General features: G+C 37.9%; 2 protein-coding genes across 9 annotated transcripts; one reads left to right on the forward strand and one right to left on the reverse strand.

Moving 5' to 3' along the window:
• The first annotated feature begins 81,222 nt into the window (after positions 1-81,222).
• Positions 81,223-96,990, forward strand: MOCS2 (molybdenum cofactor synthesis 2). Of its 8 annotated transcripts, none has more exons than XM_043993342.1 (6): positions 81,228-81,462; positions 84,294-84,415; positions 90,274-90,401; positions 91,183-91,333; positions 92,167-92,290; positions 96,247-96,990. In XM_043993342.1, exons 1-6 carry the CDS (start codon positions 81,445-81,447, stop codon positions 96,322-96,324), a joined length of 621 nt encoding a protein of 206 aa, XP_043849277.1. In that variant the 5' UTR covers positions 81,228-81,444; the 3' UTR covers positions 96,325-96,990. The 8 variants fall into 8 exon arrangements, 7 of the variants coding, with proteins under 7 accessions (XP_043849467.1, XP_043849277.1, XP_043849312.1 ...); XM_043993377.1 differs by lacking the exon at positions 84,294-84,415 and adding an exon at positions 87,987-88,131 and having other exon boundaries at positions 81,229-81,462; XM_043993396.1 differs by lacking the exon at positions 81,228-81,462 and adding an exon at positions 87,987-88,131.
• Positions 96,991-106,590: 9,600 nt separating this feature from the next.
• Positions 106,591-242,839, reverse strand: ITGA2 (integrin subunit alpha 2). The gene is given in 33 exon segments (XM_043979895.1): positions 106,591-107,688; positions 109,897-110,013; positions 117,015-117,104; positions 123,137-123,250; positions 124,995-125,099; positions 128,698-128,808; positions 130,305-130,407; positions 133,844-133,927; positions 134,028-134,104; positions 134,785-134,877; positions 142,479-142,620; positions 142,989-143,071; positions 143,239-143,349; positions 147,026-147,108; positions 147,111-147,179; positions 153,912-154,051; positions 157,581-157,717; positions 159,174-159,377; positions 165,421-165,564; positions 166,712-166,857; positions 170,210-170,267; positions 170,269-170,349; positions 172,281-172,357; positions 174,757-174,922; positions 176,105-176,252; positions 182,063-182,212; positions 186,686-186,815; positions 186,998-187,112; positions 192,666-192,757; positions 196,462-196,571; positions 217,799-217,839; positions 217,841-217,920; positions 242,699-242,839. Coding segments are annotated over 33 exon segments (3,528 nt in total). The 5' UTR covers positions 242,745-242,839; the 3' UTR covers positions 106,591-107,607.
• Positions 242,840-267,953: the final 25,114 nt, after the last annotated feature.

Genomic DNA, 267,953 nt, shown 5'->3' on the forward strand with positions numbered 1-267,953 from the left:
GACTGGAAACCATGGTTACTGCATCAGATAGTAGGCCAATATAAATGCTTAATTTTTCCTTGTCTTGTCATTTCTGTTATTGACTCTTCTGTTGTGGTCTTTTGACTGTTCCCTCGGACCTTTGAGTTCATCCTTCCTTGCCCATATCACCAGATTCCTCATACATATATTAATGTGGCTTTAATTAAAGGATTTAGATTTACCTATGTAGATATAAGTAAGATAATATTTGTAAAGTACTTTGCAAACCTTAAAATACTATATAAATGCTAGCTATTTTTACCTACTATCAGTTTATGAATCTATGTATTAATTATCTACCATCTATCTACTATTTATCTACCATTACTATTATCTATTTTATCTACCATCTATCAGCTATCTTGTATCTATTCATATATACTCTACCTATCACATCTATATTATCCTTTAATCTTTCTAACCATCTATCTATTATCTATCTATATTTTCTTTCCATCTATCATCATCCATCTATTAGTCTATGTATCCACTATCTGTTCTCTAACATCTATCTATCTAATCTCATCTATTCTCTATCCATCATCATCAACTACTATCTATCCATTATCTTTCAATCTAATATCTACTATCTACCAGTTAACTATTGTATGTATCATCTATCTCATCTACTCTCTATACACCTATTATCATCAATCTACTATTTCTTCATTATCTATCAAACATCTACTATCTACCAGTTATCTATCTCTGTATATCTATCTATCTATCTATCTATCTATCTATCTATCTATCTATCTATCTATCTATCTATCTATCTATCTATCTATCTATCTATCTACCTATCTACCTACCTATCATTTATCTATCTATCTATCTACCTATCATCTATTGAAGGTAGGTAGCCTGGTGATAGAGGAAGCCTTGGGTTCCAGCCTGCCTCTGATATGTACTAACTATATAACTGTCCCCAGGTAAGTCACTTAGCTGCTCAGAACCCCCAGGCAACTCTCTAAGGATACAATTTGCAGAACAGTCTCCATAGGTTATTGATGAAATCACAGATTGAGAGCCACACCTTCTCCTCATAAAAGAAAAGGAACCTATAGGTATATCCTCACAGGACCACCAGTTCTACCTAGCAGACAAGTTTTCTCTCTAATTAGCTTAAAGATTCATAAGTCGATAAAGCTAGAAGTCACCTTAGATTCTACCTAATATCACCATAGAGGTCCCTTACATCTCTGAAACTATTATTCCTTGATCCTAAGAATGATTTCTCAGATTATAGATGAAAAAAGAGGCTCTCAGAGGTGGAATGACTCGTCTAATACCACATCTAATTATTAATAGACCTTAGAGCAGAACCCATAATCTCAGAGCCTCATGTCCAATGCTCTTTCACTCTACTGCCCTGACTGACATCTGTTGTGCTTACTACAGAATTTTATCTTAAAATGAACATAAAATCAAACAGAGTTTTTTTTTAAAAAACACCAAAACTGGTAAAAAATCAATTTATCCAGGTATTGGACAACAACAAAACATTTAACTTGCTTTTTCCAGTGCCTTCAATTTACTTTTAACTAAGCATTCACACAGGAAAAAAATATACTGGTAATGTGGGATATTTATACATTTTTTCATCTAGGTTTTTCCCCTTAGATAACAATAAATAATTTCTAATGTATTAAAAGACCTTTAAACATATGGGGCAACATGTAAACCAAACTTCGGTGGCTATTAATTTAAATATACGTGCTCTGAATGCTTTCCTTTAAAATATCATATTCTTCTTCACCATCTATCCTGCAGTTCAGATTTATAAGTTTTCTTTGAAGACCCATTTTGGGGTTCTTTCCCCCTATTTTTCATTCGTAACAATGATCTGTCTTCCTCCTCCTCTTCTCCTTCTCTCCTCCTTCTTCATACAAATATTCCAGTTTCTTCAATACAGATGGTATTATCTATAGCCAAAAATACTTTCCAAAATGCACCATAGTGCAATAAACTCATTTTAAAAGCATCTTTAATGAAAATAAACAGTCAAAACAGAGATTAACAAGGATCAAAACCCCTCAGTGCAGCATCACTGGGTGTTTTCACTACTCTGGATCTTCGTTTAACAATCTAGTCTAGGACACAAATGTACCAAAAAATAGAAAATTGATTGCATGACTATATCCATGATTAAATGGCCTTCTGTAACCTGAACTGCTACCACCTGTGCTGCATTAAAAAACAGGATATTGTGGGTCCCTCTAAACTCTACCAGATAGAAATGATCATTTGTGTTGAGTACCATTCAGTTTTCCAAGTACTGAGTGAGTAAGCAGCTAAGTCTGTAACCCTGGACAACAGAGGTGATTGGGTTGAGTAGCCTGTATAATGCATTTTCCTGAATCCAGAATTTGTCCTTGGTTTAGACAGCAGTGCGAAATTAGCTCAGGGGAGAAGTTACATTTTCCCTAAACATTCACAAAGCATGTGTCTGATGGAAATAAGTTCTCATTAGCATAGAAAAAATGCTACAAATTGGATTAAATAAAAATTACAGCACTGACAAGCACTCTGACTTTAAAGACTCATAATATGGTTACTCACCTTTTTTAAAAAGACAACTAACAGTCATTTTAAAATAAAAGCACATTTTAAAGATAATTTAGCTTCTACTCCTTTCCCACCAAAACATACTGCAATTATAACTTTATAAAATTATTCTCTGGGTTCAAATAGAGAGGATAACAATTTAATTTCAGAGGGTTGAACTAGATGATTCCCCAAGGTTCCTTTTAGCTCTAGCATTCTATGATCTTGCTTTTAGAAGAAAAGAAAAAAAAAATGGAAGATGTAGATTGTTGTTGCTTACATGCACTGCCACCCAATGGAAATTTGTTGTAATAGCAGCAATTTCACCAATGGAGGGAAAGCTAGTCTGTGTACACAATAGAAAATCAACACATAGGGAAGAAATTTATGGCAGAAAGAGAGGAACACATGAGTTCCTCCAAGGTCAGACTGGATCTCTCTAGATTCAATTCAATTCAATTCAACAAACATTCTTCAAATTGCTCCTAGCACAAAACACTGTGCTGTGGGCGAGCCTATGGTGAATGAGAAGATACAGTACCTGACCCCTGTGAACTATATATATCTATTATGAGTAGAGAGACAAGGCTGGCACCCCAATAAGCACAATACACATTAGAATATCCTAAACATTCTGAGGCTCTGGGGCATTGGCAGGTTCACCAGAAAATTCAGAGCCAGAATCTCTTTTGGACTCTGATTTCTCATCTGCCAAATGAAGAAAGATCACATTGGCAACAGTATATATAGGTGCAAAGTGCTATAATAGATCATAGAAAGGAACGATCACTTCCTACCTGTGTCCACACTATGCTGCCTCTATTCTGACCATCATTTTATCTCCTCAGTGCATAAACCTTAGATTCATACCTGCAACTACCGTGGACTCTGATAAGTGAGCTTCTGCCTTATCTTCCATACTACTCCCCCATCTTTACAACCATCTTTACAACTTTCCAACTCCCTTTATGTGTTGTCTTCCCTCATTAAAATTAAGCTCTTTAATGTCAGAAATTGCTTTGCTTACTTGCATGTATATTCCCCAAATTTAACAAAGTACCTGGAACATAGTAAATGCTTAATAAATGCTTGTTCCCTTCCCCTAATAAATTACCTATCATCTATCTATCTATCTATCTATCTATCTATCTATCTATCTATCTATCTATCTATCTATCTATCTATCCATTCTATCTATCTACTTATTTATCTATCTTCTATCTGTTTATCAACTTCCAGATGAGGTGATAAGAATAGGTGTTACAGAGATGGTCTCATCTGAGCAGAGATGGGGAGAGGAGTACATGTAAGAGATGTTTTGAACAAACACACAGAGAAACGGGTGGAATGAGTTTGTGAAATGATAAGGAATTCAATTTAACTAGAGGATAGAATATGTGAAGCAGTGTAGAATGAAATAAGCCTAAAATGGTAAAATAGAACCAGATTATGGAGGTCTTCAAACACTCATTAAATTTTCTTCAAAAAGCAATACTGTGCCATCACAGATATTTGACTAGAAAATTACTACAATCAGTTCTGATAGACAAAGTATCAGGGGGCTCTGAGGCATTGGCAGGGTCACCAGCTAATTTAGAGCCAGAATCCATCTCTTCTGGACTCCAATTTCTCACCTGTCAAATGAGGAAAGATCACACTGGCAACAGTATGTAGGATAGATTAAAATGAGGAGATATTGGAGGCAGGGAGAGTAATTAGGAGGATATTTCAATTACTCAAAAAGTAGTAATGAGGGCTAAAATGTCTATTCCAACTGAGTACATTCTGCCACATTAAGGGCAGGTCCTTACTAAATATGTTTGTCTACCCTACTCCCAGCAGCAAAGCCTGGTTCAGGACTGGTTCAAGTTATATGATGAAATAGTATTTAAATGGCTCAATTCATATCAAACACAATCAATAATTCCATTAAATAATCTTGAAGTACTTAAAATGAGCCAGCTTTATGAAGGAGCATGTAAAGGCAATAATGTAGAGATAATGTAAATAGCTGTGCTAGAGGCAATTGAGCAAATTTCAAAATCTTAAGTATTTAAATCTCTTTTTAAAAAACCATTATACACAATTCTATCCTGAATTCAGTAACATGATTTGGGAGAAATAGTGGAGAAAAATATCTAGATAAAACTATTAATTTTTATTTATTAAAATCACAAAGTTACAGAATTGAACATGAGTTACAGCCTGCTCTGTTTGTTTTGCTGATACTTTGACTTAAAAGGGAAGATGCTGCTTCTATAATATATATGTAACCAGTAGGTGGTGCTATCAGGTAAGGATGGCTGTATAGGTGAAGGACTACTCTCTCCACATAATGGCCCCCACCTTTGGAATGTAGATATGTTCACTCTCCCGACTTCTCCCTTAGCTTCCTGGGCATGACTTGCCTTGGTCAATGCCTTCTCTATGCCCCTCACCAGGACAAAACAGTTTCAAAAGATTAAAAAAATACCCCCAAAAACATTGAGAAGAGTGAACCAACTTGAGAGTCCATGTCTCTTAGAAAAGCTCTTGCTTTTACCAAGCTTCCTTATACCATCAAAGTCTGTTTATTCATAAGTCCTATATAGCCTTGGGTAAATGGTTGGTCCTAAGTTACTGTTTTAATCTCTTCAGCTATTAAGTAGTTTAAAAAAATTATTTTTTAATCAACGCCCAGAAGAATCTCTTTCATATAGTTTAAGCCCCCAATTAGATGTAGAAAGGATCCTTTCCCTGTCTTCCTCCCCCCAACAATTGAGACAGTTTGTTCTCTGCCTCTCTCTTTCTGTGTGTGTGTGTGTGTGTGTGTATCTCTTTCTATCTAAAAACAAGTTTTGTATAGGCTCTTTCCCTTGCAGCATCCGTGCCTTTCAAGTCAAATAACCAAGCATTTATTAAGAGCATTGCAGATAATTAAAAATACTAAAGAACATAGGAATAAATGGAGTTTTACTTAAAAGGATAAATAGAATCTATCTAAAACTATCAGCAAGCATTATATGTAATGGGGATAAGCTAGAAGCTTTCTCAGTAAGATCAGGTGTGAAACAAGGATGCATATTTTCACCACTATTATTCAATATTGTACTAGAAATATTAGCTTTAGTAACAAGAGACGAAAAAGAAATTGAAGGAATTAGAATAGACAATGAGGAGAAAACTATTGCTCTTTACAGATGATATGATGGCATGCTTAGAAAATAAACTAAAAATCTGAAATAGAGTTGTAAGATATAAAACAAACCTAAATAAATCATCAGTATTTCTACATATTGCCAATAAAGCCCAGCAGCAAGAGATAGAAAGAGAAATTCCATTTAAAACAAATGTAGACAATATAAAATATTTGGGAGCCTACCTGCCAAGACAAACTCAGGAAGTATATGAACACAATTACAAAATAATTTTCACACAAATAAAGTTAGATCTAAACAATTGGAAAAATATCAATTTCTCATAGATAGGATTAGTAATATAATAAAAGTGACAGTTCAACCTAAAGTAATTTACTTATTCAGTGCTATACTAATCAAACTATCAAAAAGTATTTTTGGAGCTAGAAAAATTATAACAAAATTCATCTGAAAGAACAAAAGGTCAAAAATATCAAGGTAATTTATGGAAAAAAATGGGCAAAGGAAGGTAGCTTAGCCGCACCAGATCTAAAACTATATTATAAAGTGACTATCATTAAAACTATTTGGTATTGGCTAAGAAATAAAGTGGTAGATAAGTAGAATATGTTAGGCACACAAGACACAATAGTAAATGATTACAGTAATCTGCTGTTTGCTAAGCCCAAAGACTCAAGCTTCTGGGATAAGAACTCACTATTTGACAAAAACTTCTGGGAAAACTGGAAAATAGTATGGTAGAAACTAGGCATAGAACAACATCTTACACTGTATACCAAAATAAGGTCAAAATGGGTACATAATTTAGACATAAAAGGTGATACCATAAGCAAATTAGAAGAACAAAGAATAGTTTACCTGTCAGATCTATGGAAAATTTATGACCAAATAAGAACTAGAGAACATTATGAAATGCAAAATGGATCATTTTTGTTACATTAAATTAAAAAGGGTTTGCACAAATAAAACCAATTAAAACCAAGATTAGAAGGAAAGCAGAAAGCTGGGAAATAATTTTTACAGCCAGTGTTTCTGATAGATACCTCATTTCTTGAATATATAGAGAACCAAGTCAAATTTATAAGAATACAAGTCATTCCCCAGTTGAAAAATGGTCAAAGCATATGAACAGGAAGTTTTCAGATAAAGAAATTAAAGCTATTTATAGTCATATGAAAAAAAGCTCTAAATCACTATTGATTAGAGAATTGCAAATTAAAAGAACTCTTAGGTACCACCTCACATTTATCAGATTGGTCAATACGACAGAAAAGGAAAATGATAAATGTTGGAGAAGATATGGAAAAATTGGGACATTAATGCATTGTTGATGAAATTGTGAACTGATCCAACCATTCTGGAGAACAGTTTGGAGTTATGCCCAAAGGGCTATCAAACTGTGCATATTCTTTGACCCAGCAATACCACTATTAGGTATGTATCTCAAAGACATCATAAAAAAGGGAAGAAGACCCACATATACAAAAATAGTTATAACAGCCCTTTTTTGTGATGGCAAAGAATTGGATAATGAGGGGATGCCCATCAATTGGGGATTGGCTAAACAAATTGTGGTATATGAATGTAATGGAATACTATTGTGCTATAAGAAATCAAGAACATGTGGATTTCAGAAAAAAAAAAAAAAGTCCAGATACTTACATGAACTGATCCTGAGGGAAATGAGCATAATCAAGATAACACTGTACACAGTAACAGCAACATTGTATGATTATCAACTATGATAGATTTAGTTCTTCTCAGCCATGCAATGATCCAAGACAATTCCAAAAGACTCATGGTGGAAAATGCTATCCACATCCAGAGAAAGAACTATGGAGTCTGAATGCAGATCAAAGAATACTATTTTCACTTTTTGTTTGTTCTTTCTTGTGTTTTTCCCTTTTGTTCTGATTCTTCTTTCACAAAATGACTAATACGGAAATATTTTTATTGTGATATAAGATATGCATGGAGGTGGAAGTACTATGCCAAGGGTGCATGGGCTGGTGTTTTATCCATGTGCCACCTAGCTGCCCCCACTTATTTCTTTAAATATGGAATCCAAAAATTTTACAGCTAAAAGACATGTTAGAAATTATGTAGCCCAAATCAGTCATTTTATCATTCTAATATCTGTGATTCTTGTGCCTGGATTGTCCTTTCTGCCACATCTTTAATGAATGAACTCTCCACCATCCTTTGGGGTCCTGACTAAATAGCTCTTTTTCTTCTCCAGTTCCCTCTATCTGAAATGACTCCTTTCTCCACTGAACTCACATAGTATCTCATTTTAATTTTCATGAATATCCACTATTGGTTTTGAATTATGGTGATTTATGTATAGGGGCTATTTCTCTATAGTAGAATATAAGCAGCTGAAGGCAGGGACCACCCACCCACCCCCAAGTAGACACTAATCTTATCCACAAAATACGGAGTATTTTGTTTGGGGGGGGGGCTTTGTGAGGCAATTGGGGTTAAATGACTTGCCCAGGGTCACACAGCTAGTAAGTGTCAAGCCTCTGAGACCAGATTTGAACTCAGGTACTCCTGACTCCAGGGCCAGTGCTCTATCCACTGTAAACCAGGAGGTTTTAATCTCAGTTCCAAGGACCAGCCCAAGGGTCTATGGATACATTTCAGGGGAAAATAAACTTGGAAGAGGAAAAATACATCTTTGTTTTCATTCATCTATCTATCTATCTATCTATCTATCTATCTATCTATCTATCTATCTATCTATCCATCTATCATCTATATGTCTTAGCATTAGTTTCACCAACCCCCTAAAATCTATTCAAAGATTCATGGGGAGTGCTGACTTACTGCTATATAGAGTCACGTCAGCTGAATGGGGGTTTAAGGAAGAGATCCAAGATGCCTAAGCAACATGAAGACTTTTCTGCACCCTTCCTACTCAGTAAGATTGAGACAGTATACCAAGAGAATGCAAAGAGTCAAGTCAGTCAAATCAATAAGCATTTATTAAATGTCTGTGTTAAACACAGAATAAAAAGTAAGGCAAAACAAAACAATCCCTGCTTTCTAGGAGCTCATAGTCTAATGGAGGAGACAATATATCAACAATTATGTACAAACAAGATATAGAAAGTATAAAATAGAGATGATCTATGAGGGAAGGAATTAGCATTAAAGAGGACTGGGATAGATCAAGAAGCATGAGGTCTACAGGTCCAGACCTGCTTAAGTCATCCATAGGGACCCAAAGGGAGATAAGCATGGAGGTAGAAGTACTATGCCAAGAGTGCATGGACTGAACCAGTGGGAGTGCCTGAGTGAAGTGAAGCCCAGTGAAGCCCCGGTAAAACTCCAAACTGCCTGAAATTAAGAACATAAAGATGAGTTATGACTGGTCCTAAGTTTACATCGAGGTCAAAGTAGCTTTTAAGTTACTGTGAAAGTCAAAGATTATGAACAAGTTAAACACAGAAAATGCTTAGAGTATATACCTCCCATTTGAAGTGGGGAAGAGGGAGGATTAAACACCTAACTATCCTCTTATACATTTCCATGCCTGGTCCATTGCAGCCATACCATATCTCAGTGGGATTGATTAGGGGTAGACAGAAAATTAGGAGATCGCCAAACTCTTCATCTTTTTGCTTCTTTGAAATCTTCCCTTGTATTGCTTCCATTGTACTTATTCTCTTCCTAGCAAAAATTGAAAACAAATTCCCTGGACTGAACCTGTCCTCCATTAGTTCTTTCCCTTAAAGCAAGAGAAACTTACTCTGTCCCTGGAACTAAAGCTCCCAGAAGTGAATACACTGAGCCTCTGGAAACTGCCCCTTTGGCTGCAGGGCCTTAGTTTCCTGAAAACCTAATTACATAGAGAATACTCAGATTTTTACTTCAATATTTGGGTCATTGTTAGGTTCCACAGCTTAATGGATGTGGCAAACTCAGAGAGAGTTAAGAAGAGAGCCAAAGGAATGATTCAAACATGGAAAAATACACGGCCTGAAAAAGAGAAGCATGACAGAAAATTCAATAAAGGTCTTTATGTTCATGATGTGTTATTAGAAGCATGTTGATGATCAACTATTCTCCATTTTGCCTGAAATTAAAACATGAGTAAACTTGAACTAACATAAGGAATAAGGGAGTTGATATAAGAATTGTAAATGGGTTGATACTAAGGAAGGTCAGGCCTGGCCATCTCCTTGTCTGGAGGTCTTTAAAAAGAGTTGTGGGGGGCAGCTAGGCGGTGCAGTGGATAGAGCACTGGCCCTGGATTCAGGAGGACCTGAGTTCAAATCTGGCCTCAGACACTTAACACTTACTAGCTGTGTGACCCTGGGCAAGTCACTTAACCCCAATTGCCTCACCAAAAAGAAACAAAAGAAACAAAACAACAACAACAACAAAAAACAACAAAAAAGAGTTGCGAATCTCATTGGTCAAGGATGGCTGAGGTGGGGCCCTAACTGAAGAAGGATGGTGAAACAATAATATTCTTTGTGTCTTTGTTTAGAGACATGAAGTAAAATAGGGCTTTTTTGTTACTGTAGTAAATGTATTTAGCATTTTGAATTTTTCATTTTTTCTCATTTACTTTTCCATGTATTTGGATGATTTTTACATTTAGGGAGTATATACTTAGCAGACTACAAGATATATAATAATATCCTGACTGTAGCTTCCTTCATGGTACCCAGGGACCAGAGTCTCTGGTCACCAGAGGACATCTGAGCTGCTGCCAGAACCATGGGATTGCCCCATGACAGTATATTCAAAAGGAAGCCTGCCAGTGGGTTTCACTATTCAGGAAATTCCCTGGTCAGGAAAAGATGATGTGATTGCCTGTCCAAGCAGGAGGTGGCCAAGGGACTGAGTGAGATTGCCTGACACACATGCTGGGGCTGACTTCCACATAGGTAAAAGGAACACTAGTTTGTGGAATGTTGTCAGGGTCCCCAGAAACTAGCAACAATTCAACCTGTCTCGGACTTGGTTTCCTTATCTATTTTATGAGGGTAGTGGCTCCCTGACGACCCTTTTAATTCTGTGAGCTGACTCAGTAGCATCTAATTCAGGGATTCTTAACCCTTTTTTTGGACCCATTTCAGACTCCAAAAGAAAATCTGTTTCTTACTTTAAATTTTTTTTTAAAGAAAAATGTGCCAAACATAGTGATTTCTAATCAGAGTAAGTCACATAAGATCAAACCAGATTATTTGAAACATGCAAATGCTTTCCACTAAAAAAAGATATACAACACAAATATGTTAATTCTCAGAAATTACATAAAGTACAGTTGACCATAAAGGGATACAATCACTGTCCCTTGGTCCCCCCAAAACCAACCTATTCAGAGCCCTGATTCTGAAACATTTTGTGTGTGTCATGGACCCTGCTGGCAGTCTTGTGAAGCCTATGGACCCCTTCTCAGAATAATAATTTGAATGCATAAAATAAAATGCATAGGATTACAAAGGAATCCAGTGATGTTGAAATAAAGATTGTGTATCTATCTATCTATCTATCTTACCATTAGTTTCATTAAATAAAATGCATAAGATTACAAAGGAATCCAATGATATTGAAACAAAGATTATCTATATCTATCCATCTATCATCTATATATCTTAGCAGTAGTTTCACTAACCCCCTGAAATCTACCCAAAGATTCATGGGGAGTAGTGACTTACTGCTATATAGAGTCAGATCAGCTGAATGGGGGTTTAAGGAAGAGATTCAGGATGGCTAAGCAACATGAAGACTTTTCTGCACCCTTCGTACTCAGTAAGATTGAGACAGTATACCAAGGGAATGCAAAGGAAGCCTTGGCCATGCTCTTACGTATATACCCCAACACTTCCAGTCAGAGAAGTATAGTAGAAAAAGTTGGGTTCAGTCAGAAAAATAGAGTTAAAGAGTCCACTCTACCATTGACTAACTTTTTGACCATAAAAAGGTTAAAGTCCCTGTCTGAGCCCTCAAAGGGTGCTCAGCACACCATTTAAGATGATAGAATCATAGATAATAGAGTAATAAAATGTGAAAGGTTGACCCAGATGATCTCTGAAGTATTTCTTAGCTTCAAAACGTCAGGATTCCATTTTTAAAAAAAAAACTTTTTTGTGTTAGAGATCTAATGTATAATGTAAAAAGTATAAAATAAATAATTGTGTCAGTCTGTGGAGGGTTTATGAAAAGACAATGAGTAAGAACCACACAAGAGGCATGGAGAAGGTGTCCATGCTAGTGAAATAACAGATCCATAAAGCAAATTATCCTGAAAAGATTCTAATTGATTAAAACAGGTACATAATTGTATGACCCCTTAGGGCACTAATCAGGCCCAATACTAAACAGAATATGAAATACTTATTGGTCAAAATCTCTCTGCTACCCAAGGTTTAATATTGTATTTATTTGTTCCAAATAAAAACTTAAAGAGAATTTGGGGTTACTAACATGTCCTTTAAAAATGAAACAAAAGTTCAAGTATGTCTGGATAATCTTTGTATATATCACTTCGTATTATTTCTTCTTTTTTCCCAAATAAAATGCCCATATGAAAAAACTGTTTTTGTGAATAATAATAATGAATATCTTTTATAAAGTTTAAGAAATCCTTAGTTTATGCTATCTTATTTGAGGCTCACAACCGCCTTGCAAGGTAGGTTCATCATCATCATCACTGTTTTACACATTAGGAATTGAGGCTAAGGGGAGTTAAGTGACTTTCCCATGGCAACCAACTGGTATTCAAGGTGAGTCCATATGTAAAGCATTTTGCAAATCTTTAAGCTCTGTATAAATGCTAGCAATTATTATTTTTCAGGGCAATTGGGATTAAGTGACCTGCCCAGGGTCACACAGCTAGTAAGTGTCAAGTGTCTGAGGCCAGATTTGAACTCAGGTCCTCCTGAATCCAGGGCTGGCACTTTATCCATGCTCCACCTAGCTGCCCCCACTTATTTCTTTAAATAAGGAATTCAAACATTTTACAGCTAAAAGACATGTCAGAAATAATGTAGCCCAAATCAGTCATTTTATCATTCTAATATCTGTGATTCTTGTGCCTGGATTGTCCTTTCTGCCACATCTCTAATGAATGAACTCTCCACCATCCTTCGGGGTCCTGACTAAATAGCTCTTTTTCTTCTCCAGTTCCCTCTATCTGAAATGACTCCTTTCTCCACTGAACTCACACAGTATCTCGTTTTCATTTTCATGAATATTCACTATTGGTTTTGAATTGTGGTGATTTATGTATAGGGGCTATTTCTCTATAGTAGAATATAAGCAGCTGAAGGCAGGGACCACCCACCCACCCCCTAGTAGACTCTAATCTTATCCACTAAACCAGGAGTTTTTAACCTCAGATCCAAGGACCACCCGCAAGGGTGTATGGATACATTTCAGGGGAAAATAAACTTGGAAGGGGAAAAATACATCTTTATTTTCATTAATCTTTAATGTGGGGCTGCTAGGTGGCACAGTGGATATAGCACCAGCCCTGGAGTCAGGAGGACCTGAGTTTACATCCGGCCTCAGACACTTAACACTTACTAGCTGTGTGACCTTGAGCAAGTCACTTAACCCCAATTGCCTCACTAAAAACAAACAAAAAATGACAATCTTTAACTGCAATTTGGCATTTCCTTTCATTATTAATTTTTTTACAAAAATATTATTCTGAGAAAGAGTGTATAGATTTCACAAGACTGTTGAAGGAATCCATGACACCATGCGGTTAATAACACCTGCATGAGACCATAAGCTCCATGACCCAGCCAAACTTTTTATCTTCCCAGTGCTTAGCACATCACTTGGCATATTGTAACAATTTTACAAATGTTTATTTAATTAAATATTTGCATCCTCAAAACACTTAGTGTTTCAATAAATATCTATTGAATTGAATTATTGAACTACGAATTTAATTAAATCACCTTTTTAATGCAATAAGCATTTATTAAGTGTCTACTATGGACTAGTCATTGAGCTAGGCTTTCCAGAAATTTGAAAAAAGAAAAAGATAAAAATGAAAGCCATCCCTGCTCCCAAGGAGTTTTATAATCTAACAGGCTTTTCAGGCTTATCTTTCAATTCCCCTCCTCCCCAAAAAGAATTCTTTTGAATCCATTCATCTTTCCTCTTGCTTTTGATGATTTTTCTATATCTGGTACCTTCAAAGTCATGGCCATGTTTTTTCTTGCTGTGTAGCTTCATACGTCATTGTCTATTCATGACAGACTCAGCCAACTTTTATCCTTGAAATCCTTGGCTTTGCCTATAGCTATGACTACCACATGGCCCTGATTTCCCATCCCTGGTTTTGTTCTCTATGTCCTTAGCTGAAGCATGTCCCTGGAACTATCCCCAGTTTTAGGGACTCATCAAATGAAGCTCATCCTGTGAGGAAATAGCAACATAGCATAGCTTTCCTCTTCTCAACCCTACTCTGGGGTTATGAACCTCTCAACAACATAATATGAATTTCTGACATAACACTATGGTTGAAAAAGCAGTTGTGTACTTGAGATAGATGTGATCCTGATTATTGAATTTAACTAATTCTGAATTAACTAATCAGATTTATTTTACTTAACACATTTCAAGAATCAAGTCATCCTGAATTCAACATCCAAATTCTGGGGAAGCAAACTGAAAATCATGAGCAATGTGAAAAATGTGCCTATGCAAAAATAGGCACATTTGGTAGCTTAGGCTTAAAGACAGTCTGATCAATTCAGTTACTCTTCTGACTATTATCTCTTTACATCTTCATGAACCGAAGATACAGTTCAGAATCTTTTTTTTGTTTTTGTTTTGTTTTGTTTTTTGTTTTTTGGGTTTTTTTGGCGGGGCAATGGGGGTTGTGACTTGCCCGGGGTCACACAGCTAGTAAGTGTCAAGTGTCTGAGGCCAGATTTGAACTCAGGTACTCCGGAATCCAGGGCCAGTGCTTTATCCACTGCGCCACCTAGCCACCCCCTAGAGTTCAGAATCTTAATCCATTTTCCGAATTCAATTCAGCTTGAAAGCCAGAGAGAGTGAAACAATGTTCCTCCTTTCGACTCCTCTCTCCTCCCTGATTCATGACATTCACAACTAGCTTCAGACTTCACTTGAGCCTAGGGAATGGTCAATAGAGGACAAGCACCCTCCCTACCACTTACTCATCTTCCTTACTCACAACCTGCCTCAATGACTCTTGGGCAGATTTTTCTTTTAACCAAAAAATGTTTATTTGGGCCAAATCCTGACCAGAGACCACAAGTAATAAGTTGGCTCCATGGTACATTAACCTATTTGAGGGATGGAATTCTTTACCCTAGAGCATATCTGAGCAGATGGAACAATTCAAGTCCTACTCTAATGCTTCCTATTGAGTCTAGAATGCTATGACTGTCACATGTACACAAGTTGCTGCAGGCAATCTACTAAATACCCATGTCATTCCCTTCTCCTCGAGTCTACAAACCTTTTTATTCTATCCACCCATCCTCAGGCTGTAGTGAACAGTGAATTTACCTTACTGGTAAATTCCAGTCCTACAACTATTTTTAGGAAGGTAACTGGTTATTTCATATAATATATAAAATGAAATTATCTCACTTCTGCCATTCATACATAGGTACACTCTTCTTTTGTCTTGTTCCTTTCTCTTCTGCATGTACAGAAGACAGAAAGTTAGCCACAGAATATATAGTGATATGTCTACCTGGGACACAAGCTTGCTGTGAACCATGAGCAAACCACTTATTCTTTCAATGCTCTAAGTCTGGACAATTATAGAGGGAATTCATTTACTTGGGAGTTCTCCATACCAGTGAAATCTTAAGTCCAATCTCTTTCTCTGTTACTGTCTTATTTCTCAGCTGTGTACATATCTTGGGATAAGATGTGATGTAATAATTAACCTTTATAAGTTGGAAGAACTGGTATCAACTATGTAGGCTGCAAGAACACTATGATTTTTGTTACTTGCTTTTTTCCCCCTTCTCCTCCCTTCAGGCCAGACTTTGGCTCAATTTCTGAATCTAAGATGATCCAAGTTGAATCTCATTTTATTATTTCTTGCCATATTTTGATCCTATCATTTCTGTGATGCATTATTTCCTCTCTCCTTAATAGGTTTCATAACAACTTCCAGCCTGATACATTTATCATACTAATGAAGGATACTATATAACCTTCTCCCACCCTCTACTAGAAAATGAATAAAAATATTAAGTAATCCTAGTTCCATTATAATATTATAGAAATCCTACTGGATACCTTTCCCCAGCTTCATGGATAGCCAATTATTACTGCTGGGCTTTTTAATTGATTAGTTTTCTGTTTTTGCAATGGCTTATACACAAATAAATTTTTTCAAGTGAGATTCTTGGGTTGTAATATATTGGCTATAGTATTAAACATTGGTTATATTAGGTCTACCAAATTCCATCTCACTCCCTAATTTTGGTAATTCATTCAAAAAAGGGATTAAGTGTGCCTGGCATGATGTGCAATGTATTTTGTTTATAGTTCCATTGTACCAGATGTTCAGAATAAGCAGCTGTGGGCACATGAGGACTAAAAAACCCTTACACTCCATTATGGAAATAAATGAGCAAATATTGACACTGCCCATAAATGTATTTTATGTGTTATACCCCCCTTTTAAAATATAGCTTCCTTGAGGGCAGGAACTGTCTAGCTTTTCCATTTGCATCACATGATTATTGCTTAATAAATGCTTATTGATTGATTGGTTGGTTAACATATTAATAAACAAGAGACTTTGTGGTGTTCTGGAAAGGACCCTGACCTAGAAGGAAGAAAATCTGGTTTCTAGTTCCAGCTTTTCCAGTGTATACCCTGACCATAAGCAAGTTGCCTAACCTTTTTTTTTTTAATCTCAGTTTCCTTATCTGTAAAATGAAAAGATTGGGCAGACTGAATTCTTTTTTTGTTTTTTGTTTGTTTGTTTTTTGGGAGTGGGGCAATAGGGGTTAAGTGACTTGCCCAGGGTCACACAGCTAATATGTGTCAAGACTTGCCCAGGGTCACACAGCTAACATGTGTCAAGTGTCTGGGGCCAGATTTGAACTCAGGTCTTCCTGACTCCAGGTCCAGTGCTCTATCCACTCCACCACCTAGCTGCCCCTAGGCAGACTGAATTCTAAAGTCCCCTTTAGCGTTAAAATTCCATGATTCTCCATACAACTTTCAAATCTTCAAAATCACATAACAAAATGAATAATAGCAAGTTGGCCCATGTGAATCATGTCAGAGGCTGGCTAGATATAGGGAGTTCTGTGACTTTGTGCTCACTCTATCAATCAAAGCTCTTCAGCCACAGGGTAGGAATTTCACAACTGACTGAATTAACTCCCAAAGGGACTAGGGACATCTTGTCTGGGTGTCCAGTTCTGGTGAAGAAAAACAGGCCAACAGCAGGTCACATAGTAAGATGGTTTAAGTGGATGGCTGTATGGGGTGTTTGTGTTCTCCACAGGGGTGTGTCATTGATGAGGGGAAAATCTAGCAGAGAGTTCAAGTTGAAAAGGATAAGTAAAGTGATCCAGATGTTCCTGTCTGTAGATAACATTGTGTTGGCTGCATCAAGGCCCGTACTATTTCAGAGCATCCTTCACCTCAGTTCTTTACCTCTCCTCTTCTAAACAGCTCCCTTGTGCTCCATCTTCTCTGACTGAGTCTAGGGAATGGCTTAGACTCCTCTGCTGTCAGTAATTATCTATCCTTGGAGAGGCATTTTATTAGCTGCAGAGGGTTCCACTCAAAGTGCAGCTGGCACCAAGTGGGAAATCCAGCAACTCCTGAATTCCTGGAGTAATCACTCCTGAAAAGTACTCCTCTCATAATCATTGTTTGTTCACCCATGCACCAGGAGGAAAATCAGGCAGAAAAGAAAGCCAGTGGCCTGAGGTCCAGCCTCAGGCTTGCATAGGCAGCACAAGTACAGAGCATATGAAAAAAAGGATTTTATTCCTGAGAATACAACACATCATGAGCAAAATTGCAAAGTAAAACTTGGAGAGATTTCAGTTTCTTTGTTTTCAGGGTTGAAGATAAGCATCATAATCCCTGGAACTGTACAATTAATTACTAATATTGCTCCCAAAGATTTCTTAAGACACTTTAGAACATTATGGAAACTTTCTGACTTGCAGGAGGCCCTATAAGATGCTTCACAGGGGCCCCGTAAGAATTCTCAGAGTTTCACAGAATCAAAGAATATTAGAGCTCTCAAGATCTAAGAATTCTAAGGACCTAAGAGTGGTCATGTTGTTCCCCTACTCAAGAAACCTTCCATGGCTCCCTTTTGCCTCCACAATAATTTGCATAACTCTTCACAAGCTGATTACAGTCTATCCCATCCACCAGGATGATTACATATCATACCTTCTCATATATTTTTCATCCTAGCCAAACTGGGCAACTTATAGTACCTATAGTATCTTATAGTGCCTCCCACCTCTTTGCCTTTGGATAGGCTTTTCCCCAAGTCCATAATGCTATCCCTCTTCACCTCCACCTTTTAGAATCTTTTAGTTACTTTTACAGCCTCAACTCAAGTACCATCTCCTCAAAAAAAAAAAAAAGCCTTCCTGATCTCATCTATTTCTTAGTGTTCTTCCCAAATTAGCTTGTATTTATTTTTCAGTGTACCTCTTGTGTTTCCTCATATTAAATGTAAGTTCCTGGGGCAGCTAGCTAGGTGGCACAGTGGATAGAGCACTGGCCCTGGAGTCAGGAGGACCTGAGTTCAATTCCAACCTCAGACACTTAACACTTACTAGTTGTGTGACTCTGGGTGAGTCACTTAACCCCAATTGCCTCACCAAATAAAATAAATAAATGAATGAATGAATGAATGAATAAATAAATGTAAGTTCCTTGAGAGTAAACCCTCTTAATTCTTCTGGTATATAGCAGGTATTTAACAAATGCATAGTAAATGAAATAGAATCCAAGAGTTCAAATAATTCAGTCTTTCCCATTATACAGTAAGGAAATGGAGACACAAAGGAGATTAAATTAATTGCATAAAATTGCATCGTTAACTAATAATAATGGCAAGGGTAAAAGCAGAATGAAAATCTCCTGACTTCCATTCCAGTGTTATATCCACTACATCACGTAGTTACTTTATAGAGTTGGATTTAGTCTTTCAAAGCAGCAATGAAATCCCACCCTTCCTTCAAATTTTTCATTAACAATCACAGTCTTAGAGTTGGAAGGTATCTCAGTGGACATCTAGTGCAACTAATACTAGACAATGAATCCCTTTCATAATATTTCTGGAAAAAATAGCAAACTAGTTTTTTTCCTTAAAGACTTCCAAGGGGGGCAGTTAGGGGGCACAGTGGATAAAGCACCGGCCCTTGATTCAGGAGGACCTGAGTTCAAATCCAGCCTCAGACACTTGACGCTTACTAACTGTGTGACCTTGTGCAAGTCACTTAACCCTCATTGCCCCACAAAAATCAACAACAACAACAAAAAGACTTCCAAGGATGGGAAACTGACCAAATCCAAAGTCTTCACATTCCTAATTGTTAGGAGGGCAGCTAGGTTGCACAGTGGATTGAGTACCCCCAGGAGTCAGTTCCTTTGCCAAGAAAATCCCAAATGGAGTCATGAAGAATAAGGACTGAAAAGACTGAGCAACAGTGACAATTTTTAGGCAGCTTTTCCTTACATCAATTACTTCTTAGCAATTTCTATTCATTCTACTCTATGGGGATCAAATAGAACCTGTCTGATCTCTGTTCTCAATGACAGTCTTTAAAATACCATGACCTACTCACATTATCTCTTCTCTAGGCGAGACATCCATATGTCTCCAACCAAATCTCTTATGGCACAATATCAAGGTCCTCCACCAACCCGGCTGCCTTTTTCTGGATGCTCTCTAGCTTGTCGATACCCTCCCTATACTGTATTGCTCAGAACTAAGTTCGCTACACCAAATGTGGTCACTTAGTACCCCAGGTATGGAATGAATAGGACAGAGTACAGTGGCACTATCGACTCCTTGTTACTACAAGTTGTAACTCTCAGTGCAGCTCGTTAGCATATTAAGTTTTTGGCTGTCGTAACTTGCTATCTGATAACTAAGACATATGGAGAATTAACCCAAATACATAAGCTCAAGTGCCACTCCCCAATAAGAATAATGATTATTAAGAGCTAGCATCAATATAGTGTATCAATGTCTACAAAGCTCTTTACAAATATTATTTAATTTTATCCTCATAACAACCCAGGGAGGTAGATACTATTATTATCCTCCTTTTACAGATGAGGAAACTGAGGCAGATAGAGATTAAAGTGACTTGCCCAAAGTCACATAGTGAGTACCTGAGTTCAGATTTGAATTCAGGTCTTGCTGGCTCCGGGTTCAATTCTCTGTCCACGAATCCAAAATGTTTGAACAGATAGTTTTCAGAAAAGAAATGCAAATTAAAAGAACTCTGAAATTTTATTTCACACATAGCAAATTGGCAAAAATGACAAAAGACCAAAATAGTCAATGTTAAAGGGCCACTGTGGGATGCTAGGAATATCAATACATTATTAATTGGTAGAGATGTGCTTTTTTTCCAACCAATTTGGAAATGAATTTGGAGTAATGCAAATAAATTCCCATATATACCAAAATATTCATAGCAGCACTATTTAGAGTAGCAAGAAAACTGAAAACATAGTGATGCTCATTGATTGGGGAAATATCCAAACTGTCAAATATGAATGTAATAGACTGTTTTCATACTGTTGCAAATGGAATGATGCAGAAGTTAAATAACCAGAATCAGGACAATGACCACAATAACATAAATGAAAAGAAGGCTAAAGTGAAGGTGAATACAGTATAACTATAATGACCAACAGAGAAAATGGGCAAACCCTTCCCTCCTTTTGGTAGAGAAATAAGAGACTACAGGTATAAAATACTGCATATACTTTCAGACATAATCAATGTGTATGTTAGTTTTGCTTAACTATTTTTCTTTATTGGAAAGGAGGGCTAAGGGAAAGAGGGTTACATCCAGAAATCATATAAAGCCAAGCAGCATTAATGAAACATCTTTTAAAATATAAAATAAATGCAAAATAAAAAGAGGCCTATGTTAATCTTTTTTCCCCTTATTTTATGGCACAGAAACTTGAAACTGGTATTGATTCCTAGCCTTTAATTATTATGGTTCCCAATGTGTCTTTTACAGGTATGTCTACCCCATTAAAGTTTGTTGAATAACAAGCATGTGAGAGTTGTAATAGAGATGGGTATCTATGAAGCAAAGGTGAATGCTTGAAAATATTTACAGTATTTTTTTAAATGGCTAGGCAAGGAATCTAGGTCTCTAGAACAGGTCAAGCACATTAGTGGAGTGAAGGAGAAGAAATTATCTTTATATTAAAAAAAAACTTCCCAATAATTAGGGTAATCCAAAGGTAAAATGTACTTCAAGCAAAAGTTAAATAAGCTACTATCTGGTATGTTGTAGAGATGATGCTTATTCAGGTTTCCCCATGCCCTGCCTCTTATACTAGGTCCTGATGACTGTATTACTAAGCTTTATTCAGCTATTGGATGATCATTTGTGTTAAGACCAGTGTGGCCATGTCATCAAGTCACATCATTTTTCTGGAAGCTTTTACTCTTAATAGACAATGTAGTTCTGGACACTATTGAGGAAGCATTCTCTACTCTGATCCCTACTCCCAAATGCAAGGAATTTGGAGAAGTAGTTTATAAACAACATACACATGTGCATGCACACACACACACACGCGCACACACACACAAAGTATGTGCATCATTAAACCATATATGTGTGATTCTAGAATCAAGTTTCCTAGAAAACTCTGTTCATTTCTATTACCACCTCATTCATTCTATATTTCCATTAAGCCAACAATAAAGCATGGAGACAATCCAATGTGAGTTTAAGGAGTCACAAAAGATTCTTTTCGATCACTGATGTCCTTTAAAAACATTTGATTAAATACTATATTTACACATCAATAAATAAAGGAAATTTTCAGTTAGTTATGGAACTCTTAGAACTTAATGATCTCCTTCTATATATTCTTTCTTGAACTCCCCACGACTCCAATAAAACTGCTCTTCTGAGGATCATCAATGGTGGACTACTCATCAAGTTAGACTATTTTCTTTGTTTTTATAGTCTTTTCCCCTTTTGTTGTGGCATGTGACACTGTTGATCACACATTCCTTTCAAACCCATTCTGTGGTTCACAAACACATTTTTTCTCATCTCTTAGATTTTTCATAACTCTCACAGAATCTTTGAATTGGAAGGGACTCCCAAAAGGCAGCTAGTAACTCACCCAGCTTTTTCTTGAAAACTTCTGGTGAGAGTGAACCAACTACCACCTCAGGCAATATTACAGTACTGTAATTTTAATAGTTCCAATTGTTGGAAAAATTTTTTTCCTATTATCAAGCCTGAATCTACCTCTCTGAAGCTCCTAGCCTTTCCTAGTTATGCCCTCTGGGTCCAAGCAGAATCCTTCTTTCACAATCCTTGAAGATGCATGCCCTCCCTCTCTTGTCTGTTCCAGGCTGAACATTCCTCATTATTTCAACTGATCCTAATATGCTGTATTCAGTGTTCTCACCATCTTCTCTGAGCATGTACCAACTTGTGATTATCTTTTCCAAAATGTGGTGCCCAGAACTGAGCACCATATTACAGATTTGGTCTGACAAAAATGGGCAAGACTATCACCTCCCTCATCTTGATCGCTTGTAAGCCTGAAATCATACTAATTGTTTGCCTGCACAAGGCATGGGAGATTAATTTTTCTCTTTCTCTATTGGTTCCGTTTTGTTCTCCTATTTCCTGTGTATTTGTCTCAAGTCTGTATCAGTCACCTTTTGGTTTTATCTCTTTGAATGAATTCCTTCTGGTGTCTAGTTACTTTCCTGATTTTTACATTCCTATTTCTATCATTCTCCCAATTACCTAGATTTGAAAGTCTAGTCAGTTTTGACTTAACACTTTCTATACTCAGTTATTCACCAAATGAACTAGATAGCCTCTAAGGACCCCTTCCAATTCCAAATATATGTTCCTTTGATATTGTGAATGCTTTCTTCAAAATGTTACTTGATGTCTTTATTTTCCATTTTCAACATCTCTACCCCTAATTAAACCTTCACAGCCTTTTTATATGGTTGGATGCACACTGTGGATTTGCCACATACCCACTTTTTTTGCACCAATAAGCCCTAACATTTAACATATTGATGTCATCTTTTGGTTTCTAGCTGACACCATCTTCTGAATTAGTTTATCTCAAAAACCTAACTTGGACCAAAGGAAAGGATATAGGATTTATAGGATCACAGAATCTCCTGCTGGAAAGAACCTTAAAGATAATCTAAGCCAGTAGTATCAAACTCATATAGAAATGGATCCCTGAAGACTATATGTTGATGTAGAAAACCACAAATTAACATTACCTATATTTTGTTGTAGTTTTGTATGTATTGTATTTTGTTAAACATTTCCCAATTATATTTTAATCTGGTATTAGCTTAATTTGGGAGTTGTGTGTTTGACACATCAGATCTAGGTTAACCCCTACCAAAGGTCCAAAGAATTTTAATGATTTGCTCAGGGTTGTATAAGTACTAAGTCTGAGTTTCCAAATTTGAACCCAGGTTTGGTTTTTTCTCTAAAACCATTGTTCTTTCTACCCTATAGTGCCCATCTCTTTCCATTGCCCTGTTCCATGAAAACACCATACAACCCCTTCTCTATATGTTTTAAATTATTTTGTTACTAAGCATGAAAAAGAAGCATATAACAGGAGTAACAATTCTTTAAATGGGAAATTTGCCAAATTTGTGGAAGCCTTATCAATTAATCTTGATGGCTCTAGTGGGAACTAAATCTGTTTTTCCCTCTTCTCATGGAACTCAGTCTCTTCTTTAGATTCTTGTCTAATTGCATATATCCTACATATCCTATTATCTCTGTAATGGGTCTCCCTGTCTCTGTGTCTTTCACTATCAATCTGTCTCTATCTCTATCTCTGTCTCTGTCTCTGTCTCTGTCTCTGTCTCTCTCACTCACTCATGCTTCCTTAGGGGATGGGCATCTGCCCTATCTCCCAGCCAACTGCTATATATCCATGGTTACAGGTTACCTCTTTTTTATTTGCTCTTCACTGGTTTCAGGTAACTGAGAACTCAGTGATAGAATTGACAAACTTATGACCTTGTAAACTTCAAAAGGCCAGAAGACCCACCAGCAGGAGAAGTCAGTATCAAAGGCCACCAGAGATGGCATCAGTGGCCAATGACAAAAGAAGTGCCTCCAAACAAGTCACCCAAGGATGGCAGTGACTTCAAGGATAATGACTCCTCTAGTGACAGATAAAAACACTGACTAAAGACTCTAGAATTGGACATAACCTCAGAACTCAGCAACACTTTAGAGAAACCTCATTAGGTCTCCACAAAAGGGGGAAAAAAATCAGGCTCAAGAGTTAGAATGCACCCTTCTGCCCCGTGTGTTATCTGTATCATGACCAGTATATTTTAAATCTAAGCCTACCCTCTCCAGAGTCCTTGTTTGCTCAAGGGGCATCTGTGCCCCCAGTTTGGGGAAAATATTTTTGTAACTTCTGTTTTCATTATGCCTTCTCAGTAAATCCCTTTTTGCCCGGGGCAATGAGTTAAGTGAATTGCCCAGGGTCACACAACTAGTAAGCATCAAGTGTCTGAAGCCAAATTTGAACTCAGGTCCTCCTGAATCAAGGGCTGGTACTTTATCTACTGGACCACCTAGCTGCCCCAGTAAATCCCTTTTCTAAGGCTAATAGAGATGACTTCAGTTCATACCTTAGAGATACTGTTAACCCTGGGGCCCCTTCCTCTGATTGGATGACTCCTCCCAAAACCTCCATTTAAGGAGGGGGTACCCAGAAATCCTCCAGATTTCTCCACCATGCCCCAGTAACCTCTTCCTTCTAGAAGATCATCTTAGCTCTGGAATTCACATTTGGAGAGTATTCTTCCCCACCGGGGTCCCTCCCTCTGATTGGATGGCTCCTTCTAGAACCCCCATTTAAATAGGGAACCCAGGACAGTCATCACTTCATTTTCTATCAGGCTACACTTCTCCATCATACCCTGCTTCAGGTACCTCCCCCTTCTTTCCCGCCTCCCACTCCCTTTCAGCTTCTATTTATGTGTTGTCTTCTCCATTAGGATGTAAACTCCTTTAAGGCAAGGAATGTTTCTTTTTATTTGTATTTGTATCACTGCAGAGCCTGGCACATATTAAATGATTAAGAAATGCTTGTTGACTGTTTCAACTGATTCTGATTGGAATTGGGGTCTATAGTAGAGGGGTCTCAGGACAAAAATGTTAAAAACTCAGCCCTTCAGGGTTATCCCTAAAAGCCTTGAGTGGAGTAGTAGTCACCTGTCCTCTGGCTAGGGGGGGGAAGGTGGAACCCAACTAGCCTGAATGACTTGGAGTTGGGAAGAGTAAGCCCAAAGACAGTACTATACTTATTGAGATACTGATAAAAAAAATGTTGTATAAGAGGGGAGAATTTGACAGTTTTCTTACAATTTTAATTGGTTTTAATAAATCATTTGTCCACTGAAAAGTCAAGGTATCTTATTAATGAGGTTGGCTAATAAAGAGACAATTTCTTATATGTCAGTGATGCAGGACTCTGGAACTATGTATTTTCTGATTAAAAATATTTGGAGCTATATTCATTTCCATATCCCTAAGTTCACTATTACATCTGGGACCTGTGCTGACCATGCCTCTTTATGTTATCCTTTTACCATTGCCTCTTGCCTGCCACCTCCAATACCAGATTGGTCTGCTCATTGGATCCTCCCCATCAAACCCTAAAGCTCCATGGTCATTCTTGTCTGTCTCTGCTCATTTCATTCCCCCAGCCTAAAACATCCACTTCAATTCTCCAACACATAGATCTCTTACCTATCTCTTCCTTATGAAATATGTTGTGACCCACCCCCGCCCCACCCCAAACACCCATTGGTCTTCCTTTTCTTAGATAGCAGGCAACATTTATTACTTACACCACTCATCTAGATGTGTAATCAGATACTGTGGTCTATCCATGTCGCTCCTGACTCAATAAACCCCAGTGGCTCCCTCTCACCTCTAGAATCAAATAGAAAATTCTTTATTTGACATTTGAAGCCTTTCATAACTCGCCTCTTCCTCCACCCTTTCCAGTCTTTTTACATCTTACACTATCCCTTCTACTCTTCTATTCCCTTACACTGACTTGAACAAGATACTCCATCTCACAACTCCAGCCATTTTTACTGCCCCCCCCCCATACCTGGAATGGTCTTCTTCCTCATTTCTGCCTCCAGACTTCCCTGGCCTCCTTCAAATCCCAGCTAAAATCCCACCTTCTACAGGAGACTATTCCCAGCCCCTCAATTCCAGTGCCCTCCTTCTGTGGATTATTTCCACATTTACCTATATATAGTAGTCTGTTAGTAGTTGTTTGCATGCTGTTTTCTCCATTAGATTGTAAGTTCCTCGAGAACAAGGCTTGTCTTTTGCTCTTTGTTGTACTCCCAGCACTTAGCATGGCACCTGGCGCTTTGTAGGAGCTTCACAAATGTTGACTGACTGACCTACTCAACACAGCCCCCAATGAGTGTCCTTGGTTCCTGGCTTTTTCCTCCCCATCAATCCTCCACACAACTTCCATAATCCTCTTCCTCAAGCACAGGTCTGAGCATGTGGCTCCTCTGATCAAGGCTCCCTGTTGCCTCTAGGAAAACGCTTCAGCTTGGCACCTAAAACTTCACAATTTGGCTCCAGACTCATTTTACATCATATCCCTTCATGCGCCCTGACTTCCAACCAAACAAGTTCATCTGCTGGAACTCTCTGTGTATGTACCCTTCCCCCTGCCTCTACACCTTCCCAAAGATTGTCCCTGCTACTGGAAGACACCCCCTCCTCACCTCCATCTCTCAGACCTCTTAGCTTCCCTTAAGGCACAATGCAGATGCCACCCCCTAGGGGAAGCCTTTCCTGATCCCCCCCAGTCTTTAGTGGAGTTTCATTCCTCAAATTATCTTACCCTGATCTGTGTATATGTTGATTCCCCTTCCTTCTCCTCCCAATTCATATAAATTCCTTGAGAGCAGGGACTGTCTTTCATGTGTTTGTATTCCAAAGCACCTAGTACAATATATAATTTAATTATTTAGTAAATGTTTATTTGAACTACCTAATAAACTTCTTGAGGTCAGAGATCTGTCTTATACTTCTCTGAAACTCCCATGGCAGGTAGTACAATACTACTATATAGCAAGTGCTCGATATCTTCCCACACCCTATCCAGAGCAGCTAGCTGGCACAGTAGATAGATCACAGTGCTGGGGATCAGGAAAACCTAAATTTAAATCTGCCTTGGATGATTCCTATCTCTGTGACTTGGGCAAGTCACTTAACCTCTGCCTCAGTTTCCTCATCTATAAAATGGGGATAAGAACAACACCTACCTCCTAGGGCTGTTATAAGGATCAAATGAGATAAAACATGTAAAGCACTTAACACAGTGCTTGGCAAATAGTAGGTGCTTAATAAATTCTTGTTTCCTCCCGCCTTCCCACTTTGAGTGGAAAGCTATGTGGATGGTTCTCCATGGAAGATCATGTGTAGCCACTGCTTATGTCTTCTAATAGTTACCCTTTCTAAACATGTGGCTTGTACACTGGATATATGCTGCACTGAATATGATTTTATTGCTGATGGATGGGACTGGTGCTCTTGTATTGAAAATTGTATCTCCTAGATGAAACTAATAAAACTGCTAGATGGGGAGTTAATGACCTCTGTGGCAGATCCAGGTCCTGTCTTAGAGAGCATGCGATACTTTGATCTTGTTCAACTAGGTGGAACAGTAGATAGAGCTTTGAACTTGCAATCAAGATCTCCTGAATTCAAATCTACTAGCTGTGTGACCGTAGGCAAATCACAAACTCTGTTTGCCTCAGTTTCCTAATTTTAAAACAAGGATAATCATAGTACCTCCCTCCCAGGATTGTTGTGTTAACAAATAAGATAATACTTGTAAACCCCTTTGGAAAAACTTAAAGTGCTAGCTATATAAGCTATTCGCACCTTCAAAGAAAGAACTGACAGAGTCTGAAAGCAGATGAAAGCATTCTATTTTTCATTTTCTTTTTTTTCATGTTTTTCTTTTGGTCTGTGTTTTCTTTCACAACATGACTAATATGGAAATATGTTTTGCATGATTGCACATGTATACCCTATATCAAATTGCTTACCGTCTCAGGGAGAGGGGAAGGGATAGAGTGAAGGAGAAAATTTGGAACTCAAACTTTATAAAAATGAATGTTAAAAATTGTCTTTGCATGTAATGGGGAAAAGAATATATATACATATATATATTTTTTAAATGCTAGCTAATATTATTGTTATTCTGTGTGAAGATGTGACCCTAGTGGAAAGAAATTAAAGTCTACAACTTTTCTTGACTCTTTTCCTCCTGTGTTCCATAACCTTTATCTGCCTCTGATCCATCATCCTTTTCCAAGCTTTAGAGCTGGTGAAGCACATTTACTTGTCAGCACCATTACCATGCTTGGTCACTAGAAGAACATTCCTCCCTTTACCTATCCTAATTCAGGTGCAAAAAATCTTTTCCCCTTAGTTTAGCCAAGACAAAGTTTAGAATTTTTAGAAGGAATTTCTGCTAGGAAACTCAGGGAAAACAAAACAGATCCAAAACTTTAAAAGCAGACGAGTTTCCAGAGAATAGATTTCTTATCCAAATTTAACTAAAGTCTAGACACTGGTTGACTTGACTGGTGAAACTGAAAGGCACCATTCCTTGGTCCCATTTTCTATCCTTAACCCTGTCTGGGTTAGATGCTGGAGAAAGATTGTTAAACAAAGATACTCAGACTTCTAGGCTGAGGTCATTTGGGGTTGGTACTACTACCAGGTCTTAAGATTCTTACAGAATCTTAAATTCCTCTCATAATCTGTTTCCTAGGCTTCTCTCTGTATATAGACTACATAGGGAACTATTGCCATGGGACTAATATATCAATTCCACTCTACAGGCGTGCTGCCTCTCTTGGGTCTTTCTCTGACCCTTGGCACTGCAAACATTCTTCCCCTGAGCTTCAAGTCATCCTAAGGTGACCTTGAGAATGCCACCTTTGGCCCTCTCTTGGAGCTTTCCAAGGCTTTGGGACCTTGGACATTGTCTGACCCTATCTCTCTCTGAGTGAGTAAGTTTGCATGAAGTTACATTTACTGGAGAGTTGTTCAAGTGGTTCAAGTTATTCAAATTTAAGTGACTTTTAAACCTATCATGTCTCCTTAACTTTCCCACCTAGTACCTATCATAGGCTAGCATCTGAGTCTAGTTTCCCTCAGAGTCTTTCAGTCTAAGTGGTGGGTGCCTTTTTTCAGAGATGTTTTCTTTTTCTTTTCCTTTTAAAATTATTGCTTCAGGTGTCATAAATGGTCAGAATAAGACTTTTTGTTTCTGTTTTGAAGCCTGGACCATATCTTTGAGATATCCACTCTGTTTTCTTCCTTGTTAGAGGCCTTGGTTTCTCAACTCTTTGCAGAGCAGAGATGCTTGAAATACCCTGAATCCAGTGACTGATCCAGCCTTTCTTCACTTAATTTACTAGGGCTATCCTGGAGGCTAATCCCTCGGGTTCCTCCCTGGTCCAAGTAAGAGATCTTCTAAGATATTATCATTATAATTTCATAACACCAAAATACTGGAATATACAAAAACAATAACAAATGTAACTTTCACCAAATAAAGCAGAAGAATGTTCCTTCATGTCCTTTTCTTTGAATTCCTTTTAGCTATCAGTATCCACTGACAAAAATCCATTGTGAAGGAACAGAATTAATGACTTCTGTATGAGTCAAATATTGGGAGGAAGCATGAAGGATAAATGCTCAAAAGACACACATTACTAAAAGAACAATGCTTTCTTTGGAAGAGGTCTCCTCCCTTATTATCACTTCAGACACTCAGTGCCTGGCTATATTTACTGTCCAAAATTGTCTTCAGTAAGACTGACAGGAATAGGAAAAAGACCTGAGTTGTTGACATGATTTACCACTAACTAGTTGTGTGTAACTTTCAGAAGGGCAACTAGGTGGCATAGTAGATAGAGCGCTGACCCTGGAGTCAGGAGGACATAAGTTCAAACCTCACCTCAGACACTTACTAGCTATGTGGCTCTGGGCAAGTCACTTGACCTCAATTGCCTTAAAAACATCTGGAGCCATTTACAGATGTCCTGATATATACATATATATATATATATATATATATATATATATATACATATATATATATACATATATATACATATATATATACACATACATACATATATACACACACATAATATATATACACATAGAGACATAGACATATACATATAGACATATATATACACACATATGTATATGTGTGTATGTATGCATAAAAAATCTTGCCACTATTCCTGATGGCCCTGAAGGAGGGAGTGAGGTTACTGACCTTGCAAAAACCTTCCTCATTTAAATACAAGTGAGTGCAAGTCATTACATTGGGGATGTCATGGTCCTCTTCAAGAAGAAAGGACAGCGGCAGCTAGGTGGTGCAGTGCATAGAGCACCGGCCCTGGATTCAGAAGGACCTGAGCTCAAATCCAGCCTCAGACACTTAACAATTATTAGCTGTGCGACCCTAGGCGAGTCACTTAACCCCAATTACCTCACCAAAAAAAATAAAATAAAATGATTTGTTTAAAAAATGAAGAAGAAAGGACAAATAACAACTTTGGGAAATGAATAAGATATACTTACTACACATTAAGCACTAAGCTAAGTCCTGGAAATATACATAGAAAGAGGAAGGCAATCATTGTTCTCAAGCAATTCCCACATCAGTGTAGGGAAGATGAAAAGGTCTGGAATTCTTCAAGGTTCAGCAGCAGTAGAGCTGGCAAGGTACAGGGGGGCTGAGCCCATATACATGAGTGGGTAGGATAGCAATGCCTGAGTCTGTAAGATGCACAAATAGTGCAGATGGCCCAGAGGACTCTCCAATACGGTGACAGGTCAAATGCTACAGCCTGGCTGTCCTCTATCTTACCACAAGTGCTACTGTAGTCAGTGATTCTGGTTCATCCAAGTGAAATAAGTAACCTTTGCACAAAAAGTCACTGAATTCTAAGACTAATTTTCCTCATCATTAAAAAGGGGGTGACTATATCTGCTTTTTCTATTTCCCAGGTTGCTGTGAAAAATCAAACGAGCTAACACTTATGAAAGTATTTTACAAACTAGAAAGGAGTATACAAATACCTCATAGGATTTAGAGCTGAAAAGCATCTTAGAGATAAATTGATAAAATTCCCTCCTTTGATACATGAGGAAACTGAAGATCAAAAAGGTTAAGTGAATTCATTGCTCGAGGTCTCATAGGTAGTGACAAAGCTTCAAACATAAGTCTTCTGACTCCACATCCAAGGCTCTTTCTACTACCTCTGCCCTGACTCCCCTATGCATGTGTTATGTAAGGCAATCATGTCAACAGGACCTTACTTGTCTTCCAGAAAAAATGTGCTTTCTACTTCTATAGAGCTCTGATTTGTGTACTGCCCTGAATTCTCACTTGCTATTCTCTCCTCCAATTATGTCCATACTGGATTAGAGCTGAAGAAGGAGGGGAGAATGCTGAACTTCCATAGTACTCTATTTGTTGCTACAATGGGGAAAATATACACTTTGAAGTAAGCACAGCTAATTCCCTGCAGTGAGACAAACAGGGACATTTGATGAATGGTCACAGTCAGCTCTTGCCAATTCTGAGCTCTGCACTTAGAAGAAGTTCACTTTTTAAACCTGCTGGAGTTGAAAAGCCATTGCATAGCAGCATTACTTGCCCTATGTAATATGGTTCATGGGGAAGATGGATTTGTCCCCTTCTGTGTGGTATGGCTTGGAAAGACATTCTTAGGTTTGTCCATCTTTCTCATATACCTGGATGAATAATTGAGCAAACTCTGCAAGTAAACCTATCAGCTGAGTGCACGTTAGTGTTCCTTTTTTGTACTCAACAAATCCTTCAGAAACCTATCGGCAATGCTTTTATTAGCTTACAGAGATGGATGCTACTTGGCAAATTATGAAACAGTTGGTTATACTTTTTAATGGCCAATAAACCAACATCTGATTCTTTTTAAATGGAAAGTTTCTCCTCTTGAATACTTTCATTATTTTAGGATGTGAATTACAACCATTTGTTATTTCCATTAAATAACCCAACTTTTCTAGTTTCTTAGTTGAACAGCCCAGCAGACTTAATTACATTTAAAGCTGACTTTCGGTTGGGAAGCTGCACCCTGCCTGTGATGGAAGCTGAGAGTTTAGCTGGGTCTTGATATGCATTAGCTTGCTAATCAATCACTAGGCTGTCCTCATGTTGTAACTCAGGGTGGTTGGTTTTGTAACTCACGTGAAAAAGAACCGAGCTGGATCCATGCAACACCCAGTGGATTCTCAAATTGTTAATTTTTGGATTTGGTTCTTACTTTGGCAATGAGTGAACAAATAAACAAGCATGACTGAAATTAATTTATTGCATTCAAGAGACATCTGTAATTCTGTACTTACTTGCTGAGGAAAGAATTAAACGACTTCAGCTTCAACTATTTTGCTTTTTATTCCAGCTCAACAAACCTTGCCTTCCCAAATTACTCAGATCCTCTCTTCCAGCTGATAGGAAAACAAAGACATGCATAATTGAGCCTTTGTATTTATAAATTTTAATTCACATAAAAGACACAAGGATGACATTAAAGTGTCATGGAAGGACAAATTTAAAGACAAATTCAGGGCTAAGTCTTCCTGCTTCAGCTAGAACTAAGGAGTCTTTGCCAAAGTATTGCAGCACACACTGTCAGCTCACGAATTGTGCTCCGACCCCTGTAGTTCCAAAACACAATGGTTGGAGTGCCAATCAGCTCCGAACATCCTGACTCCTGGGAGTCCCAATACAACTCAGCATCATTTAACTTCATGTTGGTTTATCTTTCCTAGTTTAGTTTCCTTTAGTTTTCACAATAGGAAAGCATATTTGTGACGAGAGAAGGGCAAAAGATCTTGTCACCAAAATGGCTATTGTGCCTTCCAACTCATTGGCAAGGTCCTAATTTAGTGCTCTAGATCTGAGAGATGATTCAGATTCTCCTGGCTCAAGCAGACTAATCGAGGTCAAAAGTAACCCAAAAAGTCAATAAGGGTAGATGGCAGTCTTGGATCAATACTAAGATTGCCTGATTCTCCTGGTATACTGGAAAAACACTGGCCTGGAAAAAGAACTGAGCATCAAGAGACCTTAGGTCCCAGCCCTGGCACTTATCATACATGTAACCTTAGACAAGTCATTCAATCGAGTCTCTGTTTCCTAACCTGTAAATTAGAATAATGGAAGCTCTTTTACTTCTATTACAGAACTGTGGAAATCAAATAAGTGTTAAAGTGCTGCTGAGTATTATATGAATGCAAACTATAAAGAGCTAGGCAATTAAGTTATTTATATATATTTTATCAATTATATAAGTTACTATAATAATACTTAGAACTTCTTACTCTGTCTCAGAAGTGCTTAATGGCTGATTCAAGTCAGGCTCAGAAACCTCTTTGATCCTAAGAACCACCAGCTGCCCAGTGGTTTCATTGGGTAACATTGGCTGACCTGATACCTATTCCTTCAACATTTTCACTAGCTGGTCACCATGTCTAGAAGTTTGTACCTCCTTATCTTTGTCTCCTGAATTTCTTCAGGTTCCAGCTAAAACCCCACATTCTACAAGAATCTTTTTCCCAATTGGCCTTAATGTTAGCCTCCACTCTGTCAATTATCTCCAATGAATCCTGTACATCTCTTGTATGTACATGCATGTGTCTCCCCAACTAGACTATGAACTCCTTGAAGGCAGGGACTATCTCCACCCTCCACCCCCCCCACCCCCACCCCGCCTTTTTTGTAGCACTAGCACTTAGCACAGTGCATATCTTAATAAATACTTTAGATTAGAAATGGGGAGGGAAGGGAAAGGGAGAGGATGAAGAAAGGTACTGGAGTATAAAGGAGGAAAAGAAAGAAACATGATTAATGAAAGACTAATAAAAGAAAAAAAATACTAAACAAATGACTAAATGAACAATTACTTAAATAAAGAAACAAAGGATGAGAGGGTTGACAACCTTTTATAAAGCATAACACCACTTTGTTTGTTTATTTATTTATTTTGGGTGGCTTAATGAGGGTTAAGTGACTTGCCCAGGGTCACACAGCTAGTAAGTGTCAAGTGTCTGAGGCCAGATTTGAACTCAGGTCCTCCTGAATCCAGGGCCAGTGCTTTACCCACTGTGCCACCTAGCTGCCCCCATCACTTAATTTATTAGGCAAGGACTGTGTAAGGCAGTGGGATTTTTTTTTTTAGTTGGAACTCGTGATCTCATTGTTATATGTAACTCCCTGTACAGAACCTCCCTCTAATGAATCAAAAAGATAACCTGTCTGTAACTTCTAGCCTTAGGGATTTTCCTAGGGCATGTAGAAATTAAGGGACTTTGTTCACTTGCCCATGGTCATCCAACTAATATGTGTCAGAGGGAAAACCAATTTCCTGATTCTACGACCAGTTTTCTAGCCACTGTGATCTGTTGCATCTTTTCACTAGGGATACACAGACAAAAGTAAAACTTTTACAGACTTCAGGAAACTTACATTTTAATGGAATGTGAGCTAATTACTGCTCATTGGTACTGGTGTCATACAGGTTGTGTATTCCAAATGTAATGTTTCCATGGTGAAAGTTAGCAAACAAATATGAGTATACTTCTGATTCCTTCTCTATGCAGATAGCCAGAAACTCGTGTGAAAAAAAAATACTGACAAGTTGGGAATTCTGTCTATTTTTTTCTTTCCACCTCAAATTCCTCTGCTACATCATGTTGTTGTGAGAGTTTAGGAGGTTGCATTAAAGGTTAGGCTTTTTGTTTGGTTTTGGTTTTGGTGAGGCAATTGGGTTAAGTGACTTGCCCAGGGTCACACAGCTAGTAAGTGTCAAGTGTCTGAGACCAGATTTGAACTCAGGTCCTCCTGAATCCAAGGCCAGTGCTCTATCCACTGTACCACCTAGCTGCCCCAAACGTTAGGCTCTTTGGCACTTGTTTCATCCTTTTGCACATTGTACAGGTGACATCTTCCTGGTGGGCAGGAGCAATTTGTGATTTAGCAATAAGTGATTTTGTTATGTAATTCTCTTACTATTAGTGACTTGTAACAATTTTTATATGGTTCTTAATAGCTTTCAATTCTTCTGAGAATTGTTTGTTTATATACATTGACCATTTATCTATTGAGGAGTAGCTCTCTTGGTCATATTTATTTATGTTAATTTCCTACATAGTTTGGATATCAGACTCTAAGCAGAGATATTTCAGACAAAGATTTTATTTCCCCCAATTAACAGTTTCCTCTCTTACCTTAACTCCATTGATTTTGTTCATACAAAAATGTTTTGATTACAAAATTATCTACTTTATATTTTGTGATCTCCTTTATTCTTTAGCTATTAAATCTTCCCTTGGCCATAGCTATAGCCATCTATTTTCCTCATACTGAAAAAAAAAAAACACCCACCAACCTGATATGATATTTTGTATTTAAGTCAAATGCCCATTTGGAACTTGTGGTGTATGATCCAATCCCATTTTTTTTGCAAAACTTCTTTCCAGTGTTCCTATCAATTGTTGTCAGATAGAGAATTCTTCCCCAAGTAGTTTATGGTTTGGGGTATATTAAACACCTTCTTCTTATTGGTTTCTATTATTTCTGATTATTCCTGCCATCTAGATTGTTCCACTGAACTAGATTCTTTTCTTTTTCCCAGTATCAAATATTTTTGATGATTACTGCTTCATCTTATAATTTGTCTATTGGTGTAATTGTGAACTGATTCAACCATTACGGAGAGCAATTTGGAATTATGCCCAAAGAGTTATTAAACTACCTGTACCCTTTGACCCAGCAATATCACAATTAGTTCTATTTCCAAAGATGATTAGGGTAAAAGGAAAAGAAACTATATGTTCTAAAATATTTATAGCAGCTCTCTTTGTGGTGGCAAAGAACTTGAAATTATGGGAATGCCTGTCAATTGGGAAATGGCTTTGAGATTTTAGACCATTTATTCATCTACATAAATTTAATTATTTTGTTTAGCTCTATAAAGTACACTGTGCCTGTTGGGTATAGCACTACTTCAGTAAGTGAATTTAGGTAGTACCATAACTTTTATTATTTTGTAGCAGCCTAAGTATAAGCAATGAATATCCCTCCAATTAAATTATTTACTTTATTACCTTCATTACATAACATTCTTTATTTTTAAAAGCGTGCTTCATAATTTGTACTTATAAATTTTGAGTGTTTCTTAGAAGATTGACTTCCAAATGTTTTATGCTATGATCATGGTGGTTTTTAAAATAATCTCATTTGATGTTGCAGTTAGGCCAGGGCAGGTAGGTGGCATAGTGGATAAAGTACCAGCCCTGGATTCAGGAGGACCTGAGTTCAAATTTGGCCTCAGACACTTGACACATACTAGCTGTGTGACCCTGGGCAAATCACTTAACCCTCATTGGCCCAGCAATAAATAAATAGATAGATAGATAAATGAATGAATGAAATAAAAAATAAAGTGATAGGACTCCAATATGGAGTCACTTAGGCTAAGTGGTCCTAATGACTATAAACATATAAACAATGACATATAGCCTGTACTTTTCCACTATTCTGACTCATTTTGATCCTATGTCAAACATGTAAATGAGCAGAGTTCCTGACTAAATGAGGCTCCTGGCTGACTACAGCAGCTATACACCAATTCCTATTTCTAGGATCCCCAATTATAGATTCAGACTCTTACCTAATTTCTGGTTCCAATTAGAAACTCCTCTACCCAAATCTGTTATCGATAAGAGACACAGAAAATTTCCCTACTACCTCTGGATCTGATTATGAATGCCCCCCTCCCATATCTGGCATAGGTTACCTATCCTCAACCAATCCTATCTTTAAGGTCTAAAACTTCCCTGGTCTGACTCTACTTTGTATGAACTCCCACTGAGATTTTGCCATTGTACATGTCTCCCTTACATGAATGACTCTGGCCCCATGTGGCCAAATGTCTATGTTTATATACATGTATGTGTGTGAAATATGTGTATGTGTATATATGTGGGTGTGTTGCTATATGTGTGTATGTATAGACATGTATGTGCACATGTATACATGTATGTTATATATCTATATATACAAGTATATATGTGAGTATATGATTTTGTCTTTGCTTGTTTGCTATGCTAAAAAGTAATAAAGTTCATACTTGTATTAGACTCCTGTGATGAAATAATAAGATTTAGCAGATACTCAAACACCCACCTGGAGATTAATCTAGACTGATTGAATCAAGTGAGAGTGATTAACTGCTGATTAGCCTACTTCAAGTTAACTGGATTGTAATCACACCTTGAGAATACCTTCAGAACCAATGGATTTGTATGACACCAACCAATCAGATTGAAGCAGTGTGTAAGGACCACCGACTCTGTTCTAGACCTATAAAAAGCTTCCACAATCAGTTTGCTGGAGAGAGTTCGTGATTGAAGCAGGCTTGTGGAAGAGGACTTGAGGAAGAACCAGACCAGGCTGGAACTCTAGGCTAAATAGGCTTTTTTCTTAACTTTCTGAACTCCAAGGGAATATCTGTATGCTTTAATAAATGTTTAATGCCCAAGGACTGGTGCTAAAGCTTCTAATTTAAGGTGACCACAATTTAGATTTTAAACATCACACTCCTGAGTACCAACTTTCTGTAAATTCTTGAACCAGTCTTTGCTCTATCCTGAACTGTGAGGCCAAATGGAGAACATGCATTTTCTCCTTAATTTAAATGAAATTTCCCTTTCCATTACTTCCTCCTGCATTTTGTTATTGCTATTTGGAAATGGTGATAATTTTTTAAAAAAAATTTATTGTGTATTTTGCTATTTTATTGATGCTATTATCTCAAGTTTCTTTAAATGATTTTCTAAGGAAACCACATATTGTCATCAAACAAGGACAATTTTGATCTCCCTCTTTACTAATATTTTTGGGTTTGGTTGGGGGCGGGGAGTTCTTTTTATCCCCAGCATTTAGCAAAGTGGCTGGCACATAATAAGAATTTAATAAATTGTTGTTGACTTTAATTTCTTTCTCTGTTGCAATTGCAAACATATTTAGACCTATGTCAAATAATAATGAGAGACAGCATCTTTGCATTGTCCCAGTATTCATCAGGAAAACTTCTAGTGTTTCCTCCTAGGTTTTAAATATTTTTTTAAAAACCTTCCTGAAACATCAATAACAATGACTGTATCTTGATATTTAGTATTAATGTTAGTGCCAATTTGTCATTGACCACAAGAAGCATGTAAATTTAAAGTAATGCCAGTTGGTGTAGTTGGTGTCTAATGCCTGGAATCCCAGCTACCAACGAGGTTGGGCTGAAGGATCTCTTGAGCTTAGGAGTCCAGAGCTGGGGGTTGGGGAAAGGGTAAGCCAATCAAATGTTGGCCCTGAGTTTGGCATTAATATGGTAAAGATAGGGGAGTGGGGGGAAGGATGGAGGAGAACCAGATTGCCTAAGGAAGGGTAAACCAGCCTACATCAGAATTGTAATGGATAAAAACTCCTATACCAACTAGAGTAGGATTGTGAGGAAATGGGTGATTGTCTCCTCTCAATGAGGATATAACAGTCAATTATACTCCTCCTGACCAGTTTTGGGCAAGGGTCTCAGATCCCCTCCTCCCCCACTGGCAAAAAAATCACATGGTTGGAGGAGCCCTGAGCTATGTCCATATAAGGGAGGATTGAAGAAATGCCCCTGTATCACCTCCCCCATTGGCTAAGAACCCAAAGAATAATTATGGAAATTAGGGTTAGGAATACTGCATTCTGGTTAGCTAGTTTTTGCAAGTAGGTTGTAACCCTTGAGTAATCAGACCAGTGATGAAAAAGGGGAGGGTCCATTCACATTAGGGACTAGGGTTTAAAACAAGGGCTGTGAGCTCCCATTCTTTGCACCCACCAGCTACACACTGGGTTGCCCATTCTCTCGAGAATGACAATAAATGAGCCTTTGACACATAACCCCACTGAGATCCAGAGAATTATTGAGCAGGAGTTGTTTTCCTCACAGGATTCATCCTCAACTAACACTAATCCTTCCAGCTTGAGCTAGAGAGGGAGATTCAATCTTTAAAAAAAAAAAAAAAAAGGCCCCAGGGGCAGCAGTCAGAAGATGTGGCTTATTTCCATTTCCAATGATACCTTGGTGAGTGCTGTCAGTCGCTTTTAGTTTCTGTTCTTTGTTTTTAAAGTAGAAAGCTATTTGCAAGCAATTGATGTGACCAAATAAAAGGCACAATGGTATTTTAAAATAATCACTTTTGTAATGTTAATGAATTTTGTACATGTATACTCATATTGTTTAGTAGTTAGGGAGCTTGCCTGCAAGCCAAGGAGGTCCTGGGCTCAAGACCTGCCTCTTACATACTGTCTATGTGGCCCTGGAAGAGTCATTTAACCTCTCATTGCTCTAGACAACTCTCTAAGACTATAGGTTGCAGAGGTGTCAGCCTGCATTGGTAGAGGGGCTTTCTTCACACAGGAACTCCCCAAGTCCAGTCCCTAATGTTATCTATGTATAAATGTATTTATAGTATCTGTTAAATGGTTAGTGTGGGAAATGTGGGCCCCCCCTCAAAAGTTGAAAACGCTAATATCCACAAATGGGGGCGGGCTCCTCCCAGTCTAAAAAGGGGCTGCCTCCCCCAACCTTCCCCAGAGAACTGAATCACATGATGAGGAAGATCCAAGGCTGGTCACATGGGGGAGGAGTTTAGAGAGCTGTCTCTGTGTCACCTCCCGCCATTGGCTATACTACGTTCTTATTGGTTAGTTTGGGGTGCCAATGTCTTGGCAGGCAAATTGTAACTGGGGAAGAAGGGAGGGGGGGCTGTGTTAAAGGAAAAAGGGGCTCAGGGGCCCCCATTTCACCGCCATTCCATTAGGGAATGGGCCCATTCTCTCAAGAATGTAAATAAAGAACTTTCTTTGATACTTCTATACTGAGTCCCAGAAATTTTTAAATGGGGTTCCTCACAGTTAGGTACACAGTAGTGGATCATAGACTTATTGCTGGAAAAGAGCTTAGAGGCCATCCTTTCTAAAACCCTTCTTTTACAGAGGAAACCAAGGAACACAGAGACTTAGTGGTACCCAAGGTCACACAGGTAGCCTGTGGGAGAGTGAATGGCAGATTCAGGGAGTCCAATTCAAAGTCCAGTATTCTTTCTGATGGAGGAGGCTAAAAGGGTTAACAGATAACCTATCAATAGTACCTGCTAACCTGAAAATTAATGCAACAATCAATATAGGAGAAAATAAGGTCTTTAATTGGGGCAGAGGAACTATAGCTCCAGGTATCACAAAGCAAGATGCTATGAATACCCAAAGATGGGGACCAGGAAAGGGTTTTTATGGTATAACAGAACAAAAGGGAACGAAAAGACTACTCAGGAGTCACATACAGAAACTACTTAACTACTTAATGAAAATGAACCTTTAACAAAAGAAACTATAGGACAGCTCCTGAGTTAAGTATAGACACTACTTAATTCCAAATAGAAACCACTTAATGTAGGTGGACCCTTTTACATAATAACAAAAAGTCCAGGGAGTAATGTGAGGAATTGTTGAGAGGGGATAGTTTGATTAGGGGGCATGGGGGAGGTCCATAAATCCATCAAGGATCTGGAATTGACAAAGATCTATCAGCCCCAGGCAATTCACCTGCTTGGGTAGGGGGACTGGATGGGGATCAGTCAGTTCTCAGTAAAGTTGTAGTTATCATACCTAAAAGGGTTTACAGAGAAACTTGGGTTTTTGTTCTAATAGTACTATAACCAAGAGGGTTCAAGTCCCTATCAACTAGCACCATCAACAGAGACAGTAACTAGGGACTATTAACCATTAATAGCCATTACTATTCCTAGATGACAGGACACCTAGAAACCAGATCTTAAGTAAAGAGATACCAAAAACACAGAGACCCTCTGGGTCTGACATGTTTAAACATGTCTTAAGGAACATTTTCAGAAAAGACCAAATATGTCCTTAGGTTCACGTTATGACTTGCAAACTCCAAAAACACACCTCCAAGGAAAATGTTACCCTCCTGGCAGGTTGTCTTAGGACCCCAGGAAGTCCAAATTAGGATAAGACCTCTCATGAACCTCCCACATGGAAGAGATTAAGATAATGGGGAGATAATTTAATTTTCTCACTATAAATAAAACCATTTTCATCTCCCTGTTTGAGACACCTCCATGGTAGTCTCCCTGTGGTGACAATATTTCAATAGGGGCAGCTAGGTGGCACAGTGGCTAAAGCACCGGCTCTGGATTCAGGAGGACCTGAGTTCAAATCCAGCATCAGACACTTGACACTTATTAGCTATGTGACCCTGGGCAAGTCACTTAACCCTCATTGCTTGGCAAAAAAAAAAAAAAAAAAAAGGACCGTATTTCAATGAAACTTGGGAAACTATGTCACTGAGTCTTGTAATTCTTTGGGATGCCTCATGATCAATCTGATCAATTAAAACTACCTCCCACATCACTTTCCACCAGAGGAGACTGATTCAAAGAAGCCATAAATATTGATTGTTAACCATAGTACTTACTTCACAAAATTGTTGTAAGGCTTAGAAAAAGGTAACCTATTTAAAGTTCTTTGCAGACATCAAAGTACTATATGCATGTTGCAAAAAAAAGGCATCTAGACTAAGAACCAACTTTAGAGTCAGGAAGACAGACATGGCCCACCTTGGGCCAGTCATTTAAACTCTTTGTGTCCCAGACAACTCTCTAGTGTTATAGGTTACAACTGAAATTGGTGGAAGTGTTGGAAGGACTTGTGACCCGGATCAGGGGGCAAGCTCACCCAAAGAATTGGAAACTGATTATGAATTTTGAAAAATAAAAAGAGATTTATTAAGAGAGGGGAATATATGGCCAGGGGACAGAATCACTATGGAGACTGTCCCAATTGAGTAAGAAAAGACCTGGTCTTCTGTATGTTTACAAAACAAAGAAAGGGGAGGGAATTAGGAGGGGATTGAGGGGATTTTTTAATAATGGGGCATCAGTAAGATATGCAGCACCCATCCATATCTTGCATATCATCTTGCAGACCTTGGTATTGCTTATCAGTATAGCCAGATCAAGTTCAGCAACATCCATGCCTGAGGTGGGAGGCACAGCTGCTTTTCCCTTGGGAAAGTTTAAGGAATCCTTGGGGGTTGGGGTCCCTCATCCTACAATAGAAGGAGTTTCCATAGCAGTAGTGTCTATATTCCTCTTAAAATTGCTCTTGTTATCTCATTTTTATTTGTTTCCATAGAATTCAGATAGAAAAGGAAAGTTGTTATCCCGTCGTCCTATAGACTGCTGAATAGGTGGATAAAAATCAATCTGCTAGCATTCATTATGTATCTACTATGTGCTAGGCAATGGGGATAACAAGACAAAAATGGAAAGTCCCTACCTTCAAAGAGCTTACATTCCATCAGCAGAAAAAATAGGCCAATGTATTTGAATACGCAAAACAGATGTAAAATAGATAATTTTATAGGGGAGGGTATATAACAGCTGTAGGACCAGGGAAGTCTTTCTCTAGAAGATGACACCTGAGATGAGTCTTGAAGGAATCCAGGGATTCAGAGAGGCAGGGGTGTGTGTACATGCATTTCAGGAATGGGAAACAGACTGTGCAAAGTTATGGAGATCAGAAATGGAGTACCTTCTATGAACCATATTGTTTGTTTTTACCAGCTCTGTGATTTCATTTGTATGAGAAACGCCAGCTGAGGAACTCCTTCTACCAGTGCAGATCAATACCTTCTCTTCAGCTCATAGCCTTACAGTATTGCCTAGGGGTACAAAGAGGCTAAATCATTTATTTGCCCAAGGTCACACTTGACAGTATGTGTAGGAGGAAGGGCTTGAACCCAGGTCTTCCAACTTTCAGGCCAGTTCTCTCCACCAAGGGGGAAATGACTAATTTTGTAATTGAATAAAAACACTGGGGGTGTAAATTCACATGGTTAATACTATTATTTAGCTCATTCTCATCTTTTTCAATGGAATTCACACAGAAATGGTCCTGGAACAAGTCATTTCCCTGATATTATTCTCTTTAATGTTCTGTGGACTATTATGAAGATAAATTAACTGCTTTTTGTCATTGGATTAAAGCTTTGGTATTTCAGTTTATCTTCAGTAGGCTCACTAAAAGCATCATCAGAATAATTCCAGCAGGTAAGATGATGGGGTTTATATTTCATTCCAGTCCCTTCTCACATGATTCTGCTGGACCTCTACATTTTGAGGGTTTTTTTTCTTTTTATAAAGGTAGGAGATTATGAGCATAATATCTGTGAAAAATATCCTTAAAAGTTTATGGATTTGGGGCAGCTAGGTGGCGCACTGGATAGAGCACTGGCCCTGGATTCAGGAGGACCCGAGTTCAAAGCTGGCCTCAGACACTTGACACTTACTAGCTGTGTGACCCTGGGAAAGTCACTTAACCCCCATTGCCTCTCAAAAAAAAAAAAAAGTTTATGGATTGAAGTGAGCAAAGTGGGACTTCCAGGGCAGAGCAAAGATGGCAGAAGAAAGGCAGTGAGCTCCCAAACTCATGACACAATTGCTCCAAAAACATCCAAAAAAGGCCATAGGACAATGCCTGGAGCAGTAAAACCCACAAAAGAATGTGCTGAAATCATCTTCCAACCAAGGACAGCTTGGAAGGTTGAAAGGAGGGAGTTGCTGTGCTGATACAGGAGTGGAGTCCAACCCCACAGTCACACTGACACAGATCCAGTCCCAGGAAGGACTCACCAGAAAAGGAGACCTCCAGAGCCTCTGAATCAGCTGCAGTGCCAGTTTCATTTGGAACTAAGCTCACAGTCTGGTAAGAAGGCTGAGCCCTTGGCAGTGGGGAGACTACAGGGGTCTATGCTGGTGCTGAGACAGAACTTGGGTTTTTCACCCCTGCTATGAATCAGGAGGTAGGCTTGAGTAGCAGTGGCCCAGGTGGGGGAGGGGCACAGGCTCATCAGAGCTGAAAACCACAACACACAAAGATGGTTGATTAGCAAGTTGGTCTGGGGTCATCTACAGACCAGGGAACAGGCCAGGTGAGTGAAGAACCTGATCCTCCTCAAATCATACCACCTGGGACCTTCTGAAGCTTGGGATACTGCAGCCTGGAAACAGTGCCCCACTTTAAGGAGCTAAAAGTCAAGTAAAAGAAAGGCAAGATGAGAAGACAGAGAAAAGTGAGGACCATAGAAAGTTTCTTCAGTAACAAGGAAGACCGAGGGGCACCCTCAGAGGAAGATGTCAACATCAGGGCCTCTATATCTAAAGCTTCCAAGAAAAATATGAATTGGTCTAAGGCCATAGAGGAATTCAAAAATGACTTTGAAGATAAACTTAGAGAGGTATAGGAAAAAAATGGAAAGAGAAATGAGGTTGATGCAGGAAAGACATGAGAAAAAAGTCAATAGCTTGAAAAGCCAAATTGGCTCTGATGAAGATAATTGCCTAAGAATTAGGATTGAACAAATGGAAGCTAGTGACTTTATGAGAAACCAAGACACAATAAAGCAAATCCAAATGAATTTTTTAAATAGAGGGCAATGTGAAATATCTTCTGGAAAAAACTGCTGACCTGGAAAATAGGTCCAGGAGAGATCATTTGAAAATTATTGGTCTACCTGAAAACCATGACCAAGGAAAGAGCTTAGACATTATCTTCCAAGAAATTGTCAGGGTAAATTGCTCTGATATTCTAGATGCAGAAGGTAAAATAGAAATTGAAAGAATCCACCAATCACTTCCTGAAAGAGATCCCAAAAGGAAAACTCCAGGAATAATATAGCCAAATTCTAGAGCTCTCAGGTCAAGGAGAAAATATTGCAAGTTTTCAAAAAGAAAGAATTCAAGTACTGTGGAGCCCCAGTCAGGACAGAACAAGATCTAGAAACTTCTACATTAAAGGACTGGAGGGCATGGATTATGATATTCCAGAGGGCAAAGGAATTGGGATTACAACCAAGAATCACGTATCCAGGAAAACTGATCATAATCTTTCAGAGGAAAAAAAGGGACTTCAATGAAAAAGAGGACCTTCAGGTATTCATGATGAAAAGACCTGAACTGAATGGAAAATTTGACTTTCAAATAAAAGACCCTAGAGAACCATAAAAAATTGGAGCTTGGGGACATGCCTGGGGTCACGCAGTGGGTGTCTTCTGTCTGAGGCCAGATTTTGGCTGGGATCCCCCTGGGTCCAGGGTGGATGCTTTGTCCACTGTGCCACCTACCTGGCCCATGATGATATCTTTAGGGTTAAATTGAGGGGTGAGGGGAATGCATTGGGGGAGGGGGAAGGGCAGAGGTAGCATGGGGTAAAATCCCACATGAAAGAAACAGGAAAGGAAAGGGCTTATAGAGTAGGGGAAGAGATGAGGGAAGAGCAGGCTAGTAAATGAATTTTACACTCATCAGAAAAGGTTCAAAGACCTTAAACTCATCAGAGTAGCCTCAAGGAGGGATTAACACCCACACCCAATTGGGTGGAATAATCTATTTAATCTGGGCAGCAAATGAGCCTAACACTCATCAGAATTGGCTCAAAGACCTTCAAACTCATCAGAATTGGCTCAAGGAGGAAATAACATACACACTCAATTGGGTAGACTAATCTATCTAACCCTGCAGGAAAATAGGAAGGGAAAGGGATAAAGAGAGAGGGGCAAAAGAAAGGAGGGCAGATTGGGGGAGAGGACAGATAGAAACAAATCCCTTTTGAAGAGGGATAGGGTGAAAGAAGATAGATAATAGAGTAAATATCATGGGGAAGGGCATAGGATGGAGGGAAACAGTTAATAATAGTAATGGTGAAAAAGAGAAAAGGAGGGAAAATTGTACAAAAAATATTTATAGCAACCCTTTTGTAACGATTGGAATAATGCCACCTGCTGGATACTTACTGTAGAAGAGTTCTGCCCATGAAAGGAAGGTCTTTGAGGGCAAGACCAGGAGTCAGGAAGTGACACGGGCTAGTGGGAGGAGGAAGGAAGAGACTGGCGCTCAGTCTCGGGCTCTTTCCTTTGGACTCTGGTGGAGAGCGGAGCTAGAAATGTGCTCTCCCTTTAATAGATAGGAATCTAGGCCTTTCTCTCTCTTTACCAAATTCTTATTCTCCTTAATAAATGCTTAAAAGTCTAACTCTTGCTAAAGCTTATAATTTATTGGCGACCACTCATTAGATATTTTAGACAGTTTAGCTAGAATTTTAGCCTTAACAGATGGCTGACCACGAAGAGGAAAGCTAAACCTCAGTCTTCTTCTGATCTTCTGGTTGGGTAAGAAATTTCCCCTCCCTCTCCCTTTAACTGCTAAGTACTGGTGTACTGGCTGTGTTTTCCTTTGAATTTTTTCGAATGGACCTTTTAAACTCCCTAATTATCCTATTTTTGATTTTAGTCTGTTTAACCAGACAAATGGGAGATAAGGTCATATTAATGCTTTGTTTTTGTGGATTTTCTATTTTTCTTTTTATTTTTGTTAAAAGAGCCAGCAACTTACTCACACAAGGAAATATCTCTCCCTCTCCCAACCATGCTTTTTCAGAGAAACCTGAAGAGATTCCTGCAGCTTTTCCCAGTTCTAACACTAATTGTTGCTTTAATTTTGCATGCCTGGAGGCAATGACCCACCCTCTAGAAGCTTTTAATCCCCTAGCACCTGGAGGCAAAGTGGGGGAAGAGGAATCCAGGCCTGAGTTCAAAATCAAGTCTGATTCAAATTGTGCTGGTCCCTCCCCTCCTCTCCAGACCCCACCCTCTACTCCTCCCATGGCCAAGCCCATTGCTTCCCCTGCCTGGGAAGTCCAGAGAACTGATGCGCATGCTCAACTTTCTCTAACTACATTTGCAGCTTCAGGCTCAGCCCTTCCCCAGCCTGGCTGTGCTTCTGAGACAACCTTAAAAAGCCCTTTAAATTCCAGATATGCTCGTTTTGTTCATAATTTTGCTAACCTGCTTTTGTCTTTAATTAGTAATCTTATAAAGCATTTGTATGGTGAAAAGACTGACAGACAATATAGAGGGGTTAAAGAAGAAAAACTTAAGCCGAATAAGAATGACAATCATCAACATAGTTCAAGACTCTGATTCTTTTGCCATGGAAGGGTATATATTTTACAGAAATGTAGAAGTAAGCAGCAAGGTATTGATATGAGTATTGGGGATTTTAGATACCGGAATCAAAAGTGTTCTGAATTCACTCAGAGTAATAGTATCAGTTCAGAGGTTACATAGGATTTCTATGCTATTACATATACATTTTGAAATTAATGGTATGGGTTTATTTTCATAGAGATTTTCATGCTTTTGAGATTGTGTCATACTTAGTTTTTAAAACAAGGAGAATATTTGTAAAAGCTTTTTATAGTCATGTGATCAAGTTTATATTTTATAGTACTCTTATTAATATTAAGTTCATGCTCATTTAGATTTCCTTAGTTTGAATTTCACTGTCTTTTATTGTTCCACGTGTATTTTCTTCTATTCATTCATCTATCTAATTTTGAAACATGGTTTTGATTTCATAATACAATGTTAATTCTAGGAGTATTGTGCTCCCATATTCTGAGTTGTTTGTTTTTGTTATTTTTTCTCAACTGATTATTTGATCAAACTCTTTAAAGCATTTCCCTGGCAAATTGTTTGCCATGGCAAGTGTAAATTGATTCTAGAAGTATTATTTTTGATAAGCATATTCCAAAAAAAAAAAAAAGAGGGGAACATTTGTAAAAGTTTTCTTTGAGATTGTGTTGTGCTTTAACTTTTATTTAAATATGTTCAGATTTTTAAAAAAAGTAATTGTATACTAAGTTAAAAAAAAGGGGGTATTATTTGAAATTGTTGCATAATTATATATTGTGTTCTGAGTCAAGATGTATTCACATTTTTTGCAATCATTTATTATCCTCAATTTTTAAATCCATATGAGACTTGGATTATGGGAACTTATCATTTAAGACATTAATTGCCTTTATTCTGAGTTATCAGATGCCAGTTGGCCAAGATGCCATCCAATCACAAGAGGAATACATGCAAGAGCAGACACTAAACTGTCACATGAGGGGAGACATGCATGAAGTCAAGGTATGGCCGAGGGAACGGCTTTTGACAAATGTTGAGGTTGGATTCTCTTGGTTTAATATTTTATTTTATTTTTCCCCACAATATTGTACAGATGGCTGGAAGTATTCATCCCACCCATCTCACTTCTACACCTGGCTTCCATGCTCCCTCCTATATGCCTGATGCCATGGACATCTCAGTCCCATGCATCTGATTAAGTCTGACTCAGTTTCTTCCAATATGTTCGGTGGCATGGACATATATTCCATCCACCTATTTTAAGCCTGGCATACTGTATGGGCAGTACATATTGCTCAAGTGTGGGAATGCTCATATCCCATCATTTCTCTGTTCTTTTATGGTAACCCCCATAATTATCTCAGGTGTCATGATAAATACAGTGTTGAATTTGGCCTTGACACCTGTTACCAATTATATTAGATTTTTTAATTTCTCATAATGGCATGAGGATAATTAGGCAGATGATGCAAAAAGTGATGAAACAAAGATAAAAATTATTTTTTAAAAATTAATATCGCAGCAACTGTCTTCTCAATTACTCTCCATAAGGGGGACTATAATAATAATATAATTTTAAAGAATGGTTCAATTTTTGTTTTATTATATGTTTCATGTGTAACAACTAAGATTCTGAATTCCCTTAGACATGTTTTTGAGAACTTTCATTGTTTGATTTGATTATTGACAAAGCTATTTTAAAGTTGTGTTAAGCTCAATTTTGTAGGAAATTTTCCTGGCTGATTACCAGCATCCACACATCAACCCCTGAAAAGACTTCCATTCCATGACCACCTAGAGGACATCTGAGAAAAGACTTTCAGAGACTTTAAATGAACAGTTTTGATTTGTTGTTTTTGTTGTTTTTTTTCTCTTTCTGTTATAATATACACCATCTGTAACATGTATTCTCTGCAGAGGCCCTCCCTTTGCAAGACCAATGTCAAAGCGTCGGTTCATGAGGACAAAAAAAAAAAATCGCCCCTCTGGACAAAACTTTCCTCTCTTCCTTTCTATATTGTTGTTCACATATTATTAGTTAGCAATAGTTATTATATTGTTTTTACTGTTCCGTCAAGGAAACATTTTGTTTCTTGAGGAACAACAGGGGGGACTGTAACGATTGGAATAACGCCACCTGCTGGATACTTACTGTAGAAGAGTTCTGCCCATGAAAGGAAGGTCTTTGAGGGCAAGACCAGGAGTCAAGAAGTGACGCGGGCTAGTGGGAGGAGGAAGGAAGAGACTGGCACTCAGTCTCGGGCTCTTTCCTTTGGACTCTGGTGGAGAGCGGAGCTAGAAATGTGCTCTCCCTTTAATAGATAGGAATCTAGGCCTTTCTCTCTCTTTACCAAATTCTTATTCTCCTTAATAAATGCTTAAAAGTCTAACTCTTGCTAAAGCTTATAATTTATTGGCGACCACTCATTAGATATTTTAGACAGTTTAGCTAGAATTTTAGCCTTAACACTTTGTAGTGGCTAAGAATTGGGAATCAAGGGAACATCCATAAATTGAGGAATGACTGAAGAAACTCTGGTATATGAGTGTAGTGGAATGGCATTGTGGTATAGGAAATGACAAACAGAATGATACCAGAAAAACCTGGAAAGACTCATATGAACTGATGTACAGTGAGCAGAACTGGGAGGACATTGTGCATAGTGACAGCAGTATTGTTCAATGAGCAATTATGAATGACTTGACTACTCTCAGCCATGCAATGATCCAAGACAATCCCAGGGGACTAATGATGAAGCTTACTATTCACCCCCATAGAAAGAACTGATAAAAAGAGCACTTGTGTATTGTACATTGGTTGATGTCTTGTGGAGGGGGGAGGAAAGGGTGGGAGGAAGAAAATTTGAAACTCTAAATCTTATGAAAATGAATGTTGAAAACTACCCTTACATGCAACTGGAAAAAATAAAATAAGTGTTTGTTACAAAGTGAAGTGACCAGAACCAGGAGATCATTGTACACAGTAACAGCAATACTGTGTAATGCTCAGTTGTGAACAACAGCAATACAATAATCCAAGACAATTCCAAAGGACCCATGATGAAAAATGCTCTCTACTTCCAGAGAGAGAACTGACAAGCTCTGAATGTAGATTAAAGCAGACTTTTAAAAACTTTAAAAAAAAAAAAGTTTATGGATTTATGGTATATCCAGATGATTGGGAGCAGCAGTTCTGTTTGTAATAATGACCTGGTTCTACTCCAGCACATTTATTGATTAATCAATTAATCAACAAGTATTCATTAAACCCTTACTACACAGGCTTACTGTGAGAAACACTAAGGATATATAGAGGAACTGAGAGGTCAGACTTACTCATGTTCATAGAAGCTGGAGTTAACCTTTGTGGAAATTTATTTTTATTTGGGGACCCTGCCTTTGGGCTGAGATTAAAAAGCCTTAGGCTCTCAGGGGTTTTTTTCTGTGTAAGATGGGCTGGTGCCCCGCCCCCTCCACTTCAGCTGAGCCAAAAAGCTGGCTTTATGAGATGCCATGTCAGATGACTTGGGGAAAAAGCCCCAGCTCCCTACACCCTGAGGGGAGCTGCCCCGGATATCCCAGGCTTGTCCTGCCAGGCCCTAGCACAGCCTGTGTGGAGGTCCCAGGCATGCAGCAGGGGGCACAGGCCCCTCGAGCCCCTCTAGGTGCAGCCCTAGTGTGGCCAGCGGATTAGCTTGGCATGTACGGGGGCGCAGGGAACCCGAGGTTTGAGGGGAGAAAAGGAACATATAGACAGGGGTGAAGACAGTGAAAGGGGAGACCAGAAGATTGAGAGAACAGGAGGGATGCCAGAGGATAGAGAAATGGAGAGAAGGCAAGAGACACTGAGAGGTCCATGAGAGAGAAAGTTAAGGATAGAGAAGATGCAGGGGGGTGGACAGACAGGAAGGAGCCATACAGAGTAAGGGGCTTTTCAAGGTTCAGTGGCAGTGCAGAAAGGGAAGTTAGATGGAAAGGGGGAATGCTAGAAGAAGGTCCATTGGTACACAGGAAGAGGCTAAAAAGTTCCAGGCACGGCGGGTGGAGAGAGATGCCCTGGAAAGCATTCAGGTTGTACATTTTATTTTCCTGTATTCTTAATTTTAAATTGTATCTCATAAATAAACTCCTTGCTGTTAAATTGGAAGAGGCTGTTTGCTTATCAATTTGGGAGGAGCAAGTGTGAGGAAAATTTTAAATGGCTCTAACAGATTGGCTTAGGAAATTAATAGCAGTCAGATAGCCAGCCAGTCAAAAGTCCCCAGATTAGTCATCCACAGATTAGTCCCCCAAAATTAGGCAAGTGAATAAAATATTCTTACATTTGAATGGTGACCGCGGCAGGACATATGGCCCAATTATAATTTTTCTAAAGTTATAATTTTTCATATACTTATCATTTTTATAAGTACAGTTATGTTTTTTCAAATTAGATATCATTAATATTTTTTTTTACATCTTCTAATAGGATAGTCAGAATGTGTACAAGTAGGAACATTTAAGATACATACAGAGTAGATGGAAGGTATCTGGAGGGACAGGTAAAGGGCCTCCTGTAAAAGACAGCATTTGAATTGAGTTTTGAAGCTGAAACAAAGGGATAGAGACAGGCCATGAGTGAGGTACAGCAAGTTGGTCAGTATTGATGTAGGAGGCAAAAAAGGGGTAAACAGAAAAACCTACGACGCAAGCTCTAATTTAGATCTGAGCTCCAAGAGGGGCTATAACTTACAGGCCCCAGTTCTGAAAGGGATTCAGACCCCAGTTAATGGATAACTTAAGACTTGAGTCTTCATTAATACAAGTCAGGGCCTGGGTTCTCATTACCCACATTAATCAGCACTCATAACAAGAACATAGAGAGGCAGATCATAGAGACCTTAACTATAACAATGATACACAGACAGGGCATAGAAATTCAAACTGATAAATGAAAATATTTTGAAACTAAGCATGGGAATCAAAAGGTGACATGCGCAGAAAAGGCCAAATTTGTCCCCAGATTCACCTTATGACATGTAAACCCCCAAAACACACCTCCACTAAAAAAGGTACCCACTTTGGGGGTTGGCTTAGGACCCCAGGAACTCCAAATTAGGATAAGCCCTCCCATGTACCTCCCTAAGGTGGAGATTATTATGATGATACTGATAATCAATTTATCCATACTATAAATATAACTGTCCTTTCCTTTCTACTTTTCTGGTTCTCTCCTGGTGGTCACTCACAGTATTGTAACAAAACTTGGGAAACTGAGTCACTGAGTCTTGTAATTCTTTTGGGACAACTCATGATGTTTGACCCTAAATTCATCCCACATCATTATGACTGTAGTATAAAGTCTGTAGAGGGGAGTAATGTGTAAGCAGACGGGAAATATAGTACAGGGACAGATTATGAAGAATTATAAATGCTGTAATGATTGGAATGACACCACCTGCTGAAGACTTACTGTAGAAGAGTTCTGTCCATGAAGCGAAGGTCTTTGAGGGCAAGACCAGGAGTCTTTTCTTTGGCGTCAGGACGTGACGCTGGCTAGTGGGAGGAAGAAGGAAGAGACTGGTGCTCAGTCTCGCACTCTTTCCTGAGGACTCTGGCGGAGAAGGGAGCTAGAAATGCACTCTCCCTTTAATAGATAGGAATCTAGGCCTTTCCTTCTCTCTTTACCAAATTCTTATTCTCCTTAATAAACGCTTAAAAGTCTAACTCTTGCTAAAGCTTATAATTTATTGGCGACTACTCATTGGATATTTTAGACAGACTAGCTAGAATTTTAGCCCTTAACAATGCCAAATGGAGGAGTTTATATTTGATCCAAGAAATAATAAAGAGCTATTAGAGTTGATTGCATAGGAAAGGCTGACATGATCAGACCTTTAGGAGAATCACTTTGCATGGAGCTGTGAAGAGGATGAAAGGAAGGAAGGAAGGAATTAAACACTTATTAAGTGACTATTATGTGCTGTTCACTGGTACTAAGCATTTTACAAATTTTATCTCATTTGACCCTCACAACAACACTATAAGATAGGTGATATTATGATCCCCATTTCACAGTTGAGGAAAATAAGATGGATAGAGGTCAAGTGACTTTCCCAGCATCACAATAAGTGTCTGAGGCTAAATTTGAACTCAGGTCTTCCCATCTTAGGCCTAGAACATTATTCATTGTGCCACCTAGCTACTTGATGTATTGTAATAAGGTGAAATCTAAGGCAGGGACAACAATTAGAAGGCTATTTAATGTAATGATGAGAAGTTAATAGCGGGGGAGGCAATGTGGACTGGAACTAAGATGGTGGTATGTGATCAGAAAGAGGGGGAATGGAGATGAGAGATTTTGTGGAGGAAGAAATAGCAAGATTTGGCAACTTATCGGATATATGGGGTAAGTGAGGATAAGGATTCAAGATGATATTGAGGTTGTAGACCTGGTGACTGGAAAAATGGTGCCGACCTCAACAGTGACCTGAGAACATCTAGCAGTATTCTTCCTCCTCTTTTTTGACTATGAAGTACAAATAGAGCCACAGCAGTTTAAGAGTGATAGGCCTAGTATTTCCTTAAAATGATATGGGTTGGGGACAGCTAGGTGGCACAGTGGATAAAGCACCAGCCCTGGATTCAGGAGGACCTGAGTTCAAATTCGGCCTCAGACACTTGACACATACTAGCTGTGTGACCCTGGGCAAGTCACTTAACCCCCATTGTCCTGCAAAAAAAAGAAGAAGAAGAAGAAACTACAAGGACCCTTCTACCTCTAAATCTATGGTCCTAGGATTAGGTAAAGTAGGTTTAAGGGTAAAAAAAAAAAATAGAATAAAAAAAGAAGGTCAAAGGGGGCCTGGGCCTCCCAGCCCATCAGCTACCAGCATAAAAACAAAACCAAAAACTCCATAAATTATCTCCAGGCTCCTAAAGCTTGCCTCAAAAGAAGAGAGACCCAGGAGTCTTTCCACTACAGCTGTTCTAAGCGTATCGCCAGCCAAATACAAGGAAACTTGGAAGAAGTTCAGGGTCTTCATAGTAAACTCCAATAGAGCTGGTCATGTCTGTCTGTGAACTATCCCTTCATTTTTCATGGGGAACAGGAGTCGCATGGGGAGGCCTTGCAACTGAGAACTGTGCTTTAATGGTTTGTAGGTCTGTAAATTATTTCTAAAGGATTATCGATAATACAGTTTTGGTATACATAACATTTCCAAAAAGTGAATTACCAGGATGAGCATCTGGCATAAAATAATTTAAGGTACAAAAAAATGAAAAGAAAATGTAGAGTAAGCACCAGCAAAATATGTCTCTCCCTTCCCACTCCTTTCTCAGATGAATGATTTAAATGTACTTTTCTTTAATTTCCTTGGGAATTTATTTTTATAATTTGTCCAAGTTCTACAGAGCCAAAACCACAGTATAGACTCACGGACACCATGGAATCATAGACTACTCTGGATTGAATTTTAGAGACAATTGAATCTAACTTCTTCATTGAATGGATAAGAAAACTGAAGAGGAAAGAAGAACTTGACCATAATGAGAAGCAAACCTAGAACCAAAACCCTAATCTTGTATTTCCCAAGCCTGCCCACTGTATCATAGCATTCTAGGATTTAGGGACCATAAAGATCTAGTTCACTCTCATTTCTGCATATAAGAACATGAGATGCAAAGAGGTTAAAACAAGGTAACACTGACAGTAAGTGGAACGACTCAGATCTGAATGGAGGTCTCCTGGCTCCAAATCCAGTATATTTTTTGCTTCATCCCCTTGCCTATCTCTAGACAATGTGTTCCAAAGACAAAAATGAAAGCAAAAATGTCTCTTAATAGTTCAGGATACCCATGATATGCACACACATCTTTTTGTAACCCTTGGTGCCAGGTAGAGGGAGAGGAAGAGGGCCAAGAGATGACAAATGACCTTTTGGAGGGGTCATTCTTCTAGGAAAATTTCTCCTTGGGAAGGGGAAAAAAGAGATACAGGTTCTCTACTTCTAAGAACACTGATCTCACAATATTGGGATTGGATTTTATGAAAAGAAAAGAAAGTCAATCGACATTGTATGGAGAGACCTCCAGGTCACACTGCAGTAGCTCTGCCCACCCTGATTTCATGGTGAGACCATCCCAAGAAGTCAGCCACCAAGTTAGCTCCTTCAACAAGGTAGTATATGCTAACTCTACTTGGCTCTCCCCTAACAAGGCTGCTATGCTGTCCTTTGCTGTCCTCTGCTGGTGTCTTCTCCAAGCTAGTCCGGTCAGTAGTAGCAGCTCTTCCCTCTACAGCTCAAAGTTCAGGGAGAATTGTGCCAAAAAAGAGACATTTTCAATTTAGAGCTTTGCTGCTTCTCTATGTACACACATACACACATATACCACCCCCCAAGATCATGTGATTGATTATGCCAAATTAATCTTCATCCAGGTGGAGTTGAAATTTTGCTATAGCTTCTGTCATGAGTTATCTAACCAACATGAATCACTCAGAGACTGATGTTTTGGAGGGAGTTATAATATAAAACATACATACTTACTTCTACCCAACCTTCTTAGTTGTTTCCCTTAGAGTGGGATTAAAATAAGGGACAGCTAGGTGGTGCCCAGCCTAAAGATTGAATATCCAGCCTGAAATCAGAAAGACCTGAGTCAAAATCTAGTTTCAGACACTTTGTACCTGCATGATCCTGGGCAAGTCATTTAACCCTATTTTCCTCAGTTTCCCCATTTGTAAAATGAGTATTTCTGCTAAAAAAACAAAACAAAAAAAACCCCACAAAAATAAATGGGGTCATGAAAAGTTCAACATGACTGAAGAACAACAAAGTGGGTGAGTGAGTTAGGCCAGTGGAATTTTTTACAACTGTCCAAAGATTTTACAGGGAATCACAAATAATTTTTGCTGAGGGCAGTCCTCCTCCTATTTCAAAAGACTCATTTCATTTGGAGTTAGGAGACCTGGAATCAAGTCCCAGCTCTGCTTACTTACTATTTCCATGACCTTTGTTAATTACTTTATAGATTTTGAAGGGACTGTATCCATTTTTCAGATTGGTAAACGGAGGTCCAGAGAAGGTAAGTGACTTTCCCAGTGTCATACAAGTGAGTGCCAGAGCCAGCTTGAAAAACCAGGTTCTTTGACTTACAATCTGGTGGTCTTTTCCAACTTCAACATCTCTCATATATAAAATGCATGTGTTAGAATAGATAATATCTATGGTCTCTATCAGCTATAGAGCTATGATCCTATATGAAATGATCCCATGTCTGTGCTCACATGTAAGTTTAAATATGTATCAGCAAAGAAAAATCTATAGGAAAGGTTACCAAAGAGAATTATTTCAAAGTCTGAAGTTATTTCGAAACCTACTCCCTGCACTGTGTACTCCTATAGGAACAGAGTGCAAACACTGAGAGACGTCATTACTTTCCCTGGTGTGTCCAACTTCTGGGAATTTTTATTCGTAATGGATACAGTTCTGGCAGCATATCTCATAACAAGGTTAAAGCCTTTGCAGTCTCTCAAAAACAAACAAAACAAAGACTACTTTCATAAACCACGCTGACTGAGAGACATGCAACCATTTTGGTATCAAGGTCAATTTGGATTGATCTAGCCACTGATTAGTATTCCCTGTGCACATGGTCAGCTCTACCTCTTTCACTAGGAAAAGAAAAGTGATGCTCTAGGTGTGTTCAAACCAACAGCATGTGTCAATACAAAAAATGTATTTCTCACTTTTAATTACATGTATATATAATTACAGAGCAGAGGTTGTTTTGTTTTGTTCTTTAATCTGGTGAGCCTCTAAAGCATATTAATAATAATAGCTGACTATAATATTTACAAAACATTGTAATTTCATTATCTCATTTGAGCCTCACAATAACCCTGTGAATTAAGTATCGCAGATGTTATTATTGCTTTTTTTATAGATAAAGGAGGCTTAGAGAAGTCAATTGACCTATTCATGGTCAAATGATTAGTAAGAGATCCAAGGTGGAAATCAAACACAGATCTCTCCCTATTCTAGGTTCAGTACATTTTCTATTATACCAAGAGTTTCCAGCCACATTTCAGTCTCTGTTTATAAGTATAAATGGTATATTTCTGGGTCACTTGTAGGTCTCCATTTGTTGTACCTGTTAGATGTTTACCACATGCTTGAATGGATTTGCCATTTTTTTTCAATTAGGGATTCTGCTTTGATATTTATAATTTTATCTCTGTAAAAACAATTTATAAAACACCTGAATTCAAACTTATACCAATAAATTAGTTTTTTGCCTTAAATGCTAGCTTTGCTCTTTGACTTACTGTTTTGTTTCTGTTTATATGTAGTCATAGGCTATAGTACAATTAAAATTAAAGTTTATTTCATAGATCTGCTGCATATACTTATATCTCAGGACTTCTAGGGTCTATGGTTTCAGTGGTATAGTTGTAACCCATCTATGACTTACTAGATAATTGTCATGATAGGCTTAAAAATACATCATCCTCGGGGCAGTTAGGTGGCACAGTGGATAAAGCCCTGGCCCTGAAGTCAGGAGGACCTGAGTCCAAATCTGGCCTCAGACACTTAACACTTACTAGCTGTGTGACCCTGGGCAAGTTACTTAACCCCAATTGCCTCAGCAGAAAAACAAAAAAAACCTAAAAAAACCCCATCATCCTGTGATGGTTAGACTATCTTTACCTAGCTAGGCTGGACCTTGAAATACTTTTAGGTCTGAAGCTCACAAACTCAGACATCAAAAAGACCCTCTACCCTTGGGGCTCTTTACTTTGATTGGAGGTAGAGAGCTTCTCCCAGAACCTCCATTTAAGGAGGGTATCCAGGCTGTACCAGTTTTCCATATGTAAAATGGGAATAAAAATAGCACCTGCTTCCCAGTGTTGTGAGGATAAAATTTATTTATAAAGTACTTTGCAAATTTAAAGTACCATGTAAATGGTGGTAGTAGTAGCAGTAGCAGCAGCAGCAACAGCAGTAGTAGTAGTAATAGTAGTAGTAGTAGTACCACCACCCAGCACAGTGCCTGGCAAAAGTAGTTGTTTAATAAATACTTGTTAATTGATTGGTTGATAATTATGTTTTCTAAACTCATTTATTTCTTATTTTTGTCCAAGTGGTCCATAGTAAGGTGTGGTGATAATATTGCTTTTTTATTGCCTTAATTTGACTTCCAAAAAATGCACTCCACAGTGCTTCCTTTCTTACATTACTAGATTTCCTCTCATGAATATATCTTCTTCAAATATACTACTACTGTATGTCCCTTTATCTGCCCCCCCCCCACACACACATATACCTTTCCTATCCTACTTCTTTTGAATATAACACATCCTTGCAGAACCCCATCATAGTCATGGATCCTATCCCTCCTTATGCTAATGATACTAATGTGGTCAAATTTTCCTTCTTATGTACGTTAAGAAGTTTATTTCATCTCATTTTTTAGTCATGCTTTGTATATTTGTACTAACATCTGAAGCCATAGGTTTTTGTATTTTCCCTTCAGTGGAATTCTAGAGGTCCCTACTATTATTCTTTTTTTCTACATAAAAGCTAACCTCTGGGGCAGATGTTCTTAAACTTTTTTGTGTGTGTCATGGATCCTTTCAGCAGACTAGTAAAAAGCATATGTACTGTTTCTCAGGAAGCATATGTTGTTAAAGAATTCATAATTGGGGCATCTAGATGGCACAGTGGATAGAGCACCGGCCCTGGAGTCAGGAGTACCTGAGTTCAAATCCGGCCTCAGACACTTAACACTTACTAGCTGTGTGACCCTGGGCAAGTCACTTAACCCCAATTGCCTCACTAAAAAAAAAAAGGAAAAAAAAAAGAATTCATAATTGAAAGAAGTGCTACACTTCAGTTGGAGGTTAGTGAAAATAAAGCTGTAATTTTTCTCCAAATTCATAAACCCCCTGAAATCTACACACTTCTGTGGGGGGGTCCATGGACCCCAATTTAAGAAACTCTACACTAAAGCATAGAGTTTATAAGATATATAGAGGCAGCTTTCTCCTTCCACATTCCTTTTCAATGTAAAGAATGTTTTTATTAGATGTGCAAGACTCCAGGCAAATGCTAGGTATACTCCATCCTTGGTCAGGAGCCTGTCATTCCTATATTTTAAATGGTGGTCCAGAAATGCAAATCCTATTCTTGACCAAGTGTTAACTTCCCAAACATGCTTTTATTTTTTTTTAATTCCTTGTCTTTAGTGGGCAGTAGTGATAACAAAAAACAAAAGACAAAAAATTAACAAAAGAAAAATCAAACATACCACCCCTAGGCTTTTAGTTCCTTGCCCATTAGTTCATAATATTTAGTAGTGCTTCCTGTCTCATTCCACCAGTATCATTTGTACCCACACAAATCACCAAAAGAAGGTAGTAGTTATTGCTGCTGGCAAACCTTGAGATAGAGATGTTCTGCATTGTCTTAGATACCTCCCTAAGGAAGACAGCAGACCTCCAATTTGCCACCTCTGTGCTTCATTCATTTTATACTCTTTCTGCCTGGAACATCATCTTTGAACTTTTCAACTCCTTCAACTTTTTAAACTTAATTCAAATACCACTTCCTGCATGTGGTCTCCCCTTTATATCGTATCAGTAATAACCTTTAGCCAAGCACCTTACATAGTATTTCTAATGTATTATTGTATTTATTATAGTTATTTGTATATATGTCTTACCTCTCCACTAGACTTTAACTCTAATGAGGACATGGAGCTTATTGAAACATTTTATTTCTCCCAGCACCTACTCTATTGACCTCGTAGGTACTTAAGAAATGTTTGTTGAATTTAACTGAATTTCTGGTTTCAAGTCACAGTTTGGCTATTTTACATAGTGAGCTTTGTGCATCATTTTCATTACAGTTAATGGGAATTGGGCACATAATTCTATATACTCCACAATGAAAACTGGGCCCATAAAAATATCCTAATTAAAAAATTGTATCTTTTGTGGTTTTGCACACATGTTTTCTTTGTACCATAAACTAATATGCTTACTTAGAAAAACACATTTCATTGTTTTTGAGTCATTTTCCCATCTTGATTTTATTAAACTTGAATTAAAATAAATAATTCTAAAAACAAGGCTCTGTTTTATTCACTGGAAGTCAAACAAAACCCTTGAAACTAAATAAAGTTATAGCTCAAAATCTTAAATAAACTGGAAACTTTAAAATGTTAGGGGTTTCTCTATCTCAAATATATATGGGTCATTACAGCAGTACAAAGTCATCCTTATCCCCAGGTTTATTGCTTTTGAGGTTGTCTGATCAATCTGATGTTAAACAGCAAAGCATTACGTAATGAATGTGGCTGCTTACCCTGTGACTGGCCCCTTCCCGCCCACTTCTCACAGCCAATGGGTTACTGAGAATAAACAATTTTCCAAGGGGGAACAATCCTTTTGGAGAAAATATTTCAAAGTTTAACTCCCACCTACTCCCCTACTGTCTGTCCCAACAGATAGATTGAACAATGGATTTCAGAATAACAACAAAAAAAAAGAAAACCGCACTACTATCACTAATGATCATTGTCACCATCAGCTTTTGTTGACATCTCTCTTCTGAAGAAATGTATCAGAATGGTGCAAGAATTTAAAACAAAGAATATTTTGCTAGCAAATCCATTAGTTCTTCTCCAAATTCTGACACAGTTTCAATAAATAATGTTTGGGATGTGACTCTCACCTCCAGGAACAAATATAAAATCCTTTGTTTGGTGTTCAAAGCCCTTAAAAAACCTGGTGCCATCCTACCTTTTGAGTCTTTTTATACCTTACTCCCCTTCCTCCATCCCAAATACTCTGAAATTAAATGACACTGGCCTCCTTGCTGTTCCTCACACAAGACACTCCAAGACATCTCCAAACTCTGGCCATTTTCAGTGGCTACTTCCTATGCCTAGAATGCATAGGAAACAGCTATCATCTATGCCCTCAGATTCCCCTGAGTTCCTTCAAGTCCAAGTAAAATCCCATCTTCTACAGTAAGCCTTTCCCAATCTCCCTTAGTTCTAGTGCCTTCTCTTTGTTGACTGTCTCCAAGTTAAGTATTATCTTGTTTGTTCATGGTTCTTTGCATGATACCTGTTTCCCCCTCCCCCACCAATTAGTGTGTGGACTACCTGAGGTCAAGGACTATCTTTTTCTTTTCTTTAGGTGTTTTGTCTATCCCGACTACTTAGCACAATGCCTGCCACATAATACAATCTTAATAATTGCTTGTTTACTGACATATCAGTAAAAGGAAACTAAGTCATGGTAACAGGGTAACTTGAAAACAATGAGAATAGATAATGAGTCAAACCCCTTCCTCCTTTCAGCAGAAATGGAATATAGTGGATGTTGTCAGAGATAATATAGTATTGGCTGTTCGGGGTTCATTAAGTTTGTTATAAGGAGGGCTTGAACTCTGTCATATTACAACAATATTATTAAAACCGAAAAAATTTTTTTCAATCTTTTAACAAAAATGTAAAACATTTTGGCCATTATTTTCATCCATAAATACAATTAGTCTAAATGATGACGCACTAATGATATTCATTAATATCACATAGCACTGATCCCTAAAGATTTTTTTCCTTCCCCATTTATTTCTAGATATATTCTTCTAAAGGCAATGTGGTAAAGGATGGAGAAGAGAGAACATACTAGAAGCATTAAAGATAGTGATGCTATTGGTAGCTACCAATGGATGTTGATGTCCACACTTCTATGGCCACTTGTTTATAATTAATAATATAATTGATGAATAACAACAGTGCCTACTGAAGCAACATACGTCAATTAGTCAAATCTAGAGAGTGGCAATCTGAGGACCCAAAGAGGAAAGAGCAATGGTTAGCTAATATGGTCTAGCAGAAAGAATACTAGATTTAGATCTGAGGACTGGGTTCAGTTCTTCATTCTGCTGCTTGTGTAACTTTAAACAAGCAATTTCACCCCTTTGGGCCTTACTTTCCTCGTCTAGAAGGAGTTTGGAGGAGGTGATCCCTAAGATGTTTTCTGCCTCTAACTCCTATGATCCCCTTTGGACTCATTATGGGACAGATTCTTATTCTGCCCTGGCAGAACACATCTGGAATATTGTGTGTAGTTCTGGGAATCACCATTTAAGAAAGTCATTGAGAGCAACCATGATGGTGAATAGCCTTTAAAAAACTGTGGATGTTTAGACAGGAGTCCAGAAGACTCAAGGAGGAACATGATAGATCTTGATAGGGGCATCTGAGAGGCTGCTATGTGACAGAGGGATTTTACTTGTATTGTTCAGCCTCAGAGAACAGAACATTAGAGCAAGGGGTACTTTGCAAAGAGACAGATTTAGGCTTGATGTCAATAAAACCTTCCTAACACTCAGAACTATGGAATTCCAAAAGTGGAATGAGCTGCCTTGGGAAGTGGTGGGTTTCCACTCTTTGGAGCATTAGTCATGTACAGATTAGTAGGGGTTCCTTTTAGATATGGATTGGACTAGATGGCTGCTAAGGTCCCTTCCAGCTCTGAAAGTGATTCTGTAAGATGCTTAACAACATAAAGGACAGTAATTTGGACAAACAGGGAATTTACTTTCTGTATCTTCTCATAACTCTAATTATGCATATGCATAAATGTATCTCATATCATCTTGTGGGATAAAAGAAGCTTATTTTAATTTAGTCCTGCATCGTGGGTCTAAATCTCCTGGGCTAAGGAGGACTGTAGGTTTTCCTGTGCCGAAACAAGTAAAAACCTATCTCATTAAGGAGAGCTATAAGTAGAATAGGGTGATCAGGGCTTTGTCCTACAGGACACTGGATGTAAAAGGATGCTAGGATAAGAAGGATCTGAATTTAGAAGGTGCTAATAGCACATGAAATAGCCCTTGAAATCTTTCAGTAGTTTAGAAACAACAGAGCTAAGTACCTAGTGAGTAAAAACTGTTAAAAATAGGAAATTAGCAAATGGAATGCTCAGATGAGCTCTTTCCCCACCCCCCTCCGCACTTCTTCCCACACTACTATGGTGGTAGCCTTCCAACAGTTTCCTGGGGTCTCTGCCTTACTTCCATTGAAAGTTGACCCATAATTTCCTCAAATGAGGTCACATCATGCTACTTGCTCAATCAATCAACAAACACTTATAAAGTGCCTACTGTGTGCTATTTGTTGGTGGTACAAATACAAAAGCGAGACAGGCCTTGCCCTAAAGGAGCTTGTATTCTAATAGGGAGATACAACATGTTCACTGACCAATTAACATGAGATACATGAAATACACAGTGAATGGGAAAGGGTACCAGTAATGGAGAGAACTGGAGAAGAACCCTTTTAGGAAGAGGTAAACTATTCCAGGTGATTTGCAGTACCTGCCATAAATGCAAAAATGCCCAATTATGGCTCAGTAGTGACAGCCCTAAAGCCAGTTGAGGTTCTGAGACTTTGCAATAATGATTGCTTGTTCTTGGTTATAAAGTGATATCAGCTCCTTACCATAAAATGTTCCTATAACACTGGCCTAAGAGATATCATTTTGACCCTGATTTGGCAGGGCATATTTCCTTTAGTCATTCACCCTTTATTCTGCATACCCTCTGAATAGAGAATGCTGAGTAATGAAGGGTGTTAAAAATTCTGAAGTTTATTGGCTATTTTTGACAATGAGAATTACCAGAATAGCTCAGCACCTGGGGTACCACGTGGGAGACTAATCTAGGTCTATACCTAGAACCTAACTGCAAAAGTTACTAAAATGAATGAGTATTTATTTAGAAATTTTTGTGATTAGATTCCAAAGTGTAGCATAGGACTGGAACTGACCAAAGGCTCTGGTGGATCTGCCAAGTTTGAGTCACTTCTTAATTAACTCCAGCAGAAACTGCTAAGAAGCTCTCACAAAACTCAGATCTCTTCTACCCCTACAGCAAACCTGACTTGTAAATGAATCCTCCCCTCTTTCTGCCCAATTCTACAAAGTGAAAATAGTAGGTAGCATTTTCCTTTATGTTTTTTTAAAAGTAAAACACCTTTTACAGATTTCATATTCAAAAGTGGGCTGCAAAAACCATGAATAGTATACAGATGACAGATTCTTTTCTTTTGAAAGATTGCTTTATCAAAGTGGGAAATAACTATTTGGGGACGTAGCTCAAGAGGAAGTTTTTCTTAGTTTGTTTTTTAAGGTTTTTTACATTAGACCTGCACCAGTGTGTAGCCTAAAATGTTAATCTTCCGGGGACCAGTAACAATAAAGGTAATCTTCTTAAGCATAGCATATTGTTTGAATTATGTAGAAACCTTTGGTGTAGCCATATAAATGCAAAACTGCCGACAGCTTAACTCACTTTAAAACTAGACACTTGCTTAGACTGAGAATAAGATGTCAATTGGTGCCCCCATGTGGTTGTGATTATGCTAGACATTGAAAAGGAAAATCCCTCTGCAGAACACAAACCCATACAAAGTTTTTCTAGGCACTTGACATTGTGCAGCCTTCAAATTCACCCTATAAGTTATTTATAAGGAAAAAATCCTTGACTAAGTCCAAGGGCAAATGACAGCAAGCAGTGTGCTAATACACATCACAAATTCAAACTCTTTTTCAATCTCATTACAAACTTTGATTTGGTTCACCGAGTATCTTCATCTGACTCCTTTTCTGTATATTATACAAAAAATACAATTCACTTTAAAAAGGCAAACCAAATGAGTTTATATTAAAATAAAATTATTTTAAATTATTAATTCTATCAAATTTTATTAAACACCTGCTACGTAAGATCCTAAGCTTGGAGTGCAAAAGTTTATTTTTTCCTTTTATTATTTTTTTGGAGGTTTATTTTTTCCCTTTTATTTTTTCCTATATTAATACATATTTGTGGAATAAAGGAAGCATTTCCATAATATAGTATAAAGAAAAGATGATTGTACATAAAACTGCAAATCTACTATGCACAACTTGTTATTACTTTCAAATATACAACAAAATTATCATGTACATTTCTTTTTCTTCTCCTTTTTTTAATCCTCCCCCCACCCCACCCTAGAGAGGAAATGTAACATGTACAGAGAAAAAATGTTATTCAGAGTAAAATTATTTATAAAATGTTATATCTGATGTGGCTTGTATGAGTATACCAAAGGAATAAAATATAAAGATTAAATCTTTTACAAGAAAGGATTGAGATAAATCTAGAAATCAACACAAAAGTAAAAGCAGTCCCTGATTTTAGAATATTCAATAGAGGTATAACTTGTTCATACAAATGGGTATTTGGGGAGGCCAGAGACCTAGCCTCTGTTCCCTACTGGGGCAATTGTGTTTTGTTGCTCAGTCCAGAACACATGGGAAATAGATGACTTCAAAAAGGCAAGTTTTGCTTCTGAAGCTGCAGAGAGGTCATTTCTGTCGCTCAGATGTAAAGGATTAACAAGCTGCTGATGACCAGGCATTTATCCCAATTCCACACAGCTACCAAAGAAAGGTGTGCTCAAGAAGGTCCTAGCTTCTCTGGCCGAAACTGAGAATGCCTTTTCCCAAAGAAATAATAATAAGTGGTGGAGAGGAGGAGTTGAAATAGCACTATTAGTATTGGACTCTAGGTACATTATGATCAAGTAGACTTCTGGAGGCTGACCTAGAAATCTGACTACTGCTTATTGCATTTTTTCCTATGGGAAAATATATTCTGAGTTTCAAACTATTGACTTACAAACTTTTGAAACACATCCCATTTTAAAGTTGGAGAACTGCCTGTACTTCCATTTCACTTGGTCCTAATAAGGGGCTAAGTACAATTTCAAGCTTAATTCTGACTTTGTGTTTACATCCTTTTTTATCTCATGAACACAAGCCACATCAGTAACCATTCTTCACTTTCAGGTTAATGATTTTCATGCACAATATTCAGATATAGTCAGCATTTTCTCTAATGTAGTAGTACTAGTCCCAATATTCATGATTGGGATGATTCATGTAAGGATGGTCTGAAAGTGCACTCTTGTAGCAACTCATACTGTATGAATTTTCTAAGATGAAGAAACTCAATTGGGGAAAACAAAATTTTGTATCAGTTATTTCCGTTGATATAAATAGTTTCAGAGAGAATTGCAAACTATTAACAACCATGAAAAAACTGCTCTAATAAATAATAGTAAGAGAAATATAAATTAAAAATTGGCAGGGATGTGTGGCATTTAAAGTAATATGTGGTTACCTTATTTCTGTCCCAAGTTTGGGGAAAATTAGCTGGAGTTTCTAATATATTACTACTTATAAATTAGAAGCTTTAGCACCAGTTTGGGGGCATTAAGTATATTAGATATTAGTAAAGAGAGATAGCACATGGCTCAGAAAGTTAGGAAATCCTAGCTAGGATAGAGGAGAGAGAAAAAAATGTGCCACCACCTACAAGTCTCAGGCCAAAAAGAAAGTCCCTATCCCTCTGTGAGAGGAAGCTTCCTTCAGGTTGGATGAGAGAAGGGCCCTACACACTGCTGGTAAAATAATTATTTTTGAATGAATCAAAAAAACATTTATTAAGCACCTACTATGTAAGAGACACTATGCTAGGTCGGCATTGAGGATTTTTTAAAAATACAGTAATACTAATTGATTTTTCAGCTTGTTTCCAATGGATATAAAAAATAAAGGGAAAACATTCTCAAAGTTCAAGATTTGTAAAGTTAGAGTTAAAAATGCACTTTTTTTATACTTGTGCTTTTTTACAAGGTAATTTCCATTCCTGGGATATCCTGGCTTTAGGAGATTTTCTAGAGCTCTAGTCTGAATGGTGTTTTTTTTGATCACTCACACCTTTTAGCATATACCCCCAAGATTTGTATCTTTGCTTCTCTATAAGCTAAATGTGTATGTATGTATGTATGTATGTTAGCACTAATATGTACATTGTAAAACTAGAGTATTTTTTTTTCAAAATAGAAATTTACAAAGGGATGAGGTACAGATGAAATAATATATAACACTTGCTATCCTCCCCCTCCCCCAATTGCCTGAAGGCCAGTTATGTTACATTTCACTACTCCCTTGGGGGTTGGCAGAAAGGGCTCCAGCCCTCACCAATGATGTTCATTCAGTGATAAAGGTGGTCACCTGGACCTCAATTCTATTTAACCATTAAGTCAGATTAGCTTTTACAAACAAATATTTACTTTAAAGGTATAACGACAAATATACAAATGTGCTTCCCAAACATGTGAGAGGCATAATTCCTCCTCCCCTCTTGTACCACCAGTCTCCTGGGAAGGAAAAGTGATTAGGTTCATAGCTTAGCCCAGTTCCTATAGAGCTCAGTCCCAGTTCCAAGAGCAAACCCTGATATGGCTCAAAGTCCCAGGGACATCTTAGTACTTCCTAAGGACTTGCTGACCAATAGCAACATCCCATCCCAACTGCAATTCTGGCTCCAAGGTCACCATGACTTCAACTCCCTAGTCAGGTAGAAATCACCACCAGTGCCTTAAACTGAGAAAAATGACACACAATGGAAATGCCTCCAGGCCCATTCCTTGGAGTCATTTAAAAGAAGGGAAGAAGAAGTATACCTTCCCCCTGGTTCAATGCATAGGAATGAAGAGAGAGTGAGCCACTCTCAGTCTTGCCAGTTTTAAAGATATAGCCTTTCTGGCTATTTAGTCAATCAAAGGAGGTACTCCCACCCATGTGGTAGGGAACTAAAGAGTGCTTCCATTTGGGCAATCTGGGCATACTCCAAAGGCTACCAGGCACCTCCATGGTAGGTGACTGGGGAAATGCTCCAAAGGCTCCATTACAAGTATTTAATCCTAGAATCAATTAGAGAACCAATGGAGTCTTTTTGAGTGGGAGAGTAACATGATCACATCTATGTTTTAGAAATTTACTGTGTGGAGAATGAATAGGACAGGGAGAGACTTGGGAAGTGAGACCAATTGGGAAATATTTGCAATAGTATAGAAAAGAGGCAATGAGGGCCTGAGGTAGAGTAATGGCGATGTGAGTAGAGTGAAAGGGGTCACTTGGTATCCCTTGGTATAAAACCATGGCTGTGGGGTGGGGTGTGGGTGACAGAGGTGCAGGGGAGTTATGCCATGAATCTCCGGGAGATGACAGCTTCCACTTTGGAAGTCATTGGCTATAGAAATTAAAAGACTTTTCATGATTCCATGCCTAACAAATGCCTGGCATTAAATGTCTTGAATCTGAGCCAATCTACCTTACTAGAATTATGTCTAATACAACTCCTCTTTATGGAGTCTATCATCAGGTTCATCAATAAAGTCCTTTAGAATTGGGTGGACTATGGCAGAATTTAGGCTTCCATTTTAGAAACCAGAGTAATCTCCATAATACAGTGAGATTCTACTTGGAATAAACCCAAGGATGTTATGATAAAAAGAGCCATATAGACCAAAATATTTCTAGCAGCATTGTGTGTGTGTGAACTATGAACTAGAAGCAAAATAGTAGATGCTCATAAATTTAAGGAATAACTTAAAAACCTGTTACAAAAATGTAATGGATATTACTATGTTGTAAGATTGATGAATACAAAAAAGCATAGAGAGGTTTATATGAACTGATGGAGAGTGAAGTCAGTAGAGACAAGAAAGCCATATATATTTGATTAAAAGAATGTGTATGGGGCAGCTAAGTGGCACAGTGGATAAAGCACCGGCCAGGATTCAGGAGTACCTGAGTTCAAATCCGATCTCAGACACTTGACACAATAGCTATGTGGCCCTGGGCAAGTCACTTAACCCCCATTGCTCTGCAAAAACAAAACAAAACAAAACAACAACAACAACAACAACAACAACAACAACAACAACAAAACCCAATGTATATGGAAAGAGAAATAACAACAATATAATCCAAAGTCAATGTTGCAAAATTGCAAAGAACAAGCATGGCCCCTACAAAAAATTATGAGAGGACACCTGCCCCTACTTACTTGCACAGATGGGGCATGTATTCAGATTTTTTTTCAAATTACTGATTGATTTTGCTGATTTTTTTTGCTTCTTTACCTGTTTCTTTTGTACTTTTCAAAATATTTTTTGTTATGTGGGTTGACTCTCTGAGAATGGAGGCGGAGAAGGATCAAGTAGGAAATTTAGGTGATATAGAAAGATGTCAATAATTTTTTTTAAACTACAGTGATATTAGCTTTAAAAATGAAGGCAATGGGGGCAGCTAGGTGGCACAGTGGATAGAGCACCAGCCCTGGAGTCAGGAGTACCTGAGTTCAAACCGGCCTCAGACACTTAAACACACACTTACTAGCTGTGTGACCCTGGGCAAGTCACATAACCCCAACTGCCTCCTAAAAAAAAACAAACAAACAAACAAAAAAAAAAAAACAAAAAAAATGAGGGCAAATTATAAGATTATTACTATATTCAGAGTCAAGTGACTCATTTTACCATAGTTATATCAGATAATAATAAAAATGCCCAGTATAATTCAGAAGAAATGATGGATTTGAAGTCTTCTGACTCCTGGGTTTCATTCCAGCCTGGCTTGTTGATATGTTAGACTCAGATAAGTCACATAACCTCTCTTATGCCTCAATTTCCTCATCTCTAATATGAGGGGGATGGACTTGACCTTCAAGGTCCTTTCCAGCCCTAAATCTTTGATTACTTAGTTCTACTTTTTGTTCAAGTAACCTAGAATACTTTCTGTTATGAGTTTCTTTTTAAGCTCGTTCCTTGATCATGGTTCTCAGGTAGACCAATAATTTTCTAGATATCTCTCCTGGACCTATTTTCCAGGTCAGCAGTTTTTCCCCAGAAGTTATTTTATATTGCCCTCTATTTTTTTATTCATTTGGATTTTGCTTTATTGTGTCTTGGTTCTCATAAAGTCACGGCTTCCATTTGTTCAATCCTAATTCTTGGGCAATTATTTCATTAGAGAGCTTTTCCATTTGGCTTTTCAAGCTGTTGACTTTTTTCTCATGTCTTTCCTGCATCACCCTCATTTCTCTTTCCATTTTTTCCTCTACCTCTCTAACTTTTCTTCAAAGTCCTTTTTGAGCACCTCTATGGCCTGAGACCAATTCATATTTTTCTTGGAAGCTTTAGATATAGGGGCCCTGATGTTGACATCTTCCTCTAGGGTGCACCTCAATCGTCCTTGTCACTAAAAAACCTTTTAATTTAATTTAATTTAAAGAGTTGAAGACATAACAAAGGGCTGAAAGGATATTATTCTGGAACTGTGGCAGTTAGAATGCGGTCAGCTAAGAGAAGACTTCAGCTTGAGCAATTCCTGTTTCCCTAGAGAGAGAATAGCTTCATTGGGCTGAGTTTTATTTCCAGTTTGTTGCCCTTCAGCACCACCTAGTGCTGGTAAAAGGTGAAACTTTTCCTATGGACTGATTCTCTGCTGCTACCACTGCTTGAGAAGAAAAGCAGAAGTGCTTGGCAACTGCTTTGCAATTCCCCTCAGGTGAAGCTGTATTGACAGATACTCCATTCTGATTGGTTAGCACAGCATTTAGGAATTGGAATAACTGAGCTGGTCTGGTCGTGTGGTTCAGAGATAGCCAGTTATTGAGCTTTGCAGTCTTATGGCTTAAAGAACTTTCACATCAAGAACTCACACCTCTATGGCCCTTTGAAAGGTGATAGTTAACTGAGTTTGTAAAGGTTATGTTCCCGAACAGAAGAAGATAGACAGGCTAGTAATGAGATGAGAAGTAGTTTTGTGTGCATAGATGTCAGGAGTGGACCAATAAAATGAAGCTTGCAGTCCAGAGTTATAAGGAACTTTAAAGTAAGTGAGGTTTTTCAAAAACATTTCTCATGTGTCAGGTTCCTACAAGTGTGTGTCTACTATTCACTATACCTATTAAGTACATTAGTAGGAAAAGGGCAATCGGTATATTGTGATATATTTGTCATTTAATGTTTAATATATATGGTTTGCCATATTATTAAGGAAATTATATTTATATCCAAAAATGTCATGTAGAGTGGTGGCTTATGAATAATTTACACATTACCTAGTGAGTGTCAGGCTATATACATTTTTTTAAAACACCCCATTTAATTGACATTTAAATACATATTAACTTAATTTTACATTTTAATTTCAAACCATATTAATTTAATAGACATTAATAAAAACTTCCCTCATGAGCACGTAAGATCCTTGAATTAGGAACTGTCTTTTGCTTGTGTTTGCATGGAGTGCATAGCACAATGCCTGGCACAAAATAATGCTTAATAAATGGACTTGTGGGGGGCAGCTAGGTGAAGCTAGGTGGGTAGAGCACTGCCCCTGGATTCAGGAGGACCTGAGTTCAAATTCTGACCTCAGACACTTGACACTTAGTAGCGTGTGACCTTGGGCAAGTCACTTAACCCTCATTGCCCCACACCAAAAAATTAAATAAATAAACAAACAAACAAACAAATAAATAAATGGACTTGTGTCCATTGCTGCCTAGCTGCCTACCCCACCTTTCCAGTCTTCTTATGCCTAACACCTCCCCTTCCCACTCTGTAATCCAGTGCCACTGGCCTTGCTGTTTCTCTCCAGAATGCCCTATCTAATAACACTAGTCTTTTTCTTTGGCTGGCCCCCACACCTGGAATTTTTTTCCTCTTCATCTCTACTTTTTGTCTTCCCCGGCTCCCTTCTAGTTCCAGCTAAAATCTCACTTTCTACAGGAAGCCATTATTATTCCTCCTTAATTCTATTGCCTTCTCTCTGTTGATTATTTCTAATTTATCCTGCTCATAGCTTGTTTGTACAGAGGTGTTTGTGTGTTGTCTCCCCCATTAGACTGTAAGATCCTGGAGAACAGTGATATCTTTTGCCTTGATTTGTATCAAAAATGCTCAGAATTGCATAGTTCCTTAACATTTCTCAACTTATTCTTACAGATAACAGAAAGGTCAGTCCTCCAAAAACAGTCCATTTTCCTGGATCTCAGGCAACCAATTATGAGGAGACAGCCCTGGTCACTGGGGACCAATGTGAGGAGTTTGTGCCCTTTTTTTTTTTTTTTTTTTTAAGCAGTGGCCCTGGAGGGACACAGATATGCCCCTTTCCTGTTCTCACCTTGGAATCTCATCAAATTTGATGTGGGTGGGGTGGGAGACAATCACCAAGTGATGAAGTTTCTCTTAATGACCTTTGATTGATCTGCAACAGTTTAAAGTAGAGATTGAGGAGGGAAGATAAGGTGTCATATTTTCAAAATATTTATAGGAATCCTTTTTATGGCAGGAAAGAAAAAACTGGAAGCAAACAGTGTCTGTCAAGAGAGAGAACAGCTGAATAAATTGGAATATAGTTTCCTAGTTAGAAATGAGAAAATAAAGAATTAAGAGAAATTTGGGAAGGCTTGTCATACGAATATAGAGTGAAAGAAGAATAAAAGAACGGTTTATCCAATTACCACAATATTCAAATACTAAAGTAGATCTGTGGCTAATAGACTTAGATATTCCTTTTAATGATACAGCTCTTAACCCATCATCCATGTCTGCCCATCCTATGCAACTTGTGTCCTCTACTTTCCCTGACGTCATGAGAGGATCACTAGAGCTATCACTGCAAGCCTAACCTTCACCACATGACCAACTTATCTTTTCTTCCTATCATACATTTCTCTGATAACTTTGGTTTTTGGTGGGGCTGTGGGGGGTTAAGTGACTTTCCCAGGGTCACACAGCTAGTAAGTGTCAGTGTCTGAGGTTTGGATTTGAACTCAGGTACTCCTGAATCCAGGGCTGGTGCTTTATTCACTGTGCCACCTAGCTGCCCCCACTGATAACATCTTTTACCCCTCTTCTTCTAAGTTCCTCATTGCTTATATGTTGCAGCCTGCTCACACAAACCACATGCCTCTCCATTGCTATCTGTGTGATACTTATTTCCAATTATTTAGAGGCTGTTGTTTCCATCTATTGCTGCCATATAGCAACAACTGTGGTATTGGTATTAAAAAAGATAGATCTTTGTTGCTGGTTGAAGCTTGGAGTCATTAAAGAAGCTTCGCATTTCATGAAGACAATCTAGCCAGATCTCCTCCTGTTAAGCAGCTAGGTGGTGCAGTGGATGGAGTGCAGTACCTGGCACCAGGACTTTAAACCCAGCTTCAAAATGTCCTAGTGTGTGACCCTGAGCAAATCATTTAACTTTATGTCTCAGTTTCTTCATCTGGAAAGTAAGGGTAATAATAGCACCTACCTCTAAGAGTTGTCATGAGGGTGAAGTGAATTAATACTGACAAGCACTTTGAAAATGTTAAAGTGCTATATAAATGCCAGCTATTATTATTAATTATTATTATAATCATTGTTTGTCAGTAAATTACTTATTAAGCTCCTACTATGTGCTAAGAACAGGAGATACAAAGAAAGGTAAAGTCTCAAGGAGTTCTTAGTCTAATGGGGGAGACAACTCATGAAAAATGCCTACATACAAGCTATAAAGAGGATAAATTGGAAATAATAAACAGAGGGAAGGCATCAGACTTAAGGGAGATTGGAAAAGGTTTCCTGTAGAAGATGGTATTTTAAGTGGGACTTCAAGGAAGCTAAGTGGGACAAAGGAAGCTAAGAGGCAGGAGAGCATCTGAGGCTTGGGGAGCAGCCAGTGAAAATGCCCATTTAGGAGATAACATTTCCTGTAGGAAGAATAGAGAGGAGGCCAGTGTTACTGGCACTACATGGATATAAGTTATAAAAAGACTGGAAAGGTTGGGGAGGGAGGAAGGGGGCATATTATGAAGGGATTCAAATGCAGAAGATTTTACTTTGGATCTTAGAGACTATAGGGAACGGTGGAGTTAATTAAGGAGGAAGGAGAAGGAAGTTAAAGGAGGAGGAAGTGGCGTGGTCAGACTTGCACTTTACAAGGTCACTTGGACAGCTGAATGGAGAATGGACTAGAATAAGGAGAGCCTTGTGGCAGAGAGATCAGACAGCAGGTTACTGTAAAAGTCCAAAGGTGAGGTGATGAGGGGCCCGTACCAGGGTGAAGGCAGTGCTAGAAGAGTAACCCATTCTTCCAAGTCCTTTCTTTGTCTCTCCAAAGAGAATTTGTTACCATTCCTTTTATTTAGCCACAACATCCTCTTCTTCACATCTTGTTTATAGGAGAATGTAAAGATTGATGTTTCAGCTCTTCTTGCAGTGTTCTTTGGTCATTGGATCTCATTTTTAGAGTATAGACAGTCAAGCTAAAGGTTATGGACAGTCCGTCTAACTACTGTGATTCTTAGTACCTCTGCCAACTTTTCCATCACTTTGTCATTCTAATTGTGGGGAGGAAGGACTCCCACCGGACTGATTTTTTGGGGGTATTTTTTCTTTTTTTTCATGAGTTGCCATAGGCAAAGAATCCATCATCAAGTAGCTATCCTATTAATCAAAACTCTTGGTGCAATTAGCTAGATTGGTCCATAGAAATCAGATTTAGTCTGTCAATGGGGACTTGAAGCTTTTCTAGCATGATAGAACCTGAGAAGGGTATACACTCCACTGACATATCCTTCAAGAACTCAGGGTCATGGTCACAATATAACAAAAGAATAGGACCATAGGAATACAAAGACATCCAAAGAAATCAGAACTTAGGTTAATGCAATGGACTCTAGAAGACTGATGGTCTGTATCTCCTCAGAGGGATGGGCTAGAGGCATAGGAGAGGACATATACCATAGATATGGACAATATTTAGATTGTTTTTGCCTAACTCTTACTGTTTTTTGTAAATAGGGGAAGTTTCGTTGAAGAGGGAGGATTTTGAAAAGTGAAAGTGAAGTTTAAAAAAACTTTTATTTTGGGGCAGCTAGGTAGCACAATTAGGATAGGGCCAGCTAGGTGGCACAATGGATAAAAGCATTGGGCCCTGGATTCAGGAGACCTGAGTCCAATCCAGCCTCAGACATTGACATTTACTAGCGTGTAGGACCCTGGGCAAGTCACTTAACCCCCATTGCCCCGCAAAAAAATAAAATAAAATAAAAAATAAAAAACCCTTTTATTTAAAAAGAAAGAATGGAAAGGTAAGAGAGTAGAAATTGGAAGACCTATTAGGAGGCTACTGCTATATGTATGCGGATGGTAATGAAGGCCCTTATAAAGAGAAAGGAAATAACTCTAAATCAGACTGATTCCCAAAGCATATATGTAAATCAATATCATTATCATCACACCATGGTATGTCTTTGCTTACATGTTAATATATTCTTCTTCATTGATAACCTCCCCTTTAGAATATGAGCTTCTCAAAAGGCATGTTTTATTTGCCTAAAACTGTTCTGTGACTAAAGGTGCTTAATCCTAACTGAAAATTATATTACTGCTGAGAATGCGAACCAGTAATCTGAACACCAAGTAGAGTGTTTAGAAAAACTACCCTAACTGTGGAGGATAACATGTTGAATTTATGATATGCTTAAAAAGAAAAGCAAGCAGTCAAAAATGCAGATTCATAGCTTCATGTACAGTATTCTTTTTCTGTTCTGTTTTGTATATGGAAATGCTCATCTTAACAGGTATTGGTTAAGTTCAAGTTTTTGTTTTTGTTTTTTTGTGTTTTTTTTTTTATTTTAAGTGAGGTAATTGGGGTTAAGTGACTTGCCCAGGGTCACACAGCTAGTAAGTGTAAGTGTCTGAGGCCGGATTTGAACTCAGGTACTCCTGACTCCAGGGCCGGTGCTCTATCCACTGCACCACCTAGCCACCCCTCAAATTTTTTAAAAAACAAAAAAGTTTTCTTTCTTTTTTATAATTTGGAGTATTGGAAGACACACAATAAGTCTCTCTCACTGAACATGGTACCTTTTCCATTCAGGGGTTGTAAATAAATTTCTTTGAAGGGATTAGTCAGCTTATGTTTTGTAGAGCAATCTTAAAATGTGGCTACTAAAGAAGAGTCAAAGAATGTAAATTTGATTATAAAGTGAAATACAGGATTACAGTCACATTTTCTTCATGTTTTTGTGGGATTAGAAGAGAAGGCAATGCAATTGAAGCAGTGGCCACAAGGGGGAGGAGCTATGCTCTCATTTTTAATATTCTTGGAAATGCTGACAAGTTGCAGCAACATTATGTAGATTAAATGATTTGAAAAAAAGAATTAATAGCTGAGCATGAATCCATGCCCAAATGAATTAAACCTTTCAAGTAGAATAAGATATTTTGCAAATAAATTATTGAAGAAGGTAGGGAAAGGAAGGTTAATAGTGGTGGTAGTGGGTGTGGGTGTTAATGCCAGATTATGAGATAGAATCAACAAATATTTATAATATCTATTTGTGTTATGTGCTGCATACTTTATTAGTAGTATGTTATTTAGCAAGATCTATGGAAGTCATATGGATAGGATAGAAACCTGGGTGATCTGCTAATTTAAGAAACAAGATTAATTTCCAGATGTGGTCATGCTTTCCTATTCTTTCAAAAAGTAACTACTGCACCATCTGTTTTTCAATGAACTATTTCAAAGAGCACCAAGGGTATGTTAAAGACATTGGTCAAAGGACTGTAGATCTCACACATCACACATAGGTAAGAGGTCAAACTGCCTCAGACAGAGACATATTTCCACTTTTCCCTGCCCCCCCCAATAAAGGAGAAGTTATCATTTACATGTGGAATAAGATTTTTTTTAAGTATGCCCCATATTATATGCATTTATTGACCATATGCATCTTGTTTAAACAGAATCATTTCAGGGGGATCTCTTTGCAATAGTCAAGGTACCCCACACTAGAAACTTACAGATCTGCAAGTAATTTTTCAATACAAAGTATAGTCAGATATAAATTAAAAAGACATTTGGAGAGGGTGATGGCCAATGTTTAGATAAAAAGACTGAATGTGAGATATGTAGATTTTATGTTGTAAGTGCAACTGTAGATGAGGCAAAGTTAACTTATTAATTCTCTACTGACAATAAGAGGGAATGGGAAGAGTAATAATAACAACCACAACAATAACAATAAACTGACATTTATATGGGGCTGTGACATTTACAAGCACTTTGTACGTATTAGGGTTACAAGGTGTCCCTAGTCCTCCACCTTTCTTGGTAATGTCATGGCTAATAATTCAGCTCTTCCTACTCTTGATAATGTTCTGGTTGGTGGTTTACACCTTCTAGCAGCTTCAAAAGTAAAGAATGTCCCGTCCCTCCCGATGCAGGTCCTATTAGTACATGAATGATTCCCAATGGGTCATAGACTGAGAGAGTAGCTTCCATTCACCGACCTTCTTAATTCACTGCTGTGAACCCCAAGGTAAATGGATCTCTGTTCACTTAATGGAGATCAGTCTCCCCTCCTTCCAAGCTGATTACTTTTGCTGGCAGAGCCTTTGATGTAGATAAACATTGCCTTATTCTCACAGATGGAACTGAGAAGTCAATGTGATTAGCAGCATGTGAAGCCGTTTTGAACAGAAGTGGTAGCCAGGACTTTTGGAGTTTGGCCTTTGACCTTGATTCTTAAGGTCTCTTTTTTCTTACGTGTGGGCTTCTGAGGGAATAAGAGCCAGGGCATTCTCCTATCTCTACTCTTCACTGCATCCTGGCAAAGAGAGAGTGATTTCTGGGCTGTGTCTACAGTGAAGCCTGGCTTTGCTCGACCTTTTGTCCCTCTCTCTTGACCCTGCTTGCTATCTTGGCTCTTCTTTCTGTTATGACCTGGAGCTGAGTCAGGAAACAAAACCAGAGGCCTGGTTGTAACCTCAACGTGCTTTTGTCGTCCCGTCCTTCCCTCCTTTCCCCCTCCCTCTTCCACCTCTTCTTTCCTCTATTCCCCTTTCACATGCTCCTTCCACTTAGAGAAATTCCATGGTTATCCTCTTTGTGGTAATACTCATGTGCCTTATATTTCTGGGATTCTTATCAAGGATTGTGTTTTCCTTAAATAGAAATAATAACTGATAGATTTTTTTATGGTCCATGTGCTTGATAGATTGGGATATATATATATACACACACACATGTGTGTATGCATATATGTATATGCATGTGTATGTTTATATATATTATATATGTATGCATTACTGAGATACAAATTCCCTTATACTCTATATTCTGATAATCCCCGTTAAAAAGCCCCTCAAGCAAAACTGAATAGTTATTCTGCAGGTTCAATTTTTCTGATGTACTACAACCAGTCAGAAAATCTCAGGAGTCCTGCTATCCTGATAGATTTATTTTCTTTCTTTTCTTTTCTTTTCTTTTTTTTTTTTGCAGGGCAATGAGGGTTAAGTGACTTGCCCAGGGTCACACAGCCAATAAGTGTTAAGTGTCTGAGGTCAAATTTGAACTCAGGTCCCTCCTGAATCCAGGGCCAATGCTTTATCCATTGTGCCACCTAGCTGGCCCTATCCTAATAGATTTAAAAGGTGAAGCAGTTTCAAAAGCTGTAAGAAGTTGAGATGGGGTTCTTCTCTGCCCCACCCCACTCTGGATAACAGATGAAAGAAAATATATCCACATTGCCCCTCCCTACTCCTGTCCTGGCTTATTAAGATCAGAGTTCCTATTTTTATTTATTTTTTTTGTTTTGTTTTTTAGTGAGGCAATTGGGGTCAAGTGACTTGCCCAGGGTCACACAGCTAGTAAGTGTTAAGTGTCTGAGGTCGGATTTGAACTCAGGTCCTCCTGACTCCAGAGCTGCTGCTCTATCCACTGTGCCACCTAGCTGCCCCTAGAGTCCCTATTTTTGAAAGGAGGTCAACACTATTTCTTGCCTCTAGGCATCTGGGGGCATCAGAGATTTTATTTCATCTAGGACACTAAACCACCTCAGATCCCAAGCCTTATCTCATTGAAGACACTGAGGAATTTGGTGCTTCTAGAGACTCAGAGACTGGAAGCTGAAGAAGTGGGCCACAGGTAGGGTATATCTTGGGTGTGCTTTATTCCCCACCTACCCTGAACTTGAAATGAGGCTTGGGAATGGGTGCAGAGCATGAGTTCATTCTAGTCCCCGGGGAACCTAATCATCAATTTTCTTTCCCCTGCTACCATGAATTGGCACAGGTTACACAAGTTTCAATGTCCCCACCTGGGCCTACCTTCATAATGAAGTCACTATCAAGATATATGTTAACTAAATTTGGATAACTAAATAGGATCCTGGCACTTTAGGAGCCAGAGGCAGTAATGATCTGCCCTGACTGCTTTCTCTATCATCACAAGACCCTAAAGCAGTGGTCACCAAACTTTTTTATTACATACCCCACCAGTATATCATGAAGGGGAAAAAATGAGAAGATTTGACAACTGATGGGTGAGAGAGGGTAAGGAGATGAAAATGACACCAAATATATGAACCTGGATGATTGGGAAAGTACCCTCAACAGTAATAGTGAAATTAGGAAGAGAGATGAGTTTAGGAACAAAATCAAGAAGTCTGAGAAGAGACTGTAGTCCATCCATCTACTTGCTTATACAGTGAGTCTCATTCTGTCTGACCCAAGATGAAGACAAGAGTGCAAGTCTGTATGTGTCAGCTACAAAGTGATCTGAGGGAGGTATTTTTCCAGTGGTACATGCACAGATATTATTGTAGGTTTCTAGATTACAGTTAGATCACAAATGATCTGAGGAAACTCCTTTACCTGGCTCAGAATGGGGAGGTTGGGAATAGCATAGTAGAGGGAGGGAGCAGAGCGGGGGAGTCTGGGGATGGGTCTAGTTGTGTTAGAATCAAACTCTCTCTTTGGCTATCATGGAGAGTACACCTCTTCTTATGTCCCAAGAAAAACTGGGCCAGGAAGAAGGGTAAGCATAATCCTTGCTCCTCACTCTTACTTCCAGACTTCTGCTTTGCCACCATCACTCAGTATTGATAGTTACCTTGAGGTTTACTCCATTCATCATTATCACCCAGTCCAACTCCTTGACATAGTCATTCCCTGACCTGTAAGGTCACTTTCTCTCCTTTCTTAAGGATTGTAGTTCTCCTTTCTACCGCAAACCCTGCCCTCACACTTGAGGTCATATATGTATATACTTCTTTGAATACTCTGGCTTCCCGGTTCATCAGCCTCCTCAGCTCCCTTGACCTACATTTTATTATACCTCAGACACATTTTGATGTTTATGCCATTCTGTTTTCACAATTTCATACTTTGTGACCCTGATCTCTGTGATTTTCTCTGACCAAAGCCTCCTCTTATCCAATGACTCCTGTCTCATCCCTCCCAAATCTACTGATTACAACCACTGGACACTCCACTTTTCCTTGTTTTTCCCAGTCTTTCTACCTGATTAAGAGAAAGTGTGCTGTGGTGAATAGTAACCTGTGCTTAGGGTCAGGAAGGTCTAGTCAAATCCACCTCTAACACTAATTAGCTGTGTGACCTTGAGCAAGTCACTTCATCCCTGAATAGAACCTAAGCTCTTGGAGGGCAGGGACTGTTACGTTTGTATTTATCTTCAGCCCCACGAAAAATATTTTTAGTTCTTTTTGATTGATTGGGGGAGTTGGGGGGGACACAGAAGCCCAAAAGGTGTGGAGGGGCCAGACTTAGTTGTGTGTGGTGGTGGTAAATGCTGTGTATATGTGGAGAATGTTGAATTAATGCAATTTAAGTTGTGAGGGATGCATCTACAAGGCTGGAGAGGAGGGAGGAAAAGGGGGAGGGGGGGCTGGGGAGGGTCCATCCTGGAGCAGGGATGGTGAGGACGCTCTCAGGAGAGAACACGTTTTCGGGGCGGTGAGGTGGGGCGTGTAGGGTCATGAGCTGAGCCCCGGCTTTGCAGGATCACCCTCAGCAAAGGACGGTGCTCCCCAGTAAGGTACCTCCGCGTCGCGTCTCAAAGGCGACCATGCAGAGAAAGGAAATAGAAACCTAAAAACCGACCGTGTGACCGCCTTTGCCCTTTTGGACGAAACACATGCGACGCCCACTTCGGGCGCTTTTAAATGACGACGTGACGCTGCTCTCCTGATACAGCAGAAACGCGGAAGTTCTCGCGATATCACGGCCTGCGAGGGTAGGCGGGGAGTAAAAGGGTGGGGCCACACTCCCCAAGTTCGCGCGTGGTAGCTCGCTCCAGCTGGCATCTGCGCATGTCCCGGTGCTCAGCTGCGGGCAGCGGGAGGCGTCTGCTAACTTTTTGTCCTAAACAGTTGGTCTGTGCGGATCTCCGCCTTCCTCCTCCACTTTCTCCTCCTCTGCCTCCGCCTCCTCTGCCTCCGCCTCCTAGTCCGATCCTGTGGGGAGGTGGCTGGTCGGTGGCTGGTGTCCGGAGTCAAGGGCCCCTGGGGCGGGATGGTGCCGCAGAGCCAGGTGAGGACCTCCGGCTGTGTGACCTCAGGCGGGTCGCTTCACCTCGCCGGGCCTCAGTTTCCCTATCTGGAAAATGAGGGATTTGGCCTGGGTATGGCCGCGGGATCCCTTCCGGCTCCAGAGCCATGATCGTAGAAAATGGAGTGCTTCCTTCCCTGTATTATGCCCTAGTTATCCTGTACATAGCTTGTTGGTATTTATTTGCACGTTGCCTCCGTTAGATTGAAGCTCCTTGAGGACAGGGTTCTTCCTTTCCTTCTGTGTCTCCGGCGCTTTGTACAGTGACTGGCACATAGTAGGTTGCTTGGTGTGTGTGTGTGTGGTGTGTGTGTGTGTGTGTGTGTGTGTTTGCACGTTCTTCTTCTTGGGATTGTAACTCCTTGCGGGCAGGGACTGGCCTTTTTCCCTCTTTTCCCCACTACTTAGTTCAGTGCCTGGCACATATTGGGCGATTAGTAAATACTGATCGATTGAGTAAACCAATGGGTTACAGGTCACCCTGTCATATTCCCGCACCAACTGGGCTAGACCTCCACCTTCTCTTCCGAACCCGTCCCTCTCTCCCCACCCCCCCAAGAAAAATAATCTTGTCTAAAGAATCATGGGAATAAATGAACGGAACCAAAACATTGTAACAGTAACAAGAATGGTGTCCCTGACCAACCGTGAATGATTCAGATGACTTAGCTACTGTTTGTAGCTGTAGAATGATCCAAGACAATTCCTAAGGGACTCATGATGAAAAATGCTATTTCACTTTCAGAGAAAGAACTGAAGAAGTATACTTAAAAAAATATTATCTTTGGAAAAGGGGGGTGTTGTCCTTTTCTTTTGCAACATGGCTAATGTGGGAAATGTTTTGCATGACCACGCATACATAATCTATATCAAGTCGTTTTGCCTTCTCAAGATGGGGAAGAGGGAGGGGAAGGAAAGAATATGGAACTCATTTTAAAAAGTTAAAACTTTTGTCCATGTGATGGAGAAAAAAATACAAATTAAATAATAATAAAAGAAATGATAGGGATGCATAAACATGTATGACCTATTGAAATTTAAATTTTTTTCAAGTTTTGAATTCTATCTCAGAGGAGCTAGGTTGAGTCCTGCCTCTGATGTACCTCTGCGACCTTGAGCAGATGACTTAGCCTCCCTAGGACTCAGTTTCCTCATTTGTAAAAGGATAGCCTCAGAGATCCCTTGCGCCTAGATCTGTGATCCTGGGATCTGTTCTTAGTTATGTGGGGCTTCTGTGACAGTGCCTGGGATATTGAGAGGGAAGTCTTTAAAAAAACACCCGTTCCCTCTCCCCCCTCAGTTTTGTGCAGCCCAGTAAAAGTTCACCTTGCTGGTTTGGAGTCAGGCTTGTGTCAGGTTGAAGTGAAACTTAATTGGCCTCACTCTAATTTTTATTTTACTCCCCCAGCTCTTGGTAGTACAGTCTTGGCTCTTGGCTTCAGTAAGAATAATATCAACTGTTTTTAAAGGTTACAAAGCAATCAGTAAATTTATAGCTTTTGTTGAAGATGCTTGGAAAAGTATTTGAATAAAAAAGATGACAGGAATCATGAGTTCCCTTAAATAGGCTACATTTATCTGAAATTAGCCAGTATGAATTTATTTCAGTAACTTAGAATTTTTGATTGTTTTGTAGTTAATGTTTTTTGGTGCAATTTGGAGCATTATTTAACTCCAGGAAATGCCTTTGGATTCAGGGTTGCCAGTTTTTTAGTGAGCCTGGGAAATAATTAACCTGTTTATCCTGTATTTCAGGTTTCTTGTTGTAATTTTAATCCTTGCCTCTATTCACCTGCTTTTGTAAATGTTAGTTTTATTTAATATTTACACAACATAATCTTTAGCAACTGGGTCATGGGGCTGTAGAGGTCATTCCCTCCAACCTGCTCATTTTATAGCTGAGGAAACCGAGGTCCTTTCTGTTAAAATAATGCATCCCGGGTTGGGGGGGGCAGCTAGGTGGCAGTGGATAAAGCACTGGCCCTGGATTCAGGAGTATCTGAGTTCAAATCCAGCCTCAGACACTTGATACTTACCAGCTATGTGACCCTGGGCAAGTCACTTAACCCCCATAGCCCCACAACAAAACAAACAAAAAAATAATGCATCCCTGAATATTTCACAATGATGCATAAACATTTTCACTTAGTTGGTCAGATTAATTTTTAAAAATTGACGTATCAGTGAAATTCTTATACTTGAATGGTATAAAAACGAAAGCAGGTCTAAGATTGTGTTTTTTTTTTCCAGCAGTAAAATGACTGATATATTTCAAAGTTTAAGGACAGACCTAAGAAAGCTTTATATTCTAGTATTTGAATTTGAAAACATAAATGTTTTTCTTGGAGATACCTAAGAATTTTATTAATTTCTCAAGGTCTAAATTTGTTGACTTATTGATAATTTTTCTATGTACATTTTTAGCATATGATAAAACTTCAGTTCACTTCAACAAACATTTATAAAATACTGTTTGCAAAACATTGCCTGTATAATTAAAATTCTCTACTTGCAAGGTACAGTAATTCAAGCTTTGAATGTTTATGATATTCTGAGAAAGTACAGTGTACAGGAAAGTCAGCAGCCCTAGGGTGTATTCATGGCATTAATTACATGTGACTTTGACCCCCTTTTAGGCTTCAGTGTCATCATCTAACAAATAAGTGAATTAAACTGTATTGAAGGACTCTTCCACCTGTAAAATTCTAAAGGTTTTTTTGTTTTGGATTTTTGGTTTTTTTCCTTCTACTTGGGAGGAAAAATAAGATTGTGGTGTGTTATTGATGACCTTTCCTCCCCCCTGCTCTCTGTAGGTTACTGTGTTGTATTTTGCAAGAAGTGCTGAATTAACTGGTGTTCGTTCAGAGACCATTTCTGTGCCACAACAAATAAAGTCTCTGAAGCTCTGGGAAGAGATTGAAAGTCGACATCCTAGGTAGTTTAATATTTGTGGACTACGTTGGGTGGGTGGGGTGGGGGACTTTTTGTGAGGGGGGTGATCATTGAGAGCTCCTTCAGTGTAACAGGGTAGACTGGACTTTATCCCAAGACGTCTTTTTCTACTGGTGAGACACGGTTCCTATAGTCTCCAGAGAATAAAGAAGGCATTGTGGCACAGCAGAAAAAAGCTTTAAGAATACCAGGTATCAGAGGTCCTGAGTTTATGCCAAATTAGCTCTGTGACCTTTGACAAGTCACTTAACTTCTCTAGACCTTAGTTTACTTTCCTCTGAAATGAAGGAGTTCAACTAGATGATCTTAAAGATACATTCCCATACCATCTGTGTAGTTCCATCAACCAGTTGGCACAACTGTTTTCCCCTGGCAGGGATGAATTAAGTAACCTTTATTCTTGATCTTACAGATATTCTTTTTTTTTTTCTGTTCTTGCCCATTATTTATGTTAGTCCTAAGGCTGCTTTTTCGTTATTATTTGTCTGTTTGATGATATGGTATATTGCAGGTTCTGTGTTTTGTTTTCTTTTTGCTTTTGCACATAGTCAGGTTAGCTGATATCATCCTAAGGCAGGACCCAGATTTTCTATATAAGGGAGAGAGGGACACCTTGTAGACTTCGTCCTGCCAGATTCTGACCTGTAAACGGACTGATCTTAAGTAGTATTGCTGGTCCTCATCTCTTTACAAAATTCCTGATTCAGTTATTTCCCAACATTTCCAGTTCACACAGCAGGTTCCCATAGCCCTGTCTTATCTAGAATCTGTAAAACAGACAGCTAAAAAAAAAAAGTGAGTGAATTTAAGCAAGTCTGAATGTAAAGATATGCAAATTTGTTATCAAAGAAAGGATACACTACATTGGTTTATTTTTCACTGATAGATTTTATTTTATATCAGTTTATTTTATATCACTTCTTAACCTTTTTTTTTTTCTTGGGCAGACATGGAGTTAATGTGGTACAGTGGAAATAGAATTGAATTTTGAGTCAGGAGAAATGGATTTGAACACTGACTTTGCTGCATTTTTTACCTGTGTAATCTTAGTTCATTCACTTTGTCTGCTAGGGTCTCAGTTTTCTCATCTATAAAATAGGGTGTTTTAATTAGGCAGTCCCTAAGGACCCTACCTGCTCCAAAGCCTGTAATCTCTATTAATTGCAACAAATCTTGTTCTGGAATTTTTTTTAAATAAGTTTGAGCTCTTTACAAACAAACATTTTAAAGTTGAAATGTCGCAAAGACATCAGAAAACAAAGTTTGCTACAGAATTTTACTTTCTTACATTCATTTCTTCAAGTTTTGAAAAAATAATAGTCATTATAACTTTAGGACATGTATAAATTATTATTATTATTATTGGTTTTTTTTTTTGCAGGGCAATGAGGGTTAAGCGACTTGCCCAGGGTCACACAGCTAGTTAAGTGTTAAGTGTCTGAAACCGAATTTGAACTCAGGTCCTCCTGAATCCAAGGCCAGTGCTTTATCCACTGCGCCACCTAGCTGCCCCTATAAATTATTTTTATACTTATTTTGTAATGTAGCTTTAATGTGTAATGTAGACATTTGTTGTAGACATTTTAATGTAGATATAAATTGGTACCATATTTGACATCATAGTTTTAGCAATGATTAATAGCTGTTAGGAAAGAATATACAGACTTGTAGTTACCTCTACTTTTGTTTATATGAACAACTTATTATATTCATCTTAGAGTCAGACTGAATGAACAGCCTGGGGTTGAACTCAACCACTTGCTATTTTGAGTTTGCCTGCCTGTTCATAGAGCTTTAAAAAAAAAAAAAGAGGCCATTCATGTGCCTGATCCTGTGGAAACATCATTGGCCCTGCCCAGAAGATGACTGCTATGGAAGAGGTTTTGGGAAATCCTCTTTCCTATGGCCTAGTATATGTCATCTGCAGCACATGTGTTTTTATACTTTTTTGGGGGGGGGCAGAGCAATGAGGGTTAAGGGACTTGCCCAGGGTCACACAGCTAATAAGTGTCAATTGTCTGAGGCCGGATTTGAATTCAGGTCCTCTTGAATCCAGGGCCAATGCTTTATCCACTACACCGCCTAGCTGCCCAAAGTTTGTTTTGTTTTGTTTTGTTTTGGGGTTTTTTTGCGGGGCAATGAGGGTTAAGCAATTTGCCCAGAGTCACACAGCTACTAAGTGTCAAGTGTCTGAGGCCAGATTTGAAGTCAGGACCTCCTGAATCCAGGGCCAGTGTTAGCACGTGTGTTTTTAAAAATGCTTTATGACTCACAGAAAGAAACAGAGTGGCATATTGGTTAGGGGCCTGGCCTTGGAGTCAGAAAGAAAGATCTGTTTCTGACACATGCCTGATGACAGGCAAGGCATTTAATATCTCAGTGCCCCAGGAAAGTGTTTAAGACTCTAAGATCGGGGCAGCTAGGTGGCGCAGTGGATAGAGCACCGGCCCTGGAGTCAGGAGTACCTGAGTTCAAATCCGTCCTCAGACACTTAACACTTACTAGCTGTGTGACCCTGGGCAAGTCACTTAACCCCAATTGCCTCACTAAAAAAAAAAAAAAGACTCTAAGATCAGTCACTGACCTGCAACACCAGAGGGTGAAATCATAGGTGAAGACAAGAAAAAAGACACTTTATAGTAAATACTATCTTGATCACCAGCTGCTGGTTTATTAGACATCTAATATCATCTTTTTGCTTAAGTGGGGAGAGCAGTGAAAGGGCTTAACTGCTAGTCCGAAGAGGCTAGCTATTTTCTCATTAAAACATGAGTTGAGGGGGCAGCTAGGTGGTGCAGTGGATAAAGCACTGGCCTTGGATTCAGGAGGACTTGAGTTCAAATCCAGCCTCAGACACTTGACACTTAACTAGCTGTGTGACCATGGGCAAGTCACTTAACCCTCATTGCCCAAACAAACAAACCAACAAAAAACCATGAGTTGAAAGCTTTGGGATGACATTCAACAAAAATGATAATTTATGCCTTTATTGGCATTTAATAATTATTTAAGGATATAGCAGAATTCCATTGTAATAGCCATATATACCATGCCATATCATATTCCTCTAAATATATCAGTAAAAAAGTTCAACATAAGTAGGTTTAAATCTTGACTTATGGGGTTATCAGTATACAAATGCAGTACATGAAGTACAGAATGCAGGGATAAAATATTCTGTTTCCGCTTGGGATAGAAAAGAGAGATTGATTTTGAGCAAGAGATTTGCCTTTTTGTTTTGAGTTCTTTCTTAAAGGAATTTAGCCTATACAAAGGGAGAGTAACGCAGAATAATGTATATCATTTACTGTGTGGTTTCATTTTACTTTTTCCCTCCTATCTCACAAATGGCTCAATACTTGTTTGTTTTTTCATTTTTTCTATGTGTTTCTTGCCTTTGTTTATAGAATAATAAATATATCTTCTCTGGATTGGGTTTCCATATTTTGGATTTTGAAAAGAATGAAATTTTACTTATTGGTTTTAAGAAACTTACTTATCACAACTTTGACAGCTCCTTTAAAATGATGGCTTAGCTTTTATGTTTTCTTCAGGTTAGCTGATGTAAGAGATCAAGTGATATTTGCTGTTCGTCAGGAATATGTCCAGCTTGGAGATCAGCTCCTGTTCCTACAGCCAGGTGACGAGATTGCAGTCATTCCCCCCATTAGCGGAGGATAGTATCTCTGGGCAGTTGGGGTATGTATGGTTTCCACTTGTTACCAGTGTTACATAGAAGAAAAAGATATGAGAAAACTCATCAGCAGTTCTCTTGGGCTTGCTGGTTTTTTGTTGTATGCCTGGACCAGTTATTTTTGTTCTAAGATGCCATGCTAATATCAATTTGAAGCATTCCTGCCTTATAGAGTCATAGATCTAGAACTAGAAGGGACTTCAGGATGCATCTGGGCCAATTTCCTTACTTTACGCATAAGGAAGCTTGAAACCCAGGGAAATTAAGCGATTTGCTCAAGGTCATCTAGTTAACAGTCAGCAGATGTATAATTTGAACCCAAGTCCTCTGACTGCAGACTCATTTATCTTTCCTTTATACTACACTGCTTCCTGTTTTGGGTCTGTGTCTCATTCACGTACACAAGAATCTTAATCAAGGGCTCTAATGGACAAAGGAGTTCTTCATTGCTGGAATGGGAAAACATTATACTTCACAACAGGCATAGCATTCATTTCTTTTGTGTGGACCTGACAAACAATGCCTCAAGTAGTGCCACCCTGGCATGTCAGGGCCATATCATCTTTGTAAACTATTCAACGGAAATCTGGCCTTAATTGTGCATAGTATAAGGTGATCATTTAATGTATATCGGTGTCCCAGCCTTGGCTTAATGTAAACAGGAAGAATGTGGCGTGGTTTATGTTATCCATGTTAAAGTGGCATAATAGTTATATAAAATACATACACAGATGCATATATATAATACATCAATATATGTATGTATTTGTATAGACAGAGAGAGAGCATGCATTGTTTGCCTTCTCTGGATTTATATAAGGAGGAGTATTTCATGCATATGAATCTGTTACATTTCTCCAGTTTAAAAAAAATATTTCAGAATTTGTGTTACATAATCCCAGACCTAGTCATAAATTATTCTTGTAGTGGTGTGGGCCATTTGAGGAACATAAATTATGGCTGTGGAAATAAGCTCTGTTTTAAAGTTTCCAGACCTAAGTTTGCTTATTCATTATGGTTCTTTAAGGAAAAAGAAGAGGGGCAGCTGGGTGGCACAGTGGATAAAGCACTGGTCCTGGATTCAGGAGGACCTGAGTTCAAATCCAGCCTCAGATACTTGACACTTACTAGCTGGGTGACCCTCATTGCCCCGCAAAACAAAACAAAACAAAAAGAATAAGAGGTGGAAAGAAAATATGGTGGTGAGTTGACTGTAGCTGTGCTTGGCTATATCTTTTAGACCTTTGCTTTGGTATTGAGTAATAGTATGGAAGAAACTTTTCTTTCCCTAGATATATGGCCAGATATAGCACAAGTTGTGATCATGACTTGTGCTGTAATTATCAGCTTTTTCCTCCCTTCTCACTGCTGCAACTAGAACCCCTTGGGACTGAGTACAAGATCAACTCCAGTGCAGAGAGGAAGGGAGGAGGATGAAGACAGCTGACTTCAGGGTCAAGGTGTGTGTAATAGGATTGCATTTGCCAGATGTAATAATAAGTGGCATTCACTATAGTGTGGCAGTTAGGGAAATTGTGGAGTGGAAGGAAATGAGTCATCAGAGCCGATTTGTTTGTCCTTCCAGAGGCTGGAGTGCATATAGGGGAGATAACTGTCAGCAGTGTCGACTTGAACTTTAAGGTCTTTGAAGACAGATTGTAGCTGTAGAAGGATTCCTATCCTTCTGGATCTTGAGTCTCAACTCAGCCTTCAGTTTTATGGCCTGAGCAAGTCACATCACTGCTCTGAGCTTCAGTTTTCCAATCTGTAAAATGGGGATAATAATATTCGTATCACCTCTCACAAAGTTGCTGTAAAGAGAGCACTTTGTAAAGAGCAAATCGTGTTGTGAATATGAAAGAGTTTTGTTATTTTCATCACACTTGACATGTAATTACTCCTGATATACCCTACATGAATGTAAATTAAAGCCTCTCTCTCCCAAAACATAACTGACTACATTAGAAAATACATCATACACAATTAACCCATGAGCTAGGGACTTCCATCCTCAGTATCCAACTGGTTTCACCTCATCATCTCATTTAACTGACTTGTTTTTTTGTTTTTTATCTTTTAATACTTGAGAAGGAAGGAAAGGGTTAGTAATAATGCTTAGTGATTTCTGTAAATATTTTTGTTTCTAGGGAATCTATGAATGCAATTGAAGACAAACCTAAAGATATAATCAAATTTACTGCTGAGAAGCTCTCAGTAGATGAAGTCTCACAGTTGGTGATTTCTCCTGTCTGTGGAGCTGTGTCTCTGTTTGTGGGTGAGTTTTAATTTTCACACTGTTGTAAGTAGCACAGGAACAATCCTATCTTCTGATGGTTCTGCTTCTGCTCAGCTAAAACATGACTTCTTAGTTAACATTTTCAAAATTTACAAGTAAATATTCTGACAAATGTGATGTTGAGGAACTTAGTTGTTTAATATGTTATTGGTATTTTAGTAAGTTCCAAAAAACTGCAACTCAAATTCTAATATGTAAGGATCAGAAAAAAATGTACTGTCATTACTTAGAATCTTTTTATTTTTTCTCTTTAATTTTGAAGAAAAATTTTCCTGTCATAGAAACGATACAGTAACATAAATTATTTTCTTTTGAGTGTTGAATATCATCCTGTGGTGCCATAAGAGGAACACTTTCATTCCTCTGAGTGAAATAATTATTCTATATTTAGCTTTCCTCTTAAATCTGGGCCTAAAGATTATTTTTATGTAGCAATTATAATTGCTACACAGGTTCTGGAAAGCTTTTAAATTGATATTGGGGGCGCAGCTAGGTGGCTCAATGGATAAAGCACTGGCCGTGGATTCAGGAGGACCTGAGTTCAAATGCCACCTCAGATACTTGACACTCATTAGCTGTGTGACCCTGGGCAAGTCACTTAACCCCCATTGCCATGCCAAAAAAAAAATTGATTTTGGACTGATTAAGGTTACTGTTCTGTGAAGAAAAAAATAATCTTTCTTTTGTTGAAGGTACCATAATATTTGTATTTTTAAGGAAATATGCGATGTTACTAATTAATTTTTTTCTTTTATTTTAGGGACTACAAGAAATAACTTTGAAGGGAAAAAAGTTGTTAGCTTAGAATATGAAGCATATGTGCCAATGGCGGAAGCTGAAGTCAGAAAAATATGTGCTGCTGTTAGACAGCAGTGGCCAGTCAAGCACATAGCTGTGTGTCATCGGCTTGGGTGAGCTGGACCTCGTTGCATCTTTGTAAATTTCAATACCATTTGCTGCCCATTTTAAAACTTGTGTTGATCATAATGTGGAGCATTTGACACGATAATCCTGCAACTGAACTATATCAGGGGGAGAGGATATATATGTAGTAGAAATCTGAGAGCCATTGTGATATTCACTTTTGGCTTCCTTTTTCAGCTTTTTCACTTGTTTTTTTTTTCTCTTTTTTTTCCCCAAACACTAAATTCATCAGCATAAATTATTCCAGTTCTTTCTACACATATTGTGCTCAGTCTGATAGCCATGGGAATTAGCAAAAATATGGCTATAGGATGTACTTAACATTCTTGAAAATTCTCAATTGTCCATGGTCTATGAATCTAATGGACCAGCACCCTTAAAGTAAAGTGACTAGCAGATGTTTAATTTAGTTTTCATTCTTATATAATTAAGATAAATGGAGTTTCAGGTTTTCTAGGGAGTTCTTGAAATGGGGATTTACTAGGGGCTACAATGTACAATGGAAATTACATAGAAAATACTGTCTCTACTTAGAAGTACCATAGAATATTCAACATGATGTACCCATGTGTATAATATAATTGATTCTTTCCCTTCTCTAAAAGATAGGATAGATGCATAACAACAGATTGGCTCAAATTCTCTTTTCCCATATGAATATAATTATGGTATGGAATATAGTTTCAACACTCTATTTAAGAACTATATGATATTCTTATAGCAAACCCTATAAGTTGTACCTAGCAAATTACCTTTGTTACTTAAAACACAAGTTGATCAGATTGATTTTAAAACATTTTTTTCCTTCATCTTACTTCAGCTTAGTTCCAGTAACAGAAGCAAGTGTGGTCATTGCTGTGTCTTCAGCACATAGGGCTGCATCCCTTGAAGCTGTGAAATATGTTATTGATACATTAAAAGCCAAAGTTCCAATTTGGAAAAAGGTAAAAATCTTGATATCTGATTTTGTAATTTGACCATACTTATATATGCTTAGGAATGAAGGCATTTTACACATTATGTATGCTAAGGAATCCATATCATCTTAGGGCTGATCTATTGCAGTTAGCTTCCTAAAACACTGATCCCAACATGTCATGTCCCTCCCCTATTTAAAAACTGTAAAATATATAGGACAGAGTCAGTACTTACCTTGACATTCAAGATCCTCCGCATTCTATTCCCAGTCTACCTTTCCAGCCTTCCATTCCATTACTTCCCTTGTGAGTTCTTTTTTAGCCATCCTGGTCTGTTTACTGTTCTTCAAATATGCTTATGCTTTACTAGCTATGTTCCCTTTCTTGGGATGCTATTCCCTCTTCACACTTTCATTTTCATACTTTTTCCCTGACTACTCAGGCTCAAATTAATCTCTTCTTTGAACTCATTTTCTTGATATCTTTTTAATTTGAAGAATTTATGGCCCTTGAGAGCAAGGGCTATTTATTGTATCCCCTGCAGTACCTGAAATATCTTCTAGGTGGGAACTAGCCTTGTGATTTCATTGTCATAGGGAATTCCCCTCTCTAAATACAAATTGGCACCTTCTTTGAAATTTATAGTCTGTAAGTATTGCCTGAACCACTAAGAGGTTAATGGTTAGTGTGTGTCAGAGGCAGGATTAAAACCAGGCCTTCTTGGCTCCAGAGCCAGGAAGTAGTAGCTTTCAAGTAGCTTTTGACAACATGGTGCTTCTCTGCAGAAAGAAGAGTCAAGTCCTAATTGAATTGTATACTAGGCCCTCAATAAATTGTTTGATTGATTATTTGTGGTGAATTGAGCTAACAATATTAAAGACCTAAAAAATGACTTTACATTCCCTGTATAATATTTAGGTACTCAATATACATTGAATTAAAAAATAACAACTAGTTTTAAATACATTTTTTAAACTTTTTCCATTAACATGAAATCTGGGCCTTGACCACATCATAGATACTGAGACTTACAAACACCTCATTTAACATTTTTCTTTTTTGTTTTCAAGTTGCTGGGTTGTCTATTTTCATGAAGGAGGAGATAAAGTTGTTCTAAATCTGCCCATACTCTCTTCCCCTGCCCAGCCATTATATTAAATAAAGTGTGTGGTGTGTTGTTTTTTTAAGTAGAGTTAATTTTTAAATTCATCAAAATATATATGCTGCACTTTTGAGTAGATGTAGATAATAGCACTAAGTGGGGAAAAACGTATCAAGACAAAGATGAAAAAAGACTCCTGTTCACAAAAAAGCATTTTAGTAATAGTAGGGACACTATTAAAATCGATAAGAAGACAGATTATTAGCAACTAATTGCCTACCAATTCAAATTATTGACTTATACTTTCAGAAAGATTTTAATTTAGTTTTTTTGTTTTGTTTTTGTAGAATTTTTGGGGGAAAGACTTGGTCTTTGTTAACTTACTTTTATCATTTTTCAAGGAAATCCTTGGTACTTAATATCAGGAGAAACAAGATTGTTTATTTGAATATATATTTCACTTTTAAATGTTGTGATAGGTGACTAGTGGGGTATTGCTTAGTCTTAAAAAAGCTTTTAGCCCTTTCCATAAGCATTTCCTGTTCTGTGACCTGCTGGGTAGATTATGATCCTTACTCCAGCTATATTAGGGATTCTGGGGGGTTCTTTTTGTTGTTTTTCCTCCCCTGAACCCTTGGGAAAATTAGACAGGAAAGTAAGATGTTTATATCTTTTCTTCCTATCCTCAGTAGAGGAAATATGGGAGGGAACTTCTAATAGCCATCAGGGATGATACATCTTGAGAGAAATAAATTTACTCAATTTTAACAAATAACAAACATTCATTAACTACCTATTATGTCTTGGGTACTGTGAAAAAAAAATAGGGTATTTCCAAAGACAGAAGTGCTGTTTCTGTTATTAAATGATTATAGTTGGGCCACCACAGTATAGAGAATGAGGTTTAACCGAGAACAGGATTTTGAGGTTGATATTAAACGATGAGTGGAAACTAGATCTAAACAAATGGTGTTTCTTGATAATGTGAACAGTGGAGTGCTTGGGAAGGGACAGTGATATTGGAAAAAAATACTATAAAATAAAATTTAAAAAAATATGTGGAGAGGACTAGATGACTGCCCAGGTAGTGTAGTGTACTGTACTGAAAGTGTAGTGTATTCAGAGTTGGAAAGGAAGGATTCAAGCCATTTCTCTGGTTTTTACTAGCTATGTGCTCTTGAGTCAATTATGTAACTTTTTAGTCTTATCTATAGGATACATAGCCCCATTTTATAAGTACTCTGTGCTATGAAAGTGTGAGGTGTTATCATTAATCCAGGAAGCTAAAGAGTTCATCAGCACCTTACTAGTTCAGCTTTAGCTTTCTACTCTTGTGGAGTATAATAGGAGCTTCCCCCATTGTAACTTCCTCTTAGGGTTCATTTAGTCAAGAGTAAAAGGGCTTCTTTTTCTTGGCAAGTAGTATTCTGTCTTTGCAGACAGGTTAAGCTTTGGGTCACTGCTTAGATGAAAGCCAACTGCCATTTTGACTAAGGATCTTTGAAAAGACATAAAGGAGTCTTATCAGACCAAAAAAAAGGGTGGTGTTACAGGAGGAGGAGCCCTGTTGTTTAAGGGTGTTGTCAGGGATAGACAGGTAAGGTAGAAACACGAGTCTCCAAAATCAGTTTCTTTAAGCAACTGATAGGAATAAAGTTCTAGTCAGGTTATTGGTATGTACCATGATTTTCCATAGAAGATAATTATAATTTTGGTCTGGAAAGGAAACAGGGGCATAATCCCATTGAGAGTGGCTCACTTCTTCCCCCTGCATGTATACCACTTCCAGAGAGAACATGGTTGGACAGTAGAGAGAGGAAGGACAGAGTGTTACCCCCATATTCCTCAGATAAATTTAGCATAATTATGGTTTGTATTTCAAGAATAGAAGGGGAGTAGAGAGGAATGTAGTGCCCTATAGCCAACGGCCCTTATTTCACTGAGTGGGACATAGGGTTCCCAGATTTAGATTTGGAAAGGATTTTAGAGTTCACTTAGTTTAACTCCTTCATTTAATACATGGCCTATTAAATGAAGCCTAGAGAGGTAAGAGAATTTGACCAAACACATAGAAAATAAGTGGCTGAGCCAGGATTTAAACCCAAATCCATCATAGCTTAGATTTTTTTTTTTTTAGTGAGGCAGTTGGGGTTAAGTGACTTGCCCAGGGTCACACAGCTAATAAGTGTTAAGTGTCTGAGGCCGGATTTGAACTCAAGTACTCCTGACTCCAGGGCTGATGCTCTATCCACTGCGCCACCTAGCTGCCCCCATACCTTAGATTTAAAGCAGTCTGGGAATGACTATGATAGGGAAAACTCATATCTAGAGGAAAACAATTTAGGTTGTGATGTTGTAGGTTTGAGTACCCTTCTAACTTACCCAGGCATCTGTGTCTCTACATCTTAGAAAATGATCATCTTGAATTGCCATGGCTAACTGTGGGGAAACATCTTTGGGAATTTAACTAGACTAAATCTTGGACAACAGACATATGTTGTCACCTAATACATACGTCAGTCCTTTCCAGATTGGTAGGATCTGCCAGAACTCATATTTTGGCAAAGTCTTGGAAATTCATTTCCATTAACTTTGTCATGCGGCGACACCACAGTAGAGTTTCAATGGATGCTGAAGAATTTAAGTAATGACTTTTTTTTTTTTTTTTTAGTGAGGCAGCTGGGGTTAAGTGACTTGCCCAGGGTCACACAGCTAGTAAGTGTCAAGGGTCTGAGGCCGCATTTGAACTCAGATCCTCCTGAATCCAGGGCCGGTGCTCTATCCACTGCACCACCTAGCTGTCCCCACTATTTTATTTAGAACTTTTACACTTATTGTGAAAAAAATACTGTATTTTCAAAATTATGTTTTTTATTTTTAGGAGCTTTATGAAGAAGAAACATCATCTTGGAAAAGAAACAAAGAATGCTTTTGGACAAAAATGATTAATTTTTACTAAATGAAAATTTATAACTCTAAATTTGCTCCACTTACTGTAATTGCATGTTGTTTTCTTTATTTCTGAGCCTTTTTGATCTTTCTGAGGCAGTATGGTATAGTGAACAGAGTTGGACTTTGTGTCTAACTCTTACTAGGCATTTTGACTGTTATAAAGTCATAATAACCGCTCAGAACCTCACTTTTCTTATCTTTGATGATACTACCTAGCTTACAGAGTCATGATATTTGGCCAAAGGCAGGTTCTCTTAATTGCATCCCAGTGAGGCAGCAAGGAAAATGTATAGGGGGCCATTTAGGAATGAGGCATTGGGAGGAACAATGACATGATTTATATTTAGGGAGTGATAAGAGAAGTGAGCCTGTTCTGTTACCAAGTTAATTTTGTGGTCAGCTTACAGGTATGTATTTCTCCTTCTTGTACCTCCTAGAAGATCAGTAATAACATAGGTATTGGTAAAGTTGGAATGGGAGACCCTAGTATAGTTATTTTCTTCTCTTGAATTGGAATGTGAAATCAAGGAGCAAAGAAATTTAAAGTTGAAATAAATATTTCAGTCAGTCCTGAGAGTTCAATGGCCTTTGTGCTTTTAATACTTAACTTCCAACCAGGTATAATGACATGACTCTAGAAAACATATATGTAATAAAAATACATATCCTTCAATTCCTGGGGCATGAAGGGTCAATTAATTTTTTCAACAAAGATAATATAAATAGTTAATATTATATGTATTGTGATGTTTCAAATCTATATTGTGTGATTGCCTTAAATTAGAAGCTTCAGCACAGTCTTGGGGCATTAAACATTTATTAAAGCATACAGATATTTACAAGGAGTTCAGAAAGTTAAAAAAAAGAAGTCCTACCTAGCCTAGAGTTCCAGCCTGGTTGGGTTCTTCCTCAAGTCCTCCTCCACGAGCATGCTTCAATCAGGAACTCTCTCAGCAACTGATTGTGGAAGCTTTTTATAGGTCTGGAACAGAGGCGGACCTTACACACTGCTTCAAGCTGATTGGTTGGTTGTCATCCAAATCATTGGTTCTGAAGGTGTTCTCAAGGTGTGATTACAATCCAGTTAACTTGAAGTAGGTTAATCAGCAGTCAATCACTCTCACTTGATTCAGTCAGTCTAGATTAATCTCCAGGTGGGTCTTTGAGTATCTGCTAAATCTCATTATTTCATCACAGTATGTTCCAAGCTTCAGAGTTCTTTCTTACCACAGATCAATGTATATTTTTTTGTTGACTCATTCTCAGTTCTGTATGAATTTTAGTCAGTAGTTATAAAATCAAGAAAATGTACTGATTTATTATGTTACTTGTGTTGATGCCTGTCATGCAAAATTGGGTCATTGAAGACTTGTATGGACATGACGAACTAAAAGTGAGCAGAACTAGAAAGTGATTAATAACAGCATTATAAAGAAAAACAACTTGAAAGACTTGGGAACTGTGAACAGTTCTAAAGGCTTAAGAACAATATACTGCAATGCTCAGCCAAGATTCCAGAAAACCAATCATGCTGCCCCACCTCCTAAGAGAGGTGATAGATTCAAGGTTCAGAAGGGGCCATTCTTTTTTGTACATAACCACTGTGAGAATTTGTTTTGCTTGACTGCAGACTTGTTACAACTGTTTTGGTGTTTGTTTGTTTTTCCCTCAATGGGAATGAGGGGTGAGTTGAGCTGTGAGAAGAAGGGTAAGGTAAGAAAGAAAAGAGTCATCGAAGCATTAAAAAAATTATAGAAAAGCCAGAACACAGACGAGGTCAGTGTTAAAAGTTACATACAGAATTTATTATAGAAGGAAAAGTAAGCAGCAATTTGTGGTTTCTTACGCCATCTTTTTTTTCTCTTCTATTTTGTATATAAAATACTCTTTTTATTTGGGTGGTCCAGAAATAAAACAATAAAAGCAAAATATTAAATTGGACCCAATCCTACTAGAAAGATAACTATCAGAGATCCTCTGACAAATGATTTTTTAAAATTCTCAACTCTAAATTTGCTAATATTATGCAGATATAAGTTAAAATAATTTATGTGTCGAGTGAATCCAAGTATAATACATAGAACTTCATATACTGAATGGATAGGTCTGGATTAGTCACTGAGAGCCAGTTTTACTAGGAAAATTGCTTTGTAATTAATTATGCCTTGCAGTAATTTCACTATCTTCCTTGGCAATATTAAGTGAAAACCAGATCAGCTATGATTCTTTTTTTTTTTTTACATATAAGGTATTTTATTTTTTCCGTTACATGTAAAGATAGTTCTCAACTTTGTTTATACAAGCTTTACAATTTCAGATCTTTCTCCTCCCTCCCCCCCTCCCCTAGACAGCAGGTAATCTGATATAGGTTATATCTATATCTATATACATATACATACAAATATATATATATACACATAATAACATAATCCTATTTCTGCATTAATCCTGTTACAAGAGAAAAAAATCAGAGCAGTGATGCAAAACCTCAAAATAGAAAAAAAACACAACAGCACCCAAACAAAAGAAATAGTATGGTTCAATCAGCATCTATACCCCACAGTCTTCTTTTTTTTCTTGGATTTGGAGATCCTCTTCTATCATGAGTTCCCTGGAACTCTTCTGTACCCATTGCATGGTGAGAAGAATATAGTCCATCACAGTAGGTCAACACTCAATGTTGATGATACTGTGTACAATGTTCTGGTTCTGCTCATCTCACTCATCATCATCAGCTATGATTCTTTATGCAATGATATCATTATTATTTTATATTGTTTGTATTTTCTTTCATTATTTGTTTTTTGTTTGGATTTTTTTGGCAGGGCAATGGGTGTTGTGACTTGCCTAGGGTCACACAGCTAAGTGTCAAGTGTCTGAATCCGGATTTGAACTCAGGTCCTCCTGAATCCAGGGCCAGTGCTTTATCCACTGCACCACATAACTGCCCCTATGCAATGATATCTATGCAAAAAATAAGGAATGTGCTTTAGTAGTCTTTGAGAACTCAGACATATCCATGCCACAACCTAGCATTGGAATAGGACTTTTTAATGGAAGAAAAGTGAAATAATTGTGGAAGTTACTTGGAAATTAAGATGTTTTCTTTTTGGTTTCTGTACCAGAAGAAAAAAATTGCAAGATTATAGTTTGCTATGTCTAATATGCTATGTCTAATAGGCATTGTAGTAGAAGGATCAGATATATGCCCTTAACGTGAACACTATAATAGAATCAAAGGAATTTTTGAAATGTTCTTGTTTATTTAGAAATGTTTAAAATGTTTTTTAATTATTTTAGTGGTGGCATTTGTTACCCCTAAAAAGTCAGACATCATCAATCCTCCTTTACTTTAGTCACCATATTTCTGAAGAATGTCATCAATAAGCGTCCTTGGCCTCAATCTGGAACAAATCGAGATTATCAGTCCTTTGTGACAGGTTCTTTAGTTAACCTGTTTAACTTTAGCCCTGCTAAAACACTAAGGTCCTTAAAGACAAGGCCTGCCTTATTTGATCTTGGTAATCTGAATGCTTTGCATATAGCATATGCTGAGAGTTATTAAATGAATATTTAAATAAGAAACTTCTGGAATCAGTGGTGGAGTGTATAGCTCCTGGGAATACTGTGTGGAACCTACCACAGCTATCACCCATTGTGAGTGGTTGAGAAATAGAGGTTACTGTGACAGCGACATTGTCACAGCTGCCTTCTGTTCCTAGTACTTTTTATTTTGAGGAGGAGAAGCACAAATCTAAGTTACTTAGATATTCTTTAAATATAAAAACAACAAAAGACACTAAACTTTTGACCTGAATGTCTGCGGAATCTACAGGCTAACTACAGAGGACACTAACTCTGAAAACCCAAGTTCCTACTAAAATATGTATTCAGAATGACTAGATTCTTAGAATTGGGGGCTGGAATAGGACCCAAGAAATCAACTAATTGGATTTTCTTGTTTCATGAATTAGGAAATAGACCCCAAGAAAATTATTTTCCTCAGGACACACAGGTAGTAACAGATGTGGAATCTGAACCAGAATTCTGACTACAAATCTAATAATTTTTCCATACTGTATCAATAGCCATATGAAAGCATGCTCCAAATCACAAATATAACTTTTTAAAAATCATGTTTAAGACACACCCATTAAATCCATAAAGAGTAACAAGCTAGAATGGTGATTGTTGGACAAGGCTGTGGGAGGACAGACTTAATAAATACAATGTTGGTGCTGTTTTCAAATTGATCCAACTATTCGGGGGGGGGGGGATGGAGCTTTATTACAAAAGTATAAGACCCATGTACCCTCTAAGCCAGTGAAGCCAACATCAAGCATTTTACCCTGTGGTATTTGTAGCAGACCTTTTTGTGGTAGCCAAGATCTAGAAACAAAGAGGGTGCCATCACTGATGCAGTCGGTTATGGACTGACTATCAAAAGGTTATATAAATGTCATGAGATGTTACAATGTAAGAAATACATTACACTGGGGGCAGCTTGGTGGCACATTGGATAAAGAACTGGCCAGGACTAAGGAGGACCTGGGTTCAAATTTGGCCTCAGACACCTTGACACGTCTTGTGTGAGGACCTGGGCAAGTCACTTAACCCCTCATTGCCCCCCCCCCCAAAGAAAATATATTAACTGAAAAATTAAGAATGTTGGCAAAACTTTCATGAACCAAGGTGGGGGGAAAGCGGACTAATAAATGGCTGTAATTAATATGAAGTGAAAATAACAGTAAAAAGCTTCAGAACTCTGAAGATAAGATTCTTCTTGCAGGAGATAGATTATACCTTCTCCACGTATGAACCCTACCCCCAAGGCCCAATAGTATATGAATTGCCATCACTAGCTCCATGTTTAAAGTAGGAAATTTGGTTAATTCCCAGGGAAGCAAGAAACTTCATATCCCCTTCTATGACTTGGTGTCATGTCTCCCCCATTTCTTAACTCTTGGGGGTTTCCAAGCTAGTTCTGCTTCATAGAGCTCAAGTTTCTGGAAAGTCTTATAGCTTTTATAGTTTTGCTAGTACATTTTTGTTACAAGACTCTCGGACCCTCTGTAACAAAATTTCACCGGAAGTAGTGGAAACAGAAACTTTCCTGGATGTATATCTGTTTTCCATTTTTGAGGCCATTTTTTTCCCCGATCCCATTCTGAGACATGGTCATGAAGTACCCAGAGGAGAAAATAAGTATTACTAGTGGATTTCTAGGAGAAACCAGACTGTTTTAGCTACTTTCTCCCCCTGGCACCAGAAACCTGCCTGGGCACCTTAACAAAAGAAATGCAGATTGATTCTTCTGATTAGCTAGGGGAAGAAGCACACCTAAGATGGCTGGAATTTGATCTCTAGACTACTCCTCAAACCATGTCAATCAATGGAGCTGAATGATGCTAACCAATTAGCTTAGCTCAATGTATGGTGACCCACCTCTACCAAAAAGAGGATAAAATCCCTGGGCACACCGGGGTCAGGCTCTTGGCTCTCTTTTCATCCCTGGACTCTCTTTTAGTCACCACACACCCTCTCCTCACTCTCTTGGCTCAATATGCTGGTTATGTAATTGTTTGGGCCTGTAAGCCTGTGACTAGTGGGGAAATCAGGGAGACACAGTCAATACTTTAGTAATATGTGATATTAATTAATAATAAATGCTTACTGCCAAAACTGGTGCAATAGCTATTATTTTATAATTTAGTAATATTTTAGGAAACCCAGGCTAGTCCCTGCCTGAGTAATTTCAGTAACACACAGCATAAATTAAGCTTCATGGTTTTCACTCCAAACAGATGCCATTGTTATAATGTAGTCATGTAATTAAGAAATTTGTCCAGCAGGGGGCGGTGTGGCCACAGCTCTACAGATGAAAGCACCTTTTTTTTTTTTTAATGAAAGAACACCAAAAAAAAAAAAAGTTAACAAACATTTTTCTTTTAAGTTAGGATGGCCCCATAAAAAGACGTGCACCTTTGAAGATGAAGAAAAGGCCTTATGAAGTCAATGAGACTTTGCAGGATAACGATTTCAACTCAGCCCCAGAAACAAAACAGCATGTGGTCTTGTACACATATTTAACCTTTTAGTTGCTTCAGTTTCCATTTCCATGCAAAATGGAGATAATATCACTTATACTACCTACCTGACAGGGCTATGAGGGAAAGCAATGACAACCTAATTGTGCCACATATATCAGTTATTTAAATCTAAGGTCCATTTTATTTATATACCACAATTTTGTGTAGAGCCATTCCTTAATCAGTGGCATCACTGATGTGAGTTGACTCACTGGGCAAAAATTGTCATGCTTTTTTCAGTAGTAATAGTAGTATAATAATGATAATAAGCAATAGCTAACATTTATATAGTGCCAAGTGCTTTTTACAATTATCTCCTTTGATCCTCACAACAACCCTGAGAGGTAGATGCTATCATTATCCTCTTTTTACAGTTGAGGAAACCGAGGCAAACATGTTTAAGTGACTTATCCTGGGTCACAAAACTAGTAAATGGCTGGATTTAAACCCAGGTCTTGTGATTTCAGGCTCGGCACTCATCCACTGTGCCACCATGGTATCCCTAAACTCTGAGTGAACTATCACAGAAGACAACAGCCTTTGGGATGATCAGAAAAATAATAGAGGCAATAAGTACCCTGGCTAGGACCTAGGATGGCACTTCTTATATTCTGTAACTAAAAACTTATAACAGTTGCCTTTTGATGGGATTTCCTTCCTATTTACAAAATCTACATTAGCAATAGAGTATCATGTATTTAAGCTGTATTATAATATTAAAAACATATTTGGATACAGATTTTTGAAAACATTTTTAATAACACATATACAGTATAATGTAGCAGGGTGGCTACAATGATCTACAGGTGAATAATTCTGATTTTCATACATTCTTTACATCAATAAGAAACAACTAAAATTCTTGACTGTTGAAATCCAATGTGATTTCAGCTCAGCAACAAGAAGAACGTTGGTTGTATGACTTTATGTACAAACATTGTGCTTACATTCATTTTTGTATATTGTGCTTTCCTGTTTTTGCAATGACAAAATGTGCCCACAGAACGTTGGAGAGGTGGAAGTGGGAGGGAAATTCTGATGCAATAAATGGAAAGTAGCCAGTACAGCTTTCTGGAACCAAACATCTAGCAAACAAATCACATCCCAAAGATTTAAGCAAAGGAAGTGTCTAGCAATGCTAACTATTACATTAAAATATATATTTATATATGTACAATACTAATTTATTAGTATAATCTTACACTTTCTAACAAGAGAGTATAAATATGTTTGAAATGATAATTCATTATTTTCAATACCATATATTAGACCTTTTAATTCTTTGAAGTTTAAATATTTATGTTTTAATTTTGCCCCAGTGTTTACCTTCCAACTATGTCATTTAATGCTACACATATAATTTGTTAACTTAGTGTTTCAAAACATTACTGAGTGGCCCCCAGAATTATTTAGACAAGGTAGGAATTCATCTAGATTATTCTCCTGAATAAATTGTGTACATATTAAATAATTTTTAAATGATTTAAAATTGGGGGTACTCAGATTAAAAGATTTCAGGGATGCGTTGTTATATAAAGTGGATAATCACCTCCTGATTTATATTGGATTCATAATTTGGTTTTGTTATGGTCGAGTACTCCCATATATGAGAGTAGATGTTCGTTTGATAACAGCAGTGTTAGGACAACCACTTTTCATAAGAAACTTGTTTTGTCCTAACACAGACTTGAAGTATTTATTTCTTTAACATTATTACAACACCAGATGAAAAACTTTTTTTTTTTAAGTTTCACTTTATTTGTTCCTGAAAGTATTTTTTTTTTTAAATCTCTGGTTAGCAAAATTTTCTCTGGCCAGTTAAAGGTTTTGAGAATCACAGAATGTATTCCCTCATTTTACAACTAAAAAGTGAGATAAAGATCTGAATTTAATGTCCACTTATTTATCAAGGGAAGCAATAATGTGGGACCTAGCCCATAAAAGTTAGATAATCATCACAAGATCCACAGTTAGGCTGTAGCAAGGCAGCCACAATTTCTGGTTTTATTTATAAGCTCCATTCTCTGAAGCTTATATTCCATTTATAAAATGGAAACTTTTTTTTCCTATAGATAGATAGTTCTCTCCCTACCCTCCCCCAGGGCAATGAGGGTTAAGTGACTTGCCCAGGATCACACAGCTAGTATGTGTCAAGTGTCTGAGGACAGGTTTGAACTCTGTCCTCCTGAATCCAGGGCCAGTGCTTTATCTACTGCGTCACCTAGAGGCCCCTCATATATCATTATAAAGACCTAGGACTATTTCATGCTTAAAAGTGGATGGGATATACACCTAATTCTAACTTCTGCATTATAATACTAAGATCTGTTCTCTACATGATTAACAGGACTAGTAGGGTTTTTTTACATTTTTGTTTTGTTTTACAATCTGTTGTAACCTCAGCTACTTGAGAGAAAAACATAGTGGTGAGAGATGATCCGGCCTCAGAATTGGCTAAGCTTAACCAGGCTTGCTACACACTTAATGTCAGGGTAGGTGTATAGCTTAAGGTGGCTTTTGTTGAAGAGTTGCCAGGCACAATTGAACAGAGCTTATTTGCATGTTAGAATCTATGTTACACCCATCAAAAGGACTTGTAAATACAGTAGCCTGTATGTATAAATTAATGGCTATTTAATGCTGGTTTCTTCTAAGAAGCAGCAAGATATATGGCAGAAAAAGCATAGCTCAGATGCTTAGTTGCTAGTTGACGTAATTATGAGCCTTAATTTTCCCTATCTGTATGACAGAAATCATACTGGAACTACCTACCTCATAGGGGCAGTTTTGAGGAAAGCATTTTGTACATATCAAAATGTTAAATAAATTTAAAGCTTTTATTATTTAGTGACACAATTTCTGCTAGAATTATTTGATCAGCTGCAATAAGGATACCTGGCATACCTATCTCAGTTGTTCTGTCTTCCAGGATAGTCTACTTCCTAATTTTGTGCCTTCTTATACTAACTGTCCCCCATGTCTACAATACTTCCTTTAAGCCTTAAGTTAAATCATAAGTTGGGAAGCTAAGTGGTAAAGTGGATAGAGCACTGGCCCTGGAGTCAGGAGGACATGAGTTCAAATCTGGCCTCGGACACTTGACACTTACTAGCTGTATGACCCTGGGCAAGTCACTTAACCCCGATTGCCTCAAACATCTGGGGCCCGTCTCCAGTCCTCCTGATGTATATCTTGCCACTGGACCCAAATGATTCTGAGAATCACAGAGATCAAGCCTGGTGACTTTGCACTTCCCTCCCTCACTTAAATCCAGTTCACTGCAAGTCATGACATCACCTCTTGATGTCATGGTCCTCTTCAAGAATGAAGAACAAACAACAGTAATGTTCCACTGTTTATGACATAAAATTGAAATTATATGGATTACTGAGTTATTTTGGTGGAACACAAGATAAACAAGAATATAGGACAATAAATTATCTGTCCTAGATTGCCAAGTTCAGTTATCCATCACTGTCTGGCTGACTCCTCTACTCTGGTTATTTAAAAAGGGCAGGGCACTTAGAGCACATCTCTGATGGGTAAGTGCCTAAATCTTTTTCTTCAACTACATTCCAAAGCCAAATCTAAGCTCTCAGATTAGTTGTTGCTTTGTATTTGATGCTGAAAAGCATTTTAGAACTTAAAGTGACCTCAGAAGACATTTAGCCCAACACCTTGATTTTATAGGTGAGCTAACTTGGATTTTTATGGAGGAGCTAACTCTGAACTGGAAAGGTTTCAGATGATCTATGTGTTTTCTGAATGACAACAGTTCACACATGCAAAGCCAACAATACTCTTAGGCCCCATACTCTAGTCACCATGGCAACTGCAATAGCAATCATCATGGGGGCAGGACAGGTAGGACAAAAACTACAACAAACTTGGAGCTTTTAGGAAATCTTAATTCAGAAAGGTTGGAAGGGAAAAGGCCATGTGAAAGCAGGAGCTGCTTAGGAGAGCTGTTCTGCAGCCTTTTTTTTTTTTTTTTGAAGCAGCCTAATTTCTTAACTGTGATAGCTAGATAGTCCCTTAAAAGCAATAATATCTGAAGCTCGAACAAGGGAGAGGGGTCATGGGGATGAAGGAAAGGAGTTCTGATAGTAAAGATCATGGAGTTAGAGTTGGAAGGGACCTTAGAGGTCATCTAGACCAGGCCTTCTTAAACTTTTTCCATTCGTAACTCCTTTTCGCCTGAGAAATTTTTATGCAACTCTGGTTATATAGGTATATAACATTGGGACACAACTCACATTTACTGCCAAATTTTTCACAACGCCCACATTCGGTTATGCCACCCCATATAGGGTCACGACCCACAGTTTAAGAAGCTGGGATGCAGACCAGCTCTCTTATTTGACAGCTTAGGAAATGGAGGCTCAGGGGGGTTCATGATTTAATCAGTCACACCAGTAGTAAACATCATACATAGAAGGGCTTTGAATCCAAGTTTTCTCCAACTCCAGAACTATTCTTCTTTTGCACAGTTCCCATGGTATCCAGGAAGAACTTCATCTTCACAATTCCCTAGCTGTGCCACTCAGAAAGCCTTTGGCTATAGATAGCTATGTCTCATCTCATTTGCATATTTGTTCAGATTGAAGAGATACAGAATAACTGTCCTGATGTTAAAAGCTCTTCTATCTTCCCTTCTACAAAGAAGGCAAGCAATAACTTCAGGACACTTTATTTTCCAGTAAACTTCTGAAAATACGGCTGCATTTTGTGTTAGTAACTTGTGGGCTAGGAAATACTTAAAATTTCTGGCACAATGTATTCTGTCAATATAAACTCTGGCCCAGCCAGTTTAAAAACTATCTTATTTTCTTATATATAAAAACCCTAACTTTCAAAGTAGCAAGTTTCCCCATACACACAAAAGGAATTTTCTATTCCCAAACTGGCCAGCAGCTTCTCTTAAAATTTGGTAAAGTTACTTCACCGGAAAACTTATAAAAAAAGAGGGTTTTGTTTTGTTTTGTTTTGTTTTTTTTAGTGAGGCAATTGGGGTTAAGTGACTTGCCTAAGGTCACACAGCTAGTAAATGTTGTGTCTGAGGCCACATTTGAATTCAGGTCCTCCTGACTCCAGGGCCGGTGCTCTATCCACTGCACCACCTAGCTGCCCCCAAAAAAGAGTTTTTGACATTTGAAAACAGTCATTCAAAGGATTTCCAGTTACAACTGTGCTGGAAGGCTTCAGCTGTTTAGGTCTGTAGTCTCATCAATCTCATCTGGATTTTTGGCCATTTTCTCATATTTCCTCTTGAAAAAACCAAGCTGCAAAAACAAACAAAAACAGTATTCAGATGTTAACAACATATCTTTGGAATGAGTATATGTTTCTTTTTTATCACTTTACCACCCGAACCCCAATTCAGTCAATTCAATTTGACAAACCCTCATTAAATGCCTAATTTGTGCAAGGTACTTTCCTCATTCCTCATCCCTGGGAATCCTAAGATAAAAACAAAACTTGCTGCCTTCCAGGAGCTTAATTGTGATTGACTGGGGACCAGATCTTCCATGTACTGGTTAGGGAGAGTACAGTAACAGCTAGGGGCATTGAGGAAAGCTTTATAGAGGAAATAGCATCTGAGCTGAGTTTGGAAGGAAAGGAAGAGTATGAGAGGGGAAGATGAACAGAGAATGAATGAGAATGCATTTATTAAGCAAGCATTTACTATTTGCTAGGCACCATGATAAGCTCTGAAAATGCAAGTAAAAAAGTGAAACCATCCCTGCCCTCGAGTAGTTTATATTGTAATAGGTAGAAACTACATATATCCAAAGAGTGCTGGTCATATAAGGGAGTTGTGATCTGGAGTGACCCTTTCCAAAACTCCATGAAAACTTTATTTTGGTTGAAAATTTTAATCACTGAATTTGGGTATTATTAATTACTTTTAAATCAATGTCTTAGGGCTTAATGAGTTTTCTTTTTATTAGCTAAGTGCTTTTTGAATTCTAACTCTGAACTTGATTAGGAAGTATCTGCCAACTTGCAGATAAGCTAGTTGGTTTGGGGTTTTTTTCAATTAAACTCATTTCTTTATATTTGCCTTTATATGTAGAATTAGAGTTGAAGGGGGCTTTAGAAATCATCTATTTCAGCACTGTCCTTTTACATAGGAAGGAAAATGAGGTCTAGAGAAATGAATTATCCAAGCCATCCTTGTCCTTGTACCTAAAGTCAGTTTCAGCAGTATGCCAATGACCAGTTATTTATTAGATGATGTAACAAAACATGAAGACAAATATAAGGCCCTTGAGAACTATGGGGGATTGATAAAAGGATCAATACCAAATTAGTTTTAAAAAGACCTGAAAAACGTGGTGGTGGTGGGGAGTTCTAGATCTTCATATGAGAAGCAGAGCAAGGCAATGGAAAGAATGCTACATTTGATTCATATTACATGAGTTCAAATCCCAGCTCTGCTACTTCCTACCTGCATAACCTTGGCCAAGTCATTTAACCTCAATGGGTAGTTCTCAGTTTGCTAATCTGTATAATCAGGAGATTGGACTAGATGACCTTTTATTTCCATTCCAACTCTAGAACTATGATCTTTTTCCCTCAGGAGGGATCAGATGAGTTTTTAACTTTAAATGTTAGATTTAGTTAGAAAAAACAAAACAAAATGAAATAAAAAAACTTTTTGGGGAAAAATAGCACCAAATCTCACAGCCTGAAGGATGGTGAATCTAGATCATAATGCATCTCCCAGGTAGTAGTTAAGTATTCATATTACAAGTCATTTTCATAGGAGCTATCTTTGTACAAATTTTACTTGTCTTCAGCTGCTAGATGCTCATCAGTCCTGATACCTGGTCTAACAGAGGGAACAAGAAGGGAAGTGGAGAGAACAGCTTCTTGGATATAACTATTTGGAAGGAGAGTGGAAATTAAGAGAACAAACCTTATATTATCAACACCTATGACAAATGGGTTGTAACTGCCCAAGTGTTGATATAACTTCTAAATGTTCACTTCCTAGCTAATGGCCAATCCATGCCAATTACTTATATTTGTAATACCTGAGTAGATACCTTTCTGGCCTCAGTTGCTTACTAGTGTGACCCTGGGCAAGTCACTTAACCCTCTTTGCCTCAGTTTCCTCATCTCTCAAATGAGCTGGAGAAGGAAATGGCAAACCACTCCAGTATCTTTGCCAAGAAAACCCCAGATGGGGTCATAAAGAGTTAGACACAATTGTAACTAATGAGCAACAACAAAAAAATACTCTACATAACACCTTAAATTAGCAATTTTTATCTTCTTCAGTGTTTTAAAAAAAGGTTTTAAGACAGATATTAGAAGAATAGATATTGTCATTCCCCTCCATAACACACACATGTGCAGACATATACATATGCATACATGTACACAAATACACTATACATGGATATGTGCATATGCTCATGCATACATACATACATACATACATACATACATACATACACAGAGCTAGCAATTCATTGTTTTACCTTCCACAAGATAGTAGTTAGGGCTAACAGCAAGAGAAGCCCAGCAATTATACTTCCAATGATAACTCCTATTGGTATTTCAGCTTTTTCATCAGGCTTCATTATTGTAACTGGAATCTGAAAATACATATCAAAATTAGAGTCATATAATATCAGACATTCTGCAAATAACATAATGGAGATAACCTAAGCTAATGTTCTCACTTTTACAGGTGATGAAACTGAGGTCCAGAGAGATTAATAAAAGATTTGTTCCAACAGGTAATGCAGTCAGTTGGCTCCTTCAGAGTATAATTCTAAAGAATATTCCTTTACAAATCCTATAATGTGACATTCTGGTGACTCACTTGACATGCTTTGGGCTCCCAAAGGGTGTGAATCAGAGTACAAGCTTTGGCGGGTTGGACATCAAGCTGGAAAGGCTTTAAGCACAAATTCAATAACAGACCACATATTTGTCTTTCATCAAAATGCCTGCCTGGCTTACTTCAGAATATTCATAATTAGAAGATGATGAACACTTCTGGCTAAAGCAACTATGAGAAATTAATTATTTTTTTCTTATATTTAATAACAAATTATTGAATTGGGACCGAGGTTTTTCCCCTTTTCTACTTTCTCATCCAGAAACCAACCAGAATGGGAAATTTCTCTTAAATATTTACCCAGGGGCAGCTAGGTGGTGCAGTGGATAAAGTACCGGCCCTGGATTCAGGAGGACCTGAGTTCAAATACAGTCTTATACACTTGACACTTACTAGCTGTCGCTAGGCAAGTCACTCAACCCTCATTGCACCCCCCCCCCAATTTTTTTTTTACCCAGGCCAAGATCTGAAAGGACAGAAAAAGAAATTCTAAGTTTGGGTTAATGGGTGTAATTCCTGCTCACTGTGTTTGCTCAGACAGGTCTGGAAAAATATTGCTTTCTTTCAAGATAAGTGATACGGAAATTGATGTCTTTTTGATCAAGGTTTTGCTGATCTAAGTTACATAGCCCAAGACCCTTATTTTAATAAAGCTGATCTCCCATTATGTTAACCAATCAGCATTGATTGGCACTCCTCAGGAACACATCCTCTTTGAAGGCCATATAAACAGTGAGCCAAACACAATTAGGGATATTTGGTCTAAGAGAGAGAGACAAATGGCCATCCTTTTATTAAGATGCTGGAATTATTAAGAAAATGATTAAATTACCCAGAAACAGATATCTCTCAGAACTTTTTAATTGTCACATATGTGAAGGAAATACCGACACTAATGAAATTATAGATATTTGGTGTATAAATTTGTTTAAAGCATTGCTAAAGGACACAAGGTTTTTTTTTCTTGTTTTTTTAAACTTATTCCTCTAATATCTATATGGATAGAAGCATAACAAATAATTAGAAATGCCACTGCTTAAAAATTTCAAATTAATTGATTATTTTGTAGGAGAGAAACAAATTTCTGAAATATATGTCCATCACTGTGGAAGGAGCATTAAGAAACTCACAGAAGTTTTAAAATACTATATATGCATACATATGCACACACTACTTGATTGCAAGGCTCTTGTGGGGAGAAACCACACCTTATTTATCATTGTGTCTTGCCCCAGATCTTAAAACAGTATGCTGCAAATGTCAGGGACTTCATATGTTTGCTGAATGACCAAATAAATGAATGGGGGTGTGGGGTGAGAGGAGCAAAGCAAATGAACAAAAGCTCTTCTGTTTAGAGGAGAATTGTGGTAAAATACTGAATTTCCAAAACATTAATTACTCTCAGCTTTCTGACTCAAGACCGCTTACTTTTTAGGATTTGGAACATTTACATAGATTTAATAGCTCAGTGCTCCCAGTGTCCTCTTCCTCTGGTGAACTTGACCAGTGTGTGCAGTGGTATTTTGCTAAAGAAATCTTTGTGAGATTTGTCATGGAATGACTAATAGTTGTAACAGGTAAGGTTTTGTATTTTGTCCTTTACTCTCGTTTTAAAAAAATTATGAAATCAATTCCAACCCTCTCTTCTACAAAATACAGCCAAAAGGAGAATAAAAGACACGGACATTATCTTATTCATATCCGTACTTAAAACTGAGCAACATGGTTAACAGAAAACAGCTTTTTGTGGTTTTGTGTGTAGGCTGAGTTTCTTGTTAAGAGGTTAATGGTTATTTAATTTCTTCATAAAACAAAAATGGAGCCTTTAATGTAAATACCTGAAAAGTTGCTAAATAAAAATCAATTCTCTTTTCTTCCCTGTAAAAATGAGGTTGGGCTGGGTGGCCAATAAAGTTCCTTCCACTCTAAATCTTTAATTCTGTGATTCCCCCACTATCCTCAAAACCTTCTCAGAATGATACCTGGGAGGTCAAGAGAAGGAATGGGATCCAGGATTTTGGTAGAAGGATTATAATCAGAAAGTAGAAGGAATATGTTTCTTTGAGGCAGGGAAGAAAAAATGTAAGATGCTGCTGAGAAATTGTGAGTGGAGAGAATTAATTTTATTTAACAGATTTAAAAATATTTAAAGACTCACACATCTTCAATCTCTTTTCCACTGACTTCTTCCTAATTGCCTACCACATGTTCTGGTCACTCCATTCCTAAGCAAACCTCACTCTTGTCCTTCTTACTTTATCTAGCTACCATTTCATCTCTTCATCCCCTTCCATCTGAAAGATTGCTCCAAATCAGTAGTAATAGGAGAAGTGCAAATAAAAATAGCCCTGAGGTTTTACCTTATACCCCAAAGATTGGCAAAGATGATACAAGTTTCAGGAAGAGAGGCTGCAGAAAGACAGACACACTACTATATAGGGCGTCCCAAAAGTCTTGGTGCAGTTTAAACTATTAATAGCTTAAATAGTACTGAGACTTTGGGGACACCCTGTATTCTCAATGGAACTGTGAATCAATCCAACCATTTTGGAAAGAAGTTTGGAAGTATCATAAATAATGTGACTAAAATCTATTTCCTTTGACCCAGAGATCTCAATGTTAGGCATATTCCCTAAGGAGATCAGAAATAGGTAGAAAGTTTCCATACTTGCCAAACTATTTACAACACCACTTTTTTGGGAAGCAAAGAACTAGAAGCAAAAAGGTGCCCATTGTTTTGAGAGTGGTAAACAAACTATTCTATAATAACGTGATTATCACTGTGCTGTATGAAATAATGAACATGAAAAAAATACATAGAAGCATGAGAAGACATAGAGATTGCTACAAAATGAAATAAGCAGAACCAACTAAACAATACACCCAACTACAACAAAGTAATTGGAAACAACCCACAACAATCAGATCTCAAATCACAATGACAAAGCCTGGTCTGAAAGAAGAATGAGAAAACACGCTCTTCTTGGCAGAGATCTGGATCTATGGGTGTGGAACACTGAGACTTGGTTTATGTATTGGTTAGTTTAACTGGGCTGCTTTTTCTTTGCTTTCCACTTTGTTCTTTACTACACTGATGCCTTGCTGGCTAGGGGAAGGACCAGGGATCTATCTGGAACTGAAGGTGATATAAAAACTACAGATATTTATCAGATTTAAAAATACACATTTGATATCTCCTTGTTATCTACTGAGCAAAGTTTAAACTCCCTGTCTGACTGTTAAATGAATACCCTTAACATACGTGAATCCAGTGTGAATTTGTAATGAGCACACGCACTCCATGACCCTAAGTATGCAAGCAACAAGACTGTGTAGATATGATAACCAGATGTTTTTAACCAAATGCTGCAACATTCATGTATTATCATAAACTATTTACTAAACGCTTAAGAGTCACATTGAAATATGGTTTATATATCATCGACACAAACAATCTTGGACACTGATTACATCAACAAAAAGCAAATTGTTCTCCTTAGAAGAAGACCACACTGAGCCCCCATTGCCACTCCTTATCACCACAAAATAGTTCAATGCTGCAGTGGAGAACATGCCTAAGCCCAAGCAAAGTGGAAAAGCCACAACCATCATGACCCAAGACTTGATAAGAAAGTATACTATGAACTTCTATCTTCTGAGACCTGGGGCCGACCAACTGCAGCCTCACCAGATAGCAGACTGACTGCTATGGGGTCTGACTCCTAGCAGCACTGCCCACAGCCACTGACTCTGTCCACATACATCTTTTCTCCACACCACTGCTGCATCATTGTTATTTTGACTAGAGATGTTAAGATTAGTTTACTTAGTTTGAATGTGATGCTGTGGTGGTGGGGGGGCGGGGAGGGGGCAGCTAGGTGGTGCAATGGCACCAGCCCTGGATTCTGGACAGCCTGAGTTCAAATCCGGCCTCAGACACTTGACACTTACTAGCTGTGTGATCCTGGGCAAGTCATTTAACCCCAATTGCCTCACAAAAAAATAAATAAATAAAGGGGGTAAAAGAAAGAACATGGCTTCTATCTTTCCCTCAAACTGAAATATTCATCATCCTGCTTATATTTCAGATTTCCTGCCCTCATGTCTTTCCTCAAGCTGTTCCCTCTGGAATTCACCACACCCCTCCTCTAACATCTACATTTAAATTTTTTTCCACATCCATATTTATTTTTTAAATTTACATTTTAATTCTAAATTTAGGATACCCCAAATAAAGTGAGCATTTTCATGTACAGAATAGGAGAGAAAAAGAAGATTATAAATGAAACCATGAATCTCTATTATGCATAGCTTGCTTTTACTTTTAATAAATTCAATATTTAAGTTTCAAAGTTCTCTTTCTTGTTTGTGATTCTTTCTAGTCTTTCTTTGATGGGATTTTTTTTTTAAAGCATTAATGACTTTTTCTTTTTCTTTGATTGGCTACCCTATCCCCTAGAATCCCACTCCCTCCCATTGCCAGTTCCAAATTAAACAAAAAGGAAAGAAAGAAAAAAACCCATGTAACAAATATCCCTAGTTAAGCAAAACAGATTCTCAAATTGTCCATATATGATACAGTGTTGGGCCTGGAGTTAGGAAGACATCTTCCTGAGTTCAAATTGACATCAGATACTAGCTGTATGACCCTTGGCAAGCCATTTAACCCTTTTTGCCCAAGTTTTGTCATTTTTCAAATGAGCTGGAGAAAGAAATGGCAAACCACTGAAGTATCTTTGCCAAGAAAATACCCGATGGGGTTACAAGAGTCAGACACAACTGACATGAATCAACAACAACATATTCTTTTGTTTTGTTTTTGTTTTTGTTTCTGTTTTTCTCTTTCCTTCCTGGTGGGGCAACGAGGGCCAAGCGACCTGCCCAGTGTCACATAGCCAGCAAGTGTCAAGTGTCTGAGTTCGGATTTGAACCTGTGTTCATCTCTGCCATACAGTTAGGACAAGCTAACATGAAGGCCATCTTCCAAGCATTATGCTTGTTTTTTATACACAGAGCCCATTTCTCTGTGTTTTTGTTTATGCTGTGACCTGCATCACCTTTCAATGTCTAGCTCAAATGATACTCTTTCTAGAAGCACTTTCAGAAACTTCAGTTCTTCCCACATCCTGACCAACCAAAAGTTCTCTCCCTTCCTCTATGTTCTCCTGGTACTTTGCTTGTGTCTCTCTTACAGAACTTAAATATTCTGCCTTCTATTTCATTTTATTTTATTTTCTCAAACACATGTCCTCTTCTCATACCAGACCATAACTTATTTAAGGATAGGATCTATGTCTTTTTCATTGTTGTATGCCCCATAATGCTGTGCCTATAACAAGTAAATTGCTCACAGAGTAAGTGTTGAATCCAAATTCCCCTACAATTTTAAAAATCTGTAACAAATCATTTGTTCAGGCTAGGTCCATAAATACTTAATTGAATGCCACATCCACATTTTCTCTTGGCTATATTTCTGATTTTCCAAGTCTCAGGCCCTGTAGGCAGGAGCTAGTATTTTTGTGAGGATGCTAAGCCAGAAGCAGATGGGGTACCTCCATCTGAAGCTACACAAAGAACCATTTTTCCATTTAGGCAAAGGTAGTGGTAACATTGCTACACAATCTATTTTAGGTCACTCCTAATATCTCTGTATCTGTGGGTGCCTTGGGTTTTCCAATTCTGAATAGACCCTGAGGCAGCTGACTGACATGATTTTAGCTAAGCTGACCTCTGGGTGACCATGTGTAGTGTTATCTCCCAGACAGTGACAAAAGGCCCAGAAGAAAATGCACAATGCATAGTGTTGGCAGATTAGCTTGGTAGAGTGGGGTTTTTTTAAATATGCCATCTTATTCAATTTAGTTCCAGGATTAGGGAATGATAAATGCCAGATTCTGAGACAAAATGCCTTTTCCCCCATTAATAGCATATCTCTATAAAGAAGCTTTTTTTCAGAAGTATTATTTTTGTTTTTTCCTGAATAAAAATCTTGTAAATGGATATTTCAAAGCACATTGCTACATTCCTCCTTAAAACAAATAATATTGGGGCCAGCTACGTGGCAGTGGATGGAGCACTGGCCCTGCATTCAAGAGGACATGACACTTCTAGCTATGTGACTGACCCTGGGCAAGTCACTTAACCTTGATTGCCCCGAAAAAAACCACAACCAACCCCCCCCCAAATACTATCAATAATAAATCACTCTAAAATGCTTCAATTACTAAGGGTGCTTAAAACACTTCTTTGGGTAAGGGGAAAGTACCTTACAATATATTGGTTATATAATGACAAGGTTTAAACTAAGTGTGACCTAAGAACTAGTAACCTTTTGTGTGACCGTACAGTGAAAGGAAAGCTCAGAGATATAATATTAGGCATGGAAATGATACATAAGATGAGATGAGGGCTGTAGACAGTCTGAGTATTTGCTTCCATTATCTTCTACTCTTTCCCCTGTTGCTGCAAGTGTTTTTCCATATGTTTGACTGCTATGTGGAAAAAGAGATTAATCATATTGTATACAATGTACTATATTTCAACACTTAATAAGTAATGATACTGACAATAACCAAAATAATAATATATACTAATGCATCCTGACATAATGTGCTTCACAACTATACAATTTCTTTAAAGTACTCTAACCTTCTCCATAGCAAGAATCCATATTTCCTTTTAAATACTGGAAAGGAACCAGTCTATCATTCATTAAAATAACATCTGTTTCAGTTGAAAATTTAATGTACTCACCATCACAGTGTTTTCTTCAATTATATATATTTGTGGGTCAAATGTGTCCACTTTTGCAGTTGCTACCAGCTGAATTGTCTGGAAAGGTGACTGTAATATAAATACAAATTATAATAATAACTTACATTTATTGTTAATACATTATAGGTCCTTGCAAATGCATGATCTCATTTGTCCTTCAAAACAATAATGCATTTTTATCCCCATTTCATAGGTAGAGTTAGTAATGTTCAGGTGAAATCTCAACTAAAATAGAATATCAGTTATTATCATCAAAGGAGCTTGGCAGAATTTAGCATCAACACTTTCTCCTTTGGGAAATTATAGAAGCAAAAACTGATCAAAAACTTCCTGATATTTTGGGGATTCAAGATTGTTCATAAACTTAGCATAATGAAAAAATAATTTTTTCTTGTGATAGAAAGTAGTCTTCCATCAAAGCCTCACTCTAATGCCTCATCATGATGCAACGGTGACCCTGAGTTCTTGAAGCTGTACCCCAAGATGCACAAGTTTTAGCAGCCCCTACACCAAGGTGGTAAGGATACTGTCCAAGGACAACCTAGCTGAATTTGCAAAAGTCAAGGAGAAGGAATCAGAAGACCTAACATCTACTGCCAGTTCTGCCACTTACTAGCTATGTGGCTTTGAAAAATTTGTTTGTTTTTCTGGGCCTCTGTTCCTCTTCTTTATAGTCATTTTTTTTGAGGGGCAATGAGGGTGAAGTGACTTGCCCAGGGTCACACAGCTAGGAAGTATCAAATGTCTGAGGTCGGATTTGAACTCAGGTACTCCTGAATCCAGGACTGGTGCTTTATCCACTGTACCACCTAGCTGTCCCTCCCCTTCTTTATAAATAAAGGGTAATCATTATGATCCCTTTGAGTTCTAATGTCCTGTAGATGTTGAAGATTAGACACCAAGTGGTAATTTTGTATTTTGGCCACATTAACTCATGAAATAATGTACCTATTTGAAATAAGGTTGTACTCATGTAAGTTGAAGGGTCTGAACCCTATAGAATCAGGAGTCTTTGAAGTTTTGAAAAAGAAATCAAACAAATTTTTTTAAAAATAACTTTCATTTGTTTTTGAATTGCTTATATAATCTCCCAGAGTCTTGGAGCCTGGAAGGGAACTAAAAGCAAAATAGTATGAATGAATATAAAGAATCTGTTCTACCCCTGACAGGTGATGGTAAAGTCTTTCCTTAAATACCCTTAGTGAGAATGTATACCTTCTAACATAGCCCATCATCCGTTGGGACTTCTCTAATTCTTGGCAAGTGTTCTCTTCCTAAATCTTCTTGCATTGGGATCTATGACTCACCTTGTTTGTTACTTGTATTCTGTATATTTATCTATGAAGACGTGAGGTCCTGGGTTTTATTGCTGTTTCCATTCTTGGATTTCATTTCCTGTGAATTTCTGAGCATCCCTACTGATAATCTTTCATTCTGTAGCTCTTTTTCCTATCTGCCTTGCCAGAGTCTCATGGGCATTTTTTCCACATCTTCTTCCTTTTCAGTTAAAACCATTTGATTTGAGACTTTCTCAGTTTAAAACCCAGTTGAATATAAGCTTCTTGAGGGCAGAGCCTACATTTTCATTTTGTCTTTGCATCTTCATTACCTAGGATAGTTCCTCATAAATTGTAGGTGCTCAATAAATAGTTGTTGCATGGTACTGGGTTAGATTATACTTGAAAGATTCTAAGTAAACACATCCATACAAGTTAGATGTACTTCATCCCTCGTCAAGAGTCCATCTTTTCTACTCTTAGGCTATGGTTCAGAAATTCAACCCATTTTCCTCCAAATCATTAGCTTGTCAAAAAGCTGTTTATCTTCCAGATCTGTCTCTCTTTTCTTAAGTCCTAGTCTTTGATTGTCAGTGGCAATGAAAACAACATTTATGGCCCCCAAATCTTTATATTTTTGCCCAAGATCTCTCAATCCTTTCTAGATGACCACTGCCTGTGTCATTTATGGCCAAGGGAATCAACGGAAATTCAAGGCATCATATTTGAAAATTCTTAGAACCTGTGATATCCTAGGTACATCCCCTAGGAGGACAAATGAGCTCTCTTGTTTAAAAACAAACCTGAGAAAAATCAGGCAGGTCAATAATAGACATGATGATATATATCTCAGTCCTCAATACTGTTATATTATTTCTAATAATATCAATTTTCCTAAGCAGAACACATCATGAACCTTTTGGTTCTAACATGGTTCGAGGTGGTGATGGTAGGGTATTCAGGGAAGGAGTAAAAGGGTATGATTTTATTTTTTATAATGCATTCCTGACAAGCACCTCTTCTAAAATAACTTTTAGAAAGGAAGAGGGGAGACTTTTGAAGGAAGAAAAACCATTTGCGAACAAAGCACCATTTGCATGTACTGGAACATTTTACTTTTTCCCTTTATAGAATCCAGCCATGAAAGAGAATAAATTGCTCATTTTGGGGAGGTGCATTTGCTCTCTTTGGCAATTAGGACTCACTTTTTTTTCTGGTTACTAGGGCACCATCTGATATACCAAATGAGGTAATCTACTAAACAGTCTCTAGTGGCCAGAAACAGCGAATGCACTTCCAAAAAGTGAGCAATTTATTTCCTTCTCACTGGCTACATCAAGCCTGTTCTCTAATTAATCTTGGTAACACTGAGAAAGAGGATTGCATCATGCATTAACCCTATGCACTATACTATTATTCTTATGATTATTTACTCATTTAGTATGAGAAGCATTAAATGGTGTTAGGGAAGAGCTCTAGAATCATGTGATGATTTCATTTGCAAAAATAAGCAAAGTCAATGCTGTCTTTGCAGACTTTAAAAAAAAAAAAAAAGGTTTTCTAAGGTAAAATGCAGCCTGCAAGGATCCCCATGCATGGTGTGGTGACCTCCATTTCTATTGGAGTTTGACACCACTGCACTAGAAGATCAAAAAAAATTTAGTTTACATGAATTGGAAAAAAATCAAAGATTAAATTTTTTTTAGTATATTAAATGAACAGCCCCAGCAATAGGATAGCAGGCTTATTCACTGACTAATCAGCATAGTATAGCTGCCTAGATCAGGGCCAACCAACTCTATAAGTAGAAAGTGTAAACAATGATCTATATGATATGATATGTGATGTCTACTTATAGCACAAAGACACTGATTTAGTTAAGGCATTGTCTCCTATAGGTCAAAGTTAAATGCAAATGTTTTGAAATAAAGTCTACAAATAGGTCCCTTATAGCATCTATTCCCATAGTCAGGTCTTGTTTGGTCATGTCCAACCTTCATGACCACATGGGCCATACTGTGTTCATGGGGTTTTCTTGGCAAAGATACTGGAGTGGTTTATCATTTCCTTCTCTAGTGGATTAAGGCAAACAGAGGTTAAGTGACTTGCCCAAGGGTCACTAGTAAATGTCTGAAGCAAGATTTGAATTCAGGTCTTCATAACACCAGGCCCAATGCTCCATCCACTGAGCCACCTACCTGCTTCCTGGGCAAACAGAGGGTAAGTGCCTTGCTCAGGGTTACACAGCTAGTACATGTATGAGACTAGATTTGAACTCAGGTCCTGACTCCAGGCCCAGTGTTCTATCTACTGAACCAAACTTTGGCTTATAGCTTGTCCCACTCTAATAAAAATTCCCATTACCTTCTTGTTTAAAGGAATCAATTTGTATTATATCCTTGGTTCTTATATTATTTTGGTTTTAGAATAAGAAGATAGAATTTGGGGGGGGGACTAAAAAATATACAATATCCCTTGAGTTAGAATCAATGGAAGAAACTACTGAGGTTACGTAGTCCAACTTCTCAAGAGGCAGAATGGTGTAATAGAACTGAAGACTTGGATTCAAATACTGCCTCAGACATTTACCAGCCATGTGATCTTGGACAAGTCACTTAAACCTCTTTGTGCCTCAGTTTCCTCATATGTAAAAAGGAAGGATTGTACTCAATGGCTTCTAGGATTCTGAGAGACCATGAAAAGGATTTCCCTGTACAACATCCTAAAGACCTCCAGGTTTGGGGAACTCCATACCTCCTACAACAGTACATTCCATGTTTGTTGTTCATTTGTTCAGTCATGTCTGACTCTTCCTTACCCCATGGACCATAGCATGCCAAGCCCTTCTATCTTCCACTATCTATTACACATTTGGGTAGCATTCATTGTTAGGAAGTTTTTCTTCTAATGAGCTGAAATATGCCTCTCTGTAACTTCCATTGCTCCTAATCCTGCCTTCTAGGCAAAACAGACTCCATCTTCCATATATCAGCCTTTCAAAAACTCGGAAAAAAATGCAATCTCCTCCCCGCCCCCCCCCTCCCCTCGCCCTTCCCCATACGTTTTCTTCAAACTAAATATTCTCGGTTCCTTTCAGTATATGGCATCATCTGAATGTCTTCACCATCTTTAATGCATTACCATGCCATGTTCCAGCTTGTCAATAGCCTTTTTTAAAGATGGTGGCATGACCAGGGTCAAGTAGAGTGAGCCTGTCACTTCTCTTATTCCAGACACTAGACCTAATGTAACCTAAGATTACAACTAGAGGTCAATTAGAGACCAATGCCCCATAGAATTACCTTCAGTAATAATTGTAGTGTACAGGGGCGGCTAGGTGGCTCAGTGGATAAAGCACCGGCCCTGGAGTCAGGAGTACCTGAGTTCAAATCCAGTCTCAGACACTTAACACTTACTAGCTGTGTGACCCTGGGCAAGTCACTTAACCCCAATTGCTTCACTAAAAAAAATAAAATAATTGTAGTGTACCTACTTGTTGTAACTTGTTACTTACAAAGCAGTTTTTTCTCACCATCACCCAGTAAGTCAGGTAATTTGATTATTTAACTACTGTGTGTACTTGGACCTAACTTCTCTTGGCCTTGGTTAGACTTAGTAAGGAGGTTAGATTTCTCTAAGGCTCCTCATTCTAACCTCTCTAAATTCCTTTGGGGCAGTGTCTCTTAACTAATTACTTTCTGGCTATAGACAAAGCACAAAATGAAATGGAAACTAGACATTTTGTTAATTTCATTAATACAGTCACGCAAATCTAATAATTCTAAGCCCAAACTGCATTTTCCAACACAACTGTCTGGTTTGGCTATCCACATAGAATGAATTTGGTAAAGAACTATTCAAGTGCTTTCTTCCTAGTTTGCTACTGTGAGGCCCCCTCATCTTCTAAACCACATCTGAATCTTTTATCTGTACTCCTGTCCTCTTCCTCTTCCTCTTCCTCTTTCCCTTCACAAAACCCTGTTACTTTTACTGCATCCTTCTCTTTGCCTCCATTTCTTCTACATGAACTCATGAGCCTAAAACATTCTTTCCTTTTTCCCAAGTTCACCTCACACTCTAAGATTATTGATTTGGGGGTGACTTTCGGTGAAAGTCCATGCAGCCTTTTATAAACAAACCACATGACCAAAGCTCACCATTTCATATGCAATCTTCCTTTTTGTTCTTGGCATATTGAAAACTCAGTGTTTACTCATAATTAAGTTCATAAAAGGAATAGGGACTTAATGTAATTAATATACAGAAGCTTAGTAAGGAAACTCCCTGTACTAATCCAAGTCAGTACCTTCCTTCTTTACAACTTATGCTCTTAGAAAGCTGTCTAGAGCATTGGGATGCTTCAGTGATTCGCCCAGGTGTTGCCCAGGCAATGTGTGTCAGTGGTGGTGTCTGAACCCATCTTGGCTTGGAGTCTGGCTCTCTGTTAAGTACACCAAGCTACCTCTCCTACATTCACAATAAAAAAGAAATTTTTTCGGGAAAAAGAGCCTATGTAGTCATGGATTAATTAAATGTAGACTAGTTTTTAGTGGAATTTAACCCTTCCACTACATGGTAATCCTATTCAAAAGGTGGGCAAGGTGTACAGGGTCTCCCATATCCCTTTAACCATTGAATTTTTCATTCTATAGAGATGGAAAATCAGCACATTCTGGACTCTAAATTACCCACAGAACTATGGTCACTGTTTACATTAGCAGTGATGCTTTTCATGCCAAATGGAGAATCCTTTGGCACTGACTTTTCTATCTCTGCATGTTTCTATTTTGCTATTTATGTCCAATAAACCCTGTCACTACTCACCGCTGCAAAAGTCCCATTCCAGATTCTGGTAGACACATTCACAAAGTATTCTTCTTTCATTCTGAGTTCTCTCAAATGGCAGGTGACTTGACTACACGATGCAGTTTTGCAGTTCTTTGAGGTTAGAGGGGTTCATATTAAAGAAATTAAGTTTAGTAAGACTTCTGAAAATAATTGCTGGACATGTATAACTTATATCTGATTGCTTACCACCTCAGGAAGGGGGGAAGGGAAGGAGGGATCAAATTTGGAACTCAAAACTTTAAAGAAAAATGTTTATTATTTTTTAAAAAGAAAATAATTGCTAAAAAGTAAAATGGTTGGTTGAATATATCCTGATACTTATTAGTCTAAATTTATGTTTGAATATTTATGCATACAACTACATAAAATTCTAATTTGGAGTGGTCTGAACATAAGGCACCTACCCAATGTAGTCCACACTTAAATAAGACATTCTCAAAATGTAAATATGTAGAGAGACAGTCAATGAAAAATATTGGCTGAATTTAGGCTTCAGACAAATTAAATTTCTAAGGAAAATGTGATCTATATTCAGATGACTTTTTAAAAGTATGGCATTTAGACTGGTGCTTCTCAAATTTTTTTCTATGATGCTTCATTCTTTCTCTCCCTATGACCTCCCAGTACCACTTCCATTTTTTTTTTTAATCTGGGAGGATTTTCAAGTTGTAAATTAAGAAAAGCCATGTTACTACCTTCACTCTCATGAAGGGCAGTAGGAAGGAGCCATAGAAAAGTGAGTTGATAGTATGGAGAAAACAAATGAGGATGCCTAAGAAATCAAATACAATGCTAAGGGGATATCTGGTTTGTGGAGGGAGGTATGTGTCATGCTGTCAAATAACCAAATTTTTTCACTCACCAGTGAGTCACTAGTGAGACTACAAGAAGTCTGGACTCAGTTTATAAAACTGCAGTTCTGGGTGAGCCCATGTAGATTTGGTATTCCCATTAATCAATGAGTTCTTCCTAAAACTTCTATTTTAGAGAAGTTCTCAAACCAGCTATCTTTCATTTTCAGGACTTCACCACCAAGCTCCTACTCCTTTTATGAGTTATCTTACCCATCAGAATAGAAGTCCCTTGAGGGCAGAGGGTGGTGGCTATGGGGGTTAGGTGATTTGCCCAGGGTCACCCAGCTAGTAAGTGTCAAGTGTCTGAGGCCAGATTTGAACTCAGATCCTCCTGACTCCAGGGCTGGTGCTCTATCCACTGCGCCACCTAGCTGCCCCTTTCTTTTTTGCTTGTAAGTGTATTCTTGGTACTTAGTACAGTACTTGGTACTTAGTAAGCCTTAATATATTCTTGTTGATGACTTCGTTGTGCACCAGCATAAAAGGGTCAGATGAGTTAGGTTCTAAATGATCTGAATTTGAGCATCTGTCTATAACAAAAAGTGAAAATCACCTTTTTTTTTTTTTTTTTTTTTTTTTTTTTTTTTTTTTAGTGAGGCAATTGGGGTTAAGTGACTTGCCCAGGGTCACACAGCTAGTAAGTGTCAAGTGTCTGAGGTCGGACTTGAACTCAGGTCCTCCTGAATCCAGGGCCAGTGCTCTATCCACTGCGCCATCTAGCTGCCCTGCAAATCACCTTTTAAGCCTCATCAGATTTGTATTAACTGGTGATTTTTAAATCAATGAATGAACCTATCTATTCTCTCTCTAAACCACAGTTCCCAATAGCTTTAAGGGAAAATAATGTATGGCAATAAATGTTTGTGGTCTATGAATGAAAAAACAGTCCTCCGAAAAAAAAAAGAAAATTAATACATTTGAAATACTAAAATAGAAGAAATTATAGTTCTTGAATGATCATCTTAACATGTGCTACTCACCAATTCTTTAATATCTCGGAAATTTTCTTTCTTAAAAGACACTGCGTGAGGAGTTTCTCCTATTTTTAGTGGATTTATTTCTGCAGTACATATTATATCACTGTCCTAGAAAGTGACAAAATCACAATTAGTCATTCAAACTTACAAAGCAAAAGCAGAATAGTTTTCGTTAAGACTTTGTATGAGGGGCAGCTAGGTGGCGCAGTGGATAGAGTACTGGCCCTGGAGTCAGGAGGACCTGAGTTCAAATGCGGCCTCAGACCCTTGACACTTATTAGCTGTGTGACCCTGTGTAAGTCACTTAACCCCAACTGCCTCACCAAAAAACAAACAAAAAGACTTTGTATGAGATGGCAGTATATAAAGGGGGAAGGGGGAACTATAGGGGGACAGGAGGAGGAGGAAAAGAAAGGGTGATTTGTTGGCTCTTGGTGAAGAGTACCTAGTAGAGTGCCTTTCAAATAGCAAGTAGTTAAGAAATTGTTCTTAAACTGAACAGACAGGCTTCGGTCCCACCATTACACTGTCCTTGGTCTGCTCTTTGTTTACCCTTAACCCTCAACACAGAGTGAAAGAAGGTTGTACTAAAGCTAGTACTTGCTCTTTGCCTCATGTGAGATAAGAAATTTTAACAAACGCTACCATAATTAGCTAAATAGATTTTAGTCTAAATCCTATGGTTTGGGTTTTCTATAGTTCCACAAAATAATACAACTCACATGAGAAAACACTGTTTTAGTTTTGTTTAATTGTTTGGAGGCAATTGGGGTTGTGTCTTGACCAAGGTCACAGAACTAGTAAGTATCTGAGATCAGATTTGAACTCAGGTCCTCCTGACTACAGGGCCATGCTCTATCTACTGTGCCACCTAGCTGCCCCTTGAAAACACCTTTTCAGACACAGCTAAGCATATAATCAGAAATCTAGAACTGAAAAGGACCTTAGAAGCCATCTGGCATAACTCCTTCATTTTACAAATAAAGAAAGTGAGGCACAGAGAAGTTGAATCACTTGCTCAAAGTCACATGGGTAGCAAGCATTAGAGGTGGGATTTGAACCTGTCTTCAAACTTCAGAAGCAGTACTTTTTTCATGGTATAATACTGTCTCTTCAAGCTGCTTGCTGCTAAATAGCTGGAATATTACTGCTAATAATAATAATAACTACCATTTATGCAATCCCTTAAGGTTTTATAAAGAGCTTCACATGTGTTTTCTCATTTGATGTTCACAATAACCCTTTGAGATAGATGCTATCATTATCTCTATTTTATAAATGAAGAAAGTTAGGCTGAAAAGATTAAATGACTTACTCAAGGTCAAAACAGCCATTCAACGTCTGAGGAAAGATTAGAACTTGTCTCCAACTCTGGTGATCTATCCACTATGCCAACAAGACATGCTGAGCCAAGTAGAAGAAAGTTCAGAACTGGCTGGAAGTTAGAATCTGCCATATAGTCTAGCTGAGGAGATCTGGAATCTCACTCTCTCTCCATCTCCCTTATCACTCAATCCCACTTTCCTTTTTGCAAGACCGACAGAGTCAAGCCTACTTGCAACAAGGATGAGGGAAGTATGAAATGACTCCTGCACTCTTTACATTCTTGAATATTGCATTTTGGTCCCACACTTCTATACACATGTAATCCCCACAACAACTCTGTGAGGTGGGTTTTATTATTATCCCCATTTAACAGCTGAGGAAACAGACTCCGAAGGGTTAAGTGATTAAAAAAAAAAAACTACAAAAACACAACAGGCCTAGAGATGTAGCCTCCATTATAACAACAACAACAAGTCTTTTTCTACAACCACTTTCTCTCCAGGTTAAAATTATTCTGCTTCTAACTTCTAAGGTCTCTTTTAAACATGAAATTCATTTCCAGATAATTAGCATTTATTTAAGTTGCTTAGGTGGCACTAGTCTCTTGCCCAGATCACATATACATGCTCCAATATTGGAAGGTAGTGTACTCTAGAATTTAAAAGATTTTTGCTTTCCAAAGTAAACTAGAAAAAGATATGGAGTTTTCATTTATTCATTGAGTTATCCCTACTTTTGAAAGCCTAGAATAAGGTTATCTACTTGTGAATATGAACTCTATCAAGAATAGTAAGAGGGGCAGCTAGGTGGCGCAGTGGATAGAGCACCGGCCCTGGAGTCAGGAGTACCTGAGTTCAAATCCGGCCTCACACAGTTAACAGTTACTAGCTGTGTGACCCTGGGCAAGTCACTTAACCCCAATTGCCTCACTAAAAAAAAAAAAAAAAAGAATAATGAGAGAAATGATTATTCAAGAACAATTATTGGGAAGATCCCTGACCTTTTCCAAAAATTTACCCCAGGTAGACTATCTTATCTAGCTAGAGTTGTTGCCCACCCAACTAGAAAACATTACAAAGAATTTAATCTAAAATGAATTCCAGCCTCTTGTGTTCCACTCAGGCAGGTTTGGGCGGGGGTAGATCCTTTGTTTAGATTGACCAAGGTTGGAGGTGATTTGGAAGTAAATGACATGATCAAAGACACATTCCCCATCTCCATTAATATAGGTCTACCTCTCGTTATAATATTCATTCTCTCATTACTTGTTAGCCAATCAGAGTTGATTGTCACCCTCAGGAATACCCACTCTTCTAAAGGCATATAAGCATTGAATAGGTTCCATGATGGATTTTTGGCATTCGAGGGTATCACTGACCCCTTTTATTAATTATTGCTGGCAGGATTAATAAAATAACTAATTATACCCAGAAACTATGTCTCTCAAATTTAAAGAGTACTAGATCTGGAGTCAGGAAAAAACCTGGATTTGAATCCTACCTTTAATACTTATCAATTATTTAATTATAATCATCATAATCTCACCCAGTTTCAGTTTCCTTATTTATCAAATAGGGATACTATTTGTACTACCTTCCTGACTTGTTGGCAGTATCAAGCAAGAACAAATGTAAATATCATATAAATACTGGCTTTCATCGCTACTGTCATCTCTTAAGGTGACAGCAGTGCATTCTGACCTTGATTGATTTGTCAATAAACTCAACTATTTCCACTGGACCATGTTCCCTTTCAGTCCTGATAATTTCTACTTACTATCCTTTATAAATACATATTTACATATTTATAACATAATATAAAATAATATAATAGTAGTATAATATAACATAATAATATAATGTGATATAAACCTAATATAACATAACACAAAATAATTAAACATATACTTATTGTAGTATACATGTAAATATATTTATATATGGTGGGTGCTTAATAACTGTTTATTACTTGACATAGAGTAAAGTACAAAATATCTGTCTATCTATGGGTATCTTTTTAGTATACATAGTACATATAGAGAGGGAGCATGGTATAATATACAGAGACCCATCCTTGAAGTCAGGAGAATTTTGGTTCTGATTCTACTACTGACACATACTGGCTATGTGACCCTGGTCAAGTTACTTAATCTCTCTGGGATCTAATCAACTTTCTAAAACTATAAATTGTAAAGAAGATATCACCCTTCATTGGTAGAAGGAATTTCCTCATACACAATTCCCCTATATTAATGAAATCATAGGTCCATTCTCTATCCAAAATGCATTTTATCTTTTTTTTTTATTTAGAAAATTGCTCTGCTTGGATTTTGTAATCATATTGAACCAAGGATATCAGAGGGTATACTTGGACTAGTCACCTGGGCTACGTGCACTCCTGTCAAGTACATCAATGCATTATTTTCCTTGGTATACTGAGGAATGGAGATGATTACAGAAACCATGGATACTGGAATGTTTCCTGTTGTGACCTACATAAAAAAAGAAAAAAAAAAGTTCTGTGATTAACCACACTTGATCTAGTTAGCAAAACTAACTACGTGACAGTAAATAATGAGAACATTCCACAAGCCACATTGGCCTTACTGCTTTAAGTCCTCTCTTATATCTGTGTATATATCCATGTCTACACATTACTTTTCCAATGGATGTCACCAAAGTACTTTAAAGACATTAACTATTGGTAGTAATGCTATGATATAGCAAAGCAAGTATATGGCAAATGCACAGATTTTTACAATGTAATCAGTTACAAACTAAAACTTAATAAATGAAATGAAATTAAAATGTTGTCCCCAAAGTATTACTGTAGTTTAAGATTTAAATTACTTTGTCATAGTAATAACATGTAACAATAATAATAATAATAATAATAATATAAAAAACTTTACAATAGGCTTAATAATTCATATAAATAGCTATATATTAGTTTAAGACTACATTAAGATTTTTAGGATACTCTGTATTCATATCTACTAATACTTAAAATATAAATTTCAGAATAAAGACATAGGTAAAAAGTTGCCAATTACTCCATTATCCATTGTACCATCTTTCTATCTACTCATCCCTGTATTTGTTTATACATTTTTTTTCTTTTATATAGTTGGACTAAATGACAATGAACTGATCTTTTAGTTCCCCTTTCATTTCTTTGCACCATTTCATATAAATATTTCCTTATATGCTTTAGCCCTTGTGTCTATCATTCTTAATTGTATTATAAGATTTCATAACACATATTGCCACCATGTGTTAAGCCAGTCCTCAATTGTCAGATGATTTATTCATATTTTAGATGACAGAAACTGGACCATGAGTCAAAAGGCAAGCTCAGGGTTAAAAGCTAGTTCAAAAGTTTAATGTTCAAATTCTTCTCATTTATAAAATAAGATGAGGTTTAGTTTTTATAGAGAGGGAGGAATGGGGTCTGATTGGTTTCTAGGATCTATAAAATAACAGAGTTTTTGCTTGGTTGGTTTTTCTCAATAATTAACTGCTGACACTTGCTTGGCTACTTACAGAAAAGAAATCACCATAAAACATGACTCTGAAGGCATCTCCATTTGTGTATAACTGCTAAGTTTATTACAAACAGAAGTGGTATCTAGGCATCACTGAAGTTGCTTTTCTTACACTGCCCAATAAACAAAAAAAAGAACCTTCACCAGAATCAGAATGAATATACATCCATTTCCTTGAAAAACATTGAATTGAAACTCTAAAACCACAATGTTTCCTCCTAGTCAGAGCACATATATCTTCATATCCTTCTGTCATTACTTTCGGTCCTGCCTACATTCTTTTTATTTTATTTTATTTTATTTTATTTACCTTCTGTTCTTTTACCTGGATTCTCTGTGGCTTTAAAATGTTATTTATTTGTTTGTTGTAATGTTGTTGTTGCTATTGTTTACTCCCCACCATTTCTTCTTTGCCTTCCCATATTCATGGCCACTGTACTCACCTTAAGTGAAAAACTGAACATGGGGCCAATTTCATCAAAAGTCTTCACAGTGGAGGAAACATTGCCATGAGAAAAGACTTCATAAAAATTGATATTGGTAGACCTGTTGAATGATGATTTTAAAACCAGATATGTTTAGTGAATGTTATTGAAACTTTACTTTTTTTCACCTAAATATTTCTAAGGTCCAATTAATATAGGGTGGGCCAAAAGTCACAGGGGGAGGATCTAACGTTTTAATAACTTTTTGAAAACTATCTTTTATTTATTTCTTATATATACATATTTATTTACTATATATGATGCTATGGTATCATAATTAAACTCCCCAAATTAAGGAGTTATTAAATATTGAAACTCCTTAATGACTTCATGACTTTTGGCCCACCCTCTACTAAAGAATAGCTTTAATATCCAGGAGTTCAAGGAACTCTGTAAATAAACCAAAGGAACATTTCATTCAAGTCCATGGTACAATTCAAAGAACCTATGAAATATGGTGTCAGATCCTGAGTTCCAATCCTACTTCTGGGGCAATAGACAAATCAAGCTCTTTAACCTCTTTGAGCCTCAGTTCCTTATCTGAAAAATGATGGAGATAGACGAGCTAGCATCTGCCATCCTCTACGGGCCTAAATCTATGTTACTATTACCCTAATGAGTGGATACATGATTTTGCTGACTATAAAGTATATGACTTAAGATATGATTTCAAAGAATATTAGAGCTGGAAAGAAGGTTAAAGATTCAATTGACAGGTGAGAAAATGGGCCTAGAGCAGAAAAATTACTTCTCAAAGTTATATAGGTAGCAGCAGAGCTGTGTTTCCCAGGTTTCTGATACCCCATAATGTACTGCTGGCATGAAAAAAAACAAATAAAATAAGACTTAAATATAATATATTATAATATAATATAGCTTTCACATATATCATGCAAATCTCAACTCTGATGCTGAATCTCTGTAGTGTTGGAAAGTCATTTACTTTCCTTTTGCCATCAGTTGATTAATCTGTAAACTGAGGGGATTGGATTAGGTCCAGCCATCTGAGGTCTCCTCCAATTCTAGATCTATGATCTTTGAATTATTTTCATTTTTTTAAGTAAAGAAAACTGAGACTCAGAGAGGTTGTGACTTGTTAAAGATCAACTAACTATTAACCGTCAGATTTGATACTTGATTACAAGTATCTGCTATGCTCTGACCAACTGGATTTTTTGCAAAATTTAGAAGGAACATTTTCTGACATGGAGGACGTTCTTTTGTTTCTTTTGGAACCTCAAATTCCCAAATTTCCTTCATTTATAAGGAATTTATTTTATTGGAGGAAAAGGGTTGTTTGTGATTATAGATTTCCAAATTACTAATAGAAAAATGTGTCATAAGGAAACAAATATATATGTATACACATACACATACACACACACATATATAATTTGTTAATGTGTTTGGATGAGACATACCAATTTATTATAACTTCCATGGAACAGAGGAAACCCCACTGAGAAACTGAAGGTTGGGCATTTTGTGTTCTTGGAAGATTCCATAGTACCTTCCAGAGACTAAGTTCTGGAGCACTGGCCAAATTCTGAATTGGGTAATGATATGTTGCTTTCCTAAATCCCTGCTATGGTTTAAAGGGAATTATCCTTTATTTTTCTTCCTTGTTTAAGGGATGCTTCACTTTTAAAGATCCATCCTGAAGCAACTGTGCTTCATAAATAACTTTTATTTATCCCCCCCGAAGGGCATTTCAACATATCTTTCTTATGACATTTAACTGTGTCATTTACCTTGATTTTTGAAGGCATAAGGTTTGAGGAATGCAAACTATAAAAAATAGAGGTTTTTTTGGTTTTCTCTCAAAATGCAGATACTTCTGACAGAAATATGTCGCTTCAAACACACATGCGCACCTGCATGTTACAATCATTTCAGTATCTTTTGGGATCTAAGATAATCATGCAAAAGCAAATATATAGGTGGTGATGAGTAAAAAAGAAACTATCATATCCACTTCCTGTTAAAAGAAACTTCTAGGGTAACATTGTGCAGAAAGAAACAAATAGGAACAAACCATAAAAAGAAAGAGATGAAGCAGTCAAGGATAAAAAAATCAGATAATGTGATACTAACCATCTCTGGTAGACACATGGCCTCAATTTTTTACCTTAGTAATGATGGTGCAGTATGACAATAGCAATATCTACTAGTGATTTCCAAGTGATGAATGAAGTAACTTAGACTTTGTTTCCATTTATGTCCAAGTTTACAATTTATTCATTCTGGGACCTCTTTCTCACAGCTACATATTTCAAATTTAAGACTAGATGGCATGCCCTCTACTTAAGTTTTTTTGGCTTTACCCTCCCCCCCCCCCAGTAGTCTGTTAGATATCTGGCACTTTGGGGACTGGGATAAAAGAGCAATAATAACCTGCAACTTCTAGATACTTGGCTCATGGGATGCCACTGCTGGAATTTGCCTCACTGACTTTGGGGAGGGCATCCAATTTTGCTAGAAGTTCACTTGAGTGTTTCAGCAGATTGAGAAGAGTGACCTATGTGTTTTATGATGCTGCTGACCCAAAGTTTAATGGGCATTGGCTAGAACACATCTGCAGTACGTTCAGGCTGCCAAACTACTTCTGAATGAGACAAGCAGATGGTATAATGAACCCATTTTCCTAATGTGTGTGATGCTCACTTGATAACATCAGTCTCCTTAAACATTCACTGGGACTATTATTAGCCAAAATGCTTCTGACACTGCTCTACAGGTTTCCATTTCAGAAAGAAAAAGTAACAACAAATTTTCCCTCAGACTTCTCTTGCCTTTTCATGTTTGAGCTAAGTTTTACACTCATTCATTTAGTCATCAATAATATATCCACTGGGGGGGGGGGCAGCTAGGTGGCGCAGTGGATAGAGCACTAGCCTTGGATTCAGGAGGACCTGAGTTCAAATCCGGCCTCAGACACATAACACTTACTAGCTGTGTGACCCTGGGCAAATCACTTAACCCCAATTGCCTCACCCCAAAAAAATATACATATATATGTATGTATTTATGTATATCTCCACTGACCACCAAAGTGTGTACAAGATACTGTGTTTCCACATTAAAGAATATAATTCCAGGTTTCAGGCATGTAGATGGCGTCTATTGGAAATACTAACATTTCTTTACTCCTTATTGATGTAGTTAGGAGATGTTGGGTGGCTGGTAGAAAACTGGAAGCATTCTGTTGAGGGTATGAAACATTTATGGATATAAGGCCCCTCCCAGGTAACATGAGACTAAATGGATGACTAAGCCTACAGTGATGTAGCTTCTCATACAGGCCCAAAAGAACCATTCAAAACCTCACTACTGGCTAGTTGGTTCACTTGAGCAAAGGTTTTTGATATTTAATGCTTAACATAGCAAGACATTCTAGCTAGTGAAAGTAAAGAACTTTACTAATGCCCAAACTAAAAATTTCATAAAGCATTATATTACATAATATAAAGCATTATATTACAGACATATCCACCTACCTTGTTAAATGGATTTCTGCATCATACAGCAAGGGAATTTTGAAGTTAACTGTATTGTCTGCCTCGTTTTCTTCTTGACTCTCACTATTTAAAAAAAATTAGGATGAAAATGATTAAGATGCTACTTTAAATGTATGCATTATAAAACCTACCCACTCCCACCTCAAAATTAATGATACTTCACCTTAAAGCTTTGAAACTGACAAGTGCCAGGTTCTGAAGATTTTGGAAATTAAAGTCGAAGTTTATATTAAAAGACACCTATGAAAATAAAATCCAAAGAAATAGATATATGTAAATGAATCCCAGGGAATTTCTCACAAACCATTCATCAGCAAAGTGTTTTACAAAAAAGGTAAATATACTCAATTTGATTCTGAATTTGATCTACATCAAAATGGAGAAATTTGCCACATTCCTGTCATTCTCAGCTAAGGTTGCTAATGTATCCAGTCTCACTTCACCTCCAAAATTTGGTCTTTTTTTTTTTTTAAACAAACATACTCATCTTTACCCCGCTTCCACTCCTCTCAGCTTAAATGCCATTCTGCACATGTAATCCAGTACCAAACAGTTCCCCTTTATTTATCATCTTTGTGCTATATTGAAGTTAATGTCAGGAGATAAGCTTTGGATTTTCCTGCCTGGCATTTTCACAAGTGACAGGTAATAGATTTAGATAATACAGTACTCAAACACAGGTTATGTCTGAGTGTAGAACACACAGACTATGTGTTATTCCCAAAATCTAGAATGCATGAAAAATCCTAATTTATCCAATTCAAATAAGCATTTAAAGAAAAAATTCAATTCAGAATTTGTTTAGAATGATGAAAGGCATTTTCTTTTACTTGTCTTATGAAGTAGTTTATGAAGTTGCTTTATTAATCAGCATTACACTGAAGCTAAAGCACATTTGAACTGTGAGATGCCAGGAGTACCTGCTGGTGACTCTTGACAGAAGGATAGCCAACATGACAGGTGAGAACCTTTTTCGAAATATCCAGCTGACATGAAACTTCAGTTCCATCAACCTGAAGGACAGACCAAAAAAACATAAAAAAACAAGACTCAAAAGTGATTTTTATGTGCACAAGTATGGCCATTTTTTGTGTTTTTAAAATATATTTAAGCTTTATGTTAAATATATGTAAGCTTTAATAATAAAGTGAAGTGTTTTATCCATCTTAAAATAAATTTAAACTTGAAAGTTTAGGCTATAGGCTAGGAAAAACATCTTAATATCTAAAGCTGTCCAAAAATTGAATGTACTTCTTCTTTGTTTGTTTTTGTTTTTTAGTGAGGCAATTGGGGTTAAGTAACTTGCCCAAGGTCACACAGCTAGTAAGTGTTAAGTGTCTGAGGCCGGATTTGAACTCAGGTACTCCTGACTCCAGGGCCGGTGCTCTATCCACTGCGCCACCTAGCTGTCCCGAATGTACTTCTTCTAGAGAAAATCTTTGCCTTTCTAGGGGGTCTTCAAATTAAAGGGTGAGGAATTAGTGAGGAATACCACAGTGAGTTTTCTTTTTGAGTATGAATTGGTCTGTATGGTTACTGAGGTCCCTTACAAATTGAACATTCTGGGATTCTGTAATTAGTGGGCTTGGAGTTTTAAGTTTAGCCTGATCTATTTTGAATTTGAATTATATTGTTCCTGGGGAAAAAAAAATTAAATTCATGATGAGGCACTCTCAAAAAGATAGTCAAAGGAGAGTGACATTTTTGTTTTGTTTTGTTTTTGCAGGGCAATGAGGGTTAAGTGACTTGCCCAGGGTCACACAGCTAGTAAGTGTCAAGCGTCTGAGTCTGGATTTGAATTCAGGTCCTCCTGAATCCAGACCTGGTGCTTTATCCACTGTGCCCCCTAGAGACAATTTTTTAACAAAAGAAACACAAACTATCAATAATTTTTTTAAATGTCCTAAATCACCAAGAGTGAGAAGTGCAAATCAAAATAACTCTGAGTTTTCATTTCTCAACCATCAAATTGGCAAATATGGTAAAAAGCCAGAAATAATGCTGAAGGGGCTGTGTAAAATCAGGCACACTAATACACTGGTGCTGAAACTATGAATTGGTCCAACCTAGCTGGAAAGCGATGTAGAATTATGGGATGAAAGCTACCAAATTACTCATACTCTTAGAGCCAGAGATCCAACTACTATCCCTGTATCCCAATGAGTTCAATGTTAGAAAAAGGAAAAAAATAGGTCTAATATGACAAAATGTTTATAGCAACATTTTTGTAGTAGAAAAAAAAGTGAGAGGCAAAGATTAACCAAGAGGGCAAAATAACAGGAAGAAGTACAGCTCAGTTCTTTTCTACAGTTATTCCATAAAAATCTAGAAAACCCATCAGGTTGAATCTTGATTAGGAGATTCAAGAAAAAAATCAGATTGAGCCATTTTTTTTCCAGCCCAGGTCATCATAAAAAGATAGAGAAGCCTGTGTAGATTGGGGATTGGAGTATTCTAGCAGAGATAGCTGAGGGCTTGCCTACCCATGTACAATGCACACTAGGGCAAGAAGAGGTTCCAGATCTGACACAAATGGGCCCACCTTGTGAAACAAGAAGAAAGAGGTGCTATCTGGAAGCTCTGTAACTCACTAACAAGTGCTGGGTCACAGATCCAATATGAATGGAGAAGGGGCCCTATGACTAACAGTGGCAGTCCAGGGCAAGGAGTGATCACATGCACTGTGAACTGAGGAATAAATACAGAAGCAGAAGCTGTGTGTTTCTGTCTCCAATGTTGGTTCTAAAACAAAGGGCAAAGTCAAGAAGGAAGGCTAGAAAAAAGAGCAAACAAAAAAAGAACCCCACTATAAAGAGCTATAAGGGTGACAAGGATGTTCAAAACATAAATGCAGAGGAAGAGGACAACTCAAAGAACAACACAGCTTGGGCACAGATTCAACTAGAATTCCTAGAAGAGATGAAGATAAAGGGTTTTTAAGAGCTAAAATGATTTTATTAATGAAATGATGGCACTGACAGGAAAATTGGAAAAGAAACAAGAGGTATGGAAAAAGGAATTGGAAAGATAATGTGGAAATATTTTTACTGACTGGGTCTAATTTGGGGGCTAAACTATGGATGACTAATCTTGGGACTGTTGACTGTTTGACTATCTGACTTCGTTAATTTAATGTGGGCCGTTGATAAAGTTCCACCACACTGCTCCCAAACTGATAGACTAAAGATTAAGAAGCCTCTTAACCAAATAATCAAAGCAGAGTTTATTTATGAGATACTGTTGAAAATTAAGAATACAGGGAAATAAAATGTACAACCTGACTGCTTTCCTGCGGTCTCTTTCCACTGTGTCTCTTTCCCACCTGCTGCGCTTTGAACTTCTTGAATACAATAAGGGCCTTAGCCGCCTCCGGCCTCAGGGCACGTTACACTTTCCCAGGTTTGTGTTAAGGCCTGTAACCTTGTCAGACCCGTCTCTCCTTTTCCAAACCGAACTCTCCTCCATCCTTGTCCATGCTCCCCTCTAGTCAGCCTCTCTCCTCCTAGTCTATCTAGTCTGTCTTCCTCTAGTCAGCCCCTCCTTCCTCCTTTTACTCCCAGGTCTACATATACCTTTTCTTCTCTCCACTCAAATCTCGGGGCTTCCTGTGCCCCCCACATACCAAGCTAATCTGCCAGCCAGAGCTGCAGCTGGTTGGGGGGGGGGGCGCGCACTCCCACTTCACGAGCCTCAGCACAGGCTATCCGGGATTTTTCGGATAGCTCCGCTCAGGTCAGAGGGAGCTGGGGGCTTTTTTTTTCCCCCAGCTGTCTGACCTGGCGTCTCGTATAGCCCACGGGGCTTTTTTGCTCAGCTGAAGCTGAGGAGGACGGGGAGAGACCCTGAGGGCCTAAGGTTTAGCCTAAAGGTAGGGTCCCCAAATCGAAATAAATTTCCACAATAATAAACAGCTTGCCATAAGGGGTACAAAGCCTTGTCTAATAAACAGACTACATGAAAATTAGAATGGACCAAGAGAAGTAATGATTTCATAAAACAACAAGAAATATAAAAATAGCTGAAAAACAAACAAAAAGATACTTAAAAACAATTGACCTGGGGACAGACAGCTAGGTGGCGCAGTAGATAGATCATGGGCCCTGGATTCAGGAGGACCAGAGTTCAAATTCGGCCTCAGACACTTAACACTTACTAGCTGTATGACCCTAGGCAAGTCGCTTAACCCCAATTGCCTCACCCCCCCACCCCCAGAAAAAAAAAATCGATCTGGAAAATATGTCAAAGGAAGGTGATTCAAGAATCATTGACTATTCAAAATCACTAATAATAAGAGAAATAAAAATAAAAATAACTCTGAGGTTTCACCTTATGTCTTTTGAACTATTGGGGGGGGGGACACCAATCTCTGTTCTAAGTTATTGGGAAACTTAGCTGGGATTTCCAAGATAATGCTCCTTATAAATTTGAGGCTATTGCACCAGTTTTTGGCATTAGGCATTTATTATCAAATCATATTAAATGTTAGTAAAGTGTTGACCGCGTTTAAGGCAAGCTGAAAATCCCCAGCACCATAGAGAATGTGCACATGGCTCTCCAAAGTTCAGAGATCCTACATTACCTAGATAGAGAGAGAAGAGAGGGGATGCCTGGCTGCCTCCTTCAGCGTCCCAGGCCAAGAGAGCATCAGTGAGAGAGCGTAAGCCCCCTGCAGACCGGACAAGAGGTGGCCCTTACACACTGCTCAAAGCCAATTGGCCGGCATCATTCATATCTATTGATTTACTGGACTTGAGGCTGGTCCATATTAAAATGAGAAGTACCTCGCTGCTCAGAGTCTGTGAAAGACAGCTCCTCTGAGGGCAAACCTTTTGGTAGGCGTGGTTTTAATCTCTATTGTCTCTATTCAGAGTCTGACCCAACTTTACTGACTCTGGGCTATCCTTGAAAGGGATCAGGCAAGGTTCCTCAGTTAAGCCCTTGGGTGGGGGGTCCCTGGGTCCCCTAAAAACCTATTATCAATAATAATTTTCTCACAACCTCATATCTTGAAAATTGGCAAGATGATAAAAGATGAGTATAGTCAATGTTGGGATGGGTTATGGGAAGATAGGCACAGTAGTTCATTGTTCTGGAGCTGTGAATCAGTACAAACATTTTGGAAAGCAACTGGAAATCATGCAAATAAAGTGACAAACTGTCCATACTGTTTGACCCAGAGATTCTATCACTAGCTTTATGCCCCAAGGAGCCATAGATAAGAAGATAGTACCAATATATACCAAAATATTTATAGTAGCACTTTTTGTGGGGTCAAAGAACTAGAAACAAAGTAGATGCCCACTGATTAGAGAATGGCTAAACAAATTGTGGTACGTGAATGTAATTAAATGTTACTGTGCTGTAAGAAATAGCTCATGTGATGAATAGAGAAGTATGGAAACATTTACATGAATTAATGTGGAATGAAGGAATCAGAACAAAGAGAACAATACACAGAATGACTTCAACACTGTAAATGGAAGGAACCATAAAAATTTTAAAAATAATTTTGCAAAATTATAAAGAATAAGATATTAGAGATAAAGAAGACAGTCCCATCCCATCCTTTTGCAGAAACGGAAAGCCTACAAATGTTGTACGTTGCACGTATTTTAAGACATTTTCCATCTTGATCAGTTATACTGATTTTTCATAAATTGAAAAAAAAATTTAAGACGCTGTAAGTTGAATGCAGCTGAAATTAGAATGGAAACAGTTAACTGGAAAAAAATCTTCACAGCAAGTTTATCTAATAAAGATCTCATTTTAAAAATGCATAGCATGTCCCAAAGGTCTTAGTACAGATTTAAGCTATTAAAGCTTAATTTGATAGCTATTTTAAGCTATTAAAATTTAAAATTTAATAAATTTTAAGCTATTAAAGCCTAAAACTGCACCAAGACTTTTGGGAAAAACCGCTTAAGGAATTGATTGAAATTTATCAGAAATAAGAATTAATTCATATTTATCAGAATAAGAATCACAGAGAAGTGATGGACTCAAGATGCAGAATAAGATACCATTTTTACATAGCTTACATGAGAAATTGTTTTATGTGACTCTGCATATGTCTTAAAAGGATTTTCTTTTTCTTTTTTTTAATGGGAGGGGGAAGTGGATAAAGAAAATATGCTTATTAGTTCAGAATAATTAATGAGCAGGGGGCAGCTAGGTGGTGCAGTGGAGAAAGCACCAGCCCTGGATTCAGGAGGACCTGAGTTCAAATCTGGCCTCAGACACTTGACACTTACTAGCTGTGTGAACCTGGGCAAGTCACTTAACCCCTGTTGCCCTGAAAAAAAGAAAAAAAAAAGAATTAACAACAAAATAGCTAAGTTTTTGTTCCAGGCAGAAAATCTAGAAACTCATTGACTGGGAAACAAAGGGTGGTATATGAATGTATTAGAATGCTATTATGCTATAAGATATGATGTGTGGTTGTTTTGGGGTTTTTTTGCAGGGCAATGAGGGTTAAATGACTTGCCCAGGGTCCCACAGCTAGTAAGTGTCAAGTGTCTAAGGTCGGATTTGAACTCAGGTCCTCCTGAATCCAGGGCTGGTACTTTCTCCACTGCACCTAGCTACCCCCCCACCACCACCCCTCCCCCCCATAAGATATAATGACTAAAAAGATCATGGAGATTAAGAGAAACACAAGAAGACTGATAAATCAACACGTGTCAACAAATATTTATTAAGCACCACTATGTGCTAGGCATTGTGCTAAGCCCTGGGGATAGAAAAAAAAGCAAATGACACTCCTTGATCTCAATGAGCTAATAGGGAAAACAACATGTAAATAACTATATACAGAAGCAGCAGAATAAGTAATACATATATACATATATGTACATACATATTTATGTGTATCTGTATATACTTATATCCATGTATATACTTAAATATGTGTATGTGTACACATATATGCATGAATATATGTATATGTGTATATATATCTGTATAGTTAAATACTTATATATGTATTCTCTGTCAGGAAGTGGGTAATATTCTTCATCACTGGCCTTTTTTGTATTGTGGTTGGTCATTGCATTATTCAGTGCTCTTAAGTTTTTAAAAGTTGTTTGTCTTTATAATGTTATGATATAAATCATTTTCCCAGTTCTTTTCTCTTTACATATATGTATATATGTATCTGCATAAATATACACACATATATACATACACATACACACCCATATACAAAATCAGTATATTATATTGAAAACCATACCAGAGAGAAGGCATTAAGATTAAGGAATACTGGGAAAGGCCTTTTGGCAGAAAGTGGGATTTTAGCGGAGCCTTAAAGGAAATGAGGGAAGCCAAGAGGTAGAGATGGGGAATAAGAAGTCCTAGGCATGGAGGATAGTCAGTGAACGTATCCAGTCTTGGGAAATGGAGTGTCTAGAGTGAATAAAAGCAGGAAGGCAAGTGATACTTATGGGATCACAGAATACATGGGGGGAGAGTAAGGTGTAAAATTACTGGATAGGTAGGAATGGGGTAGCCAAGTTATGGCTGGCTTTAAAAGTCGAACAGAAGGTTTTGTATTTGATCCTGAAGGTGACAGGAAGCCAGTGGAGTTTACTGAATAAGTGGGTGATAGTCAGGCCTCCCATTTTTTAGGAAGATTAATTTGACATCTGAGTGGAAGATGGATTGGACTAAGGGGAGAGACTTTAAGAAATGACTTAAAGCAAAGTAAACAGAACCAAGAGAGCATTCTACACAATGACTATAATATCTTCAATAAAAACAATGCTAAAAGGCACTGGACTCTGCTGTCAACTTCTTAGGTTTAAATACTTAAATCTTTTTTTAGGATCTTTTTTCTTTTAAAAATAGAAAACTGCATTTTGAATGTCCCCTAGCTCCCCTCCCCTTCCCCCCCAAACACTGAAGAGGTCAGGACAGGCTCAAAACTAAGCCCAACAAGTTTAAATAAGAAAGTGGATAAAAATCTTTTTATCCCATCCTTAAGTGTGTCTGTTAAGACATACACACAATACACACACATCAAATTATAGCTTTGGCTTTATTTTCCTTTACCCCTTGGGGAAAATATCCACATTCAAGTGTCTTTCTGGCACAGTGTTCATCTCTATTTGATTAGTGGGTTTGGCTCGAATACAAAAACCTTGACCACAGAAAGGCCTGCGGTTCCAAAGCTACAAAGAATGAGTCTAAGCTCTGTGCATATCAGCCCTTTGATTTAGCAAGTTCAGGCTCAGGCATGTGGGGGGCCAACACGGCAGCAGCACTAGACCCATGTGCTACTGGGAGTTAGGGAAGTGTAAAATTTCTTATGCCAAGTCTCAGAGGAAAGGAAAAGATAATTTGTCCAGTGAAGAAAAATCTTGTCTAGATATGGTGCCAGTTTGTATGCTAACCTGTCTTAGTTAGAAGTTATAAAATTAGGATGTTTTTATTATTAGGGTTGAAGCTCTGCTTTAAATGAGGAAGAGGAGTTGAGCAGCCTCAAGGGCACTTGAGAAAAGGGAATATTTCAATATCAAACAACAGGAAACAAAGATCTCCCCATTTCAAGGCACAAATGAACAAATGCTAAAAGCAGGAAGAAAAGTTAGGTTAGCCAGTGTGTACCCTCACATACCGATAAAGAGGATGAGGCAAAAAACAAGTTTTCTGAAAAAGCAGCTACAATTCTGGTGTTATAAGCACTTTCCCCTTTGTTTTTCAGTGTCACTGCAAATGTTAACCTTCTGTTTTGGTTGCTGACAATATATGGCTGTTTTCTGTCAATAAAAAAAGCAAAAAAGCTAGAACAAATGACACAATTTAACTCCAAATCAACCAATCCTGAACATTCAAAGACTTTCCATACACATTACCACATATTATTTCTTCTCTCTTCCCTTCCTTTCCCTTGTCTTCTCTTCCCTTCCCTTTTCTTGCCTTCCCTTCCTTTCCCCCCTCTCCTTCCCCCTCCCTCCCTCTTCCTCTTTCTCTCTCCCTTTCCCTCTCCCTCTTCCATATTCCTCCTTTCCCCCTCTTCATCTCTCTCTGTGTCTGCCTTCTATCTCTCACTTACACACACACACACACACACACACACACACACACACACACACACACACACACACAGTTTCAAAGTGAAACTTACTGAGTATCTGTTTTCTGTTGAACTTCAAGGACAAGATCAGAGATGCAGACTCCATCATCCCCACACTCTTTTAAAAAAGGTATCTAAAGAAAGTGAAAACATCATTTTCCCCACACATACTGTTAAGAGGGACAACTTGGAGATTGTGTTATTATTAGCATTGGCGAGGTGACTATGGGAGCTTAGTTTGGTTTGGTCAAAGGACAGAATTAGTCATTTGAAAAACTGTGAAGGCTGGGCCTCTACTTACACTGAAGTCCTTTGAAGTCTCAGAATACTCTTCAAGAGCTGGACTCGTCCCGGGCTTTGCCAAACTGATATCCACCCGGACATTTAAGGAGTTGACAACATCAGAAGGTTCCTGAGAAACAAAGCTTCCCTTTCAATTTGAACAGAGTAAAACAAGTGATCTTATAAAAAGTAGCTACAGGATGATTTTGCTACTATGACTATAATCAACTCTCATTGTGGCTATAGGTAGCAAGAGACAGAGGTGGGATGGTGAGGTAGGGTTCATTCGGCACCCACAGTGATGAAATCATACATCCTTCAAGTTGTGAAGTTCCAGCTACTCAGGCATATTGCTGGTCTTTGGCATTTCTATCAGAAGGTTCAAATAAAATTAAACTCAACTCATTAAAAAGTCTATCATTTATCTCAGCTAGCATAATCAGAAGATTTTCTTCATCATGGATATTCATTTCCTTAAGGTTGTGGGATTCCATAAGTATGTATACTCACTTTGTCTGTTCAAATCAAACTCTAAATGTTTTCTAAGTGACAGCGGCTAATCTGATCATTTGAGGAACCTCTCTAAACTTAGCTAGGGTTGAGGGAAGACAAGCATAGTTTGTTTCTGGGTCCATACATACATACAGCCTTTTGTTTGGTAGACCCTTCCAGGCTTTGCATTGTGTTGGAATAGTCTTAAAAAGCTTAGGACAGCCCTATACCATAACGAGCAACCAGAGCAGGACTTTAGTATGGGGTAGTTAAACTAGTAAATAGTTATAAAAGTCAATGACCTGGGGGGCAGCTAAGTGGCTCAGTGGATAAAGCACCAGCCCTGGATTCAGGAGGACCTGAGTTCAAATCCAGCCTCAGACACTTGACACTTAATACTTGTGTGACCTTGGGCAAGTCACTTAACCCTCATTGCCCCACCAAAAAAATGTCAATGATCTATTCAGTTACAATAATCAGAAAAAAAAGAACCTTCACAAATGTCTTTCCTCCCATCTTCCACTGCCTGTCACTTTAGCTAGAATCCAGTCTTTTGGTCAATAATTATTTCTCTATCACAAAAGCTTAGTCTTCAAGAACCACTAGGCTTCCTGGCCAAAGTTGTTCACCACGTAATATTGGATTATGGTTTGGAAGGAAACTTGGTTTGGCAATTAGGGCAGTGGAGAAAGAAGGCCCCAGGTGCTAGTTCCAGGGTTGTGATTGATAAGCTCAATGACAATGCTTGTCTCTACTTTTGTCTTATCTAGAAAATGAAGGCAATAATGATTTCCATTCTCCTCTCTACTAGGTAAGAATCTAGGAAATTAGGCTTCTATATGGCATAAAGACAAATTAGAGTTTACCATTAGGTAAATCATGGCATGTCACAATTTTCAGTTAAAATAGAATATTATAAACTAGAAATTACAAAAGTTAAGTGTACTTAGTAACAATGTAACATGGTATTTGGCCAGTTCCCCCCTAAATATATTTATGCACATACTTCAGGAAAGCACTATTCAAAGGGCAGCAACCCCATATTCTTAAAATATGCAAATAGCATTTAAATTTTACAATGTACATATTGTCTCCTTCAATTGAATGTAAGCTCCTCGAAGGCAGGACTTTTTATCTTCACCTTTGATTAATTGTCCCACCAGGTCTGGAAGAGTATCCTAAACTAGGAAGTCATTGAGCACAAACCCAAAAATTGATAGTAAATTGATTTTCTGAAGATCACACTAGCTAAATTCAGAGAGGCTCCTTACCAGGTAGGCCACAGGGTGATATATTTTTCAATATGGTGACTCTTTAACACCAGTCACTAAGTTATATTTGGGATACATTTTTTTGTTTTTGGAAGGAGTAATTATGCCAATGAAAGAACATATCTTTGACCTAGGTTTAACATTAGACCAAAGGTGAAAAATTAAACTATGTTTCAGGCTTTTATTCATAAATGATTCTTTTGACTATCTCATCTAAGTCTTCCAATTATAGTTATAAAACACCTGGATACATTTTTAATTTTTCTACTGCCTTTAAACTTTATAATAATCCCCACCCACACTAACCTGGAAGAGTACATCACGTTCTGCCATGTTTGTATATTTTCACTGTTTTTCCTCACCTTACCCCATTTCAACTCATTCTCCATACAGCTGTCAAAGAGGCTTTCCTAAGGAGCAGGTCTGACCACCCATAAACTTCAGTAGCTCCCCATTGCCTCTAGGACTAAAAATAAACACCCAGATTTGTCATTTAAAGCTTTTTACGTGCTGGTCCATACATACATACATACGTATGTACGTACATACATTCATATATATATACATATATACATACATATGTGTGTGTGTGTGTGTGTGTATAAAATGCTTTCCTTTTGCATACTGTAGCACCTCCTTATTGTTCCTCATACTTACCACTCTATTTTCCATCTTTGTCCCTTTGCCTTGGCCATCCCCTGTTCTCACCTCTGCTTTTTAGTATCCTTTGTTTCCTTTAAGACTCGGTTTAGGTACCACCTTCTTCAGGAAGCCTTTTACAACATCTCTAGCTGCTAGTTCCTCTCCACCTAACCCTCGAATCATCTTTTAGTTATTTTATATATTTTGTATGCATACATATAAATTCTATTGTTTTACAACAATATGTGTATATATACACACGTTTTACAACATATACTTGTGTGTGTATGTATACACACACAAGTATAACACACATGTGTATGTTGTTAAACAATAGAATTTCCTTCACTGCAGTAATTGATTCATTTTGTATTTGAATCCCCAGTACTGAGCACAGGGCCTGGCACAGAGTAGGTGTTTAGTAAATGCTTGTTGATTGATAAATTGCTTTCAAATCCCATTTGTGGTTTCTAATGATACATATGTATATCATCTACAATTTAATTTTACTGTAGGCAGTTTTCCCCCCAAAGCAACCGTATTTATTTTTCAAAACAAATAAAAACACAAAAGTAGACTCAGTAATGTTAACTTTGCTATCTTCTATTCTTTCCTATCCACCCTAAGTTAAATCCAAGACATTAGTCTATCATTGGAGATGATCTTCTTAATAGCATAACAATAAATACACTTTACCATGTAAGAAAATGTCCATGCAATTTGCCAGTATGTAAGTTTCCTTGTTTTTAGACATTGGGAATTCTATTTAAGAAAACATTGATTTTACTTTTTAATTAATGTGTTACTAATTGTTTATGGAACAGCTGGTGGCTTAGTGTGTGGAGGGCTGTGCCTCGAGTCAGGAAGATCTGAATTCAAATGTGACCTCAGACACTTCCTAGCTGTGTGACCCTGGGCAAGCTACTTAACCCTATTTGCCTCAATTTTTTCTACTGTAAAATGAGATAGAGAAGGAAGACAAATCACTCTAGTATCTTTGCCAAGCAGACCCAATGTATCATGAAGCATCAGACACAACTGAAACTACTGAGCAATAACTTAAGTTGAAAACCTAAGTATAGATAAAAACAAACATTTATTACATAAATATCTATTGTAAGCTGGGCAACAGTAGATGGTAGAAATGGGAGTACAAAGGCAAAAAGAAAAAAAGAAAGAAAGAATCTCAACTCTCAATATTAAGACTTTACTATGTCAATGAAAGGGGAAAAAAATCACAAATATTATCATAAAATGATAATTGCATTCCTTATTTACCTGATAGGCAAGAGTACAATAATGTACTTAAAGGGAAGAAATTACCTAACGTGAAAAGTTCTAATTAATTTGATAATTGTGGGAAATATCATGTGGGAAGAAGAGAAAATTCCGAGTCCTTACCTGTATATTGATTATGTTGCTCTGAACAAGGTCTGTGCCAAGATATACCATCACATTTTTCTTAAAGTATCTTTCATTGTTTCTTTAAACAATTCCCTAGAAGTTATTCTAGAGGAAAATCGATCAGCATCAAGTGTTATATGGTAGGTAATATCTGTTTAGGAAAGATATAAACAAGCATTTCTTAAGTTATCTACTATGTACCAAACACATGATAAGTGCTTTACAAATATCTTATTTAATTCTCACAACAACCCTAGAAGGTAGATGCTATTATTATACCATATCCACTTCTGTCTCTTGCTACTCATATTCACAACAAAGGTGGTATAATGTGGTTAAAAAGAATTTATTAGAAAAAAAAACAGAAAAAATGGGGGGGACGCTAGATGATACAGTAGATAAAGCACTGGTCCTGTACTTCAGGAAGACCTGAAATTCAAATCCAGCCTCAAACACTTGACACTCACTAGCTGTGTGACCCTGAGCAAGTCACTTAACCCTCATTTCCCTGTCCCCCCCCAAAAGAAATTATTAGCTATGTAGTTGAAAGACCTGTGTCTGAATCCTGAATCCTGGTTCTGCCAATTATAAATTAGATGAACTAATCTAGTAAGTCACTTTGTTAGCTTCATTTTCCTCATCTTGCAAAATGGGGATAGACATGGCTCCTCTCACAGGGTTGCTTGAAGGATTAAATGAGATCACATAGGTGAAAGGTTTTGAAACCAGAAAGTGCTAAATAAGTTCTGTTTGTCATGTTATTAGATTCTTAAATGAATGTATTGTAAGGGGTGCACTGGCAAAGAAGGAAATTATTTTAAATGAACAGCACATTCTGTTACATGCTGCTTAAATAATTTTAAAAGATAAATAAGGTAAGGTAGAAAATAAAGAGTCAAATATACAGGCAAAAAAAGGGGGTTGCTATCAACTCTCCTTCCCCAGGTTGTCTTGATCAGCCCCTTTGGTGATGTTCTATTCCCCTATCTATACCTCTTGCTCCCAATATTCCCGGCAAAAGTTAACCATAATCACATATTAAAGCAATCTTAACCCGACTCTGGAGCAGTTAGGTAGTACAGTGGATAGAGTGCAGGCCTGGGGTCAGGAAGATTCATCTTCCTGAGTTCAAATATGGCCTCAGACACTTACTAGCTATGTGACCCTAGGCAAGTCACTTAAACCTGTTTGCCTCACTTTCCTCATCTGTAAAATGAACTGGAAGAGATGGCGAACCACTGCAGTATCATTGCCAGGAAAACCCCAAATAGAGTCATTAAAAGTTAGACTTGATTGAAAAATGACTGAACAACCCTATCTAGGACAGGGAAGATGAAAGAGCATATCAGGAAAATTAAAAACTGATATAAACTCGCCAGTTTCTTTGAAAAAGTAAGACTATAGTAGTTAATTAAGACCTTCTGTCATTTTGTGTCCAAAATGTAGAGAAAAGCTTTGGCCATCTCCCCATGGAAAATACATGTTATTAATAGCACTACCTACTCTTTCCAAGATTCTCATCTCTTTTATTTTAGTACTTTCTGTACTTTTGAACCCAAGAGTTTGCTAAACTACTGAAAGCATTACTTCTACAAGGACACCCAACAAACAGCCTTGTCAATTTTTTTCCATAGTCTCATATGAGAGGTAGCCAGTTTTTCTTTTTTCTTTTTTTGAAACTTTAAACATCAAGGTCACATAGGATTATATATCTAGGACCTGAAAGGACCTCAGAATGCCTCTGGTCCCTCCCTTTCATTTTACAAGTGAAGAAACTGCAACCCTGGAATGTTAAGTGATTTGCCCAAGTTATGATATACATTTGATGAGAGAAATATAGAAATATGGAGAAAATGTTATCAAAATTAGTTATCTCAATGGTTTCAAAATGAGACACATCTCATGCAGATGTAACCTCATGTACAATAGAGTATTACAAATAAATATGGTATGGAAATAAAGCAGTTAATGAACAACCGATCATCACTGACCTATCTGTGCCCAGAAAAGGGCCTGAGGTCAAAAGGACAGATACCAAATAACAAGAACTTAGGAAAGCTCAAAAGAAAAATGGCAAATGGAGAAGCATCTTAGGGCAGAAAGGCTAGGTTGGAGGTATATTAGGTCAAGAGGGATGAGGTTCCACTTGAAAAGGAGAAGATTATACGAGATGACATGTTTCCAGGCCAGAGCTCTGACCAGACGGTGAGCCATTATTTGCCAATGAATGCATTTTTCCACTGAATCATTTAAGCAGACTGATCTATTAAGAATCATAAGGCAATGATTTTAGGACTGAATTACCTCTATGAGTTTTGCGCATTGTAAAGGCAAGTCTGTGGAATGTACTAAACAAAATTGGGATGATCTTTGAAGAAATTTAAAAAAAATTCCAGACAAATGTGAAAAGTTTAAAAAAAATAGGGAAAGCACACAATTATGAGGTTAGTGCCTGGTTTGGGAGTCCTAGCTGCTGTATTTTTTGAGAAAAAATTTGGGTAAGATGTCAGCATATTCAGAGCAGTTTCTTTTCTTTATAAGAATACATTCTGCTTCTACCTAAATGATTTACCTTTTTAAAAAGTGAGGACTTTGTCCTCTACTTTCTTTCTTTTTATTTTTTATTTTTTTAGTAAGGCAATTGGGGTTAAGGGACTGAGGCCAGATTTGAACTCAGGTACTCCTGGCTCCAGGGCCGGTGCTCTACAGACTGCACCACCTAGCCGCCCCTGTCCTCTACTTTCAATACATACCCATCGATGGCTCCCTAAATTACTGTTTCACATTTAGATTTCTTCATGCCCAGGTCCTATCCTGCCTGTTCAGCTATATTACTCCTTTCTCTACATACTACAATATAGTCAGTTAAGTCTTCTTACTGTTCTTCATACAGAACATCATACTTCTTATCTCCCAGACTTTGTACTACCTGTCCCCCATGTCTGGAATTCACTGAATCCTTACTTTCTTCCACTTCTTGAAACCCTTGATTTCCTTCAAGACTTGGTTCAAGTGCTATCCTTTAAATGAAGCCTTTCCTCATAACTCAGTCTATTAGCATCTCCCCACAGCTTGCAAAATGGTCTTTGTTTCAGCTTTGTATAGACCCGTACTAGGTGGTGTGGTGGATAGAGTGCTGGACCTAGAGTCAGGAAGACCTGAGTTGAAATTTGATCTCAGACATGTACTAGCTGTGTGATCCTGGGCAAGTCACTTAACCCTGTTTGCCTCAGTTTCCTCACCTGTAAAATGAGCCTGAGAAGGGAATGGCAAAACACTCCAGTATCTTTGCCAAGAAAACCCCAAATGAGTCGCAGTCAGATATGACTGAAACAACAATATATTCCACCTCTTGGATTAAAATTGCCTTATATTCCCATTGATAGTACAATATCTGGCACAAAGTACTTAAAATAACTGATTAATTAACTGACTGGTCAAAAGTATTTTAGATATTACAACTTAGTTGGAAAGGGGAGTAAACTACTCCCACAAACAAAATGTTCCTTTACCTAGTATACCACGTGAAATAAAACATTTTACAAATATTATCAGCAGCATTAAAACTTATGGCAGAGTCATTTAATAAATTTGCTGCATCCTCTGGTATGTAACAGGAGTTAGCAAATAAAAACCAAGATTCAATCCCAACTTTGACTAAGTAATAGTAATGGAATAAGGCAGTCTTGTAAGTAATAAAATCATTTGAGCATTCTAATCATCTTGTCTGTCCAATTCACCACCTATTTGAAGCAACTTGTATCAGAAATATGATTGTATATGTGTGTATGTGTATTTCTGAGGTCCTACATGTGTAGGCAGGCAGTGTAGCAGCTCAAGTGAGTCCAGGTCTCCCTAACACCAGTCTTGCTTCCCCTTGACAAACAAATCATTCTCCTTCCTGTCTCTACAGAGATCATTTTCCCCATATAGAAACAATCAATTAATATTGTTTAAGTCTACACACTATGTGCTCTAATAGCAGATAGAGTTGCTGCAAACACATGGCCCTTGCCCTCAAAGAAATTAGGAATTTTGTTGAGAACACAAGCCTGTCTCATATGAAACAGCAGGAAACCAAACACTGCAGAATATTACTAAAGTGCCAAACTGAATGATAGAGCATACAAGTGCTACAGGAATTCAGGGAAGGGAAAAATCGGTGAAGGCTAAAAGACATGAGAGAAGTCTTTGTGGACTTTATCAGACCACAAGATTTTGGAGCAGAAAGGGATGTTAAGAATTAATCAATCAACAAACATTTAAGCACTTACTAAGTGTTGGGCTCTATGCTAGGAACTGGGAATACAAAAATAAAAGAAAATCATACCCTGTCCTCAGGAAGCTTACATTCTGTCGGGGAAGCAACATGTTCAAATATGGGTTGAATATGAAATCCATACAATGTGATTTTGAGAGCAAGGGGCTAGAAACTCTGTTGGATTAGCAGTTTCATGTAGAAAGTGGTGCTTGAGCTGAGACCTCTAAATACAGCTCCTTCATTGTGCAGATAGGAAAACTATGGTTCCAATTAAGGGAAATGATATGATATAACCCTGGGGTTGCATAAGGACTAAGTGACAGACCTAAGACTCAAAGTCAGCTCTGATGACACAATCCAGTGCTCTTTACATTACAACATGATTCCTTTCCTCAAAAGACTGGGAGGACTAGGGTAGGTAAAAGAAGGGTGAGCATTCCTTACAGGAATGTGACTGGGACACATGCCTTCTACTGTCCCCTCAACACAAGTCTTGTCCATGGAAGTATATTAAGTTACTCTAGCTGAGATGGGGATTCCCTCCCTTATCTGTATTCTTTTATTTTGTTTTGTTTTTGTTGTTTTGTTTGTTTTTGTTTTGTTTCTTTTTGTTTTTTACAGGGCGATAAGGGTTAAGTGACTTGCCCAGGGTCATACAGCTAGTAAGTGTCAAGTGTCTGAGGCTGTATTTGAACTCAGGTCCTCCTGAATCCAGGGCTGGTGCTTTATCCACTGTGCCACCTAGCTACCCCCCCCCCATCTGTATTCTTATAGCCCTGTTAGTCTATGCAAAGCAATTTAGCACAATTTTATTCTATTCTGGTAAAGAACAGTGATTTCTTTGATGTTGGTAATTCTCAATGAGGAAATTCCCTCTACCTATGCTGACTGGTATCTGTTCTCCTGACAAGAGTCATAAAGAGTTGCCCAGGGGCAGCTAGGTGGCGCAGTGGATAGAGCACTGGCCCTGGAGTCAGGAGTACCTGAGTTCAAATCCGGCATCAGACACTTAACACTTACTAGCTGTGTGACCCTGGGCAAGTCACTCAACCCCAACTGCCTCACTAAAAAAAAAAAAAAAAAAAGAGTTGCCCAGACCACAGCCAGAAAGCAGCAGGGCTGCACTGGTGCCGGTTAATACTGGTTTTCACTAGCTGTTAAAATTTTAGCCTGAGCATTTGCAACCTTGGAAATCTACAAATGCTATATAAATCATGGCTTGATTTATTGTTTTGTTAGTTGTATAGACATAAGAAAATAATGTGGAAATGTTAATAATGCAGACTAAGCTTAAACAAATACTGTGGCATTTTCAGAAAGCTGATAGTTAAACATTTACCAGCACATCTCTGGATAGCAGGTATGTAGTACAGGGAGGATTTGAACCCAGGTCAATTCTATATGTACTGTGTTATGCTGTCTCTCTATTTCATATACTGACTTTATACACTAAAAGTCATTCTAATTGTTTCATCTGTATTAATTCAAGGAGGGTAGTACGAGGTTTTATAATTCTCTTTTCCCCCTTCTCCCCTAACATCTATTATTACTAGGTACTCAACATTCATTCACTCCTTCAGACATTTTTAGTAAGTATCAACTATGAGCAAGGCAGAGAGAACATATCATAGTAGATGAAATGCTGGGTTTGGAGTCAGGAAGTCTGCATTCAAATGCTCCCTCTTCACCTCACACTAGCTATATGATCCTGGACAAGTCACTTAACCTCTATATGCCTTAGTACAGGGTGGGCCAAAAGTCACAAATATTTAATAACTCCTTGTTTTGTTTTTAATTTATACCATAGCATTATGTACTGTATATATAGGAAATGAATTTACATTTTGTGTGAAAAATCAAACCTCATAAATGGCAAAAATAAAGAAAAAAAATTTTCAAAAAGTTATTAAAACATCAGACCCCTTCATGACTTTTGGCCCACCCTGTACTTAGTACTCCCTAGGACTTAGTAAGTAAATCATAGACAGGTTGCAATCTATATGGGGGACATAGGTTAGGAATTCACACAGATCCTCATCCACCTATCTTGTATGTGTTAGGCACAATGCTAGATGCTGAGATTGGTAGAAAGATAAATAAGAAACTGTTCTTAATCTCAAAAAACATAAATATCTTTACTAGAGAGCAGGCAATATTTTATTTTTGTCATTTCATCCCCAGCACGTAGACTAGTACCTGACACACATTAGAATTTAATAATTTTTTAGTGTTTGATCCATTGATTAACTAAAGCCCCAGCTGCCCTGTCCAACTGTAACGTTTCAGGGGAAGGTTGTGTGTTTAGTCTAATCACGGAGACTATAAACAGGGATAGCCTTGTGACTCAAAGGACCACCCGTGATAGAGTCTGTGGAGCAAATGACAACTTTTACCTCAAAGGCATTCATTACCTCATTGCAATTTGGGGAAGCTGGTCCTAAGATGCCCTTGTCCAACTAGCCTCAATTTTTCAGGCACTACTAAAGTGTTGGGAAAATGAATGGACCAGCACCCAAGTCTTTTTCTTTTGGTCTTCAATCCAAGAATGTTACTTGATTATTGTTAGCAGATTTATGCGAATGTATTTTGAAAAAAAAAAAAGATTATTTTGAGTCTGCTTACCCACTTGATTGTTTTCTGTGGTAGGTCTGAATTTTGCACTGAAGCACAACCTGAGGGTTATTTCAGCATTCTTGTTTAACAAATTGATCTTATCAGGGGTAAATGAAGCTTCTACGGAGACATCAGCAATACTCTGTGACCTGAAATATATAAACAAATCTGCATTGATGTTATTGCTGATAGAACAGAAAGAACACCAGACTTGGGAGTCAGATAATCTAGGTTTAAGCTCTGGCACTGCCACTCATAAGACAGGTGGCCTTGGGAAAGTAACTCTACCTCTCTGAGCCTCAGTTTCTTCATCAATAAAACTGATATGAATAGTGATACTTAGCGATAAGAGAGATTAGAACCTGGGGCTCCCAAGCTCTTTATAACCTGCCACAATTATACCCCATCTCCTCATTTGCAATGCATGGCATAGGAAACCCACTGAATAAAAATACACAAAATGCCATAGATTAGGTGGCATGGGTGATGTGTGAGCATCTCTGAATGTAAACCAGACTCAATCCCATGTATCAACCAAAGTGATTTGGTTTTGGCTGGTACAATAAAGAAATATGGCACTTCTAGAAACTAATACCATACACTCTAACCAATTTAATCATCCAAATGGTAGTCCCTTTCAATATCACCTGGGGAGTCAGCAGGCATATTCCTACTGTGCTGTCAGAGGCCAAAACATTTTAGTAGCTCCTATTTTTGAATGAATGGGTGTCAAGGAAGCATCGTAATATGGGAATGGGAAGACTGGCTTGGGGTGGAAAGGAATTCTATAAAAGTATTGGCCTTGGAATTAGGAGACTAGAGTTAAAGTCCCAGCTGTCTCTTACTAGCCCTGTAGTAGTGACAACCCCTTCACCTTTGGGCTATACCTCAGTTTCTAAATCTATAAAATTGAAGTGTCAAGCTTTCAACTCAAACATTCTATAATCAAGTGCCAGTTTATGAGTTACACAAGAAAAGCAGACACAATTCATTTTTAATTTTTTGTGTGTGGGGCAATAAGGGTTAAGTGACTTGCCCAGGGTCACACAGCTAGTAAGTGTCAAGTGTCTGAGGTCGGATTTGAACTCAGGTCTTCCTGACTCCAGGACTGGTGCTGCACCACCTAGCTAACCCACAATTCATTTTTTGTTTTGTTTTGGTTTTTTGTTTGGTTGGTTTTTTTAGTGAGGCAATTGGGGTTAAGTGACTTGCCCAGGGTCACACAGCTAGTAAGTGTTGTGTCTGAGGCCAGATTTGAACTCAGGTCCTCCTGACTCCAGGGCTGGTGCTCTATCCATTGCACCATCTAGCTGCCCCCACAATTCATTTTTGATAAAAACAAATGCTATCACCCAGTTTAATCATACCCCAGGAATGAGAAGTAGGTAAGAAAAACTCTTTGTCTATTTACAAAAATCAAAGCCAAACATTAAGGCTAAAAGTTGGCCAACAGGGGACATCCAAAAGTATGAGCCTCAGGCACTGAAAGCTATTCCAGTGAGGATCTCAGAAATATTCTTGAGCAATGATGGCTTTGATGAAATAAATTCTTATCATTTACTTGGAGAGCATTTACTTGGCTGTAAAGGTACTGGTCCATTTGTTTAAAAACAAAACAAGACATTGATTTTTATGTACCTGCAGTCTTTCAAAAGAATGTGATACCTTTTCATCAATGTAGCCTTCAAATTGTCTCTATTTCAAAAGTCACTCAATGTTACACAAGAATAATTTCCATAAAAAGATGAATTTGATACTCTAACTTTCAAAATCCATTTAATTCTCTCAAACCTGAAGTAAAAGAGCATTAGCAATGTCAAGCAAGGAGACTAATGTTATATACGGCACCAGTAGGATAACATTTTCCAGCGTTTAAGCTTCTTGGACCCAAGTCATCATTTACAATGTCTTTTTCAAACTGTGACAAATAGAAAGACTGAGCCAGATTCTTCTCGGGACTTTGTTTCTTCCAGCTCTCTCCTTCTGTCTGACTTCATTTATTCCCTTACTTGCCTTATGGGGACAATCTAGTCCAGTGTGTATTTCTGGCTTCTGAATCATATGGCCCTTGAATTCCTCCTATTGTTCTCCAGCCCCACAACTGCAGCAGAGGCCAGTTTCGAGGTCAAGCCAAATGAAATAAAAGTCATTTGTACATAAAAACTGGAAAAAAGAATACCCCCATCACTCCATTGAAAGATAAAATCTGCTCATACTACTCAGATTTTCCATATTCTCTATGTAAAACCACTTATTGCATGGTATAATGGAAAGAGTATTGGATTTGCACCCAAATCCTGGCCCTGCCAGGTACCAGCTCTGTGACCTTGGGTAAAGCTTATCATGAAAGGCTATTTCTTCATCTGTAAAATTCTGATAACAGGGGGCAGCTAGGTGGTGCAGTGGATAAAGCACCGGCCCTGGATTCAGGAGTACCTGAGTTCAAATCCGGCCTCAGACACTTGACACTTACTAGCTGTGTGACCCTGGGAAAGTCACTTAACCCCTATTGCCCTGCAAAAAAAAAAAAAAGGAAAAAGAAAGAAAATTCTGATAATAGTGCTGTACTAACCACATTACATGGCTATATTTATATTTATATTTATAATAATCAAAATAGCTAGCATTTATAAAGCACATTTAATCTGGAAAAATGCTTTACAAATGTTATACCATTTGATCCTCACAACAACTCTGTAAGGTAAGTGCTCTTATTTTTCTCATTTTAGAGATAATAAAACTGAGGCTGAGAAGTTTTTACCAGGTCACATAGCCAATAAAGCCTGGGCAGGATTTGAACTCTTCTTCCTGAGTGTAGTCATAAACCTGTGTTATCCACTGTGCCACTAGATGCTTCATAAACCATAAACTGCTGTATAATTGTGATGTCTTATAGTTAATAAGGAAACTTCCACTCAGTGAACTGGAGAATAAGGCAACACTCAGAGGTAATTTGGAATACCACTTAGAACCAAGGTTTATATAATAGTCCAGTTTTAACACGTGTGATTCAATATAAACAGTTCTTCACTGCAGAGGACTTACACTTCTCAAGCCTGTTTTTACTCACCAGGAAATAACAAAATGTACGCTCTGACTTTTATACTATACTGTATTTTCCTATTTCCATCTTGCAAAAGTGAAGTCTATTCCACACCATGTTGTCTTAGCTCGCATAAGGCTCTGGAACCAAAAATCTTATCACAATATCCCTTACCATAATTAAGCAGTCCCTAAGCATTTATTAAGCACCTACTATATGTCAGGCACTGTGGATAGGGACTAAACCTCTGATTTCAATGGTGTAGGGATCAGAAAGAAAGAAAACGAGGGAGAGGAAGGAAGGGAGAGAGGGAGGTAAGTAACTCCTTTTACCAAGGTGGGTCAGCACCTTCTCTGCAACTTAAAGGCTCACAGAATACTGCAAGGATTAGTAATTTGCTCAAGGTCACATGGTGTGAATGTGTATCAAGGGTGGGATTTGAAGGCAGGTGGTCCTGATTCTGAGTTCTCTGGATATTACATCATAGCACATTTTAAGTAGATACAGAGACAAAAATAGAACAGTCCCCACCATCAAGAAGTTTACATTTTATCATCTTGTTAAATTATCTTCACCTGGGGGAAAAGGAGAACATTCCCTGGTCCAATGGCAGCTAAAATTGTTCACTGACTCACCAGAGTTGAACAACTTGTCCAAATGCACCAATGGATATGTCAGTGATTGAGTCTCCATTCAGATCTTCATAGCCATCTAATGCTCTTCCAAAATACTGGAGTTGATTCCTAAAAGCAGGATCTGACCCTAAGATTTTCTGGAAATGAGCATATTTGATATTAGAAGATCATATTTAAAAGTGCTCTGTAAACCTTAAAGCATTACTACATGAATACTATCTATTACTATATTTGCATTCTGCAGAAACCAGCTGCTACTGTCATTGAGAAGAAAAGAGAGGGGCAGCTAGGTGGCACAGTGGATAGAGCACTGGCCCTGGAGTCAGGAGTACCTGAGTTCAAATCCAGCCTCAGACACTTAACACTTACTAGCTGTGTGACCTTGGGCAAGTCACTTAACCCCAATTGCCTCACTAAAAAAAAAAAAAAAAGAGAAGAAAAGAGAGACTTTTCATCCTCCCCACCTCGTGACAGAGAGAGAAGTGATGCATTCAAGATGTAGAATTGGACAATGCTAATAAGAGCATTTGTTTTGTTTGATTATTCATATTTGTTACATGGGCTTTGCTTTATTTTTTCCAGATAGGAAGTGGGTGTGTGAGAAGGCAAGGGAAGAGATAATGAAAGAAAGAAAAGAAAGAGACAAAGAAAAAGAGGGAAAGAGAGGAAGGAAGTGAGGGAGGGAGGGAAGGAGTGAGAGAAGGAGGATAAAGAAAGGAGAGGAAAGGATGTAAGGAAGCAAAGAGGAAAGGAGAGGAGTGGAAAGGAAAGGAAAATTATTAAGGCCTTTTTCTAAGTGCAGAAAAAAGAATCAAGACTAGAAAGAAGTACACACAAGCAGGACAGTTTTGAAAGCTAGAGGTTAAATTTATTATATACTTTAAAAGTTTAAAAGTTATACATATTACAGAGATCTTCAGGATTATGTACAATCTTCTTTTTCTATTCTATTATCTATATGGAAATGCTTATTTTATTTGGTTTTTATACAGTTGAGAATTTTTTTTAAATTGGGGGAAAAAGGAAGATAGTTTTTTCATAAAGCCCCTCTAGTTCCCTCCAGCACATGTTCCTTATTACCCCAATTTTAACAAATTCATTCGATTTAGTTCCCACTGGCCTTTTGCCTAATCTTTAAACATCCTTAGCAACTAGTTTTCCACTAAAGAATCAATGTGCATCTTTTTTTAGATCATAAAAGTATTTTATCATTTTCTAGTTACATGTAGAGATAGTTTTCAACATTTTTTTTAAGATTTCTAGTTCCAAATTTTTCTCCCCCGCCCAAGACAGAAACAATCTGATATAGGTTATATATGTACAATCACATTAAACATATTTCTGCATTAGTCATGCTGTGAAAGAAGAATCAGAACAAAAGGGAAAAACCTCAAAAAAAAAAACCCAACAAAAAAAAGTAGAAACAGTATGGTTCAATCTGTGTCTAGATTCCACAGTTCTTTTTTTCTGGATTTGGAGAGCATTTTCCATCATGAGTCCTTTGGAACTATCTTGGACCATGAATCAATGTGCATCTTAACATTAACTCATAAATTTTTAAATATACAGGGATATTGTCATGACAAGACTTACCTGAGAGTATTTTGTTCGTATAGTCCCCCTATGTCCGTTGTAAATGTAAACAGCTCCAGAGTTCTCATTTTCAAGGGGTGAACCCACTATAACATCATTAAAGCCATCCAAATTAATGTCTGAGAGAGCAGCAATAGCTGAGCCAAACCGGGCATTTTCCAAACCTAGAGGGCCTTCAAGGAATTGATGTTGATTCAAAATTCCCTTTTGAGAAGAGGAGAGGACAATTGATTAAAGTAAATCTTGCTGCCTGTATATTAGGAATCCACTGGCAATGACTTCCAGAGCAAGTTCCAATACATACAATTTTAAAACATAATTAAAACTTTGGTAGCAATATATGTATATATATATATATATATATACACACACACACACACACACACACACACACACACACACTCTAAGTATCAGAACATTTTCAGGTACTGGGACGTTATTGCACTGCCCTTCAAAAAACATCAAGATAGGAGTAGCTAGATGGCGCAACGGATAAAGCACCGGCCCTGGATTCAGGAGTACCTGAATTCAAATCCAGCCTCAGACACTTGACACTTACTAGCTGTGTGACCCTGGGCAAGTCACTTAACCCCAATTGCCTCACCAAAAAAAACCCACCAAACAAACAAACAAACAAAAAAAACACAGCAAGATGAGGACAACTGTTGTCCAGCTTTCTCAGCAAATTTAGTATTCTACATCTTTCACAAGGCTTTTTGGTAGCCACTCTGTAATAATCTGCCTCAGGGTAGTGAGCTGATAGGTAACAGGAATTTGTGTTCATTTTTATTCCTTGAACTATATTTGTTGTTGTCGTTTGGTCATTTTTAGTCGTATACACCTCTCTGTGACCCCATTTGGGGTTTTCTTGACAAAGATACGGAAGTGGTTTGCCATTTCCTCCACCAGGTCATTTTATAGATGAGGAAACTGAGGCAAATAGGGTAAAGTCACTTGCCCAGGGTCACACAGCTAGTAAGTGTCTGAGGCCAGATTTGAACTAGTGAAGATGAGTCTGCCTGACTCCATGCCTGACCCTCCATCCAGTGTGCACATAGCTGCCCTCTAAATGATTTTATTTTGCAATAAAACTTGAATGTAGTTAAATTTTCTGACTTACAGAAGTGGAAAATACAAGTAGAGCAGGTTAAAGTACTGACCACTTGAGTTAATTTTTTCCTTCTTCGACAGCCCAGACAGAAAATATTCCTGAAAATGACATCCATTTTCAGTATTATTTCTTTTTGGATTACAGAATTAAATAACCCTGTCCAAAATCTCCTATAGGGAAAGAATCTTAAGATTTTACAGGTTCTTTGCTTTTAAGGATGCTTGGGGGTTTTGAAGAATTTGCTACGATCCAATGGTGTTCAAAGAGTCCCTTTGGTGATAGCCTTTGGGCAAGATTGCTCCTTAAAACCCTAGAAATGAGATCCTTAGCCCCTTCTGCTATCAAGTCAGAGAATTTATACTTGAAATGTTTCTGGCTCCAAGAAGAGTCGGGAAGACCTGTCATGTCTCACCTCAGACACATATCTGGCTCTGTCACCATGGTCATATTTTTTAAGCTCTCAGTGCTCTGGCTAACTCTGTAAATTTGGAAGCTTCAGAGAAGGTAATGACCTGAATTGGTAGAGTATTTCCACATCTGGAAATTCCCTATAGCAATGAACGCCAGGTGAAGTTCTTATCTCCATCCCTGATTTATTACACTAAATTAATAGATTGCATTATTACATCTGGTGAGGGGGCAGCTAGGTGGTGAAGTAGATAGAATGCCAGGCCTAGAGTCAAGAGGACCTGAGTTCAAATCCAGCCTCAAACATTTATTGGCTGTGTGACCTAGAACGAGTCACTTAATCCAATTTGCTTCAGTTCTTCACCTGTAAAATGAGCTGGAGAAGGAAATGGCAAACCACTGTAGTACCTTTGACAAGAAAATCCCAAATGGGGTCACAAAAAGCCAGACACGACTGAAATAACTGATTAATAAAATTTGTTGAGGGGAAAAATACTTCTATGCCTTCATTTAAATTTTATAGCCAAGGAGTCCCATGACAAACTTTTTTCTGTCTGAATTATCGCTTCCAGCTGCTAATTTTAAGACTAAATATTTCAAACTCCAGTAGAACTAATTAAATACCTACTATGCACTGTGCTAGGTACTGGGGACACAGAAACTAAAATGAAAGAGTCTGCTTACATTCAAGGATCTTATATTCTACCAGAAAAGATGACATATATAAGGATGGGGGGCTGATTCAGTCAAATCACTTACCTACCCCACTTCAGGTAAAGATAATATTTTACTGCCTGATACCCTTGTCAGGAAATTACAATCACTCAATCAATGCTGTGAAAATAGGGCCCAGGAACTTCCACTCACTCACTCACTCAATCAATCAATCAATCAGTCATTACAATTGTAGGCAATAGGATATCTCCTCAAATTGACTGAGGATCTTAGTTATGCCTTATAAGGCTTGCATAAAAACCAGTTTGTCAGTTTTTAAATCTGGTATTTGAATGAGTAAAAATCATGAGACAACAGTTCCTCCCAAGCTCCTGAAATTGGGGAAGGGAAAGGGGAGAAAAGCAATGGCTGTGAACTTCTCCCTCTCCTACCTTTGACCAAAGGATGACCATGTGAATTTCACAGGGGAAGAAAATTTGGGACTTCCCTTTAACCTCTCAGTCCTCAAGGCATCCCCCAAAACATTTGGTGCATGGTCCTCCTCAGAGGCCAAGACACACCAAGTAAAGGCAGCTTAAAGCTCACCAGAAAAGCTTCACTGAACCTAAGGGGACAACTTAAGAAATCTGGACAAAATAACTTCCAGGAGTATTGAGTTACCCCTTTTGCCTTATATGTTCTCTAAGCTTGAGTTTACTTTCCCTTGGACTTTGTATATATTGTTTCGAGAGTGTCACAGACTTTGGGGGGGCGGAGGTATGTTCTGAACTGAGTCTTGTTTTACTCCATAAACTAAAAATAAGTATTTTTTTTTTTGCAGGGCAATGAGGGTTAAGTTACTTGCCCAGAGTCACACAGGTAGTAAGTGTCAAGTGTCTGAGGCTGGATTTGAACTCAGGTCCTCCTGAATCCAAGGCCAGTGCTTTATTTACTGCACCACCTAGCTGCCCCCTAAGTAATTTTTTAAAATGAAAAAAATACACTCTTGCTGTTGCTTAGTTATTTTTTAGTTGTATTTGACTCTTTGTGACCCCTTTGGGAGATTTTCTTGGAAAAGGTACTAGAGTGGTTTGCCATTTCCTTCTCTAGCTTATTTTCCAGATAAGGAAACTGAGGCAACAGCGTTAAGTGACTTGCCCAGGATCACATACCTAGGAAGTCTCTGAAGCCAGATTTGAAGTCAGGAAGATGAGTCTTCCTGACTCCAGGCCTGGCACTGTATCCACTGCACCATCTAGCTTCGCCAATAAATACACTTAACTGAAAGCTAAGCCTGGCTAACTAAATGATATCAAATAAATGATATCATGGGAGAAAATACAAGAGTTGGGGCTTATAAGCTAGTGCATTAATAAGATCTCAGCTACTCAGGGACACCCTGGCACTAGCTTCTATTTGCCCACCCCATGGGGACTCAAGCTGTCAGTGCGAGTTGAGGTTGGGAGAGTAGCTCCAGAGCATACGAATATAAAAAAACACACACAAGGTAACTTGCAAAGGGAGAGAATGCTAACAATTAGAGGAAATCCAGAAATGTTTCTTATAAGAGGTGGCACCTCAGCTAAACCGCCAAGTTAAAGATTCTAAAAGATGGAGTTGATCCAGATGTGATGAGACAGATGAGTGAGAGTAGAGATGGGCAATGGAATGGAGGAACAGCAGGCAGGCCAGTGGCATAGAGTAGGTTTTGAGGAGGGACACTTAAGTGTAGAAGGGTAGGTTGGAGTCAGATTGTGGTGTGGAGTACTTTAAATATTCACCTGAGGATTTTCCTTAAGGCAAATAGGATGAACTCTTAGTGAAGGTCTCTAGAAATCTTTAAGCATTTAAGAGAAAATAGAACATGTTAATTTAGACCATTTAAAAAAGGCAAAGGACAGCAGAAATTTTGGCATATGAATATGATTGAATAGTATTTCATCATAAGAAAGGATGACCATGAGGAACATAGTAAAAAATAAAGGTGGGAAGATTTGGATGAACCAATATAAGAGCTAAGGAAGCAAAACCAGGAGGACAGTGTACATGATGACTATTATCATATACGTGAAAGCAACACCAAAAGGCAAATGAACTCAGATGAATTAAAATGGCAGATCTGGATCCCAGACCAATGCTTAACCCTTTGCTCCTCTTAGTAGAGAAGTGAGGGACTCTGGTTGTATAATTCACGTACTCTGTCATGTGTGTATGGTGTGAGGTGTAGGTTAATTTTATTTAACTATTAATCTTCATTACAAGAGAAGTTTCAATGGGGTTGGGGAAATATAGAGAGAAATAAATGTGGTGTAAAAAACAACAGGTATCAATAAAACTTTTTTTTTTTTAAAGTGCAGGCACACAGAGAGAAGCATAAAGTTTCCAATTTCTACTGATTAGATTGTATCATCTTTAAAAGCAGGACTAGCTCTTATTTCATCTTTGCAAACCTGAGTGCCTAGCACTTTTTTAAAAAATGCTACAAACCTGTGATTTCATTAGTGTGTGCATTGGCAGAAGGAGGGGTATGGATAGATAGGAGGAAGGGGGGTACGGTCAGGTGGAATAGAGGGGACTTCTCTTAAGGAAATTCCCTCCAAATGCAGATCAGCATTTTCTCTGGATTTAGAATCCCTAAAAACTGCCTTGGGCACTGAGAAGTTAAGAAACATAATCAATGGTCATTTAGGTAGTGTATGTCAGAAGCAGGACTTGTGCCCTGCTTTCCCTGTCTCCAAGACTAGCCATTTACTCACTGTACCTTGCTGCTTTTCATAAACATAGGTACTTATTTGTTTCTTGAATTAAACTGCCTAGAGAGAGGGCTATCTTATGAAAGACATTGTTTGTCTTCTTATTCTGTGACAAGATTGAAAAATGATTCAAGACTTTATAGAAGGGGGAACAAGTACCAAAACCTCTCTTCTTACCTTTAAGGTTTTTCAAGTATTGAGATTGTTCGCTCGTGCGCTCTCCCCCCCCCCACACCCCCCCCCCCCCCCGCCCCCGCCATGGGAATTCATTCAATACTGACCTCTGGCCAAGCATCAAGTGATACTTCTCCTCTGCCATGCTGGCAAACAAGATTATAGAATTTTTGACATAGAATTCTACTTTCTGAAATTCTAGTACTTTTGCAGAAAATTCCAAGAAGTAGATGCACCATTTCTCTGCATCTCACTTGCTATACTATTTCAGATTGTGTATAGAGTTCCCAGAGTTGTATAAATATTTTTAGTGCAAATATGGACACTTCTGTTAATTTTAACTAACTACTTAGGGTGACATGATTGGCTATTTTTCCAGCTCTAGGAGTCCATAATTCAGTGAATTTGGCATGGACTCACAAAAAATAAACTATATCCTTCACTAAATAGATTTCAGATTCTCTTTCCACCCCGCTCTCCATTTCCCTTCTATATACAATTAATTTTCTAGGTCATCCGTGGACCTGTGTCCTTCATTTTTCTTTTCTCCTTTGACTATACTTAACACCCATCCACTGCTTTAGTCCATCAGGGATCATCACATGCATGCATTCACCGAATACAGGCCTGGAATAGAACACCCATGATTTTCAGAGTTCTAGCACACACCACCAAATTTTATGTGGAAGGACTGGAAGTCCTAAGAGCTGGACATATAACTGACTCTTACACCAAGAAATGGAATTTCCTGAAAAACTAATGCAGAATACATCTGGGTTAATATAAAAATTTCCAAAGTGTCTGATGCAACTATTCTTCACTGTAAAAATGATGATAATGGGAAAGCAAGAATTAAGGACAAACAAATCATATGCTGCTGCTGCTGCTGCTGCTGCGGGGCTTGAATGCAGTGTATCCCCTTTTAAGGAAATGGCACCAAACTGGGCAATATCCATAAAACTAAGAGCCAAATGAAGTTGTGTGAGTTTTAAAAATATATCTTCACAGCTACATGGTACTAAGTGAATAAAACATAAGCATAGAAATGACTATTAAGTAGTTGAAGAAGATCTATTCTGGCACCGATGCATTTTCTTTGAATGTTGCTATATGGAGTTAAGTGTCATTATTTCTTCTATGGTTTTACCTTTGTGATAGTAAACAGGTAGACCTTTCCTTCCTCTTTCTTTAGGTCATTCATGAACATTGGTGCTCCCACCAAAAGCACATCTGTAATAGTATCTCTATTTACGTCGACTGAACACACCACACTGCCAAAGTAGGAGCCAATCTGGAATGAAACATAGTGATTCTAAGATGCTGACCTTTATCTGTTACTATTACTCATCTGTGGATGGAGACACGTCCTCATCCTAGCACCTTTTAATTCTGGCTATGCACACACTATCTCCCTGCAATAAGCCCCAGTGTGGTGCAAAGGTGATGCCTTGTCTGCAAGGTTATCAGTGTATACCATGTTCTTGTAATGATTGGAATGATGCCACCTACTGGAGACCATGAGGAAAATGCCTCAGAGACATTGCGGCTTTTCCTTGGTGTCAGGAAATGACGTTTGCTCATGGGTGCTGTCTATCAAGGCTACCAGCCAATCAACTTGAGGAGCCTCCTATTTTCTGGGAGGAGACAGGAAGGAGGAAAGGGAGCCTGCGCAGAGAGCTCTCGGGCTTTTGGGTTCCTGACTTGGTGGTGGTGGGGGCAGAGGACTTCACAGGAAATTTGAGGAAAGCTAGGAATGCCAGGCTGTTGGAATTCTGTTTCTCAATCTTTTTCTTTCTATTTTCCAATAAACCCTTAAAAACCTAAACTTGTTTTATCAGTGATTTTAGTCAGTTTCCCCCAAAATTGGGGGAACAGATTAGAATCCACATTTAGAATCTTAAATTACACATTCTATAGTATCCAAATTTACCGTATTCCCACTATTAGCTGGAAGTAGGAATGCTTGGACCAGGATAACTCCTCATATAGAAAAGTGAAATATTTTAGACTAGGTTTTAATAAATAACCCAATTCTTATACTTATAGACATATATACTTATATACTTTGTAAAAAATGCTTTCATTTCCTTCTTTTCCTTCTAATCTCCTGAGATGCAGTTTGTATAGTGGTTAGAGAACTGTCCTTGAAGTCAGGAAGACCTGGTTTCCAACCTCACCTCAGACTTTCACTAGCTGTGGGAAAGTTGCTTAACCTCTCTGGGCCTCAGTTTCCTAATCTGGAAAATGAGGAGGTTGTAGTCAGTGACCCCTAAGAAGGTATGAAATCTATGATCCTCTTACCAGGCAAAGCCCTCCCTCAGTCAAGGATATGACTTTGATAGTGTGCCTGCCACTGTCACATGACTCATATGTAAACATGAGTCTGTGTAGCCAGAGGACTACAGATTTATGTCACCAATCAAAACGTTGGGACTTACCTGGTCACCTCTGTGAGATTGAATGATGGTGGCATTACCATTATCATTAACACTATACACCACTATCTGGCCAGTATAATTTGCTCGGGGAGCACCAGTAACAAAATGGACACTGTTCTCAGTAGAAATAGCTGCAACAGAATATCCTAGGGAAAAAAAGGCACATGGCAAATAATCGGTGAATTCAGCAATAAAATGATGGCATTGGACTAGAGGATCAGCCTCTGAGATCCTTTCTAGCTCTAAATATAAGATCCTATGATTAACTTTGTGTATCATTTGTTAATAAGATTAATAGTGTAATGGAATTTATTAATTTGATCATTGACAATGCTATGCTAAGGTTTAGTAAAAATACAGCAATTCAAACAGTTAAAGAAGAGAATCCAGCTTTCCAGACCAGAGTCCAGAATCCAGTTTCCTCCTGATGACATCTTACCACTTCAAGAAGACAAGAGAACTCAGAGACTTTATATGTTTTGTTAGTTTTTACTATACACTATCTGTAACATGTACTCTCTGCAGAGGCTCTCCCTTTGCAAGACTAATGTCAAAGCGTCGGTTCATGAGGACAAAAAAATCGCCCCTCTGGACAAAACTTTTCTCTCTTCCTTTTCTATATTGTTGTTCACATATTATTAGTTAGCAATAGTTATTATATTCTTTTTACTGTTCCGTCAAGGAAATATTTTGTTTCTTGAGGAACAAAAGGGGGGAATGTGGTAAAAAGTTTTAACAGTCGGTTAGATAATGGAGAGCCGCCAGTTTTTTTTAGGACCACCCTTTGGGGGAGGAGACCAACAGCATGAGCTACGCACACCAGTCCGCCTTCGAGGCACGCCAGATTGCCTGCTGAGCACTTGACTTCCGGGGTGCGAGCTTAAAAGGCAAGGAGAGAACGGAAGTGGGGCCTTTTTTCCTGCTCTGTTGGTCTCCTGGCTGTGCTGCACAGACAGACGCAGACTGGAGTTTGACTCAGCCCGGCTCTCGGTTAACAGCACGCGCTTGACTCGGTCTCTCACCCCAAAGGTGGCCTTCCGCTTTTGGTGAGTTTTATACGGAATATAGACTAAGCCTAGACTTAAGACAATTTGTATTGTATTTCTACTTTCCTATCCTTCTAATCAACATCACCTTGTGACTACCATACGATAAAAGTTCTAACTAGAAAACCAGAAGCTTCTTCCATTTACTAGTCTGGGAAATAAATTAAGGGAAAGGTTAAGTAGGGTAGATTTATGATCTAATATCCAATTTTAATCTCACAATAGTATAATAATATTTATATTAATGTGATTTTATTATGTATATTCACTTATATGTGTATATCTTCTTTGTCCCATGTGGAAATTTATTTTGATCTGGGGACCCTACCTTTAGGCTGAGATTAGAAAGCCTTAGGCCCTCAGGGTCTCTCCCCCTCCTCCTCAGCTTCAGCTGAGCGGAAAAAGCCCCGTGGGCTATGCAAGATGCCAGGTCTGAAAGCTGGGAGGGGGAGGGGGGGAAAGCCCCAGCTCCGTCCGACCTGAGTGGAGCTATCCGAAAAATCCCAGATAGCCTGTGCTGAGGCACATGAAGTGGAAGTGCACCCCCCCCTCCCAACCAGTCGCAGCTCTGGCTGGCAGATTAGCTTGGTCTGTGGGGGCGAAGGAAGCCCCGAGATTTGAGTGGAGAGAAGAAAAGGTATATATAGACCTGGGAGTGAGACAGGAGGGGGTGGATCGGACTAGAGACGGGGCTACAAGGACACAGGAGAAGACGAGAAGGACTAGGAGCAGGGAAAAGAGAGGCCGAAGAGCAGACTGATGGAGCAGACAGACAGAAGGTCAGTGAGAAAGAAACACAGGGGTTCAGCGGTGGTAGTAAGGAGGAGAGAAAAGTTAGAAGCAAGGAAAGTGTAGCTTGCCCTGAAGCAGGGAGGCGGCTAAGGCCCTTATTGTATTCAAGAAGTTCCAAGGTGGGGAAAAGACACAGTGGAAAAGAGACCACAGGAAAGCAGTCAGGTTGTACATTTTATTTCCCTGTATTCTTAATTTTAAATAGTATCTTATAAATAAACTCTGCTTTGATTATTTAGTTAAGAGGCTTCTTAATCTTTAGTCTATCAGTTTGGGAGCAGTGTGGTGGAACTTTATCAACGGCCCACATTAAATTAACAGAAGTCAGATAGTCAAAAGTCCCAAGATTAGTCCTCCACTCAGAAAGATTAGTCATCCATAGTTTAGTCTCCCCAAAATTAAGCTAATTATTTAAAAATATTTTACACCCATTAAACTATATCAGGGAAGTAACCATCTCATTTTTTAAATCTCTAGCAGATAGCACAGTACCTAGCTATGGGAACCTACAACAAGGTTACACACTGGATAGTGTTGAACTGGAATCAGAGTAGACCTGTGTTCAATTCCATCCTCAGATACTAAGCAGCTTTTTGACCCTGGCTAGGCAAGGCACTTAACTTCTGTCTGCTTCAGTTTCCTTATCTGTCAAACGGGGATAATGACACCATTTACCTCCCAGATAAAATGCAACAATAATTGTAAAGCACTTAGCAAACATTAAAACAATATATAGGGGGCTGCTAGGTGGCGCAGTGGATAAAGCACTGGCCCTGGATTCAGGAGTTCCTGAGTTCAAATCCAGCCTCAGACACTTGACACTTACTGCCTGTGTGACCCTGGGCAAGTCACTTAACCCCCATTGCCCTGCCAAAAAAACCAACCAAACAAACAAAAAAACCATTATATAAATGCTAGCTAGCTAGAAGTAGTAAGTAGATACATTTGTTGATTGCAGACTGTTTCAATAAAATATGCATGTGGAGACAGTGCCAAAGAAAACCATCAGGCATCAAGTCTTGATCAATCATTTAAATTATTTGTCAAATTGAACTATGTTTAGTTATGCACATGGCCACCAGGGTCTTGACTTTATTGTGATGGAAAAGGATACTTTTACATTTTCTAGGTCAACTTGAAGTTCATTTCCCAGTGAGTCCAGTGAGGACTGGGTATAAATGCCCACACTTGATCCAAGCCAGTTAAAGCAGACTCCAGCATACTCCTGTATGTGACGCTGAGTACGTCAATGAACCTCTCTTGATATATTGGGCAAAATGTTTCAGATTCTAAGTTGCAGAATGGTTGTTGATCTGCATTTGTGGAGGGTGTTTTCTCACTCATCTTCCAAAGGGGCAATCTCATTCCTTCCACCAATACACCCCATTCCCTCAAATTGCTTATAATCTAATGTATAATGCCAAACTGTTAGAATAGCAATACAGATATGCACAGACAGATACAATGACTCAAAATTCAAGGTGACACCTCATTGGAGACTGTTATTAGGTGTCAATAAATTAATTTAGAGAAAGTTTCACAGAGGAGTAACTCATAATGGTGGAATAGTTAGCAGGTAAACTAGCTAAGTAAAGAGTAAAAAGAAAACAACTTAATGAAACTTTTAGGCTTTCTGGAGCCAAATCATGATATCTCTTACCTAAATATGAACTGTGATTTCTATCTTGCAGCACTTTTTCAAAAGCTTGTCTAGGGAGAGATGGAATATCCATTGGCTGTCTTCTCGACACTGTTCCACTCCCAGGGCATATGCCCCAACTGCCCAAGTGTCAGAACACCCTTTAAATGAGTACAAAAGGGAGATTAATAATAAAGGTCATTTATAAAATACAGGTTGAGTAAATCATCAAGCTAAACTATCAGAATTCAACAGAAAACATCCCACATCAAGGTTCCATAGTCAGTGGGATCCCTTTGTAACATTTGTGTTGGAAAACAAGCCTACACTTGGCAAGCCAAGTTATATGAAAGTTTTAATATACATGAACACGTTTTAGGGAACAGTCACACCTGTTACATAATATGTTAATAATAATGAGCTATTTCCTAATAGGGACACTCCCCTCCATTCACTAAGAGTTTGTTCTAACCATCCCCCAGGAATACAGAATTCTGTAAATACAGGATCCTCATGTACATGGTGGGTGGGAAGGCTTGATATGAAGTCTTAGATTTCATATACTCAAAAAAATGTTGAGACAACTTCACCGAAGAAAGTGTAGTTGGCAAAGAGGGCAAATGTATGATGGTCTTATTAACTCACTTATCTTCTTGAGTGGATCACTTTCTTAACTGGTATTTGACCTAACCTATGACATGCCAATACCTCTCTTTCCCAGCAGACTTTTATTAAATGAAGCCACCAAAGACACCTCTGGCTGTGAAACTCTATCTACTAAATATAGGGGTGGAATAGAATAAGTCATGAAGAGAGGACTGAGATGCTCACATACACACTGTCAATATTCCAAATCATGAATATTATAATCATTCAATGGGAAGCTTTCTGTACTGTATTTTAAAGTGAGCATCTCTAATTTTAACCTTAAAAATAAACATAAAATCTAGAAATATATTATTTTGGCTCCCAAACTCAAGTTACCTTAAACAAAGGAAACCCAATAGTACCATTCTAAGGGAGTAAGCTAAGAGTACTGGGGGAATGGTATGAAATGGGTTTAAAGAACTTTTGACTCGTGCTTCCTTCAGAAAGAACTGTTGTTTTGGACCTGATGAACAGCTCCTTGTGGGTGTATCATGCCATAGACATTATGGCGGTTGCTCCTATTATTTTCCCCCTCCTCACTTCCCCTCTGGCCAGCTTCAACTAACTAACTGTGGAACAGATAGGATGTGAACGAGCTAAGTATACAGCAACAATTTCCTAGGCCAAATACTGTAGTGCCAAGACCTAAATAGGGAGAGCACTGTGTGCCTTGCTGAACTCTTTCAAAGGTTTTTCTTAGGAAGGGCATCACATACTGATGAGAATCAAATATTGAGGTAGAGTTGAACAAAGAAAAAGAAAAAACTGGGGTGCCCCAGCCCCAGGCTCTAAGATCATCACCACCAGCTTGAATATGCTTCAATTTGTTTTTAACTCTTGGCCTTTTCAAAATAATTTCTACTTTCTGCCTTATAAAAACACTATATAGAATCTCAGAACTTGATGACAGGGCTAGCTGGACTTTGTGATTTTAATGCATTTTCCCAATGATTTATTAGGTGGTTTCAATGTCTATTTCATAGGAAATTCAAATTATTTGAATGGAAATGATGTGTATGCTCTTTTCCCCCACAGAATGTCCTTGTGAGGGAGAAGGGGAAAACAATTGCCATATCCATACTTAACAGGTGGTGACAGAGCAAGGTAATTAAAAAAGACTATATCTAGAAATCAGGATCCTTACTCCAAAACTTCCTTCACTGTGGGTTGGTTAAGCCATTATCAGAATGATAAAGTTGAGGGGTAGCTAGGTGGTGCAGTGGATAAAGCACCGGCCCTGGGTTCAGGAGGACCTGAGTTCAAGTCTGGCCTCAGACCCTTGGACACTTACTAGCTGTGTGACCCTGGGCAAGTCACTTAAACCCTCATTGCCCCCGCCCCCCAAAAAAGAATGATAAAGTTGATTATCAATTTTTAACCAAAACCAAACAAACAAACAAAAAACCAGAGGAGTTTGATGATAGAGGTCTTCTAATATACTTACATTTTGAGCAGAATAATCTGCACTGAACCCCACTTGTGACATTTCCATCTGAAAGTTATCACCTCCTTGAACAGTACCTGAGAAATTAAGGTTTTTTAAAAAACAATCATATTTATGTCATCACTTGGGAGCACAGCTTATAATGGGGGGAAGGGAAGACCAGTAATTTAAAGACTTAGTGGGATGACTATCTACCTGCACTTTATAATCTGGACAAAAGTCATTCTTCATCCATTTAGTTTTCCCTATGTGGACTATTGGCCAACTCTGGGAAGTTGTTTTTGTATTTGTTAAAGAGGCTGTGTAGTATTCTGGGACTTGATACAATGATCATAACTTCTGTGAACAAGAGAACATGAAAGAATGCACTTCTATTTACAAGATATTTCTCTTTCCTTTAGATTCTACTCAGGGACCTTTTCTGAGAAAAAGATGAACATCTTTGTAGAGCATATCATCAACTGACATTGATAATCAGAGAATCATCGCATGAAGTTACCTCTGTGGTTTGTAGTTTTAAGGAATCTTGTATGATCTTAACATATACATAGGAGATACCTGGTAAGAGGAAAGCCTTATAACAATGTTTTGTACCCACCCAAGTCAAGTGCTTTGTTATAATCAGTGAATAATATTAAATAGTAGAATCTTCTTATGTTGTTTACTTCCTTTAGACAACTGTGTTGGTAAAGGATGGGTCTGCTATAAGAAAACTTTATGTGAAGAACCTGACTGTTCTTGTCTCATATTTTCATTAAATATAGCCTTGACAGCATCATCAACATTGAGTGTTGATCTACTGTGATGGACTATATTCTTCTCACCAATGCAATGGTACAGAAGAGTTCCAGGGAACTCATGATAGAAGAGGATCTCCAAATCCAAGGAAAAAAAAAAAACTGTGGAGTATAGATGCTGATTGAACCATACTATTTCTTTTGTTTTGGGTGCTGTTGTTTTTTTTTCTATTTTGAGGTTTTGCATCACTGCTCTGATTTTTTCTCTTGTAACAGGATTAATGCAGAAATAGGATTAATGTTATTATGTGTATATATATTTATGTGTATATATATATATCTATATGGATATGGATATGATATATAGATATATAGATATAACCTATATCAGATTACCTGCTGTCTAGGGGAGGGGGGAGGGAGGGGAGGGAGGGAGAAAGATCTGAAATTGTAAAGCTTGTATAAACAAAAGTTGAGAACTATCTTTACATGTAACGGAAAAAATAAAATACCTTATAATATAAGAAAAAAATATATAGCCTTGACCGATGGCTAGATCAATCTCATCAAGATTTTATAGAGATGGGAAAGTGGCCTTTGAAAAAGTTAAATCTGTGAATCCCATTCTAAAACAATCAAATTTTCATTGTCATATGCCTTACCACAATCCATTGTACAGTAAAGTGTCTTATCTAAAATAGGTCGAACTCCATAACAAAATATCCTGTCTAAAAGAGGTAATAATTTATATAGTATAAGTCTAATCAATTCTGGATCCTGTAAATTTATGGTAGATAATAGGGAACAGTGCCACAGAAAGGCCACAAATGCAAATAATCCCTAAATCATTTCTATGTATCTTTGGAATTTATCTTGTGATTGTCCCCTCCATTATCTCATAAGACTTACCTTCCTAACACTGGCTTAGTTAATATTAGCATCATGTATCAATCTGAGGTAAAGGAAAAGCAACTCAGAAATGATCTGGGAAACAGAGGGAAGTTTCTTTTTACAGAAAGCCAGGTGGTGTAATTAATAATAAGGCAGTGGTAGACTGGAAGTCAGGTCAGCTGTATGACTCTGGAAAAGTGAGTCTTAGTTTCTTTATGTTTAAAGTAGGAATAATAATTACACCTATCTCATGGGGTTATTGGGGTTTTTGTTTGTTTTGGGGGTTGTTTGGTGGGGATCAGGTGAGATAATATGTATAAAGCACTTTGTTGCATATAAATATTACCTATTATTATTTTCATTAATAATCTGGGCATTTACAATTGGCAGCTAGGTGGCTGGCTAGGCTTTAAATCAGGAAGACTTGAGCTCAAATCTGGCCTTAGATTCTTACTAGGCAAATCATTTAATGCTGTTTGCCTCAGTTTCCTCATCTTTAAAATGAACTGGAGAAGGAAATGGAAAACTATTGCAGTATCTTTGCAAAGAAAACCCCAAATGGGGTCACAAGGAGTCAGACATGACTGAAAAAATGTCTAATCTAAACTAAATAATTTAGAATTTGCTGTTGGATAAAGAGGACATTAAGAGCTGATTGTAGGAAAGTATATGTATTTCATTTGCCCTACAATGTGCTTTCTAGAGCCCTAGAAATAACATTGAAAGAAGCTTAGTGTCATGCTCTAATTATAACTGATTTGAATGTCTTCATTGCCTGAAACTTTAACAGACTGGATATGCTTAACCATGAAATTTTACTAACAAGAAGTACAGAAGCATTATCATACCTTCAATGCTGAAAATACGCTCTCCCAATGTCCCAGCCTTTTCCAAGAGTGCATCTTCATCAGAAACATTAAAAAAATATCTCTCTGTTGGAGTACTGGCAATTGCTTTGATTTCTTTTATTAAATTTTTTGTGTCGAGTGCATTTCTATTTAAGTATCCAAGAACCTAGATATCAGTATGAAGGAAAAACAGAAAGTTGTGATCTCTGAATTGCAACTTTCCTCTGCAAACATCCAGAGCAACCTGTGAAATTTGTGGACATCCCTCAATAGACAAGTGAATCAAACCACTTCTCTAGCTCCTTACCATTTTCTGCCCCCTTGACAGCAATGAAACTTAAAAAAGGGCAGATATCTCATCAAGGCCCTTTGGCAGGTAAGTGATCTGCTCTTTGGTTTTCCCATCTGTGCTGTCCAATGTTAAACAAGAGAGCTCTTGACTCTCAAACTACAGAATGAAGAGAGCAGTTTTATGTTTATTAAGTAACCATGGCTGCCACTTTATTTGAAAGGCCTAAAGCACTTTACACAAATTAGTTCTCAAAAGGGAAATAGTAGGTGATGGGCAAGAATTATTACCCCCACTTTGCAAATTTGGCAAACAAGGCAAAGAGGAGACCATTTGTTTGTACACAATCATAAACCAAGTAAATGGATGCTTTTAAACTAAATAAAGTATCATGGTTCTTTACCAAAATGGGTATTAAGATATTCAGAGCCATTTCCAATTACGATAGCCCTCACCAAGCTCCTTCCTCATTAAAGCCCTGTCCTCATACTGCACAGTCTAGGCAGCCTCCCTCATGTACTCACTGGAGCTCTGCTGTTAACAAGGGAGGACAATGAAGGAAGCCTGAATGCATATTCCCATAGAAACAATATTAAAAGATATGGTTCTAGCTTCTTTTCGTATTTTATTTCTGTTGTATTATAGATTACTAGGCTTTTGTGACCTGTCCTGAGATATACCCTTCTATACTAACATTTGTTTTCTAAGGAAAAAATATTCTAAACTTCAAATAACCAACTTGCAAATGGACTTCATGACTACCGGTAGCAGTTTTCTTTAAGGATCATTTTTTAAGGAAGAATGGGAAGAAGGTCTAATCCCTACATTGATATTGAACAAATGCGAATGGAAATACTACAGAAGTTTGATGTTTATTCATGCTAGTGGAATCAAAAGACTTTGAATGAAACTTTGTTGATATGTGAATAAGCATGTTTAAATACTGGTGATTTTTCTAATAGGAATTAGATTCAACTACAATGTTCAATAATCCTACAAAATTAAAGGACAATGATAGAATCTCAGAGTTGAAGAGGATATTTTTTAAAAGCTACTTACTGCAATGCCAAATCTAAGTATGTTGTCCTCATTGCATTGACCAATCACTGTTTTCAGCATTGAGCCATCATGAGATTCACCATCTGTCACGACTACCATAACTTTAGTAGCACTGGGTCGTCCACCAGAAGCTTCAGAATAGGCAATTCTCTGTCAACAGTCAAAACATGAAAAAGGTTAGGCAAAAACGAGATCCAATATGTAGCCCTCTTGTTTAACTATGAACACATTGCTGATTCTTATCACACAAGTGTCTTGTAGCATGATAACTTTTTCTTCCAGAGCATTACCATGTGCCCATGTGTTTTTTAGCATATATAGAAAAATGAAAAAGTGAGTTTTTCATAAGTTATAGCTTTTCCAAGACAGTATGGTACAGTGGAAAGAATATGACCCAAGAGTCAGAAATCTGGGTTCCGATCTGCCTTTGACATTAGCTGTTTGACAATGACAAGCTACTTAAAATTCTCTGAGCCTCAGTTTCCACATCTGTAAAATGACCATTCAACACTCATACTGCTTATCTCAAGGAATGTTGTAAGCATTTTGTGAACTTCAAAGTGCTATGTAAATGTGAATCATTATTAAATCCTACTGATTTATTCAAATGTTAATATTATTTTAATAATTATAAAAATATTTCGACAGATGCTAATAAGCATGCATTTACACTCACGTGATAAGTTAAAAGACACATATTTTCACACAATTGCACTTAGAATTATCTTCTTACAAGTAGTAGTCAGTTTTTTAAAATTCAAAGAAATTGTTATTTACATTGCGATATCTAGTTAAAAAAAGGAATACCACAGTAAAAGATTTCCAGAGATCAATCTCACTCATTGATGAGAAAAATCATGGCTTCTTGAAAACAAATGTCCAGAAATAGCCTTGATAAATATAATTCCTGGAGCAAAGATTCAATAGAACATCAAATTGTCACGAATATGACAAGACTGGTAAAACTCTTTGTAAGCCTATTCCTAAATTAATTCAAAGGAAGAAGAAGAAAGGTCTCTATGGATCTCAGATACAAAACTTGTCACCAACACAAAATGGATAAAAACCAGTTTAGTAAAATCACTTCAACATTAGCTATGACTTTCCTTCTTTAACATAAAACTGCTTTGAACAAAGGGAACAAGGCAAACTGATGGGAAGAAATTCGGTTATAAAGGGAGGTAAGAATCAGTAAGGCACAATTATGATAATGTTGGTCTATATAAGGCTGACTTTTTACCAATGAATACAGAGAGAAATAAAGTTAATGAAATCTGGAATTGCATCAACTAATTTTATAATCATTCTTCTAAATAGGGCCTTCATGTAATTAAAAACAGTCTTCCTTACAAATGCAATGGCTACACTAGGGAGAAAAAAAATCCACATTCAATTATATCTTATAACTCTTTTCTAAATGTTTATTAATATTTTCAAGAATAGCTTAAAAGTAAAATATTTATCATTCTCCACAAATTTATTTACAAAATTGACAAGAAGTTTTATTCTGGGATATATCTTGTATCATGTTTTATCACCTTCCTTCAGAAATGTATCCCCTTTATAACAGAGACAGAATGTCTCATCTTTCCTTGTACTTTATTCACTTCGCTGTTTTGTTTTGGGGTGGGATCTGTGATGATTAGCGATGGGAAACTCCACATGTAGGATCTTCCTTTCACTGTTCAGTTCCCCTGGGGCTGAGAGTCATAGAGAAGTGCCAAAGGAATGCAGATGATAAGTAACTTGACTAGGGCCACAGTGGCTAAATAGTCCAACACTTAGAATCCTGGCCCCTTAAAATTCAGTTCAACCACTCACCTTCTCCAGGAGGCCTTTCTGGTGCCCCCACTACAAGTGCCTTCCGCTCAAAGCTCCTCTCACATCTCCTCTGCATATATCTTGTATGTAGCAATTTATGTGTATGGTTCTCTCCCCCCATATGATGCAAAATCCTTTAGGGCAAGGACAGTGCTTTTTCTTTATATTCCAGTGCTTGGCAATTGGGTTTAGTGACTTGCCCCAGTTCACACAGCTAGTTAAGTGTCAAGTGTCTGAGGCGTGTATTTGAACTCAGGTCCTCCTGAATCTGAGGCCAGTGCTTTATCCACTGCGCCACCTAGCTGACCCTAATAATTTGTTTATTTTAAATTTTTATTTATTTATTTATTTTATTTTTAGTGAGGCAATGGGGTTTAACGACTTGCCCAGGGTCACACAGCTAGTAAGTGTTAAGTGTCTGAGGCCAGATTTGAACTCAGGTACTCCTGACTCCAGGGCCAGTGTTCTATCCCTGTGCCACCTAACTGCCCCCATATAATTTTTTTTACAACTGAAATAGTGGAATTGTAAGCTCCTTGAAAATGAGGGCTATATCTTATTCATATTTATATTCCTTACTGTTCTGTAATTCAAATTGTAAATAGGAGATGTTCAGGAAGTATTTCTTAAATAAAGACATGAATGGCTGTACCTACTGACAGAGCATGATGCTGTAATTTCATTTATTTATTTACTTTGTCCAGACCTGTGATTCCAACTTGTGGGAAATTCCCTGGTGTGGAACTTCCCCCCCCATGGATGCTATGACAATTTGCAAATTTTAGATCTTAGAGAGAGGTCTGGTGGACTGAAAGGTTACAAAATACAGGCAAAGAATATGGTCGGAAGGGAAGTTACATTTATTCAGTCTGGATTGGGATGGATGATATGCCTGTCTGTCCTGAAGTGGTCACCGTGGATAATGTGAGGGTCAACTTGTCAGAGTCTGGGACATTCCTGCCATTCCAGTGTAGCAGGGCCATGTAAGCAAATAGGAGGGATTCTATCAGTGACATCAGAAAGCAAGGAATAGGGTGAAGATGGCCCATGGACACTCAAGGGCTTCCTTCCCCTGGCAGCTCTGGGTGGACACAGAGAAATGCCAAAAGAAACCCGTTTCTGGTGGCCTGGTCCCTCAATCAGCAGGCGGAATCCCTGCTGGTGCGAATGGACTATACAGTCATGATTACTAAACAGTTATTTTTCCTACTTTTGGGGGGTTGAGGGTGGAGGAGGACATGTTTTGTCTTTAGCAAAGGAGACAGCAGGGGTTTGTTAGATAGGTGAGGAGGGAAAACCAACAAAGTTCAATCTCAAGGAAAACCAAAGGAGAAGAACAGTAATTGTGTATGTGGGAGGCGTGATAGGCCTTATTTAAGCACCCCTATGTGCTGAGTAACTGTATTGAGCAAATTACAAGTAGTATTTTATTTGTTCCTCACAACAACCCTGGAATGTAGGTGCTATTATTATCACCATTTTATGTTGAGGAAACTGAAGCAGACAGATATTAAGTGACTTATCCAGGGATCACACTGATGGAAAGGATCCGAGGCCAAATTTGAACTCAGGTCCTCCTGAATATATGGCCAGTATTCTATACATTAACATTACTAATTGGAGTACCTATATTTAGAGTCTCATTTTCATACTTAATAGCTATGTGACTATGCCCAAGTAATCTTCTCATTCTAAGCTTCAGTTTCCTCATCTATAATTGCTATGGAAAAATATTACATAATTATGTTATTATTTCAAGGAGAGGATCATCAACAATGTTAATTTCCACAGAGAGGTCAAGAAGGATGATGTAGTTTGAAAAGACCTCTGAATTTGGCAATTAGGAGGTTACTGGTGACATTCAAGAGTATAGTTTCCTATAGAACTTATCCTTGGGACTGAAAGTTGTATCCCAAAGAGGTGTTTGTTTCAGTAGCTAAAGAATGACGAGGTACTGGAGAAATGGAATAAATCATTGGGATGACTTTTCCCCAGAAGTTTGGTTATAAAAAGGTGAAAAATGGGACAGTGATTTCAAACTTTAGAAGGGAAGAAAGAGGGATAGTATAAACTTGAAAGGGTTTTAGGCAAAGTAGAAAAAGAAATGGAGAAGAAAGTGAGGATGATTGATAAAGGAACATTACATAGGAAGGGGTTATGAATGCCTCTTAGGGGCGATTGAAAGTGTCACTGAAATGACAGATAATGAGGGTCCAAACAGGATAGAGAAGCAAATGAAGCTGAAGCTATAATGGACCAGGAGAAGGAGGCTTAAGAGGAAAGGGAAAAAGTAGATTTTCTGATATGGCTAAAGAGCATCAACAGATGGAAGTGCAAAGGGCACAAGGCTGCAGACAGTGGTATTCTTAAGTCCAAGACATTGGAGATGGCCACTGGACCTGAAAAAGATCAAGGAAGCTGCCAGTCTGGTATATTAAGAGTTTTATATATAGCTATTAATAAAAACTTGTGCAATTTATACATACTTAAGGAATTCTAAAGCACCTGTCCAACAGCAACAATAATGATAATCTCCAACATTGATAAATTAACAGATGTTAGTCAAAACAAAAACCTTGAGTTGACAGTTCAATCATAACAGTGACTCCAATAAGTTACCTCTTTGTATCACTAGTCGACAGCAACCTTTTCTATCTTTAATCAGATTGTGGAAAATATCTAATTATTAGTTAGCTTTTCCTCCTGTAGTTTTAATTATACTATTCATAACTCTTTCAATTTTAATAAGCCCCTTGAGTAGAGCATTTAAAAAACCCATTAAATTCTCCTAAATGTACTCAAACAACCTAGTTTCTCATACTGTGGACTCCATATTCTCCCCTGCATGTCTATTCAATGTATTACTTTAGCCATTAAGGGTAAAATATAAGTACACGGATATTCTAATTTTCCTTTGACACTTTTCCATTTCTTCTATTCTTTTGCTATTTTACCTTGTCTAAGAATTAGCCTCTGAGTATAAATCAATCAAATCAATCAATAAACAATTATAAAGCACCTCCAATGTCCCTGGCTCTGTGCTACTCTAATAGGAAAAAAAAGTGCTAAACAGGGATATAAAGAGAGACAAAAAGATAGTCCCTTGATCTCAGAACTTACAATCTAATGGGGGAGTCAATATGCAAATACACATGTGCAAAGCAAGCTTATACAGGATAAATAGGAAATGATTAAAAGAAGGAAAACACTAGAATTAAGAGAAGTTAGGAAAGGCTTCCTGTAGAAGGTAAGATTTTAATTGGAACTTAATGGAAGCCATGGAAGTCAGTATTTGGAATGGAGAAGTTAGAGTGTTCCAGGTATGAGGGATAGCTAGAGGAAATGCCTGGAGCTGAGAGATGGGGTGTCTTGTTTATTGGAACAGCCAGGAGGCCAGGGTCACTGTATGAAAGAGTATGTGGAAAGGAATCAGGTGTAAGCAGACTGCAAAGGTAGAAGAGGATTAGCTTATTAGTCATTCAGTCCCTATACCCCATCCTATGTAATGTTCCTTGATCAATCATCCTCACTTTGTTCTTCTCCATTTCTTTTCCTACTCTACCTAAAACCCTTTCCAGGTTATATTATCCCTCTTTTCTTCCCTTCTAAAGTTTGAAATTGCTGTCCTATGTTTTTTTGCAGAGCAATGAGGGTTAAGTGACTTGCCCGGGGCACACAACTAGTAAGTGTCAAGTGTCTGAGGGCCGGATTGAACTCAGGTCCTCCTGAATCCAGGGCTGGTGTTTTATCCACTGTACCATCTAGCTGCCCCCTATTTTTCTTATAACCAAACTTCTGGGGGATAGTCATCCCCAATGATTACTCCAAACAGAGCATTTTGTATTTGTTCCTGGAGTCAATAAGAAGCCAAGGAGTTTATTGAATGTGTTATGTATGGTGTGTGTGTGTGGAGGGGTGACATGATCAGACTGGCATTTTAGGAAAATCATTTAGGATGGACTGGATTGGGGAGAGACTTGAGGCAGCAGATCCATCAGCATGCTATTGCAAATAATCAAGGTGACAGTTCAGAGAGAGTAGAGGGCATATTTGAAAGATGTTGCAAAGGTGAAATCAGCAGGCCCTGTCAACAGCTTGGATATGGGGGATGAGAGACAGTGACGAATCCAGAATGACTCCTACCTGGCAAATTGAATTGCTTTGAAAGTATTAGTGAGATCTCACCATGTGGGTTGTTGGGATGTTGCTTTAACCATTTCTTCTTTTGTTTTAAAAGTACTCATATTGAACACAACTCGTGGATAATTTCCATATTGAATTAATCCACCTTGAAAAAAAATAGAAAGCATATTAAAAGAACAGAAAAGTGAGTCTTTTGCTAAATTATTACCCCTGTTAGACACAAAAGAGCATTGAATAGCACTCTAAGGATAGAGTTTGAGCTTGTGCTTTCATTGGTATAGGGAACTGTCAGGTGAGGAAACTCCTCCATCAATGCAGGTCATCATCCTGTCTATAACTTAAAGTCTTAGCTAAGTTGCCTAGAACATTGAGAGATTCAGTGACTAACTTAGGGCCACCCACCCGGTATATATCAGGCCTTCATTGTTCAAAGCCCCATCTCTATCTCATACCACAGTGCCATCTCTAAAATAACAGTTATTCTGTTTCTTAACTCAATACTTGTTTTATTTCAATAAAGGTATCTCTCAGAGTCTCTCAGTTCACTGGATCAGTGTTTGGCCTAGGAAAGTGACAAACTTTGCTTATATATATAATGGAACTGGAGACAGTGCAAGAGAAAAAAAGGCTTCTAATTGATTGTGAACATGGGAAATTGTCTCAAAATTGCCTTTTTGTATGGAAATAATAAATCCAAGAATGTGTGTGTGTGTGTGTGTGTGTGTGTGTGTGTGTGTGTACACACACCTACATACATAGGCAGATATAGATAAGAGTCTACATGACATCATAAAAGGCATGGATATGAAGTACACAGACCTGCTTATCAAATTACAGAATACTAAAAAAGGAAAAGCTTCCTTTCAAAATTTCAGTGAATTAGGGGCAGCTAGGTGGTGCAGCGGATAAAGCACTGGTCTTGGATTCAGGGAGTGACCTGAGTTTAAATCCAGAATCAGACACTTGACAGTTACTAGCTGTGTGACCCTGGGCAAGTCACTTAACCCTCATTGCACCTCCAAAACAAAAACAAAACAAAACAAAAAAAATTTCAGTGAATTAGATTTTATCCAATTAAAGGCTGTTACTATTTTATATGAAATGATGGATATTGTGGTACAGAAGACTTAATAGTCAGTAGATGTCATATCAAGAGCTTATTGTTGTTGGTCAGTCATTTCAGTCATGTGCAACTCTTCGTGACTGCATTTGGGGTGGTCTTAGCAAAGATACTGTAGTGATTTGCCATTTACTTCTCCAGCTTATATTACAGATGAGGAACTGAGACAAACTGGGCTAAGTGACTTCCTCGGGGTCACATAGCTACTAAGTGTCTGAGGCCAGATTATGAACTCAGGTCTTCCTGACTCCAGGCTGGGTGCTGTATCCTCTGTGTCATCTAGCTACCCTGTGAACAGCTACTGAATTCAAATTCAATAAATATGCATCATTTGATGATGTATATAGGAAAGGAGGGGGGTGATGGGAGGATAAAAAGTATAGATATTATATACTGTCTACCCTCATGAAAAGGTAATAGAAAGATAGGATATAAAGATATCACATGCATATATAATATGTGTTTATATTTTAATATAACATATGTATGTAATACAAATTGTTAATTGGTAAGTACATTGGAGAAAGGTATAAACAAAATTTTCTTTGTGAGGCCTAATAAGGGAATAAATATTTATTTAAGTGCCTACTATGTGCCAGGCACTGTGCTAAGTGCTTTACAAATATGATTTTATTTGATAATGAGGACAAAAACCATTATTAACTGCGAAAGAACCAGAAAGTCTTCATACAGAAGGTGGCAGGCACTTCATTTTGGCCTTAAAGGACAGGTAGAGACTTCAACAGGAAATACTCAGAGGATGGACTCAGGGAAGGATAAGTTGACGGGGAACAGAGTTCATATTCTACTCAGAGTACACATGAAACAGAAAGGTACAGGGTCTGCCAAGTAATCTAGTCTGGAAAGAGCTTAGAATGGAGGGAAGAGAGTAGTATGAGAAAAAGGTAGAACATTAAGGCTGTGAATACCAGGGTATAGAGTACAACAACTTTATTTGAAAGGCTATACTAAGTCAGTGACAATTTTGAGAAGTTTTATGTCCAGATATTTACCAGAGCATCCTGGGAGATAGGAGAGAGTGAAGACAAGGAAGCCCTATTAGAAGGCTATCAATGAGGCAGCTAGGTGGTGCAGGTGGATAAAGCACCAGCCCTGGATTCAGGAGGACCTGAATTCAAATTCGGCCTCAGACACTTACTAGCTGTGTGACCTTGGGCAAGTCACTTAACCCTCATTGGCCCCCTTCCAAAAAAAGAAGGCTATTGAAATAATTAGGCACAAATGATAATAAACAGGTTTATTAGAGGTGGGTATACTAGGTGGGTGCAGTGGATAGAGTGCCAGGCCCACGAGTCAGGAAGACATGAGTTCAAATCCTGCTTTAGACACTTACTAACTGTATGACCCTGGTGAAGTCAGTTAACCCTGTCTGTCTCCATTTCCTCATCTGTAAAATGAGCTGGAGAGGGAGTAGCAAATCACTCCAGTATCTTTGCCAAGAAGACCCAAAATGGGGCATGAGGAGTTAGACAGGACTGCAAAACAACAACAATGCTGGTGATGGCCCCGGAAATAGGGGAAGAGGAGTTTTTGGTGGATTCAAGATATATTGTGATGGCAAAATCAGCATAACTTAGCAACTGATTAGATGTGAACACCAAGAGAGTAAAGAGTCACAAGATAACCCTAAGATTTCAAAATGGTTACCTGGGTAAATGATGGTAGTCTCTCAACAGAGAAAGAATGAAGCATAAGGAAAAACAGGTTTTTAGGAAAAGAAAATTAGTATGGTTTTGTACTTATTGGCTTTGTTTGAGGTGTCAGTGGGCCATTTATGTAGGGATGAATATCTGTAGTCAGTTATAGATTCAGGGCTAGGATTCAAAAGACAATAAGAGCCGAAACTATAGATGTGGCCATTATTTATACAGGGCAGAGAGTTAAAGCCACAGGAGTGAATGAGACAGCCAAAGGATACATAAAAGAGATGGAGGGGACCCAGGACCCAGATTCTTGGCATTCCTCACTTTAAGAAGTCAAGAAGACAGAGGAGTAGATGATATAGAGTATAGATTATAGAATTTCAAAAGTCAAGAGGAAAGAGAGTCGGTTAAAGAAGAGGGCAATCAAACACATGAAATGCTACAGAGAGGTCAAAGAGGCTGAGGCCTGAATAAACATTCATTAGATTTAATGATCTGGAGGTTAATGGTGATCTTTGAGAAATCAGTCTCAGTAGAGTGATTATAAGAGTCCAAGGAAAGAGTATGTTATAAGGAAATAAAAGCACTGGATATAGACCTCTTTTTCAAACAGTTCAGCAATGAAGAAAAAGAGAAATGGGACAGTGGTTGGTCAGTGGGAATCTTTTTTTTTTTTAATTTTGAGGAGAGCTGGACCCATTAAAATTAAGCCAGGAAGAATCTAGTAACAAGGGTGAAATTGGAAATACATGAGAGGGGATGGTTATTGGAGCAAGGTACTGGAGGAGACGGAAACAAAAGGGCTTAAGCCTTAAATAGTATTAGCTTGAGCAGAAGTAGAGATAGCTCTTCTTCTGAGATAGGAGAAAAGTAGAAGAGTAAATTATGATGCTGAGAAAGGATTGAAAGAAGAAGAGGATGAGGGAGCTCCCTTTCAGAGGCAGATAGTTGTTATGAGAGAAGAAGATGAAGGGATGGGGTTGAAGGGCATAAGGAGAAAGAAAAAGTTAAAATAAGAGCTAATATTATAAAGAGTATCTTAAGATTTATAAAGCACTTTACCATGACAATAATTATTATAGTAACTAACTTTAGCACTTTATGATTTATAAAGTACTTAACAACAAAAATAATAACTTTATATAGTGCTTTAAGGTTTGTAAAGTGCTTTACAGCTATTATCTCATTTTATCCTTACAACCCTGGGAGGTAGGTGCTATTATTATCACCATTTTGCAGATGAGGAAATTGAGACAGATGGAGGTTAAGTGACTTGCCCAGGATCACGGAAAGTAATATAATAATATTATATCAAGCATATAATATAAAAATGTATAAAACACAATATAATAATCTGAGGAGGGACTTGAATTCAGGTTTTCTTGATTAGAGGTCCAGAATTCTATCTACTGTATCATATAGCTGGCCCACATGTTATCTCATTTGCTATTTACAATACTCTTTGAATTTGATGTTCTTATTCATTCATTCATTCATTCATTTATTCATTCACTCATTTATTCATTTATCTATTTATCTATTTATTTGGTACTTTTATTTTTTATTCTCCCCACCCCCCTTTTTAAGCAGAGAATAAAACTGAAGCTCAGAAAACTTAAGTAGTATTCCCAAGGCCATACAGTTTCTGAGGCAGGATTCAAACCCAGGTCTTTCCTGACCCCAAGTCCCTCACCTCATACAGTATACCATGATGCCTCATGGAAGTATCATTACAGAGAATCAATCAGTTCAACAGCTGGTAAAGGCTTGGCTGAAGCTATGATCCCAGAGACCTATTCACAGAAGGTTAACATTCCTATTATTAGTGTCCTTACCTGAGTCTTGTCAGGACCTATATCCAGGCCTTGCACGAATTTGACCAAAAAATTCTTTACTGCACTCCAAGGATAAATGCTGTTTGATTCATCACATACAACCACAACATCAATGAAGGATGGGCAGGCTAGAACAAGAAAGGAAGAGAGAATTAGATTTGGGGAACAGAAGTTTGCAGAACTGGAGCAAGTCTTAGAGTCCACAAAGAGATTACACTTAAAAAAGGAAGACAGATTTTTAAATAAATTTCACTATTCCCTCCCTCGAATTTAATTCATCATCCACATTCATTGTGCTTGAATACCTTACCTTGAACTGCAGGCGAAAAGCTGCTGAGGAGCTTGAAAGTGGGACTGACATCAGAACAGATTCCAGTAGCATAATATTGATTTCCACACTGCTGGGCCCACAGGGGTCCACATGTCTTCAAAGGAAAGAGAAATATATAGATGTTAAAAGCACTGAAAAACATTTCACTTCTCTCTCTTCACACAAAAATTACTTCTATTCATTTAAGAGATGCCACAGGCCCAGGAATCAAGCAACTAGAACATTAAAAATCACCAATGCAACAAAGCAGACATTTCAACTCAGTGAGAAGGGGTTAAAGAAAAGGTGTGTGAAGAAGGAAGCAACTGAAGATTCACTCCACCTCCTGACAGACTTTCCATCATCATGAGAAAAGGCTAGAAGGTTGGGGTTCTCAGCCTGGGCACTGACTTGATTTAGGGATACCAGATAGGCCCAGGAACAGAAACTTTTCATCTCTTGCTCTACCTGGTTTCAACTGCACAGAACAAGAAGCCCCTCCCAGGATAAGCTTATCACTTTCAAATTCACCACCATGCTAACTACAAGTGCAGTAGAGCACTCTACTGTACCAGGCTGACCTAGACCCTATCAGCTTATTGACTATCAAACTTCCTACAAATGAGTCCTTCTATTATTTCCATTTGTAGGCCCCTATATTTATTGTTTGGTCTCTGCTACCTTATGTAGAATAACAATACTTTGTTTTCACAATCTCTTCAGGTCTGCCCCAAATCACTACTCTCTCTTATTTCTTCACTCTTATTTTATTTACTGCAATTAATTCCCACATACTTCTTTCCCTTGACCCAGCTCCTAATCCCATTCTCTGTGAAATCTTTGGATTCCGAGCATACTTGACTAAGTCATGATAAAAATCCCAAAATGTATATGCCTCAACTCAGGGAAAGCCTAACTTATGTAGTTATGTTTGAAAAAGAGAGGCATAATGGAGAGAGAGTCATACCTCTGACCTGGCTATATGACCCTGGGAATTCTCAGAACCCTAAGGTTATTCTCCAAGATTAAGTTGCAGAACAATTGCTGATCTTCATTGGTTGAAAGATCTTCCTCACTGGGAATTCCCTATTCCAATGAATTAACAGTTTGGACCCCCCTTCCACTCCCCACCCTCAATTAAGAAAATATGCTTTAAAAGGGAAAATAAACAAAGTCAAAAAAAATCCACAAGAGAGCTATTTAGCCTAATGTAAAGGTATAGATTGACACCATTCAATAAAAATTGACAAAAAGATTTGGGATTCTTATAAACAGTGAGATGAGAGAAAGTAGAATCATTGGAACCAGTCTTCCTGTTGGTAGCCAAAGGATGACCAATGAAAGAGAAGAGGAAACAGCTGTCTTAACATTTCATGCTCCATGTACGAGACACACTTTTCCTCTTTACAACTGGTTTACTTGTCCAAGTACATTGGGAAAGCAAGCATTCATTTTCAAAACCTTTAAATGGCCTCTAAAATTGCTAATGATGCTTCTTCCTATATTCCATATAAATTGCTCGAGTTCTTCAGAATTCTCTAATCAAAAAAAGAGATTCTTTAGTGGATTAAATATATAAAAATTGTTTGACAATAGATATTCTTTCTTCTTAGAAGAAATGAGAAATAGCATTAAAGAGCTGAAATTGGAAGATGTGAATTGAGAAAATAAAAAACATTACCCTTACTTTAATAGTGGAACTTAAAAGTCAAGTCTACAAATCTAATGACTAGCAGGTTTTTTTTCACATAAATCTTTGAAGATAATGATTTCACAAGTATTTAAGGAAATGGTTTCTGCACTGGTTCTTTTTTTCTTTTATTTTTTGCACTCATTCTTTAACATGGTATATTATTTGCTCCCTATTTTTGTAGTTACTCAAATCAACCCTCACGTCCTTTGTTCCTTACCAGGAACTACAAATTATAAACACAAATCTGAGAGGCAAAACTTTAGTATAGCAGAATTAAAGTGGAATTAAAATACTTTCAATCCTAATACATAAATATTTTTGAACACATTCATTCCTAAAACAACAGTAAAGGTAATGAAGAATCCAAAATATCAGAAGCCACGAAAATAATACCGCCAGGTATTAACAAACAGAGGTATCATCACATTGACCAAGTTGATATTTTATGCCTTGACTTGTAATACAAAATGCTATCCACCTACAAATAGAGAAATATTAAACTCAGAGTACAGATTGAATCATTTTCTTTCTTTCTTTCCTTTTCTTCCTTTTTTAAAGAACATAGCAAATGTGGAAATATCTTTTGCATAAATGCATATGTATAACAGACATTCTATTTCTTGCCTTCTCAATGAGTGGGGAAAGGAATGGAGGGAGGGAGAGAATATGGAATGGAAAATAAATTTTTTAAAAAATATGTATATTTTAGAGCTTAACTCAATGGTAATTGGGAAGTAGTACCAAATTTTTATGTTTGGCATCATCCAACATATAGCTATGATCAAAGCTATAACTTGAGCTTGAGTCATAAAACATACTCATCTGAATAAATGTAAAATACTCTCAGATAATGTTACTGGTTACACAGCTGGTAGGTATCAATTACACGTGAAGCTAAGTAAATTCCAAATAAAATTTTGTAGAAAGTGAATTGTCAGGGCTAAGTAACAGTATTTGTTACTTGGGTGTCAAAGGAAGGAAATAAGCTTTATCAAGTGCCTACTATGTCCAAGGCATGGTGCTAAGCACTTTACAAATATCGTCTCATTTGATCTTTACAACTGTAATGATTGGAATAACGACACCTACTGGAGACTTACTATAGGAAAGCTCCACCATGAGAATGCCTCAGAGGGCAAGGCCATGCGGCTTTTCCTTGGCGTCAGGAAGTAATGTTTGCGCATGGGTACTGTCCACCAAGGCTACTAGCCAATCAACTTGAGGAGCCTCCCATTTTCTGGGAGGGGACAGGAAGGAGGAAGGAGGGCCTGTGCAGAGAGCTCTCTCTCTTTTTTGGTTCCTGACTTGATGGTGGTGGTGACAGCAGAAGATTTCACAGGAAATTTGAGGGAAAGATAGGAATGCCAGGCTTTTGGAATTCTGTTCTCAACCTTTCTCTTTCTATCTTTCAATAAACCCTTAAAAACCTAAACTCGTTTTATCAGTGTTTTTAGTCAGTTTCCCCAAAAACTGGGGGAACAGATTAGAAACCACATTTAGAATCTTAAATTACACACAACAATCCTGTGAGGTAGGTACTGTTACTATCCTCATATTACAGTTGATGAAACATAGGCAAAGTCACACAGCTAGTAAAGAGTCTAAAACCAGATTACAACTTGGGTCTCTCTGACCCCTGGCAAAGCACTCCATCCTCTGGACTACCTAGCTGCCTTAAGATAATGTCAAGAGTTTGATGCCACCTCACTTCAATCTTAGAGTCAGAGAATGTTAGAACTGGAAGGGATCTTTGAAATCATTTGATCTGACTTGCTATTTTTACAGATGAAGAAGCTGAGATGCTGGAAGATTAATAAAAGTCTTTCTCCAGGTCACACAGAGGTAAGAGTACATCCTAAGATTCCTCGCTGTAGCACAGTGGTGTTTTTTTCCTACTATACCATGCCTCCTCCCTTCTTTCCTTAAGAACAGAGTTTTAAATTTTTTTATCTACTAAGGTTAACAAAACCAACCAAAGATCACTAATTAAAAACTAATGAAATGCACTTGTGTCATAGCAAGTGTTACAGAATATCATTTGAACAGAGGAAGATATACTCAGTAATTTTAAACCAAAATATTTGAACTTGGATAGTAACAGAGATGAATATTCCACTTTAGAAATGAAAGGGCTGCCAAAGCTTCAAATGAAAACAATACTCTGGAAAACAGAGAATTTGATTTACAGACCCGTAATCCTCATGAGCTGACCTCATTTTTGCATGCAGATCTGTTACTCAAGTTAGTTTAATTTCCATGTTATTTTCCCTAGTTATCACTACTGTGATTTCTCTATAGTCTTTTCTATAAAGCATTAAATATATAATACTGTAGGTATTTAAGTAGAGCTACATCAATATTTGGTTGCTATATTGAGTAAGAAGTATTTATTTCCAACATATTCTCAAGATTGAAAAAAGCAACCTTCAGGACTAACTCCTACTATTCACTTATCTTTCTTGGACATGCAGACAAGATACAGAAATAATATGATGCTAATTACTAAAAAACCTTTAAAATTAATAGTGTTAAAATTCTAACCAGTCCAAACATTTTAGGGACAAAATGAACTATACTCCAAATCTAAATTGTGCCTTTACATAGATGTTCACATAAACTTTTAATGATTTCTACATCTTCCATTAAGTTACAGCAACCTGCCAGTTCAGGTAGTAAATCCTGTGCAAGTTCTCTTCTCTGAATGGGGCAACATCTGAAGGGAAACAACCTGACTGGCAACACCAATGAAGAGAGCCTTACTATAGTGTTAGAAAGACTCTTTGCCTCTTCAACAATGTGTTTTAAGCAATGCCTGGTATCCAAAGGAGTATAGTAACATCAACAGCTTTTGTGTCCACCTTGACCACACTCCTCTTTTTCCTGTTTGATAATGGATTTCTCTCTCAAATACTCTCATTTCTCTGGGGTATCTTTCTCTCTCTCTCCATCTCTTTTGTTTTCTATTTCCCCCTTCTGTCTGCCAGATGCCCCTACATTTACTTCTTTCACTCTTTTCATTTGAACCCTGCATGATTTTAGCTAGGGCTAAGATAACTATTCACCCTTTAGCATTTCTTTAAATCTCTTCCTGTTTTCCCCAAATGTTAGTGATTATATCCTGTAGCCATCATTCAACTTACCATTCTTTTCTCATTTGCTTTTACTCTTCCTTTCAGGGACTCAAAGGATGAAAAGAATCTCTCTATTTTTCCTTTGCTTAGTATTAAGAGTTTGACTGAGTGCATGTCTTCATGCATCACAATTCTAAATAGTTATTGTCTATGGATATGAGACATCCTCTTCTTTCCAATACCCACAAGCACCAGGAAAAGACAGTAAACTTTTTAGGTTGGGAGGGCAGAGGGCCTTTACCAATGAGAAGGCTATTCTTAACCAATGAGTCACGATAGTTTGGATTGGTCAGTATTCCAAATAAAATTTTTTTAAAAGTAGAATAAACACCCTAATCACAGTCATGGACAAAGCCATAAGAAATGCTTTCATCAATCAATGTTAAATTAGGTTATGTCAGAGAACACAAAGTGAAGAATCTTGGAATATACTTTGTGTTGTTGTTGTTGTTGAGTTTTTTGTTTTTTGTTTTTTTTTAATATACTTTCAAAAAGAACAGCACTGACTTCCAAATGTCCTATATGAGCAAGGGCCCCTGTTACCTAAGGTGGTAAAGAGGAGAGGAGAGGATGCTATCATTCGTCAAAAATCCTTGAACCCAATATGTGTATTAAGAGGGAATATTACTTCATTTTTCCTTCTCTCTACACAATTTGGAGTTGGGGAAGTGATCACTTTGTCCAAATGTCCTAAGATGTTATTTAACACTTGAAATACAAATAGCATTGTAAAAATAAAAAAGCAGATCCCTGGTGTTTGAATCCTAGAATTTGATCAATAGAAAAACTGACTAAATCATTCCTTTTAAAAAAGTGGATGAAGAAATAAAAAGTTGAAACTTACCAGAAACCCTCCAGTTTCCAAGTTCCGTGTAAGTGTCAAGCCAAGGCTCATATTTGTTTTTATCTCAGTAACATTTGGAATGCTCGTTACAGCTATTAAAAGGAAAAATTAACAGAGAGAAACATTAAGTTTCTACCAGTTTTGTTAAAGTCATTTAGAATACATATCCAAGACCACTGCCTGACTCCCCGATAGGCTAAAATGGTACTTTGAAATACCTAATCCAGTACCATACATGCAACAGGCTGGTTGCTGGCCAGATCCAAAAATGAACTTAATATCTTCTCTCTGTGTCTCTTCCTCCCTCCCTCTCTCTTCTCTCTCTCCTTCCCCCTCCCTCCCTTCTTCCCTCCTTCTCTCTCTCTCTCCTCTCTTGATACCATCCTAACTCACCCAGTCAATTCAGACCAGAAACATTGGGATCATTTTTGGTCCTTCCTTCTCAGCCAAAGCAAAGTTCTGATGATTATAAGTCATGGGTATTTACAATCCTTCTCATGTCTCTTTTTTCTCCTCATCACTCCTCAACCCAAAGACTCCTGGTTCAGAAAAAACACACACCTTACTAGCTCAACAGTAGCTACCTCTAATTCATTTTAGATGCTATTGCCAAATCCATTTTCCTAAAGTACAGCTTCGATCATATCATTATTCTATTCAGAAAATGTCCATACCTCTTCACTACCCAACACCTAAGTGTGGTGCTACTAAGTTTGGTAGTAAAGCATTCTACAGTTTGGCCCCAACTACTTCTCCAGTCTTATCATTCCTGTTCATGGACACTGCACCCTAAGCAACACTGGACCTTTCCATCTGCTTGTAGCTGAAAGCTTTCCTATATCTTGTCTCCCCTATAGTATGTGAACTCCTTGAAAGCAAGGACTCAATTTTCTATTTATAGCCAAAGTAATCGGTATAATACTTGGCACACTGTAGGCACATCATTTTTTCCCATTCATTTATTGATGTCTGATTCATCTTTGAAGCCCTTTTCCAGATAGTACCATCACATCGCTCAAAAGCTCTTTGCTAAAGAACTAAGTGTGTGTGTGAGGGAGGGGGGGCAGCTAGGTGGCAGAATGGATTAAAGTGCTGGCCCTGGATTCAGGAGGACCTGAGTTCAAATCTGCTACTGACACTTGACACTTGCTAGCTGTGTGACCCTGGGCAAGTCACTTAATCCCCATTGCCCCACCAAAACAAACAAACAAAAAGAACTAAGTGAACATTATGTAAAAATACTAAAACAAGGTAAATAGACAACACTAAAAGATAGGAGATTTCAAGTCAAAAAAGAGTGGAAAAGGTTACTTCCAGTTTATCAAGGGTAATATACACATTTTTCCATTCTATTAATAACTGGTATCTACAAGAGTGGAAAGTTGTAGGTGTTGTTAGTCACAATTGCTTTATAAGAGTGTGTTGCTTTTTTACATTTTAAATGTTATAACATAATAGGGGCTATTATTCACTGTAACTGACCGATATATCAAAATAAAAGTCAAAAGAATAAATAATGCAATATTTATTGTAATAAATCCATTTTGAAAAATGCCAACTCTTGGCTGAATGACTGAAAAGTGGAACAGCGCAGTCAAGATCCAATGCTGTGAGCAACTTTTGATTCTCCTGTGATATTTTAGACCAAACCAATATAAATCAGTCTGTTCATTCTGAACATGCCTCATCTTGCCAATGTGGAAACAAAGCCAACCTATACAACTTGAAACAATGGCTCAAAGCTCAAAAAGTATTTTCACCATCATCAAACACATTTAAAATATCTACTTCATTCACATAGGTATAAACAAGCAGTCAGCACTTGGCTGAATTCCAGGGGAGTGAGTTATAATATTCAATTATAGATCAAACTGTTAGCTGTTCCCTGGTGACCTAAATAATGAAAGCACCATTTAATGGACCAGATCATAAGAAAAAATAGTATCTTTGGCAGGATTGGCACCATAAATCATTACTATGAGTGCCATTTTTAAAAGAAGTGATGAGTTTCCAATCTAATGCAGTTGTTGGGTTGTGCAACAGATAGAATGCTGGACCTGGAGACAGGAAGATTTAAAGTCAAATCCAATCTCAGACGCTGACTAGCTGTGTGACCCTGGGCAAGTTATTTAATCTCAGTCTGCCTCAGTTTTCTCATCTGTTAAATAGAGATAATATTACACTTACTTTTCAGGATTGTTGTGAGGATAAAATTAAATTATTTTTGTAAAGTGTTTTGTAAATTTAAAGTATTAAATAGATGCAATTGTTATTACCTTTTGTCATCCATTACCTTACCTAAACATTCTTAGGCTTGGATTATAGAAGTTCACTCATGTAATATCAATAAAGTCTTAATATTTGACAATACTATAGACAGAAAAGATACATAATGTGTAATTCAAAGTCCATTATGTTTAGTACAAGTATGACAAAGAAAGAGATAGATAGACTCAGAAAAAGACTCGCAGATTTGGAAGTATCCTTCTAGCCTAATGTTTATATCAGGAGTTTTTAACCTTTCTTGTGTGTCTTGGACCCCTCTGACAGTATGGGGAAATCTATGGACCCATTTTTACAATAGTGTTTTTAAGTGCATAAAATATAAAAGATTACAAAGAAAACCAATTATATTGAAATATAGTTGTCAAAATATAGTTTTTAAAAACCTATATAAAGTCACAGATCTCATGTTAATAACCACTGCCTTATATGAACAAATCACACATAGAATCACACCCAAGTGGTTATCCAGGGGTTTTTTTGAAGACTTAGAGAAGGAGAACCCACTTCCTACTGAGGTAGCCCATTCTACCTTTTGAAAGCTCTTCACACAAACAAATCCATTCATTCCATTTGCCTGTTCTAAACTTCCTCTTGACTTGGTACCAATTTTGGCTTCTCCAGACTCAGCATAAGATAGTGCAGAGCCCTAATGGAGACATAGAGACTTAGAGGAGTGAGTGTAGGTGCCCCCAGATCACTACAGATGTAAAGCAGTTAATGTTATCAGGAGTTAATTTGTAGTCAGATGTAATCTGGTACACACTTGTGTGAGAAAATAATGGGATTTGGCAGATACTCAAAGGCCCACCTGGAGATTAATCTAAACTGACTAAATTAAGTAAGAGTGATTGACTTTGCTCATTAGCCTATTCAAGTTAATTAGATTGTAACCACACCTGCCTGGACCTTAAGGAGGTATTGTTCTCAGAAGCTAAGGACTTTGAACTCAACTTGAGACCACCTTCAAGTCCAATCATCTTGAAGCAGTGTGTAAGGACTGCCTCTGCTCCAGACCTATAAAAAGCTTCCACACTCAGTTTGAGAAGCAGTTCATGATTGAAGCAGGCTCATGGCAGAAGACTTGAGGAAGAACCCAATCAGGCTGGAACTCTAGGCTAGATAGGCCTTTTCTTAACTTTCTGAACTCCACGTGAATACCTGGTATGCTTTAATAAATGCTTAATGCCCAAAGACTGGTGCTAAAACTTCTAATTTAAGGCAACCACAATTTAGATTTTAAACAACACACTTGCATATAACTACAAAAAAAAGGTTTGAGCAAAACAGTAGACCATACATCTTTCTCTTAAATCTAATAAATTTAATATCTTGAAATTCAGTTTTGGGAGTTTTTCACACATTTTTATTCCAAACTGAGAAAATAAGGAGATCAATTCATTTGTATTTGCAATTGGGTCTTGTCTCTTTCTGCAGTTTTCTTTTGCCAGTCTGAATTATAACAACTGCACCTTCAGTATTTTCAAGAATCATGGTACTCACTGCAACTTACTTTGTAAATCCAATTTTTCACACATGGTGCTGGGTAAGTTGACAGGACATTTGTATATATCTCCCATTCTGTTTTCTGGGAAACCACTCCATGGTGAGCCAACAAGCAACCTAAAAAATATGATTTTTTTATTTTATTAGGCATAAAATATGAAGTTACTATTCCTAAAGATGAACTGAAAATAAAGGATATATTGAAAAGGCATAGATTTCAGGGCATTAAGTTAATGAATATGGACAATTAAAACTTAATCAGTTCAATTTTCTCTTAGCCTTCTAAAAAGACCCTTGCTGACCAAAGACCATACAACTTTGCTGCCAAAGAGCATTGGGAGTTTTCAATAGAGAATGAAAATAACCAGCCTGGACCACACACGTCATTTTAACCGTATTGCCTTAAAAATATAGAAAGAAGAAAGTCTTAAGAAAAAAATGAGAAATTGTAAACAAAATAGAATTCTACAAAACACAGAGCTTTAAAACAAGAATATTTTATCATTGTAAACCTCATTTTCCTCCATGATGAAGTGAAATATTTTGAGACCATCTTAATTTGATTAAAGGCCACTTGATTAAGACAGGCTAGAATATTCATTAATTGGGGAATAGCTAAAAATTATGGTATGCTAATGTGATGGAATATTATGCAGTAAGAAAATGAAAAATATGAGGAATTCAGAGAAACAAGAGGGCATATGTATGGACAAAAGTAGAATTAAATAAACAGAATTAGTCATATAATGCATTTATATCTTCAACACATATATATGTATTTATATCTATATCTATATCTATCTTCAAAATATATATGTATTTATATCTATATCTATATCTATCTTCAAAACATGTATACAATGTCACTATCAGTGAAAAGATGACTAAAAGGAAGTCAAATTCTGATAAATAAACAAAAAACATAAAGAATCCTAGAAAAGAGATGAAGCATATCTCCTCCCTCACAGCATAGAAATGGGAGATTCGTGGGACAAAATGCATTGTCAAGACAATATTTCTGTAGTTCATGTTTTGGCTTGATTGTTTTCCTTTGATAACTGACATTTCAGTCAGAGAAAAGGAGTGGGAAATGACTATGATGTTAAGGCATAAAGGATCAGTATCTATTAAATCTGCAAAAAATAATCATTTTAAAATAACTGGATAGAGATCATAATAGTTATAACAAATGACAAATGATCTTTAGTTATTGACAGGAAAAAATGTCTAAAAGGTATGATCTGTTAACTTTCAATTACTTGCCAATAGTGGGAATCAGTGTCATGGACTGTCCAAAGGTCATTTATGTGTGGAATATATTTTCGTATTTACAGCTGCAGATGAACATACTGATGGTTCCATAGTTCTTGACTTTGAAAACAATGTTTTAAAATTTATGGAGACTCACATTGTAAAAAAAATCTCTTGAGAATCTCTCTGGACCTTTCTCTGTCTATACAATTTTTTTTGTTCCTCAGAACATGCTGAGAATGGCCAACCTTACCTCTTGTCTGAAATTGTTACCACCTTCTGTTAAATTAGTTGCCTATTTCATATGTTTAGGAATGAAAACATCATAGAATCATGAATTTATTTAGACCTGCAATTGTAGAGATCATCACTGTAATCCAACTCCCTCAATTATTGTTGCTCTAAAAGACCATTTTCTGTTTTAGAGAAAGGGTGATAGACATTCCAGTGCTTTTGCTCCATCCCAGTCCTCTATGATGGGACCTTTAAGGAATTGTATTGAGAATTGGCTTATATCCTAAGATCACAGATTGGAAAGAACTTCAGAGACTATCTAGTCCAACCTACTCACCTTACAAAAGGGAAAACAGAAGCCTAGGAAAGTTAAATGGATATCCAAGGTCACATAGCTAGGAAATAGTAGCTGTGATATTTGAACCCAAGTCCTCCAACTCCAGAGTTGATGCTCTTCCTATTGTGCTTTGCACACCTTATGAATTGATCATTATGATATCAGTGTAATAATGCATAGAATATTGTATTGAGCTAGAATAAGCAGCTCTGGTTTCTAACACTAATAGTATTTATGTTTTCCCACTCCCCACTTTTAAAAGTGCAATAACGTATTTCTTCTCTAAGTATATTCTTGAGTATATTTATTCTCTAAGACCTTTTAAAACAGATGTGAGGCTTGAGAAAGTATGTAAAATACTTTGAAGGGAAGAGACCATAAAAACCTGTTATTATTCTTCAAGGCATCTTTTTCATTCTTTCTAGAAAATGAGGTATCTTTTTAAAAAATTAATTAATTAATTAATTTTAGTTTTCAACATTTGTTTAGATAAGATTTCCAATTTCAAATTTTTCTCCCTCCCTCCCCTCCCTCCTCCCCTCCCCTAGACAGCAGGTAATCCAATATAGGTATATATATATATATATACACACACACACACACACACACACACATACACACATACACATATATATGTATGTATTTATATATGTACACACACATATATATATACACATACATACATGCATTAAACATATTTCTGCATTAGTCATGTTATACGAGAAGAATCAGAGCAAAAAGGAAAAACCTCAAAAAAGAAAAACAACGGCACCAAAAACAAAAGAAATAGTATGGTCCAATCAGCATCTATATTCCACAGTTACTTTTTTTTTCTGGATTTGGAGAGCCTTTTCCATCATGAGTCCTTTGGAACTTTCTTGCACTGTTGGATTGGTGAGAAGAATCTAATCTATCACAGTTGATCAACACATAATGTTGATGATACTGTGTACAATGTTCTTCTTGTTCTGCTCATCTTACTCATCATCATTCATGCAAGCATGAGGTATCTTTTAAAAAATATTTTAAAAAATTGTTTTAATTTCCCCAAGTTAAATATGAAAACAAATTTTCACATCAATTTTTAAAACTTTGCATTCCAAGTTCTCTTCCTCCCTCCCTACCCCTTAAGAACTCAAGCAATTCAACATAAGTTATACATGTACAGTCATGCAAAACATAACAGACAAAAAAAACTTTAGAAAGAGGAACCAACAAAAACAAACAAACAAAAATTATACCTCAATCTGCATTTAGATACCATCAATTCTTTCTCTGTAGATGGACTGCATTTTTCATAAGTCCTTCTAATAGCATCCTGCTCCTCATTTCTTACAACACAATAGTGTTCCATCCTAATCTCTGCTTCAAATTTTTTTCAGTTACTATTGCTAACTGTGTTTCTCTCCATCCTATTCACTCCCCATGATATTTACTCTATTTTCTATCTTCTTTTGTCCTATCCCTCCTCAAAAGTGTTTTGCTTCTGACTGCCCCCTCCCCAAATCTGCCTTCCTTTACCCACCCACCCCCTATCTCCTTCCCCTCCCATTTTCCTACAGGGCAAGATATATTACTATACCCAGTTGAGTGTGTATGTCAATTTGAGATAATTCTGATGAGAGTAAGGCTCACTCACTCCCCCACAACTCCCCCATCTTCCTCTCCACTCCATAAGCTTTTTCTTGCTTCTTTTATGTGAGATACTTTACCACATTCCACCTCTTCCTTTCCCTTTCTCCAAGTGCATTCCTCTAACCCCTTAATTTTATTTTTTTAAAGATATCATGATAGGGTAGTTAGGTGGTGCAACAGCCCTGGACCCAGGAGGACCGAAGCCCAAATCTGGCCTCAGATACCTGACACTCACTAGTTACGCGACCCTAGGCAAGCCACCCAACCCCAACCACCTGTGGAAATTTATTTTGATTTGGGGAGCCTACCTTTAGGCTGAGATTAGAAAACCTTAGGGCCTCAGGGTCTCCCCCCTCCTCCTCAGCTTCCGCTGAGTGAAAAAGCCCTGTGGGCTATACAAGACGCCAGGTCAGACAGCTGGGGAGAAAAAAAAAAGCCCCCAGCTCCCTCTGACCTGAGCGGATCCCGGATAGCCTGTGCTGAGGCACGTGAAACTTGGAGCGCACCCCCCCCCCAACAGCCGCAGATCTGGCTGGCGGATTAGCTTGGTCTGTGGGGGCGAAGGAAGCCCCAAGATTTGAGTGGAGAGAAGAAAAGGTATATATAGATCTGGGAGTTAGAGAAGGGGGGGGCTGAGGAGGGCGGCTGACTAGAGGAAGAAGGAGAAAGGAGACAGACTAGAAAAAGAAGGAGCGAGGACGGACTAGATAGACAAGACTCAGGGGTTCGGACAGACAAGAAGAGGTCAAGGGGACGGATGGAGGAGACGGACTAGAGGAAGCAGACTCGAGGAAGGACTAGGAGAGAGGTTGACTAGAGGGGAGCCTGGACAAGGACAGAGGAGAGTTCGGTTAGGAAAAGGAGAGACCAGGCTGACAAGGTTACAGGCCTTAATACAAACCAGGGAAAGTGTAACTTGCCCTGAGGCTGGAGGCGGCTAAGGCCCTTATTGTATTCAAGAAGTTCCAAGCCAGCAGGTGGGAAAGAGACACAGTGGAAAGAGACCGCAGGAAAGCAGTCAGGTTGTACATTTTATTTCCCTGTATTCCTAATTTGAAATAGTATCTCATAAATAAACTCTGCTTTGATTATTTAGTTAGAGGCTTCTTAATCTTCAGTCTATCAGTTTGGGAGCAGTGTGGTGGAACTTTATCAACGGCCCACATTAAATTAACGAAGTCAGATAGCCAAATAGTCAACAGTCCCCAGTTTAGTCCTCCAGTCAGCTTCAGCCCCCAAAATTAGGCTAGTCATTTAAAAATATTTCTACACACCCACAACACACACACAAAAAAACGATAAAAACAATAAATGCAGTAAAGATATAATCCTTTCATATTGAACTCACACCTGTGCCCTCTGTCTAAATATGTGAGAATGTTCTTATGAGTTATCATCTTCCCATGTAGGAATGTAAGCAGTTTAACCTTTTTTCCTGGGCAATAAGGGTTAAGTGCCCAGGATCACACAGCTAGTAAGTGTCAAGTGTCTGAAGCTGGATTTGAACTCAGATCCTCCTGAATCTAGGGCTGGTGTGTTATCCACTTGTGCCACCTAGCTGCCCTAGTTTAACCTTTTAATATCCCTCATGGTTTCTTTTTCCTGTTTATCTTTTTATGCTTTTCTAGGGTCTTGTATTTGAAAGTCAAATTTTCTATTCGGCTCAGGTCTTTTCATCAGGAATGGCTGAAAATCCTCACTTTAAATGAATTGCCATTTTTCCCCCCTGAAAGATTATAATCAGTTTTGCTGGGTAGGTGATTCTTGGTTGTAATCCCAGTTCTTTTGCCTGAAAATGAGTTATCTTAATAACCACTGGAGAGCAATAAAGTTTCATCATTATTCTGAGCTTGAACTGTATGACTCACATGCCTCAAATATTCTGAATTACAAAACCAAAACAAACAGTTTTACAGATAAAATCAATGAACAACATCTGACTCTCAGAATGAAAGTTGAAAAGACCATTTGATATTCCCTTTATTGGAAGAAAGTTCCTAGTATACATTCCATGTATTCTGCCTCATCCCACCCCCATAGTTCTATAAATCCAGGTTCCTGATAAGTTTAGTTCTTACAAGAATACATGAAATCACCACTCATTACTCAGCAGAATTGTGACATTTTAGAGAATTCTTAGACAGACAGGAAACAATAAATCAATCAATCCACAAGTGACTACCATATGCCAGGATATAAGCAAGTGTTTTTGTCTCTAAAATTTTGTGCTAATAACTGATGTCTTGAAGGGAGATACTGAGAACGATAGGGCCATTGGTAAAACCTGCTAACACGAGGCTCTGCTATTTTTAATTACTGGATTAAACTGTCTCTTTGCCCCACAAGAGTTGAAAGAGAAATTATATGTGAAGTTGCCAAGAAGAGAATCCCAAGATATAGCCTTCCGTTTCCTAAAGTAAGACTGGGAATTCCTCCAGGAGTGTTTTAAATAACAGTTACTATTCAATTATCTTGTGAGGAAATAGTGATTATACACACTACAAAAAACACAGCCAATCTTCCCACCCCCACCGGAATTCTAACTACCCTGTTTAGTCACAAACGATATTTATGGTGATGTGGGTACGTCCAAACCCATAATCTACCGACTCTTATAAATATCTCCCTACATGCTGTGACTGCCTAACCTCTTCTCCCATCCTTTAAAATTTCAATATTACTCACTGAAAAAATACCTTTGTGGTATGAATGGAGAAGCAAGGAAATGCTCATCTGTATAATATCTAGATCAAGATTTTAATATCTAGATTAATTAAGATCTGGACCTAGACTTTAATATTTAGATCTAGATTTTTTAACTGGTTTATAGAAATTATAAAAGTCATGAACTGGTTATTTCTTTCTTAGATAGCAAAACAGAGTTAGACTATTCTGAGTATAAAGGGTGTGATAGGAGCTTTCCCTGATTACCTGCTCCTTGCCAGACCAAAAGTACTAAGCCATAGAACCTGGGGGTGAGGGAGAGAGGAGGGAGGAAAAAAATTCACTTAGTTTTTGGTGATGGGATACTTATGCTATGAATTTAATACTACAATAAATCAATCAATAATTGAAGCAGCTAGGTGGTGCAGTGGATAGAGCACTAGGCCTGAAGTCTGGAAAACCTGATTTCAAATCAGCCTCAGATACTTACTGTGTGTCCTTGGGCAAATCATTTAACCTCTATTTGCCTCAGTTTCCTCATATGTAAAATGGAGATAATAAAAGCATCTACTTTCCAGAGTTGTTTTGAATATTAAATGAAATAATATTTGTAAAGTGTTTAGCACAGTATCTTGCGCATAGTAGGTGCTATATAAATATTAGCTATTTTTTATTATTATTCATCAACCAAGTATCTGCAATGTGCCAAGCACTAGAGATACAAAATAAAATGAAATTTCTTATCTAAAAGGAGCTGACGTAATTTATACAATAATTACATTAGAAAGACAAACCACTTTGAAAGACTTAAGAGCTCTGATCAATACCACCACCAACTATGGTTTCATAGGATTTGATGAGGATGCACACTACCCAACTCCTGACAGAGAAATGATGGACTCAAGATACAAAATGAGACATATGGTTTTCTTTTTTCTTTTCTTTCTTTTTTTTGCTGGACAATGGGGGTTAAGTGACTTGCCCAGGGTCACACAGCTAGTAAGTGTCAAGTGTCTGAGGCCGGATTTGACCTCGGGTCCTCCTGAATCCAGGGCTGGTGCTTTACCACTGAGCCACCTAGCTGCCCCGAGACATATATTTTTTAAAAATATGGACAGATGGCGCAGTGGTAAAGCACCAGCCCTGGATTCAGGAGGACCCGAGGTCAAATCCGGCCTCAGACACTTGACACTTACTAGCTGTGTGACCCTGGGCAAGTCACTTAACCCTCACTGCCCTGCAAAAAAAAACAAAAACAAAAAAACAACAACAAAAAAAGTGAAATATGGACAAGGTGGTCATTTGTTTTGCTTGACTATGCATATGTGTTACAATGTATTTGTTTTCCTTTTTTATTTACTTTTTTTCCCCATGAAAGAGGGAGAAAGTAGGAGGGAAAGAAAATAAATGCTTGTTAATTGTTAATTGAAAAAAATTCTAAAAACAAGGCAGTTTACATTTTTTCAAGAAGACAGCTTATACATATATGTAAGTACATGGATTGATCACACACACACACACACACACACACACACACACACAAATAAATCCAAGGTAATTAAAGGCAATTTGTTGGAAGTGAGGCACTAGTAAGTGGGGAATAAGGTAAGGCAGAAAGTTGTGCTTGAGCTGAGGGTTCTTTTTAGGATATTGACATTCATTTTCTTTTATGTTGTTATTTCTTAACATTCGTTTTTTTTTTTGTTTGTTTGTTTTTTTGTTTTTTTAGTGAGGCAATTGGGGTTAAGTGACTTGCCCAGGGTCACACAGCTAGTAATTGTTAAGTGTCTGAGGCCGGATTTGAACTCAGGTCCTCCTGACTCCAGGGCCGGTACTCTATCCACTGTGCCATCTAGCTGCCCCAACATTCGTTTTTTAAAAAATAATTGAGTTCCAATCATCTCCCTCTCTTCTCTCCTCTACCCCCGCATTGAGAAAATAAGCATTATTATGATGTTAATTATATATGTGGAGTCATGCAAACCATATTTCCATATTAGCTATGTTGGGGGGAAAGAAGGAAAAATAAAGAACACTTTAATCTGCACGCAGAATTCATTAGTTCTCTTTCTGGAGGTGGATAGCATTTTTTTTTATCATAGGTTCTTTGGAATTGTGTTGGATCATTGTCTTGATCAGGGTACTTGGACTTAGTCTTGAAAGAGACTTTGGGATTTCACATCTGGCTGGATGTTATCTAGTGGCCTCTAGGAGATGAGAAACGGGTTACAACAGCCACTGTGAGGAGGGATGGAGAATCAATTAGGGAAGAATTAAGGATGGCTGGCCCCAGGTGACACTGAATGATTTAAAACATATAAATTTGTATTTTTGTGTGACTTCTAGCTCTGTCTAGCAATCCATGAGTACATGATAATGATCATCTCTTGAAAATGATATAGACTCAGGGGAATAGGGTGAATGGACACTAGAAATAGAGCATAAAATTAATTCCTATTTTCTGCAGTACCTGAAGAACTGCACAATATGAACAATAAGACAAATGCACATTTTACTGTCACAATAAGAGCTTTGCATCAAAATAATGATTATCTGATCACTAATCTGCTAAATTACTGATTTCTGATTATTGAATGACTTCTGATTTCCTAAATTATGATCATAAATCCTGATAAGCATGTATGATAATAATTTAGGAAGTATCAGTTATAAAGAAAATATAGGTAATCATTTCCAGCTTGGCAGTTCCTTGTTAATTATAATTTTTTATCAACTTGTCTAGTTTGTCATCTTCTGTTATGTATTAGCCTTCTTGTCACTATACTTTAAGACTTAGAGTTTATTCTTCTTTTCCTTATTACTACATCCAAAAGTCTCACACACATCTACGTCTGCTTTACTTATAATGTACACTAGAAATTAAAGATAATGTCTCATGGTTCAAAATATAACACGTGCAATTTTATAAATAAACATGTATATTCTGGAGAGACAGCATGTTATAGTAGACTTGGTAGCTAAACTTGGAGTCAGGAAGAACTGAATTCAAATCCCATTCAAATATTTACTAGCTGTATGACCTTGGGTAAGTTACGTAGTCTCTCTAAGCCTGTTTCATCTGTAAAATGGGCATAATAATGATACGTGACCTTACAGGGTTGTTCTGAGGGTCAAATGAGATCATCTTTGTGAATCAGTTTACAAACATTAAGGTACCATGTAAATATGAACTGTTATCATTAGCCATACCAGCTTTATGTTCACTAGGATTTTTACAAAACTCTTCTAAGGACAAGTAAACACTTATCTTTGTTAGAACAAGAAAAGCCATTTGTGCATTTGGAAATATGCCGAATTAACTTTCAGTTCCTGTTTATCCAAATTATCCCAGTGTTATGTCTGGACAGTTTTTGAGTCACTACTAATAATAAGTTCAGGTTGCTGATGGGACAGGCACTGATATTACTCATAGACAACCAGTGAAAATCAACACAAGTTGGAGGAAGTTGTGACATGAATTTAAACTTTAGGCATTGTTTCTGGCACATAATACACTATTATTAAATAGGTTGCATTTTCTACTTCCTTTTAATAAATTTAGTGACTCCAAACATATATCTAGAACCCAAGGGTCATATATATAGCTTGTGGGGCAAATGTGATCTGCTTAAACTCAAGGAAAGCCCCTTTTCACTGCCAAACTTTTAATTTAAAAAACCAAACTTATTCACCTTTAATTTATGTTCATGGGTCCAAACTCTTGTCCACCAAGATTTGTAAAAATATATTGAAATTGCTGAAACCAAAGCTTAGAGCCACCATCAATGACAAACCTGGAATAAGGATTGAAATGTGCCCAATCTGAATACACCTCCACTGTTAGAAAACAGCTGTCTGTTAAAGTCTTAGCAACTTCATCAAAATTGATCCATGACTACCAAACATGCTTGTACCTACATAATTATGCACAAATAAAATTTATTAAACTGGATTTCTGAAATCTATATTTTTAAGATCTGTCGGGTTAGTGACTTGCACATTGGGCTTAGACTCAGAAAGACCTGGATTAGGCTCATAGATTCACAAATTTGGAGCTGGCAGGGACTTCAAGGCCTTTCTTTTACTATAACCCTGTTTTTTACAGATGGGGAAAACAAGAGGTTGAGGGACTTTTTCTTAAGTCACACATTTGGTGATCACGGGTGGGATTTGAAGCTAGGTCCTTTGCCTCCAGAGTCTGTGATCTTTCCACTAGAATGAATGCTCTTTCCATTACACTAAAATCCTGCCTCAGACAATTACTAACTCTTAATGCATGTAACTGTAGGCAAGTCATGTAACCTCTATGTGCCCCTGGCAATATACTGGGCCTATCTACTAAGTCATATCCTGGATGGATGTCCATGTTGTTAGAAATTCCCACATCTGGAATTTCCCACAGTACACTCAATAATTTTTTTTCATTTCATTACAAGAGATCGTACTTTATCAAAAAAAATTCATGTTTTATCCCTCCTTCCTGCCCTCCCCTCCCCCTTCTCTAAGTTGGTAAGCAACCAGATATGATTATACATGTGCAATTATGTAAAACATTACCATATTAGTCATTTTGTATAAGAAAACTGGAATAAAAAGAAAAAAATGAAAGTAGAAAAACCCATGCTTCAGTGTGTGTTCAATCAACATCAGTTCTTTCTCTGGAGGTGGATAATATAGTTTATCATTAGTCCTTTGGGATTATCTTGGATCATTGTATTGCTGAGAATAGTTAAGTCATTCACAGTTCTTCCTCAGACAATATTGCTGTCTCTGTGTACAACATTCTCTTGGTTCTGCTCACTTCACTATACACCAATTCATACAACTCTTTCCAGGCCTTTCTGAGATCATCCTGCTTATAATTTCTTATAGCACAATAATAATATTCCATCACCATCACATACCACAGCTTGTTTAGACATTTCCCAATGGATGGGCGTTCCCTTGATTTTAAATTCTTAGCCACAACAAAAAGAGCTGCTATAAATATTTTTGTACAAATAGGTCTTTTTCTCTTTTGGGGTATGTCTTTGGGATATAAACTTAGCAGTGGTATTCCTGAATCAAAGGGTATGCACAGTCCTATAGCCCTTTGGGCATAGTTACAAATTGCTCTCCAGAATGGTTGTATCTTTTCATAACTCCACCAACAGTGGATTAGCATCCCAGTTTTCTCACATCCCCTCCAACATCCAATATTTTCCGTTTTTGTTGCCACTCTAATAGGTGTGAGGTGATACTTCAGAGTTGTTTTCATTTGTATTTCTCTGATCACTAGTGATCTGGAACATTTTTCATATGATTATAGATAGCTTTGATTTATTTCTCTGAAAACTGCTTGTTCATATCTTTTGAACATTTATCAATTTGGAATGACTTGTATTTTTATAAATTTGACTCAGTTCTCTATTTAATTGAAAAATGAGGCCTTTATCTGAGATACTTGCTTCAAAAATTCTGTTTTTCTGCTTCCCTTGTAATTTTAAATTTACATTATTTTTGTTTGTACAAAACTTTTAAAATTTAATATAATAAAAATATCTATTTTGCAGTTTGTTTTGCTCTCTATATCTTCTTTAGTCCTAAATTCTTAATCTGGACACTCTTGATCTTGAAATCAATTAAATCAATGTCAGTGCTGGTCCAGTCAGTGAAACTGGAGTTCAAATCCAGCCTTAGATACTTATTAGTTGTGTGGCCCTGGGCAGGTTATTTAACCTGTTTGCCTCAGTTTCCTCATCTGTAAAGTGAGGATACTAAAGCACCTATCTCCTAAGGTTGTTGTGAGGATCAAATGAGATAATAATTGTAAAATATTTAGCACAGCTTCTGGAACATAGTAAGTGCTATATAAATATTAGCTGTTAGTACTATGGGTAACTGGTTCCCAGCAGTGCCTATACAGAATTCCCATGAAGGAAAATTCTGAGGCTACATCAAGAATTCACATCATAGAAAAATTTGAATGGTCTTGTCTTTAGGGAATTGTTTTATTGTACCAACTAGTTTTCTTTAGGATGTGCTCACATAAGAAAATTGAATTATTCAATTCAATGAATTCTGTCAATGGCTGCAAAGTTTAAATTTGCCTCTGAAAAGAGCATAATAGCACTAGGGTAATAGTTCTTAAATTTTTTGTTGTGTCATGGACTTCTTTGGTGTTCTGGTGAATCTAATGGACCCCTTTTCAGAAAAATGTTTTAAAATACATAAAATAAAATATAAAGGATATACACACACATATATGTGCAAATATATGTGTGTATATACATATATGTATAGATATGTGTAGGTATATAATGTATACGTGTATATATTGTGTGTGTATTTTTTTTTATTTCTATTTTTTTGCCACCACTGTCATGGGACCTTAGGTTGAAAACCCCTGCATTAAGAGTTAAAGTTGGGATTTGGGAGAGAACTATCCTATCTTTGTCTACCCAAACACACACACACACACACACACACACACACATGGCCCCTTGGCTTCCATGGCTAAAAGGCCAGGAAATTTATCAGTTCATGCCCAGTTTACTTCTCTTCAGCCAGATTTATAATAGATAAAGTTAGTTCAGCCCCTGGACTTCTTAGGGGCCAGGAAAAAGAGATAAAATTTTTTTTCAATAATTTAGTTATAAACTAAACTAACTAAAAAACTCATGAAGGGTCATGGTCATTATTAGACTGGGAACTCCTTGAGGTCCATAGCCCCCCCCCCCTTTTTTGCCTTTCTCTGTATCCCTAGTGCTTAGCACAGTTCCTGGTATATAGTAGGTGCTTAAAAAATGCTTATGGACTGGACTGGCCTTTGGGGTAAGAGAACTGCTATTGATAGCCTTGTCCCTGCCAAATCTGAGACAGACATCTTTTTAAATGATGCAACTTGAAAAACTCCAATTTCATATAAAAAATGTAAATGTGAAATGATAGATAAAGGAGGGAGTCCTGTAGGGGACCTGACACTGCTGCATTGCCTTCAACAGAACAATATCCCCAAATGATCCAATGTAGTTTTGACCTTGATAAGGATTACGTATCCATTTCTTTGTATTAATATCCAAGCCTTACTGAAAACATTCAATCCAAATTACAAGGAAGGAAGGAAGGAAGGAAGGAAGGAAGGAAGGAAGGAAGGAAGGAAGGAAGGAAGGAAGGAAGGAAGGAAGGAAGGAAGGAAGGAAGGAAACAATTATTAAATGCTTATTATGTGCCAGGCAATATGCTAAGAACTGGGGATACAAGTAAAAAGGATAGTTTCTGTTGATAAGTTTTGCTGATCTTTTTTCTTCTTTATTATAAGGAAAAGGAAGAAGAACAATATACACAGGGAAAATGTAATATAAAAACAATATTAACAAAAATTATTTTAAAAAAGAAAAGTGAAATAAAAAAGAAAATGTGTTATAGTAACACTATCACCATGATTAACAGTGGAATAAAATATTACCAAGGCTGAAGGAGAAAGAGACCTGTATGGAAACTGGGCAGAAGGAACACATGTATGCACCACCTTTCAGACATCTTGAACTAGATGTTCAGTTGACATTTAAACTCAACATGTCCAAGGTGGAACTAATTATCTTTACCCCTAAACTCTTCCTCCACCTCCTACCTTCCTGTAGAGGGCAATACCATTCTCCCAGTCCCTGAGGCTCACAACCTAGGAGTCACACTGGATTCCTCACTATCTTTCTTTCTTTTTTTTTTTTTAGTGAGGCAATTGGGGTTAAGTGACTTGCCCAGGGTCACATAGCTAGTAAGTGTTAAATGTCTGAGGCCGGATTTGAACCCAGGTACTGCTGACTCCAGGGCCGGTGCTCTATCCACCGCACCACCTAGCTGTCCCCCTCACTATATTTCATTCCTCATATCCAAGCTGTTGCCAAGACCTGGCAATTTCACCCCAGCAATATCTCTCAAATGTGTTCCTTTTTCTTCTCTGATACAACCACACTCCAGTGAAGGACCTCATCAACCTCATGCCTGGACTACTGCAACAGCCTGCTGCTGGTGGGTCTCCCAGTATCAAGTCTCTGGATCTAATCCATTCTCCTCCATTAAGCCACCAAAGTGATTTTTCCTAAAGCAAGGTTGAATGATGTTACCCCCGCTATTCAGTAAATTCCAATGGCTCCCTATTTCTTACAGGGTCAAATAGAGAATGTTCTATTTGGTACTCAAAGCCTTTCATGACCTAGCTCTCTACTACCTTTCCAGTCTTCTTACATCTTACTCCCTTACATGTACTACTCAATCCAGTGACACTGGCCCCTTGGCTTTTCCATGAACATGATACTCCACCTCTTGGATCCAGACATTTTCCCTGTGGTTCCCCAAGCCTAGAATGCTCGTCCTCTTCCACTCTGTCTACTGACCTCCCTGGCTTCCTTTAAATTCCAAGTAAAATCTCATCTTCTACTGGAAGCCTTCTTCAACCCCTCTTAATTCTGGTGACTTTCTTCTGCTTTTTATTTCCAATTTATCTTGCATATTGCTCACTTTGTATATATTTGTTTGCATGTTGTCTCCCTCATTACATACTAAGCTCCTTGAAAGCAAGGACTGTCTTTTGCCTTTTTATATCTCTAGCACTTAGCAAAGTTCCTGACAAATAGTAGGCGCTAAAAATATGTTTACTGAACAATTGATTGATCAAGGCAAAAGACAGAAAATGAAATTAACAGGTGAAAAAAGAGACTGGGAGAGGGAACAGAGGAGAATAGTAGCAGCTAATGAATGAAGAAAGTGGCAAATCTTTTTAAAAAGTAATATCGAAAGAAAAAAAAGGTCAGCATTCCATTTTTATTAATAGAATTTCTAATAGGAAATGTGTAATTACCATTGTGTACCCAGATTTAAGTTAATAAGTTAATGTTTACAGAGTTCCCTCCCCATACCTACTACTTCCTTACCTAATATGAGGATGAAAGGACCATAAATTAGGAGTGGAGGTTGGCCCAGTGCCAGCAATCAAAACAAATAACTGCTCTTATATTTCAGAGTTTGGAGTTGTTTTCTTTCATTATCAACATTATGAAGACTGTGTCTCCTAATCCCAGCCCATTAATAGTTTAATAATAAATTCTGTTGAAACTTAAGTATTTTTATTTGTTTGTTTGTTTTGGGGGGGGGCAATGAGGGTTAAGTGACTTGCCCAGGGTCACACAGCCAGTAAGTGTCAAGTGTCTGAGGCCAGACACTTAATTAGATATCTGTTAGAATTTGTTGAACTATTGCACTGGAAAAATGGGGTTTTTTTGGTGAACCTTTTAAGCATCACAGTAATTTTAAATCAAACTTTTAATGTGTAAAAATCTTTCTAAAATGTATTGATTCATTTTAAGCCACGGCAAGTACAGAATAATAACATAGCTAATTTTTACTTGTTGAGTGAGAATTTTAGTTCAGGTACAGCTTGGACTAGATGGCTTTAGAAGTCTTCTCTAACTTTGATATTCTACATGTGGTGATCAGGGTCTGAATTGGGGGCTAGTAGCATGAGTGGGAATAAAAGGACATTTGTAAGAAATAGCTTGGAGGCAGAACTGACAAAACCTAGCAACTGACTGGATATGGAACTGAGCAAAAAAGGAGCGATCAGAGATGACTCTAATGTTGTAAACCCATGTAAATGAATTGACAGTGATTTGGAGGATGAGAAAGTGTATGGGGAAAGATAATGATTTCCATTTTAGACATGTTAAAATTGAGATGTTGATGGGACATCCAGGCAGATGTCCAGCTTAATTAATATTTAATAAATGGTTTCTGATCAATTGTTTGATTGAAAGCATAATACAAGCAAAGAATAAAGAGAGAGGTTTAGAAGATACCTGAAAAGTTTGGCATATAATTTAGGTTTTCCATCTAAATGGTATAGAAATCCATCTGATGTACAGAGAGTATTGAAAAGTTTGAAAATGCACTAATATTTCAATTAATGAAAAGGATGTAATTCAACAGTTAACTTTGTCAGAAATATCATAACCATAAGTAGAAACCATATAGGCAGGGATTCAGTCCAGTACCTTGGACAAGAAAAGTTCTGTGTAAAAAAAATTCAAAATTTATGTAAAATATGGGGGCAGCTAGGTGGCACAGTGGATTAAAGCACAAGTCCTGGATTCAGGAGGACCTGAGTTCAAATATGGTCTCAGACACTTGACACTTACTAGCTGTGTGATCTTGGGCAAGTCACTTAACCTTCATTGCCCAGCGCCCACCCTACCCCCCCCCCCGCCAAATTATATAAAATAAGGTCAAATGAACAATAAAATATTAATTTGGGAATCTTAAGGCAGAAGAATAGGAGATGATGGACCTTAGGACAGAAAAAGATTGGTACATTCACTGGCATTTTAGGAGTTAATTTCATTCTTATAAATAGAGGAAACCCCTTCTTTCCAAAGCTGGAGAACTGTGGGTGTGTAACTACATACTGTCAGACTTGGTTGAATAGTTGGTTAGTTTGGGTACACTGCTTTTTGAGGGTAAGGCAGAGCTATAGTTGAGGGTATGGGGGGGGTTCTAAGTACTGAAATACATTTCCTAACCATTGCTAGAATATCCCAGAAGCCTAAGTTAAAAAATTAATCCCCTGGGGCAGCTAGATGGCACAGTGGATAGAGTACTGGCCCTGGATTCAGGAGGACCTGAGTTCAAATCTGACCTCAGACACAACACTTACTAGCTGTGTGGCCCTGGGCAAATCACTTAACCCTCATTGCCCTGCAAAAAACCAAAACCAAAACCAAAAATTAATCTCCTCTTCAAAAGAAACACACAGTAAGAATCATGAACTTTTTGCCCTTTTCTCTTCCAGGCCACCTTAAAATACCTAATTCAGATTTATGTTTCAGATCATAATAACAAGCCAATGCTACCTTTAAAAAAGTTTTCCTACTTGTTTCTTGATTGTTTGAATTCCCTTCAATAATGGACAGAGCCTTTCATTTCACAATTAGATAAAAGATATTTAAATACATGATTTCAGCAGCAATGGTATGACTGGGGTTCAATGAAAGTAGTAAATCAAACTAGATTAATTGGTACCAAATGTGCTCCTGCTTGATAAGGTAGAAGGGAATGAAGACAATAAGAGGACACGGACTGAAAAAGGACTGGGGTGGGGCGGTCATCATTAGTCAGGAATAGAGGAAGAGTATAAAGAGGAGGCTAAGGAAGATTTGTTTTTCTGTTTACTTTCAACTAGGAGGAGGACAACTAGAAGTTGGAGTCCCCTGCAAGTGGAAGGTTTTTCAATCTTCTACTCAGCCATCAGACTCCCACAATGTCTGTGAGATCGAAGTTTCTAAAGCTGAGGCTGCCTCTCAACCCAGCTGCCTCCAGGCCTTGTTGATTCTGCAGACTCAGCCTGGAGGTGTTTGCACTTCACTCTGGACAAACCTCTGCCCATGGACGCCTGGCCTGTCCAGGGGTCTTCTCCAATTGTCTTAGGAGAACATTTTCTTTACCCTGTGTTTGTTTCTGCTGCTCTGATGCAATAGTCTGTCTTTTTAGTGTGTGAGTGTGTGGAGAAAATTTGGAAGGCTGAGTTTTCTAAGCTACTCTGCCATCTTCCCAGAATCCTCTCCTATTTTTTGGGTTGTTTTACATCATATTTATTCTCAAATATATCCTTCCCCCAGTAGAAAAGGAATTGGATCTACCTACAGTCAGAGATCTTGAATTCATATTTCAACTGTGACACTACATAGTTGTGTGACCTTAAGGAAATCACTTATTCTACCTGGCCTCAGTTTCCTAATCTGTAAAATAAAGGGGTTGGTGTTGGAGGAGATAGCTTCTGAGTCCTTTCTAGACAGAACAAAAAAGCCTAGTACTCTTTCAACTATACCGTTCTTTTTCTCCTATTCTTTGTTAGGTGATCAAGGACAGCTCCTGCTGTCTCATTTACACTATCAATGGGCTTAACAAACCTTTTTCTTGCTTATAGCATAAAGGCAACCTTCAGCAAAGCTCTGGTCAAATGAGCGCAAGTACCAAAAACAAAGTTTTACTATAATAGGATCCTTGTCAGTGAAGAAGTTCTTTGGTCTTAAAGATAAATTGGATTCTAAGCTTGATCATTTGAGGAATTTTCACAAATAAGGCTTTGATAAAGGAGGTCATCTCTATAATAATTGATCCTGGTTGTGTGCGGCTTACAAATTGGTTGACCCATATTTCCCAGTGTTATCTAAGATTTTAGCCACCACATGAAAGTGTGGTTACTTTTACTTCTAATCTTAAAACTAGACCTTTCTATGATAAAACATAAATATTCAAGAATTGTAAGCAGACAATGTCATTTTAATTGAAATGGCATTACTGTCAAAGAATGCACTATTTCAAGCAGAGTAAATTACAAGTAAATGATCCTTTCAAACCCTACTCCCTAACCACATTATTAGGACATCTAATTTACACTTCAAATCAGTAGGTCCCATGGAAATCTTACATGAATAGTTTTCAGGATTTTTTTACAATGGAAAATGTAAACCACTAAATAGGACTATATATTCAGAAATATACTGAAATGAATCTTTGATCTAATTAATTTGGGAGTTCTTTTCAATAATGTAGATTGTAATTCATGTCTGCCCTATCCTGTGCATCTTATCCACAAGTTTTCAGAAGTTCACCACAGGGGATCAACCCAACAAATGTGCTAGAGACCTTCCTTGATTTCTCCAGAACTCAAGAGGGTACCAGTAGAGTACTCTGGCCATCCACCGGTCATCTTTTCTTTTGGTCTTCTAGTTTCTTGACAACATCCTTTTCTCCTGTTTTTCAGGTTACTTATTGGTTATAATATGTTATAGCTACTCACAGCTCACCACACACCCTTTCTATTGCCTTCTGCATGATGATCATTTTTAGTTTCTCAGAAACACAGATGTTCCAGATCTCACAGACATGCAGCAACATATTCCTCTAAAATGTTTGTATTGAAAAAAGGTGGGCTTTTGCTGTTAGGGAAAGCTTGGAGGTTAGTAAAAATGCTTTGTAATTTCCCAAAAGCAATTCTAGCCATTCTCCTCCTTTTCACTCTGGGCCAGCCTCATTATCTATCTCTACTCTCTCCAAGATAAACATTTTGTTGTTGCTATTGTTTAAAAAGTTCTATAGAGTATTCAACTGCATGGTGAAATCTAAGCAACAGACATTCTTCATCCATTTAGGGCTTATTTTGTGGATGGTCAGGCCAAACTCTTCTAAAAGAGCTAGATCTCTTCTAGAAGGTTCTGCACTGTTCTGGGGCTTGATGAAATCAACAAAATGTCACCTGCAAAGAGGAACAGCTGGAGGATCTGTAGGATCTCACCATGTACAGGGAGTTACTCTCCTCCTCACCCTGGCCTTTACACTTATTCTCCTTCATAACATTGGAAGATAGTTTTGGTGAGTGTTTTTTTTTTTTTTCAGCCATTCAGTTGTGTCCGACTCTTTGTGATTTCATTTGGGATTTCTTTTTTGTTTGTTTGTTTGTTTTGCTTTTTGTGCAGGGCAATGAGGGTTAAGTGACTTGCCCAGAGTAACACAGCTAGTGTCAAGTGTCTGAGGTCAGATTTGAACTCAGGTCCGTCCTGAATCTAGGGCTGATGCCCTAACCACTGCGCCACCTAGCTTGCCCTCCATCATTTGGGATTTTCTTGGCAAAGATACTGTGGTTATTTGCCATTTCCTTTTCCAACTCATTTTATATATGAGGAAACTGAGGCAAACAGGGTTAAGTGACTTGCCAGGGTCACAAAATTATTACATGTCTGAAGCCAGTTTTAAACTCATGTCCTCCTGACTCCAGGGCTGGTGCTCAATTCACTGTGCCACCTAGCTGCTTCTTTGGTGAGTGTACATCTCCCTGTTTTTATGCCGTGCCCAATATTTATTAATAAGGGAAATCCTAAATAAGGTTATTTATTTGTTGTATCTTCTAAGGAACCCTGAATGGTCCTTAATATATGAGTGGGACACACCTTGTTGTAAAAGGGCCTGTAAAATGGTATGTTCTTCCAAGACACATGATTTTTCATATCCAACAAACAATCGTCACAATGGGATCTCATATTCGCTAAAGGACAGAGAGATAACAGACGCCATGTCTTCCCCCATTAAGGTTGCTTGCTTTGAAAGAAGAGAAACCTTGTTTTCTTTAAATAACCTTCACCCAAAGAAGCTCCTACATACTTGAGCACAGGAAGAAACTTTTGTGGTCTACTGAAAGTGGGGGGAGCTCTTTGCAATATTTTACATGGGTGCACAGGATTTGGGATTTATACTACTGGCCCTTGCTATGCACCCCAAAATTATGACTGAGCAAAGCATACTGTGAGTGAAGGCAGTAAATGGGGAACATATGTAAGTCTAGCCAGAGGGGGAGAATCTGAAGAGGAAATGGGGATGGAAGCAAGCATTCACATCACTCCTCCTATGGGCCGGGCCCTATGCTAGATAGGTTTGACAAATATTAACCTATTGATCCTCATAACAACCGTGTGAGTTGGGTGCTGTTATTCCAATTTACTATTGAGGGAAATGAGGCAAACAGAGGTTCAATGACTTGACCAGGATCACGCAGCTAAGTGTCTGAGGGGCCTATTTGAAAGCAGGTCTTCTGAATCTAGGCCCAGTGCTCCATCCACTGTACCACCAGCTGCTTCCCATCAGTTAGTATATCACATACACAGGGACCAACTGGACTCAGTATTCCATGCATACTGCCTTTCAATGCTTTCTTCTCAATGGTCAAATAAAAAAAAATTAAGATGGAACATCAACTGTCAAAGAATAAATGGAAAACACTGTAATATACTCATCCTCCCTCCCCTACAGGTGGTGAAATGTTTTAACTATTACAAATTTGCCACTGAAAACATTAAAGGACTCTCAGTCCAGACTTTAAAAAAAAAAAACCAATAGCATTACACTTTTCTGTTATCTCAGCATTAAACATCAAATGGCTCTTATTTATATAGGCTTTTATATTTGAAAAATCACTTAATATACATTATCCCATCTGATAAGTCAAAATTTTTAACCCACAAAAGAAATTATAGTGTGGTTCTTCAAAATTTATATCATACATATTTACCAAAATGAGTCAACGATTTAAGTAAAACAGAAACGGAAGGGTAACAATCTTAATAAACTGTAGATGTATGAATAAGGACATTTATTTATATTTTTTAGCTCTAATCACAAAACAATTCTATTTTCTTACCAGTTGCCATGGGTATTTACAAACTGCTGTACCGCATATCCACAATTGCTCACTTGAAGGACCTTTGAATATTTTTGCTTCCAGGAGACCAATGTTGTATGCAGCACAATAATTTAGAAGGACTATCAAGAGGAAGAAAAAAATATATTGCTATAATTGCAAATATGGATAGAATTTTGTCACAGATTTTTTTCAAAATTTACAACTATAAAAGTTAGTTAGAAAAACACAAATTTCTTTCTCACCATTATTCACTACCTTAAGTGAATTACCTCAAAAAGCAATCTCTTTATCCTCCAATAGGTCAGCATTGCACATTCAGGTTTTTGTTTGTTTGTTTGGTGGTGAGGGAGGGCATACCATGCTTATGAATCATCATGTGGGGAACTATCCTACTGGGAATCTCCCTCAACCATGCAGACAGCAATTCATCTGTACCTCATGCTTTCACAAAGTTGCTAGGTCATTGAGAAGTAGTAACATAACTTGCTCAGGGTCACTTGGTTTCTGTGACAATGGCAAAATTTGACTGTCTAGCTATCTATCCGCTCCACTGTCCCTCATTCTTTTTTGCTTTTAAATATTAAGCCTATGATATTATTTGCTACCAGATAGTCTCAGAGAGCTGCCCTGCTATACCAAATAGAGAAGGATGCAAAAAGAGCTTGATATAATGATGTGACAAACCATAACGGCAACCTTTTACAAGACAGTCATGAAAAGTTAAGAATGTTCGTCAATGCCATAATTAATCCAGACTCCAAAAGACTGATGAGAAGCATTTCTCCATTCCCCTGACATAGAAGTGATAGACTGTAAGTACAGAATGATATATACATTTCCAGACACAACCAATACAACTCAAGCTTGTTTTGCTTAACTATACTTGTGTTGTTGAAATCAATGGCTTTTATTTGTGGGGAGAAAAGGAAGGGGGTAGGGGTAATGATGCAAAGAGGAGGAAGAGAAAAAATGTAAATGAACCATATTTAAAGTACACAGAAGGCAGATGGAAGTTCAGTAGAGGAGACAAATGGGCAAATTTTGGTACCATCTTATTAGATATGGACATATGTAATTATATTTTATTTGTATGTATATATTTTATATTGTATATATACAATGTATGTATGCACATATATTTATTTGTATGTATATGTTTATGTGTAAAGGGAAGCTAGCTGGAACAGTGAATAGAGCACTACCTGAAGTCAGAAAGTTTCATGTTCTTGAGTTCAAATCTGGCTTCAAATGCTTACTAGCTATTTGACCCTGGGCAAGTCATGTGTTTGGCCTCAGTTTCTCATCTGTAAAATGAGGTGGAGAAGGAAATAGCAAACCACTCCAGTATCTCTGCCAAGAAAACCCATATGGGGTCATAGAGAGTCAGACACGACTGAAAAATGACTAAAGAATAAAAATGTTTATGTATATAATTACATATTAATAATAGATATATAATATGAAATAAATATATAAAATATATACATGTAATAGATTTTATAGATTCACAGTTCATATATAAGCCTCTTTTTCTGGCCTTTATAAATGGAAATGTTCATGTTTGTCAATAATTTTCTACACTTCATTATTCTTGTTCTTAACACTGATAAGAAGCACAAAGGCATACGGCATAATGTCTTGAAGCTTGTTCTATTCTTGGTTGTTTAGGGACTAAGGTTACAATGCTTTTAGCTGTCCTTGGTTCTTTTAGACATTAGATTTCAATTCATATTTTTATATTGTATTTGTTCACAAACATGCTGTTTTAAATTAAAATCCTCCATTTTATATTAGAAGTGGGAAGAAAAAATCTATGTCATCTTAAACCATGATTAGCCATCAGAGTAGGACTACAGTAAATTCAACTCAATAATTTATTAGCATTTATGAAATGTCTATGGGTTAAGGCACTATCCTAGGTGCTGAAGATACAGAGACAAAAATAAAATAGTCCCTGCCCCTCAAGGAAATTACATTTTCCTTGGTGTTAACACAAATCCACAGATAAGTACAAAGCCTACAAAAGTATATATAATATCTTTTTGGAAGAAGCACTAAAATGAGAAGGATCTAGAAAATCATCTTTTTAAAAAAGTCTAATCTAAGTTGAAATGATCCCTTCCAAGAGTTAGATATTCTGAGGGAAAGCATTTTAGGCACTTAAGACTAAATGCCAAGTTTTACATAAGCAAGAAATGAAATGGAATAGTACTGATAAGAAAGTTTATCTGGAACCTAGAGCAGATGAGGAGAATGTGAAATCAGTTGGAAAGGGAAGTTGATCCCAGATCATGAAGGGCTTTAAGTGCCAAACAAGAGTCTGTATTTTACCCTAGAGGCAATGGGGAGTTGCTGAAAATTCTCAGAAAGGGGAATGACATCTTCAGACCTGAAGTTTAATAAACTTATTTTGGCCTCTGTGTGAAGAATGAATTAGAAGGGAGAGACTAGAAGTAGGGAGATCAATTCTTATGCTATTATAATCATTCAGGAGGCCTGTAATAAGAGTCTAAAGTAGGTTAATAACTGTGTGAATGCATAGGAAGAGATACATGCAAGAGATATTGTAGAGACAGAATCAACAAGTCTTGGCAACTGGATATACAGGATGAAGGAAAGTAAAAATTTGTCGATCACTGCAAGGTTTGCAAATCTGGTTGATTTAAAAAATGATGGGGGGGCAGCTAGGTGGCACAGTGGATAAAGCACTGGCTCTGGATTCAAGAGGATCTGAGTTCAAATCAGCCTCAGACACTTGACACTTACTAGCTGTGGACCCTGGACAAGTCACTTAACCCTCATTGCCCCACCAAAAAAATGATGGTGCCCTCACAGAAAATAAAGACAAGAAGTAGGTATAGGTGGAGGTGTACCATTTTTTATATGTTGAATTTGAGATATCTATGGGACATCCAGGTCGAAATGTATAGCAGGCAATAGGTAAAATGAGAGTGAGCTAAGAAGAAAAGAAAGACTAATTAATATAGATAATAGATTGAGAGTTATCTTCATAGAGATAAGTGAGCTCATGGTAGCTGAAGAGAGAGAAAGGAGGGGAAAGAGGAAAAAAAGCAAGGATTAAGGGAGAGACAGAAAGGGAGAGGAAGGAGGGAGAGAAACAGGGAGAAAAGGAGAGAGACAATGAGAAGAAAAAGAGGATGAGGTAGAGGAGAGAAAGAAGAGAAATAGAGAAGAAAGAAGAGGAGAGCAGAGGAAAGGAGGCCCTGAAGTGCACCCACAAAGGATATTGGAAAGTCAGTTAGAAGAAGAACCAAAAGAAAGTAATGTCAGGCATCATGACAGGGTGGTCACCAACAGGGTAAAAAGGTGAATAGAGGTCAAGATAGGATGGCTGAGTATTGAAAAAATGCCATTTCATTCAGCAATTAAGTGATCTGTTGTTAAATGGATGACTATCCATTAGGGCATAATTAAAGTAAATTATGGAACATGAATATATTGAAATATTGTGCTACAAGAAATGATGAATATGAAGAATTCAGAGAAGGATGGGAAGATATAGTACTGATACAGAGTGAAGTAAACAGAACCAAGAAAAGAGCATATATATTGCAACAATGTAAATAAAAAGAATGCAAGAAGAAAATTGAATTCTGTGTAATTATACTGACCAAACTCAGCCCCAAAGAAGAGTTGACAAAATTCACCTCCTTTCCTTCTTTGGAGTAAAGGAAGACTATTGGTGTGGAACGCTACATATACTGTCACCCAGTGGACATGTTGGTTAATTTTGCAGAACTATTTTCCCCCTCTCCTTTACATTCTTTGTAATGAAGGCTGCTCTATTGGTGAGAGAACAGGGGAAGATAGATATATTGGGAAAGAAAGATGATTGTAAAAAAAAAAGACAGAGATAAAAATTGTTTCTAAGTGGGAAAAAATTATCTAAAAGTGGAGAGGTGAAAAAATATTCATATAGTGCTTACTATGTACCAGGTACTGTGCTAAGGACTTTAAAAATACTATTTCATTTGATCCTCAAAATAACCATGGGAGGTGGGTGCTATTATTATCCCCATTTTACAGATGAGTAAACTGAGGTAAACATAAGTTAAATGACTTGCCCAGGGTTACACAGATAGTAAGGATATGGGGTTAGATTTGAACTCGTCTCCCTGATTCCAGACCCAGTGTTCTATCTAACTGTACCATCTAACTGCTTCTAAAATAAAATATGTGATGACTGTTCAAAAAAATACACCATCACAACAAAGGTATTGTCCATAACCTTGAAGAAAAATACTTTCAGTTGAATGGTAAAGTTGAAAGTCAGATTACAAGGGACTGAGAAATGGTTGAGAGGAGAGTAGGTATAGATAGCTTTTCTAGAAGTTGTAATAGGCTAAGTGCAATAAAAAAGACATTATAAACACACTGGCTGCCTTGTGAATTCTTAACTACCAGTCTATTTGTATAAATGTAAGTGAATAGCTGTAAAGAGCTTTGCAAAGATCAACAAACACATAGTGTTTGTGTGTGTGTGTGTGTGTGTGTGTTGTGTGTGTGTATACACTGCTTCCTAAATTTAATAAGGGCAAAGTACTCCTGTGGATTCAATATAACTTATTACATTCAAAAATTAAAAATAAAAATAATACTTTTCTTATTGCCAATGACTCCTGGAGTATAGACTTTGGTTTTTCATAACAAAAATAGTAGTATTTAATTCTCTTTATTAGAACCCTAACCTATTTCCATCTTGGATTTCAGAGAGACTGTTTTCCCAGCTGGTTAGACACAAAGTAATTGTTATGATTTTTCCCTCTCATTCTTAACTTGGTGCTTGAGGTACTTAAATTACTTCCAGTCCTGAAGACACTTAGCTACTCTTCCAGGTGTCTGAGAGGTCAGGCTGCCAGCTTTGATGGCTTTAGGAAATTTAGTGGTTTTAAGTTTCTATTTATAGAATTAATTCTATACCACATTGAAACCAATTTTTGAGGTAGCTCAAAAAGGAAACACCTTGGTACTAGAATTGGGAGAGAGGAAAGATTTTCTGGTTTCACTTAATTGTCTAAATTGAAAGAAATACATGAGAAAGGGAATATGGCTGGGGTTGGCAGCATATAACCCCTATCTATAAATATTCAATATAAGAAAATGAATTTTTCCATACTGGGGTCATTCCAGTGGTTTAGTTCATTTGACACCAAAGGAGCTCAAGATATTGATTTATGTGTCCTTCAAAGGTTAAGAACAGATAATTTAATGTTACTTCCAATAATCAGTTAATAGAATTTAATAAATACCTACTATGTGCTAGGTACTAGGAATACAAATGCAAAGATGTTATAATCCCAGTCCTCAGGGAGCACATGTGCTAACATAATGCTGATTTTGGCTACAATTTAAAAAAATTAATAGCAATCTAATTCTATTCCACAAGAATTTATTAAGTGCCTACTATATTCCAGGCATTATGGTAGATACTAGAAATACAAAGACTCCTCCACCCCTCTACTTTACTTAAACAACTAAACAGTTTCTGCTCTTATGGAACTTACATTTTCTGAGCAAATTAAATATTTCCCTCTATTCCCCAAAGTATCGAGAATATTAGATCTCCAATTGCTAATGGTCATGGGGATATGAATAAACAGCTTTCAGAGGAAGAAATCCAAGCTATCAATAGACATGTGGACTCTAAATCATTAATAAGAGAGAAATGCTAATTAAAACAACTCTAAGGAAATGCAAATTAAAACATCTTTTAGGTAGTAACTCATACCCATCAAATTGGCTAATAGGACAAAAAAGGGAAAAGATAAATGTTGAAGGGAATGTGGGAAAATGGGACACTAATGAACTGTTGGTAGAGTTGTAAAATGATTCAACCATTCTGGAGAACAATTTGGAACTATGCCTGAAGGGCTATAAAACCGCGCATAATCTTTGATCCAGCAATAGCACTCATTACTAGGTTTGTATCCCAAATAGATTTTTTTTTAAAGGGTAAAGAACCTATTTGTACAAAAATATTTCTAACAATTCTTTTGTGATGACTAAGAATTGAAAATTGAGGGGGTGCTGATTAGTTAGGGAATGGCCGAACAAGTTTGTGTAATTGATTGTAATGGAAATATATTGTGCTATAAGAAATGACAAGCCAGATGATTTCAGAAAAACCTGGAAAGACTTACATGAACTGATTCAAGAAAGAACAGAAGGAGGAGAACACTGCATACAGTAACAGCAATGGTGTACAATGATCAACTGTGAATGACTTAGCTATTTTCAGCAATACAATTCCTAAGGACTCATGATGAAAAATGCTATCCACCTACAGAAAAAGAACTGATGAAGTCTGAATATAGATCAAAGCATTCTTATTCTCTCTCTCTCTCTCTCTCCTTCCCTCCTTCCCTCTCTTCCTTCTCTCTTTCTTTCTTCAAGTTTCTTGCACAAAATGACTAATGTGGAAATGTTTACATGATTGCACACGTATAACCTATATCAGATTGCTTACCATGTCAGGGAAGGAGGAAAGGGAGGGAGGGCTAGAATTTAGAATTCAAAACTTGTGAAAAGTTTAAAATTGTTTTTATATGTAATCAGGGGAGAAATTAAACATAAAAATATGAACATAAATATATGATATACTAAATTAAATAATATATGTTGTAATAAACATAATGTATTATATTACACAATACTATATTATATATCATGATATAATGATATATTATTATATTAATATAATATAATAACTACTTTATAATATAATAAATTAAATAATAAAATATATATATTTTAAAACAACTCTAAGGGACCACCTTTTACCCATTATTAGATTGGCTAAGATGACAAGAAAAAGGAAAGTGGCAAATGGTTATGGGGCAATGGGAAAACAGGTATACTAATGAATTGTTGGTGAAGCTGTGAACTAGTTCAACCATTCTAGAAAGCATTATGGAACTATCCCCTAAATGCTATTAAATTATGCATAAGCACGTCTTGACCCAGTAATACTGTTACTAGATCTATTCCCCAAAGTGATCAAAGAAAGAGGGGAAAGGATCTATATGTACAAAAATATTTATAGCAACTCTTTTTGTAGTAGTAAAGAATTGAAAAGTGTGGAGATACCCATCAACTGGTGAGTGCCGAACAAATTATGGGAATATGAATGTAATAGAACACCTTTGTGCTGTAAAAAATGATTAAAAGAATGATTTCAGAAAGAACTTGGCAAATTCTATGAACTGATTCAAAGTAAAATGAGCAGGGGGCAGCTAGATGGCGCAGTGGATGAAGCCCCAGCCCCAGATTTAGGAGGACCTGAGTTCAAATCCGACCTTAAACACTTGACACTTACTAGCTGTGTGACTCTGGGCAAGTCACTTAACCCTCATTGCCCTGCAAACAAACAAACAAACAAACAAACAAACAAAAAAAGTGAAGTGAGCAGAACCAGGAGAACAATTTATATGATAATAATAATATTGCAAAGATAATGAAGTTTTGAAAGACTTGATAACTCTGATCAATACAATGATCTACAACTCCAAATAACTCATGATGAAACATGTTATCTACTTCCAGAAAGAAAACTGATAGACTCAGAGTACAAATTAAAGGATATTTTCTTTCTTTATTTTTTTGGGGGGTAAGTGGGGGTGGGTGGGAGAGGTATGACTATTGGAGGAATTTATTTCACATGCCACCTTAGTAATGGATTGTTTGTCTTGCCTGCTCACTCATGGGTGGGGGAGCCAGAAGAGGGAGGGAAAGAATTCAGAACTAATAATAAAATAAACTTTATTTAAAAAAATAAACCTTACATATGCTTATAGGACTTAAAAAGAATAGAAAGCTACTTTATATTATTATTGGTATAAATGTTAAGATATATAGAATGAGAACCCATGTGCTGAATTAACAGAAGTCCTAGAATTCTGGAGCAGTAAGGGACCTTGGGGATCGTTGGATCCAGTTTCCTCATATTATAGATGATGAAATGAAGGCACCAAGAAGTCCAGAGATTAGTTTGTAACTTCATTCAATCTACTGGGCAAAGACCATAAGGGCATAATCTTCACTTAAGTAGCCAGTTTTAAAGTCCCTATTGACAATATCTTATGAATATAGCAGGCCCCACAAAATTGTGTTCACATGTGCCTTTTCTCTCTCCTTTCCCACTTACCCTCAAATTCTCGCATTGACCTAATTTTTTTAAGTACTCATCCATTTTGATTTAGTAGGGTTTATTAAACACATAGCCTACAACACTCCCAAGTACCCTGAACTAGATTAAAATGCAATTGAGAAATATTTAACAAAATAAATAAAAGTACAATAAAATGTAGATAATTTTAATATGTGGTTTTATAAGTCAAGATGTGGCCTTCAGAGATCCTTCCGTTTGGCTCAGTAGCCACAGTTTCTGTATGAGTTGCAAGTTACTGCCTCAGAAGACAGTGTTGCTCATGCTGAGGTGAAGCTGGAACCATAGCCAGAGGTAATGAAAGGAAGCTGGGTTTGGCCTCAGGTGGCCCCCCAAAGAACCTGCATGGTGGAGGCTCTGTGAGCTCTGAGCCTCCTTTAACTACTAGATACTCTTTTCCCACGGCAGATCTCAGTAGAAAAAATACAGAGTGGTCACACACTTGTCAATGACTAATTGGCCAAAATTCCCTCTCCCCAGCCCTTAGGCCTGGATTGAAAAGCACAACTCAAATGTCCTTTCCTCCAACAAGCCTTTCCCTGAACCTTCTTAATTGGTAATGATTTTTTTTCCCTCTTCAACCAGCACAACGCACTCTGATAACATCTATCTTATACATTTATATTGTCAGGAAAAAATTCCAGGCCTGAGGAAGCAGCTAAGAAAATGGAAGACACAAAGTCTGCCTTCCTAGGGGCTACAATTTAGTCAGATTATAATGCAAAGTAGAACATGAAAGTGAAATAGGTGTTTAGGAAAGAGAGACTTCCTTCCTAAAACAAGTGACAATTTTATCTGGGCCTGGAAGGACAGGTAGGAATTTCATTGTTGGGGCTACCATTCCAGACAGAGGGAATAGCATGAGCAAACCACAGCGGTGGAGAAAATACAGTTTGTGTTCTAAAAATGGCAGTGGACACATGTGGAGAGTGATGGCTAGTCCAATTCAGCTGGAGCATAAGGTGCTTAAGGAACAGTGGAAGATAAGGCCAAAAAGTTAAGTCAATGATAAGCTAAGGAATCTTAGAACTACCCAACCCTATCATGTCCAGTACAAAAGCTCAAAACACTCACTATAATTGTTTCTTAAATCCATTTATTATGACAAGTGTTTCCTAAAAATTCAATGATTTTCTTTTCCTTAATGATTCTCAATGGTAAGCTGCCATTTGGCAGCTTGTTATAGTCTCCAAATGACTAAAGGAGACAGTGAAATATGGCAGAAGGAATTTTGGACAGGGACTCAAAGCTGAACTGTTACTGGAAGAAATACAAAAAACACCATCTCATGGATTCATTTTTTATTTTTCTACTTTTCTTTCTTTCCTAAATTCCTCTTACATGGAAAAAAAAGAAATCCAGCTTTTTCAAAATAGCACGTTTGTGTAGTTACCTAGTAATCTGTGTGTACTACTCCACTGATTAATCTTTTTAACAATATATTTATCACAGTAAATTCATAGAAGCTGGAAGAACAAATGGAAATAAACTTACTTAATATTTTTTCCAAAAGATCTCAGGATTTCCAGAGAAGTCTTCTACTAAGTTTTAATGGAAGTTTTTCCAAACACTTTAGGCCCCACTGATCTCCCTCTTCTCTGATCTCTAAAAATTCTTATTGTCTACAATACTCATTTTCTCACTGCACTATTGACACATACTACTTCATGTGTTTCTCTTATTTCCCCAATTATTTATATTCCTCTTATGCCCCATCTAGACATAGCACAGCTTACATTTAAAATAGGCGCTCAATTAACATCTTTTTAAATTAATAAATGAATGGAGGGAGCAATGGATGGATGGATGGATGGATGGATGGATGGATGGATGGATGGATGGATGGGTGGATGGGTGGATGGGTGGATGGATGGTTATTCTATGTAGAAGTAAAGGTTTCCCAAAAAGCTAGGAAATTATTTTGAAATTATTCAGGAACTAGTTGAAAAAATGCTGGACCTATTCTGTCATTAAAGGGAGCCCCTCAATATTCACAGCCTCTTTCAGCCAATCAATCAGTCAATAAGTATTTATTGAGCATTTCCTATGTGTCGGGAACTTGGCTAAGCTTTAGTGACACAAAGAAAGGAGAAAACAGTCCTTGCCCTCAAGGAACTCATGTTATTTATAGAGAAAATACTATGACAACTGTGTCAACACAAGGTATCTATAGACTAGATAGAAATAATGTCAGAGGGAAGGGGCTTGGGGAGGTCTTCTTCAATAGGTAGGTAGATAGTCAGGGAGATTAAGCAGAAGGCTACTGCAAATGTTCAGTGTGAGGTGAGGAGAGCCTGAACCAGGGCAGTAGCTATGTGAATTAGAGAGAAGGGGATATATATGAGAGATATTGTGAAGGTAAAAACACCAAGACTTGGCAATAGAATGGCTATGTGTAAGGCATGCAAAAGAGGAGTCAAAGATAGCACCAAGGCTGGGGGCCTAGACAATTGAGATGATGGCTGTGCCCTGTACACAAAGTGGCATTTACATTCCTGGGCACCTTTGTAGACAATGTTCACTCCAATCCAGCACATCTGTATCAGTCAAATGAGACACAAAAGTTGGTGCTCAAAATTATTCTTGTAATAATGCTTATCCTGAAACATAACCTCCCTCCATTCAGACCTACTTTTCCCTTAGGAAAGTTCCTTGCAAGGCCTCCACTTTTGGGAAGGGCCCAAGCTAATGATGGTTTATTCCCTTCCCATCTGTGCTTCTTACTCTCTCCAGACTTGGCCATCCCTTCCCTGACTCTACCTTCTCCTCACTACCCCTTCTCATTTGACTTTTTATATGTTGTCTTTTTTTTTTTCCTTTAGAATGTAAGCTCCTTGAGGGCAGAAACTATCTTTTTTTTCTTATATTTGCATCTTCAGCCCATAGCATAGTGCCCAGTATATAGTTTAATGCCCAAACATTTAATAAATGCCCATTGCCTTGTCTTGCCTGATTCAAACTAATACTTCTCATAGCAGAAAAGAACCAGAACTAAAGAAGATTATCATTGATTGGTGAATGGCTAAATGAGCTTTGGCACAGAAATATAATGTTACTCTTCTGTCAGAAAGAGTGAATATGATGAAAACAGAGAAGTATATAAAGACTTATATGAACTGATAAAAAATGAAGCAAGCCGAACCAAGAAAACAATATACAGGATGGGCCAAAAGTCATGAATATTTTAATAACCCCTTTATTCTTTGTTTTAATTTATAATACCATTGCATCATATACAGTATATATAGGAAATGAGTTGATATTACATGTGAAAAATAAAATCTTGTAATTGGCAAAAATAAAGAAAAAATAATTTTCAAAAAGTTATCAAAACATCAGACCCCTTTGTGAATTTTGGCCCACCCTGTACATAAAGACTATAACAAAGAAAATGGAAACAATATTATTCTCTCATTTCAGTCATGTCCAACAATTTGTGTCCCCATTTGGGGTTTTCTTGGCAAAGATATTAGAGTGGTTTGCCATTTCCTTCTCCATCTAATTTTACAGATGAGACAACTGAGACAGAGTTAAGTGACTTGACCAGCATCACACAGCTAGTAAGTGTGTAAGGCCAGTTTTGAACTCAGGAAGAGTTTTCCTGACTTCAGGCCTGGCACTATATCCACCGTGTCACCTGGCTTCTTCATGAAAACAATAAGAGTAATCAAAATTGAATACCACAAAATTATAATTACCAATGTTTGGTAATTATAATTACCAAATTACAAATATTTGGTCCCCCAAAAAGAGATATGAGGAGGTACCTCCCCCTGCTTCTTCATAATTAGGGTTATGAACCACTACAGTCAGACTGATGCATTTATTAGTTTTGATGAACTGTTTCCCACATTTTTTTATTTTTTAGAAGAGATAGCAGTTACAGAGAAAGGGCACACTATTATTTAAACCAAGATTGCCTTTTTTAATTACTAAAAGAAAGCCAGTTGATCACAGAAATCTATCTCACTACCCTGAGTTCGCTAATTTTAGTGACCAAACAAAGAACTGGATACCCTCCTCTGTATCTATTAAAGGATGGCTAGGAAGGAATAAATTTTCACTCTTCATTCAAAACTTTTAAAGAAGCCTTGAGAACTTGGAGTTCTAGTCTCTCTGGTGTCCTAAGAACCTTCAATAGATGGCTGTTATTTACATAGGCCAACCTAGGATATCATGGAGCTAACTTCCTTCCTATCACCAGGAGTTCTTCATATCAAGTGTACTTAAGATAAGTTCTTATTCCTGATTTTATCTTAAATCTTGGCAGCATTAATAAATAGATAAATGTTAATTAGTAAATTTTTCTTTTGATGTTTTTGAGTAGAAAGTCATTAGTAGCACTCTAGTGTTTTTGGTTCTTTATATCTCATTGACCCTTGTCAAAGGGTCTATATCTTTGAAGGACTTAATTGACTTTTTGCCAGTGAATTTTTATGTCTGAAATCTTGTTAGTCCATACATACATAAAAAGTGTATACTATTTGGGGTTAATTACATGGCAAGAGCAAGCAATAACCAACAGATAGGCTGTGTGTTCCATGTGTTTCCTTACTAGCAGGGAGTAAATACAAGGAAGGTTGATACCTTGGGTGGACACCCTGTGGCAAACTTGTGAGAAAAAAAGAATGATAGAGGATGGGCAGGCATGGATGAGTTTTATCTTCATCCACTAGAGGAAATATCTACATCATGAAGATGACAGATACACTGGAGTACTGGAGAAATAATATATCTATTACTCAATGAAGCATACCCTGTTTTCAAACAGTTCTACTGAAATCATAGAATGCAAGTGAAATCATAGGAGGTCTTGTGATAGATGTAAATCTAATCATACAGGCTGTGAAATGGTTAATCTCACCCCCCCACACACACACACACACTATTGAGCTAAAAAAAACTTGCTTACAGAGTGGGTACATTTGATACCTCTTTTGTTATAACAAAGAGAAGCATTCTCCTTTATCCTCATGACTTTGCCTTTGCCTAGGAAGACTTTTATGAATCTGCTGGGTCTTTGGGGCCAATTACTGTTTCGATAAATACTTACCAATATTTAAAAATCTTATCTTAAATCATTTCTTCCAATAAATCAATTTCTTCAGCTCATTTTAGTGGTATTTTGCTATTGACATCTTCACAGGACCATAGGATATAACAAAATGATAATCAAATTCCCATTCAATTGTCCAACCCCAGCTACCAAAGAAAGCAATGACTGTGCAGTCAGGAAAAAAAGCAACTGTGTTTCAGATCAGCAAAATCATCCTTTCCCAGGCACTAAATACAGTAATGACAAACTCATCAGTAGGTAGGACACTCCAAGAAGATTTATAAACAGGAAGTGGCATCCCTCATCTGCTGACTCTGATAGTAAGAAAAGGAGAACCTAAAACCATGAAGATTGCTTCAAATAGCCCTTTGTCTTTATATATACTGTAGTATACATATAATGATTTGGAAAGAGGCACAGGTCATATCAAGATTTTTTTGAACCCATTCATAGCCACAGGAAGTGTTATTTTCAAAGTCATTGTCTTGAAGTTCAAAGACCAATGACACAGCTGAAAAGGGTTAGAAAAGCAGCATATTGTAGTTAAGTTACACATACTTCAAGCAATTACAGGACAATATTTGTATTTTTGATCTATGATATATACCTTTCTTGTTATTATTCTTTTTTAAAAGTCCAAAATGAGAAGCACAAGAATGGTTACACTTGTTATGTATTAAGACTTTATCTCAAAAAGATAATTTAAAATGAAGGGAGGGAGGGGAAGGACTTAGCTGTGAAAAAAAATGGCTTCTCTATTGATGATAGCAAAAAAAATTAATCTGAGCTATGTGTCCAAACATTGGAGAATAGCTGAATAAATTATGAGATTAAAAATGATAAATATATACAAGATAATATGGGAAAATGTGTATGAAGTGATACAGAGCTAAATAAAAACCAAGAGTATATATATATATATATATGGACCAGGAGTGAAAAGAGGAAAAAGAACAAGTCATAGGTATTGTAGTCAAATCTGAAAGTGAACACAGAATCAAGTGTTTTCTTTGCATATTTGCTGTTTGTCAATCCATTTAGTGCTACCTTATTGGAGACTAAAGTTCTGTGTAGGATATTGCTCCCATATATGATATATCTATATGTATTTTATTGTTTTTGTCAACAATAAACATTTATAATACATCTTTTTTTCTTCTAAAATGATTCCTATACTTTATTTCTGATGTAAAAGCAGCACAACATAACTTTTTGCCCAATCAACCAATGAATATTTATTAAGTACCTACTATGTGCTACCACCCATTAACAACCACTGTAAGACAAGGTTCTTAATCAAACTTTTAGAGAGCAACATTTTTCTCAACCAGTTATAATTCTCATCAGTAAATAGCATTACATATCAACATGTAATAGTCCACCCAATGAACAGTAAGTATATACTTGCTTTGTATCAGTAGGTACTTAACAGTAGTGGGACTCTGTAAGTATGGGATACTTCCTATAACTTCAACATTATTGGATATATTGATTAGTTTTGCTGAATATTTTTTCTTCTTTTTTATTATAAGGGATGACTCTCCCAGTGGGGTAAGGAGAAGAATACAGTGGGAAATGTAAGTGAGCTAAAAAATAAATGTAATAAAAATTCATTCTTTAAAAAAAGAAACTGAGTGAATGAAAGTAGTATAGAATAAGAATGTTAAACTAGGTTGAAGACAAACTATGGGTAGCCTACAGCATCAGGAAAAAATATTTGTATTTTAACAATAGGGATTAGGGAGTCACTGAAGGTTTCCGTTTGGATTATTTTGGTAACTGTGAGGATGAACAGGAGAAGTAAGAGACTACTGGCAGGGGCACTAATTGCAAAAGATAATGAGTAGGGGGTGGAAAAGAGATATTAGAAAGGTAGAAAGAATCAGTAGGGACATAATGAGGAAGAGAAAATGAAGGGTCAACAGTAAATGAAGTTCAAGTCTGGTTGACTGGAAGGATGGTAGCACTATTCTTCAATAGATGGAAATCAAGAAGGGAAGTATTATTTGTTTTTGGAAGGGTTGCAAGAGTGAGGAATGATGAATTCAGTTTGGGACATGTGTTTGAGTTGCCAGAACAGGCAAGCACAGATACCCAACAAGCAGTTAGGAATTTGTAAACCAAAGCTGAGAGAAATCAGGACTGCAGGTAAAGTTTTGGACATCATCTACATACAGGTGATAACTGGAGTCACTGGAGTGGATAAGGTCAGCAAGCTTAAATCATTAGAAGCACTTTAGAGTCACCTGGAGAAAGTTTCAGAAAATAAACAAATATACAATGGTGATGGGATTGGGCTGAGCCTACTTGGAGATAAGGATCATCAAGGTAAAGTCGATTTTCTTAGGGATAAAAGTAGTTTTAATGTAGTAACTGGACAGAACTATTCCAACTCTCTCAAAGACTCATTTTTTTTTCTTCCTTTGGCAGCAGTTAAGAAATGTGCCATTTTAGATATTTGCATTATCACTTGAATGATTACAAAAGCACAGTCTCTACAGTTATAAGTAGATAAGATAAACTTCAGAAGAACATGAAAAATAATTATATGAACAAACCACTGTTATATTAAACCCAGATTAACCTGAGCAATAATTTCCCATTTTTAGTGGATAGTGAAGGGGAAAATGGGTGGTCCAGATCTATGATTTCATTTATCTATCTATCTATCTATCTATCCATTCATTTATTTATTTGTTTGTTTGTTTGTTCATTTGTTTTGAATTTTGCAGGGCAATGAAGGTTAGGTGACTTGCCCAGGGTCACACAGCTGGTATGTGTCAAGTGTCTGAGGCCAAATTTGAACTCAGGTCCTCTTGAATCCAGGGCCAGTGCTTTATCCACTGCACCACCTGGCTGCCCCGTGGTCATTCTTTATGTGGAAAATCTAAGCACCCCTGCAAATCTGTACCTAAATTATAATTGCAGCTGGGCAAGTCACTTAACTTTCATTACCCTGCCCCCCAAAAATTGTATTTTGGGGCAGCTAGATGGCGCAGTGGATAGAGTACTGGCCCTGGATTCAGGAGGACCTGAGTTCAAATGCAACCTCAGACACTTGACACTGACTAGCTGTGTGACCCTGGGCAAGTCACTTAACCCCAACTCACACACACACACACAGAGAACAGATTGTTTTGCTTTTGTATACTCAGCACCTAGAACAGTGCCAGGCACAGAGCAATTGCCTAATGAATGCCTGTTGATTGATTAGAATTGCTTCAAGTTTGCCCATTTTCACCCAACACACAGTATCTGTCTGACTCAGGTCTTCCTAATTCAGAGACCCTGGCATTTAACTGCTACACCATGCTGCCATTCTCCCCACCCCCAAATAGCATCATAATAATAAAACAAAAAGAACTTGTATTTTCTTTCTTTTTTTTTTTTTTTTTGCAGGGCAATGGGGGTTAAGTGACTTGCCCAGGGTCACACAGCTAGTAAGTGTCAAGTGTCTGAATCCAGATTTGAACTCAGTACTCCTGAATCCAGGGCCGGTGCTTTATCCACTGCACCACCTAGCCACCCCCAAGAACTTGTGTTTTCAAGAATTGTAACCTGTCAACTTTCAATTTGGGCTACTATAATTTTATTTAGGAAGAACATCTAATTTAATGAATTCAGCTATCCACTCTTTTGAGTCATGGATCATAAAGAGTTTGCTATTTTTACTCTTTTCTGGAAAAGATCTTTGGCTATGTGACTTCCTTTTCTGCCTCCCTTCTCTTTCTTCTCTTTCTCATCCACCCTTAAACAAAATTCCATAGATACTTATCTTAAAATGTCTATATAGTGCAGCAAGTTATTTCCATTAGGGGTTTTGCCCAGAAAAGGTCTTTGAAATCCTTACTGGAGATTCAGGACTTGTATAATTCAAAGCTAAAGATTGCAGAGTTGAAATCCCACCAGATAAACACACACTAAGCTTAAAGGGTGTGTTTCAAGTTTAAAGCACCCAAAGATAAATGGAAAATGTGTTGAGATGGTGTAGCCTGAACTGTTGTGAAATGAGTCCAGCTTGTGTTCTGTCTGCATTTCTATAAAGTAACCATGGAAATGAGATCAAGCCTGAACAAAGAAAAACAAAGGCTACCTTTAAATGAGTAACTGAAAATGACAACTAGGGGAATGTGGGGCTTCTGCCAGCTAGAACAGCTTTGTTTGGGCAAAATGCAATGAAATTGTTCTTCTAAAATTGAAAATTGAGCCTCTCTTTCCATTGAGATAAATAAACGATGCATCACAACTTATGTATTTCCTGTAAAAAAATGGTTTGGTCATTTCAAACTTCTAAAAGTAAAAATTTTACTTTCTGTTACAGTGTAGTATAGGTGACTAAGTGATACAAGAGGAATAGTACTAGACAGAGTCAGGATGTTCTGAATTCAAATCCAGCCTCTGATCCAATGAGCTTTGTGACCCTAGACAAGTCATTTAACCTCCCTGTACCTTGGTTTCCTCATCTGCACAATGTGGATAATAATAGCATAGGGTTGTTGTAAGGATAAAGTAAAATAATACATGTAAGGCATTTTGTGAACCTTACAACGTTATATAAATGCTAGGTATTGTTGTTGTTACTGTATTATATCATCTTTTAGCTCAGGAAATATATTAATAACATGGAGAAATACCATAGTAAATACGCCTTAAAACACTGTTTCTCTTTACTGTTTTCATCACAGGAATGTTGCGAGTAAAACTGTATAAACTGTTAAATATGTTACTACTGCTAACAAAATGATATAACAAATGAAAAATAACTGGAGTAGAGGGAAGTATGAGAAGGGAATCTGTTGTTGTTCAGTTGTTTTTCAGTCATGTCCAACTCTTCATGACTCCATTTAAGGTTTTCTTGGCAGAGATACTGGAGTGGTTTGCCATTTCCTTCTCCAACTTATTTTACAGATGAGGAAACAGGCAAACAAGGTTAAGTGACTTGCCCAGGGTCACACAGCTAGTAAGTGTCTGAGGCTGGATTGGAACTCAAGAGAATGAGTCTTCTTGACTACAAGCCCAGCACTATCTACTAATCCAGAAGTCCTCTCATGCAAGCCACACCTGAGCAGCAATTTTCCTTACAGTGTCTCTGACAAGTAGCTTCTGCTTCAAGATTTCCATTTCTTCCCTTTCCACTGACCTCCACTGACTCCCAAGAGAGCCTTTTTCAATTCACATCTCTGTCACTTTCATCCACTGCTCCCATTTCTTCCTTGTGGGACCAAACAGAAGGGAGTTAAATCTTTCTTCTACCTATTAACTCTTCTAATACTATATAAGATAGCTATCTCGTATGATCCCCTAATTCTTCTTTCTTCTGATCCTCCTTTGTATGTCAGGGTCCCCAGGCTTCAGATCTAATCTCATTGCACTTTTCAGAAAGAACTCCAGTTTGTGGAGTCAGTAGGATCTTAAAATGGGATGCCCACATAATACTCCGGATGTAGTCTCTAAGAAAAAGCACAGTGAAATTATATTCTGAACACTACAACCTTCTTTTTTTAAACCAGACCAGTGACTTTGTCACTGAATTATTACATACCTTTCATGTGAGAACTAACTTAGTGAAACTCAAGGGGTTCATCATCAAGAGGCAGGGTGATATAGTAGAAAGCACACCAGCAATAGAATCAGAGGATCTGGTTTCACAACCCTCCTCTGGCATCTAGGAGGGGTTTGACCTTGGGCAATTCACTTAACCACTCAGGGAAATAGTTTTGTCATCTGTAAAATGGGGGTCCAAGACTAAATGATCTTGGAGGTCGATTTCTTCTCTTGACCTATATCCTATAAACTGGTGGGGTTTTTTTGTTTGTTTGTTTGTTTTTAGTGAGGCAATTGGGGTTAAGTGACTTGCCCAGGATCACACAGCTAGTAAGTGTTAAGTGTCTGAGGCCGGATTTGAACTCAGGTACTCCTGACTCCAGGGCCCGTGCTCTATCCACTGAGCCACCTAGCTGCCCCCAAACTGTTTTGTTTTTTTTTTTAGGGCAAATGTTTTTATCTTTATTTTACAGATTAAACCAAATTCTCAGAAATTTGCCCAAGACCACACAACTAGTTAGTGACAGAACCAACACTCAAACATCCTATAAACTCTTTTTTGTTTGTTTGTTTGGTTAGTTGGTTTTTCAGGGCAATGAGGGTTAAGTGACTTGCGCAAAGTCATACAACTAGTAAGTGTCAATTGTCTGAGGTTGGATTTGAACTCAGGTCCTCCTGAATCCAGGGCCAGTGCTTTATCCACTGCTCTACTTAGATGCACCCCACCACCATCACCATAAACTCTTAAAGACCATTTCCTATGTGACCTGCATCAGTGGCTGGAGAACCCACCCTGACAAAATCATGGGTCCTTTAAGTAAGGCAAAGAGTTGAAGGTTTTTTGAGAATAGATGGCAATAATCTGATTAAACCTGTGAATATGGTGTGGAGAATGGATTAGAAAAGAAGAAAATGGAGAAGGCATGACCATTTAGGAGGCTACTACAGCCATAAATGTAGAAAAGAAAGAAAGCATAAAGTAGACCATTGCAAATAATAACAGAAAGAAAACAGAAGCAAAAGATGTTACTGGGATAGAATCAGCCAAGTTTATCAAGTAAATGAAGATAGCAAAAGAGGGAAAAGAAATAATCCAAGACAACTTGAAGGTTTCAGCCCCGAGTACTGGGGAAGATGGTACAAATTGGGAAGCTGGAAGAAAGGAACTTTTTTTTTTCTTGCAGGGAAAGATAATGACAGTTCAGTTTGGGCATCTTGAGTTTGAGATTTGAGAGACATAGCTAGGTGGAGATGACCAATAGGCGTTCGGAAATGTAGGATTGGCAATCATGATAGAGAAAAGGACTGATGATCCAGATTCGGGAGTCATCTTCAGAGAGGTCATGATTAAAGTCATGGGAGGAGATGAGCTCAACAATGGTGAGCATGTAGAATAAGAAAAGGATAAATATTAGATTTGGAGGGAAGGTTCCACACTTGGGAGGATGAAGAAAAGGATGAGGGAAAGGAACCAGTAAAAGAGATGGAGTAGTGATGAGAAACATAGATGAACAAGGAGAGTGTGGGCAAAAGTGAAAAAAGGCTAAGGAAAGTTCTAGGATGAGAATTTGGCTATTGGGAGGGCACTGATAATTTTGCAGAGAACAGTTTCTGTTCAGTGGTAGAGACTGGAGCTATCCTCCCTGGCAAATCATTTAGACACCTGAAGGGATAGGGGTAGGGTCTAGACCTGTGATTTTATTGCTATAGGAAAACTCCCTCTATCAATACAGGTCAGCCTTCTCTGCAACTTAATATAAGAAGGCCCATAAAATGACACAAATTCTAAAAAATGAGTTATAATCATCTCTCTTATCTGTGCAAATGTACTTTAAATACAAAGAATTACAAACATATAATTTTACTTTGAAAAAATCTTCATCCTACTTGCTCTATTTACTTTATCTCATGGATTTTATATATATATATATATATATATACACACACACACACATGTATTATGGATAATATATATACACATATGTATTTTGGATTATATATGTGTGTATGGGAATTCCCTATACCAGGGATTCTCAAACATTATGGTCTCAGGGTCCCTTACTGTCTTAAAAATTATTGAGGCCCCCAAAGAACTTTTATGTCCAATAATCTACCTGCTGTACCACCTAGCTGCCTTAAATTTAAATTAAAATGTCTGAGTTTATATATATATATATATATATATATATATACATACATACACACACATATACATCATATATACATAAACACAAATACATAAATACACACATATATATTAAGGCAGATAGGTGGTACAGTAGATATACTGCTAGATATAAACAAAAGTTCTTTGAAGCCTCAATAATTTTTAAGAGAGTTAAGGGGTCCTGGGACCAAAATGTTTGAGAATCTCTGGTAAAGGTAATTCCCGACAAAGAAACACCTTCTACCAAAGTGGATCTCAACTACTCTGCAAAGTATAATTTTAGAGAATTTGCAGGGACAATGAGAGTTTACCCAGAGGATCCCAGCCAGTATGTGTCAGAGAAAGGACTTGAACTGATGATGACTACTAGACATCCAGTGGCCCTCATCTACTTTTTATGTTGCTGCCTTTCAAAGGGCTATATAAATGTAAGCTATGATTGTTTTTATTAAGGTCTCTTCCACCTTAAACATTCTATGATAACTCTATATGGTATCCTCCTTTTTTTTCTTTCCTATCTCAGGAACATCCTTATCCAGCCTCATAAATAGGCAAAGTAAACAGTCTTTGTAGCTGGACTTAGACTTTGAATGAAAGGGCCTCCAGACCAAAAAGAACTCCCCCACAGTGCCTGAAATTATTTACTTCACTTTTTACTGCTCACTGTAATGTCACCAAGATGCATCCCTTTGGAGCAACATGTATCATCCCAGGCAGATGGCAATCAGAAACTCTCTCTCTCTCTCTCTCTCTCTCTCTCTCTCTCTCTCTCTCTCTCTCTCTCTCTCTCTCTCTCTCTCTCACACACACACACACACACACACACACACACACACACACACACACTACTCTTAATCAGAGGCTTTCCTCAAATCAGAATTGTCCCATGGGAAGAAACCCAGTAGTTATCTCTCTAGTCCAATTCCCGTCCCCTTTTAATTGCTACCTGTAATTTGGAATTTATATAGGCAGAGTTGCAAGAGGAAAAGGAAGGGATACTTTTGAAGCATGGGGCATTCCCAGAAAAGGCAGTCCTGAGCAGGACATGGAACCAGAGGGAGCAAAGGAGCACCAGGTCTTGGAGGAAAGTCTTGATTGCCTACTATGTGCCAGGTGCTTTGGTAAGTATTTTATAAATATCTCATTTGATTCTTACAACAATCCTGGGATTTAGGTGCTATTTATTACCTCCATTGTACAGTTGGGGAAACTGAAGTAAACCTAGGTTAAGTGAATTACCCAGGATCATACAGTTAGTAAATGAGGGGAAGATTAGAAAAGATGTATAAGGGAAATGTGTGTGTGTGGGGGGGCTGGGTAGGAAAATTCCCCAACTTCATAATTTTGCCTACTCAGATTTCATGGTTGGGATATTAGATCTAGATGTCAATGAGTCATGTTGTCTCCCATTGCACATTTAGCATGCATCACCAAGAAATTAAAGGCATTTTCCTCCTTCACTAAAAAAGCTTTGTAGATAGCCTCAACCCATAAATGTTTACACACACACACACACACATATTATGGTGATAGCTAAAGCTCTCTTCCTCAGGCATGCAACTTCTTGTTAAGAGGAGTAAAGTGATAGAAAATGAAGTAAGCAAACTTTTTTCATATTATGATTTTAAATCATTACTATCTTTACAGAATTAAGAGACATTTGTATTCAGTACATCTTAATAACTACAGGCTAAAATCCTTATGTCTGATAAGGCCCTGCAGCAATACATTCCACTTAGGTGTGTCTCACAGTTCCTGAAAGAACAAGTTAGGACACTCCCATGAAAATAAGCTTGTGTTTTCACAGTTTCTTTTCAGATGAAGCAATGAGAAGGGAAAAAGTTGAATTTTTTCAGCCCACATACCTTAGCTGATTTTCAGTGTTGATAAATATGAAGATGATAAAGGAATTAAGATTATGAGGTTTGTTTTTTTTTCTCAGTCATTGATGCAGAGTCCTAGACCAGGACTGGTAGGTACAACAAAAAGAGTTTTCAACAAAAAAAAAGTTTTCAAGGAAGGAGAGAATGGGACTCTTTCCAAAGGATTTCTGGTAGCCATCAGTGGTCTAGTGCAGGGCATAGGTTTTATTCTAGTCAATTACATATGCAGGGTTGATCTCTCTCCAGGGCTAATGCTAGAACTCCATGGCTTGTTTTTTTCATCAGTAAAAATTGTTATACTGAGGATGCCTTAGAAAGGCAAAGGATTCTATTTACAAAGTCCTAGGAAAATGGCCAGAAGGCATACGGGGGAAAAACTAACAACCTCTGGTCATAGGATCACAGATTTTAGAGGAAGAAGGGACTTCAGAGATCATCTGGTCCAACTCCATCATTTTACAATTAAGGAACCTGAGGCCATAGAGCAAAGTGACTTTCCTGAGATCACAGGAGTAATGAGTAGCTGAACTGCTACTCCAACCTGGGTCCTCTGACTTGATATAAGTCCTTTTCCACTGCACATCTTCCATAATGCAAAGCCAATACTGTACCACATGTTTTGTTTTTAATTGCAAAGGTTACTAGCCAGGTATTCAAGGTCCAAGAACAATTTTTCTTTTCCAGAAGAGAGTGTTAGACTTCAAGGTCAGGACCTCTACCTTAACTGATCACTAACCTTTCTCAACTGTTCTTGGGCACTACTCCGGGAAAGATGGACATCAAGGTAATTCCTTAATTAATTCCATCACTGCTAATTGCTAACATTCTAAGCAGGCCTTTCGGTTCCAGCCGTGATTAACAGGGAACTCCACTTCGAGGCACATTGCCACTATCTGTACTCTTGTCTACTTTATCTCAGAAACGTGGGAACAACTCTGGCTGCCTGGAGTTTACAGAGGCTGAATAGTCAACAATAGGGAGAACGCAGAGGGGAAGGAAGAACTCCCTTTTGCCAAACATTGATTAAAAGCCGTCAGTTTTCCAAAGTCATGCCAGGGAGGAAACACCTACAAAGCAGCGGGGAGACAAGGAAAGACTAAAGGCGACTTCTCTCCTTAGGAGGCCCGGACGTAGAGGGCAGTGGGTTACCGGTTGCTTTTCCAAAGCAACAAACGGCCTGTGTCAGGAAGACCGCGGGGTGAGGAAGGGCTGGCTGAGGGCCGGGAGGGGAGCAGTCCGGGAATAGGGGGCGAGCCCCCGCCTGTCTCACAGCTCCTTCCTTCCATCCCTCCGTAACCCCGCAGCTCCACTTTGGAGGCGGGAAACAGGCTACGGGCCGGTTCCGTAGTGGCCGTAGCACCTGTCAGTCTTAGCCTGGGAAGTTTCCTTTAAAAACTCAGGAAAGTCTAATCAAAAGGTATCAGACAGCCTCGAAGACAACCCCACAAACCCGCCCCCTATGAAAAAAAAGAAAGGAAGGAAGGAAGGAAGGAAGGAAGGAAGGAAGGAAGGAAGGAAGGAAGGAAGGAAGGAAGGAAGGAAGGAAGGAAGGAAGGAAGGAAGGAAGGAAGGAAGAAAGAAAGAAAGAAAGAAAGAAAGAAAGAAAGAAAGAAAGAAAGAAAGAAAGAAAGAAAGAAAGAAAGAAAGAAAAGAATGGGAAAGGAGAAGTGAAAAGTTGAGAAGCACAAAGGGGATCCGGGCTGGAAAGGGCAAAGGGCAATGGGGAGGCTGGGTGTAGGCAGGTGGTGAGATTTTAAATCGTTTCCAAAGCCTCTCTTTCGTTCCCATGCCCCGGACGCCCGGGACAAACTGGCTTCTGCAGTTCCCAAGAGAATTTCATCGAAATTCGCTCAGCGACTTAGCCAGTCCATCGGTTTGACTGTCCTCATCTCCTCCTCCAGTCCCTGCCCAAGAAGGGAAATTCTGGTCCTTCGGGAAATTTTCTTCTCAAGATCACGTTTCTGCCCCCCAGCCCTAAGTCCTCTTTCCCGTGCTGGCAAAAGGATTGCTCACTTTATCAAAACCAAAACCAAAACCTGCAAAAGGCAAGACTTTTGCTTACCTTGACTGAGAAGCATCAGAGTTCCCAACTTTCTGACTTCCCCCATCCTTAGTTCTCCTGGCGTCTGGGGCGAAAGTAGCACTTAGGTGTACCCAAGAAAGCCTTTGCAGAGGACTGCAAGAAAGGAAAGAAAGTCCCGAAGTGACCCCTCTCAGCTTCTCTTTCTCTTTTTCTCTCCCAGCAGTAGGTTAGAAATTGACTCCGGGAAGAGAGAAAAGTTGCTCAGGACCAGAAGCTGGACATTTGCATTGCACCAGCCCAGGAGGGGGTGTCAGCCGGGCAACCAGCCAAGAAAGCAACCAATCGGCCCCGCCCCGGCCCGCCCTCTGTAATGCCGGATCTACCCGGGGGCCCTCCCACCGATCATTCACACACACCCTCTCCTTTCCCGCCCCCGCCCCAGCCCCGGTCCTAGTCTCTGAAGTGGGGAGTTGAGTTCCCAACTCTTCCACACCCTTTTTTGGGCTACTAGGTCGATGCCTTCCTTTGATTTACAAGGACAGGGCCAGCTTTCTGGACAACCCCGTGTGCAGAGAAAAAAAACAGCAGAAAAAGCAAGAAATAATTACTTGCCAACTCTTCCCCCTCAGACCTCAGTCTCCCTTCTCCCAACTTGGGGTTTGAGTTTTTAGAGTGAAAAAGTTTTGCTCTTTAATCCTGTTACACCAAAGAGTGTGGGAAAAGAGGGGACGGGGTAAACAACTTTTCTTTCACCTGAGTTTCAAGTTCTTTCTTAGGAGACTCTGGGAGGGGACCATCCCTGTCTCTCCCTTTCAGGAAAGTGGGTGGAGAACAGGACAGAAATAAACATACAATGCCCAGGTTAAGAAACCAAATTTAACAGGAGAATTAGAGCAGTAGGAAAAGAAACGTACGTGCCTGTTAGACAAGGGCATACTACTTGACTTTTACAAAGCACCAATCACGATAGACATTTCATGTCACATTTATTTAGACTGATCCATTCTTTAAGAAGTCTGGAAGTATAAAGGGGTATATCCCTGCCTCTAGATTCTAAGGACCTGGGTTCAAATCCCATTTGTCATGAATCCAGCCTCTGACACTTATCAGTTTTGTGACACTGTCCAAGTGCTTAACCTCTCTGGGCCTGTTTCTTAATGAGTACTTCAAGTGCAATCCCCCCCCCCCCCCCCCTTAAACGCATCGAGAGAGCAATACTGTAAGTCTGGCTTCAGAAACACGGTTCCTTTCATTAAGTTTTACTTGTATCTCTGGCTCTCAATACAATTCCATATTTTGTACTGTATGAAATCCCACACTTTGTACTGTATAAAAGTTTTTATTTCTATTTTAAGAAACGTGATACCGCCAATGTTATTCAGCTTTCTTTTATGAATCTCCCCCCCCCCCCAAGCTAGTTGAAGCAGTGAAGCAGAGAGAAAGAGAGAGAGGAAGAGGAAGCATCAGGTGCCAGATGAATCAAATTACCACCACCACCCACCCTCATACCCCATGGAAATATTCTAGGACCCTGGAATAGCACTACTCCTCACAAAATAGGGCCTGCTTCTAGTTCATGGTGGTCACCACTCTCATACCACTAATAGCAACTGCTGCTGACAGATAAATGGGTCCAGGAGCCCCAGGAATAGCAGCACCCCATGGATCTTCAGCCTATAGTGCCTTGTAGCCATCATTCAGGGACACAACCTTTATACAGGTATGATTTGGCAACTGCTTGTGAAGGTGCTGCAGCTCCCACATCTTTAGGAAAAGAATATTCTTCCCTCTGAAGTCCTTAGCACTGTCAAGTGGCTCAGTATCAGAAACAGATATTAGTTCATCAGTGAACATGATATTAAAGAAGAGATGCTATTAAACCAAACCCTAAGGACCATCATTTGCCACTGAAACATCCTTCATGTGCTGTCTCCCCATCTGTACATAGTGAGTGCTTAATAAATGCTTTTTCATTCATTAATTAATTCAAGTTGAAACAAATATCATTCTTCCAGGTTCACAGGACCATAAATTTAAACTTGGAGAAACCTCAGAGATCCAGCCGCTCATTTTACAGATTAATGAACTGACTTGCCCACAGGTAGCAATGGTTCTAATGAGGTAAACAAATCTTGAAAGAAATATATTTAGAAAAGCTTTATTGATATCATCTCTGACAAGAGTAAACATGCTGCTTTCTTCTTATACTAAACACTGGAAACAGGGTTCAATTTAGCAAACATTTACATACAAAGCAATAGTTATAAAGCACTAGATTATGGATAGGGTTTACAGCCTAGTTAAATCTGGAATCACAGAATGCTCAAGGGAGAAGGGGTTCTCACATGTCAAAATTAGTCCAAACGCCACATCTGGCAGAATTTGTGAAATCAAATTCTGTTTTGTTTTTACCTCATAAAATTATTGTGAAGGGTAAGTGGAATAATGTGGGCACAGGGCTATACAAGTCAATTCCCCCAGTTGTTAGAGTTCTCACCCCCAATCAATCTCTTTCTGTGTGTCTTTCTGCATGTGTCTCTCTCTGTCTCTATCTCTATGTCTGTCTCTTTGCCTCTCTCCGTCTCTGTCTGTCTCCATCTTTCTCTTTCTATCTGTCTCTTTGTCTCTCTCTGTCTCTATCTCTCTCTCCCTCTCTCTCTCCCAGTCTGTCTGTCTCTCAGTCTCTCTGCCCCCTCCAGAAATGTGTGTATGCATGGTATTTGTTTATCTGGGTTTGTGCTGTTTTCCCCCATTTATAGGGGTTCACAAACTATACTTCCTGGGCTGTTGCAGTAAAGTCACAGGGGTACCAGGAAAGTATTTTAAATTTTCAAGAGAAACAAAATACTTAGTGGATACTAATGCCATATCTTTGAAAAACTGAGTTTTCAGCAAATAGGGCTCAAAAATCAATGTAGAACGGGAAATGAGGTTGGCAAGGTCCAAACTGATTCCAAGGTTTGAGAAGTTGTTCAGTACCCTACTGTCATAGGGGAGAAGTGGTGGTTCTTAGGTATTCCTCAATAAAGAATTATACTCTTGCATACAGTCCATTTAGAATTAAAGTGGTCTTTTATTTGGCACTAGAGAAAGTGACCTAGTGGGAAGTCAAAGACCACTGCTGGAGAGAAGGGTTCATCCTCCTCCAAGAACAGAAGGAAGGCAAAAGCTTTGGGGGTATCCACTTGGGAAATTTCATATTCCTGAGAGTTGAGGGGGATTTTTTGAAATGATGGTCCTGACCTTTGGGGTTATCTGTCTTCTAGCTCAGGTCAGGTAGTAACCATGCCTAACAGACTTTCCTGCTATAGAATTTTATCTCCCCTTACTCCTTCGTTATGTCTGTCCTGATATCTAGTTGGCTAATCTAAACTTTAATAGTTCCTTGATTCCTTGATATGTCTGTCCTGTTATCTGGTAATCCTTGGTTTTACTTCTCACAGGAGAAACTTCTTCTAACTTGCCCTAAGACCCATGTCACTACACACACACACATCCCATTATTTAGTAATAATGGTAATTTATGAATGGAATAAAAACATTATTTTTTCTTTCAATTATGTGTAGTTTTTTAAACAGCTACCATGTTGTTAGAAAATAAATGCTTTTAAAGTTATTTATACCTAAGTACTTAATGGAACTGTTAGGAATTTCTTTTGGCCTAAGGACACTGTGCACCCTGAAAATTTGGAAACCTTTGTCCCAGTAGAATGTAAATTCCTTGAGAGCATGGACTTACTTTTTCTCTTGGTATCCCCCACACCTAGTACTATACCTAGTTCATCGGTAGTAGGTACTTTAAAATTCTTCTTGAATTGAATTTAAAATATTTAATGATTCAGTTTTATCTGTAAATGCTGCCAGCTATTACTAGGGATACAACAAATATAACCAATAACACTTCCTCTTTGCTTCTGTTCAGTTTAAGTATTTGCTTACTAACTCTGACACATACACAGACTGATCGCAGGGTGCTTTCTTGTGATTTTCTTGGACTCACTCCCTTACTAACACTTCCTATGTATTACCTCAGAGCCCTTAGATATGGGTCACTAATACTGACACACATCCTGGTCTTCTGATAAAGGCTTACTACACCTTGTGGTTTCAGACTTCAGAACACTATCATTCTGTTTTCCTTATGACTCACTGAAATCTGTCTGGAACAAATACTTGCCCTAGGTAAAGGGACGTTTGCCTCTGTGTGTGGAAGAATTAAACTAGAACACTGGATTTGGAAGTCAGAAAGACCACTCCCATCTCAGACACTTGCTACCTTGGGCAAACTACTCAACTCTCTTCAGCCAAAGTTTCTCTTTGCATATCATGATTATTTGATAGTTACTGCCTCTGTGACCTTCACCAAGTTACCTTTTCCCTACCAGCCTTGATTTCCTTATTATAAAATGAGAGGAGGTTGGACTAGGTGGCCCCCAGCTCTCAATCTATGATATTATGAAATATAATGCTTTAATGCACAGGGGTTTTGTGAGGATCATTTGAGATAATATTTGTAATATGATTTGCAAACCTTAAAGGAGAATACAAATATAAACTATTATTCTTTATTTTGTCTTGGAACACTACAGGGAGAAGCTTATCTACCTTGGCTTATGTCATCTGAATGAAATAAATCAGTATGGCATGGCATTTGACCATCGTTTAGATCCAACACCCTCTATTTATAGAAGAGGATAATGTAAAGAAATTGACAGGGTTGCCCATAGTCACTTGGCTGATTTTCAGAGCCCAATTTCGTGGCTACAAGTCCAGTGTTCTTTTCACAGTACCATACTTCCATCACTGGCACCCTGAAAAGAAAGGACCCATGGACTAGACTTTCTAATTGAGCCAAACTCCCTCTGGAACAACTAGATTCCTTGGATTTCCAAATCATTAGGGTGTAGTAGAACTATGGTCCACTGAAGAATGCTAGAAAGTACTTTTCAAGACTGCAGAATTCTAAAAGAAAAAAAGATGAAGCCAAATTTCTACAAGAATTAGCCAAGAGGGGGCAGCTAGGTGGCGCAGTTGATAGAGCACCGGCCCTGGAGTCAGGAGTACCTGAGTTCAAATCTGGCCTCAGACACTTGACACTTACTAGCTGTGTGACCCTGAGCAAGTCACTTAACCCCCACTGCCTCACCAAAAACAAACAAAAAAAACCCCAAAACAAAACAAATAAGAATTAGCCAAGGAAATACTTTAAGAACACAGTGGTATGGTTTTACAATCTCTACCCTCTTTTTTGTATTTGTTGTGGGGGTGGAATCAGTGTTTTTTATTGCTTTGTTTTGGCAGATGTTTGGGGAACTTTAAATGTTCTCTTTTCTTTTATTATGAAGGGCTGTTTGGGATATACCATAAAAGAAAGAAAAAGGAGCATTGTGTAAGGCACTGTACTAGATGTTAGGGGCAGGAATAGGGACTAGACCTGTGATTTCATTGCTGTAGGTCAAAGCTTCTTAAACTGTGCATCAAGCCCATAGCTGAATATGGGGGGGGGCACAAAAACTTGGCAATGGTAAAAGGTTATGTATGTACCTATTTTATATATCTTTATACACAGACACATAAAAATTTCTCAGGCAAAAAGAGGTCGCAAGTGGAAAAATTTAAGAAGCCCTACTATATGGAACTCCCAGGTGAGAGAATATTTTCTAACCTTGCAGGTTAACACCTTCTCTGCAGCTTAGAGTCTTAGAGAGTTTCCTGGAATACAGAGAGGTGACTTCCCAGAGTCACACAGTCAGTATATGTTAGAGATGAGCCTTGAATCTAATTAGGACTTCCTGGTCCTGAAGTTAACTCTCTTATCTAATACCCTACAACATCTCTTTAAGAACTGAGGACAAAGGGAAAACAAATAGCAACAACAGAAATCATCCCCTGTCCTCAGAGGGCTAAATTAAACTAAAGACATTCAACATATAAACAAATAATCATATACATGATAGTTTCAAGGAGAGAATCAGGGAAGACTTTTTATAGGAGGTGACAACTGAGCTAAGATTTGCAAGAATCCAGAGATTATAAAAAGTAGAGACAAGAAGGGAATGCTTTCCAAACATGTCTAGAGGCATGAAGATGAAAGAACTGTTGAGTTCAGGGAAGAGCAAATATGAGAATTTGGTTGCGACAGGGTACATGAAGCAATAAGAAAGGGAAATAAACATGGAGAGGTAAGCTAGAAGGAAATCGAATAGGGCTTTAAACATGTCAAGCTGATTGGTTTGTGTTTTGTCCTAGTAACAACAGAGAACCACTGAAGGCTCTTGAGAAACAATTTGAAAGCAGGGCCTGGCTTATGTTTTGCCTTGTATTCTAAGCACTTAGTACAATTCGTGTGTAATATCCCACTCATGGATTCACACTGCCCACACTGCCACTGGCAGGCTGGGTTCCCAGAGGCATAGCTGCTTTTACTTTCAGGGTTTTAGAAGGGTAATGCTATATAAATGGCTATCCTCTGAAACACTATCCTATGAACCCCCATTGTTGTGCTTTGTCCTTAACAATCAGACAGGCCAATGACTGCAGATCCTTCTCTTTGACTCCCTGAGAACATCTGCTTGTTACCACCTGGACAGAGAGGGGAGATGGCTTGCTTCCTCTATTACACAAATTCTTGCTGATTCAAAAAACTTTCTCATTCAGGTAAGTCATTACACATGACCTTATTGTGATTAGTTTCAATTTAGTCAATTTTACCTCCTATATATACTCTTTGGGTAATCTTATGTAAATGACTGGCTCTTGAATAAAGACATTCATGAAGACTGTATTGGAAACAGGTTCACAGTAGTACATGAAATATTAAGTCTCCCACCCTTTCTGGAGAGAGGAATATCTATTCTGCATCTGTAGGTTTTCCACTTTACATCTCAATATCTCTGTCTTTTAGCTTCTGCAAGACCTTCAGCTTTTGATTGTGGTGAATAAAAACTTATGGGGTGTCCTATAATTGTCCCAGGTGTTAAGGAATTTAGCTGGGATTTATATTTCTTACTTAGAAATTAGAGGCTGCTCCACTAGTTTGGGGACATTAGGCATTTATTAAAGTATATTAAATATTAGTAAAGAGATAGAGCACATGACTACATACCTAGGATATAGGGGAAAGAAAGAGCAGTGTGGGAGAGGGAACAGCATGCCAGGAGAGCACGAGACCCCTCTTTGGGCTTTTTAACCTGTCTCAGGTAGAGGTGGGTCACTCCACCTTGATCCAAGATAATTGACTGGCAGCATTCAAGTCCATTGATTGACATAACTTGAAGGTGGTCTTAAATTAGTTAACTTTCTTTAGTTGGTTTGGAAGATTGATCTACATTTCCTTTGAAATTCTCCTGACTCTGGGCTGGCCCTGCAAAACCAGCCAGAGTTCCTGTGCATGTGTATGGTGGTGGTGGGGGGGGGTCTCTGAGTCCCCAAAACCCCATTATTTTCTCACATGATGAAGTCTCACTGAGTCACCCCCTCTTAGACATGGAACACAGTAGGCATTTAATAAATGATTATTTTTGAGTAATGGTAAGGCCACTTAGGGTGATTATTTTGGCAGCTCTGTGAAGGATGGGATGGAGAGAGAAGTTGAGAGTCCAGTTCTGGGAGGAAGAGGCAATGGTCTAGATAAGACGTTTTATTGCTGAATGAGAGAACTATAAAATTAATAGCTATGGTTCACTAACTGCTGCTACAGGGTGACTATTACAGGTCAAAGACCAATTTGGGGATTATACATCCTAGATAATATAATAACCATATCCAATTCCTTTGTACTGCAAATCCTTTTTTGAATGGCATTCATTGCAGTTTGATCTCATCTCTACAGGTCTTTGAAGTTATACTATTCTATAGGATCATTGAAGGTGTAGAGCTGGAAGGGAACTTATCAGTCATTTATTCCAATCCCCTCAGTTTGCAGATGATAAATCCCTGGAAAGAAAATGAGTTGCCCAAAGGTCAGAAAGCCAGTAATGTTTTGGAGAAGCCATAGACTTCCTGGTGCCCTGCCAATTAAAGGTTTACAAAACAATAAAGGAGATTGGAGAGGGGAAAGCACATATACACACAAGTGACTTAAGGTTAAGGTGGATACAAATCAAGAATTGAGGTGCCTCATTATTTGAGGAGGAGGAAACCTTCTGGAGGAGAGGAGCCTTGTTCTTTCAGAGTTATAGAAAGCATTACAGAGAGCAGAGCACCAAGTTCTTTAAATAGAAGTCACAACTGCCCAGGAAAGCATAAATGTGGAAACCACAGAAGATATTCATCTGTACAGCTATATCCCTATATGAGACTAAAGGTTAGGATCTTTTGGTCAGTCTTTGAACAGAAATGACCGAAATATTATAGTCAAAATCTCAATGGGACATCTTTCAAAAATACACTTTTCATTTTCATAATTTAACATCTATATAATATTGTTTTTTTTTTAATAGATGCCAGTCAGTAAAAGTTTTACTGGTTGAGAGAGAGAAAAGAAAGAGTGAGAAAGACAGATGGACAGATGAGTAGAGAGGGGAAAAGAAGGGGAAAAAAGAGATAGAGATATGCAGAGACAAAGACAGAGAGAAACAGAGAGAGGTTGAGGTGAGAGGAAATTCAATGTTCTTTCCTCATGGTGTTAGGGGAGAGAAACTTCCCCCAACTAACAAAAGGGAAAAGAATATTCCATCCATCACGAATCTGGGAAAAACTTAGATGCAATAACCAAATAATTATTCCAGTGTTGCTCCATGAATCCATGACAAAACTTAGTCTGATTCCTTCATTCCTGACTCATCATAAGTATTGATTCAATCATATGCTTGAGTGCGTGTGGATATTGGGGAAAACAAAGAGAAATATGAAACCACTGCCCTAGGAAAAGAGACTCCAGGCCAGTTTAAAACAGAAAGAAAAGATAGTATCCATTCAGTAAGCAGAAGTAGATACAAGGAGGTTACCTCTCAGGCCATGGCAAATTCTATTCAGAATGAATGTACTTTTCCATTCATGCCTTCCAGCAAAGGGGGTGAATTATTCATCTGCAACTCATGCATTGAAATGTATCATAAGAGGAATGAAGTATACAAGTGGAACTAGAGGTTTAAACACAAGGAGTCAAATTTTAACTCAGAGATATCACCAAAACTTGGTGGGGATGGAAGTCCAGGAGTATGCAGGACCTAGCTCTTTCTGGCTTTCAATTTTCAGTGTGAATATTTATACCTCAGAAACTTGCAAACTCTACAGACCATGACTAGGTTTATTGTTCAAATTGATTAAAATGTAATTGGGAAATATTTAACAAAATGAATAAAATACAATAGAGCATAGATAATGTTAACATGTGGTTTTCTAAGTTAGTATGTAGCCTAAAAAAACAAAAACAAATAAAAAGGGGGCAGCTAGGTGGTGAAGTGGATAAAGCACTGGCCCTGGATTCAATAGGACCTGAGTTCAAATGTGACTTCAAACACTTGACACTAGCTGTGTGACCCTGGGCAAGTCACTTAACCCTCATTGCCCTGCAAAACAAAACAAAAACAAAAACAAAAGCAAACAAATATGTAGCCTACAGGGATGTATTGTGGAGTGGCTTCTTTTTGATGTGAGTTTGACACCACTGATCTAAACTTAAGAAAGTGATGAAGAAAATGTTTAATACTGATTAAATCTGAAGGTGTGTTGTGTATACATTTTTTGGGGGGGGGTGAGGCAATGAGGGTTAAGTGACTTGCCCAGGATCACACAGCTAGTAAGTGTTAAGTGTCTGAGGTGGAATTTGAACTCAGGTCTTCCTGAATCCAGGGCTGATGCTCTATCCACTGCACCACCCAGCTGCCCCGTGTATACTTTTTTGATGGAGATCTGGTTGTTAAATATTTACCAGCACAACCCTGAATGAAACACGCTATTGGAATATAGCTCCTGATTGGTATAACTCATTGAAAAGATTTGTTGTTCTAGCTGTGTGACCCTAGGCAAGTCACTTAACCCTTACTGACTCTCAAAAAAAAAAAAAAGAAAAGGTTTGTTGTTGTTTTCTTCATTTCTTTTTTGTTTTTCTTTTTTTTGTGAGGCAATTGGGGTTAAGTGACTTGCCTAAGGTCACACAGCTAGTAAGGGTAAAGTGTCTGAGGCCGAATTTGAACTCAGGTCCTCCTGAATCCAGGGCCGGTGCTCTATCCACTGCACCACCTAGCTGCCCCTGTTTTCTTCATTTTCAAAGAGAACCAATGACATCACAGGGGATGACTTGAGTGTGAAGTCGATTTAAGTGAGCCAGAGTTGCACAAAGTCATCAGCCTCACTCTCTCTTCCTGAGTCATCAAAGTTCAGGAGCAGGACAAAAATCAAGACAACTGGAGATGGCCCAGGATGCAGTGGATGACCTTGGTGTTTTCAATGCCTGACCAAGCTCTTAAGTGCTTCACAGCTCCTGCTTCAGCCTCCTTCATGATTGTTGGAACAAATTGTTCTTATCTTCCCATTTCACTGGGTAAAGTCTTCACATACTTCGGGTAGACATGCCCCTGACTCAAAGGTGTGAGGCTTGTTGATTAGCCTGAAGCTGGTTTACCAGGGTGTGGCTGCTATGCATGTTACAGCTTCTTTGAGCCACAGGTGAGAGCTGGGTGAAAAGTACAGGTTAAGTAAAAAGAGAATGGGCTTAAGGGAAGAATGTGTAATATTGTTATTAAGAAGGTGCATTTATGTGAGGAGATCCAGGAACTAGAAAATGGTGGAGACTGAAGGTCATTTGAGAGAAATGAGATTGTTATCATCTAAGCATAATACAGAACACCTGCACAGAAACAGACCAAGAGGAGTTTGGGAAATAGATTCCAAGCCAGGCTCAGAGGCACGAGTAGTGATGGAGTGAGGTGGGGCTTCAAACTTGTAGATAACTCTTGGAGCTCTCCTTCTCTGCCAAAACATTAGCTAGTCTGTTATGGCAGAGAAAGAAAAATAGGAACATGGATTCTTTCCTTTAAAAACTTCTTGTTCATATCCTCACATACATCCCCTTCTCTCCCCTGACCTTGCTACCATCATAGTGCAGGTCTTCATCACTTTACACCTGGACTATTGCGAGAGCCTGCTGGTGGGTCTTACTGGTACCTCCCTCTATTCTAGCTGTCAAAGTGATCTTCCTAAAGCATACGTTGACCATGTCACCCCTCTATCCCATAAACTCCAGTGGCTTCCTCAAATATAAAATCCTCTGTTTGGCATTCTAAGCAGGATACTGGAGTGGTTTGCCATTTCCTTCTCTAGTAGATTAATGATAACAGAAGTTAAATGATTTGCCTAAAGTCACACATCCAGTAAGTATCTGAGGCTGGATTTGAACTTAGGTCTTCTTAACTCTAAGCCTAGTGCTGTATCCAATGAGCCATCTGGTGGTTCCTTCTTATTCCTTTCAACCCTTCAAATACTCTGCAATCTAGTGATACTGTTTTCCTTGCTTTGCCTCAAACAAGACATTCTGTCTTTGAACTTCCTGTGCTTGAAATGTTCTCCTTCTTTATCTCTTCCCTCTGGTTTTCATAGCTTCTTTGACTTCTTTCAGATCCCAGCTAAAATCTCACCTTCTATTGGAAGCCTTTTCTGATTCCATTTAGTTTATTATTTATTATAATTTGTTATTTACAATTCATCCTGTATTTAGTTTGTTCCTACATAGTGGTTTGCATATGGTCTTCTCCACTGGACTGTGAGCTCCTTGAAAGCAGGAGCTGTCTTTTACATTTCTTTCTATCTGGAGCATTTGGCATAGTGTTTTACAAATAATTGATGCTTAAAAAATGATTATTTACTGAGTGGTACAGTCTGCAATGCTATCAGGGAAGGAGACATAACTTAAATTAAAGACTCTATTGATCAGTTTCCTAATCTTTCACAGCATCTAAAGCATGTATCTCTGTCCAAAAAATTCTAAGATGAGAACCCCTGGGACACTCAGTGCTTCTTCCATTTGGAAAAGTGTCTTTTTTTTTTAAAGCAGCCAATGTCTTTTTGGTTTATATTTTCCTTAAAGACAACAAAATTTTCATGCTTGAGAGCATTTGATTTGGCTTAAAAGCTTAAGAGACTCGCTATTCATAAGTAACATAATAGCTCTTTCTCTTGAATTTTTTTGGCATTGAAATATCTTGAGTGACATCATTCCTTTGAAGGGAGTTGGAAGTGATGGATTAAATATCCAGTGTCTTGTGGGACACAAACAAACAAGATGATATATTTACTCCCTTATTCAATTTAATTTACACCTTAAAAAATAAAAACCATATGTAAGAGAAAGTCAGTCTTAAATCCCGTTCTTTTGTTTGTTCATTAAATGTTGAAATATCTAGGTTTTATGATAATTAAATTAATTATTAAAAAATATAAGAAAAAGGGGCAGCTGGGTGATGCAGTGGATAAAACACTGGCCCTGGATTCAAGAGGACCTGAGTTCAAATCTGACCTCAGATGCTTGACACTTACTAGCTGTGTGACCTTGGGCAAGTCACTTAACCCTTATTGCCCCACCAAAAAAGGAGGCAGAGGAAGAGGAGGAGAAGGAGAAGGAGGAGGAGGAGAAAGCAAAGAAGACAACAATGACATTCTCTAAATTTCAGAGAATATCTCTCTAATTTAAGTTTAGTTATGAATTATGTCTATAATCTTCCACAGGTATGATTTAAAAGGTCCCTTTTTGGAAAGTATTTACCACACAAAATATTAAATCTTAGGAATCTCTAGCATGTCATCATTGTTGTCTTCTTCTTCTTCGGCTGTTTTGCTGTTTTTTCTCCTCCACTATAAAGAAACACTTAAAACACAAAAGACTCATGAGCATGCGTTAACTCATGCATAAAACATAACTATAACTTATTACCTCTCCTCGATAAGAAAGACAAAGTGGAGATTTGTGGGGTTCCTGACACATTTCAAGCATATCTCACTTTGCCTTCCCTGCACAGCAACCAAAGGCTCAGATTTTGGACCTCCTAAACATGCAAGGCTTACCTTCCTGGTAGCAGCCAATCCTCTCCAAAAGGGCATAATTGCAGGGAGCACCTCTTGTCAAGCAACCAGCACCCACTTCAATGACTCATGACACCTCAAACTAAGGAAGATACCAAGGCTGGAAATGCCCATTTCTCAAGAATCCTGTTTAAAGACCTTCTCAGAATTACTGTTTGATGATTTTTCTCAGGGAAAGAAACACAAAGGAAAAGAGTAAGCCAAGAATTTGAAATACTGCTTCAGTATGACCTAGGCAGGCATATGTTCTCACTTCTGCAACAGGCTAAAATTCTAGTTATACTGACTAAAATATCTAATGAGTGTTCGCCAATAAATTATAAGCTTTAGCAAGAATTAGACTTTTAAGCATTTATTAAGGAGAATAAGAATTTGGTAAAGAGAGAGAGAAAGGTAAAAATCTAACTATTTCTAAGAGACCCTATCATCTGACCCACCATGGCGAGGTCAGGAACCAAAAAAAGACAGCATCCCTTCACCTGCATCTGCTTCCTACTACGCATCCTCCTCCCAGAAATGGGAGGCTCCTCAAGTTGATTGGCTGGTAGCCTTGATAGACAGTATCCATGAGCAAACGTCACTTCCTGACACTAAGGATCTTGACCACGGGGCTTGCCTTCAGAGGCCTTCTCCTCATAGCCGAGCTTTGCTACGGTAAGTCTCCAGCAGGTGGCGTCATTCCAATCATTACACTTCCATGTTAATATAGGTTTCATTATTGGGGGTGGTTAGGTGGCACAGTAGATAAAGCACCGGCTCTGGATTCAGGAGGACCTGAGTTCAAATCCGGCCTCAGACGCTTGACACTTACTAGCTGTGTGACCCTGGGCAAGTCACTTTTTTTTCCTTTTTTTGTTGTTTTTTTGTTTTTTTTTTTTTTGAGGGGCAATGGGGGTTAAGTGACTTGCCCAGGGTCACACAGCTAGTAAGTGTCAAGCGTCTGAGGCCGTATTTGAACTCAGGTACTCCTGAATCCAGAGCCAGTGCTTTATCCACTGCACCGCCTAGCTGCCCCCTGGGCAAGTCACTTAACTCTCATTGCCCTGCAAACATACATACATACATACATACATATATATATATATGTATGTGTGTGTGTTTGTATTTGTGTGTACACACACACACACATATATATATATATGTGTGTGTGTGTTTCATTATTGCTACTGGACAAAGGGGGAAAAAAAGAGAAATCTCTCTCTCCTCACTGGAAGTCCGAGTGAGAGAGAAGAATGTTGTCACACTTTCAAAAAAGAGGAGACAAGGGGCAGCTAGGTGGTGCAGTGGATAGAGCACTGGCCCTGGAGTCAGGAGTACCTGAGTTCAAATCTGGCCTCAGACACTTAACACTTACTAGCTGTGTGACCCTGGGCAAGTCACTTAACCCCAATTGCCTTACTAAAAAACAAACAAACAAACAAACAAAAAAGAGGAGACACAGAGAGAGAGAGAGGAGAAAGGGGGAGTGGAGTGGCAGGAGAGAGGGACAGAGAAAGGAAGGAGAGAGAGAGTGACAAAGACAGAGAGAGGGAGAGAGAAAAAGAGGGGGAGGGAAGGAGAGAGAGGAAAAGGGGGAGAAAAAGAAAGGAAAGGAAAGAGGGAGGAGGAAGTAATGCATAGATTTTGCCCTCTCCTTTTAAATCCTATTGAGTGGAGTATTTATAGATGGCACATGTTGAGACATAGAAAGACTTGTTTTTAAAAAGGTCTTTTTCTCCTTTTTAATCAAATTTTGGTTGGAAGGATTTTAGTTGGCAGCTAGGTGGCACAGTGATGGAGTGGTGGATTTGGAGTCAGGAAGACCTGAGTTTAAATCCTGACTCAGACACCTATTATCAGTGTGGCCATGGGAAAATCATTTTTTCTCTGTAAGTCAACTTCCTCATCTGTAGGATGAATATAACAACAGTCCTCACAAGGGACAACAGCAGAACTAGGATCCAAACCAGGGCCACTGACTCCAAATCTGATGCTCTTTCTATGATTTGTTGTTATTTAGTTGTTTCAGTCATGTCTGACTTTTCATGATCCCATTTGGAATTTTCTTGGCAAAGACACTGGAGTGGTTTTCCATTCCCTTCCCTATTCATTTTACAGATGAGGAAACTGAGGCAAACAGGGTTAAGTGACTCGCCCAGGGTCACACAGTTAGGAAGTGTCTGAGACTAGATTTGAACTCAGGAAGATGAAGTCTTCTTGCCTCCAGGCCAAGCACACTGTGCACCATGATGCCACATAGCAGTCCTACCTTTCATGATATTCCAATGTAGTTCACCATGTTCATCTGTTTCAGATTTGAAATGAACTCTCCAGGTTACCATAAGGATAAAGTCATATCAACACACATTTATTTAGCACTTAATTTCTGCCTGGTCCTGTGCTAAGAGTGGGGACACAAAGAGAGGCAAATTCACTCATTGCTCTCAGGGAGCTCACAATCTAATAGGGAGGGGGAAATAACATGCAAACAACTACATTCAGAAAAGATACATACAGGCCAAATTGGAGATAATCACAGAAGGAAAACACTAGTATCAAAGGGATTAGGGAAAGCTTGTTGGAAAAGATGGGATTTAAGATGAAATTTAAGGAATCCAGGGAAGGCAGGAGGAAAAGATGAGACAAAGAGGATACCAGGCATGGAGTCAGCCAGGAAAATGTTCAGGAATAGCAAAGAAGCTAGTGTGATGGTAGGAAAGGAAGATGAAAGACTGGAAGGATAGAGAGGAACCACCATATGAAGGGCTTTAAAAACCAGAATATTTTCTATTTAATCCTGGAAGTAATGAGAAGATATTTGGAGTTTATGGAGTGTGTGTGTGTGTGTGTGTGTGTGTGTGTGTGTGACAGAGAGCCAGAGACAGACAAATGGCCAAATACACTTTAGGAATATCTTTTTAATAATTAAGTAGAAGATGGATGGGAGTAGGGGTTCATTTGAAGCAGGGAGACCAACCAGCAGACTGTTGCATTAGTCTAGCTATGAGATGATAAGGTCTGCATCAGTTTCAAATGAGTGTACAAATGAGTGTATATAGCACTTTGCAAAAGTGCTATGTAAATATTAGCAGTTACTATTATTATTTGTAGTATTTTATAGCTTTCTCAAATGTACAAATGATTATATAGTACAAATCATTCCTCGTATGACATATTTCAATGAAAGGAAATAATTTTCTCTCTTCCTGGAAGATATGAGTAGAAAAACACATTTATTCTGACTCCAATTACCATGCTTAATAACGCTGCCACATAATTTGAAAGTCTAGGTTTTCTCCACTGTGGTTCAATCAATTTTAGTACTATATCTGTCTCTATAATATATCATTATAATTATATTTTCAACTTTGACCTCTCCCTGGAAATAATTTCTATGAGTAAATAAATCACCATTTCCAGATGTAACAATAATACCAATTTTAATATCTGATTTTGATTGTTAAGAAGTGGAAATGAGGAAGATTAATGACTAGTTTTATCAGAACAGAACTGAAATGGGAAAAGGAATCCAGGACTCTACAGATAACCTCTTTTTTAGAAAGCTTAGGTAAGTCACTTGGTCATTCTGTGCCTTTGTTTTCTTCCTTGTAAAATTTGGACAATAAACTTCATCTTTTTTCTTTACTAGAGTGGTGAATTTATGAGAATATCAAATGAAGGACACATCGTGAAAAATTTAACAAAGGATAATATTAGTTAGTAGGGAAGAAAGAAAAATAAAACTCATCAAATAAAAATGACATAAAAGCCAAAGGCTAAAGAATTGAAGAATGAACCAGATTAGAAAACTACCATCTTGTTATATCACAATTTGGAAATATGATGAAAAGGAATGAATAGAATTGAAACTGAGATGTTCTTAATGCTGAATATAAATAACTCTAGGTAAACAATAGGGATGTCTTAAAAGAATGAATAAATGGGTAAAGCACAAAAAAAAATCTCATAAATAATGTATTAAGCATTAAGAAAAATGGAAAGATGTGGGTTAGCCCAAGATATATGAGAATTGGTTGAATGAATAGGACTAGCCCACATCTTTCCATTTTGCTTTGTGTTTAATAATGGAAGGACTGGTCAGTGAAGGCTTTAGTATAAGTTTGGATATTCCCTTCTTGGTGGGTTATGTAGAGTGTGTGCAGATAATCCCTTTCTTATTCCAATCCAACATGTGGAGGGCTGGTGAGTTACTTCTTGCCATGGATGACTGAGGGGTTGGCATTTTGGTAGTGACAAAGAATCTTCTGGTTGGCTGAGGAGACAGAAAGACTGATGACTGATAGGTTGCCAAACTTGAACTGACTGCATTTAAAAGGAGTGATCCTTCTTTCCCTTGACCTGTTAATTCTTTTCCTTCCATACAAGTGAGGCTTTTTGTATACACAATCCGCATAAAGAAATGAATGAAGGAGATGGAAGGAAACGTACATAGGCAGAACAGTTCATCTGGAGTACAGGGTGTGTGAGAGGGAAGTAATGTGTGATTAGTCTATCATTTTCAATTTCTCACTTGAACTCATCAGACACAGCTAATCTGATGTTATTTTGCTGCTTCTACCTCCTCCATAGCTTCCCTCTATGTCCCTTTATCTCCATTCAGATAGCCACTATTCTGGTGTAGGTCTCATCACCTCACACCCACACTGTTTAGCTAGCCTTCCAGTTGATGTCCCTGCCTCCTCTCCCCCCTACAGTCTATACTCCACTTGGCTGCCAGTGGGATTTTTCTGAAGTAGATTTAACCACATCATACATATCCTGCTTTGAGCCCCTTGAGTTCCAGTGGCTATTACCTCAAGATAAAATTTAAACTTCTTTGTTTGTCATTTAATGCTTTTTCTAACTTGGTTCCATCTTACATTTTGAGCCTTCTTACACATTCTCTCTTATATAAACACTCCAGCAAAGTTTACCTGCTTATAGGTCTATCTTCTGTTTAGATGGTACAGTGAATAGACTGATGGGTCTAGAGTCAGGAAGACCTGAATACAAATCCAGGCTCAGATAAATATTAGCTATGTGACCCTGGGAAAGTAACTTAATTGTTCCTACATCCCAGAGTTACTGTGAGGATCAAATAAGATAATATTTGTAAAGCACTTAACACAGTGTGTAACATATAGTAGGAACTTAATAAATGTGTCCTTCCTTCCCTCCCTCCCTTCCTTCTCTCTCTCCCTCCCCCTCTCCCTCTCTTCCTTCCTTCCTTCCTTCCTTCCTTCCTTCCTTCCTTCCTTCCTTCCTTCCTTCCTTCCTTCCTTCCTTCCTTCCTTCCTTCCTTCCTTCCTTCCTTCTTTCCCTTTCTTCCTTCCAACAGTTATCCCAATTTGATAGCTCTTGACAGTCTCTCTCATTGGCTGTCCCTTATCCTGGGAATATGTTCTCTCCCACCTCCACCTCTTAGGTTCCCTGGTTTCCCTAAAGACTCAGGTCAAACCATACCTTCTATAGGAGGCCCTTCCCAGGCTACTCCAGCTGCTGAGGCCTTCCTCTCTTAAGTTATCTCTTTCCTTCTCTTATGTACCTACCTAGTCATTTGCACATTGTTTGTCCCATTAGAACGTGGGCTCCTTGAAAGCACTGATGGCTTTTCTTTGAATCCCCAGTGCTTAGCACAGAATAAGAGCTTAATAAATGTTTGTTGACTTATTATCTGAAGTTGCTTATCTTGATTTTCAGACATATAAGCAAGTTTTCATTTATATGTTCAGGTTTCTATTCATGTATACAACTACCCTATGCTATTCTTGCTGCACTCCTGAGCTACTCACTGAATACCCACAAATTCCTATTTAAATATCTCTCTCCAAAACTATTACCCAGAGATATACCCGCTTTGACATCTATACAGACATACTCAAGTAACATGCAGAGAAAGATATGCGCAGTTCTTGAGAATAACTTTACCCTAGACTAGAGAGTATCTGAGCTCAATAAACTCTTACCAGATGGTTAAGACATAAGCCTGTTCACTTTTCCCTATTTTCTGAATTGTCCTTCTTAGATGATAGGTATAATTAGTTGGCTGGCAAGTCTCCCATGCATGGATTTGAACTTTATGTGAATGAAGTATCTTTTCATGATCAGGCATGAAGAATGGAAAAGAATGAGAGAAAGGTATGAAAAGATATGAAAAGAAATCAAGGAAGGTAGTGCTTAAAAAGTAAAGAGAAAGAAGAATAGCAGGATCTGGAAAGAAAAAGGCAAAAAAAAAAAAAAAGAAGGAATAGACATTGGTGACTCTGCATGAAATTAAACCACTGAGGACATGTTGGCAAAAAGATTCCCTGCTTTGGATCATTTCCAGACACGCTAATTAGTCTAGTGGCCACTTTTAGACAGTGTTCTTTTCTTGATATATTAGGGTATCTGATTTTATTGCTTTTAAAATGACTATATTGGGGTGAATCTCTTCTGGAGGTCTCTGGATGAGAGAACAAAAGCAGAAAGTACTTGCTAATTGAGTTAAATGGAAATTGAAAGATCAAACCTGTAGATATTTCATTATTCAAGTCAGTTCTTGCAGCTCATGTGCTGACTATAAGCCTGGACTTCCACCAAACAGCAGATACATTGGAGCAATAGCTAGCTGCTTTGTTGCCAAGGGAAATGGTCCAAATTGCCAGGCCATATGATGTCCTTTGCCAATATACCACTGGACGTGGAGATGGCTTTAGGAATCACTAGAATATCTAGCTAAATGGTGTCCAAATTTTGAAACCAAGTACACCATTATTAAAAAATGCAAAAATAGAAATTAAAAAGGGTAAGCTAAAGATGAAATAATATTTGATCTTAGAATCAGAAGGGGTCCACTGGAGTTTATTGAGTTAGAGTCCTTTGAGAAAGTCATTTTGGCAGCTTTTTGAGGGAAGGAATAGAGTAAGGAAAGATTAAAGCAAGGATGCCATTGTGAGATTTGAGGAAAGAAGCCATGAATACCTGAATGAGGTTGATGACTATCTGAGTAGAGAGAAGGAGACATGTTTGAGAGATATTATGGAGGAAGCAATGGGAATATCCCTGCCCACTTCCCAATTAGAATGTGAGCTCCTTGAAAGTAGTCCCTGTTCTATATTTCTTTGCCTCCACAACTCTCTCTCAGCACCGTGCTTGGCACATCATCAGAACCTAACAAATTCTTTTTGTCTGATTAGATATCGGGGCAGATTGCTGAATGAACAGTGAAGAGTGGAAGAGGACAATGATGTTCTGGACTTGGGTAACTAGAAGAATGGTAATCCTCTAGGGCAGTAAGAAGGAGGCTCAGAAGGGAGATGGGTTTGGGGAGAAGGATAATGTAATAAGATTTGGGATGCAGATTGAAATCTATTTATCACTACTCATCCTCTGAGACCATCTCATTGAAAATGGGTAGGAGTTGGGGGAGGGGGAGAGCCATGGACTCAGAGTGTGGAGCCAGCCAAAGGCAACAGTTCCACCTGGGGGACACCAGCAATGACCACAAGGTGATCTGAAGTTCAGGAGACAATGTAGGAGGAGAAGTGAGAGGGGAAATTTTCCCAGTGGCACCTATATAGTTATTGGTATGAGTGTCCTGATTGAGGTTGGGAGCTTGTACACCCATAATATGGGGGTGGGGGGAGGGGGGGAAGGTTGGAATTTGGCTGTGCTGAAACTAAGGGGCAGCTAGGTGGTGCAGTGCATAGAGCACTGGCCCTGAAGTTGGGAGGACCAGAGTTCAAATCTCACCTCAGACACTCACTAGCTGTGTTACTCTGGGCAAGTCATTTAATCCCAATAGCCTTAAAAGATCTGGGGTATTTCCAGTCATCCTGCTATATATTTTGCTACTGGACTCAGATGGCTCTAGAGGAGAGAGTGATTGACCTTGCACAGCCCTTCCTCATTTAAATCCAATTCACTGCAAGTCATGACATCACCCCAATGCCATGGTCCTCTACAAACAAAGGACAAACAACAACAGCTGAAGCTAAACCCTGTGAGAGCTTGTGTGAGAGAGACCCATCTTCTCATCCTTCTATTGAGAGATCATGAATCTCTTGGGGTAATGCCATAGCCCCACTTTGGAGATAACTGCATGAAGTTTTGGAGTAAGTTAGTCTTTAGAGAGCTTCTGTGCTCCCTGCTGACATTTATTTCTAAGGCTCTAGATAGCCTTAAATGGCACATTGGATGGAGCCTCAGGCCTGGAGTCAGGAAGACCTGAGTTCAAATCTGACCTCAGATACTTACTAGCTATGTGATCCTGGACAAGTCACTTAACCCTGTTCTCCTCAGTTTCTTCCTGTGTAAAATTGGCTGCAGAAGGAAATAGCAAACCACTCTAGTACCTTTGCCAAGAAAATCCCAAGTTCAGTCACAAAGAGCTAGACATGACTGAAAAGACTGAATAACAACAACAAAAGTTAGCCCTGCAAGTGTGGAAGGTTTTAGTGTAAATGGGTCAGCTCTAAGACCTTGTCTGGTTTTCCTGTTTATAGGTATTCTGAGGAGTATTGGCTCCTTGATACTTAAAGGAAAAGTTACATCATTGGTATATTTTTTTAGATACTTGAAACTCAAAAAAGATTAGCTATTTCTATTTCATGACTTTTTCTATATCTATGTTGTCGATGTTCCTTAGTATTCTAAGGAATTTTCAATAGATGAAAGAAATAAAACATGTAACTGTACCTGTTAGGACCAAATATATCAAATTATGTAGCTTGGTCTTTAAAGGTAGTCTTGTATTTTGGTCTCTTTTTATTCTGGTCTGGACCTACACACCCAGTCAGCCTATCAAAGTTCAGGGTATTGGTGGACTTGAAGGACTCATGAACTCTAATTGATGTGACATAAGGCCCATTGCCTTTCTCTTCAATTTTCCCCAAATGGAACAAAGGTGTCAAATTTCTAAGTTCTTGGAAAACTTAAAACTTTCATTCTTTTTTTTTTTAATTTTTTTTTTGTGAGGCAATTGGGGTTAAGTGACTTGCCCAGGGTCACACAGCTAGTAAGTGTTAAGTGTCTGAGGCCAGATTTGAACTCAGGTACTCCTGACTCCAGGGCCAGTGCTCTATCCACTGCGCCACCTAGCTGCCCCTAAAACTTTCATTCTTATTTAATTCATATCCTTATTTTAATTCCTATCCTATCTCAAATGTATATCAAAACTCCAAAAATTTATATTCAGGGGCAGCTAGGTGGTGCAGTGGATAAATTACCAGCCCTGGATTCAGGAGGACCTGAGTTCAAATCTGGCCTCAGACACTTGACACTTACTAGTTGTGTGACCCTGGGCAAGTCACCTAACTCTCATTGCCCTGCAAAACAAAACAAAACAAAACAAAACAAAAATTTATTCTCTTGATGTTTATATGGCAACTTTAGACTATGGCTTATTCTGCAATTCTTTGTCTTCCAGAAACATTATAAGCAATAATTGAATATTTAATCAGAGCTGATATAAAACTGATGTTATTCCCTCCAATGGTGTAGATTGAAACCTATCCATGCCTTCTCATTGAGTGACCTTTGACCACTTTTCCTAAGTATTTAATAAAACTTAGCCTGTAGCTTTCAAAGAAGAGGCAAGTCTTAAAATAAGGAAGGCAAGAAATTAAAAAAATGTGAAAAATGCTGCAAATCATTAATAATAAGATTAAGGAAAACTGAATCAACTCTGAGCCTTTACCTCATTCCCATCATGTGGGTAAAGATGACAAAAAGGTAAAATGATTATTGTGTCAAGGGCTGTGGGAGCACAGTCCCCTTTGGTACTATTGGTAGATGTATGAAATTATCTAACTGATCTGGAAAGCAATTTGGAATTTTATCCTCCCAAATGCACTAAACTTGGCATACTCTTTGATTTAACACCATTATTAAGCTCCTATTCCAAAGAGATTAAAGAAAGAGCAATAGTGTTTGATGAAGAACTGTGAATGACTTGACTATTCTCAATAATACAATGATCCAAGAAAACCCAAATGACTATTAATGAAAGATACTGTCTACCTCCAAAGAAAGAACTGATATTGATGGAACATTTTGAAGCACGCTATTTTTAGTTTTCTGTCATTTTTTCTTTTAATCAAGTTTTCTTGTAAAAAATGACAAATATGGTCATGTTTTAAATAATCATACATATATAACCCATATCTAATTGCTTGCTGCCTCAAGGAGGGGGATGGAGAGGAAGGGAAGGAGGGATAAAAATTGGAACCCAAAACTATAAATAAAAATGTCTATCACATTCAAAATATTCAAGAAAGAGGACCTATATGTACAAAAAATATTTAAATCAGCACTTTTGTTGTATCAAATAACTGGAAACAAAAAGGATACCTATCAATTGGGAGATGGCTTAACAAATTATGGTCTATTCTACCATAAGAAATGGTGAAATGAGATGAATTCAGAGAATCCTATGAGGACTTGTATAAAATTATAAAAACTTAAGTGCAGAATTTATACACTGCTTATAACACTCTAAAGGAAAAGATATATGTTCAATACTATGACCAATCACAAAAACAAAACTCTAATGTTAAATCAAATTATCAACCTTTTGTGGTCATGTAAGACCCACATTTTCAGATATAGCCTATATGTGGATTAATTTTGCATGACTATACTTATTTGTTTGAAGGTAAAACTTTTGATTGTTTTTTGTGGGGGCATATGTATAGATGGTGATAGGAATATTTTTAAAAAGAAGAAAAGGGTAAATGAATCATTAACTATATATACATATATGTATGCATCCATGCATGCATGTATGTATGTATGCATGTATATATGTATGCGTATAAGAAAACTGAGATGGGTCACAGCAAGGGCAGTATTGGAAGTATTATGTTAAATCTGAATACACCAAATAACCCTCTCAAGCTTTCTTTGTGGTAGGGATCTGCAGCTTCATATGTTTTCCTTTTTTCCTTTCTTTTATTTTTATAGGGAATAATCATACTTTTGATATTTGTTAAATTCATAGTAATAAAAAGGAAATTAAAAATTATATGAGTGCCAATATAATACTTAGGCTGTCCATCTATTATCTTTTGTTCTTACTACTTGTCAAGCTCACCTTTTTCCAATTAAAAAATATCCTGAATTATATCTTCTAACATAATTTCTTGCACAGAAGACATCAGTTGTCATATACAATAGTTTACTTATGGCTACCATATGGCTCCTTGGGTCACCTGAATATTTGATTCTTCAGAGAATGTAGAATTCCAAGTGTCACACTGGAGTTTAAATATATAGGGTTTTGTTTCAGAAAGTAGCCTAGGATCATTGAAAGTACTGAGAAATTTCTAAAATATCATATAGCTTGATTACTTCCCCCTGCTCAATTTTAGGCCTATCTCATTCAATGTCCATGAGTAGTATATAACCAAGACATATGTGCTTATAGATTAACTCTATGGATTATGTATTCCAATTCACATCAAAGTTGAAGGGCAAGGTGGAGGAGAATTCTTTTTAGTTGTTTTTAGGTTTTTGGGGGGAGTGAAAAATCATTCTTCATCCACTTGGTGGTTTTTTTTTTTTTCTGAGTGGCTAGTTAGAATAAACTGTTTTGAGTGATGTTGGGTTTCATTTATAATACTCTGCCATGTTTTGTGGCTTGATACAATCATTCCAATGTCATTCATGAACAGGAACATCAGGAGAAATTTACAATATATAATTTTTTTTCTTCTATTTGGAATCTGTGCTGGACATCCTTTATAGTGGAAAATACCTTTGGTGAGTATAAGCCACACTCATAATAAATTCATTGTAGGACAATTATCTAACATACTGAGGACCTTTCTTGCTTGTTATTAATACTATGTGGATTCTAATGGATCCCAAAGGTTCTTTATTCACTATTACTAACTCCTACCATGGGACAAGACCATCTTTTTTGCTCATATGTTTCCTTGATGACATCTTCTGATCCCACTTCTTTTTTTTTTTTTTAGTGAGGTCACACAGCTAGTAAGTATCATGTGTCTGAGGTCGGATTTGAACTCAGGTCCTCCTTACTCGAGGGTCAGTGCTCTATTCACAGTGCCACCTAGCTGTCCCTAAACTATATTATTTTTTTTTAAGTGAGGCAATTGGGGTTAAGTGACTTGCCCAGGGTCACACAGCTAGTAAGTGTTAAGTGTCCGAGGCCGGATTTGAACTCAGGTACTCCTGACTCCAGGGCCGGTGCTCTATCCACTGTGCCACCTAGCTGCCCCCCACTTCTTCTTAATAATTTCTGCCCCTGAGAATGAAAATTTATGTTAAAGTTAACACAAACCAAATAATT

This window comes from Dromiciops gliroides, chromosome 1 (assembly GCF_019393635.1).
Source record: "Dromiciops gliroides isolate mDroGli1 chromosome 1, mDroGli1.pri, whole genome shotgun sequence".
NCBI lineage: Eukaryota > Metazoa > Chordata > Mammalia > Microbiotheria > Microbiotheriidae > Dromiciops > Dromiciops gliroides.

Bases quoted from the DNA above. Each gene is read 5' to 3' on its own strand.
- MOCS2 (XM_043993342.1), top strand. The intron at 90,402-91,182 runs GTGAGTTTTAAT...CTTTTATTTTAG, and splicing joins AGCTGTGTCTCTGTTTGTGG to GGACTACAAGAAATAACTTT. The intron at 91,334-92,166 runs GTGAGCTGGACC...ATCTTACTTCAG, and splicing joins GCTGTGTGTCATCGGCTTGG to CTTAGTTCCAGTAACAGAAG.